A 288,358-nucleotide genomic window follows, 5' to 3' on the forward strand; every position below is an offset into this window, starting at 1 on the left:
GTTACATTCACGTGAAGAGGTACTGGTATGAATATGTGCCCATTTCAGTGCAGATTCTTCTTTCAAAGCTTGCTTATCTGTAACTTGTGAACTCACATGGCAATTGTCTATCGACACCGTTATGCAGTGTAGGTGTCTATGTATTAATTCAAATCTGAATGTGGAATATGCATACGTGTGCACTATGCTACATGGTATTCTGGTACACAAGCGTTACCATTTGCTCGGATATGTTGAGCTGCCCATGTAGCTCATAGCATGTTCGAGCGTAATGTGACAAGTTGTTTCATTCTGTTTTAAAAATGTAATGAAACGATATGTAAATGCTGATATGACATGACACTGACAACACCACGATACCACAGTCAATTATGGTATGTATGTAGTCACACATTGTGGAAATAAATATACCATTACATAACTTCTTTAGTTATATTAAGATATAACCAAGGGCAGCTGTGCTGAAGGTTGCAGAGACATTTTTGGTAATCAGTTCCTTGATGTAATGGCTCAACGACGAAGTACTTGTTTATTCACTACGCCTACAAAAGACTCCTGTGTACAGTAAAGTACTTATTAGTAATAAATTGTGAATGTTGCATGGCTCATTAGGACATGTTGTTCTCCAGGTAAGTTGCTGTCTAATTGAACATCCTTGTGCATGAACAGATATTTACATGTGCGCCACAAAAGCTAATTCCATATTGTTTTCCTTATAGATAATGCCCTAAATTGTTAGAGAATTCTCTATGGCTAAGCAGAACCAATATGTGGATGCCTTGTTTAGTTTGAGCTAAGCTACATGTGCGAGACGTTTAGAACGTAAGCGGTGTGAATGCACTCGTGAATGAACCTATGTATTTGTTTCGTTGGAATGATCCTTTTGTCTACGAGTGTGTGGAAGCAAAATGACATTACAAATTCTGTTCTACGTATACAAAATTTTTGTCACGTGCGAGCTATGTTCACAATAAGTGACATAGGTCACTACAGATTCTGCGCTAGCATATAGATCTTTCTTAGATAGAACAGTGCACAGTTACGCAAAGCAGGCGTTCTCAAAGTTTTTGGCTTTGGTGATACCCTGCCAGCTTTAGCATAGCGCTGCACAACCCTTCCCTTCCTTTTCCCAACGGTCTGCTTACACATAGACTCAACATAAGGGCTCAATAATGCTTATGGAGAATGTAATGGGGATAAAAGGGGATGCTGCTGCACACCCAATGTTGTGAGTGCAGAGAAGCTGGCATGTCTCAGGAGAAGCATTGGGATTGGGGGGGGGGGGGGGGCAAGCCTTTGTATATGCCTTAGCATTGCTGCTACGTCTGGGTTTGGCCTCCAATATCCAATTCCAATATCCGGACAGGCCGCCATTGGAATATGAACCTGGCAACGTTTAACGCTAGAATGTTATCTAGTGAGGCAAATCTAGCAGTGCTATTGGAGGAATTAGAGGGCAGTAAATGGGATATAATAGGGCTCAGTGAAGTTAGGAGGCCAAAAGAAGCATATACAGTGCTGAAAAGCGGGCACGTTCTGTGCTACCGGGGCATAGCGGAGAGACGAGAACTAGGAGTCGGCTTCCTGATTAATAAGAATATAGCTGGTAACATACAGGAATTTTATAGCATTAACGAGAGGGTGGCAGGTCTTGTTGCGAAACTTAATAAGCGGTACAAAATGAAGGGTGTACAGGCCTACGCCCCTACATCCAGTCATGATGACCAGGAAGTCGAAAGCTTCTATGAAGACGTTGAATCGGCGATGGGTAAAGTCAAAACAAAATACACTATACTGATGGGCCACTTAAATGCCGGGGTAGGCAAGAATCAGGCTGGAGACAAGTCACTGGGAGAATATGGCATATGTTCTAGGAATAGCAAGGGAGAGTTATTAGTAGAGTTTGCAGAACGTAATAATATGCAGATAATGAATACCTTCTTCCGCAAGCGGGTTAGTCGAAAGTGGACATAGAGGAGCCCGAATGCCGCGACTAGAAATGAAATAGACATACTATGCGCTAACCCTGGCATCATAAAAGATGTGGACGTGCTCGGCAAGGTGTGCTGCAGTGAGCATAGGATGGCAAGAACTCGAATTAGCCTATATTTGAGGAGGGAACGGAAGAAACTGGTATATAAGAAGCCGATCAATGAGTTACCGGTAAGAGGGAAAATAGAGGAATTCCAGATTAAGCTACAGAACAGGTATTCGGCTTTAACTCATGAAGCGGACCTTAATGTTGAAGCAGTGAACGACAATCTTGTGGGCATCATTAAGGAGTGTGCAACAGAAGTCGGTGTAACTCCGCTAGACAGGATACCAGTAAGCTATCGCAGGAAACGAAAGATCTGATCAAGAAACGCCAATGTATGAAAGCCTCTAACTCTACAGCTAGAATAGAACTGGCAGAACTTTCCAAGTTAATCAACAAGCGTAAGACAGCTGACATAAGGAAGTATAATATGGATAGAATTGAACATGCTCTCAGGAACGGAGGAAGCCTAAAAGCAGTCAAGAAGAAACTAGGAATTGGCAAGAATCAGATGTATGCGTTACGAGACAAAGCCGGCAATATCATTACTAATATGGATGAGATAGTTGGAAGTGGCTGCGGAGTTCTATAGAGATTTATCCAGTGCCAGTGGCACCCACGAGGATAATGGACGAGAGAATAGTCTAGAGGAATTCGAAATCCCACAGGTAACGCCGGAAGAAGTAAAGAAAGCCTTGGGAGCTATGCAAAGGGGGAAGGCAGCTGGGGAGGATCAGGTAACAGCAGATTTGTTGAAGGGTAGTGGGCAGATTGTTCTAGAGAAACTGGCCACCTTGTATACGCTATGCCTCATGACTTCGAGCGTACCGGAATCTTAGAAAAACGCTAACATAATCCTAATCCATAAGAAAGGGGACGCCAAAGACTTGAAAAATTATAGACCGATCAGCTTACTGTCCGTTGCCTACAATGTATTTACTAAGGTAATTGCAAATAGAAGCAAGAGCATCTTAGAGTACCGTCAACCAATGGACCAGGCAGGATTCCGTAAAGGCTACTGAACAATAGACCATATTCAGACTATCACTCAGGTGATAGAAAAATGTGCGGAATATAACCAACCTTTATATATAGCTTTCATTGATTACGAGAAAGCGTTTGATTCATTCGAAACCTCAGCAGTCATGGAGGCACTGCGGAATCAGGGTGTAGACGAGCCGTATGTAAAAATACTGGAAGATATCTATAGCGGCTCTACAGCCACCGTAGTCCTCCATAAAGAAAGCAACAAAATCCCAATAAAGAAAGGCGTCAGGCAGGGAGATACGACCTCCCCAATGCTATTCACAGCGTGTTTACAACAGGTATTCAGAGACCTGGATTGGGAAGAATTGGGGATAAGAGTTAATGGAGAATACCTTAGTAACTTGCGATTCGCTGATGATATTGCCTTGCTTAGTAACTCAGGGGACCAACTGCAATGCATGCTCACTAACCTGGAGAGGCAAAGCCGAAGTGTGGGTCTAAAAATTAATCTGCAGAAAACTAAAGTAATGTTTCACAGTCTCGGAAGAGAACAGCAGTTTACGATAGGTAGTGAGGCATTGGAAGTGGTAAGGGAATACATCTACTCAGGACAGGTAGTGACCGCGGATCCGGATCATGAGACTGAAATAATCAGAAGAATAAGAATGGGCTGGGGTGCGTTTGGCAGGCATTTTCAGATCATGAACAGCATGTTGCCGTTATCCCTCAAGAGAAAAGTTTACAACCAGCTGTGTCTTACCAGTACTCACCTACGGTGCAGAAAACTGGAGGCTTACGAAAAGGGTTCTACTCAGATTGACGACGCAACGAGCTATGGAAAGAAAAATGATGGGTGTAACGTTAAGGGATAAGAAAAGAGCAGATTGGGTGAGGGAACAAACGCGAGTTAATGACATCTTAGTTGAAATCAAGAAAAAGAAATGGGCATGGGCAGGACATGTAATGAGGAGGGAAGATAACGGATGGTCATTAAGAGTTACGGACTGGATTCCAAGGGAAGGGAAGCGTAGCAGGGGAAGGCAGATGAGATTAAGAAGTTTGCAGGGACGACATGGCCACAATTAGTATATGACCGGGGTTGTTGGAGAAGTATGGGAGAGGCCTTTGCCCTGCAGTGGGCGTAACCAGGCTGATGATGATGATGATGGTGATAGCCTATGTTGCATTGTTGTCTTCCCCACCAGTTCCTGATGGCGAGTACCTCGTCACTCCTCTGCCCGACTTTCCACTACAGCATGACGTTACCGTTCCTCATAGTTTACTTACTATTTCTGCAAACCACACTGGCATGCCTTTCTGTGGCATGCCAGTGTGGCACTTCTCTGTAGACTACCGTCATCTGAAGAACATTACTAAGAAGGACGTCTACCCGCTCCCACGTATAGACGGCGCCCTTGACTGCCTGCACGGTCCCAGCGATTCCTCTTCTGTTGATATTCGCTTGGGATACTGGCATATTGCTGTTGACGATGTGGATAGAAAAAACCGCGTTCATCACACCTGATGGCCTATACCAATTTAAAGTAATGCTATTTGGATTATGCAACGCCCCTGCCTTCTTTGAGCGTATGATGGACTCAAATGCAGATGACTGTGGTAAAGCAAACACACTGTTGGACGAAGATTTCAAGGTAGAAATCCAAGCTGCTCTGCACAACCGTAACGGACGCTCGTCACCTCGGCCGGATGGTGGTACAAAACGCTTAGGAACCTTGATGAGAACTTGCTCATTACACTCATGGATTATATTGGTACGGAAGGATAAAAGAAGTGAAAAAAAGAACAGCATCGCAAGACGGGCTGCTGCACGCTGTTGCTGGTCAGCCATCGTAACCACATAAATCTGCCTGTGTATATATTGTAAATACAGTCTGTCTATACTCCCAACATCCCCGTAACATATTGGTGGGAGGTGCTAAGTACCACAGCTGAGAACGGTGCCCCGCAGTGGACATCGTATCACTGTCCTCACCGTGAATGACGGTGAGCACGCGGGATCAACATCGTTGCCCCCTCCTTCACCATCGCCAGCTACGTCGCTTTACCCTATGGTTGTGGTTGTGCAACCCAAGGATCCCGGAACTTTCTGCGGGACCGAAGGAGCCGATGTTGAAGAGTGGCTGGCTATGTACGAACGCGTGAGTGGAATCAACAGATGGGAGCTTACGCTTGTGCCAGCTAATCTGCCAGCTAACCTTTGCCTACCTAAAAGGCACGGCAAAGGTGTGGTATGAAAAGCAAGAACAGCTAACCAGCTGGGACCAATGCATAGAGAAGTTAACAGAGTTGTTTGGCAAACCAGCCGGCCCATTAATTCCTGCAAAGCTGTAACTAGCCTCCCATGCCCAATCTTCCACAAAGTGCTATGTCTTGTACAACGAGGACGCGCTGGCATTTTGTCATAAAGCCGATCACGACATGACAGAAGCTGAGAAGGTCGGTCACGTGCTCAAAGGAATCGCTGAGGATGCCTTTAATCTGCTAATATGCAAAAGCTGCTATGCAGTCGATGCTATCATCAAAGAGTGCCGACAAATCGAGCAGGTCAGAGGGCATGGTGCCAATCGTTCGACATGAACTGGACTTGATGGCATCCGCAGCCTTCTGTTTGTGTAGCCCTAATTTTACCCCTTTTCCAGTTCCCCTCATACAAGCTATCGTTCACAAGGAACTTGAAAACATTACCCTACATTCTGTCGGTTCTTTCACCAACCCCAGAGCCAACGAACGCCCTTCTACTATTTTCGCTCCAGCCTGATGCTTCTCTCTGCATTATCACAACTCAGCTGAGTTGATAACAGCAGACGACCAGCTGATATGTTTCACCTGTCGCAGCATTTGTATGTCGCCCGATACTGTGGCAACTCGTGGCCCTCAACACCTTGCACGCCGACCAACCTAAGCCGTTTTGAGAGAATTACCCGCAATATTTCGCCCACCGCCGTGTCTAACAGCACTGATAACTCTGCTAGGAACCGTGGTAGTCGCTCACCATTGCCACAAGGACATCAGTCTCGTTCACCGCAAACACTTCGTCCATCTTCTTGTTCGCTGCAGCCATGTCGCCTTTCGTTCCATGTGGCTTTCAGCTGCACCCTTTCAGAAAACTAAGAAATGCAGCCCTCGGAAGTGGTGCAGCATTGCCTACTACTGCAGCAAATCCTCTGTCTGTGCCCATTAAGAGAAGTGTCATTGATGTTAAAATAGACAGCGTACCTGTCCAAGCACTCATCAACACTGGAGCCCATGTATCTGTGATGAGTGCTAGCCTACGTAGACGTTTAAAGGAGGTCGGCCGCACGAAGCACAAGTGCTTCGTGCGGCCGACGGCGGCGTGCTGGTTGTTCTTGGAATGTGTGCTGCACGTTTAAGGATAGCCGGCCGCCCTACTTCTGTTCTCTTTGCTGTGATCGACAACTGCCCTCACGACGTTATCCTTGAATTGCACTTTTTCTCTACTCATTCTGCTCTCATCAACTGCGCAACTGACGTTCTTCAGTTAGAACCGCCTCAACTCGCCGGTGCTCCGAGCACTGCCCCCAAACACTTGTGCTCTCTTCAAGATGTGCGTCTGTTGCCCGAGGCAGTCACTTACGTCACTTTTACCGCACAGCCACAGGTTCCTGACGGTGAATACCCTATTTACTCGATTGTAACGCTCCCTCGATTGTAACGCACACCCGTATTCCGTAAGCAAAAAATAAAAAAATTAAATCTCGATTGTAACATGCACCCGTTTTCCATGACCAAAAAAATTACGATACCGCGCACCTCGTGCTTTCATATAGAAATACTGTTTTCTCTCATTTGAAAAAAAAAACATTAATTCCCAATACACTAACTTTGCGATGAACAAAAACAAATTGAAGTGGCGTACCTTGCCGCCAAGATTTTCAATGTGCCGGTACGAGTCGCGTGACGCGATATCACTTGTCATCGCTATCAGCAGACCAAACATTTCATCCTCGGCGCCGTCCATGGCATTCGAAATCCCGCACTTTTCAAAGGCCTTGTTGACCATGGCAGACAGGATCGTGCACCATGCATGTTTCACCCATCCAGCAAAGTCTTGCAGCGAGGCATGCTTCACTTTATTGGTGGGCGTGAATTCGTGGCAACCACTGACAAGCCATTCGGTATAGAGCGCCCGAATTCTATCTTTCTCTGGCTTCTTCAAGCAAACATCGAGCAGCTGGAGCTGCGATGTCATGCCGCGAGGTATCACGACAAGCTCGATGTTGCATACAGCCAGCTTGTCCTTGATGCGCTGGTCAAGGTGGCACCTGAACGCATCGAGCACAAGCATCCCACGCAGACCCATACTGCCGCCGGGTCTCTTCTGCCAAACGTTACCAATCCAGTCAGTGACCAAGTACGTGGTCATCCAAAGTTTTTCACTTGTGCGCACAATCACGCCACTCGGAAACATGATTCCTTTCGGCAGCGTCTTCCGTCTGAAGCTAAGATACGGGGGCAGCTTGTGCCCATCCTACTGTGCAACAAAGCATCGCGGCGACTCTAGTTTTTTCGTGGCCGGAAGACAAGATGCGCACTTCCTTTGTCCCCTTATTTTAATGGTTCTGGTGGCAGGCATGTCAAAGTAGAGCGGCGTCTGATCGGCATTTCCAATATGTCCGAAGTGGTAGCCATTTATATGGCGCAACTTGAAAACGTACCGCTGAAAACTGTACAATTTCTCTTTACGTTCTTCGGGCAATTTATGGGATATCCGTGCCCCCTTCGAAAGAAGAAGCCTTCTCTTTTCATAAAATTTGATAGCCAGCACCTTCTCGCTTTGAAGTCACTCCGCATTAGCCATTTCCGTAGGGCTAACTGCATCACCCGTACTTTGAGCAGATGGGTTGTTAAAGGCTGCTGTGCCGCTCGCTGCACTTGCACGTATTCCGCGAGCAGCTCTTCTATTCCGGCGACGCGGCCATGCTTCGGTCCACTGAAACCCTTCCTTGTTGCTTTGCTGGCGAAAATATTCTCCTTCTGCGGCCCGCGACCCCTGCCGACCACTAAACCAAGAGTGGGTGGGAAGGGGTTCCTCAGGACCCAATAAAGTTCTTTCCTCCTCTGTTTGCGCCAGTCCCACACGCACGCAAGTTTCCAGAACTCCGAACGACCGTGATACGGCCAGATTTCTTTCTGTCTCTGCACACATGATAACTTTCATTTTGAATGCGGCGTTATGGTGGACTCGGAATGTCTTCGCAGTTGGCGCTTCCATGCTGATTGAATAAACACAGAAAATGGGAAAACAGTACAACATTGAGGCATGCACACGGAGGATGCTACGGCAGCTAGGTTAGAAGCGCGTACGACGAAGCCATTTTCCGAATGCCGATGGCGATATGGTAACGCGGATTTAAGGTCGTACTCAATTGTAACGCGCATACAATTTTTGGATCCGTTTCATAAAAAAAATGTGCGCGTTAGGTTCGAGTAAATGCGGTTTGATGTTAGCCCTATGTCGACGTGCTTTTGCACCCGCACTTCCGCATATCCTGGTCATGATCACTAATAACGGCGTCATGCTTCTGCTTCCGAATTTCAGCCTGTGCCCTCAAGTGCTTCCTGCCAGCTTGTTCTTGGCCAGGGTTTCTGGTACTTCCGAATTTGACATTGAGAGTCTGAATGCAGAGAGTGGTTCTTTTAGCGCCAATTGCAGCTCACAGCTCTGGTTCCTTAACGGATGACTTCGCGAAGATGATTGCACCTGACCTCACCTCTGCACAGGCGATGGACGTACGTCTCCTGCTCAAATCGTACAGTGGCAGCTTTGATTTTGACAACAGGCCTTTAGGCCAAACATCTGTTGTTCACCACCGTATAAACACTGGAGACACGAACCCCATTCGTCGGCGTCCCTATAGTGTATCACATGCTGAACGTACAGTCATTCAATCAGAAGTGGACAAAATGCTCCGCAAATGGGTCATCGAACCATCAGCCAGCCCTTGGGCTTCGCCTGTCGTCCTTGTGAAAAAAAATGGTACCTGGCGTTTTTGTGTCGATTATCGCCATCTAAACAAGATCACGCGAAAAGACGTCTACCCACTATCACGCATTGGTGATGCCTTGGACTGCATGCACGGGGCTAAATACTTCTCGTCTATTGATCGTCGATCCGGCTACTGGCAGATTTCATTAGATGAAATGGTGGATCGCTGTCGCTGCTGATTATACGACACGCTACATGATAAAAAAGACGTTGCCAACTAGTTGCGCAGCTGGCATTGCCAATTTTCTCCTCCACGACGTCATTCTCCACCACCGCGCACCTTGACAGTTACCAACCGCGGCCGCTCGTACTGGTCTTGAGTTGTCGACAACCTCTTCCGCTCTTGTGCCACTGAGCACAAGCTGTCCACCACCTACCGCTCACAAACGAACAGTCTTACAGAACGTCTCCACCAAACACTCACAGTGATGCTGTCAATGTATGTCTCCAACGATCACCACGACTGGGACGCCATGCTGGCATACGTGACATTCGCGTGTAACTCGTCACGACACCGCAGGATATTCACCTTTTATCTTTTATATGGTCGTCATCCCACATTGCCATTTCACACCATCCTACCTTCTGTGTCACGTGCTGCAACTGAGTACGCTCATGAAGTCATCTATGGCGCTCACATATGGCGCGTCAAGTCGCCTGATCTCGTTTATTAGCCTCGCAGCATATGCAAAAAGAGCCTTACGACCAGTGCCATCGCAATGTTAACTTCGCCCCAGGTGCTTGGGTGCTCCTTTAATCACCATGTCGTCGGGTCGGCCTCTCCTAGAAGCTTCTCTCTCGCTACACAGGCCCCGCAGGGGCGTCTGTGTCAGCAGGCGTTTGGTGTGTTGTGACACCACGTACCCGAGCACACGAGGGTTGGACCCTCCCGCGTGTTGCCGTGCGCGGCTTAGCCGTGTCTGGGGAAAGGGGGATCCTGGAGGTTGAGCCGATGCTGGGTGTTTGGACCTTTAGGGCCCCCCGCCGGAGGCAACACACCTCTTTGGTCTCTGCTTCACATAGACGGCACACCCGGAGTGACCGTACCGGGGGAAATCGGTAGTTGCCTTTTCCAGCCTCTCTCTCGCTCCAGCCTTCGTCTTTCTCTCACATTTCATCTTTCTTGCCTTCTCCTAGCTTCCGCTTACTTCCAATTTTTCCAGGCAGCAAGGGTTAACCTTGTGTAAATAGCCAACGTATAGGTTATCTCATATTTGGTTATAGTGATAATGTACAGCTAGCCTTTGCAGGACCTGTTTTTGTAGTTCCTGTAGCGTTTCCTTGTTGGGCTCCATGGTGGGTGGCTGGCGTTATTGCCGAAAACTACACATTCCTTTATAGATAGCTCCTTTCCTCCACTCCCTGATCGCCCTCAGAAAAGAGGGCGCACCAATGAAGTTTTCCAGTTTTTCGGACGCCAAGTCCACAACTTCCAACGTTTCCATGTAGTTCACTCGGAAAAACCCCGCAAACCAGTGCGCACCATTTCACCGTTCCTTGAATCAAAGACTTTGACTGATGTTTTTGGACCCGGTTATAAGGCGACCAGGATGACAAGCGGTGATCTCCTCCTGGAGCTCCGTGATAAGAAGCAATACGAGAAACTGCCGAAACTATAGTGTCATTTGGGGAGACCCAACTAACAGTAACCCCGCACTGTACTATGAACACCACCCGCGGCGTTGTGTCGGACGGTGACTTGCTGGAGCTCACTGAGGCTGAACTCTTGGAGGGCTTCAGTGAACAGAATGTAATCAATGTCAAAAGAATTAGGATGAGGCGAGATGGCAAAAAAAATCCAAACGAAGCACTCGATAATCACCTTCGGATCAAGTGTCCTGCCCGAGTCAATCGAGGCAGGGCACATCAAGCTCCGTGTTAGGCCATATGTGCCCAGTCCGCTCAGATGTTTCAAATGCCAACGTTTCGGCCACAGTTCGCAAAGCTGCCGAGGCCGTGAAACCTGTGCGAAGTGCAGTGCCCATGAACATACTTCTGAAGCTTGCGAGAACACTCTCCATTGTGTAAACTGTGAAGGGGAGCACGCCGCATACTTGCGGTCGTACCCATCTTGGAAGAAAGAAAAAGAAATTGTGACGATAAAAGTAAAGGAAAACATTACTTTCAAGGAGGCACGCAGGCGAGTATCCTACCTGCCCAAGAACACATTTGCCGATGTGGCGCGTCAGGGGGCAGCGCCACAACGGCCTCCGGCGACTATCCGGCCCACACACAGTAAGCCGGCAGTGACGTCAACTGCCCCCCCCCCCCGGCGCTTGCAGCTAGCGCTTCTCCGCTACCACGCAGCAGAAGGGGCCATCCACCTCCGGGCAGGTGGCCTCAAAGGCCTCGTCCAACGCGCCGAGGCATTCACGCCAAACAAAGCTCTCGGAAGAGCACCCGTCCAGCGCCTCGCAAGACGCGATGGAAACAACCAGCAGCAAGACGGCGCCACCAGCGCCTAAGGAGCGGCGAGGCTCTCTCGATCGCTCCAAAAAAAAAAAAAACTCCCGTCACGGCGACTGCAAAGGGCCCGTGAGCTAAGCCTCGTCTCTTAAACACACAGCACCCAACACATATAGCATAATGGATACACAAATACTACAGTGGAATGTTAGAGGACTTCTCCATAACCTCGACGATATTAGAGAACTCCTACACAAACACAATCCCAAGTTGTTGTGTGTTCAAGAGACGCATCTGAAACTTACGAACACATATTTTCTCCGTCACTAACAATCTGTCATAAAGACCGCAACGAGGCGAACGCCTCGGCTGGCGGTGTAGCAATAGTTGTTGACAAGTGAGTAGCTTGTCATGTAGCCCTTCAGACGCCCGTTGGGGCAGTGTCAGTTCGGGCAATTCTTTTTAATAAATTAATCACTGTATGTTGCATATACATACCCCCAAATTATGATCTCCGAAAAAGCGATTTTTATAACCTAATTGATCAGGTCTCGGACCCTTACCTAATCGTAGGCGATTTTAACGCCCACAACACCATTGGGGCAGACACGCGATGTGACGCGAGAGGGCGTTTTATTGAAAATTTTCTTTTCTGTTCAGGTATCTGTACAGGAAAAACATTGACTCACAGTGGAGGAAAAGAACTAGGAAGCTTACCAGCAAGTATACGGCCTGTATAGTGGGCAACACAGCAACAAAGAAGGTCAAGCGGAAAGTCAGAGAGGCTGAAATAATCTCATGGGTGGCGGCAATGAAAAAGAAGCCTGCCATGAGTAACTACTTAAGAGGAAAAAACGAAATCAGGAAAGAAACCATTTATGATAACTCAAAGGGAAGCTCATTACTTTTCGAAGCGAGGTCGGGATGCCTTAGAACACGCACCTATAAAGCGATATATAAGAAGGAAGAAGAAGCATGTGCTTGCTGCGGTAAAGCTAGGGAAACGACGGAGCATGTTTTATTAGAATGTGAAAACGTCTACCCAGCGGTTGATTTAGGCACCACTGGCTTCCTTGAAGCCCTTGGGTTCAGCGGGAGCAGTGGTAAACCAAACATGTCCATAATAGGCAGTAATAAAAGGCGATTGGAGGATTGATGGAAGAAAGGTAGGGGAAAGACAAAAGACGGAGACGTACAAAAGCAGAGATCCCAATAGGTGCGCTGTGATTCTATAGATTCTAGCCCTTGTGTTAATCCTGTGTGTAAGCAGATGACTAGGAAAAGGAAGGGAGGGGTTAAAAATTAAAAGTAAATTGTGGGGTTTTACGTGCCAAAACCACTTTCTGATCATGAGGCACGTCGTAGTGGACGATTCCGGAAATTTCGACCACCTGGGGTTCTTTAATGTGCACCTAAATCTAAGCACATGGGTGTTTTCGCATTTCGCCCCCATTGAAAAGCGGCCGCCATGGCAGGGATTCCGGCCGCCGTGGCTAGAAAGGAGGGGTTGTGCAGCACTGCGCAAAAGCTGGCGGGGTATCACCAAAGGCAAAAAGTTTGAGAACGCCTGCTTTGTGTATGTGCATTGTTTTACCTAAGAAAGGCCTGTATGCTGGCGCAATTTCCAACGGAATCTGAAGTGATCCATGTCACTTATAAGGAACGGAGCCTGCACATAGAACAGAATTGGTAATGTCATTTTGCTTCCACACACTTGTAGACAAAAGGACCACTCCAACAAAACAACTAAGTAGGTTCATTCACGATGCATTTACACTGCTTATGTTCTAAACGCCTCGGACATGTAGCTTGGCTCGAACTAAACAAGGCATACATATATTGGTTCTACTTAGCCAAACGGAATTTTCACACAATTTAGTGCATCTTCTAAGAAAGACAATATGCAATTAGCTTTTGTTGTGCACATGTAAACGTCTTTTCATGTACAAGGATGTTAAATTGGGCAGCAATTTACTTAGAGAACATGTCCTAGCTAGGCATGCAACATTCACAATTTAGCACTAAGTATTTCACTGTGCACAGAAATCTTTTGTAGGCATAGTGAATAAACAAGTACTTCGTTGTTGAGCCGTTACATAAAGGAACTGATTACCAAAAATATATCAGCAACCATTAGCACAGCTAGCCTCAGCTATATCTTAATATAACTAAACAATTTAAGCAATGTGTGCCTACATAAGTGATAACATACTTGACTGTGGTACTGTGATGTTGTGAGTGTCATGTGTCACGTCAGATCAGCATTCAGAAATTGTTTCATTATATTTTTAAAACAGGATGAAACGACTAGTCACATTATACTGGAACATGCTATGAATTACCTTGGCAGCTGAACATGTCCGAGGATATGGTAACGTTGTGTAACAGAATGCCATGTAGCATACTGCATGCACATGCGTATTCCCAATTCAGATTTGACTTAATACGCAGACACCTATATCACAGAATAGTGTTGATAGACAATTGCTATTTGAGTTCACAAGTTAAAAATAACCAAGCTTTGAAAGAAGAACCTGCACTGAAATGGGCACATGTTTATACAAGTGCCTCTTCACGTGGATGTAACGTGCTAAAGTCTGAAGGCGTATGTGTCACCAAATTCGCTGAGTGGATGTGGAGGTAATCCTTAAAAGTGAAACTAGCAAAAAAAGCCTTGCATGTTTATTTATTACATGTAGGTACTTGTTGCCAAATATAGAAGTAATATTTCGGATTAAAAGGAATATGAATCGAATACTGCCAAAAGTGAAACAAAGGTAGGATACGTTTCCAATAGTTTTTGAATAATGAACAGCTAGTATCATAATATGTGTAAAACAAAGGGCACATCCTGGTGTTCATAAGATTGGCAAGTTCCTGTAGTTCTACCGCACATTATGAAGCATTGTTTACTAGAAGCACAGATGGAGCACAAGGAACGAATGAGGAAATTGCTCGCATACAAACGGCTCTTCAGAGAGCGCAGTGATCCCTGTAGAGCCAGGAAAGCCTCACTCCCTTAGAAACGTATAGTCTCTACTACTCCCTTTCTGATATTTTATGCCTAGACTATGCCCATGGGGATGACATTTATCATGCTTTATTTTTCCATATGAGTTTTATTTGTGCACAGGTAAAGTTTTAAGTGTTCGAAGGCTATTGGAAAATATTTGTATTTACGAAGTACCTATTTTAAAGCATCAAATAGTATTCGCACACCCTTAAAACAGTGAATTCTTGGATTTATTATTTTAAGGACATGTTCTGTGCGCAATATTGTTTGTAAGGAAATTCCTTATGAGAGACTGCCACAACTGCAGTTCAGAAAGAATCTTTTCAAACTTCAAAAAACAGGATTAGCCCAATTACTTCCTTTCTGGGCACATATGTATTATACAGTGCAGATGTATCCTTGATTCAAAATGTAAATTTTATACAAATATTTCTACATATGTGTCACACCAGTGCTTATAGGAATGCAGATAGAATAGTTGAAATAAAATGTAGGAATGAATGAGGCATGGTAGACTTGACAATTGACTCAAGACTCAAATTACTCATGTGTGTTAGATATAACAAGTTCTTTCTGCATTAATAATGAACTTACAACTGTCATCACTTCTTTTATAATGCCAGATACTGTTCAATAAGATGCTAATATCTCTATATTGCATGCCGTCATTCAAGTATTAAAATACCAGGAACAGACAATGAATACTCATTAAACACAGGCCTTTATTTGGTGCTCTGATGAGACAGACAGTGGAATGCTTACTGAACAATCAATTGCTCTAAAAAAGTACCCATCTGTAAAAAAAGGTGCGAATAGAGTAACATCAAGCACTTCCAAGATGAACCATGTATACCAGAACCTAGTCAGCACTGTCTCTGTGTACCTGTTCCTTTCTATGCGCTTGTTCAGTCGCGCTTACACACTCTATCATGGATTCAAACCAAGTAGCCCGCCAACGTGTTTTAACCAAGAACCTAGAAGAAACAAATACATGAGTGGGTCTAACAGAACAAGTTCATATGTACCAAAAGACAATACCGAAAAAAAACAGTACTTATAGAACTCAGATCATTCAGACATCTGTAGTGTAATAATAACTATTACAATTAACATACATATTCTGTAGGGGCATGCAAATGGCAATTTCTGAGGTCATAACAAATGTTCAATACTTTTGGAAAAATAAAAAGCACAATATTTTTTTCAAATCTTTTAAATTCCTGTTATAACATGAAGGCCTTAAAACATCCTATTTTTAGCAGTCACTAGAATTTAACTTTTAGTTTCAAAAGCAACACGTTTCGTAATAATTGGCCCAGTGGTTATCTCAGAAAAGTGTTGCTGCATTTTACTATTTGAATAGGCAGCATCAGAGTTGGGCCTGAGCTAAACTTTCCTCTTATAAGCACATGGAGACACTTGTGCTACCTGATGCAGTAGAACACCATGCAACATGCTACACATTTGTAGATATATTGTGAGCATTATATTACCCCTTCATCTTCTTCAGCGCGCGAGCTGTGAAATAAACCGTTGAGGCTTAACAGCTGTCTCGCAAATGGTGGAGGCTGCTTTCGATCCCTTAGTCCTCTACGCCTTCGAGTTTCCCTGGAGCTTCGTTCAAGCCACCGCTTGCTCCACCTTTCCGCCAGCATGCCCCAAGAAGATCCTCCAGGAGCGTCTGGCGTCACCGTCTCTGCCCCACCGGCCGTTCCTTCATGGACCAATCAGCACGTGGCAGCGCGATCCCACCATGTTTGCTGGCCTTCGTAGTGACGACGTTGATGACTAGCTGGACAATTATGACCGCGTGAGTGAGTCTAACCGGTGTAATAACATGCACAAGCCTCGCAACATCGCATTCTATCTCACTGACATTACCAGGACTTGGGTTCTCAACCGCGAAAGCACCTTGCCTGACTGGGCGGCATTTAAACACCAGCTTCGGCAGATTTTTGGCGCTCCCAACGTTCGCTCTGAACGTTGCTCTGCGAGAGGTACGGGGATCAATACCCCGCACCTCCACCACTTGCGAAACAGCTGTTAAGCCTCAACGGTTTATTTCGCAGCTCACGTGCTGAAGAAGATGACGCTGGCCATGATGATGAATATATACAGATGAAGAAGACGAAGGGCTAATATAATGCTCACAATATATTTATTTACATTTCATTTTATATACATATATATCTCGGGCTACTGTTCAACATGGTTGTTGACCTACCCTACAGTATCATAGCACTGTGATCTCTTATGTCTGCTTAAGTGATGAGACAGCGTAAAGGACCAGGAGCAGACATAACTATGTGGCCAGTCACCTGCATGAATGCGCTAGTGTGTCTTCAGGGCGTTCTTCAACGAGAATCTCTGAAGGCATAATGGGCATTGAAATAGCTTCTCGCCTCATGTGTCTCTTAAGGTGCCCATTTTGTGAGAAGCTCTGAGAGCATGAAGAGCATTGATACGGCTTCGCGCCTGTATGGGTACGCAGGTGGGCTTTCAGGTGGGCCTGTTGTGAGAAACTCTGAGAGTATGAAGGGCACTGAAATGGCTTTTCACCCGTGTGGGTGCGCAAATGGACTTTCAGGTGGGCCTGTTGTGAGAAGCTCTGAGAGCATGAAGTGCACTCAAATGGCTTCTCACCTGTGTGGGTGCGCAGATGGCACTTTAAGTCATATCTGTTTTTGAAGCCCCGAGAGCATGAAGGGCACTGATATGGCCTCTCACCTGTGCGGGTGAGCAGGTGAACTTTCAGATTAGCCTTGTATGTGAAGCTCTGAGAGCATGAGGGGCACTGATATGGCTTCTCACCTGTGTGGGAGCACAGGCGGGCTTTTAGGTGGGCCTGTTGTGAGAAGCTCTGAGAGCATGAAGGGCACTCAAATGGCCTCTCGCCTGTGTGGGTGCGCAGGTGGTCTTTGAGGTGGCACTTTTGTGTGAAGCTCTGAGGGCATAAAAGGCACTCAAATGGCTTCTCGCCTGTGTGGATGCGCAGGTGAACGTTTAAGCTGTATCTGTTTGACAAGCTCCTATGGCATGAAGGGCACTGAAATGACTTCTCGCCACTACGGATGCTGGCATGTGCTTCCAGATGACACAGTTCATCAGCCTCATAGTCACCTAGGTGACATCGATGGAGGCATCCTTGCTTTGAGTTGTCACATTTGGCAGTTGACGAAATAGAAGGCCTTGATGCTGCACCAATAAAACAAAAGTAAGTAAGAGTTATTATGAAATGCCAAAAAAGAACACAGATGCTAAATTTGATGACAAGCTATCTTTTTTATTTACTATTTGAGAGATCTTCAGGGTGACTTTATCATCATCATCATCAGCCTGGTTACGCCCACTGCAGGGCAAAGGCCTCTCCCATACTTCTCCAACAACCCTGGTCATGTACTAATTGTTGCCATGTCGTCCCTGCAAACTTCTTATCTCATCCGCCCACCTAACTTTCTGCCGCTCCCTACTACGCTTTCCTTCCCTCGGAATCCAGTCCGTAACCCTTAATGACCATCGGTTATCTTCCCTCCTCATTACATGTCCTGCCTATGCCCATTTCTTTTTCTTGATTTCAACTAAGATGTCATTAACTCGCGTTTGTTCCCTCACCCAATCTGCTCTTTTCTTATCCCTTAACGTTACACCTATCATTCTTCTGTCCATAGCTTGTTGCGTCGTCCTCAATTTAAGTAGAACCCTTTTCGTAAGCCTCCAGGTTTCTGCCCCGTAGGTGATTACTGGTAAGACACAGCTATTATACACTTTTCTCTTGAGTGATAATGGCAACCTGCTGTTCATGATCTGAGAATGCCTGCCAAACGCACCCCAGCCTATTCTTATTCTTCTGATTATTTCCGTCTCATGATCCGGTACCGCCATCACTACCTGCCCTAAGTAGATGTATTCCTTTACCACTTCCAATGCCTCGCTACCTATTGAAGTATGAAGTATGATGAAACATAAGAATTTCTAATGGTCCTTTTTAATTTACTGGATATTTCTGCATTTGAATGCTTCATGAACCTGTTTGTGAAGTCACTTATAAAAAGTATATTAAACAAAAGTAAAAAATCATAAGTGACAGAATGTGGAGTGCTTGACAACTCTCTCAGATTCCTTGAGCCTCAAGAAACACTTTGAAAAATGCTTTCACCAAGCTTGCTCTCTTAACCTCAATGAGCACTTCATGCCCGGAGGCCTTATTTGGCAATTGCAAAATTTGTTATCATTCACTGGTACAACAAATTTATTTTACATGACACTTCTTTAGTGGATTTGTTCTTGATTAAACACTGAACTTTGGCAATGTTTTTGTAAGTTGAGATTGCAAGGAGCCAGCTAGGAAATACCATAGTTTTCCCCATATAACCCACCAACACATGCAACCCACATTCTCTTCCAAAATGCTCAGAAAGAAAAAAAATGCAGGCATATAACCCACAAAATAACTGCAAGCAACCCTCTGATGTCTACAAAAAAGTGACCATTTGGGATAAATGACTTGTTCATGTCGTATCTTCAGCCAGCTTTACTGTTTTCTGAGAAGGGAGCTAGGCCATTGAGCACGGCTTATCGTGATCCAAGTTCTACGTTGCCAATGCCATGTGCACTATTCGCAAACTGCTAAACGGAAAATGGTGACCCATGCAGAGGAGGAGAATGACCGTCAATACAGGAAGGAAGAACGGTGCTTCAACACACAGGGTTAGAAAAATGGTGGGGTGGCCCAGGACATAACGAAAGTGTAAGTAGATGAGAAGCTTGCCCTGAAGTGTGGCTTTGCAGCAGTGCACGCTGTGCTGCCACGGAGCTACACTGCAAGTCGAAATTTCGGTAATCCGCACCCCGATCCTAACCTTACTGTAAAATTTTTATGATGTCTGGTGCGAGTTATAGGTGAAAAAGTATGGCAATTTCTTTTGGAGTGCACTCTGCTCCTTGTGCTCTGCCATCATAATATAGTTGCAAATGATTGCTGGAACTGACATGGAATAGTATAAGCAAACCGCCTCTTTTGCAAACTGCAACGCATTTTAACAAATCAGCAGGTGAAGGTATTGTAGTGTTTGCGAAGGGAGGCACCGGGCATCGGCGGTGGCACCGAATAATCAACACACACACACCCACTATGTCCACACCGTGCCCAACTTACCCCTCGGTAGCAGTGAGGTTGCTTATATATATATATATATATATATATATATATATATATATATATAAGCAACCTCACTGCTACCGAGGGGTAAGTTGGGCACGGTGTGGAAATAGTGGGTGTGTGTGTGTTGATTATATATATATATATATATATATATATATATATATATATATATATATATATATATATATATATATATATATATATATATATATATATATATGTTGGGGCGCCTCCTTGGGCAGTCCAAGAGAACAAAGTACTATAATATACAACAGGTATAACAAAACGTAACCTAAACACAGCTGGATAAAAACAAGGGAGGCAAGCGTACATGGTGATGAAAGCGACACTTGGTCTTTTGGAGCAGCATTCGGAGCAGGAAAAATTCCTGTCTTGAGCAAGAAAAGAAGTGCTTTTGAGCCATAACTTACTGCTCCATTGCAAAGAGGAAACAGTATGTAAGCTAGTACTCTCTGGAGCAATACATTCAATATGTATTATGCTAAGATGCCAGTATTTTTTCTCCAAATTATTGTTCCATTTTTTTATTATACAAGATATTATAAACGCCAACTTAATAGTAATTCACTCTTTAAAAAATTGCCGACGATTACTTTACTTCCTAATGTGAAATTTGAGAGCAGCTGTTTAGCTGTTTTGGCTTTTCGATATATTGAGGCAAAGAATTCGAGCAAGACATGTCTGTACAGTTACAGACAACTTTTTATTCTTCACACCCCATATTCCTTCTTCAAGAAACACTCCACTCCAAGTTTTTGATTTTCATGAAGGAAGCTTTGTGGTTGGAGAAATAGATGGATATATGCTCGACTTGCTGCACCAACGCCTGGGCATAGCGCACCTCTGGATTCTGGCGCTGGGCCTCTGCTCAGGCAGTTCGTTTAGCAGCAGCAGCAGATGAAGGACTTCCAACGGTTGCCTCGCTCAAGGCTCAGAAAGAACTAGCTGAAAATAAACTATTTATAAAACCAGATGGATTATAATATAAACCGTCTGAGCCTCGGAGAATCCGTCTCGTGCGGAACATTTCGCACCAGCCGCTGCAAACGGAGCGTAGCTTGGCGCAACTGCCTCGCTTATTGGCAGGTCACGGAAGGCAGCGTGTAGGCGCATAGGAACGTTGCGCAGCGAAGAGATGGCAGCGACTGACTGATGTCGTTGACGCAGCTAGCGAGTCAACTGAAGGTGCCTCTGCGTTTCGGCTTGGGAAGCGTGCACTTTGATTCACTGATAGCAAGCCGGCGCTTTGGCAACCGAAGAACACTGCACGCTCTCATGCAGTCGCTGCCACAGGGGAAAGAGGGGGGGGGAGGGGTACATGCAGTGGCGGACGGCAGAAGCTATGCGTTTCGGCTTGGGAAATGTGAAAGATTGAGGTGCGCGGTACTGTAAAGAATTTCCTTTTTTTAGGTCATGGCAAACGGGTGCGCGTTACAATCAGAAGCGGTTATTCCCCCCTTTTTTTTGGTCACAGAAAACGGCATGTTATAATCGACGGCGCGATAGAATTGAGTAAATAATGTAAATGTGTCTTCTGACACTAACTGCTGGAGCAATGACTGTATCCTAGCACGATAACTTTCAACAGCCGACTCGGCCATGGTAGCACTTTCACCGTACATCTTCTTAAAGCCTAAGTTGCTACTCTTCTTGAAGGGCCCCCCACCAGGCCACATAGAAAATTTTGGTTATACGCTGGAAGTTGTTACATGCCCTCCAGGGAGCATTCTGCCGCAAGAATTTTTCAGATTGGTTCATTAATAGCCGAGATAGAAATATTTCAGTGCCGCGAACCTACAATTTCAGGAGGCAAGGGCCACTGCCAAGAGAGACACTCTCTCTACTTGCCCCTTCTAGCCTCCACAAGTGGAATTCCTTCCCTGCGTTCTCCCATGCTGGAGCTCAAGGATCGCGTAACGCAAACGTCACAGGCGCATTTTCCCCCTTTCTTTCTTGCTGCGCAGCGCACTTCCGCTGATGGCATCGTGCGCGAGCTGTTGAGTTTGTCTCATTTCATGCACCCCACAATTTTGTGTGCTATGCACAAGAACACCTGACCAGTGGTACAAGTCAGTGCTATGCGAATATTGAGGCAGACAGAAGCAGCTCACAGAACATGCTTGCATTCTGGAACACAGTAGATAATGACAAAATTTCGCTCTCTGCACGTGCGACAGCACGACGTGGGAACAAGCAGACAAAACGGAAGTACATTTCACTTGCTACATACAAAGTAAAAGAAGAACATGCAGACGTTCAGTATGACTATGTTATTATTTCTCTTAACTTTAATTCGTCTATTGAAGCAAGAGATTACACAAGTAACAAATGCTGCCTTGAATAATTCTGGAAGTCACGTGTCCTACGGGCAAAATCACAGCAGTGCGATGCACATAGACGCACTTTTGCGATATACGCACTTGGTGAGGGGCCACACTTGGTGAGGGGCCCTTTAAGATTTTGGACCCAGCCATCAGTAAGTTGAAAACCCTCAATGTTCACCTGAAGCACCACGGTTTCTGCCTTTTGATTTAAAGCATCACTGGACACCAGCACTTGCACGGCAATCATCGCTTTCAGCCACATCAGGATAGCTTCAAGTTTTGGGTGGGCACCTTGGCTGACATTCTTCTGTCGGGATCAAGATGATTTCTAGGCAGCTTCAAAATTCCTTCACCTGGTTGTTTATGTAGTCTGATATTGTCTGCTTCGAGATTTCTAATTATTTCGCAACGCCCGATTGCAACAGGTCACTTTGCACTTTCCTGATAATGGTGGCCTTCTTTTTCGTTGTGAATCTGCTACAATTTTCTCTCTTTGAAACCTTTGTCGACTTGGAAGCGGACGACAAAGGCGGTGTCAGTACCACTGGTAGCAGGTGGCAATGAAACGATAGAAGAAGATTGGTTGTTGAAGTGCTAAGCCTAGCATCATGGTATGCAGCTGAAGAAAACCACAATGCACACGAGAGGCGGTACATACATTATCCCTGACCATACGTGACTGACGTGTGCCGACCGCAATGAAAGCGCAAAGGCTCGCGGAAGAGTGCAGCAAGTGGGGCCTGCTATTAAGACTGTATTGGAAATGGAAGCTCTTAATTGGCAGGCGGGATGTGTACAACGCTGGTTCGAGGCTGCAGGAAAACAAAATGACGGCAATGTTATTTTTAACTTGCGATCGTGAAAAAAATTTAGAAAAATTAAACGAGAATTGTTTCAAACATGAAAAATTTCGTTCGTTGTTATACATAAGTATATGCAGCATAGTGACTGTACCATGGCAGAGTCCAAATATTTGGGCAGGCCCAGAAAATCGGGTGTCCAAAAAGAACTGTTCGGCGATTGTATCATTATTATGCTGTGAAAAGAACATATTCGAATTCCACTTTGTACCAGTAAACATTTTGTAAACCATTTTGCTAATCTTACGCTACAACTGCATGCGCCTACCCGCCGTGGTTGCTCAGTGGCTATGGTGTTGGGCTGCTGAGCACGAGGTCGCGGGATCGAATCCCGGCCACAGCGGCCGCATTTCGATGGGGGCGAAATGCGAAAACACCCGTGTGCTTAGATTTAGGTGCACGTTAAAGAACCCCAGGAGGTCAAAATTTCCGGAGTCCTCCACTACGGCGTGCCTCATAATCAGAAAGTGGTTTTGGCACGTAAAACCCCAAATATTATTATTAACTGCATGCGCCTGAATTACCAAGGGAAGGTTAGGCCTCGGCCAGATGTCACAAGATATCTTTAGCACAATCGTCCTGTGTTTGCCACATTGTATACTGTGAAACAAAATAAAATTTGCTTGTTTCAAGCTGATAAAATGGAGAAAGCGTCATCATTTTTGCCATTATTGTGGCAAACACATTAACTCTGCAAACTTTGTCTAAACACGTGTTAATACTGCTAGGTGTGCAAAAATAACATGTCAGGGGTTGAATATATAACTGCATTTGAAAACAATGTGGTAAGATGGGTGGAAGCACAAAGCAAGATTGTGGCAGTGCGCTGTATGGTTTCTATGAATAGAAAGTAAACCGAGCAACTGTCGATCTTCACTACGTATAAGCTTTGTTGTGCAATGGCTACACTGTTGGCAATGAACATGTAGAGATTCTGGCGGAATTCTTTTCTGAGCACCGTGCACAATATCTCCTGACGACAGCACAATCAATTCAATGCAAAAGCAATTGAATTGCTGACTAGTGTCTCATTTCTCAAAGGAAAACGACTTCACTTTTCGCACCAGCACAGGTAGATGAGCTTGTAGCACATTGTAACATGAGTGCTGAGGAAGAATACCTCTCCGCTGGGACAAACTGGTGGGACAGAAGAGGTCCCATCAACCACTGGAGCCTGCAGACACGGCACAAAAAACCTGAAGCTGCTCTCAATGGGAGAGGACCAAAACGAACATATCGCCGACAGTCACCTCAAGACGCCTACAGGTTGACTCTAGTGATTGCTGGCGTGCACCTCAGGTGCTCAGTGCATGTTGCTCATTGCCTAATGACAGCGCTGCGCATGCCTAGTCCTGCTTAGTCATCATCGATGATGTGCCCTGGGATGTCATGACTCAAAGCTGTCCCTGGAAAAGAATCCTGACAGTTCCCGTGTGGTTTCTGCCTCCCTCAATGAAAGAGCATATTAATAAACCGAAGCATGTTTTATAGTTGACTGCATTCAAGAATTTTGTGTCAATTTTATTCACCCTAAACACAGGGGTCAACAGCCATGTCACATTGATCTATGTTCACGTTCTTACACTAATACACCAATCTAGACATAAATAAAAGATTTAATGGGTGTAACGTTATTGTAGGGCAATGTAAGGGCTACAACAAAACCAGGACAAGAGAGCTCTGGATTAAGCTCTGCCATCTAAGGTGCTTCATGTGCTCAGTAGAGCATTATTTTTGCATTTTGCTCCAATCTGTATGCAGACAAGGATCACAAGCCTGATAATTTGTCGTCGGCAGCAATGTCATACACACTTGAACAAGTTGTACCAAGCTAGGCAGACTTAGCCATTTACAACACTCACACATGTAAGCAAATGTAAGAGAAGTGCAGGTCACCTGAGGTGGAGCTTAACTCATCCACAGTCTCCGTAGTCTGCACGCTCCTAGACTCGCTCCCTGCTTTGAACGAGCATCCGACAAACTTGTCAGCCAGAGGCAAGCTGCACTGCGTGCCAACCTCGACCTGACCGACGACCTTGGAAGGGCTGTGGCATGCCGTTTTGGTCGCGATGCTTTCAGCTAGGCTCATCACATTTGTGAGGCCTGCAAAAAATAATTGGGGTTATTGCAGTCCTGTTACAGCATCAAGAACACAAGGTAAATAAAGCAACAGAATAAATGAAGGGGCACTTTACTACACATAGCCAAGGAACACAAAACATCCCTTTTGGTTCAGTATTCCTAAAGGGCTACAAAAGGACAATCCACACTGAATATATGAAAGCAGGGCAACCTCTTTTTTGTGGAAGGCTTACGATAGCAAAGTGTATCTCAGACACTTTTTCAACTGATACATATTGTCACGAGAGGAAAAGCCAGCCAGTCAGTTCTAAGCGAACAGCCGTTTACAGTTCGTGTTTGCAGCAGCTACCACGCACACTTCTTCTTCCTCGACCTCTAGCGTAACTAGTGCGTGCCACTACCCCTCCCTCCAAAAAAAAGAAGAAATAAATAAATAAAGTTGGGGAGATGTTAAATGCCACAAGGAAAAATAAAAGAAATGAGAAAGACAACGGACGAGACGACAGGGGCCGCATCACAAAGTTTGTGGATGGGAGTCAGCGCGAAAGGTAAGGCTTCATCCTGGTAACATGAACAATGTCAGAGGAACGTGGTCTACGGGAGTGGTGCGAAGTGTCGGCTGGAATAACTTCGTAGTTGACAGGACTTAGACGACGCAAAACTAGGTAGGGTCCAAAGTATCGGCGCAATAATTTTTCTGACCGGCCTCGTTGACGTATAGGGGTCCAAACCCATACAAGATCTCCGGGGTTGTATGTGACGTCTCGATGGCACATGTTGTATCGACGAGCATCTTGACTTTGTCGGGATAGAATTCGTTGCCGCGCAAGGTGCCGCGCTGCTTCGGCACGCTGAACAAAGGCGTCTGTATCTGGTGCGGTAGGTTGAGACGAAGTTGGCAGGAGCATCACGTCGAGCATAGTGGTGACGTCGCGTCCGTAGACCAGACGAAAAGGAGGAAACCCCGTGGTTTCTTGTAAGGCAGTGTTGTACGCGAATGTCACATACGGGAGCAGTTCGTCCCAATTTTTATGATCCGTGGCAACATACATGGAAAGCATATCAGCAATCGTTTTGTTGAGACGCTCTGTTAAACCGTTAGTCTGCGGGTGATACGCAGTTGCCGTACGGTGCGTTGTTCCGCTCAGCTGCAGAATGTCTCGGACCAACTGGGCAGTGAAGGCCGTCCCACGGTCTGTGATGACGACAGCGGGAGCACCATGTCGAAGGACGATATTTTTGATAAAGAAGTTAGCAACATCTGAAGCAGTAGCTCGCTGAACGGCTTGTGTTTCGCAGTATCGAGTGAGGTAATCGGTGGCGACGACGATCCAGCGGTTATCAGCCGAAGACTTGGGAAATGGGCCAAGTAAATCCATCCCGACTTGTTCAAAAGGTGAGCAAGGAGGTCGGACAGGCTGAAGCAGACCGGCTGGTTTTAGTGGTGGAACTTTGCGGCGCTGGCAATCTCGACAACTTCTGACGTACTGCTTCACGGTTTTTGTGAGTTTTCGCCAATAGTACTTCTGCTTGATCCTCGCGAGAGTACGCGTGAAACCAAGATGCCCGGACGTTGGTTCGTCATGGCATGCACGTAGAACGTCGTCGCGGAGAGTAGCGGGAACAACGAGCAGGAAAACGGCTGCCGTAGGGTGAAAGTTCCGCTTGTATAGGATGTCGCCACGTAGGCAGAAAGAGGACAAGTGGCGCGCGAACAGCCGTGGGGGTTGTGGGCGGCGTCCTTCAAGGTATTCAATCAAGGGCTGGAGCTCGGAATCTTGGCGTTGCTGTTGAGCAAGGTTTAAAGACGGAAGAGTGCAAAGAAAACCAGAATCGTCGTCAGTATCTAGTGGTGCGGGTTCGACGGGGGCGCGGGAGAGACAGTCGGCGTCAGTGTGTTTCTGGCCAGACTTATAGACGATGGTCACATCAAATTCCTGTAACCGAAGGCTCCATCGTGCGAGACGGCCTGAAGGATCTTTGAGATTCGCCAGCCAGCAGAGAGAGTGGTGGTCGCTGACGACACGGAAGGGGCGTCCGTACAGGTATGGGCGGAACTTCTGGATAGCCCATATGACTGCCAGACATTCTTTTTCAGTTGCTGAGTAGTTTTTTTCAGCAGCGGACAAGGTTCGGCTGGCATACGCAATAACGCGCTCAACACCAGCTTGAAACTGAACGAGTGTCGCTCCGATACCAACGTTACTAGCATCAGTATGCACTTCTGTGTCAGCCTCGGTGTCAAAGTGACCAAGGATCGGTGGTGTCTGTAGACGTCGCTGAAGGTCGTGGAAGGCGTCGGATTGTGCTGGGCCCCAAACAAATGTGACGTCGTTCTTGATGAGTCGTTGCAAAGGTTCGGCAATTTCACAAAAATTGGGTACAAAACGGCGGTAATACGCGCAAAGCCCTAAAAATCGGCGGACATCGTGTTTTGTCTTCGGTATCGGGAACAGAGCAACTGCCAGGGCTTTGTCAGGGTCAGGGCGCACACCGGTGCTGCTGACAATATGACCTAGAAATTTGAGCTCCTCGTAGCCAAAGTGACATTTTTCGGGCTTCAGGGAGAGGCCGGCGGTGCGGATAGCTTGAAGAACCGCCTCAAGCCGCTGGATGTGTTGTTCAAACGTGGTGGAAAAAACAACTACATCGTCTAAGTAGACTAAACACGAGTTCCACTTGAGGTCAGATAAAACTGTGTCCATCATGCGTTGAAATGTGGCCGGAGCGGAACACAATCCAAAAGGGAGGACCTTAAATTGATAGAGACCGTCGGGTGTTATAAACGCCGTTTTTTCCTGGTCCCGTTCGTCAACTTCAATTTGCCAGTACCCACTACGTAGATCCATTGAAGAAAAGTAACGGGCATGTCGCAGGCGATCCAAGGAGTCGTCAATTCGAGGAAGTGGGTAAACGTCTTTTTTCGTGACCTTGTTCAGTTTGCGATAATCGACACAGAATCTTAGTGAACCGTCTTTCTTTTTAACTAATACAACAGGTGAAGCCCAAGGACTTGTCGATGGTTGAATGACATCTTCGTCGAGCATTTGTTTCACTTGATGACGAATAGCATCCTGTTCTCTTTGCGACACGCGATAAGCGTGTTGGCGAACAGGTTGGACGGTCGGTTCAGTGATTATTCTGTGTTTGATTAGAGAAGTCTGTTTGACCTTCGACGTGGTGGCGAAACAGTCGCTAAATGACGATAGCAGAGTAAGGAGCCTCTCCTTCTCGTCTTGGTCGAGCTGTGGGTTGACGTTGATGTGACTGGTCAAGTCCACATCGCTGGGTTCCGGAATCGAGATTGTCGTTACCGAAGCACAGGCGTTGGACTCGGCCACCGTTTCAAAGTAGGCCATGGTGGTATGCCTCGCAAAGTGTTTGTATTCGCCACTGAAGTTCGTAACTAGAATCGTGGTTTGCCTATGTTGGAGCTCTACGAGACCTCGTGCGACGCCGACTTCGCGATCCAGCAATATGGTGAGGTTACCTTCGGCGATGCCTATTCCTAGTTGTTCTTGAGAGCATTCAACGAGGACGAAGATGCTGCTTCGAGGCGGTAACGTCACGCAGTCATCGACCACGCGTAAAGCCGCGCGGTGATGTTCATCCGCCACATTCGAATCCGAAGAAACATAGTTAGAAAAAGTCACGAACAAGTCACGAAGGTTAATGATCGCCCCATATTCCTGGAGAAAATCCATGCCCAGTATAACTAGCCGAGAACACTTGGGCAGCACAAGGAAAGACGCTACGAAAGTCGAAGTAGAAATTGCAAGTCTGGCGGTGCATCGTCCAATGGGTGACACGAGGTGTCCTCCGGCCGTAATCAGATGTGGGCCGTCCCACGCTGTCAGCACCTTGCGTAGCCGAGTCGCCAGTGAGGCACTCATAACCGAGTAGTCAGCTCCCGTATCTACAAGTGCAGTTACTGGATAACCGTCGATTGAAGCAGTAACAGCAGCAGAAGTTTTTTTTGCAGTTGCGAATGAAGGCGTCAGTGGTACGTCGCGAGGGGATGGCGTCGGCGGAGGATATTTGACGGTTCGCATGACAGCGGCCTCACCCCCGGAGGTCGCCGTTTTCAGTTTCCCCGGCGCGGGCTTCCACCGTTGACTCCAGCGGAATCAAAAGCGGGTCGAGCACGGTTCGGTGACGCGTACCGACGAGGTGAAGGCGACCGTGACTGTCTTCGCTGTTGGGCAGGAGGAAGCCGGTTACTTTCTAAGTATTGCTCGATTTCGTGCGGGCGTTCGCCATAGCGCGGGCAACGGGCGTCCGGATGGTATCCCCGCAGACCAATCCGTCGGTACTGGCAATCGCGATACATGTGACCAGCCTCCCCGCAGTGATAGCACAACGGACTGTTGTCGGGGGCGCGCCATACTGTAGATTTGCGCGGACCAGGATGAAAGGGTGCTGGCGGATTCGTGCGGTGGATTGGACTTTGGGAGCGTCGAGAAATCCCAGCAGGCGGCTGCGAAAAACGGCCCGTCGACGGCGCGCAAGCCCGAAGAGCATCCGCGTACGAGAACGTGGGAGGTTCGGGTCGTGTTGGTGGCGAGGGATGAACCACTTTGCCGATTTCTTCTCGAATGACATCCGTAAGAACCGCGGCACTAGGAGGTGTCGAAGCCGATGCATAGGACTTTTGCAGTTCTTCTCGAACAATTTGTCGTATTAGCTCGGTAAGTGACTCCCTGTCATCATTTGCAGGTACGAGAGAGCATGCAGCAGTCATGGTGGTCTGGCGTTCATACTGCGAGAGCCGCTGCCGAAGCATACGTTCCATGACTGTGGCCTCACGAACGAACTGAGAGACTGTTGCAGGAGGATTACGCACGAGGCCCGCGAAAAGCTGTTCCTTTACGCCTCGCATTAACAGACGCACCTTCTTGTCTTCTGGCATTAGTGGGTCCGCCCGACGGAACAATCGCGTCATGTCTTCGACGAACATGGCGACGGTTTCGTTTGGCATTTGGAACCTCGAAGACAGTGCCTGTTCGGCTCTTTCTTTCCTTTCGGGAGTGCAGAAGGCTTCGCATAGCAGTCGGTAAAACTCCTGCCAGCTGGTAAATGAGGCTTCGTGGTTCTCGTACCATACTCTCGCCGCGTCTAAAAGGGAAAAGTAGACGTTCTTCAACTTACGGCGATCGTCCCAGTCGTTAAAGGCGGCGACCCGGTCGAAATGGTCCAACCAGTCTTCAACGTCCTCAAAGGCGTCGCCATGGAACGGGTTAGGCGTGCGAGGCGCGTTGAGAATGCATGGTACGGGAGCAGTTGGGATCACCTCGGTTTGGCTTGCGGTAGTTGTTGACATCTTCCTCACGGAGCTTGCCAGGGGACTGTATTGCGGTGGAAGACCTTGGAGGCGACGGCTGCTTCGATAGATTTCTGCCGTCCCCGAGGTAGTGGCGTCGGTAGCTTCTGGTTCAGGACGCGTAGGCATACGATGGATGCGTACCCAGCACCTCCACCAGTTTGTCACGAGAGGAAAAGCCAGCCAGTCAGTTCTAAGCGAACAGCCGTTTACAGTTCGTGTTTGCAGCAGCTACCACGCACACTTCTTCTTCCTCGACCTCTAGCGTAACTAGTGCGTGCCAATATTAAAGCTATTGGTGTAGTCCAACTAATGAAAAGTGATTGCAACATTCTGAGGTCATCGCCATCAGCCTATTTAGTGTAGACTGTAAGATCTCCAATCTCCCTATCTCTTGTGCCAGCCGATACCATCCTGTGCTTGCAAATTTTCGATTTTCTCACACTAGCTGTCTGCTGTCTACGATTGCACATCAGTTCCACTGGTACCAATTCAGTAACCCTGATAGGGCATTGGTTACCTGCCGTTCACATTAACAGCTCACTCAAACACGCTGCACTACGTGGACCACCTGGATGCCTTGGACAGCAAGCTTCATGTAAAGTCTGCAAGGCTGACAGACATCGGGTTTCCTCGTGCAAGCCAGTGAGAAGTATGTGGCGAGATGCTTGTGGGGATTTTGCCTCAGCATTTCTCCTGGATTTCTTAAGCCGACAGGCTGTCGCGGCAACCTTCTCACATTTCTTTAAAAGGCCCATTTTGAGGCCGCCGGAGCGATGCCTCGGCGGACCTCGCATATCGCTTGAAACCGTGACCCCTCTTTGCAGTTGCTATAGCAGTGCCATTCTTTAACGCCGACAGCCACGACTTGTTACATGTGATCTGAGCACCCAGGAAGCAACTAAATGAGGGAACACAATCAGCAGCTAGATGAAGGAAGGTGGTGGGGAGGGGCACTGGCCTACCCACCATTCCCGTTTTGATTTTTTCACGCAACCCGGTTATAACAATTATCGGTTATAACAATGGAATTTTTGTGGCACTTGAATATTGTTATAACTGGGTTCGACTCTATTCTAATGTGAATGAAACGACATGCTTACTTTCATTTTTGCGTGTTATTAGGACATGACAGCAGGTTTATGGTTTTCATTGATGTAATTTGTTCCTAGCCTTTTTTATAAGCATTCAGTTGTCTTTTGACAATGTCATGCAATGAGTTTTGAAGTTTTGAGCATTAAATTCCCTTGGCGGATTTTCAAGGAGTTAAAATTTTCTCAGGATTAGTAGGTGTTAAAAAATGCATGGTAAAGAGGGGTATGCTCCAAATTCCTGCTGGTAGTTTTTTTTTAATCAGCTTTAGCATTGCCGAGGTGGTCTGATGTTGTGGTTGCCACAACCACGGTGGCTGCAGCTCAGGGTGGGCAGGCTCCTAAGCTCACCGTTCCCAAGAAGAGTGTGAAAGCATGCCTCAGCAAGTACAGTGGACTCTCGTTAAGCGGAGCCTCAAGGGACCGGGAAAATATGTTCCGTTTATCAGGAGTTTCGTACAGAGAGAGAAGGTTCAGGATTTCGCAATCCGTTCCAGACTGCTTGGTCCCGACGAGGCAGGCGTGCGCGCAATTGGCAGTCTCCGCTGAAGCGGATATCAGATGCAAAATCTAGGTATTAAAGAGGACGGTACGCTATGGGCACAAACTTTATTGCACAAAAGCGGTAAGCAATGAACTTTTTTTTCAGAGCACTACTAAAATTTAAAAAGAAAAATCTCAATAGTCCACTTATTCCGCGGAAATCAGTGGGAACTGCGATTTATTGGCTTGTGAAAAAGGACTTTATGTTTGCTTGTTTGAGCTCTCGCAACCGTTTTCTTTGAATGGCACCACTCATACTAGACAGGCATACTAGAAGTAGTGGGAAGACAGTGATCCGTACCGCGATGGGGCTCTGCGTGAACGTCAAGTTGCGGTTTCGAGTCTATTTTCGGTTCCGTTTATACGGTGGTCTGAGAATTCAAGTTCCAATTAACGGGATTTTTTTTTACATTGCCTTAATACAAAACCAACCAACTGCGAGGCGTTTGTTCCGTTTAAGCGTTGATTCCGTTTAACCAATATCCGTTTGTCGAGATTCTACTGTATATATTTTTTAATGATATACACTAAAAACCTTTCTGTTTGAAGGAACATGAGTGGGACATGAAGACAGTAGGTAGCTTCGACGTGTCAAATACATTTTGGTACTGTGTTATTTTGCAACAAGGCGATGCTATGAATTAATGCGAAAAACGTGAAAAAGAACTAAACAAGGCATATTTGATTCAAGAACGAAGAAAGTTTATTATGTAAACAGAAAACACTCAAAGTATGTACTGGAAGGATACGTAGGGACAGAAAAGGGTGAGCTAACAGCTAGGTAAAGCAACAGTTGTTTTAAGACTAGATGTATATTCCGGCTTCCACTAAATCTCCCTCTCCCCGACATGCCAAGCGCTGATGACATTCATAGCACCAACTGGATGCTTGCGCTTTGCAAGACTCCCATTCGATCGGCATAATATCAGCACCGAAATACTTCGGGAAGCACACGTCCAAAATCCTGAGCGGACTAACAGGAGTCGTCAACCTCATGGACGACATTCTTGTCTTTAGCCAGAATGAAGGCCGCACAACAGAAATGTTGACACGATGCTCAAGCAACTGTCTCCTTAAAGAACAACGCCAAGGTACGAGTGCCACTAAGACATACCCAAGACAAAAATTAAGATTGCCTACCATTTTTATTAAGCACTTTGAAGCCTGTCACTGGCATCGCCTCGGTGGTGTGGCACGCTCAGCATGTACATGCAAACAATGATCACATCATGGCTGCTTGAAAACTCGAAAAAAAAAGGCCGAATGGTGATTGGAAGATGAAACTAGTGAGACTTGCTGAACTGCTAAGACTTCCCACCTGGGCAACTGATTATAATGACAATAGCCAAGTACTGCTTGCTTAGTTCGAACAAACGTGCTGACAAGAGTGTGACAATGTGACAAGAATGCACACACTCACGATTTAGGACACGTTTGTTGCTGGACCCAACCTTCCCAGCTCTTCAGTATGTGCTGTCTACCTGCAATATCGCTGGAGTAGTGCTGATTAACGATTCTATCCTATGCAGCAGCAGTTCTTAAATAGGGGTTCACAAAAGCATATTTAGGGTCCACAAAGCCCTTCCACGCAAGTCGAATCAAAGAGTACAGTGTGCGATGCATCACACCATTCGCAGGGCCATGCAAGGTGGTGCTTGCCACTATGCTAATAAATCAGAGGAAGGCATATCATCGCTTCTATTAAATATATTGTTACGTGTAGAAAGATACAGACGGAAGAGGCTATTTAAAAGCTATTTACACTGGACTGGAGCCAGAGCGCCAGGCCGACAAGGGCACAGCCCCACTTCGTCGTCGTTCTCGCGGCGGCTCGTCTCTCGGGTATCTACCGATAATATCGTAATACTACCCCCCGGCGGCAAAAGTGCCGTCACAGTGCTTCTAAATATCCAAGGCACGTGAAGAGTTGTAGGGCTTGAGTCGGGTGACGTGGACAATGTCACTGGTTGTCACACCGGAGGACTGGGCGTGGCTAGAACAATTTCATAGGTGGCATCGGTCACTTGGCGGAGCACGCGATATGGGCCGGTATAACAGGAAAGCAGTTTCTCACAAAGGCCAGCTTTACGCGATGGTGACCAAAGCAACACGAAGGTGCCGGGCGCAAAATGGAAATCACGGTGACGGAGGTCGTAGCGTCGCTTCTCTTTGTCTTGAGAGACTTGTAGACAAACGCGCGCAAGTTGACGAGCATCGTCAGCACGGGCGATTGCATCACGAGCATAAGCGCTAGTTGAAGCTGTGGTGGACGGAAGCACGGTGTATAGTAGTAGCGTCGGTTCGCGGCCATAAAACGGGGGAAAGCAGGCAGTTTCGAGACGGGAAGAGTTGTATGCAAAGGTAATGTAGGGTAGAGCCAGGTCGCAGTCATGGTGGTCGTCTGAAATGTATTTGGATAGCATGTCTGTAAGGGTGCGGTTCAAACGCTCAGTGAGGCCGTTCGTTTGCGGGTAGTAGGAGGTAGTAAATTTATGCTGAATAGAGCAGGCCCGCATGATGTCGTCAATGACTTTCGCCAAAAACGTACGGCCACGGTCTGGTAGCAATTGACGCGGAGCACCATGCATCAAAATGATATGTAGAAGGAAGTCCGCAACGTCAGTTGCGCAACTGGTTGGAAGAGCGCGAGTTACGGCATAGCGGGTCGCGTAGTCAGCCGCAACTGCAACCCACTTGTTTCCTGATGTAGATTCCGGAAATGGGCCGAGAAGGTCTAAGCCAACACGATGGAAGGGCTCGGCAGGGATGTCGAGCGGCTGCAGGTAACCAGCGGGGAGCTAGGAAGGCTTCTTGCGTCGTTGGCAAAGTTCACAAGCGGCGACGTAACGTCGTATGGAACGGGCAAGGCCCGGCCAGAAAAAACGGCGACGTACACGGTCATAGGTTCGAGATACGACGAGGTGTCCTGCCGTTGGTGCGTCATGGAGCTCTTCTAGAACGGTTGAGCGGAGGTGTTTAGGTACTACAAGTAGAACTCAGAGCCGTCCGGATGAAGGTTACGATGGTACAGAGTACCGTCGCGGAGGACGAAGAGGAGTAGAGTGGCATCGGCCGGAGAGTGTTCAAAACGGTCCATGAGTCCTCTGATGTTGGCGTCACGACGTTGCTCGTCGGCGAAATGAAGCAGCTGTGACGCAGAGAATACACAAGCAGCACTGGTAATATTGGAGGAGTCAAGGTCGTCAACAGGGTAACGCGACAGGCTGTCAGCGTCTTGGTGCAGGCGGCCAGACTTGTAGACCACAGAATACGAAAATTCTTGTAGTCTCAAAGCTCATCGACCAAGCTGGCCTGTAGGATCTTTTAGGGATGAGAGCCAGCAGAGAGCATGATGGTCAGTGACTACGGAAAAAGGGCGACCGTAGAGGTAAGGACGGAACTTCGCAACCGCCCAGACTACAGCAAGGCATTCTCGTTCCGTAATGGAATAGTTGCGCTCCGATGGTGTGAAGAGGCGGCTAGCATAAGCAATAACGCGATCCTGGCCACGCTGACGCTGGGCTAAGACGGCACATACGCCATGACCGCTGGCGTCTGTACGCAATTCTGTAGCGGCATCAGGGTCGAAGTGGGCGAGAATGGGTGGTGAGGAGAGAAGAGTGACGAGACGAGAGAAGGCGGTGGCTTCTGCAGTACCCCACGAGAATTATACGCCTTTCTTCAAAAGATTAGTGAGGGGTCTAGCAATTGCAGCAAAATCTTAAACAAAACGACGAAAGTACGAGCATAGCCCGACAAAACTTCGAACGTCTGCGGCTGTCTTCGGAACCGGAAAGTCTCGGACAGCGAGAGTTTTGTCGGGATCAGGCTGTACTCCGGAAGCATCAACGAGGTGGCCCAGAACAGTAATTTGGTGGTGGCCGAAACGACATTTCGACGAGTTAAGTTGCAGCTTCGCCTTTCGAAATACATCAAGTATAGCTGTTAGACGCTCAAGGTGAGTGTCGAACGTGGGCGAGAAGACGATGACGTCGTCGAGGTTACAGAGACATGTGGACCATTTGAAACCACGGAGCAGAGTCCATCATACGCTCAAAGGTGGCAAGGGCGTTGCATAATCCAAACGGCATTATTTTAAATTGGTATAGGTCATCAGGTGTGATGAACGCGGTTTTTTCTCTGTCCATATCGTCAACAGCAATCTGCCAGTATCCAGAACGAAGATCGATAGAAGAGAAATAGCTGGAACCGTGGAGGCAGTCAAGGGCATCGTCTATATGTGGGAGCGGGTAGACGTCTTTCTTAGTAATGTTCAGATGGCGGTAGTCTACACAGAAGTGCCACGTAGCATCCTTCTTCTTAACCAACATTACAGGTGACGCCCAGGGACTCGAAGAAGGCTCAATGATGTTTTTGTCTAGTATTTTGTTGACTTCACTTTGAATTACTCGGCGTTCCGACGCAGAAACTCGATACGGTCGTCGGTGAATAGGAGTAGCATCGCCAGTAAGAATCCGATGCTTGACCGCGAGCGTCTGGCCTAAAGGGCGATCGTCGAAGCCGAAAATATCTCTGTAGGACGATAATAGTTGGTAAAGGTCTTCAGCCTGCGCAGAAGACAGGTCCGTTGCAACCATTTTCTGCATCTTGGGATCGGCGGCCGAGGCTGGCACGATGGGCCTGCTAAGCTCGCAAGAAGCATCGGTCGATAAAGTTGCCACGTGATGGTCGCCGAGACAATCAACGTTGGCAAGGCAAATACCTTGCGGTAGAATTTGCTTTGCCAATCCGAAGTTAAAGATAGGCATGAAAGTGCGGTTCGCAGTAATAGTAAGTATACTGTGAGGCACGGTAACGTCATACTGTAGTGGAATGTCGGGCAGAGGAGTGACGAGGTACTCGCCATCAGGGACTGGTGGGGAAGGCAAGAGTTCAATATAGGCTATTGATTTTGGCGGCAGGCGAATAAAGCCGGTGGGGCGTAGGTGGCACTGGGATGCGTCAGGAGGTTCTGCGAGAATCGGCAACTCAAGGCGAAGGGTACTGGCAGAGCAGTCAATAAGGGCAAAATGTGCGGAGAGAAAGTCGAGGCCAAGAATTAGGTCGTGGGGGCAATGAGCAATCACGGTGAAGAGGACAGGGGTGTGGCGGCCGGCAATGCTGACTCGTGCCGTACACATGCCGATAATAGGCACAGTACGGCCATTCGCAACGCGGACGACGCGTGCCGACGCTGGGGTGAGACGCTTTTTGAGTCGTCGTCGGAAGGCAGCAATCATAATGGAAAGATGTGCGCCTGTATCGATGAGTGCAGTGACAGGATAGCAGTCAACGTCAAGAATGTTACGTGTAGAAAGATACAGACGGAAGAGGCTATTTACAAGCTATTTACACTGCACTGGAGCCAGAGCGCCAGGCCGACATTTTTTCTCGCGCCAAGGGCACAGCCCCACTTTGTCGTCGTTGTCGCGGCGGCTCGTCTCTCAGGTATCTACCGATAATATCTTAATAATATGGCACTTGGCACATACCAGTAAACCTTTCTCTCGGCAGAATTGACAAAGTCCACGTTGACAATCTTGTAAACACTAGCATCTAGTGTGACAGAGGCTAGTTACGAATGTACAAGAGTTCGAGGATATAAAGTTCGGATCCATGAAAATCAGTGGCAAGACAAGTGGCAATGCAATTCGTGCGACCAAATTCTTGCACAAAGCTTCCTTTGATTGGACCAAGCTAGCACGCCGCCAGACAGCACCCAGCCTATTAAGGCAAAGGACCTCGACTTCTTTAAGACTGCGGAAAAAAAAACATTTTGAATATGTGAAATTGTGAGATGTCGACCATTTCACTGAACATTGCTCTCATGATGATTTGCCCATTCTTTCTTGTTTTCGGGCGATATGTATTTTTCAGCCATCCCAAGAGATAAGTGTAAATATTCTACTGTAAATATTTGCACTGCTGAAATGTATTGCAGCTTTGTGAGATTTTATTTTTGTACTTCTTTACAGTCGCCAAGCAATTTGAGATTGCCTCCGAAAATTCGGACGTTAAAAAAAATGAATTCATACACACAAAAAAATGTCACTTTATTTACCAAGGGTTTTTTTCTACATTTTTCTGCGGGGTGCTATGTTGTAATACGAATAGATCAGCATACACTTCGAAAAAGGTGACATTATCACTGTAAACAGCTGAAAGCACCATGTGGACTCACATTAGATCAGAGTTAGTTGGCAGCACAGTCACTGGCTTCTCACTGCCAAAGCCCGATTTATCTTACAGCACCTGACGAACTATTTTGTCGCTGGCAAGTTCAGCAAAGAAATAGATTTTGTTGTCAGCGTTGGTGAACTGCTTCAGCATTATTTCCGTACGCAAGTGCTCAGTGAGGTCAGAAGATGAAGGGGACTGATGGGGCTCGCTAGAGTTGCAATCATTGCACGACGACGACATTTCATGTTGAACCGTAAAACCCACGTGGCTCTGGATTGCGTTCTCGGTCAAGGCCTCCATGCATCTGAAAGTATCCCGACTGCAGAGATCAAGTCAACGTTGTAGCTCTCGCCACTGTCCACGCATAGCACCACGTGACTAAGCACACGTGACCAATGGAGCTGCTTGAGTGTGTGGATAATCCCTTGGTCCATCTTCCTCAAGTTCTAGGTGGGCACCTTAGCTGACATTCTTCTGTTGGGATCCAGCAGATTTGCCTTATAATGACGGCTCTCTTCCATGGTCAGCCTGCTATAATTTCCTCGCTTCGAAGCCTTTGTTGAGTTGGAGGCAGAGAATAAAGACAGTGCCGGCACCACTGTTAGCAGTTGGTGATGAAACCACTGAACATGATCGGTTGTTGAAGCGGCTAAGCCTAGGATCGGGGTATGCAGCTGAAACAAACCCCAATGTCCACAAGAGGCGATGCAAACAGTATCACCAACCATATGCGGCTAACGAGTGCCAACAGCAATGACAGTGCAAGGGTTCCCAGGAAAGTGCAGAAAGTGGTGCCTGCTATCAAGGCTGTACCGGAAATGGGAGGTCTGAAGTGACACGTGAGATGTGTGCAACGCTGGTTTCAGCCTGCAGGAAAACAAAATCATGGCAATGTTGTTTGCATGAGAAAAAGTGTGAAAAATCAAACGAGAAGAGTTTGACACATGCAAAATTTTGGTTGTTGTTATACAATGCCTCTATGGAGTGGCGGTACCATATGAGAGTCCAAATATACGGGCAGGCCCAGAAAATCGGGTGTCCGAAAAAATCAATCGGCGATTGTGTCATTATTATGCTGTGAAAAATAACATATTCGAATTCCACTTTGTGCCAGTAACCATGTTGTACAGCATTTTCCAAATGTTATGCTGCAACCAAATATGCCTGAATTACCAATTAGATGTTGGGGCCTTGGCCACGTGTAGCAAGATACCTTTGGCAAAATCTTCCTGTCTTTGCCATGTGTACTGTGAAACAAAATAATGGTTTCTTTTTGTACTTGTCAAAAATGAAAACAGTCTCATCGTTTTTGTTGTTACTGTGGCAAACATGCCAACTCTAGAAACTTTGTGCAAACGCATGTTTCATACCGCTTGGTGTGGAACAATTGCATGTCAGGGCTCGACTTTATGAATGCACTTGAAAGCAATGTGATAAAATGGGTGGAATGATACAGCAGGATTTTGGCAGTGTATTCCGTGCATAGAAAGTTAAACCGAGCAACTGTCCATTTTCACTATAAGCTTTGTTGAGCAATGGCTCGACCCTGTTGACAGTGAACTTGAAGACATCAAGAGGAATTTTTTTGTAAGCGCCATGTACAAGTTTTCCTGACGACAGCAGATTCAATTAACTGCAAAGGCAATTGAATTGCTCGGTGCTGTCTCATTTCTCAAAGGGAAAAGGCTTCACTTTTCGCACCAGCAAAGGTAGATGAGCTTGTAGCACGTTGTAACAAGCGTGCTGCGGAAGAAAAGCTATCCACTGGGACAAACTGGTGGTACAGGAGGGGTACCATCAGCCACTCCAGTGTGCAAGCACTCTGCAAAAAACCTGACGCTGCTATCGACAGGAAAGGACCAAAACAAACATATGGCCAGCATTCACCTCGAGACGCCTCCAGGTCAACTGAAGTGATTGCCGCCATGCACCTCAGGTGCCCAGTGCATGTCGCTCATTGCCCGATGACAGCGCTGCGCATGTCTAGTCCTGCTTAGTCATCACTGATGATGTGCTGTGGGATGTCGCAACTCAAAGCTGTCCCAGGACCAGAATCCTGAGAGTTCCCGCGAGGTTTTCGCCTCCCTCAATGAATGAGCATATTGATAAAACGAAGTATGTTTTGTAGTTAACTGCATTGAGGAATTTCGTTTGAATATTATTCCCCTCAAACCTAGGGATCAACTGACATTCTGCATTGATCGATATTCACGTTCTTACACCACTACAACGATCTAGACATAACTAAGAGACTCACTGGGTGCAACATTATTATAGAGCAACATAAGGGCTACAACAACACTCAGACGAGAAGGCTCTGGATTGAGCTATACTTTCTAAGGTGCTTGAATGTGCTCAGTAGAGCAGTATTTTTGCATTTTTTCCCCAATCAGTAGAAGAAAGCATGCTTTCTCGTGCAACGATCTCGTGCTTAGCAGCCCAACACCTTAGCCACTAAGCAACCACGGCGGTCCCAAACCATTCCAGGGACCCTTCGAAGTACAACAGGGTGTAGAAATTAATCCATAGTGTGCCACTACGGCGTGCCGCAATATCTGATTGTAGTTTTGACACATACAACCCAAAAATTTAATTCATGTTTGATACATCTGCCACGATGTGATATGCCATGTGAGGCAATGACAATGCTTAACCTTCTTGCAGGTTATAAACAATGGTGTACACCTCGTCAAGAGAAGAATTGCTGTAATAACGGAGGTGAGGCAAAACTTTGTCAAAGATGCGCAATGTTAGCAAGCAAGAGTGCAGGCCCCAAGCTCTTGTTGGTAAGATTGGTGGCGCCTTTTTCAGCAAATAAGAGTGTGAACTTCAGCGAAGAAAAAATGTGCAGAGACCATACACAATGATGTCAATGTAAGCGAATAGGCCAAACAAATGAGAACGTGAAAGAACGAAAGAACAATCCCAGTGAACGAAAGTGTTGCTTGCCAAGTCTGACCCCCGACCATTACATACCTCTAACAAACAACGAAAATGGTCGAAAGGGCCAAAGAAATTCACTTCAAAATATTTCACAGCAGCCACATGTCCATGCCAGAATGAAATGCAGAGTACACCACACTGTTACACATAAAGCCCAGAGCAAGTAGCAAAGTTGCAATAATATATGACCATAAGAACAATACGGCAACAGTTTCCGATCACAACTCAGACAAACACCGAGACGTTTAGGCATACCTGCAGGCCTGCAGAAATATTTCTGATGTTGAACAAATTTATCCGATTGTTTCGGCCTACTGGCATTTCCTGCATTTGAGACCTAATATATACTAAGAGTTTTACAACCGTTCACAGGCATCGCTTGTGGCACAGCAAATGCATTTTAGACATCGACACAGTCTTATGAGTATGAGTCAGACATTGAGGATGCAACTGGCAAGTGATAGCGCACCTGACACAAGGTACGTTGGAAAGCAACAGTAGTCCCACAAGGACTCACAGCTGAGTCCTCAGCTGCTCACAGCTGAGGACGATCAGTCATAGTTTGCAACACGATTATTTCTCAAGATTTATTCTCTTGAGAAAGCTGGAAACAAATTTTCTGGATTCTTCTACTGTGTCTCTTGTGATGGCATCAGGCATCAAGTGCAGTACAATACTATAAGTGTTTTGGTGTAGGCAATTTGATATGCGCATTTAATGCATTGTGGGAACTTCTAACAGATAACTGGCCACCCTTACTGGCCTAAATCTGAATATGCTTTGCCACTGGTATAGCACAAGATGCAGTGATAGGGTGTCATGCATTACTCGATTTAATCTTCCTTTACTGGATCAGCTCAAACTTTAGAAGCAACAGCATGCCTTGGGCAAATGAATGTACATACCAGATCCTGGATTAAGCCAACCAGCAACAATCAGCACTTGCGGCTAAATGTTGTCAACGATGCAGAAGAAGGCTAGATCTTGATGGGCACAACTAAAATCAGCAAAAGCTGTAAAGACAGCAGTAGCACAGTAAAATAAATAAGACTGATGACGATACACACATCGAGGTATATGGGCCTAGAGCACTCCAGTATGTAATTTCCACAAAGTGAAACATATGTTCCTCGCTCAACCAAAAAAAAAAAAAAAAGAGAGAAACGTTCTTTTCGGTGTAAACATCACGAGTGTGTAGAGTTCGTCTGGGTAGTTCGTAACTGATACCTTAACCCTTTGAGGGTCGAATTATTTTGAAGAAAACCTTCCCAGGTGGTCAAATTACATTATTGCGGATTTTGAATGTACAAAATGTATAACGTCGGGAAAAAATACTAAAAAATAATTAGGAACAGTATTTTGGTGTCGGCATCACTCAGAACTGCAAAACGTTCAATAGTATTTCCGAGCGTAGTACTCCTTCAAACACGGGTCTACGCGCAGCGCCTTATCGCAGTCTGCACACCTAAAATGCGTGTCTGTTCTCTTGGAGCGAGGAGTTGTGTTGGCGCGCACATGACATCTCTGCGTGCGGCTGCCTTGGGCAGAGGTCTGATGCACCCTCTCGCGTAAGCGCGTTGCCGCAGAGAGCGAGAATACCTCGTGAGCGGTGGTGATAAACAAACTAAGACGTTGGTGATAAACAAGCTAAGAGCAGTGCCAATTAAGATAGAAATCAACTTCCGCCGCCCCTGCGAGAGCGTGCCGACAAAGAGAAAAACCACGTTTCGTGCGCCTCCGTTGCGATCACGCGGCGGAACCGAAACCGCGAAAGCGCGTCGCCACTGAGAGCGAGAATACCTCGCGAACGGCACTGATAAACAAGCTAAGAGCAGCGCCAATCAAGATAGAAATTAACTCACTTACCTGCAAGAGAGTGCCGACAAAGAAAATGACGTTTCGCGCGCCTCCGTTGCGATCACGCGCCGAAACCGAAACCGCCAAAGGGGCGTTGCCGCAGTCTGAGCGACGCGCTGAAGCTAGCCAGACCTGTTTATCTACCCAAGTAGGTAGCGCAAATTTCAAACGCTTCTTGTAAGTGCTAAAGGGGGGCAGCACCTCTTGGTGAGCACGCATCGTCATTATGGCGCGAAATTTCAAACGGAGGGTCGGAATCGTACCCGTACGGCGAAGACCTTGCGGGACAGAAAACCGCCGCCGTACATGTACGCATAAAACCTTCAAAGGGTTAAAAACAGCACAGACACACTATCCACCGTACTAGTGTTATTACAATGTCGATAACGGATGCTAAGTTACACACATGACACATTGTTACAAGGCGGGATACGAGAAAGCTTGGCACTAAAGCACTGGATGGGGAGAGGCCGCCAGACCAAAAGCAAAGTCCTCCTCTTCCACCGCTCATTTACTTTTCCATGTGTATAAACGTGCCGTTACAACATACACAAAGAAAGCAGCGGACGTAGGTATAATGAGCTGATTCGTACGCTCATCCATGTTTACCTTTGAAGGTGCTCCCAAGCGACAGCACTATTATAGGGACGTGCGTTTGTTTACGTGCTCGTTCACCATGCAAACATAGCACGACACAACTCAACAGCAGGGCTAGTTTCGGTATCGAATCAATCCAGAGAAAAAAAAAAGAAAGCAGCGACAAGGTGAGAAACTCTATGGCGACAAGCGATTGTTGGCAATTCTATAAGAGCCTAGTGCAGAAAACACGCGCACACCAATGTGCGCTCGAAAAAGCGCGCGCAAGCACGTAGCGAGCCGAACCAATTCAATCCAGAAGCCAGAGCATGGAGAGGGGGCTCTGATAAGTGACACCAATGGTGACACTACAAACACTACAGTCATGTTACACTGGCCATGCAGTGGCCCTAAGCTCAACATTACGTTACATGCACTTATGTAATTGTGCTGACCCCTCCAGCTGTAGCCTCAGCACTTTCCATTTGTTGCTCTCAGATACAGCACATTTCCTTGACTTGCAGCTTGTTAGCAGCTCTTATGTGTGAGCGGTGGAGTTGTGTCATGCTATGTGTGCATGGTGAGCGAGCAGGTAAACAAACGGGCGTCCCTGGTGCTGTCGCTTGGGGGCACCTTCAAAGGTAAACATGGATTCGCGCACGAATCGGCTCATTATACCTACGTCCGCTGCTTTCTTTGTTCATGTTGTAGCGGCACGTTTATACACACGAAGAAGAAAAGGAGCGGGGGAAGAGGCGGCCTCGCTTCATCCCGTGCTTTAGTGCTGAGCTTTCTAAATAGACTCCTCCCGCCTTGTAACAATACGTCATGTACGTAACTTTGCATCCGTGAGCTATATTGTAATAACACTAATACAGTAGATTACACATGTGGTGTGCCTGCCTTAATTTTTGTCTGTGCTGTCTTTAGGATATCATTTACGAACTACCTAGACGAACTGTACACACTCGTGATGTTTACACCTAAAAACTTTTTCCCGGTGGCATAAGGAGCATACTTTGTGGAAGTTACGTACTAAAGTGCTTTAGGCCCGTATACCAGGATGTGTGTACCGTCATTTGTCTAATTCGTTTTATTGTGCTGCTGTCTTTACAGCTTCTGCTAATGCTGATATTAGTTATGCCCATCAAGATCTAGCCTATCTCTGCATCGTTGACAACAATTCGCCGCAAGTGCTGATTCCTGCTGGTTGGCTTAGTCCAGGATCTGGTATGTCTATTCATTAGCCTAAGGCATATGCTGTTGCTTCTAATACTTGAGCGGCTCCAGTAAAGGAAGATTGAATTAAAGGTTGCTTGAGTGATGCATGACACCCTATCACTGTTGTGCTATGCAGGTCGCAAGGCATCTTCAGATTTAGACCAGTAAGGCTGGCCAGTTATCTGTAGGACGTTCCTACAACGCATTAAATGCACATATAACATTGTCTAGGCCAAAACACTTATAGTTTTGTATCGCACTTGATGCCTAATGCCATCACAAAAGACAAAGTGGAATAATCCAGAAAATTTGTTTCCAGCTTTCCCAAGAGAACAAATCTTGAGAAATAATCGTGTTGCGAACTGTGACTGATCGTCCTCAGCTGTGAGCAATTTCCCTGTGGGACTACTGTTGCTTTCCAACGTATCTTGTGTCAGATGCACAACCCCTCGCCAGTTGCATCTTCAATGTCTGGCTCATTGTCGTAAGACTGAGTCTATGTCTACAATGCATTTGCTGCGCCACGAGCGATGCCTGTGAACAGTGGCAAAACTCTTAAGTATAGATTAGGTCTCAAACACAGGAAATGCTAGTAGGCCGAAACAATCACATACATTTTTTTTCAGCGTCAGAAATATTTCTGCAGGCCTGCAGGTATGCCTGAATGTCTCGGTGTTTGTCTGAGTTGTGGTCGGAAACTGTTGCCGCATTGTTCTTATGGTCATATGTTATTGCAACTTTGCTACTTGCTCTGGGCTTTATGTGTAACAGTGTGGTGTACTCTGCATTTCATTCTGGCATGGACATGTGGCTGCTATGAAATATATTGAAGTGAATTTCTTTGGCCCTTTCGACCATTTTCGTTGTTAGTTGGAGGTATGTAATGGTCGGGGGTCGGACTTGGCAAGCAAAACATTTGTTCGCTCTTTTACGTTTTCATTCGATTGTTACTTTCTTCGTTCACCTGCTTGTTTATTAGGGCTATTCGCTTACATTGACAATCATCGTGTATGGTCTCTGCACATTTTTTCTTCACTCAGGCACCAGCAATCTTACCAACAAGAGCATAGGGCCTGCACTCTTGCTTGCTAATGTTGCGCATCTTTGATAAAGTTTTGTCTCACCTCCGTTATTACAGCAAGTCATTTCTTGAGGAGTTGTCTGCCATTGTTCATAACGTACAACAGGGTTGAGCATTGCCATTACCTCGCATGGCATATCACATCATGGCAGATGTGTCAAACATAAGTTAAGTTGTTGTGTTGTATGTGTTAAAACTACAATCAGATTATGAGGCACGCCTTAGTGAGCCTACCAGTGTTGAGCTATGGAAACACCGACGCCGACCACTGCAAAAAGCTGCTGCTGCTAATTGCCAGGAAGTTTATCAGGTGGCTTTTTAAAAATTTTGCTCAAGTAGTGACCGACAGAAATGCTGCCGCCAAGCTACTTATAAGGAAACCACTGTCTCGAAAAGTTCTTAAGTTATAGTCGAACTTTCTGCAAGCAAATCACTGTCGCAATCTTGCTGTGCATCCCTGAAGCACAATTTGTAAGTGACGGAAGCAAAGCCGGCTGACCGCTGAAATATTTCACTACCTTTGCCTCCTCCTTTCCCTGCATCCTCCATAGTTGTATCACTGTATCAAGCAAAGTCCCTTGACCATGTTCTGCAGCAAAGGTGACGTGGATGAGTTGATGAACACTGCCGAGCCGGATGTCTGTGAGATGCAGTCATCAGACAGTGGTGTGGAGACTTTTGACGAATCCTGTGGTCATCACTGTCGAAGAGTAATGAGCTGGGAGGATTGAGGAGATTGCTCCTTGAGCATCGTGTCATTGTTTCTGTTGTGCTCGGCTTCATTGTGGCTAAAGACGGGAATGTCGTCCGTGAGGTTGACGACTCCTGTTAGTCTGCTCAGGATTTCGGGCATTTGCTTTTTGAAGTATTTCGGTGCTGACATTATGCCGGTCGAATGGGAGTCTTGTGAAGTGCAAGCGCCCAGTTGGCATTATGAATGTCATCAGCTCTTGGCATGTCGGGAAGAGAGGGATTTGGTGGAAGCCGAAATATGCATCTACTCTTGAAACAACTTGCCTCACCTAGCTGCTAGCTCACCCTTTTCCGTCCCTACGCATCCACCCAGTGAAACTTTCAGTGTTTTCCGTTTAGATAATAAAGTTTCTTCATTCTTGAATCAAATATGCTTTGTTTACTTCTTTTTCGTCTTTTTCACATTAATTCATAGTGTCGCCTTGGTGCAAAATAACATTGTGCCGAAACGCATTCGACGCGTCGAAGCTGCCTGCTTTGTTCATGTCCCACTCATGTTCCTTCAAACAGAAAGGTTTTTAATGTATATGGTTAAAGAAATATACTCACTAAGGCATGCCTTCACACTCTTCTTGGGAACGGTGAACTGAGGAGCCTGCCCGCCCTGAGCTACGACCACTGTGGTTGTGGCAGCCATTACTTCATACCACCTCAGCAATGCTGAAGCTGATCAACAAAAAGGACAAGCAGGAATTTGGGGCATACCTCACTTCACTGTGCATGTTTTTTTAAACCAACTAATCCTAACAAAATTTTCACTCTTTGAAAATTCGCCAAGTGAATCTATTGCTAAAAACTTCAAAACTGACTACATGACGTTGTCAAAAGACAGCCAAATGCGTATAAAAAAGCTAGGAACAAATTACATCAATGGAAACCATAAACCTGCTGTCATGTCGTAATAACACACAAAAATGAAAGTAAGCATGGCGTTTCATTCACATTAGAATAAAGCCGAACCCAGTTATAACAATATTCAAGTGCCAGGAAAATTCTGTTGTTTACCCAATAGTTGTTATAGGGTTGAATGTAAAAATCAATATGGGGGGATATCAGAGCTGTTGTGAAAAAACTATAATGGGGAGTAGGCCGGCGCCCCTCCCCACCACGTTCCTCCATGTGACTGCTGAGTGTGTTCCCTCATTTAACTGTTTCCTTGGTGCTTAGATCGCGTGCAATAAGCCGTGGCTGTTGGTGGTAAAGAGTCCCTCACCAGACCCCATAGCAAATTTTGGTTATATGCTGAAAGTTGTTACATATCCTCTAGGGAGCGTTCTGCCGCAAAAATTTTTCGAATCGGCTCATTAATAGCTGAGAAAAAAAATATTTCAGTGCCGCGAACTCATTAATTCAGAAGGCGAGCTCCACTGCATAGCGAGGCACTCTTTCCACTCACTCCATTTAGCCTCTGCAAGCGAAATTTCTTCCCTGCATTCTCCCATACCGGACCTCAAGGATCATGTGACGCATACGTCACGGGCGCTGCCTTAATTTTTTTTTCTACCTTTATTTTTTTTCGCCGCTATGTATTTCCGCTGACAGTGTTGTGCGTGAGCTGTCGTGGTGTCTCATTTTGTGCAGCACACGATTTTGCATGCTGTGCACAAGGGCACATGACTTGCGGTATAATTCAGTGCTACACGAATACTGAGTCTGAACAAGCGGATCGCAGCGCGTCATCACGCACTGGAACATGGTAAAAAATGGCATAGTTTCAGTACCTGTGCACGTGACGGCATGACCGTAGGAACAAGCAGATGAAGTGGAAGTACATCTCTCTTGCTTCGGTGCGAAGTAAAACAAAAAAAAACATGCAGATATTCCATCTTTGTGTTCTATTATTTCTCTAAACTTCAGCTCGTCAATTCAAGCAACAGATCATACAATTAACAGATGTTGCCTTGAATAATTCTCGAAGTCAGGTGTCACCACGAGCGATGTCACCCTGCAGACATGACTACGTAGGTGCTGGGACACGACTCCGTCACTGTCCGGCGTGGAGCGTGGTCACCGCGAGAGAAAGGGAAAACAGCATTCGGATTGAAATTTCAGAACTTTCCACGGCGCATAGCGACGTTATTCTTTGCAAACCTGTTCGCTAGCGCGCATTATATGCCCTGCGCTTGTCAGCTCAAGATGACCAGACCTGGTGAGGGGCCCTTTAAAGAATGGCACTGCTATAACAATTGCAAAGATGGGTCATGGGTGGCAAGCGATACGCAAGCTCTGCCAAGGCATCGCTTTGGTAGCCCTAAAAAAGGCTTTTTAAATAATGCAAGAAGGTTCTCGCAACAGCCTATCAGCTTGAGAAATCCAGAAGAAATCCTGAGGCAAGATGGCCACAAACATCTCGCCACATACCGTATTTACACGATTGTAAGTCAATTCGAATGTAAGCCCCCCCCCCCCCCTCATATAGTGTGACAGGGGAAAAAAAAAGCATACCCGAGGGCGCATTCGATAACGCAAATTTATTAGTAGCTGACATGGTTACTGGACTACTCGTCTTAACTAGTGCTGCCATCATCAGCTCTGCTACGGTCCCGCAACGCTTTGTCGTCCAGCGAAATTCCACATTTGGCAAACGACCGCATCACGAAATCTTGTGGAACAGCAGCCCACGCCGAATGCACCCAACCACACGCAGCCGTCAGGAAAGCTCTTTTGACAGGTCCAGTTGGCGTAAGTTCGCGGTCTTCTGCCGCCAGCCACTCGTACTCACGGCGGAGCAGGTCATTAAAAGGCGACGATCCGAGCTTGTCTCATGACCATCTTGCACTTCACTGGCAGGGACCGATCTCGCACTTCAGCGACGTACGCCGCAAGCTTGGCCTACAGCTCCAGAAAGCATCCAGGCTTCGGCATGTGGGAAATTCCTCACTTGCCGTCACAAGTGAAAGTTTCATTTCGGTGCAGTCGTCACTCTCGCACCACCTGTTCAGAAACACCGAACTTGCAGCCCGCTGCGCAGTGATTTGTTTCTTCGGTGTAAAGGATGGCAGCCCTCTTGAACGCTGCTGTGAACGAGTGCCGAATGATTATTGGGCCTGGAGCACTCATGATGACCGAGGAAGCATGGAAGTAGCACCACAGGTTGCACATGAGCGGCGCTTCCATCAACTATCGACACCCCCCCCCCCCCCATGAGTGTTGTGTGCACTGTAAAACTCAAACATATTGAAAAACCTTTCCGAAAAGCGAACAAACACGCGGCATAGCGAAAAGCTACGGGTAGGGCCATAGAGCAAGCATAAAATTGTAACTACGTTGTAGCTCCCGTTGGTCTCGCTTTTTTTGGCGGTGCCATGTTGTGGTTTCGATTGTAAGTCGACCCCCCTTCTTCAGATTTTCAAATTTAGAAAAATGGGTCGACTTACAATTGTGCAAATACGGTACTTCTCACTGGCTTGCACAAAGAAACCCTATGTCAGTCAGCCTTGCAGGCTTTACATGACGCTTACTGAAATCCTTCTCCAGGCTTCCCCAGGTGCTCCACATAGTGCAGCGAAGGTTCCTCTCGAAAACGAAGCACCGGAGGGACTGAATCATCTGCCAGGTGTCCTGTGAGGACAACACTGAGGCAGCCTGCCCTACTGCGTCATTGCACCCGTCATTGCCGTTACTGTCTGATGTGAGCATGTTCGCGACAACTGCCTCATCGGTTAGAAGCACCCAGTTTCGAAATCTATAGATGTGCGTTTATTTTTCACCAGCAACGTCGTGCATTGCTGATGATCAGTGGGCGGATCAGCCATCTTCCGTTTTGGTGATGAGTCAAACGAGGCTGAGAAACCACGTGGCCAGGAACGATTTAGACAGAACCAAGAAAGACGAACGTGAAAAATTAAGCTGTTTACAGACACTGCGCTGACAGAGGAGCCAGTGAGCAATTCGGGAGTAGCGCAGTTGGTGCGGTCAATTCATGTTTGAGAGGTTGGCATGGCGTAGAGCTATGAGCGCAGCCCATTCGTGTTCGGAGGCGTGAAAGTGCGACGGGTTAGCGATGCTCAGAGAAGGCTGGAAAATGAGCGCGTGGTGGCTGTTGGGGTAGTGGGCCATTATTCAGCGGCTCAAATTTCTCACTTTCCTTCTTTCTTTTCAAGGATTTCACATTTCACTACCATTTCGCACAGACACCCAGCAGCCAGGCTTCATCATTATAGCCGATAATGGGGCATAGGGGCATTGTAGTAAGCAGGTTATTTCACCATGGAAAGCATATTAAAGTTGACGGTGCAGCAGCTTCTGATTGTTATAACCGATATATTGTTAAAACCGGTATCGTTATAAGTGGGTTTGACTGTACTACTGGTTGCTTCAAAGGAAAATTTTGGAATGAAGCAGGCGCCCACTTTACGTTGCGCCTTCAGTGCATGTCATGAGCATGTCATGAGCATGCAAGCAACTGCCTGTGCAATGTGTAGCCAGATGCACCGTTGTGCCGACACAACGTTGTCAACAGCATCACTCTGGCTCGAGCAGTACAGTCGCGAGCGCCACCACGCGGCACCCGGTCGCAATGCATGGCAGCGTATTCCTAATTGAAGCAAGCAATGTCCCAGGCAAAGTTTTTAGAGGAGGTATTGGTCAGTGCTATTGGACATGAACAGTGAGGCAGACCCAAGCCAATCGCACACTGGAACACGCTTGAAAATGACAGTTTCATTGTCTGTGTGTGTGACTGAACGATGCGGGAATAAGCCGACGAACCGGAAGTACACAAGATCACTGAGAGAGGCTAGTCAGGGTGATTGAACAGTGGCACGTACTGAGGGCCTCATACCCAGTGACCCAACTTGGCATCAAGGACGTTTGTTGAAGAGCAGCACATGCCCACTGTTACATGCACAGTGACCCAAGTTGGCATGAAAGAGAGTAGGTGCATACACATACAGACAGACTGAGACCTACCGCTATCTGGGTGAAGTTCTTGAATAATGCCATTGCATTAAAAATGAACTTTGGGCCAGCAATGTAATGTGTAGGGAACGTAAACAACAGCCTGTAAGGGTTACTGAATGTATGTACTAGTGGAACTGACATACAATCGTAGACACCAGACAGGTAATGTGAGGAAATAGAAAATTTGCAAGCACAGGATGGTATCAGCTGGCACAAGGGATGAGGTGATTGGAGATCCTACAGTAGACATTAAATAGGCTGATTGCAATAACCTTAGGATGTTGTAATCACTTTTCATTAGTTGTACTACACCAGTAGCTTTAAAATGTATGAGACGAAAAACTGTCTGAGATGCGTTCTGCTGTCATAAGCCTCCCACAAAAAAAAGGTTGCCCTGCTTTCGAGTATTCAATGTGGATTGTCCTTTGTAGCCGTCTAGGAATACTGAACCAAAAAAGTTGGCTATGAATTGTAAAGTGCCCCTGCATTTATTTTATTGTGTTATTTACTTCGTGTTCTTGATGCTGTAACAGGACTGCAATCATCCCAATTATTTTTTGCAGGCCTCACAAATGCGATGAGCCTAGTTGAAAGCATCACTGCCAAAACGGCGTGCCACGGCCCTTCCAAGGTTGCCGGTCAGGTCGAGGTTGGCATGCAGTGCAGCTTGCCTCTGGCTGACAAGTCTGTCGGGTGCTCGTTGAAAGCAGGGGGCGAGTCTAAGAGCGTGCAGACTGTGGATCGGTTATGCTCCACCTCAGGTGGGCAGTGACAAACATTTCTCTTACATTTGCTTACAGGTGTGAGTGTTGTAAATTTTGATGTCTGCCTAGCTTCGTATGGCTTGCTCAAATGTGTATGATGTTCTGCTGCTGAGGACAGATTAGCAGGTTTGTGATTTTTGTCGGCATACTGATTGGGGCAAAATGCTCTACTGAGCACATTGAAGCACCTTAGCTGGTATAGCATAATCCATAGCCTTCTTGTCCTGGTGTTGTTGTAGCTCTTACGTTGCTCTACGACAATTTTACACCCTTATGTGTATGTGTATGTATGTGTCTCTTACTTATGTGTATGCCGGTTTATTAGTGTAAGAATGTAACTATTGATCAATGCGGCACGTCAGTTGACCCCTGTGTTTAGGTTAATAAAGTTCAAACAAAATTTTTTAATGCAGTCAACTATAGAACATACCTTGTTTCATCGATATGCTCATTCATTGAGGGAGGCGAAAACTGCACGGGAACTGTCAGGATTCTTGTCCTGGGACACCTTTGAGTCACAACATCCCACTGCACGTCATCGGTGACAGGGTGTCTACCAACTTGGAAAACCCGGAATTCTCAGGGATTTTGCATAGTCTTGAAATACTTAGGGAAAACTCAGGAAATTTGTGCTTATATCTGGGAAAATTAGCTCTAATTTTATTGAAAGGGAACGAAAGTTGCATGAATGCTGGGTTGAGTAACAGGAATCTAACGAATCATCATTAGATTGCTCTGTTACTCTGTAACGAGTAACGAATTACTTTGTTCCTCTGTAATAACATGGCGTCATCAAACGACGACGCCATTTCGTCGGCTGGAGGAGTTGCCAGTGTATGGTATATGACCGATTTTCTGGACACCCTATTTTTGGGACATCACCGATAATTAGGACAGCTTCACAGCACCACCACATACTCTAGAGTCAATGCATAAGGACGTCTGAAATTTCGAATGAAAGAAGCCTTTGCCGTCCAATTTTCCAAACTTTTTGCTATGACTGCAGGTCCGAAACAGCAGTAATCAAAACCACCACCACTGCCATTTTGATTATCTCGCCGCTTGAAACCGGCGCTCTCGTACGCAGATCCGCTGGCAGCCGTAGCCACCACCGCAGCAACACTAGGCTGAGCTGCTTCGATGTTCGCTATAAATTTTTTTTTCCATTCTGTGCCATGTTTTTCACTGAAAGAATTCACCGCTGTCGGCAATAGCACCGACTCCGGCGCATTGCATAATGCCGGTTCCGGAAAGTCAGCTCCGCGTCTAAACAGCAGTTTTAAGCAGTGAAGCATATGCAAAGTATTGCTGTGAAGCGTAACAAGCGTGGGAAGGGCCAATTGTCATGGAACACAGTATGTATTCTTTAATTATACACGTGTACACCTGCCATCTACTGTCACCTTCAGAGCTTTTTTTGGACGTGCCTGTGGTAATTTGAGCCCTTAAGGACAGTGAAAGACATGCATTCCTTTTTTTCGGACCGCCTGATTTTTCTGACGTTGACTGCACAACTGACCAAAAGGATGCTTCCAATTTTCCTTGAGGCTATTGCGTGGCAGGAGGAGGACGAGAACAGAAAGGACCGATGCATTGAGGAATGAATAGGAAAGGAAGTGTGCCGCTGCTTCTTCGAAGGAGCTTGAGCTCAAAAAATAAAGTGTTGGCTGATGCCGAGATCCAGGTGTCCCTCATCCAAACCACTTAGACATTATGCATGGGCTGAGAGTAGGTTCGCACAGTTGAGGTTGACTTTCCAGCTGCAGAAAGAGAATCGCACTTGTAAGAAAGTTCAGTCCCCATACCGATGAGCTTGCTGTCAGTTGATAGAAATGGCTCATATTCGAAAATATTGGCTTCTGTATGCATCTATCTTTATTTGTATTTGAAAATGTCCGACTCGATTTGCAATGGGCTTTACCATCTTTTTCATATTTGCACTTTTTCAAAAATATTTTATTTGCTATGCATTTTACCAACGCCTTCCTTCCATTTTCTTTTTTAATGCAGTAAGCACTACTCTTCACTATTGAAACTAGATCAAGTCTTTCTTTTATTTTTTAACATGCTTACTAGAGAGTGACACGATCAGGCCACATGGTGTCAGCTCGTATTGACACAAAACAGAGTTCTTTGTCACTCAGCGAATTTTGCAAGTACATTCGGGGAAAACCTGGAATACTCGAGGAAATTTAGAAATGTCAGCTTAGTAAACACCCTGGGTGATGACTAAGCAGGACTAGGCATGCGCAACACTGTCATCAAGCAATGAGCAACATGCACTGGGCACCTGAGGTGCACGCCAGCAGTCACTTCAGTCGACTTGTAGTCATCTTGGGGTGAATGCTGGCCATACACTCGTTTTGATCCTCTCCCATGTATAGCAGCTGCAGGCTTTTTGCAGAGTGCGGTGGCCGATGGGATCCCTTCTGTGCCACCAGTTTGTTCCAGCGGATAGGTATTCTTCCGCACCACGCTTCTTACAATGTGCTACAAGCTATCGTATTTACATGATTGTAAGTCGAGCCCTCCATAGCTCGTATGACAGGGAAAAAAAAATATCTGAGGGCGCATTCGATAATGAAAATTTCCCCGCAGGGGTGTCTGCGCAAGCAGGCGTTTGGTGTGTTGATACACCACGTACCCGAGCACACAAGGGTTGGACCCTCCCGCGTGTAGCCGTGCGCGGGGGTTGAGCCGATGCTGGGTGTTTGGACCTTTAAGGCCCCCCGACGGAGGCAACACACCCCTTTGGCCCCTGCTTCACATAGACGGCACCCCCGGACTGACCCACCTGGGGGAAATCGGCAGTCGCCTTTTCCTGTCTCCCTCTCCTCAAACCTTCGTCTTTCCCTCCCACATTTAGTCTTTTCCTGTCTCCTTCTCTCTTCTATTTACTTCCTTTCTCCTTGGCGGCAAGGGTTAACCCTGTGTGGCTATCCAACCTTGGGTACACCATATTCGATTATAGTGATGGCGTACGACTGGTGTCGTGCAGACTTGTATGCAAGCTCTGCCGCGTCCCCTCGTTGGGCTCCGTGGTGGGCGGTCGGCGCTTTTGCCGAATGTATGCATATTTTCATGGAAACTTCTTTCCCCTCCCTTGTTGATCGCCCTCAGAAACAAGGGCGCACCGAAGATGTCTTCAAGTTTTTTGGACACCAAATCCAGGATTTTCCCCGCTTCCACGTTATTCACTCTGAAAAGCCAAACAAAGCAGTCCGAACCATTTCACCATTCCTTGTCTCAAAGTCCTTGACTGATGTTTTTGGTCCAGGTTACAAGGCGTCGAGGATGGCAAGCGGTGACCTCCTCTTGGAGCTCCGCGATCTGAAACAATATGAGAATCTACAGAAACTAGTGTCATTTGGGGAGACCCACATAACAGTAACGCCGCACCGTACAATGAACACCACCCGTGGTGTTGTGTCGGATGATGATTTGCTTGAGCTGACTGAAGCGGAACTCCTGGAGGGCTTCAGTGACCAAAATGTTATCAATATCAGAAGAATAAAGATAAGGCAAGATGGTAAAGAGATCCAAACCAAGCACCTAATAATCACCTTTGGTTCAAGTGTCCTGCCCGAGTCAATCGAGGCCGGGTACATCAAGCTCCGTGTCAGGCCGTACGTGCCCAATCCACTCCGATGTTTCAAATGCCAGCGCTTCGGCCACAGTTCACAGAGCTGCCGAGGCCGCCAAACATGTGCGAAATGCAGTGCCCACGAACACACATCTGAAGCTTGTGAGAATGCTCTCCACTGTGTAAACTGTGATGGGGAGCACGCCGCATACTCACGGTCGTGCCCATCCTGGAAAAAAGAAAAGGAAATTGTAACAGTTAAAGTAAAGGAAAATATAAGTTTCAAGGAGGCACGCAGGCGGGTATCGTACCTGCGCAAGATAACCTTTGCCTATGCGGCGCGTCAGGGGGCAGCGTCACAACGGCCTCCGGTGGCTGTCCGACCCACAAGCAGTGAGTCGGCAGCTACGCCATCTGCCCCCGCGGCGGTTGCAGCTAGCGCTGCTCCGCCAACCCAGCAGATGGGGCCATCGACCCCGAAGGTAAGTGCAGCCGAGGCTGCCCCAACCTCTGAGGCCCCTTCCAGCGCTTGCAACGGCCAGCGAAGCCAAATCCCTCAGGGAGCCCCATCGACCTCCGGGCTGGTGGGCGCAGGGGTCTTGCCTTCCGGGGCAGGACTCTCTCGGAAAACCTCTCGCTCACAAGAGCGCTTGTCCGGCGTCTCACAGGAAGCAATGGACACTACACCTGACCTCAAGGTGCACCAAACGCCTAAGAAGCGCCGGGACTCACTCGAATGCTTCAGAAAGGGCAAAACCCCTATTACAGGGCCCCGAAAGGGCTCTGTAATTTAAGGCATCACTTCCATTTCCATAAACACAGCACCAATTTACTTTAAATATGGATATACAAATCATTCAATGGAATATCAGAGGTCTTCTTAGGAATCTTGATGATGTGCAAGAACTCATCCATAAACACAATCCAAAAGTGCTGTGTTTAAAGCAAACACACTTAAAATCAAAATGCACAAACTTTCTTGACAGTATGTTACTTTTCGCAAAGATCGCGATGATGCTGTCGCATCATCGGGCGGTGTTGCAATTGTAATTCAAAAAAGCATAGCGTGTCAACGTTTACAGCTATGAACGGCCCTTAGGCAGTGGCGGTTTGAGTTGTTCTGCTAAACAGACTTATCACTATTTGCTCGCTTTATATACCCCCACATTACAAACTAAGCAAACATGAATTTCAGTCCTTTATAGATGAATTGCCAGAACCCTATGTGGTTCTTGGCGATTTCAATGCATAACTACCTGTGGGGCAACCCTCGTATAGATGCACGAGGACGTCTTGTTGAACAGTTTTTTTTTTCTTCTGGTGCGTGCCTGTTGAATAAGAAGGAACACATATATTACTCTCTTGCAAACAGAACCTATTCTTCAATAGATCTTAGCATAGTCTCCCCGTCTGTACTGCCTGAACTTGAATGGGAAGTTACCGACAACCCTTATGGCAGCGACCACTTCCCTATACTGCTAAGATCACCTAAAGAAAACGAATATCCACCACATGCTCCTAGGTGGAAGATTGAGACAGCTGATAGGGAGAAATTTCGATCTCTTACTAGTATCTCATCAACTGACATGTCTTCGTTAGGAATTGATGCTGCAGTGGAGTTTTTTACAGCCTTCATAATAGATGCCGCATATAAATGCATATCACAAGTAAATGGATTGGCATGTAAACGGCATGTCCCGTGGTGGAACGACGATTGTAGGATCGCGCGTAAGAAATAAAACAAAGCGTGGGGGTTGCTACGCGCCTCCCCCACTGCAGAGAATCTTATCAATTTAAAAAAAGTAAAATCCCAAGGCAGGCAAACCCGCCGACAGGCCAGAAGAGAGAGTTGGCAGAAGTATTTATCAGGTATCAACTTGTATACAGATGAGGCCAAAGTCTGAAACAGGGTTAATAGGATAAGAGGGCGACAAACATACTCCCTCCCTTTGGTAAACACACAAGGTGGTACCCTGCAAGACCAGGCAGATTCACTTGGGGAGCATTTTTAGAGCGTGTCAAGTTCAACGAATTATTCACAATCTTTTCTCAAATATAAGTGAATAGAACGTAAGCCATTCACAAGAAAAAGTCGAGAGAATGAGCCTTACAACCGTCCCTTTAGTATTGCCGAGCTGAGAGCTGCCTTGATCACATGCAAGAGCTCTGCACCAGGACCTGATAGAATTATGTACGACATAATTAAGAACGTACACACTGATACACAACTGAGTTTACTTGCACTTTTCAACACTATTTGGGCTGCTGGATATCTTCCACTTGCATGGAGAGAAGCGATTGTGATTCCCATTCTGAAGCAAGGTAAAGATCCTTCGTTGGCGTCAAGTTGCCTCCCGATAGCCCTCACAGGTTGCATTTGTAAGCTGTTTGAGAAAATGATTAATCGGCGACTCATACATTTCCTGGAATTAAACCAAATGCTTGATCCCTTTCGGTGTGGCTTCAGAGAAGGGCGGTCCATAATCGATCACCTTGTGCGCATTGAGGGAAACATTCGCGACGCCTTTCTACATAAACAATATTTCCTATCCGTATTCCTCGATATGGAGAAGGCGTACGACACAGCGTGGCGCTACGGAATCTTGAGAGACTTGTCGGGAATGGGTATCCATGGCAATATGCTCGCCCTAATAGAAAGCTATTTGTCCAGCCGTATATTCCGCGGGAAAGTCGGGAGTGTACTTTCACGTCTATTTATACATAAAACTGGTGGACCCCAAGGAGGTGTGCTCAGCTGCACCCTCTTTATAGTTAAGATGAACACACTCCGTGCTTCATTACCACCAGCTATTTTTTATTCCGTCTACGTAGATGACATACGAATAGGTTCTAAATCCTGTTACCTTGCAGTGTGCGAAAGACAAGTACAGCAGGGTTTGAACAAGATACCTAAGTGGGCAGACGAAAACGGGTTTAAAATTAACCCCCACAAAAGTTCTTGTGTTCTTTTTACTGGAAAGAGAGGCCTGGTTCCAGATCCTTGTGTTCAACTGTGTGGACATCAAGTGCCTATCAACAAAGAACACAAATTTTTAGGTATTATACTTGACTCCAAGCTTACTTTTATACAGCACATTAAATACCTTAAAGAAAAATATTTAAGGACAATGAACTTGCTTAAAATTCTATCCCACTCAACATGGGGTAGCGACAGGAAGTGTCTGATGAATGCTTATAAGAGCTTAATTCGATCACGATTGGACTATGGTGCCGTCGTATATAACTCTGCCGCTCCGAGCGTACTAAAGATCCTAGATCCTGTCCATCATCTAGGTATCCGCTTAGCCACTGCGCTTTCAGAACAAGCCCGATTGAAAGCTTATACGCGGAATCAAATGAATGGTCCCTCCATCTACAGAGAACTTACATCAGCCTTACATATTTCCTGAAAATACACTCGAATCATCAACATCCATGTTTTAACACTGTTAACGATATGACCTGTACTACACTTTTCCATAATCGTCCCTCTGTAAGAAAGCCTTTCTCGCTTCGTGTGAGGGAGCTTAGTGATGAAATAGATGTCCCTCCCACTCCTCGAGCTTCGCCTAATGCATCCAACAAAGTTGTTACCGCCTTGGGAGTGACAGGTCATAGAATGTGACATATCCTTTTTAGAAGTAACAAAACACGCACCAGAAATCGAAATATGAACTCATTTCCTAGAACTTCAGCACAAGCACTCCTGCGCAGAGTTCTACACAGACGCTTCGAAGTCTAATGCCGGGGTGTCCTATGCTGCCGTCGGCCCATCCTTCTCAGAATCTGATGTACTACATCCAGAAACAAGTATATTTACGGCCGAGGCCTGCACATTACTGTCTGCTGTTAAGCATAAAAGAAAATCAAAACTTCAAAAGTTAGCGATATATACCCTAAGTGTCGTGAAGGCCCTGATGTCACTCTATGCACAGAAAAATTCCATCTTGTGTAAAGCGTACATATCTAACCAGCATATCATTATATGCTGGGTGCCTGGCCGTAGGAGCATCGAGGGTAACGTTCTGGCAGACGAGATGGTCACGTCAATCGCATCGCAAGCTGTTAACCCTACCGCTCAGGTGCCTGTCGCAGATCTGAGGCCTTTCTTGCGAAGGAGGCTGTGAGACCACTGGCAACGCATGTGGGATGCGGAAACGGATAATAAGCTCCACCTGATAAAACCACAGTTAGGATTCTGGCCCTCTGTAACAAAATCACGCCGTACAGATGTCCTTTTCTGTCGTTTCAGAATAGGACACACATTTGGCACCCATAATTTTCTACTCACCGGAAGTGAGCCTCCAACCTGTGGTAGATGCGGGGAAAGGCTGACCGTACTCCACGTCCTCTTGGAGTGTCAGGAAGCCGAATCTGAAAGAAAGACACATTTTTCCTTAGCATACCGGCAGCACATTCCTCTTCATCCTGCAATGTTTCTCGGTCCAGAACCGCTTTTTAATACAGACACAATCCTAGGTTTCCTCAGAGATGTAGTCCTACACGTTAGTAGTCTCATACATTCATAGTGCTTCCTCTCTTTAGAGGATGCCGCTGGGATAGTTGTACTGTATAGCACGTGCCTCCGGGCCCTTGTGTTTCAAGGGCTCTGGTGAGGCAGTTGTGCTGTAGCTCCTTCTTACCTCTTACATGTTCCGCATACCATATCATTCTTCCGCAATCTAGTGTAAGGCTCATAGTACTCATCGTTAGTCATCGTCATAATCTTATCGCATGTCGATTTTACGCACTTTACAGCAACTAATTTTAGGCCCCTCTACAGCCACGTCATATCAATTTCACAGAACTCGTCATTCCACCGCGAAATCAATAACACTGTCTTGGCGCTCTTTGACCATACCTGGCCCTTGCGCCACTAAACAACACATTCATCATCATAATGAAAATTTATTGGTAGCTGGCATGGTCACTGGACTACTCGTCTTGACTTGTGCCATTGTCCTCACTAGTTCTGCCATCGTCATCTCTACTACGGTCCCACAGTGTGTCGTCGTCCAGCGAAATTCCACACTTGGCAAATGACCGCACCATGTCGTCTTGTGGGACAGCAGCCCACGCCGAATGCACTCATCTACACGCAGCCGTCAGGGAGGCTCTTTTGACAGGTCCGGCTGGCGTAAGTTCATGGTCTGCTAGTAGCCACTCGTACTCACGGCGGAGCAGGTCCTTAAAAGTCGAAGATCCGGGCTTGTCTCATGACCATGTCGCACTTCACTGGCAGGGAGTGATCACGCATTTCAGCGACGTATGCCGCAAGCTTGCAAGTGTTCTGATTTCGGCCCGTGGGAAATTCTTCACTTGCCCTTACAGGTGAAAATTTTGCTTCGCTGCAGTCGCCACTCTCGCACCACCTGTTCAGAAACATCGAACTTGTGGCCCGCTGTGCAGTGATTTGTTTCTTCGGCGTAAAGGACTGCAGCCCTCTTGAACGCTGCTGTGAATGAGCGCCATATGTTTAGTGGGCCAGGAGTACTCATGATGACCGTGGAAGCATGGAAGTAGCACCACAGGTTGCACGTGAGCGGTGTCTGCTCTTCCATGAACTATCGATACTCCCTGCAAGCGCCGCAGTTCTGGGAGTGCCGCCGCGAATAGAATAGCGGTACTTCCATCAATTACCGACACCCCCCATAAGCGTTGCGTGCGCTGTAAAACTGAGAAATTTTGAAAAGCCTTTCCAAAAAGCAAACAAACACGTGCGATAGCAAAAACTATGGGTAGGGCCATAGAGCAAATATAGAATTGTAACTATGTTGTAGCTTCCCTGATATCTCGTTGTTCTCGGTTTTTTTGGTGGTGCCATGTTTTGGTTTCGGTTGTAAGTCGACCGCCCGACTTCAGATTTTCAAATATTAAAAAATGGGTCGACTTACAATCGTGTAAATACGGTAATCCACCTTTGCTGGTACGAAAAGTGAAGCCTTTTCCCTTTCACAAATGAGACACTAGTGAGCAATTCAATTGCCTTTGGAATAACTTGAATCTGCTGTCATCAGGAGAGCTCATGCACGGTGCTCACAAAAGAATTCCACCAGAATGTCTTCAAGTTCACTGTGAACAGAGTAGCCATTGCACAACAAAGCTTATAGTGAAAATCGCCAGTGCAGCTTTCACTTGAAACAATTTATTTCCGCGAAGTGAGCTTAGTACTTTGAAAAATCGAGAATGGAGAATAGCTGTTTCTTTCACTTGCACCATGTGTTTGTCAATAGCCTGAAAGGCCGCATTGCTGTCAGCGTCGCTTTGAGGTGCAACATACCTGCAGAGGAGGTCCAGAGCCGCGACGGCTTCTCTAAGGCTTGGATTAGCCAACTCCCTAGAGTCTTGTAGCTCATGCTTGTCATCACCACCACATTTAGCAGCTTCAATCGCGACCGAATTCGCAATGATCTTGGCAATGCTTTGGCACTCTGACATCATGATGGCAACATCCATAGTGACGCATTCATTGTATGCGATAGTGTGGCCTTCCAATCATTGACGGTTTCCAAGTTCATACTTGCTGCTTCTCTGCTTACCCTCTTATATGCGATGCCATGCCCTTTCCAGCAACGGTCGATGCAACCATTTGGCATTGTAAAGTCAGTGATGCCCAGTCTTTCGGCTATCTCAATCGCCTTCTCACGTAAAATGCTGCCGCTGAAGTTAACACTGGCAGTGTGTGCTTGTTAAAACCAAGTAAGAAGAGCCTCATTGAGGTTCCCGTACTAGGCGCTACGAGCCTGCTTAGCTTTCGGGCCGAAGAGCGCGGCATTCTCTTCTATCTCGGCATGCTTCGCTATGATACTGCTAAGCGTTGAGGGTGGCAGTCCAGTGTCTTTGAGAGTGTCGACTCTTTTTCGCGCTGGCTGCTTGTCAACTGCGTTTAGTATGTCCAGCTTTCCCTCAAAGGAAAGTGCCTCCCGCTTGTGCGATGCCATCATGGCACGCGATTGGCGCACAATGCGGGCACTTCGAACAACTGCCACTGTAAGCCATTATTATGTGAAAAGTGCAAACAACTATGATCGTCTGCTGCCGCTACTTTGCGGCAAGGCCGTACCATGATTGCCTAGCGCCTGGGTAGGGTTGGCACTACCCTCAATATGCTGACTCTCACCCTTCGTAAGTGGCACCTCCAAAACTACGTCCGTTTTGCGGTCATCCGGCAACCCACCCAGTCAGCGCGTCCCAGTGGCCCAAATTGCCCGAGCGGGTTGAAACAGTGCGCATGTGGCTGGGGCGGGTTTGGGTACCAGGTTGCGGCATATCACACGGAACATTTTCGCAGCTACAACATAACAGCGGGCATTTTAATACATGGGATTCTATGCGAACTTCGCCAGGACTGGGCAAAAACGATATAGCAGCCGGGAAAAGGCAGGACAGAGGAACGTAAGAGCAGGGTTCTACTGTAGTTATGCATACCAACCAAAATTTTTCTTGTTTCACACTGTTCTCATTTGATTTTTCTGAATTTTTTTCACCTTCGGAAGTCAAAAGATGCTGAAAAGGAAAACATCGCCTTGATTTTGTTTTCCTGCAACCTCAAGCCAGCGTTGCACACATCTCACCTGCCAATTCAGAGCTTACATTTCCAGTACAGGGTCGATAGCAGGCACCGCTTGCTACACTTTCCCGCGAGCCTTTACACTGTCATTGCTGTCAGCTCACATCAGTCGCATATAGTCAGTGGTACTGTTTGTATCGCCTCTCGTTTGCATTGTGGTTTTCTTCATTTCATTTCATTTATTATCACCTTGAAGGCCTGAATGCATTACACAAGGGGGGGCAATACAAACACGTGTAAGAGTGGTTACGTGCAAAACAACGAAAAAACAGAAAAGAAACATTGCTGATTTTGTACGACTTTGAACAATGAAAGAAAAAATTCGAATTCAAAGAAGTAACACGGTAATACATTCGCAATAAAAAAAACAAAAGAAAAAGACTAGGTGGAACAATTAACAAGGGTAGACTATTCCGAGTGGTTTATGATGGGTTCATGAACAATGTACACTGGGAACAGAAAGTTATTCAAAGTGATTTGTTAGGTATTCACGAAATTTTTTGTGGTCAGTACAGGTAACGAAGTTGTCAGGGAGCGCATTCCAATAAACGATTGCATCAGGAAAAAAGGAAGTGGCCATGGCAGATGAGCGGCCGGGTGAACATGCTACGGCAGAGCTGTGACTTATGCGAGAGGAAGTTCGTAATGGCGTTTAAGAAGTTGGCGCCTTGAGCGTGGATTTTAAAAAAAAGAGTGCAGCAAGCAAAGACATGATATGATGCGGCGAGACTTCAGTGTTGGCAGACCTATTGTTTGCTTCAAAGAAGTGACACTAGTGTACCGTGAATAATGTGAAGTGATGAAGCGGACGGCTCGGTTTTGAACGAATTTCAATGATGCGGCTAGGTTATCTTGAGATGGATGCCAGACAGCAGAAGCAAATTCGAGTTGTGGACGGACAAATGTCACGTATGCCAACTTCTTTAGCTCTGGGGATGCCTTCTTTAGATTTATTTGTAGATACCCGAGTGAGCGCACGGCTTTGCGACGTATTGTTTCAATATGTGTTATCCAAGAGAGTGATGACGTCAACATAAGACCCACGTACTTACTTGTAAGATGAAGTGGCGCTAATGTTGACAGAGCCAATGCGATAATGTACTGAAAAGGACTGTGCTTTCTGGTAAAAGACATAGATTTGCATTTGTATTTGCAGCTGCATACTGCGACGCTAGGCTTAGCAGTTTCAACTACCAATCTTCTTCAGCAGTTTCATCGCCAGCTACTACCAATGGTACCGACTCTGCCTTCGTCATTTGCCTCCGAGTCAACAAAGGCTTCAAAGCGAGGAAATCGTAGCAGATTGACAATGGAAAAGAAGGCCACCATTATAAGAAAAGTGCCAAGTGACCTGTCACAATTGGACATCGCAAAAGAGTTAGAAATCTTGTAGCTGACAATATCGGACTACATAAACTACCAGGTGAACATGGCGTCACCGAGAAAGCTTCTGGATCCTGACAGAATGTTGGCCAAGGTGCCCACTCAGAACTTGAAGCTATGCTTATGTGGCTGAAAGCCATGATCGCCATACAAACTCGTGTGCGGTGATGTTTTAAATTAAAAGGCAGAAACAGCGGCGTTTCAGATGTACGTTGAGGGTTTTCAACTTTGTAATGGCGTGGTCCGAAATGTTAAAAGGCCCGTCACCAGGTGTGGCCATTTTGAGCTGACAAGTGCCGTGCATGCGATGCACTCTAACGATCGTGTCTGCTAAGTATTACATCGCTACATGCCACAGAAAGAGCTCAAATTTCACACCGAATGCCATTTGCCCTTCTCACGGGCACCACACTCCCAGCTGGAGAGTTGACGTAGTATATAGCAAAAGTGCACCTATGCGCATCACACTGCTGTTACATCGGTCATAGTGACGTTTGACATCAAGAATTGTTCAAGGCAACATCTGTTATTTGTGTAATCTGTTACTTCAGTGGACTAATGAAAGTTTAGAGAAATAATAATAAAACAGTCAAACCATATGTATTCTTATTTTACTTTGCACCGCAGCAAGAGAGATGTACTTTCGTTTTGCATGCTTGTTCCCACATCGTGCAGTTGCATGTGCAGACAACGAAAGTACATAATTTTCTACTGTGTTCCTGTATGCAAACATGCTTCATGAGCGAGCCACTTGTGTCTGCCTCAGTATTCGCATAGCACTGACTTATACTGCTGGTCAGATGTTCTCGTGCACAGCGCACAAAATTGTATGCTGTGTGTGTGAAACGACACAAGCGCAATAGCTTGCGCGCTACGCCATCAGTGGAAGTGCACCTTGTTGCAAAAAGACAGGAAAAAAAATTGAGGAGGGCCCGTGACGTATGCGTCACACGATCCTCGAGCTCCAGTATGGGAGAACGCTGGGAAGGAATCTCGCTCAGAGGCTAGATGAGCCAAGTGGAGAGAATGTCTCTTGACAGTGACCATCACCTCCTGAAATCGTGGGTTTGCAGCACTGAAATATTTCTATCTTGGCTATTAATGAACCAATTTGAAAAACTCTTGTGGCAGAACGCTTCCTAAAGAACACGTAAAAACTTCCAGCATATTGTCACGTGGTGGTGACGTTGAACACAACAGCAATACTTTGAAAGACAAAACTAACTTTTATTGGGCGAACCTGGGCCCACAATAACAGGCTACTACACTTATAGCACAACGATAGCGGCGAACACGGTCGGCGATCGTCAAAAATCTGATCAGCAAGTCAAGCGCGTCGGCTTTTATACATAAATCGTCGGATGTTCCAGAGTAATCGCTGAGACCTGCATGCATTCCACAAAGTTTTACATTATTCGCGTCGCACACACATGCAATCAGATTACACAAGGTTCGGTCACAGACAGCGGATGGAACCATCAATAACATTCCAGAAACTTCCTATACATGCAGGCGCGTTCTGCGCTGTGCGATAACATTTGCTAGGCACTGAAACGAGTCGCCCGATAAAGACAAGTACACGTGTCAATACCCCCTCTTAAAAAGCATAGACCCGATGCTGCAAACAAACGAAAATAATAAAGCAGCACTCGTAGTAAAAAAAAAAAAAAAAATAAGGAAAGTTCGTCAGCGTCCGTAAAAGGGTGAAGTGGTCCACTTCAGACCGTGCGCGGCGCCGCTGTGAATGCGAAATGCCGTTTGGCACGACCTTGTAGTCCAGTGCGCCAATACGTTGGATTTCCTTGTAGGATCTGAAATAGCGTCGCAATAGTTTCTCACTCAGTCCTCGTCGGCGTATCGGGGTCCATACCCAAACACGGTCGCCAGGCTGGTACTCAATGAAGCGTCGTCGGAGGTTGTAATGTCAGCTTTCGGTACGCTGCTGGTTCTTTATCTGTAGGCGGCCGAGCTGTCGGGCTTCTTCGGCCCGCTGGGAAAAGGTGGCGACGTCAAGGTTCTCCTCGTCAGTGACGTACGGAAGCATGGCGTCAAGCGTCATCATCGGGTTCCGGCCATCAACCAACTTGAACGGCATGATCTGTATTGTTTCTTTCACTGCCGTGTTGTAAGCAAAGGTTACATACGGCAGGACCGCATCCCACGTCTTGTGCTCGACGTTGACGTACATTGCTAGCATGTCGGCGAGGGTCTTGTTCAGGCGCTCCGTGAGACCATTCTTTTGCGGATGGTAGGCACTTGTCCTCCTGTGGCTTGTCTGGCTGTATTGCAGAATGGCTTGGGTGAGCTCTGCTGTAAAGGCCATTCCTCTGTCGGTGATGAGGACTTCTGGGGCACCATGTCACAGCAGGATGTTTTCGACAAAAAATTTCGCCACTTTGGCTATGCTGCCTTTTGGTAAAGCTTTAGTTTCAGCGAAGCGGGTGAGATAGTCCGTCGCCATGACGATCCACTTATTCCCGGATATTGACGTCGGAAACGGCCCCAACAAATCCATCCCAATCTGCTGGAATGGTTGGCGATGAGGTTCGATTGGCTGTAGTAATCCTGCGGGCCTTGTCGGTGGTGTCTTGCGTCGCTGACAGTCTCTGCATGTCTTGGCGTAACGGGCGACGTCGGCAGTCAGCTGCGGCCAGTAATACCTTTCCTGTATCCTCGACAGCGTCCAGGAAAATCCGAGGTGCCCAGCGGTTGGATCGTCGTGTAGGGCGTGCAGTACTTCTGGACGCAGTGCTGACGGTACAACAAGAAGCTAGCTGGCGCGGACTAGTGAGATGTTCTTCACGAGCACGTTGTTGTGTAGCGTGAACGAAGACAATCCTCGCTTAAATGCCCTAGGGACAACGTCGGTGTGCCCTTCCAAATACTCGACGAGTGCTTTTAGCTCCGGGTCTGCCCATTGCTGTTTAGTGAAATCTTCCGCGCTTATTATTCCAATAAAGGTGTCGTCGTCCTCTTCGTCTTGCGGCGGGGGATCGATGGGGGCGTGTGATAGGCAGTCGGCATCAGAGTGTTTTCTTCCAGACTTGTATATTACGGTGACGTCATATTCTTGCAGTCTGAGGCTCCATCACGCCAGCTGTCCTGAAGGGTCCTTTAAGTTAGCTAGCCAACACAACGCGTGATGGTCGCTGACGACTTTGAATGGCCTGCCATAGAGGTAAGGGTGGAATTTTGCTGTAGCCCAAATGATGGCGAGGCATTCCTTTTCAGTCGTAGAATAATTGCCCTCCGCTTTTGACAGCGACCGGCTAGCATAAGAGATCACCCGTTCAAGTCCGTCTTTCCTCTTTACTAGGACGGCATTTAGGCCTCGGCTACTTGCGTCAGTTTGGATTTCGGTATCAGCGTCCTTGTCGAAGTGTGCAAGTACCGGCAGCGACTGCATGCGTCGTTTGAGTTCTTGAAACGTGTCGGCCTGCAGTGTTTACCACTTGAACTCGACATCACATTTGGTTAGATGTGTTAGCGGCTCTGCGATGCGCGGGAAGTCCTTGACAAAGTGCATATAGTAGGCACACATGCCAAGGAATCTGCACACTGCCTTCTTGTTGATTGGCTTTGGGAACTTTGTGATGCCAGCTGTCTTTTGTGGGTCGGGGCGTATTCCAGATTTGCTGATGACGTGGCCTAGGAATAGAAGCTCATCGTAAGCGAAGCGGCACTTTTTTGACTTCAGAGTGAGCCCTGATGACTTGATGGCCTCTAATACTGTCGAAAGCTGCCAAAGGTGATCGTCGAAATTTACGGTGAAGACAACGACGTCTTCCAAATAAACAAGACACGTCTGCCACTTCAATCCTGCTAACACCGTGTCCATGACGCGTTGCAGGCGCTGTGCACAGTCCGAATGGCATGACCTTGAACTCGTAAAAGCTGTCTGGCATGATAAAGGCGGTCTTTTCGCGATCTCTCTCGTCGACTTCTATTTGCCAGTAGCCAGGCTTGAGGTCCATCAACAAGAAGTATTTCGCGTTGCAGAGCTGATCCAATGCATCGTCTATCTGTGGAAGGGGGTACACGTCCTTCTTCGTGATCTTGTTCAGTCGACGATAATCGACGCAGAAGTGTAGGGTTCCATCCTTTTTCTTCACCAGGACTACAGGAGATGCCCACGGGCTTTTCAACGGCTGGATGATGTCGTCGCGCAGCATTTCGTGGACTTGTTGTCTAATAGCTTCACGTTCTTGCGTCGAAACTCAGTAAGGGCTCTGGCGGAGTGGTCGAGCGCACTCTTGGGTTATTATGCGATGCTTTGCAATTGGTGTTTGTCGAATCATCGATAACGTCGAAAAGCAGTCTTTGTATCGTCGGAGAAGACTTCTGATCTGTTGCTGCTTACTCATAGGAAGACTTGGATTTACGTCCAAGTCTGGTTCGGGGACTATGCTTATCAGGGGAGACGCAGCAGAATCCAAGAGGACAAAGCATTGCTGGTTTCCACAATTTCCTCTATGTACGCGATTGTCGTGCCCTTGATGATGTGCTTGAACTCTTGGCTGAAGTTGGTTAGCATAACTTCCGCTTTCCCGCTGTGGAGTCGAGCGATCCCTCTTGCGACACAAATTTCACGGTCGAGCAGTAGTTGTAGATCGTAGAACAGTAGATTGCGTGGGGCCTGTTACCTGCTCACATGTGTGGATTGCTTAATCCGATGGCCAGGGGTTTTTCCCATTACAGACACTATGGCAGAGACAGTTGCTATGGCTTTTATGAGCAGCTGGGTGTCGTGTTTCAGGTGTCGTTCTCTTGACGCCACCGACTGAGGCCGCCAGTTTCAATTGGCCCTATTCTCCGCGCTTTCCAACATCCTGGGCGTTCGACACATCGATATGACCTCCAATCATGCTTCCGCGAATGGCATGATAGAATGACTTCATCAGTAACTGAAAGCTGTTTTCCCCACCTATCAGCCAAGGGAATGTTGGCTCGCCCATCTTCCCTTTGTACTTCTGGGCATCCGATCAGCACTAAAGACTGACCTAGGGATCTGCCTTGCATTAGCTCTGACGAACTCAAAAGTACCAGATACCTCCCATAGACAGTCTGTACTCCGAAGCATGAGCACCTGGCAGGAAATGTTGCAGTGCGTGAACATACTCTCCAGGCTAACCTGCTGGGAGTCAATGCCACGGAGAACCAAGACGAAGGCGTACCTAGATGATACATCGAAATCGTGGTGCATTACAAACTCGGCAGTAGAATGTATCTTCCACTGCAGTGCAAATTGATAAGCGACGTATCCATTGCATGGAGAAGGCTATAGACAAGCCTGTTTATACACAAGACACTGTTTCATGTGACATAGCTAACATGCTATCACTACGCATGCAAAAAATGCTCCGCACCGTGCTCGCTCTACTATATGGTATCGCAGTGCACCCACGTGACATTGCCTCCCCTCCCCTAACCCTCTGCCCCAGAGCAGTCGGAGGACCTGTTGACCAGCTTGTGCCCTGAAGGCCAGTTTCAACTGGTGCACAGAGTGCAACGGCAGCGGGAAACCACAGCATGCTGCACTGAGGGTGCCACCCACCTGGGGATGACTACTGTCGCCTGCTCTTTAAATAAAGTTTACTACACAACTTGATTCATGATAGAGAAATTGTAAAGCCTACAAACTAAATGTCTGCGAATCCTTGTTTTACTCTGTGCCATAACTAGAGGGACATACTTCTGTTTTGTCTGCTTGTTATCACATCGTGCAGTCATCTTGAAAAATATCTAGTAAACGAAACTATCTGCCATTTCTTTTGCCTGGTTCCAGTGCACGATTGTACTCATTCATTCGCTTGGTCTGCTTTATTACTCCTAACTGTGGCACTTATACCATTAATCAGGTGTTCTCGGTCATACCTTGCAAAAATCAGGTGGTGCACAAAACAAGACAAATGGCTTGCTCTCAGTTGAGCTGCCAAGCGGTCCTTGGAGTTATGAACTCCTCGCAGGCAGGCGAGCGCGTTGAGACGCTTTGCATGTTAGAACCCAGGCGAACGCTTGTGCATACAAGGAACATTTAGAAGAAAATATTTCACAAAAGGGGGCGTAATGCTTTCGCTTTCGCCCTTTTAAGTAGTCTTAAATTAAGTGCCCCTGAAACAGTTTGGACAAATTGTGTGGTTGTGTAGGGTACAGTTTAAATAGAACATTGGCACCACAATTTAAGTGAAGCGGTACGTATTAAGGGAGCTACAAGCAATTACAAGTTACCCTTCTCCCTAGCCATGCTATTTCTCCTCAACTCTTTTGCCGAGTGATCGGGGCTATGCTCCACCTTCACATGTTCTGCGTCATGGTGCGACGTCACATCGTCCACTTCCGGTTGTTTTGAAGCCTGCCTCCGCCTGCGCGAAACCTCTCTGTTAGCCACTTGGCCGTCGATCACCAGCCTGAGAGCTATCCAAGCGGCGTGCGTTGCAATCATTCTGTTGATGGTCATTCGCATCATGGACTCAGAGCTTGAGGAGCGGTTGCAGCGGATGAGCAAGGAGATGGTTTTTGTCCCATGTAACGACACACCTTTTCGCAATCCACTACACGCTGACGACAGTAGCAACGATTCGCCACCACCATATTCACTGAATTCCCCTGACGGCCCCGACGACGACGACGATCACCGGTAAGCATAAATACAGAAATTGACTTTCTCTATTCAATACGTGTCTATCTTCTCGGGGCTGTCTAGCTTGTAACAGGAAAAAAAAAACATTCAAGTTGTACGGTGTGCTCTTTTTACTATTCAAATCCTGACGCTGATCGGATACCGATAGTCCAATGTGCTGCAGGCACTCCGCTCGTCTGCTGCCTTGCAGAGGGACACGATGTCACAACTTGACATATTTCCAGTCACTATGTCTGCAGCCCACAATGCAACAATGGTGATTCATCATGCTCACGAAAAGGCAGACCGACACTGACAGCGGAGTTCTCGTCAAAGACGGAACACTTTGTAACACAAGCAAACGGCACTTGCTGTGTACCTGAAGTGCCTAAGTGTACTTAAAAATTGTTGTGCATTCTCTTTATGTTACTTTCTTTTTATAAAAACAAATGAACTAACATTGCAACTATTACGAACATAATTTGTTTACCATAAACTTGTAAAAATTATCTATCACGCGCCCTGGGCAGCCAATCGGATAGCTCGCCCCACTGACGTCAATTGGGTGTTTTACGTCATATGAGTAGGGGCAACTTAATATTCCGCCGAGCAGTGTGCTGCGATCGGCAGAGATGTGTATTTTTAAAACCTTGTATAGCATTCCAGTGAAGCATAATAAAGTTGAAAGTGGCCACGTATGTGTCCCTTAGTTATACAGACGTGCACACTCCATCCCCAGTCAAGGTACAAGCACCGAGATGTCTAATAACTGTACTGGCAGCAATTCAAAACTGTTTCTGACGTTGCTGTGGCAATTTGCAGCCTTCCTGACTGTTACATTTTCGCTGCTGTTGCTTTATTTATTTTTTTGTCTCAAGAAACGTATCACTGGGGTTCTACTGCATTAGAGCAAAGTTGGAAGAAATAGCCATTTTGTTATATCTGATATATATAACAGAACTGGAAGTAGAATTCTAAATGTGTTTGTGTCAACTTGTTGGGCATTCTGGTGTGTCAGGGAAATAACTGCCAACCTGTCAACATTGGAATGCATAAAAATTCTGCTGTTGTAACAATGGGAGCGAGGGGGTTAGCCAGGGACGAAAGCAAGCACCTTATTAAAGGGACCGGCAATGAATATTTATGGTACTGACTTTTTTCTTTGTCGCAACGAAAAGCTTGCTACTTAGTGTTGAATACTGTCATGGCGACACGGAAATTGTGGAGCATTTTTTATCAGTATTCTTCTATCTGAGTGAGAGATAAAAGGAAGGCAGGGATCTTAACCAGTCAAGAGTCCGGTTGGCTACCCTGCGCTGGGGGAAGGGAGAAGGGGAATATAAAGAAGGGTGAGAAAGAGAGAGAGGGTACAGAGGCATTGACAAGCAGCACTAGTCAATGTTGCTTGCTTCTACCTGAAGTTGTTTTTGTGTTTCTGAATTCCTTTGTTGGAAACAATAAGAGGTCAGTGTGATAGCAATCGAACGGGGGCTTTGGGGAGAAGTATATGACGAATGCGGCCCTAGCCATAGCAAATTAATCTTTTTTTTTTTTATTTAGGTGTTCATGTGGAGGATAATTTCTGAACTGCTGCATTATTTCCACAATAACGGCTACACCCTGTTGTCGTTTACTGTTCAACTGCTTTGGCCATTTACAAGTCAAGCCAAGGTTTTTTTCCAACCATTACGGCTGCCATGTTCATGTGGTGTTCCTTCATGTGAAGATGCAACAAAATTTCAAGCACTCATTGGTCAACTATGGCTTGCAAAAACCAAGCACAAAGACGGACCTGAATGTAATCAGAAACTAACATTATCAGTAATGGAAGTGCTGCATCAATTACGCTGTTAAAGAAATCCTGCTACTTGCTGTGCCAAATTGTCGTTTATCACAGCCATAGCTGCAGGCCTGAGCCAACACGCATCTGCTCCAAATTGCGAATATTTAGCTTGTGCGACAAGGCGCAGCGCATCAAGCAACCAACATTTGCCGCCGGAATCCAACATGATCCACAGAAAGTTCACGCCGTGCGAAATTTTCCTTTACCTTGTTCAACAAATGATGTCCGTAGTTTTCTGGGCTTATGCTCTTATTTCCGACGATTTGTGCAAAATTTTGCCGACATAGCTCACCCTCTCACTGACCTTCTTAAGAAAGATGTCTCTTTCTCTTGGGCACCACTGCAGGGGAAAGCGTTCTCTACCCTGATTGAGCGGCTTACAACTTCCCCTATTCTGTCACACTTTGACCCTTCTGCGCCCACTGAAGTACGAACTGACGCGAGTGGTCATGGCATCGGCGCTGTCCTCGCTCAGCATCAACAGGGCCAAGACCGTGTCATCGCTTGCGCTAGCCGCCTTCTTTCCACGGCCGAACGAAATTACTCCATTACTGAGAGAGAATGTCTTGCGCTCGTATGGGCAGTCGTGAAATTTCGGCCGTACCTTTTCGGCCAGAGCTTCTGCGTCATAACCGATCATCACGTCCTCTGCTGGCTCTCCTCTTTGAAGGACCCAACTGGACGACTTGCACGTTGGGCCTTGCATCTTCAAGAATATACATTTTCTATTATGTATAAGTCAGGGCGCTTGCGTAAAGACGCTGACTGCCTGTCCCGCAATCCTGTGGATGAACCGGACGATACCGATGCAGACTCGGACATCAGTGTTCTATCCCTCTCCGGCTTCCTCCACATTGGCGACGAGCAGCGCAAAGATCCTGTTCTTCGAACACTTATGGAACGCCTAAGCTCCTCGCCCAATGACCCATCCCTCCGGATGTTCACCTTGCGCGATGGAACTTTATACCGTCGTAGCGTTCGTCCTGATAGCCCGGAGCTCCTCCTAGTCGTTCCCAAGCACCTTCGACTAGCCGTGCTCCAGCAACTTCACGACGCTCCTACTGCTGGACATCTGGGCATCACTCGTACATACAACCGCCTGCGGCGACGCTTCTTCTGGCCCGGCATTTATCCCTCTGTGCGCCGTTATGTCGCTTCTTGCGACCTGTGTCAGCACCGGAAGACGCCTGCTATGCCTCCCGCTGGTTTGCTGCAACCAATTGATATCCCTACAGAGCCCTTCTTCCGTGTGGGCCTAGACCTCCTTGGCCCCTTTCCAATTTCCATCAAAGGAAACAAATGGATTGCTGTAGCAACCGATTATGCCACAAGATATGTCATCGTACGAGCGCTACCAACCAGCTGCACTACAGATGTTGCCGACTTCTTACTATACGACGTCATCCTGCACCACGGCGCCCCTCACCAGTTGCTGACGGATCGCGGCCGCTACTTTCTATCGAAGGTCGTCGACGATCTGCTCCACTCCTGTTCTACAGAACACCAGATTGCTACCACGTACCACCCTCAAACGAACGGCCTCACCAAGCGACTCAACCGCAAGCTAACTGAAATGATGGCCGTGTACGTTTCCGACGATCACCGCGGCTGGGATGTCGCTTTACCATACATCACTTTCGCATACAACTCGTCCCATCACGACACTGCCGGATTTTCACCATTTTACCTGTTGTATGGCTGCAACCCCACCTTGCCCTTTGACACGTTGCTACCTTCCGCAGTACAATCACCCAGCACTGGTTACGCTCGCGATGCTATTGACTTAGCCGCCCAGGCCCGAGAAGTCTTCCGTCATCGCCTCAGTCTCGCAAGCTTCTCAAAAGCGACGCTACGACCTTCAGCACTGAGACTCCCATTTTTCACCTGGTTCCCTTTTCCTTCTCTGGACGCCTTCACGTCATGTCGGCTTGTCGAAAAAACTACTTTCCCGTTAGTCTGGTTCGTACCAGATCTTACGCCAACTGTCCGACGTGACATACGAGATCGCCCCAGTTGGTCAGCCTTCAGTGCCTCCCAACGTCACCAGCAATGTTGTTCACATCGCCAGGCTGAAGCCCTATGTCCCCCCATTAAGTGAGGCTCTATAACTTGCACCGGGACGGAGCTACTCCGCCGGGAGGGTGATGTTACGGTGAAGGGAAGGAAGAAGTTGGATTGGACGAGAGGAAGATGGAAGTCTGGCAACTGCCTGAACGCCTTTAACCTCAGCTGTAAATACAGTAGAACCCCACTGTTACGTTCCTCACTGCTGCGTTTTCCCAGCTGCTACGTCGTTTTCATCCAGTCCTGGCATAGCTTCCATAGGATCCAATGTATAAGGAACCCCGCTGTTACGTGGTAGCTGTGAAAACGTTCCCACATGATGCGTCGCAACCCGAGCCGGCCTGGGCTAAAGTAGGCAACGCGCTTCAACTGCCATGTTGAATTTTGACGAGTTTTGACCGTGCTTGGCCGGGCTTGGTTATGGAACTGGCTGGAAGAAGCTGCACGCCAGTTCGAGAGGCCGTCACTAGGTGGCCATTCGTAAAAAATGCTCTCACTGTCATCACTGTAATTACGGTCCCCGCATGGTTTGTTGGACGGGTCGACTCACGGAGAAAGGAAACTCGGGAGAGGCCCTGACGTCACTCTTTGTGAAGCTATAGCTAAAGGGAAGCCGGAAGTTGGCGTTGCTCATGGCGTTGCTCCACCTATCAGGCCAGCTCTCCTCTCTTGTTTACATTTCTCGCGAAACCACGCCGTGCTGCGCGCAACCGGGCTGCTCGGACGCACGCGCTCCGCAGCAATACTAAACAATCGTTAGCATGTTAGCATGATTACGCCAAAGAGGGCAAAATTTCCCGCGGATATTCCTTCGTCCGTTGCCATTGCCGTGGCGCGCTGACAACGAGGAGCACGAGTCGCATGATGCCGGGGAGTTGCCTAATCCTAACTTTGGAGAAGCCGTCGCGTCTCTGGGCCTCCTCCGCAGGTACGTCGCACCTCACAGTGACGCTGACAGCAATGCGGCTTTCCAGGCTATTGAGAAACGTGTGGTGATTCCTAGCGAGTTAAAGAAACGGCAAGCCACCATTTTGGACTTTTTTAAGTTCTAAGGGCACTTTGTGGAAATAAATTGTCTATAGTTGAAGCGGCACTTTTTTCATTCACTTGTGGAGCTTTCCTCACTGTTGCGTTTTCCCGGCTGTTACGTTTTTTTTCCTCGGTCTGGTTAAAAACGTATGAACGGGGTTCCACTGTATGCATTATTTTACACTCGTGGGCCTACTTCCTTCCTGCAACAATATAACAACTTTCTAAATTTCAAACAAGCCAAAGCGAAAGCTCGATATATCTGGAGACAGGCGGAAAAATTTTCCTGGCAAAAATATGTCTCTACAATTAATAGCACTGTCACATCCAAAAGGATGTCAGAACAGGTCAGGAAGTTTAAGGGGGACTACTCATCATACATGATACCCTTACTTACACCTTAAGGCACTCAAACAACACTACAACAACAAGCGAATATACTTGGGGAGCATTTCTGCAATGTCTCCACCGTGGCTAACTATTCAAACACGTTCCTAAAATACAAACTGTCGGCAGAAAAGGAGAAACTACCAACTGCTAGCATGTTAACCGACGAATACAATGCTCCATTCACGGCACAAGAACGTAACAGGGTTCTCTGTGCTGGCAAAAAAACTGCAGTCGGTCCTGACCGGATTCATTATTCCATGCTTGCACACCTGTCCCAAGCATCCGTAGATGCCCTCCTTAAATTTTTTAACAAAGTATTTGAAGGTGGAAGCATGCCAGAAAGTTGGAGAAACGCAATAGTTGTGCCTTTTTTAAAAACAGATAAATCCCCCTCATCCCCAAGCAGCTTTCGACCCATTGCCCTGACAAGCTGTTTGGCGCAGTCATATGAAAGTGTCGTAAATGCGAGATTAACTTCCACACTTCATATACGGAACTCCTTTGATTTTCATCAGTGCAGCTATAAAAAGGGTGTTCAACGACAGACCACCTCGTCCGATTTGAACATGAAACATGTGAAGCATTCTTACACAAACAGCACTGCCTGGCAATGTTCTTCGATTTAGAGAAAGCGTATGATGCCACATGGAGATTTGGAATCTTACGTGACCTTGCCGAATTAGGAATCCGTGACAAAATGCCAAACTGTCTCGCTGATTTTTGTCCAACAAAACATTCCAAATCCATCTAGGCAGTGTGCTCTCGCGCACATTTATCCAGGAAAACGGCGTGCCTCTTTATAGTAACACACTTATAGTAAAAATGAACTCTATCAACAAAGTCATTCCTACCTCTTTTATGCACTCCATATACGTCGATGATCTGCAAATAGCATGCCACGCCTCAAACTTACCAACATGTGAACGGCAGCTCCAGATAACAATAAATAAACTAATGGAGTGGGCTGAGAAAAATGGCTTCCGCTTCTCTACTCAGAAAACTGTTACAGTGCTATTCTCGAAAAAACGAGGGTTGTACTTAGACCCGGATTTAAAATTGAGTGATGTCGCGCTGCCTGTAAAACAAGAATATAAATTCTTGGGAGTAATCTTTGACAAAAAACTAAACTTCCCTAGCCCACATTAAAACACTAAAGATTAAGGCAAATAAAGCATTGAATATCCTCAAAGTTTTATCTCATAAGCACTGAGCTTCCAACAGAACGTGTCTTTTACGTATTTACCGGTCTCTTGTTCGTAGCCTTTTAGACTACGGCTCCATTGTTTATGGCTCAGCCAGACAGTCCTACATCCAACGACTTGATCCAGTACATAACCTTGGACTACGACTGGCCAGTGGTGCCTTCAGAACGTCACCTATTCAAAGTTTATACGTTGAGTGTAATGAACCCTCATTACAGCAGTGCAGAGCATTACTCACTTTCTCTTACGTACTCAGAATTCAGTCATCACCGCAACACATTTGCTACAACATCCTCACACAATGCAACTCACGCCTACACTATACAAATAAACCGAACATGATTAAGCCGCATGTCCTGCGATACAAGGAATATGTTCAGGATTATGACATTCCTCGCGAAGTGCTCCAGGTTGCCAGAGCGTTTGCCGCCGTGGTATGATTTTGAACCGTTATGTGACTGGACATTGACGCATTTAAAGAAGAAAGACACCCCACACGAACACATTATACAAGAATTCCGTGCATTTCAGTACGAATATCAAAATAACATGCAATATTACACTGATTGCTCTAAAACAAAAGATCACGTGGGTATGGGGGCCGTAATGGAAAATTGGGAAACAAGTATTCGATTGCCACAACACACCTCTGTTTTCACGGCTGAAGTTTATGCTATATTGGTTGTTAAAAAGGTTGTCACTGATAAACGCAAAAATGCGCTCATATACACTGACTCTTGAAGCACAAGGACTGACTCTTGAAGGCTCTACAGCTGAAATCTGAGTGTGAACCCCTGATAGGAGACATGTTAAACATGGTGGCGCATAACAAATACGGGAGGTCAATTCGTTTCTGCTGGGTTCCAAGCCATGTTGGGATACCGGGTTACGAAGCAGCTGATAGATGTGCATCGATGTTAGCGTACAAAGATACAACAAACACAACACTTCCATACGAAAATAGCATCCATGCGATTAGAAAAGCGTAACAGCAAAATGGCAACGCGAATGGGATCATTGTGCCGACAACAAGCTACATCTCACTAAACCCGTAGTTGGCGAGTGGAAGTGATGTTATCATCAAGAACGGTTCATCGAAGTAGTTTTATGCCAACTACACATTGGACACACACACCTCACACACAATTATTTACTTACGAAAGAAAACACACCAACATGCGAGAAATGTCAAGAGCCACTAACAGTTATGCACATATTACTGACATGAACGCATATTGAAACATACAGACGAGCACTTTTGCACAAATTATATCAGCTACACATACCTTTACACCCTGCTCTAATTTTAGGTGATGATCCGCTAGTCCCATTTTCTGACGTCCGTAAATTTCTAGATGACACTGGCCTTTTACATAAAGTATAGATTATTAATGCAGCCTTTTCCTTCATAAACTGGACTACTCACACTTTCGTTATCTCCTGGGGAACCCCACTGTTTTTGCACCCCTCTGTGTTGAAGCTCCTTTCTCCCCTCCTGCATTATCCGTCATTCTCCTCCTCTTCAAGGGTCGCCATTTTGCATTTAGCAGTTTGCCAATATAGCACATGGCGCTTGCAAAGTAGAACTTGGATCACGATAAGCCGAACTCAAAGGTCCAGCTCCCATTTCTGAAAACAGTAAAACAGAGAGAGTCACTGGCTGAAGATACAACATAGAGAAGTCATTTATCCCCAAATGGATGCTGTTCTTGTAAACATCTGAAGGTTGTATGCAGTTACTTCCGTGGGTTATATGCACACATTATGATTTCTTTGTGGGGTGCTCTGAAACAGGATGCAGGTTGCACGTGTTGGCAGGTTAGATGGGGAAAACTACGGTATTTCCTGGTCAGCTCCTTGCAGTCTCAGGTTATGCAAACATTGTCAGATTTCAACATGTGATCAAGAAGAAACCCACTGATGAAGTCTCATGAGACAACTTTGTTGTGTCGGCGAATCTTAACACATTTTTCAAGTGCCAAATATGGCCTCTGAGCCTCAAGCGCTCATTGAAGATAAGAGAGCAAGCTTGGTCAAAGCATTTTTCTAAGTGTTCTCTGAAGCTTATATGAATTTAAGAGATTCGTCAAACACTCCACATTCTGCCACTTTATGATTTTTTACTTTTCTGTAAATACTTTTTATAAGTGGACTTCACAAACAGGGTCATAAACATTCAACGGCAGGAATATTGATTAAATTAAAAAGGACCATTAGGAGTTCTTTGTTTCATCATACTTGAAATCACTCTAAAAGTCCCCAAAAAAGAAAAAAAAAAGAAAGCTTGTCAGTAAATTTAGGATTTGTGTACTTTTTTGGCATTTCATAGTACCTCTTACTTTTGTTTTCTTTGTGCAGCATCGAGGCCTTCTATTTCTCCGTCAACTGCCAAATGTGACAACTCAAAGCAAGGGTGCCTCCACCGATGTCACCTATGCGACTATGAGGCTGAGGAACTGTTTCATCTGGAAGCACATGCCAGCGTCCATACTGGCGAGAAGCCATTTCAGTCCCCTTTATGCCATAGAAGCTTGTCAAACAGATACAACTTAAACGTTCACCTCCGCACCCACACAGGCGGGAGGCCATATCAGTGCCCTTCATGCTCTCGGGGCTTCAAAACGAGACATGACTTGAAAGTGCCACCTGCGCACCCACACAGGCGAGAAGCCATGTGAGTGCCGTTCATGCTCTCAGAGCTTCTCACAACTCGTCCACCTAAAAGTCCACCTGCGTACCCACACAGGCGAGAAGCCATTTCAGTGCCCTTCATGCTCTCGGAGCTTCTCACACAAGTCTACCCTGAAGCTCCACTTGCACACCCACACACGTGAGAAGCCATATCAGTGCTCTTCATGCCCTCAGAGCTTCTCATTCAAGGGTCACCTTAAATTTCACCTGCGTACCCACACAGGCGAGAAGCCATATCAGTGCCCTTCATGCTCTCAGAGCTTCTCACATCAGTGTAACCTAAAAGCCCACCTGTACACCCACACAGGTGAGAAGCCATATCAGTGCCCTTCATGCCCTCAGAGCTTCTCATTCAAGGGTCACCTTAAATTTCACCTGCGTACCCACACAGGCGAGAAGCCATATCAGTGCCCTTCATGCTCTCAGAGCTTCTCACATCAGTGTAACCTAAAAGCCCACCTGCACACCCACACACGTGAGAAGCCATATCAGTGCCCTTCATGCCCTCAGAGCTTCTCATTCAAGGGTCACCTTGAATTTCACCTGCGTACCCACACAGGCGAGAAGCCATATCAGTGCCCTTCATGCTCTCAGAGCTTCTCACATCAGTGTAACCTAAAAGCCCACCTGTACACCCACACAGGCGAGAAGCCATATCAGTGCCCTTCATGCTCTCAGAGCTTCTCACATCAGTGTAACCTAAAAGCCCACCTGCACACCCACACACGTGAGAAGCCATATCAGTGCCCTTCATGCCCTCAGAGCTTCTCATTCAAGGGTCACCTTAAATTTCACCTGCGTACCCACACAGGCGAGAAGCCATATCAGTGCCCTTCATGCTCTCAGAGCTTCTCACATCAGTGTAACCTAAAAGCCCACCTGCACACCCACACAGGCGAGAAGCCATATCAGTGCCCTTCATGCTCTCAGAGCTTCTCACATCAGTGTAACCTAAAAGCCCACCTGCACACCCAGCACACCCACACACGTGAGAAGCCATATCAGTGCCCTTCATGCCCTCAGAGCTTCTCATTCAAGGGTCACCTTAAATTTCACCTGCGTACCCACACAGGCGAGAAGCCATATCAGTGCCCTTCATGCTCTCAGAGCTTCTCACATCAGTGTAACCTAAAAGCCCACCTGCACACCCACACACGTGAGAAGCCATATCAGTGCCCTTCATGCCCTCAGAGCTTCTCATTCAAGGGTCACCTTAAATTTCACCTGCGTACCCACACAGGCGAGAAGCCATATCAGTGCCCTTCATGCTCTCAGAGCTTCTCACATCAGTGTAACCTAAAACCCCACCTGCGCACCCACACAGGTGAGAAGCCATATGAGTGCCCCTCATGCTCTCAGAGCTTCTCACAAAAGGGCAACCTTAGGAAACACATGAGGCGAGAAGCCATTTTAATGGCCTTTATGCCTTCAGATATTCTCGTTGAAGATTGCCCTGAAGAGACACCGGCTCTTTCATGCAGGTGACTGGCCATATAGCTGTAATGTCTGCTACATAACCTTTACTCAGTCTCATCACTTCAGCAGACATAGAGAATCACAGCACCATGATACTCTAGGGTAGGTCAACTACGATGTTGAATGGGAATCTGAATTATAGATCTACAAACGTGTAGCTTGTTGCATAGTGTTCTACTGCATCAGGTAGCACAAGTGTATCCATGTGCCCTTAAGAAGAAGTCTTTGCTCAGGCCCAACTCTGATGCTGCCTATTCAAATAATGTAAAATGCAGGAACGCCTTTCTGAGATAACCACTGGGCCAGTTATAGCGAAATTTTTTGCATTTGGGAGAAAAAGGGAAATTCTTGTGACTGCTGGAAGAAGAATATTGATTTAAGGCCTGTATGTTATAGCAGGAATTTATAAAGATCTGAAAAAAATTGAAGCAAGAAGTTTGTAAATTCATAGCTCGGCACCTACATAGATACCATAGTTCTGTAAACTGCATACGGTAGACCATAATAAGCGGAGAAATTTGATGCCGCGGTCTATTCTATGATATTCTACGACTCCTCTGTGGACTATTTAGACTGCGGACTATTCTATGATCAAATCCCAATAAATTCTGGTGCTGACTTTTAGTAAAGACACATTCTAGGCAGATTGAACAGATTCGGATGGCAATCTCATTAACTCTTAGAAATGCGCGTCGGCTCTTAACGACTACGTCACATCAGTTTTGTCCAACACTAATGACATTCCCATTGAATCAATACTACCACTTTAAGTAAAATTAATGTCAGACATCAAGATCAACCCTGATGGCATATGTAGCCTCATCAACTCTTTCGTTACCGCTAGAAAATGGTCATTTTTTATAGGTTTCGGAAAAAATTATTCTCCACTACAAATAAAAAATTAAATTATGGGGTTTTACGTGCCAAAACCACTTTCTGATTATGAGGCACGCCGTAGTGGAGGACTCCGGAAATTTCGACCACCTGGGGTTCTTTAATGTGCACCTAAATCTAAGTACACGGGTGTTTTCGCATCCACTACAAATAACATTGCAGCACACATTGCAGCATATCATATTGCACATAATGAAATGCTCTTTCCAAAAACATATGTTGCCAAAGAAATATTAGGTAAAACATAAAAATTCTAGAAAGTGCAATTTTTACTGTCAGTTCATAAAAGCAGCAATAAAAACATGATATTTACAAAAATATATAAAAGAAAGTTCAGAAGATGCATTTCAAAAATAAATAACCCAGGAATAGTGTCTGAAAAAATAAATGCTCAGTACACTGCCATTCTTTGCATGCAAAAAAAAGAAACTAAGACCAGTTCAATGCTCATGTCATGCGGTGAAGCAGTCCTTGGATTTTGTAAAGCATAGGTGCACTCTAGAATTTTCCCACAAAACATATATTTTTGTTCAACTTTGTGGTCCTCGTAACACATTTTGCAGTTCCATTTTTTCTGCATCTTCTGAGGATAGTTAGATGAGAAGTCCAAGGAACATACTTTACCAGTTTCTCTAGAGCCACATGGCTCTTCCAGGACCGATTGCTTTCAGTGTAGCTGGGCAAATACAAGAATATGCATCCAAGCATATCTGTTTACATATTGCAGATTGTCTTTATCACCTCAGCAGAGAGGAAGAGTAGAAAGAAATCCCACGCGGTTGTAAATTGTCTCGCGCTGATCCATATTGCTGGGCCGAGATGTGCTACAGGAAGCCTTCTTGGTGTGGATGGAGGTTTCTTTGCTGCCGATGGCAGCACATCACAACCAAGTGAAGTATGCGCCGTGAAGATAATCAGTAGAGCTCTGAGGTCGTATAAAAAGATAAGCAGATAAGCGCGCACAAGGAAGGAGACAGCTCAAGGTCGTAAAGGGAACTCGCCGGTGAACAGCTGCGGATGTGCCATGCTGACTGAAAGCATTGTCACCCTCAGAGCTTGAATCTGTTTTACAGTCATCTTCGCAATCATAACTCGAGACCTCATCAATAAATTCAAGTGCAGATGCAGCACAGTCTTGAGCGGGACGCTTTTCTCGCGGCGTAGTCACGCGGGACAACACAATCAGAGAGACTTTCGATAACTGCGCGAGACCGGCTGCGCCCCTTGCTGGAATTTTACGAGAGCAGCATTACTGAAACTCTTGGAAACTGGTTGCGAAAGCCGTGTGCACATGTTGCACAAGTGGTGGGCCTTCAGAAATACGTTTAGTGAAATAAAACGACTTGGACTCCAAACCAAAGCTCACTAGTGAACAGGTGGCTTCATTTTCGGTTAATTCATTGCCGCCTAAGCTTCTTTAGGCTTACCTGCGAGCCCGGTTGCAGTCGCATTGAGCTTGTATTTGCTCAGCTAAAGTTTACATGCTCCCATAGGTGCCGATTACGGGAGTGCTACAGGGCCTGAATCCTATCTAAACACTACAACCTAAACACTACGCTGTCGTGACAGCAACTGCCTAGCTCATTGCCACATTTTGCGACAAAAGCAGTGATCACTCAATGACAGTTGCCTGTCCGAATATTACTCCAAGAATTCTTTAAACAGTTCATTTTTTAAGCACGAAGCATGTCATGCACAACTAGAAAATGAACCAAGCAATAAGCTTCTAGAAGTGGGTAAAAAATCGGCATTCTTCTGAAGTCAGCTTAATTTGCAGCTGCTAACATTGGCTGTTATTGAATTAGGGCAAGGAAAGAACAGCTAGAATAAACATATGTCTCATCAGAAAGTTGTGGTGGTGTGCTGCAGGCTAAGGCAGTGAAAGGAAGCCGTTTTGGCATTGGTCTACCTCTGTCGCAAAACCAGGTGCCATAGCCGAGGCGACTTCACTTGGCTTTGACATATTCAAATTCGCTTTCCCGAGCACAGAATACTGAGTCGAGTTGAGCTCAATGCACATCACCCACAGTCCCAACTATCCCAACTGCCACACCGTCCACTAAAACCAGAAGGGCAGTACACTTACCTAGCATGGGCAACTGAGGCCTTCATCCAGAGTGTCAGTGTGATAACGGTTGCTGCCCAAGAGGCAGCATTCATTATCCGATATAACACTTGGTGTAGGGGTGAAAATGTGCCACATTCACAAAATCGGGGTTTCAGTCTGGGACCATTTCCGTTATGCACTTGAGTCTGCAGAATGTGAAGGTGTTCAAGTATCGCTAGCAACACTCTGCAAAAAGCGACATGTGAATTAGAGCTTACTGGGGCAACATCGAGCTCTGACTAGCACCTTCTGCAACTTCGGGATGCACAAGCCAAGCTGCATACTGCTTACTTAAATTGTGGCTGCATGCAACAAACCCTGATCAATGTTCTGTACAAGACTGAGCAGGCAAGATGTCATGCTAAGAAACTTGCCAGAGACTAGTGGATGGACCGCTGCGCGTCGTTTGAACGTATAGGTCTCAATAAGCTGTGACACATTCTCGGCTATAACAGGATGAATGAAGTACTGTAATACTATTGAAAACACGCTGCTCGATCTTCAGTGCGCATCTGAGAAAGTTGAGGAACAAGCTGCAGATGCTTTTCCCGACCACCTCAGAGTGACTAACCATCACCAAAGTTGTACACAGCTTAATGACCACTTGCCAAAGAAGGCATGGCAAGTCTCTTTATGGTGGCAGAACCTGTCGTTGCTCTCAAGCATGTCAACACTTAAAGCGCACGTGGCAAATATTGGAGTCATATTGCGGATGTTGAGGAAGCTTGCCGAAACGAGGAAGCAAGCCCCATTGCTTATAATCAATGAAATCTGCAATATTGTAATTCCCTACAGAGTGGAGACGCTCATGATGCTGCTACCGAAACCAGGCAAGAAACCTGACACCATAGCCAACCTTCGCTTAGTCTCAGTCACATTGACAGTGTGCAAATTGACTGAAGGAATGTGCCTTACGAGGCTGAGCCACCATCTGGGAAATCAAGACTATTTCCACCGGTGCCAGATTGGTTTCTGGCCTAAGGTTGACACGTGCCACAATAGCCTCTTTCGGCATCAAAGCATTGCCAATACCAGCCGCTTCGGAGAGATATATGGGTTCTTAGTTACAGTCGAACCAAGATACATGTTGAGCATAGTCTGCAATGAGGAGGTACTGGTGGCCTTTCGTGAAGCCTGCCCAGGCATTAGGGTTGCCAGTGTTGCCAAAGCCTCTTATGCAACCAAATGTATGAAATATGAAGTTCAGTAAACAGCCAAAGACTTTTACCAAGTGCACAGGTAGAAATGCAGGTAAAACCCAGACCAGCACGCATGGTAGCAGGAGTGATTCGCTGATGACGTAAGAAGGCGACCTAACAGTTGGTGATAAGGTATACCGAATGTAGGTATGTGCAGTATGTATATAGGTATACTGTTAAGCCGAAACAGATAAATTTTCTCCAAAGCAATATCAAAAGCCCTTTTTTTTTTCAGGATGCCACTCATGTGCTTTAAGCAAGTGTGGACAGGGTTATGTAAAGCTGCATAGGCAAAATGATACAACTAGATACAGCTGTTAAGCGTAATATTTTTTCTGTGCTAAATTCTTGCTCCTTGAACTCATTCGAGATCATTAACTGTAGCATCAAAGTAGTGGACCACTACCAGAACAAAGGCATGTAGTGTGCCCATCTCAATTCTTGTGCTTATGCCAGTCTTATTTTGTGCAGCAATAGCTGCTATGGGCTAACTCCCCTGGTTGTTCTAAAGTCTACTGGTGCTGTCACTGGAATTTCCAAATTGCTTGGTAGAATGTTGCAAATAAAGTTCTCATTGCGCTGTGAGGATTCAAACATATAATCAAAAGATTGGCCGTCCGCAATTCTACATTTCAGCCACTCTGCTGAACGTACAGTCATGGTTAATACTGATCCTGGAGAGCGCGATCTAGCCAACAGGTGCCATGATTGTCTGACATCTGCTCAATGTCTGCGTACAGTATTTAGAGCTGGCGTCCACGCCTTCGAGTTCTGACGCATCACCTTCCCACTTGTGAAGCCAGTCCTATGTTAAATTTTCTTCTTACATGTAATGACAGTGATTGGGTACGTCTGCTTCAGTAATCTTCTAGTGCTTGGCTTCTCAGATTTACTGGATGGGGCTGTTGGTGTCTTGTTTTCCTCAAGCACAGCGCGAGACCTTGCCATGGGTAGCCCAAATGTAGATTTGAGAAAACCAAAACGAATTCAGCAGTAAGAAGCTAAAGGGTTGTTTTGGTGGAGACCAGTGGCCAAGTCCAGATATGAGAGGAAGAAAAGTCGAGTCTTTCCACTTCAACACTGGGAGGCACAACTCCCACTATTAAATATGACTCGTACTTATTTTACTTCTTTAAAGGAGATTACTGACTTGCATTGGCAAGTGTTCGCTTCAACAAACATTGCATGAAGCAAGCTTCCTGCACATATTTCACCAGCTACTGTATCATTGTTTCACATATAGTGAAACTGCAATTATCTTTATGCCACAACTTGCCCAATTTTGTTTTGCAGTAGGATGTTAGCAGCGTTATTAAGGCACTTAACTACTCGTGAATAGTAGTAGAGAAAAAAAATTTAAGTAAGAAAGCAGTGGCTTTTTGTGCGTAGACTATGCATACACCTGGTGCTCTCATGGTTATTTTTCCCTATCTGCTAAACCATTCTAAACAAGAAAAAGCTTATGCACAATTATTGTGCAAAGTCAGACCACAACTGAACCAAAGGTATCCTTGGTAATTTGGTAATGTTTATTTGGTGACATTTTCTGCGGCCCTGCTATTGGGCTTTCTTTCCTTCCTTTTCAGCTGTGCAGGTTTATTAAGAAGCAATGAGGCAGTTTGACAATTTGAATCATTGAAATACTTAGCGACAACTTTTATGGGTTTTTTCTTCATTTCAGACTCTGCATATTGCATTTAAGGTGTGTTTTCCGTGTTTTTTTGCTTTTTTATGGGTAGGGCATGCTAATTTTCTATACCATGTCAACTATGTGGTGCCATAGTGTTCTTGGATGGAGTCTTGCCCTTTCAATCTGCACAATATGATGGCGGTTTCTTGTGTCCAAGGCCGTTTTACATTTGAGTGTGATTGTAGCATTTTCCTGTTTTCCCACTCCCCTCTGTAATGCCTTCGGGCCTTGAGGGTACCATAAATAAATAAATAAAAAATTTGCTTAGTTTTGCCTCTGTCACCCAAGCTTGAAAGATTGCTACCCACTGCTGGTGGCATGACAAATGTGACATTTTTTTTTTTTTCAATAAAAGGAAGTCTGTTACTTATCCTGTGTGGTTGTCTTTGTCTTTTTGAATTGCAATTTGTTGCCTATATTTGCTCTGTTGCATTTCAGATTAGGAATGGCTATCATAGTTGGCATCATTTAACCATATTCCACACAATGTGGATGATATCCACTTGCAATATATGGCCACCATAAATACAAGTTAATAATTCAAGAATAGTGCCTTTGTATGGTGGTGCAACCAAGCTTGTTGGATGTGAAGTTAACCACCTGTGCACTAGGTGGCCTTCTTCATTTTGTGTGGCATATGTGGTTATAGTGACCCTTGCTTTATGCACTTCTTGTCCAGCAGCAGTCTTGCTTTTGAAACACTCGGGATAGCTTTTAGCAACCTGGACAGGAATAACACTGAAAAACCAGTAGATGTTAATTGTCGCACTTATCATGTAAGGCTTCGTACAGTATGATGAGGGCGTAAATTAATGAGGGTGTTCCTCAAGGCCTTGTAGCACATGTCACAAGTATGGAGCAACGTGATGTATAGCACTTTATTGATCGCATGCTATAGGTTCAGCACGTGTGGCCGTGGTTGAAGTGCATCACAAGGTCAAGAAAACATATATCTCTGAGCAGCACCGTGGTAAAGGAGACGCTGGGAAAACTAGTGGGAAGCCTGTTGAACATCTGGTTGACCCAGTTACTGGCTTCATCAGGCAAAGTGTGTTAAAGAGAAGGAAGTCATCAACACAGAAGGTTTTTACTTATAGACACTGTGCTAAGGTTCTCGGGCAGGTTTCTGTCATAACATGCCAACAAGTCTTGGCCGCAGGCTATGCACAACCAGCTACATATGCCTTATGTTCAGAGAAAGAACTGCTCATTGTAACTAACGAGGATGGAGTAAAGAAAAAAAAAAACAGCTCCATTAATCTGGTTTCACTGGTATCAACATTGTTTTGCAAGTGTGCATCGCCATACTCCCCAATGCCTTCTTGGGTGACATCAGCAAGGACCAGCTTGAGGCAAGGGGTAATAGACGTCTTTACAAGCTAAAAATGCTTGCATACATGGAGAGCACATTGCATCCAATAAGTAGGCACTTCACAGGGGCACTGGAGAAGGAACAGATCATTGACAGGGGGCAAAGACAAGCTTCTCTGCTACTAAACAGCCAACAATGTAGCCATGTAATGACCTCTGAAACAATCCCTCTCAAGGAGGAAATCATCTTTGTGTATCCATAAAGAGAGCAGACAAGAAAAGCCCCTTTAGCAACGCTGCCAGCTTCAAAAGGCCTGCTTCGCACATCCTGAATGCTTCCTTCTTAGACTTAGCTGGGTGCAAGCATTGTACTGTCCAAAAGTTGTCATTGGGAGCACAGTTGGTTTGGTGGCAATACAGTTCAGAAGCGATTGCAGCAAACCTCCCTTCCTAGTTGGTCTGGAGGCTCACGGGGCTCATGAATCGATATCATGAGACAAGCAAGGTGACTGGATGCCTCCAAGCCCTTGTTTGTTTATCACACTGTTCTGTTAGTAACAACCATGACACCTGAAACCAACTAGCTCAAGTTCAGCACTCGCATGGTTACTGTGGAGGATCCATCGTAAAAAGTGCAAAAACAAGAAACTCAACGGAAAGGATAAAGCACCATTTAACACTTAGTATTGCTGCAGCCTACCCACTTTTTTGTATTGTATGGTGGTGCTACATTTTTTCACTAGAGATAGACATGAACTTCTCCCATGCACAGCTTACTGGAGAGAGCATAGGTGATGTTCCCAACAGTGTCAGATTTTTATATAGACTGTACTGGCTCAAAGAAGCTCGAAACACTGCAATGGAAGCTTCTAGTGGAAAAAGTGCCTGGAAGAAGAAAAAGGAAGAAGCTGTGCTGCAACCATCTTTGCAACATCTTGTCCCCTTAACAAAAATTGTGCTTCCATATCAACTTCAGCGCTCCAGTTTAGAGTAAAGTACCAGTGCACTTATGAACAACAAATCAATTCTCATAGAGTATGTGCAGTCCATCTAAAAGCATGGGCATGAATCCACATTGTGCTCCTGCATTGAAAGTGAATAATGCGTTCCATAATGGCGGATGTGCTTTAGTAAGCTTCCCTGCAATATGGATTCGTAGTGTACAAAGAATTGTCAATGAAGCTTACTACAAGCACAGATGCTCTTGCAAATTATATCACAATTGAAAATAATGAGCACAGTGTAAACCTATGTGCCCTTTCCACTCTTAGTATGCTTTAATACACTATGCTTATTTCCACCCCTGTATTGCAGTGTAGCAAGCTACAAAAGAAACATTACATAATTTGGCTCTTTAAGATTACCTTTCTCTCAATACAATGTTTCGCGGTGAAGCCTAAGCAATGTAGTGCTGTGAAGCATACTAAGAGTGGAAAGGAGCCACTGTCAGTGGACCTAATAAGAGTTCTTTAATTATACACTCGTGCACCCGCCGCCTCTTAGGTCGCCTAAGTGGGCATACTATGCTGGGTGAAAGCGGCCCCCCTCCCACTTTTAGTATGATTCACCGCGTAACTAAACGTACTGCAGCGAAGAAGCAGTACATTTGTATTGAGTGAATAAACAAATGGTTGTTACAACAGTACAGATATGAACGCGCATTATGCATCAGTCTACCACACGGAACAGCATCGCAACAAAAGGTAGCTGATTCACACAGGCCGTGTAGCCCACTTATCAGTCGTAAAGGGTATTATGTGTAATTCAAAATTTCAGACACACAGAATTATGTTTATATGTTTACGTTCGTACTCCTTGCGTAGTAAGACTGCCAGAACTACCACAATAGAAAGTAATTTACAACACACAAAGAACACAGAGATATGCGTCGTTTTCAACTCGGCCGTCATGGAAATGACATATAGCACATAAAAACGTGAACATGCTGTGTGTTAGCATCGTAAACTTCATACACGGAAGGAGCACACCACAATCCCGCGATAGCCGCTAATGAGACGAAAACGGGAGCGCATGTCTGTGAATACGCAAATGGAGCCCCTAAGCCACTCTGCTCCACCATCACCTTCACTGCACGGCTGCACCACTCGTTACAAGCACAGCACACCAACCACACATTCAACGCTGAACAGTGGGCAGTCGACGCAGTCGCATTTACATGACTTGTAGTGAGCAGCACATCCCTCGATGTCCGTTAAGCAAAGTCGGACACGGCGACGCCACATCGCAGTTTGCAAAACTTCGCTGCCGAGGCACTAGGCCACTTCGACATTTCAATTATCCACCGCCGAGTTCTCAAGGAAGTACGGGTCACACTACGCAGATTCTGTACTGCCAGAGATCACCGAGGCCAAAGCCGCACTGCCGCACCACCACTACTCACGGTTTTCTGCCAAGTAACACAGAACCTACAACCAAGCAAGCACAATTACATAAATAATGAGCGGTCCGCATAGGCCAGAGAATGATCACGCCGAGGACAACCATGCTACGGCGTCGCCGGGCGCCACCACCGCACCTTCTCAAAAATCCCTAAGCGATCCTGTCTCTAGGCACCTAGGATCAGGTCACGTGAGGGATTTTTGTAAGACATTTAGACGCACGCTGACACAACCACCACATTCAGAGAAAACGCGTGAGCTGAGCGTGTGAGAGCGCGGAGCGCACCAACCCAGCAACCTTCAGGCATTTCGAGCTTACAGAGAAGGGCGAAGAGATCCGATAAAACGACTGTGTAAAGTCATGTGACCGATTATGCGCAAATGAGCACAAAGCATGCATGCAACAGACAGTGGCGATTCGACTGGGTAAAGGCAGTCACTTCTCTATTCGACGGCAGGGGTTGAAGCCGTTGCAGAGGTCGCAGTACTCGGCTTTCTCGACATGTTCGAAGGGCGTAGGAGCGTAGAACACGATTGATATGGTTATACCTTGCGGTAGGTGGTAATGTGCGGTTGTTTAGGCACTCTGCCTTCCGCTTTGTGACGTTTCCTGCAGATATGCTTGTGCAGTTTCGGTCGTTCATTCCAACTTCTCCATTTATTGTCTGCATTGAAAGTTTGATCCTGAGGGCAGCAGCTTCACGTTGCTAGCTGACATGTCTTCTTGGAAGAGCATGCGCTGAAGGCAACCGTGGAAGAGACAACATTCCACGATATGATCACGCAGTACGTGTTGAATTGTGCGTATTGGTCCCATGCACATATATCCGGTATGGCACATCCCGTTGAAAACGTCCTTTGGAAATCTATAGGATTAAAGTTCTGGGATTTCTTTAGATCCCAGAAGTTCAGTCACGTGGATGTCTGAAGGATGTCTTAAATAGGACATCCAGAAGTTAATGTCCTCATGTTATCTACTACACGTCCTAACCGGGACTTCGGCTTTCGCATCTAGTTGGGATGTCAAGAGGATATTCGTTGTCCAATGGGTAACTGAGTGAAGTTCTTGAAGAATGCCATTGCCTTAAAAATGAACTTTGGGCAAGCAATGTAATGTGTAGGGCACGTAACCAACAGCCTATCAAGGTTACTGAATTGGTACCAATGGAACTGACATACAATCGTAGACAGCAGACAGGTAGTGTGAGGAAATAGAAAATTTGCAACCACAGGATGGCATCGCCTGGCACAAGACATGTGGTGATTGGAGATCCTACAGTCGACATTAAATAGTCTGATTGCGATGACCATAGGATGTTGCAATCACTTTTCATTAGTCAGACAACGCCAATAGCTTTAAAATGTATGAGATGAAAATGTGTGAGATGTATAAATGTGTATAATGGTGTTTAAATGAGTATAAAATGTATGAGATGGTATAACAAGCTGGTGATGGGCGGAAAAACATATTTTTGACGGCTCTACTGGTTCTGTTCGAGAATGTACGCAATAGGAAACACAGCCTTCTTCCCGATTTACTAGAAATAGACCTGAACAACTTTCTTTTATTGTCCTAAACTGCCGAAGCCTAAAAAGTAAAACTGATGATTTTGCAGCCCTTCTATCGATATCAGAGCCTGACATTGTTATTGCCACTGAATCCTGGTTAGACCCTGACTTTGCGGATTCAGAGGTTTTTCCATCAGACTATGTTGCATATAAAAAGGACCGAAATATGCGGGGAGGGGGGGTGTTTGTTCTGGTTCGGGACACAATTGAAAGTGCACCGTTACTTCTAACTGACGATATGTCAGAGTCTGTATGGTGAAGGCTATGCTTCTCAGATGGAAACACCTTTATTGTCGCTTCTTTCTACAGACCACCTAATTTGAACACTGTTGAACCATTTATCAGCCTTTCAAGGTCACTCTCAGCCCAGTCGTCTGAAACGATAGTTCTTAGTGGTGATTTTAACAGGCCGAATGTTGAATGGTGTGATCTATGTCCTGTGCAGAATAATGGTCATTGCTTGAGTCTGTATTTTGCGAGCTAATAATGACCTATGGGCTCTTCCAGTTCGTTGATTTTTCTACTCGTTTTGGATGTACAGATGGAAATGTGTTAGACTTGGTCTTTAGTAACCAGAAAGATATCGTAGACTTCATTGCACCAGTACCAGGGATTAGTGATCATGCACTATTCGTTGCAGAAAAATAGAATTTACCAAAATGCAGCCGAGAAAAGTATTTTTTTTTATTAAAAGGGTAATTATGAGGTTATCTCTAATGAGTTAAATGATTTCGTGCCTATATTTGCGCATTATAGTTCATTTAGCAGCGTCGACAGTCTGTGGGTCATGTTCAGGGATAAACTGCTTTCATTGACCTCAGATTTTGTTCTGTGTAATGTGGTTTCGGCTAAACACCGCAAAGATAAACCTTGGATTAATAAGGCTTTACGTTCATCAATTCAGAAAAAATCTCGAACTTACAAAATATATTGCAAAACAATAAACCCAAACTTGTACACAAAGCTAGGGGATATCAGCACAAAACTTAAAGGCAGTGACTACAGTGACGGGGCCCGGTACTTTAACATCTGCACTACAGTGACGGGGCCCGGTACTTTAACATCCGCACTACAGTGACGGGGCCCGGTACTTAATAGTGCGGATGTTAAAGTACCGGGCCCCGTCACTGTAGTGCAGATGTTAAAGTACCGGGCCCCGTCACTGTAGTGCAGATGTTAAAGTACCGGGCCCCGTCACTGTAGTACAGATGTTAAAGTACCGGGCCCCGTCACTGTAGTCACTGCCTTCCAGAATATGCATGTGTTACCTGGAATCCGTACACTAAAAACCTCACAGACAAAATAGAACGCGCCCAGAAGCAAGCAGCACGCTCTGTAAAAGGAACTTATAATTTTACTATGAGATGATCCGGAATACGGGAAGGGTTCGGTTGGAAAACTCTCTTCATGCAGGAAAATTCTAAGGTTGAAATTCCTTTACAATATATACAAAAGTAAAACTGGTATCGACAAAACAATGTTCATTACGGAGCCGCATTACGTTTCATCTAGGAGAGACCACGCTAACAAAATTAGAGCTTATCAGTGCCGTAACAATGTGTTTAAGTATTCATTTTTTCCTAAGATGATTAACGATTGGAATGAGCTCCCTAATGAAGTGATGACAGCGTCTAGTATTGAAAATGCTACAGAGAGCCATATCCTTTAAATGTTCTGCTATTCGTCTCTGTACATACCTACTGTTTTCTTTATTCTAGTTACTTTGTTACTTACTTTGTTTGGTAATTTGTTCGTTTGTCTTCGCTTTTGCAAATTTCAGGGCTTAAAAGAATATGTTGTACTTACTGATGTATTCTTTTGATGTTGCTGAATATTTTTCCATTGTGACCACCTGTATTTTAACCCTCCTACTATAATGCCGAGCAGGCGATGTAGGTGTATTGAATAAATAAATAAAGATAAAAAAGATGAATAAGTGTCTGAAATACGTTCTGCTGTCGTAAGCCTTCCACAAAAAAGTTTGCCTTGCTTTCGAGCATTCAATGTGGATGTCCTTTGTGGCCGTTTAGGAATACTGAACTGGAAGGGTTATTTTGTGTTCCTTGGCTATGCTTTGTGAGATGTCCCTTCATTTATTCTATTGTTTTATTTACCTCATGTTCTTTGATGCTGTAACAGGACTGCAATTGTCCCAATTATTTTTTGCAGGTCTCACAAATGCGATGAGCCTAGCTGAAAGCATCACTGCCAAAACGGCCTGCCACGGCCGTTCCAAGATTGTCGGTCAGGTTGAGGTTGGCATGCAGTGCAGCTTGCCCCTGGCTGACAAGTCTGTCGGGTGCTCGTTGAAAGCAGGGAGCGAGTCTAGGAGCGTGCAGACTGTGGATCGGTTATGCTCCACCTCAGGTGGGCAGTGACAAACATTTCTCTTACATTTGCTTACAGGTGTGAGTGTTGTAAATTCTGAAGTCTGCCTAGCTTCGTACGGCTTGCTCAAATGTGTATGACGTTCTGCTGCTGAGGACAGATTAGCAGGTTTGTGATTTTTGTCGGCATACTGATTGGGGCAAAATGCAAAAATACTCTACTGAGCACATTGAAGCACCTTAGCTGGTATAGCATAATCCATAGCCCTCTTGTCCTGGTGTTGTAGCTCTTGCTTTGCTCTACGACAACGTTACACCCAGTGAGTCTCTTATTTATGTGTATGTCGGTGTATTGGTGTAAGAATGTGAATATAGATCAATGCGGCACGTCAGTTGAGCGCTGTGTTTAGGTTGATAAAGTTCAAACAAAACTCTTTAATGCAGTCAACTATAAAACATACCTTGTTTTATTGATATGATCGTTCATTCAGGGAGGCGAAAACTGCACGGGAACTGTGAGAATTCTTGTCCTCGGACAGCATTGAGTCGCGACATCTCACAGCAGATCATCGGTGACAGGGTGTCTACCAACCAGGGAATTTGTCTACTAACTCAGGGAATTTGTGCTTATGTCTGGGGAAATTAGCTATAACTTTATTGAAATGGAATGAAAGTTCTGCAAATGCTGGCTCGAGTAACAGAGAAATCGTAACGAATCGTCTTTGACGCTGTGTCGTCGGCTGGAGGAGTCGCCAGTGTACAGTGAACGACCGATTTTCTGGACACCCGATTTTTTGGGACATGCATGAAAATTAGCACAGCTTCGCGGCACCACCATGTACTCAATAAAGCAAATGTATAAGAACGTCTGAAATTTCAGACACAAGAACTCTTCGCCGTCCAATTTTCTGGACTTTCTGGCGTGACTGCAGGTCCGAAGCGGCATTAATCAAAACCACCACCGCCGCCATTTTGATTATCTCGCCGCTTCAAACCGGCGCTCTCGCACGCAGAGCCGCTGGCAGCCATAGCCACCACCACGGCAACGCTATGCCGAGCTGCTTCGACATACGCTATTAAGCTCCTTGCCATTCGGTGCCGTGTTTTTCATTGAAATAATTCGCCACTGCCGGCAATGGCACTGACTCCGGCGCATTGCATTGAAGTGTTATCTCGGGGTATGGATAAACGAAGGGCAGATGTACATGGAAAAGCACGAACAGTCTCTCATAGCAAAAGGGCGAACAGATGCCGGGATAATGAAACATAGGGCATTGTGGGGGTACAACAGGTATTAGTTACTGAGAGGTATTTGGAAGGGAGTAATAGTGCCGGGGCTTACTTTCGGGAATGCGGTCCTTTGTTAAAGGGCAGAGGTTCAGTCGAGACTAGAAGTAAATCAGAGAGCTGTGGGAAGGTTAGCACTAGGTGCCCATGGGAAAACCACAAACCAAGCAGTACAGGGAAATATGGGCTGGGCATCGTTCGAAGCATGGGAAGCTCAGAGTAAGATCCTATACGAAAAACGTCTGAGGAAATTGGACGATGACAGGTGGACAGCTAAGGTACTCAAATACCTGTATAGAAAGAGCGTTGACTTACAATGGCGGAAAAGAACTAGGAAGCTAACCAGTAAGTATGCCAGACACGAGGACGAAGAAATACAGAGCATTAAACGACAGGTTAAAAACGCGGAAGGTAGAAACTGGATAAATTCAATGGAAAAGAAGCATAGTGTGGAACTATATCAATACTGGAAACAGCAGATCAGGAAGGAAGCGTTTTATGATAACTCAAGCGGCAGTGCCCTACTCTTTGAAGCTAGATCAGGATGTCTTAGAACACGGAGCTATAAAAAGAAATTTAACAAAGAAGAAGACACATGTACTGTTTGTGGTAAATATGTAGAAACAATAGAAAATTTCATACTAAATTGTGATGGTATCAAACCTAATGTCGATGCGGCCACAGTCACGCTTCCTGAAGCCCTAGGGTTGAGAGATAATAATAGTCATGTAAATACATATGCGGGGGAATTAGCAAAAGGCGATTGGAGGATTGGTGGCTAAAAACAGAGAGGTGACATAAGAGTAAGAGGGTAGGAAGACGTACTTAAAGAAAATCAAGAATTTCAATAGCACACAACACAGATAAAAATAAAAATAAAAGGCAAAATAAAAATCTGAGCATGGTGGCAACTGCCATCACCCCGTTTCAAAGGGGACGCACCTACTTTCCATCCATCCATCCATCCATCCATCCATCCATGCATAATGCCGGTTCCCAAAAGTCAGCTCCACCTCAACACAGCAATGTTAAGCGTTGAAACACACGCGAAGTATTGCTGTGAAGCTTAACAACTGTGGGAAGGACCACTTGTCACGGAACGCAGTATGTATTCCTTAATTGCACACGCGTGCACCTGCCGTCTCCTGTCACTTTCAGAGATTTTTTGGACGTGCCTGTGGCGCTTTGAGCCCTTAAGGGCAGTGAAAGACATGCATTCATTGTTTTCGGACGACCCAATTTTTCGGACATTGACTGTACAACTGACCCAGAGGATGCTTCAAGAGATCCATGGGGCCAACGCGCGATGGGAGGAGCACGAAAACAGAAACACGGACACTTAATGTCCATGAAGCTGTGATTTGCAAATAGTCTTGAAAGTCGAAGTGAACGTAATCACTACTGAGCACCACTGTTTTTGACCACATCTGCAATATGAAACACAAGAAGTTATTTAATGAAACACAGTCATACCTGTGGCAAAATATGTGAATAATGGCTACCACTGTCATACTAAAGTGATTCAGAATAACTAGTGACTAAGTCTTGAATCTTGAACTGCCGTTCAAATTATCATTTAAGATCCGTGACACTATGCTCTATAATAGTAAGAGAACACTAAACTAAGCTGATCGTGAGTGATCACTAATCAATGTTCATTATCTGGTAGCAATTGTAGCAGAAATAATGCTTATTCAATGACACTTCGATAGATATTGATGACAGTGTGTACGATTGATGGCTACCGCTGTCATACCTAACAAAATGGTTTGCGATCACTAGTGACAAATTCCTAGCATCTCCTAGTTATTAAGCCTGAATTGTCATTTGAATAATTGTTAATTTCATGCCCATAACTTTATGCTGTATGAAAGTATGAAAACACCAAACGAAATTTATCACTAGTGATGCCTGATCACTTTGCATTATCAGTTACCTAGTGGTAGCAGAAAAAAATGGTCATATTACAACATTTTGATTGATACCACTGATGACGTGCACGAGGTATCCCTGCCACTGTCGTAAAGAAGTACGTGATCTGTGATCACGAGTGACTACATTTTTGCATCTTCGAGTTATCGTAATTTGATCGTTGTTTAAAAGGGTTTTTTGTTTGGCATCCGTAATGCTATGATGCATACAAATGCAAGAATACCGAACTGAGCTTATCACTAGTGATCATTATTAAATCTCCCATAGTAATTAGGAATGTCGACTGATTAAAACTCGTTTATTGACACTTTCATTTATACCATTGAAGATGTGCACGAATGATGGCTGCAACTGTCACACTACACAAAGTGATTCATCATCACTAGCGACTCAATGTTAACATCTTCTAGTTATTGTGTTATGGTTTTTGAATCACCATCTCAGTGACGTTTCATTTTATATTCATAACGCTATTCTGCATGAAAGTAGGATGACATTGCAGTGTGTGCATAACTAGTGGTCACTAATGACTCGGTGTTATTAGCTAGCAGTGGTGACAAATATGTGTTCATTTTATCACAGCTGGATTTATACCAATGACAGCATTCACGAGTGAAAGCTTCCACTTTGACAATAACGTAGGTAAATAATATTCACTAGTGACTTAAGCATACAGCTTCATAGTAGGCGTAGTTGAGTCAGTTGTTTTGTCACATTTCGTTTGATATACATGATGTTATGACATGCAATATAGCGAGTACAATGAACTGCGCATTGTTATGATCGACATCACCAGTGTGGGAAAGATTCAAGCGAGCGTTTTCATGTCGAGATGATTTGCCTCGTCCAAGAAAAGGTTGTTGGGATCAGCCTGGACTTCGATCTCACCAGTGTAGGGAAGATTCAAGTAGGCGTTACCATGCCCGAAAAAGCGTCAAGCCTCTGCGCCTTGAACAGACAAAAGGGGAGAACCCAAAGGCGGAGACACAAAGGGGGAGAGCTCGTCGGCTTCACAACCTGACAAAGGCACTGACACTTCCACAAGTTCCCGAAATTTTCCAAGAAAACATCGAAGACCACAAAACTGCGAAGTGTTATTTAAGGGCGTCCTGGCCCATTCAAGTTGCACACTCTTCGTATTGGAAACTGTACCCGCCGTACCATGGTGTTGTTCAGTAACAACAAGCAGCGGTCTTTGTGGCAAGGGTAGCCAGCCGGTTGGACCCGGCTCGCATGCGTCATGCGCGCCAGGTATCACGCGGGAAGAAAGAAGACGGTTCGAGGCCAGTTTTAGAGCGCGACTGCTGGGGATTTCTTCATGACCACAGTGACCTTTAGTTGTGGGCACAGGTTCGCACTTAATAAATATTGTCGTTTTGTTCACCCGTGTTCGTCAACATCGTTCCAACATTGACCCCTAATATTTTCACAAAATTTTAGTTACCTGGAAATTCAAACATTCTGGAATAGCATTATGCTTGGGTTAAATTCACTGACATTTAGAATATTTTGCCTGGTGTTTAAATGCAGTAGTGCTTGGATTACATTGAGTGGCACTCAGATTAAAATGACCAGCCTCGGATTAAATTCACTGGTGCTTGGATTTAATTTAGGGGTAAAACCTGTAGTTCTGTAGTTTTGAGTGAACTAGGGTTTCGTAGAGTTTGTTTTTCCAGAAGATGAGAAAAAATTACGACCAAGATATTTTAGTGTGCAATTAGCATTCATAGTGAAATAATTAAAAAGCATATCACATGAAAGATCATTAGTTATGTGAAGGTCAAGATATTTCTGGGTGTTAATTGATGATGAAGTGTCATTCAGTATGCAGTTAAACCTCGATGTAACGAACTTCAATATAACGAAATTGTTGATATAACGAAGTATTTAACTTTTCATGACCACTTGTCCGTAGAACACCATGTATTTAGAACCTCAATATAACGAAGTTTGTTTGCGTGGCATTTCGATATAACGAAATTTTACCGCCTCCAAAAAGGGAATGCAGAGACAATAAATGGAAACTTTAGCCGACGCAGATGGTCAGATGATTGTATTACAAGCGGCCGCTTGCAAACGCACCTCTCAAATCGTGCGCCGTGTGACGGCCAAAGTGGAGCCGCATCGTGTACTGTATACAGTCCAAGTGCTCCGCGCAACGTGTGCTTTAGGTGCGAGTGAAAGTGTGCGAGGGTGAGACAATAAAGATGGTGGCTTCACGAGTGCCGCCTTCCCGCGCGATGCAAAGCCAAAGGGCTCACTCCACCATAGTCAGCCGCGCATGCCAGCCGCGCATACCTCCAATAGCCAGCCGTGCATGCTGCTTTAGAGGAAATCTGCCGCATGTGTTAAGAGTGGGCGTGCCAAGACAGCGTGGCACAATGTAAGCTGTCTTACCGCACGTTTTCTATCGGAGGTTGCGTAATCTCAAGTTTCAGTAACCCGTTGGAACGAGAAATAGATGAGCATTTGCTGCACACTGCCGACGCTTTTTCTCATAGCGCCGTCCCAGTGTGAGCAACGCTATCAGCTGGGGGGCAGAGTGCACGCGAAAATATGGCTGGCTTGGCTTGATTCGTGCCGCGGAGCAGATATCGTCGACTACTAATTTATCCGCATGAATTGTTTTCTCATTGTAATTTGCTTTTTTCGATTGCCGAATAATGCGGAAAATTTTGTGGCCCCTTTTCATGTAAGAAAAGCAGGTCAATGACTACTTATTTGAATAAAAGGTGGAATTGCATTAGAACGAAATTTCGCTATAATGAAGCAAATTGCCGATTTTATTGACTTCATTATATCAATGTTTAACTGCATATATAAGCTGATTGCCATTGTTTATAGTGCCTGATATGCACATAAATCTACATTTCTAATGGTTAAGTTTGATTTTCTGCTTGTAACTGCACCAGAGTGACACATTGTGGGAATCCCCTTGCCACTTATATGAATCACCGGGGTTAGTAACCATCTGGTATGTTACTAGCTCATCTAATCCTTGCAACAAAAGTTTCCTTTTTCTTGGCATATGATCAGATAACGGTTGCGCTTTGCTTTCCGTATGCAAGTTCAGTTTCAAAATTCCTAAAAGAAGCTTCGAACAACCGCTGCTTGTAATCATGGTCTGATCAATGAAAAAATGGCAGGTCAACTTCGAAGCAGGCCTAGCAGGTGATGGCCTTGCAATGCTACTCCCAGCATTGTTGTACTGTTGCCATAGCAACAGCCAATCATACGTCCTCTCAGCGTGCTGGTGTGATGAGCCAGTAGCAGGGCTGATTGCTGTGAAAACTTCGTCAGACTGGCCCCTGATGTTTTGTGTGTGGGTGCCTGTTTGTGCTTTTCCTATGTGGCCATTGTAAGCAAGACGTGCAGGAATGAATAGGTGGAACTTTGAGTTTTGAAACGGTACCAAGATGGTGGGCACTCAGCAGCAGGAACGACTAAATATGGCTCCGTGAGTTACTGTTTTCGTTGTCTGGACATCTTGGTCCTTCAATGCGGAAAAAAAAAAGATGCACTTCGCGAAGCGTGGTTTGCACGTGTGCGGCTCAACAATAAAGTAGCGATGCTGTAGTCACTCAGCAATAACGAAGTCAAGGGATAGCCACACGCCAATAACGAAACCAAAACTTCTACTCTAAATTTCTGACTAAAATTTTCATTCGGATCCCCATATAGTATGAGGCGAAAATTTGGGACGCTAATAATAGAAAAAAAACCTCGTATTATATGCGGGCTATTACGGTATGCACTTAACAGTGACTCACGATGCGGGATACTGACAAAAGTGTCATTGATTAAGCCAAAGTTTTAGCTGCTTGCATCGTATGGCCATAACAAAAATTCACTGCTAGCTGATGCGTTGGTGGCCGTGTAGCAGGTTGTTGCGGATAGGTGGCCTCAAGTTTGTTCAAACCAGATTCGATTGGTCTTGAGATCACGTACCAGTCTGTTGGCCGGAAGCCGAGATTTGGTCCGCAGATGATATGCTGGCAGCTATTATGAAGGCTTTCGCGAAACTACCTGTGCACCACAGCCTAACCGGACGGCATTGTAGAGTCAAAGTTCGTGCACATATATCTACATATTGCGATGGTGTGCGACATGCATCGAGGTGCGAGACAAGCGAAACCGAACTACCTCCTCGATGCCGTTATTGTGGTATTTCAAGCATGCACTATATCGGTCAAGTGCAGGACATGGCGGCATCGACCTGTAGACATGGAGGAGCTAGCAGCCGCCCAACGCAACGATCTGAGCTGCGTCGCCTTCGTTCCTCATCCATGTCTCTGTCCTTCATTGAGTGCCTGCTTCCATTTTCTTGCTCATTGATAATGTGCGAGACATCCACTGATGTTTCTCGACCCCTCGTGCCTCTGGCTCTTCATCGCGCAATTTTTGATCAACTGCACAACATGAGCCACCCCGGTATTCGTGTGATGCAGTAGCTAGTCACGACTCGCTTCCTTTGGCCTTGCATGAATGCAGATGTCCGTCATTGGTTGCAAACATCTCTTGAGTGCCAGCATGTCAAAGTTCATCGCCATACCACCATGTCTCATTCCCCATTTTGGCCTCCAGATGTGACGTTTTCCCATGTCCACTTCGACATTGTCGGCCCTCTCCCGTTATCGCGTGGAGCCTGTTACCTGCTCACATGTGTGCATCGCTTCACCCGATGGCCAGAGGTTTTTCCCATTACAGACACTATGGCAGAGGCAGTTGCTATGGCTTTCATGAGCGGCTGGGTGTCGTGTTTCAAATGTCCTGTCGACGCCACTGACTGAGGCCCCCAGTTTCAATTGGCCCTATTCGCCACGCTTTCCAGCATCCTGGGCGTTCGACACATCAATATGACCTCCAGTCATGCTTCCGCGAATGGCATGATAGAACGACTTCATCGATAACTGAAGGCTGTCCTCACCACCTATCAGCCAAGGCAACGTTGGCTCGTTCACCTTTCCTTTGTCCTTCTGGGCATCCGATCAGCACTAAAGGCTGACCTAGCGTGCTCTTTGGCTGAACTGGACTCCGGCGTTCCCCTACGCCTTCCTGGAGAATGCTTGATGCCGTCATCGCCACCTTGCGCCCATGGTGCTTCCACCTACATTCGGGAGCAGCGGACCACGTTTGGTGACCTTGCTCCTTTAATTCCTGCAGCCATGTCTTCGTTTGGCTTCACCATGCGCGTCCACCCCTCACTCCAGCCTACAATGGACCATTCTGTGTAGCCTGTACAGCTCGATATAAAACTAAATAAGACGTCAAAACCCAATGCTGCCGGAGGTGGATCTTCCTTGCATTAGCTCTGACATAATCAAAAGTACCAGATACCTCCCAGAGACATACACAGTCTGTACTCCGGAGCATGCGCACCTGTCAGGAAACGTTGCAGTGTGTGAACATACTCTCCAGGCTAGCCTGCTGAGGGTCAATACCACGGAGGAGCAAGACGAAGGCGTACCCAGATGATACAGCGAAATCGTGATGCATTACACACTCGGCAGACGAATGTATCTTCCACTGCAGTGGAAATTGATAAGCGAGGAGGCCATTCCATGGAGAAGGCTATGGACAAGCCTGTTTATACACAAGACACCATTTCATGCGACATAGCTGGCATGCTATGACTATGCCTGTAAAAAATGCTCAGCACCGTGCTCGCTCTACTATTTGGTATCGCAGTGCACCCACGTGACATTGCCTCCCCTCCCCTAACCCAATGCCCCAGAGCAGTGGGAGGACCTGTTGACCAGCTTATGCCCTGAAGACCAGTTTCAACTGGTGCACAGAGTGCAACGGCAGCGAGAAATCACGGCATGCTCCACTGCGGGTGCCACCCACCTGGGGATGACCACTGTCGCCTGCTCTTTAAATAAAGTTTATTTCACAGCTTGATTCATGATAGAGAAATTGTAAAACCTACAAACTAAACGTCTGCTAATCCTTGTTTTGCTCTTTGCCATAACTAGAGGAACATGCTTCTGTTTTGTCTGCTTGTTACCACATCGTGCAGTCATTTTGTGCAGTAAACGAAACTATCTGCCATTTCTTTGCCTGGTTCCAGTGCACGATAGTACACTTTGATTCACTTGTGTCTGCTTTATTACTCGTAACTGTGGCATTTATACCATTAATCAGGTGTTCTCGCATGTCCCTTGCAAAATCAGGTGGTGCACAAAACAAGACAAACGGCTTGCTCTCAGCTGAGGCGCTGAGTGGTTCTTCGAGTTATGAACTCCTCGCAGGCAGGCGAGCACATTGAGACGCTTTGCACGTTAGAACCCAGGCGAAAGCTTGTGCATGCAAGGAACGTGCGGATGAAAACATTTCACCAATGGGAGTGTAATGCTTTAGCTTTCACCCATTTAAGCAGTATTAAAGGGCATTTGAAACGGTTCAGACACATATTGTTGGTGCATAGGGTACAGCTTAAGTAGAACATGCGCATCACAATTTAACTTAAGCGTTACGTATTAAGAAAGCTACAAGCGATTACAAGTTACCCTTCTCCCTAGCCATGCTATTCCTCCTCAACTCGTTTGCCAAGTGATCGGGGCTAAGCTCCGCCTTCACTGGTTCTGCGTCACGGTGCGATGTCACATCATCCACTTCCACTTGTTTTGGAGCCTGCCTCCGCCCGCGCGAAACCTCTCTGTTAGCTGCTTGGCTGTCGATCACCAGCGAGAGCTATCCAAGCAGTGTGCGTTGCAATCATTCTGTTGATAGTCATTTGCATCATGTACTCAGAGCTTGAGGAGTGGTTGCGCAGGATGAGCGAGGAGATGGGTTTCGACCCATATAGCGACACACCTTTTCGCACTCCGCTCCACGCTGCCGAAGGTAGCAGCGATTCGCCACCACCAGACTTACCGAATTCCCCTGACGGCCCCGACGACAACGATCACCGGTAAGCTTAAATACGGAAATTTACTTTCTCTATTCGATACGAATATTCTCGGAGCTGTATAGCTTGTAACAGGAAAAAAAAATTCAAGTTGTATGGTGTGCTCTTTTTACTATTCAAACCGTGGCGCATATCGGATACCGATAGTCCCATGCGCTGCAGGCACTCCGCTCATCTGCCGCCTTGCAGAGGGACACGATGTCACAACTTGACATATTTCTAGTCACTACGTCTGCAGCTCACAACGCAACAATGGTGATTCATCGTGCTCACGAAAAGACATACGGACACTGACGGTGGAGCTCTCGTCAAAGATGGAGCACGTTGTAACACAAGCAGACGACACTTGCTGTGTGGCTGAAGTGCCTAAGTGTACTGAAAAATTGTTGTTGTGCATTTTCTTTATGTTACTTTCTTTTTACAAAAACAAATGTAACTAACTGCAACTTCTACGAACATCATTTGTTTACCAGAAAATTGAAAAAATTATCGATCACGCGCCCTGGGCAGCCAGTCGGATAGCTCGCTCCACTGACCTCAATTGGGTGATTTACGTCATGTGGGTAGGCGTGGCTTAATATTCCGCGGAGCAGTGTGCATTGTATAACATTGCAGTGAAGCATAATAAAGTTAAAAGTGGCCACTTTCATGGAACATTTTATGTGCCCCTTAGTTATACACACGTGCACACTCCATCCCCAGTCAAGGTACAAGCACCGAGATGTCTAATAACTGTACTGGCAGCAATTCAGAACTGTTTCTGATGTTGCTGTGGCAATTTGCAGCCTTCCTGACTGTTGCATTTTCCCTGCTGTTACATTATTTTATATTTTGTCTCTCAAGTAACATATCACTGAGGTTTTACTGTATTACAGCAAAGTTAAAGAACTAGCCATTTTGTTATATCTGATAGAGGTAACAGAACTGGAAGTAGAATTCTAAAACTTGTGTGGCATTCTGGTGTGTCAGGGAAATAACTGTCAACCTGTGAACATTGGAATGCATAAAAATTCTGCTGTTGTAACAAGGTTAGCAGGGAGGGGGGAGGTTATGCCAGAGGAGAAAGCAGGCATCTTATTAAAGGAACCGGCAGTGAACATTTATGGTGCTAACTTTTTTCTTTGTCGCCACGAAAAGCTTGCTACTCAGAGTGTTGAATACTGTCATGGCGACACGGAAATTATGGAGCATTTTTTATCAGAATTTTTTTATCTGAGAGAGAGATAAAAGGAAGGCAGGGATCTTAACCAGTCAAGAGTCCGGTTGGCTACCCTGCGCTGGGGGAAAGGAGAAGGGGAACATAAAGAAGGATGAGGAAGAGAGAGATGGGGGTAGAGAGACGTGGACAAGCAGCACTAAGTCAAAGTCGCTTGTTTGTACCTGAAGTTATTGTGTTTCTCAATTCCTTTGTTGGAAACAATAAGAGGTCAGTGTGATAGCAATCGAATGCGGGCTTTTAGGAGAAGTATATGATGAATGCGGCCCTAGCCATAGCAAATTCATCTTTTTTATTTAGGTGTTTATGCTGGGGGATAATTTCTGAACTGCTGCATTATTTCCACAATAACGGTTACACACTGTTGTCGTTTCCTGTTCAACTGCTTTGGCCATATACAAGGCAAGCCAAAGTTTTTTCTAACCATTACGGCTGCCATGTTCATGTGGTGTTCCTTCATGTGAAGATCCAACAAAATTTCAAGCACTCATTGGTCAACTATGGCTTGCAAAAACCAAGCACTAGGACAGACCTGAATGCAATCGGAAAGTAACATTGTCAGTAATGGAAGTGCTGCATCAATTACGCTGTTAAGGAAATCCTGCTACTTGCTGTGCCAAATTGTCGTTTATCACAGCCATAGCTCTAGGCCTGAGCCAACACGCACCAGCTCCAAATTTGGAATCTTTTGCTTGCGCGACAAGGCGCAGCGCATCAAGCAACCAACATTTGCTACTCACCCCTGCATGGTTTCCGTCAAATCTTCAGCACTAGGGGTGCGTGGCCGCTGTCTTATTGCAGTTGGACATTATGCACAAGATGACGGTGGCAACGACCATGGAATTTCTCCTCTAGTGACATATAATTGTTATAGCAATTGTAATTGTGTGATGTAATTATGGTGCGACATTATTCCAAGGGTACAGCTTCTCAGTGTACCTTTCTCGCGGTTACTTAGTGGTATATCGACAAGTGCATAAGGCGCATTATGTTACACCTCGGCAGCTCCGACATAGAAAAAAAAATTGAGATGGGACAAGGAAATATCCACAGGCGCACAAGTCACACAGCACAGATACTATTCAATCTATTCCAGTGAGGACACTTAAAATGATATCGTTGTTACTGTTCCATCTGTATTGGAACTGCTTAGTCATGCTTCTGATCGACTACCAACTTGCTCAGCAAGTAATTTCAATTGTAGAGATATGTAGTGTCAATATAGTACAGCCACCCAGCTGTTTATTAACATCGTGTCAGTGTCAAATAAGTAGTGTGCCAGTGCTTTGCTTGGAACATCCTGGAAGACCATACGCTTTGACTAGCATGAGCTTCAAGTGCATGAGGTTATCCTTACACAGTATTTTTAAACTGTGAGGACACAGTGCTCGCGCCATATTAGTAATGAATAGGGTGGCTATGCGCATTCAGCTTAATTGTTTAGCGGATCAAATGCTATAATGGATAGAACATTTAGCAGATGAAATGAATAACGAAGCGAAGGACGTGAGCGTAGAGGGATTAACTCTTCACTTAAATGCAGAATTAACTTTAAATTACTAATAAGTTGGTGGTTATCTTAATCCTCTTGTCTAGTAACATATAACTGGAGCAACAAGTTGGAGAAAATATACTGGCATCTTAGCATAATACATATTGAATGCATTGCTTCAGAAAGTACTAACTTACATAGTGCTTCCTCTTTACTCTGGATCAGTAATTTACGGCACAAAAGCATTTTTTTCTTATTCCAAACAGCAGATTTTTCTGCTCCTAAATCTGCTCCAAATGACAAGGTGCCACTTTCATCACTGTGTACACTTGCCTCCCTTGTTTTTATCCAGCTGTTGAGGTTATGTTTTGTTATACCTGTTGTATATTATAGTACTTTGTTCTGTTGGGTGGCCCCAGGGGATGCCCCACTATATATTGTCACAGTCGATAATGTGGGAAGGAGAGGACGATGATGGTGACCTTGGAGACGACGACGAAGAGTGTAGTATTATCGCTGCCCTATGCTTGTTGGCTCAGCCATTAAAAGCTATCTGTAAACAGGCGCACGCTTCTTCCTTCCCGTAACATCATTGGTGGACGTGCGGGCTGATCACTTGCGCAAGACGGACCTCCGCAGCGGACGTAATCTGGCCGCCATGTCGCCCGAAGGAGAGAGTTCAACCACGGCCCCGTCGTCACCACCGACGGTCATCCTGGCCCAACCTCGAGACCCTGGCATGTTTTCCGGTAGCGACAACGTTGACGTCGATGACTGGTTGTAGAATAACGAACGGGTCAGCGCACACAACAGGTGGGATAACACGCTTATGCTGGCCAATATAATATCCTATCTCAAGAAAACAGCACGGGTCTAGTTCGAAACACACGAAGAAGGGATTACGAGTTGGGACCAGTGCAAACAGAAGCTTAGAGATTTGTTCGGCAAGCCCGTCGGCCGCCAACGTGCTGCAAAGAAAGACCTCGAGACCCGTGTACAGACGTCCACTGAATCTTACGTTGCGTATCTCCAGGATGTCCTCGCCCTTTGCCGCAAAGTGGATAACAAATACGTGGATAACAGAAGCAGACAAGGTCAGCCACGTTTTTAAAGGCATCCCGGACGACGCGTTTAACCTGCTTGTATACAAGAACATAACAACGGTCAATGAGATCATTAACGTATGTCGCCGTTTTTGAAACGCAAAGAGTCTCCGCATAGTTCAACAGTTTAGGCGTCTACCTAATACCGCAGCTTCATCGACGTGCGAAGACATTTGTTCACCGTGTGAGCCCACCTCATGCGACAACGTCGTACGTATCGTTCGGCGAGAAATCAAAGCAGCGTCTCCTGCCATGCCAGTGACGCAGTGCTTTGACGATTCCCGGCCGTTTGTGTCTCTCATTCAGTCGGTAATTCGCAAAGGACTTGCCAATGTGGGTCTTCCGTCCATCTGCTCCGCCAGCCATCCTGACTTTGCTTCGTCTGCTGCCTCTGCCCCTGTTCACCGCAGTCAATACGGTCCATATCCAAGCTATCCCAACCCGGCCGAATGGCGCACACATGGCGATAGACCCATCTGCTTTTACTGTGGACGTGTGGGCCACATCTCTCGCCACTGTCGAAGTTCCTGGCCAGCCCACTCTTGACCAAGCTTTCCCGCCTACCGCCGCTCCCCACTGAATCCTCGCGCGCCATCACTCTCCACCGAGGTTGAAGACGCTCCTGACAACGCTCGGGCCACTGCGACCAGCCGCTCGCCACCACCACATAGTCGCCGCTCCCGTTCCCCCCAGTTGCGTCGCTCTCCATCCCCAGCTTACCATCACCGCTCTCCGATAGGAAACTAACTGGGGCAGCTCCTGGAGGTGACGCTGCTCTAGAACCCCGGCCTGAAATTCCTCTGCTGACCCTGCCTGCTGATCGGAACCTTCTGGACGTGGACGTGGATGGTTTGCCCGTTACAGCACTCATCGACACTCGAGCCCAAATTTCCATCATGAGTGCGGAGCTTCGAACGCGCTTGAAGAAAGTACTTACTCCTGCTCCGACTCAACTTCTCCAGGTCGCCGACTGTGGAACTCCGGCTTTGCTTGGAATGTGTACTGCTCGTGTCAGTGTCGCCGGTCGCCACACGTCCGTTTTGTTTAGTGTGCTCGAACGTTGCCCTCACAATGTGATCCTCGGACTCAACTTTTTGACCGCCCATTCTGCTCTGATTGACTGTTCCGCCGGTGTTGTACAACTTGACCTACCCCTACCTGTTCTCTTTGACCTTCCTGCTCAAGCTCCAACTCAGCTTTGTTCTGCGGATTTTATATGCCTGCCATCTCTTGCAGCAACCTGCATCCCTGTCTTAGCCTGCCCCCCTGTACCTGACGGAGACTATGTCCTTACTCCCACGACTTCAGTCCTGCTTTCTCACAATGTCTCCTTCCCGCGCACAATTGTTTCTGTTGCGGACAATCAGACATATCTTCCCATCCTATATTTCGGACAGTGCCCACAAGTACTTCCTCGAGGCATGTCTCTTGCCACATTGTCACCGACGCACGAGTGCCACATTTCCACTCTAACTGTGCGCCGTCATCGACCAATGCTCATTCTGCACCTTCTGCATCAGCCCCGACTGACGACTTTACAATGATGATTGCACCGGACCTCTCAATTCAACAAGCCGCAGAGCTCCGTGGCCTCCTCGAGTCCTACTCCAACATTTTCGACCTGAACGATCGCGCTTTGTGTCAAACTACGGTTGTGAAGTATCGTATAAATACCGGCGATGCAGCACCTGTTCGCCGACGCCCATACCAGGTGTCGCCTTCTGAGCGACAAGTTATCCAGAGCGAGGTTGACAAGATGCTTGCCAAAGGGATTATTGAACTCTTCCAGCCCGTGGGCGTCCCCTGTTGTTCTCGTCAAAAAGAAGGATAACAGCTGGCGATTCTGCATTGACTGTCGCCATCTAAGCACGATCACCAAGAAAGATGTATATCCACTTCCCCGCATTGACGATGCTCTGGATTGTCTCCACGGTGGCACTTATTTTTCATCTATAGACCTTCTCTCTGGATATTGGAAAATTGCCGTGGATGAAATGGACCGTGAAAAGACCGCATTCGTCACACCAGATGGCCTATATGAGTTTCGGGTAATGCCTTTTGGCTTTTGCAATGCCCCGGCAACCTTTGAACGGATGATGGACATGCTCTTTCGTGGTTTGAAATCGTCCATCTGTTTGTGCTACTTGGATGACGTCATCACATTCTCTTCAACTTTTGCGACTCATCTTGAAAGACTTTCATCTGTTCTTTCTGTTTTTCGCACCGCTGGCTTGCAGCTGAACTCATCCAAGTGCCACTTCGGTCACCGCCAAATAACCATGCTCGGACACCTCGTCTATTCGTCAGGCTTTCGCCCCGACCCCGCTAAAGTTCATGCTGTGCAGAATTTCCCCGTACCCACTTGTGCCAAAGATGTTCGCAGCTTTATTGGCCTTTGCTCGTACTTCCGCAGGTTTGTGGAAAATTTCGCCCATGTTTCCCGTCCTCTGACTGACCTCCTGAAGAAAGACGTTCCTTTCTGTTGGGGTTCTGAACAAGCGTCTGCTTTCTCGCAGCTCATCACGCTGCTCACCACACCTCCTGTTCTCGCCCATTTTGACGCCTCCGCTCCGACAGAAATCCGCACTGACGCCAGTGGCTACGGCATCGGCGCAGTTTTAGCTCAACGCCAATGTGGGCATGACCGCGTCATCGCCTACGCCAGCCGCCTCCTCTCTCCCAGAGTGCAATTACTCGATAACTGAGCGCGAGTGTCTGGCCCTCATTTGGGCAGTGGGCAAGTTCCGACCCTACATATATGGTCGACCATTGACAATCACAACCCACCACCACGCCCTTTGTTGGCTTTCCTCCCTCAAGGATTCCACCGGACGCCTCGGTCGCTGGGCCCTACGGCTGCAGGAATTCACATACAATGTAGTCTACAAGTCGGGTCGTCTGCATCAGGATGCCGAGTGCCTGTCTCGTCATCCCGTCGATGTACCGGACGGTTTAGTGGATGTCGCAGCGATCTGCGTTCTTTCGCTGTCGCCTTGCAAAACATTGGCGCTGAACAACGACGCGATGAGTCGTTACGCCCCATTATCGAACGCCTGTTCTCTGATCCGTCTTACCCATCCCTTCACATGTTCGTACTACAAAATGGCATCCTGTATCGCTGCAACATGCACCCCGACAGGCCCGAGCTTCTAACCGTCATTGCGTCTCATCTGCGACAGATTGTACTGCAGCAACTGCACGACGTTCCCACCTCTAGACACCTTAGTGTCACGCGGACCTGTGACCGAATTCGGCGACAGTTTTTCTGGCCCCGTCTCAACCGCTCCGTCCGGCGCTATGTTGCCGCGTGTGAGTCGTGTCAACGCCGGAAAAGACCAGCTGTGCCTCCTGCCGGACTGCTGCAGGCTTTGGATAAACCGGCCGACCATTTTTTTCGCGTTGGCGTTGGTCTTCTCGGACCATTCCCTATATCAAATGACGGAAATAGGTGGATTGCCGTCGCTACGGACTATACAACTCGCCATGTCAATACTAGAGCCCTACCGACCAGCTGCGCTACAGACGTCGCTGATTTCTTGCTTCACAACGTTATCTTGCACCACGGTGCACCTCATCAACTTCTCACCGATCGCAGCATATACTTTCTTTGCAAAGTCATAGACGACCTGCTTCGATCATGTGCTACTAAACACAACCTTTCTACCGCTTACCATCCTCAAACTAACGGTCTTACCGAATGCCTGAACCGCACACTAACTGACATGCTAGCAATGTATGTTTCCTCCGATCATCACGACTGGGACATTGCTCTACCATTCGTCACGTTCGCCTACAATTTCTTGCACCACAACACAGCTGGCTATTCACCCTTCTATCTCCTCTTCGGCCGTGAGCCGACTTTACCTTTCGAGACTCTCCTTTCAACCACCCTCGACTTGCCGACCGAGTACACTCGGGATGTCATAGCCACAGCGACCCAAGCACGCTAGATTGCCCGCATTCGTATTTCTTCTTCACAGACATGCCAGAAGTGCCGTTACGACCAGCGCCATCACGACGTGCATTACGAACCAGGTGCTCTTTGTGCTAGTTTGGTATCCAACTCGGTGTGTTGGTCTTTTGGAGTAATTCCTCTCACAATACTATGGTCCTTACCGCGTCCTTCGCCAGGTGACCCCAGTCACATATGAAGTGTCTCCGCTGGATGCCACGGTACCTTCATCTCTCTCTGACATCATCCACGTCAGCCGTCTCAAACTTTACCTTTCTCAGACCGGTGAGCCGCACCAATAAGGTGCTTTTTCCGATGGGGCTCATGTCAAAGTCGGTAATGTGGGAAGAAGAGGACGATGATGGTGACCTTGGAGATGAAGAAGAGTAGTATTATCGCTGCCCTGCGCTTGTTGGCTCAGCCATTAACAGCCATCTGTAAATAGACGCATGCTTCTTCCTTCCCGTAACAATATGTTTAAATGCCCTCGCTTCAACCGAGGAGTAGGTTGGGCGCGGTGTGGAACTAGTGTGTGTGTGTCAATCTTTTGGATCCACTGACTATGCTCGGTGCCTTTCTTCGCAGACACTACAACATCTTCACCCGCTGGTGTGTTAAAATGCATTGCGCTTTGCAAAGGGAGCTGTTTGCTTGTTCTATTCCTTGTCACTTCCAGAAATCATTTGCCACTATTTTGTGATGGCAGAGCTCAAGGAGCAAAGTGCACACAAAAAAATTTGTCGTATTTTTGCACCTATAACCCTCGCCAAACATAATAAAAATTTTACAGTAAGGTCAGGATTCGGGTGCGGATTACTGGAATTTAGATTTGAAGTGTGGCTCCATCGCAGTACAGCTTGTGCTGACAGAAAGCCACACGTCAAAGGTAGGTCCTCAACTATTCACACTTTCGTTATCACCTGGGGAACCCCACTGTTGTTGCACGCCTCTGTGTTGAAGCTCCTTTCTCCCCTCCTGCATTGTCGGTCATTCTCCTCCTCTTCAAGGGTCGCCATTTTGCGTTTAGCAGTTTGCGAATATAGCACAAGCCACTGGCAAAGTAGAACTTGTATCACGATAAGCCGAACTCAACGGTCCAGCTCCCATCTCTGAAAACAGTAAAGAAGACTCACTGGCTGAAGATACGACATAGAGAAGTCATTTATCCCCAAATGGATGCTGTTCCTGTAAACATCTGAGGGTTGTATGAAGTTATTTTCGTGGGTTATACGCGCACATTATTATTTCTTTCTGGGGTGTTCTGAAACAGGATACGGGTTGTACGTATTGGCGGGATGGGGAAAACTACGGTTTTTCCTGGTCGGCTCCTTACAATCTCAGGTTACGCAAACATTGTCAACGTTCAGCGTGTGATCAAGAAGAAACCCACTGATGAAGTATGATGATGTATGAGACAAATTTGTTGTGTCAGCGAATCTGAACACATTGTTCAAGTGCCAAATATGGCCTCTCAGCCTCAAGCGCTCATTGAAGATAAGAGAGCAAGCTTGGTCAAAGCATCTTTTAAAGTGTTCTCTGAGGCTCATATGAATTTAAGAGATTCGTCATACACTCCCCATTCTGCCACATTATGATCTTTCATTTTCTATAAAATACTTTTTATAAGTAGACTTCACAAACAGGGTAATAAACATTCAGAAGCAGGAATATTGTTTAAATAAGAAGGACTATTAGGAGTTCTTTGTTTCATTGTTTCATCATACTTGAAATCACCCTGAAGATCTCCCTAGTAATGAATAAAAGAAAGCTTGTCAGTAAATTTAGGATCTGTGTACTTTTTTGGCATTTCATAATAATAACTCTTATTTTTGTTTTATTTGTGCAGCATCGAGGCCTTCTATTTCTCCGTCAACTGCCAAGTGTGACAACTCAAAGCAAGGATCCCTCTACAGATGTCACCTATGTGACTATGAGGCTGATGAACTGTTTCATCTGGAAGCACATGCCAGTGTCCATACTGGCGAGAAGCCATTTCAGTGCCCTTCATGCCATAGGAGCTTGTCAAGCAGATACAACTTAAACGTTCACTTGCGCACCCACACAGGCGAGAAGCCATTTGAGTGCCCTTCATGCCCTCAGAGCTTCTCACGAAAGTGTCACCTCAAAGACCACCTTCGTACCCACACAGGCGAGAAGCCATTTGAGTGCCCTTCATGCTCTCAGAGCTTCTCACAACGGGCCCACTTGAAAGCCCACCTGCGCACCCACACAGGCGAGAAGCCATATCAATGCCCTTCATGCTCTCAGAGCTTCTCACACAAGTGTAGCCTGAATGTCCACCTGCACACCCATACTGGTGAGAAGCCATATGAGTGCCCTGCATGTTCTCAGAGCTTCTTATACAAGGGTCACCTGGAAGTCCACCTGCGTACACACACAGGTGAGAAGCCATATCAGTGCCCTTCATCCTCTCAGAGTTTCTCACAAAAGGGCAACCTTAGAAAACATGAGGAGAGAAGCCATTTGAATGCCCTTTATGCCTTCAGGGATTCCTGTTGAAGATTGCCCTGAAGACACACCAGCGCATTCATGTAGGTGACCGGCCATATAGTTGCACCTTCTGCTCCAAGTCCTTTACGCAGTCTCATCACTTGAGTGGACAGATCACAGTACCATGATACTATAGGGTAGCTCAACAACCATATTGAACGAGAGTCTGAAATATAAATCTTAAACGTGTAGCTTTTGTCATAGTGTTCTGCGGCATCAGGTAGGACAAGTGTGTTCGCACCTTTTGTTTTTTTTTTCAGATGGGTACATTTTCAGAGCAATTTATTGTTCAGTAAGTTAGCCTTCCACTGTCTGTTTCATCAGAGCAACAAATAAATGCCATTGTTTAGTGAGTATTCATTGTCTTTTGTTGGTATTTTAGTACTTGAATGGCAGCATGCAATACACGAATGTTAGCATTTTATTGTATCTGGGACTGCAGGAGAAGTTAAGTGATGGCAGTTGGAGGTTCATTATTAACACAGAAAGAACTTGCTATAGCTAACATACGGGAGTACTTTGAGTCTTGAGTCAAATGCCAAGTCCACAATGCCTAATTCATTCCTACATCTTATTTGAACTAATGTATCAGCATTTCTATAAGCACTAATGTGATACGTACCTGTAGAAATATTTTTATGAAATTTTCATTCTGAATCGAGCATACACGTTCACTGTATAACACATTTGGGTGCAAAGGGCAAAAAATTGGGCCAATTCCTGTTTTACAACATTTGAAAAGATTCTTTCTAAATTGCAGTTGTGCCAGTCTCTCATAAGGAATTTCCTCACCAACAAAATTATGCACACATTTTTTAAGATAATAAATCTAAGAATTCACTGTTTTGATTTAGGGTGTGTGAACGTTTGATGCTTTAAAATAGACTCTTCGTGTATAGAAATATTTTCTAATTGCCATCGAACACTTAAAACATTACCTGTGCACAAGTAAAGCTCAAATGGAAGCAAACATATGATAAATGTCACCCCCTTGGGCATAGCATATACAACAAATACGAGAAAGTGCGTAGTAGAGGCTGTATACGTTTCTCAGGGAGCTAACCTTTCCTGGCTATACATGAATCATTTGTGCTCTCTGAAGAGCCCTTTGTATGCGAACAATTTTCTCGTTCGTGCTTTGTGCTCCATTTGTGCTTTTAGTAAACAATGCTTCATAATGTGAGATGTAACTACAGAAATTTGCTAAAGTTACGAACATCTGGATGTGCACATTGTTTAACACATATTTCGATAAAAGCTGTTCATTTTCCGAAAACTGAAACATATTGTACATTTCTTTCACTTCAGGCGCTATTTGATTGGTATTCCATTCAAGCTGAAAAATTATTTCTGTATTGGGCAACAATGTGCCTACATGTAATAAATAAACATGAGCCTTTCTTTTTCTTCTTCTTTTGTTTCTGGAAGGTCCACTCCTAATTATTACCTCCGCATCCACTCAACCATTTTGGTGACACATACGCCTTGAGTCTTTGGCACGTTACATCAAGTGAAGAGGCACCTGCACCAACATGTAGCCATTTGAGTGCAGGTTCTTCTTTGAAAGCTTCTTTGTAACTTGTGAACTCAAATAGCAATTAGACCGTGTAGTTTTCTATGTATTAATGAAAGTAAAATTGAACTGAGAAAATGTATACGTGTGCAGTATGCTGCATGGCCTTCTGTTACACAAGTGTTACTGTATGCTTGGATATGTTGAGCTGCCAAAGTAATTCATAGCATGTTCCAGCATAATGTGACAAGCCATATCATTCTATTTTAAAAATGCAATGAAAAACTTGGTGAACACTGATACAACGTGACACATGACACTAACAACCACTATACCACAGTCAAGTTGGTTATCAGTGTTGTGGGCATACACTGTGAAAATAAATGTATAATTACTTAACAAGTTCTTTAGTTATACATATTAAGATATCTGAAGCCAGCTGTGCTGAAGGTTGCAGAGACATTTTTGGCAATCAGTTTAGAGCACCAATTTCAGTGGCCATGGCCATGCGATATTCCTTAATGTAACGGCTCAACAGCAAAGTACTTGTTCATTCACTATGCCTTCAAAAGGCTCCTGTATTCAGTAAAGTATTCATTAGCAATAAATTGTGAATGTTACACGGCTCACCAGGGCGTGTTGCTCTCCAAGTAAATCGCTGCCTAATTGAACATCCTTGTTCATGAAAAGAGGTTTACGTGTGCACAACAAAAGCTAATTGCATATTGTTTTTCTTAGTTAGTGCCCTGAATTGTTGGAAATTTCTGTTTAAGTAGAACCAATATGTGGATGCCTTCTTTAGTTCGAGCTAAGCTACACATCCGAGACGTTTAGAACATAAGCAGTATGAATGCACTCGTGAATAAGCTTACTTGTTTGTTCCGTCGGAACCTTCTCATTTTGCCATGAGTGATCCTTTTGTCTACAAGTGTGTGGAAGCAAAATGACGTTACAAATTTTTGTTTTGTCTATACATCATTTTTGTCATCTGCAGGGCCTGTTTACAATAAGTGACATAGATCACTTCAGATTCTCTTGGAATTTGCACTTGCATATAGGTTTTTCTTGCATAGAACAGTGCACAGCTATGCAAAGTAGGTGTTCTGAAACTTTTTGGCTTTGGTGATACCCCTCCCTTCATTTTCCCACTGATCTGCTTACACACAGACTCAATATAAGGGCATATTAATGCTTACAGAAAATGGAAAGGGGTTGTTGCTGCACAGTCAATTCTGAGACGTCAAAGAAGGGGCCATGTTTCGGGAGAAGTACTGGGGTGGGGGGAGCCTTTGGATCTGTCTTAGCATTGCTACCGCATCCTGTATTAGTCTCCAATATATGCAGTTTCATGTGTTATCTTTACTCTCGAGGGCCTTTTCTGTTGATGAGTTACGTGCGATGACATATGGACAATTATTTTCCCATTCTCTATAATGTGCTGGGCAGGCAAACCGTATGGCTGCCGCCCTAGGCACAGTGTGCCATTAGCGGCATGTTCACGCATATGGAAGTGTCAGATGCACGAAAGCCTATAGTAATTTTTTTGCAAAGGAATGTTACCTGGCACTCGCGTTCCAGAACGGTCTTCGGTGTACCACTCGAAGTGCTAAGTATAAATGCCCCCATCGCCTGGAATGTAACAGTGTGCCTTTGCTTTGCAATAAAACGCTTATTTTTTATTTTGTTTGTTTGCCAACTGGCGTAACATCATTATGAAACTATATATGCATGAGGGGTAGCTTCACTGAGATACAGCGACCGACTTGTGTTGCCCACAATCCATTGTTCGTAGCCTTCTGCTTAATTTCACACCTTTAAGTACACTTTTGTGAGTTGTCTTTGTCCCAGATGCCCAGGGCACGTCTCAAGTAGATGATGGGCATCAGCTGCAGATGCATGAGTGGAGCACTGCAGACACTGGACTGGACAATGTATACGTAGCATTGACCCCAGGTGGAAGTGATGACTGATTGGCTTAAAGTCGCCGGACAGAGACTTATTTCACCAGAGAAAGATTGTGGGCAATGGAGCAGACACGCAGGCGGTTAAGGGCACACGTGTCGCACTGGATGATGGATTTTCTGCCACTGAAAACAGCAGGGCCAGAGGAAAAGGAAAGAGGAGTTATGGATGTCAGGAAAGAGTGAACAGTGTGGTCTGCAATGTCATTAAACGTTACGGTAATGACCATATTTGCCTGCACCCAGTGGACAGTAATGTCCAGGAGTGTAGAATCGTGAATTTTCTGCATCTTCTTAGAAATATGCAATGTTTTTAGCTTAACTGTGCCGATCCTGCCAGTATAGACGTGGGTTATGTTGATGCTAGGCAGGTTGGCAAAGATTTCTGTCGCATCTTGTATAACCTACAGTCCAAATAATAAGGAAATAAGGGATACGAAAAGTCCATTGCATAGTTCCAAGTCGCTTGTAACTCGGGGTGTGTTTCGTTTGAGAAAGCTATTTTTCTTCCGCTTCAGTTAACCACCATGTCTGCATGTATCACAGAGCATCTTGTAGGTATAGAGTCGTTTCAATTGTTGCAATCTGTTGAATTCACCTATGGAGCTTTGTTGTCTCGTGAGTGGTTATAGTTGTATAACTCCAAGGTGAAAGATTGTCCAAGTTTGTATAGTCGTGGCACAATTTCCAACTTTTGAAGTTGTGTGCGACGTGTAGAGCTTGCAAGTGGAGTTCAAGGTCACCTTTCTCTCTTACTCTCACAATTTGACACAAGCCTGCTCCGAACACTTGTCTTGCTGCTTTATTTCGTAATATAGGTGATTGCAGCACGTCGTTACTGTTGCCAAATAGCTGGCATCAATCAAAAAGGATGTTTGGATGACTGTGCTACTTCCTACGTTTACTGTGTATATGTATTCATGGAGTTTAATAACCAGGTCGAAGTAAGCGAAAATTTGCTTCCAATTTTCGATAATGAACATGTACATTTGGAATCTCATCCTCGGCCGCAGCTGCCCACGTAGAAATCAAACTTTGGCCTCCTGCTTATTGGTGTCATAGTCGTCGGGTCTTGCTAGTTTTTTACACTCAACTAGCCTTGAACCATGCACAACTTAAGTCAGACCACCTACATGCTGGGACACTTGGATGCAACTCTGGAGTAGCTCATTTATTTATGCCTTGCAGCACGTTCATGGTTAGTAGATTAGTCTCGGGCAGCTTTTATTCCTTTTTTTGACTGCTGTTGCTCTTGTTTATTGGATTTGATTTTTTGAATAGGGCACTTGTGGGCTCTCAGCTGGGCCTCTCTCTTATGGTGCAAAGGTTTAAACTGGTTCTAACATTTGTTGCTGCTGTTGCCACTTATTTTTGTGCATTGATTGCGAAAAAAAATATTTTTCCTCCTTTGTGGGGCTTGCTGTGCTTTGTAATGCGAGACTAAGTGAGGTGTTGCAAATTTTAATGGCACTCTATGTAGTGTTTACATGTACTGTTTCTTGCCTTGCACGCTCATACGGTTACCCTGTTTATCTCAGATTTTTTTGGCTAGTGAATCAAACACTTCCTTCAGGACCTGCTCGCCAGAATGCAAAAGGAACATGTTTGGTAATCAAAATGTGAACAATGAAGACGAATATTGAGGAATATGGCTCAGCCACTGATAGTTCTACTCAGGCTCAATTTAGCTGTAACGTTTGCTCTCTCGAAGTCCAAGAAATTTTCTGAGATTATTCCAGCTAAATTGCCAAGCTGCGATGTAGTATAGCTTCTTTTGGTAGTGCTATGAGAGGTACCATATGCAGAATGTTCCTCACATCTTGCATACACACACAACATAGGTTCATTGCCAGAGCCCGCACTATGTTGTATATGTAAGATGTATGCAAATATGACCGATGTAGTGTAGTCTTGTAGGCCTACGCCGCTTGTTTCGACAGCATTGAAAGACATGCCCGACGCGTTCGATCATCATCATCATCATCAGCCTTGTTACGCCCACTGCAGGGCAAAGGCCTCTCCCATACTTCTCCAACAACCCCGGTCATGTACTAATTGTGGCCATGCTATCCCTGCAAACTTCTTAATCTCATCCGCCCACCTAACTTTCTGCCGCCCTCTGCTACGCTTCCCTTCCCTTGGGATCCAGTCCGTAACCTTTAATGACCATCGGTTATCTTCCCTCCTCATTACATGTCCTGCCCATGCCCATTTCTTTTTCTTGATTTCAACTAAGATGTCATTAACTCGCGTTTGTTCCCTCACCCAATCTGCTCTTTTCTTATCCCTTAATGTTACGCCTATCATTCTTCTTTCCATAGCTCGTTGTGTCGTCCTCAATTTGAGTAGAACCCTTTTCGTAAGTCTCCAAGTTTCTGCCCCGTAGGTGAGTACTGGTAAGACACAGCTATTATATAATTTTCTCTTGAGGGATAACGGCAACCTGCCATTCGATCCCAAGTGAACAACTGCCCATTTTATTCGAAGGCCAGCACATACATACAGTCAACCAACGTGCAGAGGGAGCCACGAACTTTTGGCATTCTAACAGAACAGTGCTGTCGTCTATATGTAAAAAAGATTAAATTATGGGGTTTTACACGCCAAACCACATTCTGATTATGAGGCATGCTGTAGTGGAGAACTCTGAAAATTTTGGCCACCTGGGGTTTTTTAATGTGCACCTAAATCGGGTGTTTAGACGGGTGTTTACACAGGTACACGGGTGTTTTTGCATTTTGCCTCCATCGAAATGCGGCCACCGTGGCCAAGATTTGATCCCGTGGCCTCATGCTCAGCGGCCCAACACCATAGCCACTGAGCAGCCATGGTGGGTTTGTCTACATCTCCCCCATTAAAGACCACAGAAAAGAGGTGAGGCCAGGAAACAAAAGTTTAGGCTATCTGGAAAAACAATGCGTTGGCCACTGCATGTCCACACTACTCGATCACCGTTCATAGAGAACTGTCCCTGGTATGTTCTTGACCCTGCTGTCCTGGAAGACGGTGGTTCCCGGACCACAACAGGACGCTGTGGTGGTGGCTCTTGTATACCTGGTGAAGTTGTCTGCTGTTCTCTTGCAGGAGCGAAAGGGATCAGGTGGCACCAGTTATGCTGTAGGGCACTGCCTTGCTGTGTTTCAACCATGTAGCATCGTGGCCGTTGGGCCAAGCTCAACACTGCAGCGTGTACTGTGTTGGGTCACACCCAAAATACCTGACTGGTTAGTTGTGGGGGCAGAGTTACGGCTTGGCGGCGCCTATTAAAGTTGCTAATCTGCTTCTGCTTTTACTTTACTTCTTTACGTTCCGCCTTCCTGTGGTCCGTGGTGCACACATAGGTGAACGCTGTGGCTGCTGAGAAATAAAGACGTTTTAAAGGTACGCTTTGATTGCAACTAATTAAGGAGGTAGGTGGTGCTGGAAATGGTGGTGATGCATATGACGATGCTGCTGGCCACATCACCCTTTCTTTAGTGAATTAAAATTACTCTTTTGGAACTAAGGCTTCGGTCACACTCCACGTAGCTTTCGGTGCTGTCTTAAGCTTCGCCTTAGTACCTGGAATCGGGTCCTGTAAGCTGTGGCATCGTCTCTGCTGTGGATGTGGGGCTGTGGGAGTGGCGATGCTATCTGTTGCGACGAAGCTCTTTACCATCTTCGTTTGCCAGAATATATGACCTGGGTGCAGGTTGTTCCGTGACAACAATCGTTGGGGACCACTTGGAAGTTCGGCTGTCAAACACTGCAACCACAGACCCAAGGTGCAGACGCTGCAGGTCCCTTGCACCTCTGTTCTATGTCTGTTGGCGCTGGCATAACTCCTTAAGTCTTTCAGTCACCTGCTGGAGTGACACTGTCTCAGGCTTTAGAAGCTTGGTGTGCATAGGCAGCTGCGTCCTCGTCCTTCTTCCCATCAGACGTTGGACTGGAGACTACAGAAGCTTGTCTCGTGGTGTGTTTCTCCACTCGGAAGCTTCTTCCCCTCATGGACGGCTCGCTCTACCATTCCGTTTAAACGGGGGTAGTGCTGGCTCAATGCAGCGTGGATGGCGTCGCATAGCGCCATGTATTTAGCAAATTTGTGGCTGTAAATGGTGGCCTGTTGTCACTGATAAATTTGTGGGGAATGCCATGTGTAGTGAAAACCTCCTGGAAGAACTGTATGACAGGTTCTGCCATGTTGCGCTTCAAACGCCGACGCTCAAAATATACCAAGTAAAAGTCAACGATGACTCCATACTCTTCCACTTGGTGGAAAAAGTCGATGCCAACTGTCTGCCAGGGTAGTTCTGGGACATCGTGGCTTATCATTGGCAGCCGTTGATTTCTGGGCTTGTGTTGTCTGCAGAGTGCGCACCTTTCCACTTTCTCTTGGAGATATACTGAAACACCCACCCAAAACATGGACGTCTCTCGCACGCTGCTTCATCTTTTCTGAGCCTCCATGTGTCGCGTGCAGGAGGTCTAGGACATGGTTCCTCATGCTGCAATGGATGGTAACTTGGTTGGATCTGAAGTGGACATCGTCTTCAACATGGATCTCGTCACAGTACAGCCAGTAGGCTCGGATTTGTTTATGGACAAACTTTTTTCTTCCGACAATTTGTACTTGCATATTGCTTCAGGCCACAGAGGTCTATCCTCATCACGGTTTGTTTCATGCTTGATCTGCTGAAGTCTTGCTGGGGAGACGTACTCTTGGATGATGTTTACTTGAAAGTGCTCTTCTTCCGGCACCTTTTCTTTCTAAGGAAACAGAGACAGGGCATCTGCTGTGAACAGCTTGTTTCCTGGTTTGTACGCTATCCAAAGTGAGTATTTCTGGAGTGTCGGGCACATTTTTTTCAGTCGTAGTGAACATTAGTGGAGCGGCTTCTTAGAGATCACCTCGAGTGGGTGGTGGTTACATTCCACCAGGATGCATATCTGTGCAAAGACATCATGAAAGCGGGTGCAGCCATGTATAATGGCTAACATCTCCTTTTCAATTTGTGCATACTTGCACGTCTATCAGTTAGCAAGAAGAGTAGGTCAGAGCGTGTATGTTCTGCAGGGTGAGAGGTCCCCAATCCATGCTGGCTAGCATCTACTTGCAGCACGAGGTGCTGCTTGTAGTATGCCAGGACCGGTGCTTGTGATAGGGCTATCTGGAGGCATTCAAAGCGTTGCTGCTGCGAGTCTCTCCAGACTCCTTCTTCTTCTTCCCTTCTTCTTACCCTTCTTCAGCAAGTTTCGCAACGGTGCACTCATTTCCGACAAGTTCTAAACAAATCTAGCAATGAAATTCACCATTCCCGCGAACGTGTTGAGTTCCTTAGCATTCTCTGGGGCTTAAACTGCGAGTATGACCTGCTCTTTTCGGGTCAATCGACATTCCTTTGTCAGCATGAACACAAGGTAGCGTACTTCAATTTTGCAGAAGTGGCACTTAGCCAGGTTCAGCTTGAGGTTTACTTTTTGGCACCATTGCAAAAAGTTTTGCAGACATCTGTCATGTTCTTCCTTTATTGAACCCCACACCTGTGTGTTGCCCGTAATTACCTCGATGTCATCAAGGCCTTGGAGTACTTGGTGCGTTGCACTCTGGAAAACCTCTAGGGCAATGGCAATATCAGACAGGATCCGAAGGAATCTATCTCCCATGTGGCATGCTCATAGTGCACAAGTATAAGCTGCGTTTTTCAAGTCAAATCTTAAAAAATCTAGTGGCAGCATCCACTGTAGAAAAGTACTTGGCAGAATCTATGTTTGTCACAGCATGCTTAAGCGTCGGCATGTGGTAGTGCTCACTTTTGAGTGCCTTGTTGAGGTCAACAGGATCCAAGCAGATCCTTATCTTTTCTTTCTTGAGCACCACAACCATCCGACTGGCCCATTCAGTTGGTATTGTGACAGACGTTGGCACTCCATTTGCTTCCATTCGGTCGAGTTGAGCCTTGACCATGTCACAGAGAGCCAGCACAATGCTGCGGATAGGCTTGAAACACCTTGAAATCTGTGGTGCAGGCTCATGTGGTACACTATCTCGCCTCAGCCTTTGAAAGTCTCTTCAAGCAGTTGTGCCGCTTCATAATGTTGGCCTCCTTCTGTAACTTTGGCCACAGTCAGATGAGGCCTAGTTCCTGAGGCAGTTCACAGTCGAGGGTTGCTTGCACTGGCTCTTCTACAATGAAAAACTGCCCGAGCAGCTCCATATTTGCTGGACACCTGTAAAGTCACTTTCCCGGCTCCGTTCTTTTTCCGCCCAAAGAATGTGTTCAGTAGTGTGTCGCTTGGTTTCAGTTCTTTGCGTGCTATCGCCTTCGGTTGCTTGAGTGAAATCACTGAACAGTTTGCTCCTGTATCCAAGTTGCGCTCTGTGGTGGGTGTTTCTCTTCTGTGTGTCTCGTCAAAATGTTGCGCATTCCAACCTCTAATATGCTATACCAACACGCCCAGTCGTCAACCTTGGTAAGTTCCAAGTTGCAGACCACTGGCTTGCCGTCAATCTCGATCTTGGCTTTCCAAACTCCATCCATTTAAGTGTGGCTCGGCGAGACGGCATACAGAAAGTAGCTGTTTTCGCATTTCAGGCTCTCAACTTTCCGGTTCTTCGTCTGTACTGCGCCTCTCTTGTTTGACTTCTTTGACCGGCAGACGCTCACAAGTGGTTGAATTTGCCGCACTGCTTGCATTTCCCAAGCAAAAAAATGAGCTCGGCAGAAGATCGGGCCAACGCCCATGGCCAAATAAAAAGTAGATGGCGCGATCTCGGCCATCTGGGTCGGGCCGAGCTTGGTTGTTGCACGTGGCCAGCCTGTTTGCCGACCGACGGCAGGGGTCAGCAGGCTACTCCGCGCCAGTGTCATGACTGCCGGTTAAAATCGTGACCGCAATCGGCTGATGCACGCGCCAGTGACTTCCCCACGATGGCAACAGCATGGCTCTTCCGTGGCACATGTTTTCTTGTCGGCATTCATTTTTAGTTTTTTCTTCTTTTTTAAGTCACGTATATGGAGTGCTCTTCTATATGTGGATTTTTAAGGCCTTTTCTCACAGATACCAGCGTGTTCAACTTCTTAAACAGGGTTACCTTAAGTGGTAGACATTAAATTCTGAATAAGTTGTAAGTGTAGAAATATCTTATTGGAAAAATCAAGCTAACTATATTGTTAATTAATTGCTTTAGGACACACGCTGTAATAGCGGAATTAGAGGCAGTGAACGTGCAGGACCTATTCAGTCAGAATCAATTTTGTAACTAGCACCAATTTCGAGATATAGGAAGTCAGAGTCAGCAATATGAGTTGGTGTCCTGATCACTTCCCACGAGCATTGCATACATTTGCAGTGCAACAAGAAAATAACTATGACACCAATACATTTTTTGCCAGATGCTTTGACGTATATCTTGAAACTGGTTGGTTCCACTGAATAGCCCCTACAAGCATGTTAACGGACTCATTTCCACCGTTGCAACAAGTGCGCTAAAGTTATTAATTAAAAAGATAGTTGCGCGATTTTGTCAATTAGCCGATTATGCACTACCCATTTCGAAAATCCACCCGTTAAATGTAACTCCGGCAAAGAAGCAGAATGCTTGTATCTGAACAGGAATTTGAAAAATTTACCTAAGAAAACACCTAATATAATTCGCTGTTTAATTCATGCGCACGTGTCTTAAAGTGCGCCATCGAAAGCTTTGTAGACAAATTATCACTACGGTTCAATGTTGTGTCAAATTTTATTTACTGCAAATTTATTTACTGCAAATTCACTGCAAACACAACAGAAATTGGAATACTTTGTTGTCAAATGCTGTAAAAGTAGAATAGTGGTTGTGCCATAAAATGGTAATTAATTAATGACAGTCTTGTATGGGTAGTTGAATATGTCTTTCCTTGAATTGCATAGGTCCATTCACCAGAGAACTGTGAAGCCAGGTCTCAGTTCACTGATTCTGCTATGGTCCCGCTCTGGTATCTGAAATAAAAACGAGTACTATGTAAGTTCCAGAAATTGGACATGCATAACAATTGTTTGGGTGCTGAATATTGGACCAGATGCTTTGTGGCCTCTCAATAACTCTTGCGCAATGTACTTATGAACAGGTTCTGACGACCCAATTTTTCATGACAAACACTAAATATGCAGGTCACATACAAACGCAGTCTCACGTTATTTAGCCTCAAAATACGCGTTGTAAAAATCTTTGCCAGTGGGGGAGGAACAGAAAGCTGTATCGTAAGTTTTTCATGTCGCTCTGCCATTTTCTCATTGACAGTTTTCACCTAAGTGTAACATTTGAGAAGTTGATTAATTGCGATTAATTATCCAATGCGGCAGAATGAAAAAAGAAAGTTTAAGTAACTCTAAGGGATGGCAAACAACCTTACCTTTGTTCTGAGCGGTTACGTGGCATTTGCATATTCTTTAACTGAGATTGGCTAGGACACCTCGTACAGTACGCTACGGACACTACATGCACACATCGGTGCTCCATGCATATCGCGGTGCGCCCACAGTCTCTTAATTAGCTTGCACAAGTTTTTGCATGCGAACTCTTGCACATTAAAAGCAGCCAAAAAGACTACAAGGCATGGAATTTAGGCTGTACTCTTAACATTAACATGTCGATTTCAACATATCGAAAAGCGTAGACGAGCGTTTGAAACAAAGCAACGCGGCCTTACGCGCTCTCCTTCCGCAGCGCTACAAAGGATAGGCTCTAATACCATAAATAATACATGCAACTTACGTGTAAATGTGGAGGTCCGTAGGAGATTAAAATAAGCAGGCTGGAAATATCTATTTCTCGCGAAGAAGCACAGCACCATAGAAACCCAGAGAAGCTGCGCCGATCAAGCAGCCACTGCAGACACTTCTTCCCGCAAAAAGCTTGCCGAAACAGCCACCATTTACGCGCCCGCCTCTTGCCGGTTCTTTACCAGTGAATGCTGCCTGATCCGAATGCTGCAAATGGTTGAGGCAACAGCCATTGCTCCCCAATTGCCCCCCCCCTCCGCCTGCACGCTCCAGGTGCACTAGAAGTCGGCTTCGGCAGGCGTAATCTTTTCAGGCGCCGACTAGGCAGCGGCGGCATCCTATATGATCGGTCAGCAGCATCCGTGGCCGAGCCAGCGCTGACGGGCTCGACAACATAGGTCGGCCTTTTTACAGTCCAAGCTCTTCATGCCGACATGATCGGCTGCCAGCGATCCGCCAAGCACCGCCTGATGGTCGGCCCTCGGCCAGTTTTCCTTGGGCTCTTGCCTTCTGTGGGGCAGGCTTGGTTCTTATGGTATGCACGTGTAACCACATTTTGTGCACGCTTTGTCCTTTTGACAGCGTTGACCTCTTCAGGGCTGCCCTGACATTTGTCAGCATTGCCACGGCCTCCTTTGGACGTTTTCTGTATCTCTTCTACCTGCTCCTTGCTTCTCTCTCTTGCGCAACAAATTTCCACGAGCTTGCGGAAATCCAGGTTTTCGTTGGTCATATGGCTTTGCAACCGCTTGTCCTTTGTCTGGGATGATGAGGCTTTTTAACAGTCTCTCTTCGAGTTGTCCGTACTCGCAGTTTCGAATCGGCGTACGAAGTTCTGTCAGCCATTTATCGACGCATTCTCCCGGCTTTCGGTCTCGTGCCGAAAACAAAGTCCAGGTACGCGGAGTTAATGACAGGCCTGCAGTGTTCTTCAAATTTCTTGAACAGCTTGTTTACGTCATTGCTATTTTCAAAGTTAAACGCGTAGTAGACCCTCCATCCCTTTTTGCCATTTATGACCAAAATATTACCACTTAAGCTTCTTTAGGCTTACCTGCGAGCTCGGTCGCAGTTGCGTTAAGCTTGTATTTGCTCAGCTAAAGTTTACATGTTCCCATAGGCACCGATTACGGGGATGCTCCGGGGCCTGAGCCCTCCTCCGGCGATGCCGAAGCACCCCCCCCCCACCTTACGTGTCATTGCCAGGGTTTCGTCACCCACATCATTTGAGGTTTCTTTTGACTTGTCTCGACCTTTTGACATCAAATTTTATTGTGGCTAATAGCTTACTGCATCATTGTTCGCGGACGTTCCCAGATTTCAATTCATACTTTGCTTTATTTCTGCAAATCCTGGGAATAGGAGAACAAGCGCATTAGAACTACCAGCGGCGGCTGCCTCATCCGTATTTTCTCACTTCAACATTGTTTTAAATTTCCACTGTAAACACCATTTACACACACAATATATTTAAATATATACACAGGAAAAAGTTCATATTTTTAAAGAGAAGGAGGTAGCCAGTTAACAAGTTATTTCTAGAGGTATGGATAGGTTATGCCTAAAGAATGAATATGTTGCTGTATGTTCACATGCCTTCAAAATGTTTTGCATGCTTTCTTGGCCCTGAAAAAAAGCTGTAGAATTTAGTGACCCCTTCTGTAGACTCTCTTATCAACGGTGTGTGAAATGCACGTGAATCATATGTGTCTTAGTCTCGCTTTTCTTTCCAGTAAACAAAGCTAACGACTCGGTAAAGAAAAAGAAACACTTCTTATAATTTACAACAGTTATTAGGGATGGAAACATCGTCGCTTGCATGCAGAGGTCATAAATATATACAGTGTGTTCCAATTAACTATCATGCACCAAGATTTAAAAAAACAAGTCATTCCTTGCTCGAAGAAAACCTAGTGCATATTGTTTCCAGTACAGTGGAGTAGCTTCCAGTAATTTTTTTTCATTCCTGAGACTTAATTCGGTAATCGTAATTAATTATGTAACTCGAGACATACTATCATAATTATCAAAGTATCAATGAGGCATTTGTAGGCACAGGCAAGGGACATCTAACTGCGGTATTTTCAGCGACGTACTGATTGCGTACTATTTTTTCCGACTTATAAATGAACCCTGCGTAATATGGCCAATAGCACATGACTGTGCTCCGACCCGCATCATAAAGCAGCAACCTTGAACAGGCTTCCTCTGATCCAGAATGAAATGAAGGAAATAAAGAAAAAAATCACTGTCCAAGCACTCTGTACAGATGGTTAACCAGCGAAACTGAAACGGTGTTTATCGCTGGATTAATTCCGATGGTTCATTAAACGAAAGCTTGGTAGGCGGCCAGATTCTCGGTACGCAGTTGCTGCTTGTGCTTGGCTGCACAAGACTGTTCTTGTGCCCGGGTTGCAGCACCGGGACGGCGTAGACGAGCTCGTTCCCAGATCTGCTCGCGGTGTTGCTGATCGAAAGCTGCCTGCTCCTCAGGAGTATGTATGACGCATGGCCTACCCATTTCGGAGCCGTAGACAAACTGCTGTGCGCCCGCTCGGCTGCAATGGAGAGCAACCACTTCACTACTGGCGCAGCCAATTGCGTGCCTCTTTTTTGCTTTTTTTTCGCATGGGGCTGCGCCGGAGGAGTTTTCGACGTACAGGCAACAGACGGACGGAAGAATTCGTTAGCCACATACAGCTTCGCTGGGGGATTATGCTACACGCGTTTGATATTTGATTGTTCGAACGAGGCACATGGGCCCCATCACTCGAGAAAAGAGGAGGAGGAACTAACTACGCTCGTGCTGTGAATCTAACCAGTCAGCGCTGCAACCGCTGTTGTAAATATAAGCTGTACATAGTTGCTCGTCTTACTGACTCGTCCTTCGCGTAAGAATATATTTACAAAATTTCAATTGCCTGGAAATTCAAACGTTATTGAATTGCATTATGCTTGGATTAAATTCACTGACATTTGGAACATTTTGCCTGGTGTTGAAATTCAGTGGTGCTTGGATTACATTGAGTGGCGCATAGATTAAGATGACCGGCCTTGGATTAAGTTCACTGGTGCTTGGATTTAATTGAGTGCGAAAACCTGTAGACTTTTAGCAGTGAGTGAACAAGGGTTTCGTAGAGTTTCAGTTTTTCCAGAAGAAAAGGAAAGCAATTACGACCAAGGTATTTTAGTGTGCAATTAGCATTCGTAGTGAAATAATTAAGAAGCATATTCCCTGACAGATCATTAGTTATGTTAAGGTCCAGATATTTCTGGGTGTTAACTGATGATAAAGTGTCATTCAGTATGCAGTTAAACCTTGATATAACGAACTTGAATATAACGAAATTGCCGGTATAACGAAGTATTTACCTGTTCATGACCTCTTGTCCCTAGAACACCATGCATTTAGAACCTCAATATAACGAAGTGTGTTTGCGTACGATTTCAATATAACGAAATTTACTGCCGCCGGAAAGGGAATGCAGACAATAAATGGAAACCTTAGTCGACGCAGATGGTCAGATGATTGTATTACAAGCGGCCGCTTGCAAACGCACCTCTCAAATCGTGCGCTGTGCGTCGAGTGACGGCCGAAGTGGAGCCGCATCGTGTACTGTATAGTCCAAGTTCTCCGCGCATTGTGTGCTTTAGGTGCGAGTGAATGTATGCCAGGGTGAGACAAGAAAGATGGTGGGTTCACGAGTGCTGGCTTCCCGCGCGATGCAAAGGGAAAGGGAGAATGGTGGAGTGAGCTCGTAGCAACACGATCAAGCAAACGCGAGGGGGTCTCGATTTCTGGTGTGCATCTGGGCCGTGGCTGCGCATGGCTGTAAGCACGGCTGAGCGAATAGCCAGCCGCACGTGCTGCATTAGAGGTGATCTGCCGCATGTGTTAAGAGTGGGCGTGCCTAGACAGCGTGGCACAATGTAAGCTGTCTACCGCACATTTAGTATTGGAGTTTGCGTAATCTCAATTTTAGGTAACCCGTTGGAGCGTGAAGCATATGTGCATTTGCTCCACACTGCTGGCACTTTTCCTGATAGCGTCGTCCCAGGGTGGGCAACGCTATCAGCCGAGGGGGGGGGGGGGGGGCAGAGTGCACGCGAAAATATGGCTCGCTTGGCTTAATTCGTGCCGCCGAGAAGATATTGTCGACTACGTGTCATGAAACCGTATCATTCGTTGCCGACTCCCAAGCTTATAAACATGAATTGTTTTCTCATTGTAATTTGCTTTTTTCGAGTGCCCAAAAATGGGAAAAATTTTGTGGACCTTTCTCATGTATGAAAAATAGATCAGTGACTGTACTTATATGAATAAAAGGTGGAATTGCAATAGAACAAATTTCGCTATAACGAAGCAAATTCTGTTTTTATCGACTTCATTATATCAATGTTTAATTGTATATATATACTGATTGCCATTGTTTACATTGCGTGTTATGCACATAAATCTACACTTCTAATCGTTAAGTTTAATTTTATGTTTGTTCCACCAGAGTGACACATTATCACCGGGGTTAGTAACCATGTTGTAGGTTACTAGCTCATCTAATTCTTGCAACGAAAGTTTCCTTTTTCTCGGCATATGATCGGATAACGGTTGCGCTTTCCTTTCCGTATGCGAGTCCAATGAAAAAATGGCAGGTCAGCTTCGAAGGAGGCCTAGCAGGTGATGGGCTAGCAATGCCGCTCCTAGCATTGTTGCACGGTTGCCATAGCAACAGCCAATCATAAGCCCTCTCTCAGCGTGCTGGTGTGATGAGCCATTAGCAGTGCTGATTGCTGTGAAAACTTCGTCAGACTGGCTCCTGTTGTTTTTTGTGTGGGTGCGTGTTTGTACTTTTCCTATGTGGCCATTGTAAGCAAAGAGCACGGGAATGAATGCGCGGAACTTTGAGTTTTCAAACGATACCAAGATGGTGGGCACTCAGCAGCAGGAACGACTAAAGATGGCTCCGTGGACTTTGGTGTTTCTTTACGATTGTGTACTCCTTTCTTGTCGTCCGTGCTGACATAGCAGTTTTAAATGCTTAGAGTGGGCTTTCAGCTAAATCTTTTTGGTACAGCATAAATTGAGCATTGCAGATGCCAAAATAAACGGTTTCCCCCCCAAAAATACACGGAAAACCTACTGATCTTGGGTATCGATACAGTGATGCTGCTGCTCCACCGATTGCACTGAACCCTCCTACATACTGACGCATTTCAGCAAAAGATGAGAAAGCTGAGTTCATCCTGCACTTAAAGTATTACTTCGGTTTTTGTATATGGAACTTGGTCCTCGAGCACAATCGAAAGCAGCATGGTGAACCAGCAGGTGCGATAACATTGCGGTGGCCTGAGTCAAGACCGAGGCAGTTGAGCCTCGATCGTACCAATGTTTCATCCTTGGACTCTTCTCTGTTTCGAACGCCTTCCACCCCAATGCGTGTGGGCTGCATAGGCAACGGGACAGCATCGTGCTTCAGGCAGCAGCAAGCGATCACGTTGGCGCCGAGCAAGACCCCGCGCTCTTCTCTGTATGACCGATGCAAAGTGTCAATTTTTTGGACACTGTATAGTGTCTTGTTCGATATTTCCGACATAATGCGCACAATGTTGCAGACATGGTGTCCATGAACAATTGTCGCACTAGTCAATTTGTCCCTTAATCCTCCTTTTTGTTGGCGAGGTGATTGCACGGCTTTAAAAATGACTTATGGCGGTTACTAAGATATTGGTCAGTTACCGTAGAAACCCGCATATAACACGAACCCGCATACAGTACGAGGTGAAATTTTTCGGACCCGAAATGAAAAAAAACTGTTTTATCCATGTATAATACGTGTTAGGAAAACCCGAGGAAAAAATTATTTCGAGGAAAAAAATATTTAAATTGCACTCCGCACTTCAATCACTGTCTTAGCTGCGCTCTCTTCGGATAGTTACTTGTCAGATATATCTTCTCAGAGGTACTCATCCTAGCGAGATGGAGATGTCGCACTTCTTGAATGCGCGTCGCACAAGGTCCTGTGGTATGTTGGCCCATGCCTCCAGAATCCACTTGCATAGTGCGGCTGGTGAAGCCCTTTTTCAGCCGCCCGGTCGGCGTCGCTGCAGGCTGACCTGAGCGCATCCAATCTGCGTAACACCGCCTGACCGCGTCCTTGAACGGCTTGTTCACGCAAACGCCTAAAGGCTGCAGCTGAGACGTCCCATCCGGGATAACGACGAATGCAGGGCCAGATTCGCGCAACAGCCTTTTCACTGAGTTGGCCAAAGGGCAACGAAATGCTTCCAGCACGAGGATGGACGGGAACGACAACAGTGCACCAGGCCGCCTACACCAGACGGACATTATCCACTCGAGCACAAGGTTCTCGCTCATCCAGCCTTTCTCATGGTATATCACAACCACATTTTTGGCAGCTCCTCACCTTTAGGCACTGTCTTGCGTTTGAAGACGACATAGGGCGGGAGCTTGCGTCCGTCTGCTGTGCCATCCGCGAATGCTTCCTTCGTTGACGCCAAACTATACCTCCCGGCCGCACTGTTGCCGTTGTACTGTGCGGCTAAAATAACCTTGCCCTTGAAAGCAGTCGAGAACTGTTTTCATAGTCTGGACGTCTTGGTCCCTCAATGCGGAATAAAAAGGATCTTTGTGGAGTCGTGGATCTTTGTGGGGACATGGACTCATCCAAAAAACAGCAGACGACCTCATGGCTGCCACCGTGAGGTCAAAGGAGCAACTAGTGGCGATAACGGACTTGTAAGCAGTGTGTAGGCTCTACCAACCTGAAGGGATAAGTGGCCCAGCTTTACATGTACTTGTAGCGCCTCTTGCCTTGGGCCGGAGCCGCAGGCCGCAACTCGTTTCCGCTTGCAGGGCCCGCCAAAGAGGAGGATGGTAGCGCAATATAAAAATAAAAAGAATTCAAAGCCTAACGCCGCCGGAGCTGGATCTTCCTCGCAAGACGTCCGACATACTTGGTTACGTGGTAAAGAACACGCAGCTCCAACCGTTCGGCATGGATTCCGCCAGCATAAGTCAGATGTCTAAATGACCTCGCGCCCTTCTCACGCCGATCTTCGTTGAGTTTCCGGTCGAGCAGTCGCTCCCTGGTGCCCCCGCGCTCTCCAGAGCTTCAACCATCCGACGTGCGAAGCGACATCTCGTCTTCGGCTGTGTGTTGGTTCCACCGCGTATTTGGCACCTCTGCTCTCAAGCGCACACTTCTGTGCTCCTGGTTGGAAAATGCTGCGACAGGCCACTGACGGCGGCAAGTGGTACTGGTCGCAGGACATGTCGCCTATTTTACGTTTCTGACAAGATTAGTGGCGCTTGCTTCCTTGTCGACACAGGAGCCAAGCTTAGCGTCAGGTTATCGCCTTTATGTTTGCGCCTTTGTGCAGATCGTCGTCACAACCAACAGACCTGCCTGCACCAAACATTAAACAACTCCGCCATCCTGACATACGGCCAACGCTTTCTTACACTTAAACTTAGATTGCGTTGTACGTTTCGCATTTTTTTTTCTTCCTCGCTGACTTCCTCAGTTTCTTCAACCTTGCGGTAGACGTGCATGCTCATTGCCTCATTAATCTCTTCACCCACCTCTCCATCAATGGCATACTCTGCACCGCCTCGCCGACGTGGCTTTGAGCTCTTGCACCCGCTTCTCTGTACGTAGAAAGCCTTGCTGATTTTCCCAATCTTACGAAGCTGCATACAAGAGAGTCACCGGTGAAGCGCTCAATCACTCACCACATTGTGACCACTGGACCTCTTGTCTTTACTCGGCCCCGCCGACTGTGTGGAGACCGCCTCACCATAGCTCGCTGGGAGTTTGAGCACACGCTTCAACTCGGCGTTGTACGACCTTCCTCAAGAAACTGGGCATCGGCACTCCACATGGTGGCAAATGAAGATTCTGGCGACTGGAAACCATGTGATGATTACCGTGCTCTGAATGCGCACACCTTACCAGACCACTATCCACTTCCTCATGTACTAGACTTCACCTTTAATTTGGCTGGGTGCACGATTTTTTCTAAAACTGGCTTACTGAAAGCTTATCATCAAATTCCTGTGGAACCCGCTGCCGTTCCGAAGACGGCCATTACCACCTCTTTCGGCCTCTTCGAGTGGGTGAGGATGCTTTTGTATTGCTCAAACCTGCACAGACTTTTCAGCCCAGTAACAATGAGGTCAGGCGAGGTCTCGACTTCGTGTTCGCCTATACCTTGATGATCTCGTCGCAAGCTCATCCAGCCCCAAGCATGAAGCTCACCTGCGCGACCTTTTCCCACCGACCTGATCATTACGGTCTGATCATTATTCCAAACAAGTGATGATTACGGTCTCGTCATTACTCCAAACAAGTGCCTCTTTGGTGTCGCTACGATCAAGTTCTTAGGCCACTTTGTCACCCCACAAGCTAGAGAATTCCTGGGCCTACTGAACCTTTATTTCCACTTTCTTCCGAAGTGTACCGATTTCCTGAAGCCTCTGACCGATCTACTGGCTATCAAAAAAGATCCGACTGTGCCACTTGAGTGGATTGAGGACGCTGCATATGCCTTCGCTACTGCCAAGAAAGCCCTGGCAGATGCCACCGTACTCTGATGATGCCCCAATACATCTCATCGCCAATGCACCGAGCATGGCAGTCGGTGAAGTTCTCGAGCAACACGTATCTGGTAGCAGCCTCTTAGTTTTTTCTCTAAAAACTGAAGCTGTCTGAAGCTAAATACAGCGTATTCAGTCGAGAACTCCTTGTGGTGTATCTTTTCATCAAGCATTCTCGCCACTTTCTTGAGGGCCGGGACTTTCTTGCCATCATAGGCCATAAGCCCCTGAGGTTCGCCTTCCATCAGAATCACAGCAACTATACTGCACGGGAGATCTGCCAACTGTGCTTTATCTCCAAGTTCACAGTGGATCTCCGTCATGTGCATGGGTCAGAAAATGCTGCCATTGATGCACTCGTCCGCATCGGTGCCTTGGCGGCCAACCACCTGTAGACATGTCGGAGCTAGCACCGCCCAGCGTAACGACCCTGAGCTGCGTCGCCTTCGCTCCTGATCCACGTCTCTGTCCTTCACTGAGTGCTCGCTTCCATTTTCTTGCTCGTTGATAATGTGCGATACATCCACTTGTGTTACTCAAGCCCTCGTGCCTTTGGCTTTTCATCGCGCAATTTTTAATCAACTGCACAACATGAGCCACCCCGGTATTCGTGCGACCCTGGAGCTAGTCACCACTCGCTTCCTTTGGCCTTGCATCAATGCAGACATCCGTCATTAAGTGCGAACATTCCGTCCGTGCCAGCATTTCAAAGTTCATCGCCGTACCACCGCGTCTAAATCCTCATTTCGGCCTCCAGACGCGAGGTTTTCCCATGTCCACATCAATATTGTGGGCCCTCTCCTGTAATCGTGGAGGGCCTGTTACCTACTCACAGGTGTGGATCACTTCACCTGATGGCTACAGACGTTTCCCATTATAGACACTATGGCAGAGACAGTTGCTATGGCTTTGATGAGCGGCTCGGTGTCGTGTTTCAGATGCCCTTCTGTCGTCGCCACCGACTGAGGCCGCCAGTTTCAATTGGCCCTATTCACCGCGCTTGCCAACATCCTGGGCGTTCTACACATCGATATGACCGCCAATCAATGCGAATGGCCTGGTAGGATGACTTCATCGACCACTGAAGGCTGTCGTCACCATCCTTCAGCCAAGGGAACGTTGGCTCGCCCACCTTTCCTTTGTCCTTCTGGGCATGCGATCAGCACTAAAGGCTGACCTAGGGTGCTCTTTGGCTGAACTCGTCTATGGCGTTGCGCTGCGCCTTCCTGGGTAATTCTTCATGCCGTCATCACCACCTTGCGCCCATGATGCTTCCACCTATGTCCAGGAGCTGCACACCATGTTTAGTGACATTGCTGCTCTAATTCCTGATGAATGACACTACTGGTCTGTATATTTGTCAGCCAGTATAGTGATTCCTGCGGCCATGTCTTCGTTCGGTTTCACCACATGCGTCCACTCCTCACCCCAGCCCTCACCATTCTGTACAGCCTGTACAGCGCGATATAAAATAAAAAGAACAGTGGAAAACCCAATGCTGCCTCAGCAATGCCTTCCTTGCATTAGCTCCGACATACTCAAAAGTACGAAATACCTCCCGGACACGTACACACTCTGTACTCCGGATAATGGGCGCCTGGCAGGAAATGTTGGTGTGTACGTGTGAACATACTCTCTAGGCTAATCTGCTGAGGGTCAATGCCACGGAGAACCAAGACGAAGGCGTACCCAGATGATACACCGAAATCGTGGTGCATTACAAACTCGGCAGAAGAATGTATCTTCCACTGTAGTGCAAATTGATGAGCGAGGAGGCCACTTCATGGAGAAGAATATGGACAAGCCTATTTATACACAAGACACTGTTTCATGCGACATAGCTGACTTGCTACGACTAGGCCTGTAAAAAATACTGAGCACCATGCTCGCTCTACTATATGGTATCGCAGTGCACCGATGTGACATTGCCTACCCTCCCCCAACCCTCTGCCCCAGGGCAGCGGGAGGACCTGCTGACCAGCTTGTGCCTTTTAAGACCAGCTTCTACTGGTGCAGAGTGCGACGGGCAGCAGGAAACCACGGAATCCTGGATTGCGGATGCCACCTGCATGGGGATGACCATTGTCGCTTGCTTTTTAAATATAGTTTATTGCATGTGACCATTCACGATTCGAGAAATTATAAAACCTACAAACTGAATGTCTGTTAATCTTTGTTTTATTTTCTCTGTGCCGCAGCAGGAGGTACGTACTACAGCAGCTAGGCGAAAGCTTGCCTTCACAACGAACGTGCAGAGGAAAACATTTCACCAAAGGGAGCGTAATTTTTCGCTTTCACCCATTTAAAGGGACAATACAGGTCTATATTAAGTCAACTTGGACTGTTGAAATACCATCCCTGAAACCTTGAAACGCTTGTTTCATGCGAAGAAGAGACTTATGTTAAGAAAAAATGCGTTCTGAAGCGTCGGCGTAGCGCCGTTCAAATCGCCCGCCCTCCGATCGAGGAGTGGTGACGTCATGGTCTCATAGTGACGTTGCGCCGTTGGTGAGTAAAACGGCACACGCAGACGGCGCTACGGCTATTCTGGGCGAAACTCAAACGCGCGGCCAGAAACAGAGCCAAGACAGAGCCGACATCAGCGCGAAAGCGGTACAATTGTGGCTATAGCTGAAGGGGAAGCGCGCGACGATAAGCTGGTTCTTTATTTTATTATGCCAACTTCGACGTTCGTTGCAATGGACGACACTAACAACCACACATTGGCTCACGATGTTGGGCTTGACTGCATCGACTTAAGCACTGATGAACGTGACTTGCTGCTGAGGGCTCGAGCTGCCGGCGTCGTTGCGTACTACTACGACGGCAACTGTATGTCATGGCTGTACATATTCGCACATTTGTAGCTTTTCCTTCGCGAAAACCAAATGCCGCACTCACAGCCCCGTTTTCGACCTGGAGTTCTTGAGCTTCGGAGTATGCAGGCAAGACCGACGGAACAGCGCTACGGGAAAGCATTGCTTTGAAAGGCACTCCGCAGGACTTCAGTAAGGCGGCGATGAACTCGTGATCCGCTGGACGAAAGTGTAGCGACCACACTATGCGATTTTTTGGCTCTGCCAACGCGCTGTGGCAGAGGTACGACACTTAACCACTTCGAACGGAGAGGATCACTCTTTGGCAGACAGTGATAAGTAATGTTGGGTTCGCCGCTGCAACTGCCCTTGGCCAAGTTCTGCGGACCGTTCGCGCATCCCACGACATCACACGGACGTGACATTCTAGCTGCTTGTTCCAAATGCAAGTTTTGCGAGCCAGCAGAACCAGCGCAGCACGACGCGATAACGAAACAAATGAAACTCCAAAGCGTGCGCGGCGCAGAGTGGAGCGCGTAGAACCGAGCGAAAACGAAACCTGCCGACCACCCATACTACTGAAGGGTAACGTCAAAATGTTATTTTTTTCTTAGAATCGAACAGAAGTAGACAAGTATCATTTTCTTCCGCCTTATAACCTAATGAAATGATCTTTCTCATTCGAGTAGTTGAGTACTAGTGATATAAAATATGATGAGGAGTGCCTTCATCATCGGGCTAGTACCGGAATGTCGCTGGGGGTCTCAAATCGTGTCATGCATTTACCTCAATTTCTCGGTTACTAAAGCTCTGTTGGCGATTATATTGACGCCTTAAACGTTCTAGAGCATTGCTTTATCACTTTAACTTGACTTCATAGTAACCTTTAGTGTCCCTTTAAGCAGTCTTAATTGCCGCTGCCGCATTGCTACTTCTATTTATTCAGCTTCAGCGTAATACAGCCGTGGTATACAGTAATGCTTATGCATAGTGTTGCAGTGAAGCACAATAAAGTTGAAAGTGGGCACTTTCATGGAACATGGTATGTGTTCCTTAGTTGTACACACGTGCACACTCCATCCCCAGTCAAGGTACAGGCACGGAGATGTCTAATAACTGTACTGGCAGCAATTCAGAACTGTTTCTGACGTTGCTGTGGCAATTTGCAGCCTTCCTGACTTACATCTTGCCGGCTCTTCCTTTTTATAGAAACGTATCACTGGGGTTCTACTCTATTACAAACAAAGTTAAAGAACTAGCCATTTCGTTATATATGATAGAGATAACAGAACTGAAACTAGGATCCTAAATCTGTGTGCAGTAACTTGTGTGGCATTCTGGTGCCTCAGGGATATAACTGCCAACCTTTGAACATTGAAATGCATAAAACTTTTGCTATTGTGACAAGGGGGGGTTGGCCAGAGGTGAAAGCAAACATCTTATCAAAGGGACCAACAATGAATATTCATGGCACCAAATGACGTGCGTGAGGGTCGGCCAGAGGTGAAAACAAGCATCTTATGAATATTTATGGTACCAACTTTTTTCTTTGTCGCAACGAAAAGCTTGGATCACGATAAATTAGATCACGATAAGCCGCACTAAACGGCCCAGCTTCAGTCTCCGAATGCAGTAAAGAAGATTCACTGCCTGAAGATACTGCATGGGCAAAACATTTATCCCAAATGGATACTGTTTTTGTAAACATCTGAGGGTTATATGCCTTTATTTGCGTGGGTTGTGCGCGCACATTTTTTTCTTCTTTTTGGGCTATTTGAGGATGCGTGTTGTATGTGTTGGCGGTTTACATGGGGAAAACTACGGTATTTTCTAGCCGGCTTCTTGTAATCTTAACTTATGAAAACGTTGCCAAAGTTCAGAGTGTGAACAAGAAGAAACCCACTGACGAAGTCTTGTATGAGACAAATTTGTGGTGTCAGCGAATCATAAGTTTTTCAAGTGCCATATATGGCCTCCGGGCCTCAAGTGCTGATTGAGGATAAGAGAACAAGCTTGGTCAAAGTATTTTTAAAGTGTTCTCTGAGGCTCATATGTACTTGAGAGATTCGTCTAACACTCCACATTCTGCCACTTTACGATTGTTGTACTTTTCTGTAAAATACTTTTATAAGTGGACTTCACAAACAGGGTCAGGAAGATTTAAAGGCAGAAATATTGATTAAATTAAAAGGACCATTAGGAGTATGTTGTTTCATCAGACTTGAAATCACCCTAAAGATCTCCCAAATAAAGAAAAGAAAGAAAGCTTGTCAGTAAATTTAGGATCTGTGTGCTTTTTTGGCATTTCATAATAACTCTTACTTAATGTTGTTTTATTTGTGCAGCATCGAGGCCTTCTATTTCTCCGTCAACTGCCAAATGTGACAACTCCAAGCATGGATGCCTCCACCGATGTCACCTATGTGACTATGGGGCTGACGAACTGTTTCATCTGGAAGCACATTACAGCGTCCATACTGGCGAGAAGATATTTCAGTGCCCTTCATGCCATAAGAACTTGTCAAACAGATACAACTTAAACGTTCACCTCCGCACCCACACAGGCGAGAAGCCATTTGAGTGCCCTTCATGCTTTCGGAGGTTTGCACAGCAGGCCTACCTGAAATCCCACCTGCGCATCCACACAGGCGAGAAGCCATATCAATGCCCTTCATGCTCTCGAAGCTTCTCACACAAGGGTCACCTGAAAGCCCACCTGCTCACCCACACAGGTGAGAAACCATATCAGTGCCCTTCATGCTCTCGGGGCTTTCCAAACAGATATGACTTAAACGTTCACCTGCGTACCCACACAGGCGAGAAGCCATTTGAGTGCCCTTCATGCCCTCAGAGCTTCTCACGAAAGTGTCACCTCAAAGACCACCTTCGTACCCACACAGGCGAGAAGCCATTTGAGTGCCCTTCATGCTCTCAGAGCTTCTCACAACGGGCCCACTTGAAAGCCCACCTGCGCACCCACACAGGCGAGAAGCCATATCAATGCCCTTCATGCTCTCAGAGTTTCTCACACAAGTGTCACCTGAAAGTCCACCTGCACACCCACACAGGTGAGAAGCCATATCAGTGTCCGTCATGCTCTCAGAGCTTCTTATACAAGGGTCACCTGAAAGTCCACCTGCGCACCCACACAGGTGAGAAGCCATATCAGTGCCCCTCATGCTCTCAGAACTTCTCACAAAAGGGCAACCTTAGGAAACACATGAGGCGAGAAACCATTTCAATGCCCTTTATGCCTTCAGAGATTCTCGTTTAAGATTTGCCTGAAGACACACCAGCGCATTCATATAGGTGACCAGCCATATAGTTGCACCTTCTGCTCGAAGTCCTTTACGCAGTCTCTTCACTTGAGCAGACAGATCACAGCACCATGATAATATAGTGTAGTTCAACAGCCATGTTTAACGAGAGGCTATTTTCGCTTGCTTGTCATTACTGTTTGTAGATTTCTTGCTACTCAACCTACCGAGCATGCGCGATGTCTTTCAGCATACCAGTATGAATGCGACTCTTTGTTATCAATGTCCCGTTGTTATCAATATGCTCTGTACAGCTTTTGCGGTTCAGCGAATATCCGTATTTTAAAATATATTGAAATTTTGTAATACTTTTTTTTTGTTGGAATGCTGTGTACGGCTTGTGCGGATCAGGGAATATGTCTATTGCAATGTATTGAATTCTTGTAATGATTTTTGCTGTTCTTGTTTTGTTCATCTGTATATCGCACTGTCCACTCCTGCCCAAGGCCTAAGACTAAGGCCGGCAGTATCCTGTAAATAAATAAATAGATCTACAAACGTGTAGCTTGTTGCATAGTGTTCTACTGCATCAGATAGCGCAAGTGTCTCCATGTGCTCCTAAGAAAAAGCTTTTGCTCAGGCCCAACTCCGATGCTGCCTATTAAAATTATGTAAAATGCAGGAACGCTTTTCTGAGGTTACCACTGGGCCAGTGATAACGAAATTTGTTGCATTTAGGAGAATAAGTGAAATTCTAGTGACTGCTGGAAGGAGAATTTTGATTTAAGGCCTGGATGTTATAGCAGGAATTTATAAATATGTGAAGGAAAATTGAAACAAGAAGTTTGTAAATTCGTAGCTCTGCACCTACAATAGATACCATAGTTCTGTAAACTGCATACGGTATAGACCATAAAAAGCGGAGAAATTTGATGTATCAACCCATACTGCGGACTATTCTATGATCAAATCCCAATAAATTCTGGCACTTACATTTAGCAACGACGCGTTCTAGACAGATTGAACAGATTCGGATGGCAATCTCATTAACTCTTAGAAATGCGCGTCGCCTCTTAACGACTACTTCACATCAGTTTTCTCCTACACTAATGACGTTCTTATTGAACCAATACTACCAATTTAACTAATATTAATGCCAGACGTCAAGATCAGCCCTGATGGCATATGTAGCCTCATCAACTTTTTTTTTACGGCCAGGAAATGGTCGTTTTTTATAGGTTTAAAAAAAATTATTCTCCACTTGAAATAACATTGCAGCACACATTGCAGCATATCATATTTTACATAATGAAATGATTTTACCAAAAACATATGTTGCCAAAAAAATGTTAGGTAAAACATAAAAATTCTAGAAAGTGCCATTTTTGCTGTCATTTCATAAAAGCAGCAATAAAAACATGATATTTACAAAAATATATAAAAGAAAATTCAGAAGGTGCATTTCAAAAATAAATAACCCAGGAATAGTGTCTGAAGAAATAAATGCTCAGTACACCGCAGTTCGTTGCATACGAAAAAGAAATTAAGACCACTTCAACGCTCATGCTATGCGGTGAAGCAGTTCCTGGATTTTGCGAAGCATAGGTGCACTCCACAATTTTCCAACAGATCGTATGCTTTTTGTACAACATTGTGGTAAGAAATTTTGCAGTTCCGTCTTTTCGGCATCTTCTGAGGATAGTCCGATGAAAAGTCCAAGGAACGTACCTCACCAGTTTGTTTAGAGCCATGCACCTCTTCCAGGACCGATCGCTTTTAATGCAGCTGGGCAACTACAAGATTATGCATCCAAGCATATCTGCATTTTTTCAGATTGTCTTTATCACCTCTGAAGAGAGGAAGAGTAGAAAGAAATCCCACGCGGTTGTAAATTGTCTTGCGCTGATCCATAGTGCTGGGCCGAGATGTGCTACGGGAAGCCTTTTTCGGGTGAACGGAAGTTTCTTTTGGCAGCACATTATAACGAAGCGAAGTATGCGCCCAGAAGATAATCAGTAGAGCTCTGAGGTCGTGAAAAAAGATCGGCAGATAAGAGCACACAGGGAAGGAGACGGCTCAAGGCCGTAAAGGAAACTCGCCGGGAAACAGCTGCGGATGCCCTGTGCTGACTGAAAACGTTGTCGCCCTCAGAGCTTGAATCTGCTTTACTGTCGTCTTCGCAATCATAACTTCTCGGGCGTTCTCTCCAGCTCCGACTCCGAATGCGGCGGCTGCGCACGTTCACGATGCTGTATCTTGAGAGTGATCTGCTTTGGGGGCAGAGCACGGGGGGGAGGGGGGGGGGCAGAATCTAGTTGAGTCGGTGGCTCGTAGATTTGTGCGTACTGTGTGTTCTCGGCGCTCAATTTGCGTTGAAGCGATAGACAGCATAAATGTCATTTCGCGCGCAGCTGTTGCCGCGTTTCCCCACGCTATCGTTTTGACAGCGAGTGCCCGTAGCTATGGGGTGTGATGTGTTCATGTTTTGTGTGCGCGCTGACACCATGTTTAGTATTTTAGTTAGCAAGCGAATGTTTACAAGTTGATACGGCCGATAAAAGTACTTTCCTTACTTCATACCGCTGTCTGCTAATTTCATATCGCAATCGATGCTTCGCCTTTCGGGCGAAACTGCGTCTTTTTTCTTTCTTTCTTTGTTTAATGTCACATCTTGGGAGGCTACGCTCTTTATCTACGAGGTGTACTGCCGAGAAGCGGCCCCCAAGTAATGCCTATAACATGGCGGCTGTGACGTTTATCGGCGCTCGCAGTGCCAAAAAGCATAGCCATTGAGATTCGCGGCTATTACTCAAAGGAAAGCGTTGCTGGGATATGAGTTTGGACGCCACGTATGCATATAGTGGAACTCAGCAGCATGCAGCCGGTGCATCTACGAAAGTGCAACGGAGGCTAACGTCGTACCAGGTTGTGATGCCTTTCGAGAGTGCATTTTAGAACGCAGCTCTTGTTCCTGCGGCGCGCGTCGCGTGTGGCCAATCACGCTACCCCGCTTGCGCTGCGCCAGCCAAAGTGCGATCCTCTGAAGACTTCGACGCACACGCCGTCGGCTGTTCTGTTCAGAACATGCGCAGAACTATCTCCAACCCACGCGCCGCCTCGATCCCCAACCGCTGCGATCCCCAACCCACCGTCGGTGAAGCGTCGTGGGCAGTGGCGTAGCAACAGGGGGGGCCGGGGGGCCGTGGGCCCCGGGTGCAAGGGGCCAGTGGGAGGGGGGGGGGGTGTCATATGCCTGAAGAGACCTCTTTTTCCGCCGACTTGACTGGGCGCAAATGGCAAAGAATGCTCCGGTATCCAGTAGCCCGAGCTCATGTACCCGATGCGTTGCGCCGCAGAATTGTCGGCTGCAGCTCTATCAACACCCCATGAAATAATTGCACGAATGTGCGGGCTAAGAAATTTAATTCCCAAAATGGTCGCGAAACTATTCGCCTTAGCGGAATGTTTCATGTGGGGTGTGCCGTGCGTTCATGCTGGGAGCAGGAGTCGCTAAACATACAGTAAGGCGTTGAGGCTCTTGGGTCCCTCTTCCGTCCACAACGCGCAGCGAAGACGGACAAAAACAGCAGCAAGAGGGCGTTCAACGAGCGCACCCGGCGCTCTCGTTTACGGCGAAGCGTTCGTTGAGAGCGACGTTGCATAAGTGCGGCAGTCAAAAGTCGCGAATGGGATTCTCTGAATCGTCTTCAGACTCGGTGCGGCCGAAGAGTTTGGCGGCGTATGACTCCACAGGCTGTATATAGTCGCGGGCGCCGCGACGTTCAGCTCGCTTTTACTTCCCCTTACCCGCTCGCTCCGAGATGCCGCTGCGAAACCTGCCGTTATGTTTCACGCTTTCCTTCTTACCCTCGAAAGTTTCAGAAAACTGTTGTTATTGTGTGACTTCATGTCAAGTACAGTGTCTGTGCCAGCTGCACAGAATTTAAAAGAAACGCGAATTTTGTAAGGATATTTCCTGATATTCCATGAAGTTATGTGTCTGTGATTACTAGGAACTCGGTAGCGTGAGAAATATGGCAGGTAAGTAATAACCATATCCTTAATATTCCCCTAATTAGTACTTATAGAGGAAGTACTTCAATTCCAGAATTGAGGATTCAAAGTCATATTATTAACTCAACAAAAATTTCTCAAACAAAATCGTTTTGGGTGCTACAACCTACAGTACTTTGGCACTGCGGGCGGCGCCTAGTATGGCAGTAGCGAAAGAAATATGAAATAGTAGACCAGTGAGGTTGAACCCTCAACCCTCTCCATCGCGAGTGCAGACCAACAGGTTTCGCAGGCACGGGCTTCATCGAGGTCCTTTTTTTTTTTATGGTGACGCCAAAAATCGACGCGAAGCGTGCTCTATTCTGTTCCCAAACTTTTGGAGGTACCGCAGCTAGGATAATCACGTTTGTCCGTATAGCAGTAAATAAAACAAGGCTTTATTGATCGCAATAAAGAGAAGTCGTAATTGTCATAACATTGGCGCCCGCGCAGCAAGGAGGCAGGTGGCGTTTTCCGTTTTTCTATTACGGTGGGGAGATCAGCGTCACTGAGACACAATTTAATTTTCCTTTTCGTTCAGGGCTGCCCACAGGCAAAATACTGCGGGCCATAGAACCTACGACGATTTTCGTGAAGTTGTTATTGGGCAAGATATGAATGTCGGCCTTCAATTTTGCAAATGCAATGTTGCGGCTAAAATTGGTAATTAAAACTTTATAAATTTTTGTTACTTGTGACGTGAGCCGTATTTGCCACGATGCCGCATTTGTATTGGTTGCCAAGCCTTACAGCCTGACAGAAGATGTGCACATGCGCTTATCACAAGTTATCAGTGCAGCAAACTGTGTTATTTGGCGTAGAAAAAAACAGCGTGTATTAGCCTCGAGCTCCGCTGTGGTATAGCTCCACCACTGGAAAAGCTGGCGCCACCATCGGCGTGACGTGCTATTAGGGATCACGTGGACATAGTGGGCGCGTCAGCAGCTTCGGGAGCGCCGAAGCGAGCTGAAAAGGAAAGTTTAAGTTCCCTCGTACGCTGCGGTCCTCATTTATTGGCGGGATTTTCCCGCTTCGAGTGTCTCCTTTACAACGATTGAAAGCACTACGATAGGTAGTGGCTGCGGTAGGTGGTGGTAGGTGCGCAACATGGTAGGCTACTGCTCGGTGCCGCAGTGCCGGACGTACGCAACGGAGCCCGGTGTCAGCCTTATTCATACGTAGCCGCAGGACAAGAAGCTGCGTGAAGCTTGGCTCGCGAAACAAAACCGGCAGTCATCGGCTACAACTCGGGTATGCAGCAAGCACAGACGCGAGGAAGATTTCTGCTTCGGCCCCCGGTCTGCAATGTTCGAAAAACGCGCACTGAGACGCTCGCCCGAGTCCGCTGCCCGACTAATGTCATGACGGTTTGGTCTATGAACTTGTCGATGCTATATATACTGGCAAGTTCACTGGAGTGGATAGGGAGCGGTAAGAAGCACAAAAAAAAAAGAACGCATGGCATATGGTCATGTTTGTGTTATGAATTAATGCACTGGATTACCAAAAAAGAAGCAACGGGAAATCGCACGCTGAGAACACGGATAAACATATAGTGCGACGCAACTCGAGAAATAATATTGAAACGTCGAAGAATTTAGAAAAAAAAAATATTGAATCGTCGCGACGTCCGGCACATCAGTCCCCGTAGGCGTCTAAGTCTCTACAATGAAATTATTTTTGAACAGCTCTGATAGCGCCCACGCAACATTGGCTGCTTGTGTACTGTCATATGCTCATATTCTACAGCCTAAAGCTCATGACACGGTGCGAAAACGCGCACGCGGCGAAAGCGAAGTGGTGCGCGGACAAGCATGCAGACACGCAGTCGGTCGCTGCATTGTGGCTTCATTCTATTACGCTCCATTTAGATATACGAACACTATAAGACCATATTTCACATAGTTTGGTCTCGGCGTTTGCCTACCTTTCACGGAAGAAGCCGGTTCGGGAGACTAAATCGCGGCGACCACGCACAGTGGCGTTTAATGTACGTATTCGGTAAAGAGATAGCGTCTGTAAACGATTCTGTGCTTTCAGTTTGCCCAAGATTATTATTTAGACAGTAAAAATCTTCTCTCGTTTCGAAGGTACTTACAGAAATTTCCGGGAGAGCTCCCGCGTGGTGTTTTCAGTGAGCGCTGACAGCAAAACCTATGAGGAGCGCGCCGCGTGATCCCTCATACTACGCCAGCGAGGCGCTTCCTATAGATGGCGACTCCGTAACTCCTCGCCGCCAATACCTGCTGCATTCGCGACCTCTGGGAAAGAAAGCGAAGGAGAGGGGGACCCGGGGGACGTGCGCGGTGTCCAAGGCGGCTGTACTGGTGCTGAAACCCGGAAATTGTCGATATCCTCGCCTTCCTCGACTACACCCGGGGAGGGGGGGGGTGACAGAAGACCTGTGGGCCCCGGGTGCCAGACGACCTAGCTACGCCACTGGTCGTGGGCACCTTTCTTTTATCGGCGCAGCCGGCGCGACGAATATGTGGATGGAGCAAGAGCCATCTCGACGTCGGGCAAGCCAGGTCGTGTTGGGCGCGTGCGGTTACGTTGGCTGCGCCAGTGCTTCAAACTATGACGTTCTTCTCTTCAACGTATTGTAGCGTGTGCACGTACTCACGCTACGTTGGACTAAAAATGCGCCTTAACTGAGCTATTCTTTTCTCTGACTTTCATTAGGTTGAATTTAGTATAATTCGAATTTTCTTAGCATCCCGGCGGAATTCAAATTAATGGGCTTTTACTCTATTCTCTATCAAAGGCTCGAACGACATCACCGCACTACTACAGGATATCGATTCCATCGCAGTATGGTGCGAGAAATGGTTCATGCTGCCTAACCTTAGTAAATACAAAGCTCTGTCATTGACCTGCAACCACAGCTTAACCAGCCAGACCTAGACAATACAGCTCCTATCAAGCATGCCCCGTTGGGGTCAATGGTGTGAATGAGTTGACCATGATTGACACTATCTGTTCTAATGATTCACGTACCCTTGGATGTTTAAAACGTAACCTGAAAACTGTATTACCAGAAATAAAAAAGTTAGCATATATAACACTCGTACGTCCGTAGTTACAATATGTCTCATCTATTCGGCACCCTTCCCAATCATGGCTTACCTATGGCATAGAAGCAAAACGAAATCGCGCTGCTTGGTTTGTGACTTCCTATTACTCCAGTGAAACCAGCATAACCGCACTAAAACGTACAATTGAACTACCATCACTTGCTTCCCGCCGGATCATCTCCCGTCTCTGCTCGCTTCACACCTTTTATTACCATCCACACTCCAGGCATTCCCTGTTAAATCCAACATTACGTATATCCTCTCGCTTAAGCCTCAGTCGCCCCATAGCACACATTATCACCTGACCATCTGCCATGAACATTTCATGCTTCGCTGACAAAATAACACTTTGGAACAGTCTCCCAGAAGATATCGCCGCATGCAGTGACCCTAAATCGTTCCGCGAAATGTTAACCCTTTCAGTGTCAATGACGTAAATATACGGCGCCGCGAACAAGTACAAAAATGGTCGATGCCGTATATTTACGGTGCCATCTGTACGTTTGAAAAGCGCGCCAATTTCCCAACCTTTTTTTCTTTCCTGGCATGGTGCTGCCATTATTTGGGAATACAGGGATCTTTTTTTTTTTTTTTTGCGCGCTTACCTCTTTCGGTTGTCTTGCGTGGTTTTAGCGCTAGTTTGCTCCTGCGCGTCTATATACTACCGCTCGCGCATTGGCGCGCGGGCGGGCGGCGGTTTGGGTTTTGTTCCGCGAGCGGTTTCGGCTTCTTGCGCTTGCAAAACTGATGGCTATCTCGTTACTACTCGCTCAAAGGGCGACCGCTTGTTTCTCACTCATTTAGTGCTCACAGGGGTGCGCATAGGAAGGATGTCGCCGTGCATGCATTCCGTTGTTTTTTTTTTCTTTTGGACACTCGTGAAAACTAATTGCCTCTGGTGTGCGATAAGATGAAGATTCGCGGAAGTTTGTCACACGTTTTGCTTTTTTGAAGGGCACACAACCACACAGTTTCCTTGAGTGCGCGCACCTACGCGGTTTGATTACGCTATGGATGTACATATTAGTGTAAGAGTAGGAATATTTGAGTCTTGCGAAATATTCTCGTATGCGCATTTTCAAAGCCTTAAAGTGTGTGTATAACAAGGCACGAAAATCACTACCAACAGTCACTAGATTCCAACTGTTTCTCTTAGATGCAACAGACCTCATCAAATTTGGGGCAGTAGTTGTTGAGAACGATTTCTCCTTTCTCATGTATTTAGCCCGCGTGCTAAAGCTTTCTCTTAAAGGGTCCCTGAAACATTTTTGGGGGGTCATCATTTTGCTCTAGATCTTTTCTCAACATGTTATAGAACACAGAGCAAAGTGAATTATGAGAACATGTGAACTGACCCACACAAAGCCATTATAGCTCTGAAAAAATTTCAAAATACAGTTAAACCTTGATATAATAAAGTCGGTAAAATCGGCGATTTGCTTTATGTGTGATTTTTATTATTCGAAAAGTGTTAAACATTTGTTTTGATCTCAAATATTACTGTTTGCATGACCCTACGGAATATATATGTTCACTGTAATACTTAGTAATACACTACAGATGTTTGGATGGTCTGATTTCTGTAAGTACTGTGTTGTTCTTTTTTTTTTCTTTTTTTTCAGTATTGCTCTTGCGACTACGAATTTGTTCTGTTAGACCTACTCATGTATTGTTGCTTCCAGGTTCTGACAGACATGGTTCATCCTGCAGCTCTTAGTCTATTCGCACCTTTTTTACAAATGGGTACATTTTCAGAACAATTTATTGTACAGTAAGTTAGCTTTCCACTGTCTGTTTCATCAGAGCATCAAATAAATGCCATTGTTTAGTGAGTATTCGTTGTCTGTTCTTGGTATTTTGTTACTTCAATGGCAGCATGCAGTACAGTGATGTGACCATTTTATTGTATCTGGGGCTACAAGAGAAGTGACGGCATTTGAAGTTCATTATTAACACAGAAAGAGCTTGTTTTAACTAACACACATCTTGAGTAATTTGAGTCTTGAGTCAAATGTCAAGTCCACTATGCCTAATTCATTCCTACATTTCATTTCAACTGTTCTATCGGCATTTCTATAAGCACTGGTGTGACACATATCTGTATAAATATTTGCATAAAATTTACATTTTGAATCGAGCATACATCTGCACTGTCTAATACATTTACGACCATAAAGGAACTAATTGGGCTAATCCTGCTTTTTGACATTTGAAAAGATTCTTTCTGAATTGCAGTTGTGCCAGTCTCTCATAATGAATTTCCTCACCAACAAAATTGTGCACACGACCATGCTTTTTAAGATAATAAATCCAAGAATTCACTGTTTGGATTAAGGGTGTGTGAATATTTGATGTTTTAAAGTAGGTACTTCGTAAATATAAATATTTTCTAATAGCCTTCGAACACCTAAAACATTACCTTTGGACAAGTAAAGCTCAAATGGAAGCAAAAGTATGATAAATGTCACCCCCATGGGCATAGTATAGGCATCAAATATGAGAAAGTGCGTAGTAGAGATGTCCGGTGTGCAAGAAGTTTTGGTAGAGCAAGACGAGTTGACCCAGCTATTCATCTTGCAACCATCAGGAAGGGCGCAAATATAAACGTTCTGGCTTGCCTGTCTGCAAATGGCCTTCTGCATTGAACTTTAGTGGAAGAGATCCACTGGGCTATACTCCACGATAAGTCCAAGAAGGTTCATCATCAGGAACCTGGCGTTGAGGCAGTGTTCTTGTTCTGCAACGCGCCAGCCCACTGCTGTGCTGAAGACCTTCGCCACCAATGAGCACTCAGTGAAGCGGCTGCTGCTGTACAGCTCATTCTTCAACCCAAACGAAGAAGCTTTTTCGAAGTTCAAGGCTGGTGTCGAGGCTTTTCTAGCCAAACGTTGAAATGATCTTTTCACGACACCACCGGGCATCTCCCAAGAAACAGCACCACCAGGCACTGTCGGTTGAGGCCGCGAAGAGTCAATGCAACACATCCTGTTAGGAATGGCCGTACGGGGTGGCAACGTGCCAGCTTTCAGCCCGCTGCACGTGTTCCAATCCCACCGCTGCCACCAGTTGTTGCATTTGGAGGCGATCCCACCGCTAGCAACCAGTTGTAGGAGTTGAGGAGGACGTCGGGATGAAACACTTGGGAGGTTTATTTACATTATTTACAGTGAGAGTCAGTGAACAGTCTTAAAAGTCATTACGGGCCGGCAGCAACTCGGACGCTGCGGCCCGTGGCAAGAAGTTCGAGAGAGATGAATCAAGGAATGCTCTAGGAATGCTCTTCTGCTGCTCCCGGTCTGCGTCTTCGAGACACCAAAAGGCTTAAAAGACGCAGACCGGGAGCAGCAGAAGAGCATTCCTAGAGCATTCCTTGATTCATCTCTCTCGAACTTCTTGCCACGGGCCGCAGCGTCCGAGTTGCTGCCGGCCGGTAATGACTTTTAAGACTGTTCACTGACTCTCACTGTAAATAATGTAAATAAACCTCCCAAGTGTTTCACCCCTACGTCCTCCTCAACTCCTACAACTGGTTGCTAGCGGTGGGATCGCCTCCAAATGCAACAATCCCCATAGAGTGCGCAGGATGTGTGTGGACGACAGGCTCAACTACACTTTTATGCTAGCTCCCCTACAGTGCCACAATACGTGAAAACTGCTCAGTGATGCAGGCAAAAGAAAGTGGATAGTCTTCTAACAAAGAGCTTTTGGTTGATATTATAAAGATTATGTTCTCGCAGATTTACTCATACCTTTTATGCTCAGCATTTGCATTCAAAGACGTAGCTGTTGTAGCGCGGATCGTCAATTGCTTCATAAAAGTCTGAAAGCACTTTTAACGTGATAACCTTTCCAGATGACTTGAGCTGCGATAAGCAAAAGGGGTGAGTACGATAGGAAGGCTGTAAGACAAAAAAGCCGAATTAGCTCTTTTCCGATCAGTCTGCTACAAGCATGAAGCGCTGCTTCTGCTACGTTAACATTTTTGTTTCGATTTATTTATGTTAGTCAGTTGAAGCCTCTTGTGTCATTCTAGTAAAAAAAGGACTTAAAATTAATAAAATTGGCTACTAAAACCCTTTCCTCAGCTTCATTGCAGAAATTTGATTGCGTTCAATTTCTATTGCTGTTGAAGTATATTGCGTTTGGACTACATTACTGGCACTTTAAACGAGTTGACTGGCTTTGGGAATTGACAGCCGATTTGGATAAATTGAACGGCACTTGGCATTGTTGGTTGCCGTAACAATTTGTATGGCACCTAGATTGACTGTCACACGCATCGAAAGAAACAGGCAAACCTTAGTTTGCACGACCACCACTTCTGCCGCCCATCAAGTGGCGCTGTAAAACTGAAGTATGCCTAGGAAGGCTCAGTCACACTGAGCGTGCTTGCTTAAGTGTCATCTGTACAATGAAAGCATGCTCAACTCCATTTGCTTTACCCTAAACATTGCGTTTGAACTACGTTATATATATAAAAAACTCGATACTTAGCACGTATTCAAATGTTAGTTGCCAAAATACTTCCTGTGCACAACAGCGATGCATATGTTCTATTGAATTGAATTGTATTCTGGGGTTTTACATGCCAGAACCACGATTTGATTATGGGACACGCCGTAGCGGTAGACTCCGGAATAATTCGTAACACCAGGGGACCTTTAACATGCCCCCAATGCACGAGACAGCATTTTTGCATTTCGCCCCTATCGAAATGCGGCCGCCGCGACCTATATGTTCTACTGAGAACTTAAATATGTGAGAAAGAAGCGGTAGAGAAAAATGTTCACTTTTCATATAGAGAAAGGGTTTAAGGAGAGTAACTACAGCGAACATCTGTTTAGCTTTACATTAGAAAAAATACCTCAGCAAAATGGAAGTTACTGCCATAGCAAATAGTATTTTAGTATGATAAGCACGTTACCAATCGTACCAAGTATTTCCAATTGCTGTAATGGCAGGAGAGGTCAACAAAACAGGCTGATATAATAGCATGGCCTAGGCAGACTGGACTTCAGACTTCCCACTGGAGAGTTTCCTGGAATACACCCATGAGGTGAATATGCGTGTCGCATGGTCGGTTGAAGACATTGTCCGGCTTCTGCAATAACCTTGGCATGCATGGAACCACTTTATAGACATCAATAATGGCTACTCCGATGTTGACTTCCTACGATTTACGAGAACGAGAACAAGCTTTGTGGTTGCTGCTTTGATGAATCAGAGTGCTGTTCTGCGGTGTTGAATTTCCATTTCTTTCGACACAGAATGTCGAAGCATCATTTCCATTCTAAATTATAGTCCCTCAGCGACGTCCCGGACAATCGTGTTGCTCATGTAGAGAACAACCACAGTATTGGCTATATATTCTTGCTGGAGGATACACGCCACACTTAATTGCTTCTCAGCTGCTTTGCTGTTGTGTGCGGGTGGGGATGCTGACGATTGCCAGATTTTGCTTCTGACAGTGAAGCACTTCCTTATTGGCTATGCGGGTCAATCTACGTAGGTTCCCTTGCTTTTCGGTTTTATGTATTTTATGTAGTGTAAATGTAAAGCGTTATGTTTGAAGAGGGAAGCAGCAGAATGCGGAGTCCTTGTTGTCAGGTAGCCCGAAGCCTTGAAATTTTCTGGTAACATTAACGAACGACTAACACAGTACTAACATGGATTAGCACAAGATTGACCTTTGGACCTAATTGTTTGTTTTATTTAATCTAGTAATATCACCAATGGGAACTTCTCGCGGAAAGCACTGCTCGCAAGGCATGCAACAAATGTTACTAAATCTATCAAGCTCTCCCTGAAAGTAATTTACACAAAAACTCATCAAAACAAAAGAAATACAAATGTTCTTGGGATTTATGATTTATTCTGTTCATAGTACGCCATGTTTAGCTGAAGAAAAACAAAACACAAGTAGTAGCGTACACGGCTACGCTTGTTTCTCAAGAGGGGTGATGTTTTTTCTTATTGTGTAGCCGCTCTTAGCAATCCTATCTTGAGCACTCGTGTCCATCCGAGACCTTGTTCTGAACAGAAGAAGTGCGACATAAGTACGCACAGGAGCCAAGGAAAACAGGGTTCAGTTAAAGCAGTCGCAGCGACAAATCATAACTGACGGACGTGCAGTCGCTTCGTTTTTTGATTATGGTGCCGTTAAACCCGGCAAGGGGACTGCTGTCTGCACAACTGACATGGACCGAGTACGCTGTCAGTATGGTATCATTCAAAGCGCCGCTACCCGTGTCATCGCTGCCGCTACCGAAGCCTATCGACTTCCAAGTGCTCCTAAATGAACTCGATGACAAGGACCGTTGCCTCGCTGAAATTTACCCGAAAATTGAAGAGCTCATTATCGACGATGACGAAAAGAAAGCCGAATTCAACAAGATGCCTGATTACCAAGAAAAAGATCCGTTCCGCTTTTAGACAGGTAATTAGTGGTCTTTATTACTGAGCCGGCACTGAATCACTACCTACTGCCGTCAGTCCTTTGCGAGCACGGTAGGCAGTACATCGAGTCTGTACACCCGGTAAGCAGCCGAATATCAGCACGAACGCCAGACCGCCGACACCGTGCGTACAACCGAAACTCAATACCGATGTGAGGGTACAGCGTCAGTTCATCCTGAACAAAGAGAAGGTGATCACCAACACATACCTCAAGAGAACAAGCATAAGGTGCCAGTTGCCCAACCGCCCACATTATTTCCCAGTTTGCGAATCCAAATCAGTCGCCATGCAACGTGCAGGGAACAGATGTCGGCGACTAGCTGAATGGTGCAACCCAGGTTGGTCGACGATTCGTATACACCTGCTCACTCGCGCTACATTCTGCACACAGTTCCGTTTCGAGCCTATCCCGTGACCATCGGAAATACAAATGACAAAATTGCTACCGCTCTTGCTCCTCCCACCATTGCCACTGCAGCGAGGAGAACGAACACCACCGGCGAAGCACTGTTCGTAACCACAAGCATGAGTACAACATATCGATGACAAGAGTCGAGGCTGCCTAAGACTTTGTACAACGACATATAAGACACAAGCGGCCACAACAGCAGTCACATGGACGTCTACGTTACCATTTAAAAAGACCGCCACAAGCACCCCCTCTAGTTAGCACAGACCCATGCGAGCAGTACTACTCCGTCGAGGACCTCACAACCCCGCCCCGGTCGTATGCGACTGTGCCGATTTCTGCGACCGAAAGGCTCACCTTCATCTACCGGTAGAGCTATTTCCCGCCAGCTACGCCACTGAGGCTGCTACTGCCACAGGTGTCCAACGACTCCACATTAGACGACTGAAGTCAAATTCGATTGAAAGTGCTGCACCACTGTCGTGATGTACAGCATATCGCTGCGCGTGTATGCCAACGTACGCCTTTCTGGTGCCTAGTTCGAGAACAAGAACAGCATGGATGACCTGCTGTTGATGAACTGGTCCAAAAAGGAAAGGCACAAACCCCTCTGACGACTGCTGCGGTTGCTCGCGCAACGTTGGGTGATTCCTGGATGGTGGGATGCATGTAGCAACTACAGTCGCCGCCGCAGCGAGCATGGCAGCCTGTTGCAGACTGGGAAAGTGACAAAAAGAGCAGGTATGACTTGCACCAATTTGACTGCCGCCAGCTGAAGAACTTTGTAAGGACGATGTACTTAAAGAAGCCACCAAAAAAATCTGGACAATGCCAATGACTTTCTTATCCACAGCTAGCTGAAGAATACCAAGTAATTGGAGCACTGTCATCATCGACCAAATTGTCCGTTTTCTCGGATGTGGCGTTTCCAGGACGTGGCTGAAGCCGTAAAAAATGGTCGCAGCCTGAAATCAGTGAGAAGGAAACTTGGCATAGGACAAACCAAGATGTATGCTCTGAAAGATAACCAGGGTAATATCAGCAGTCTCGAAAGTATAATAAAAGCTGCGGAAGAATTCTATACTGACCTGTACAGTACCCAGAGGACTCAGGAGTATTCTATTCGAAACAATAATGAACATTATACAGAAACTCCCCCTATAACTAGACATGAGGCCAGTAGAGCCTTGCAAGGCATAAAACGGGGAAAAGCGGCAGGAGAGGATGGAATAACAGTCGATTTAATCAAAGATGGAGGAGACAATGCTCGGAAAACTGGCGGCTCTGTATACGAAGTGTATATCGACTGCAAGGGTCCCATAAAACTGAAAGAATGCAAAAACTATACTAATCCACAAGAAGGGAGACGTTGAAGAACTTAAAAATTGCAGGCCTATTAGCTTACTCCCAGTATTATATAAAATATTTACCAAAATAATCTCCAATAGAATAAGGTCAATACTGGACTTTAAACAACCAAGGGAACAGACTGGCTTCAGGAAGAGATACTCTACGATGGATCACATGCATGTCATTAATTAGGTTATCGAGAAATCCGCAGAGTACAATAAGCCTCGCTATATGGCTTTCATAGATTACGAAAAACCATTTGATTAAGTAGAGATAAAACAGTCATAGAGGCACTGCACAAAGAGCGATGGAACGAAAAATGCTAGGTGTAGGTTTAAGAGACAGAAAGAGAGTGGTTTGGATCGGAGAACAAACGGGTATAGATGATATTCTAATAGACAATAAGAGAGAAATGGCGCTGGGCAGGTCATGTATTGCGCAGATTAGATAACCGCTGGACCATTAGGGTGACAATGGATACCAAGAGAAGGTAAGCGCAGTAGAGGGCGACAGAAGACTAGGCGGTGCGATGAAATTAGGAAATTTGTGGGTGCCAGTTGGAATCGGTTGGCGCAGGACAGGGGTAATTGGAGATCGCAGGGAGAGGCCTTCGTCTTGCAGTGGTCATAAAATAGACTGATGTTGATGGTGATGATGCGATTGAGGGTGTGGGTTGTGCTGAATGTTTGGATTGATTGTGTTTATGAATAAGTGACTACTTACTGCTTTTACATAGCTTGCCCCCTGTAAAAACTCCGCTTAATATAGTTTGCAATTGCGTTCACAACTTGCTCCAAAAGCTGATCCAGAATGGCTTGCGCCAGTAGCATTATTGTCCACAACACATGTGAAATGCTGGCAGAAGGTTATAGAAGAAACCAGCTCGAGAGCCTCAAGCGGACCAAAACAGGGAAAGACACCTTGAGAAGCCTGGGATACTGAGCAGAAGAACGCAACAGAGGCAAGAAAATAATATTGTACCACCTATGAAACTAATAAATGTTGCGGCGCTGCTTGCGGCATGGATCCTGAGTGTTACCAGGGAAGAACAACGGGAAAAATCAAGATGCTCCAGAAAGGCGAACGAAGACAACGAGGAGGTTGGCTACGCGGATGCCGCAGTGTGCAGAGGAATGGAGGCGCATGCGGTAGGGGTGATTAAGTAGAGGAGAGCAGCTTGTGACCATGTCGGTTGCCACCCGGGATGTGGACTCAGCCAAAACAACAGCAGTCACCCTCGTGGATACCACAGTGAGGGGAAAGGAGTAAGTGTTGGTGATAAGGGACTTGCAAGCAGTGTGTAGACACTACCAACCTGGATGGATAAGTGGTCCGGCTTTACATGTACTTGTAGCGCCCCTTGCCTCGGGCCCGATGTGCAGGCCACGACTCGCTCCCCGTGCAGATGCCGTCAAGGAGGAGGAAGTTAGCTCCCGGCCGCGTATTTACAATTGCTAGTGGGTACAGCTGGGCGTGACACTTGTGGAGACGCCGGACATTTGCGCGCTTGCGCGAGTAAGAGCGGGTGTGAGGGAGAAATGTGGAATATGACTCTGCCTAGCCACTACGGAGACGTTTTTAGCGCGAGTTGTATGCATTTGTCCCTAAACGTGCCGGCACCCGCGGCCCCAACCCATGGGCCGCCCTGCTTCCAGCTTTGATCCCCCTGCTTCCCCTTGGGTGCCCTGGAGATCCCGCGCCGCCTACTTTATTATAACCTCAGATGACATCCTGAGACCTCCGTTTACCGGCTACGTGTGTCCTCCTCAAGCAGTGCTTGTAAAAAGTGCAATCTATTGTCGCTACGAAAAAAGTGGCCCGCGACTTATAAAGCACCAGTCAGAACCTTGCCCCTTATGACACCGCGATCACTCAATGGGGTGCCCGTGCCCACTGCCTCACCGCCCGGGCAGCCAGTGGCGGAGCGCAAAAAAACTCAGCCGCACTCCGCAATGCCAGCATGTCGGAGGGACAAACCCATACAACACGCGCTAAGAAACCTCCTCGGTAGTGCCTAGACAGAGTCACATATTCAAGGAGCAAAGGCCCCCAGATTTTCTCTCTCGCACCCGCTCTTACTCGCGCCTATGCAGATACGCAGAGTGCCGCGAGAAACGCCGCGCCCCGCTGTACCTACTAGCAATTGTAAAAATGCCTCCCGGCCGCCCAGCGTGTAAAGCGCAATATAAAAATGAAGATAACAGTACAAACCCAACGCTGCCGGAGCTGGATCTTCCTCGCATTAGCTCCGACAGATGTCATTACCCAGTGAAGAACCCGCAGCTCCAACCCTTCGGCATGGATTCTGCCGGCTCTTCTGCTCTTCCTGCCGGTGACGACGCCCAGGATGTCGCCCAACCTGTGGTGCTGTGGTGGCCGTATTCCAACACATCAACCTTCCACCATTTTGGCCCAACAGCCCTAGCACCTGGTTCCTGCAGGTCGGGCGCACTTCCGTCTCCGGCATATCACCAGTCAACAGAGTAATTTCTTACATCCCGTGTCCTCCTTATGTCCAGACGTCGCCGAGGACTTAGAGGATGTTATCACCTTGCCGGACTTGACCCGACCCTTTGACACGTTGATGGCGGCTATCATTTTCCGCAAGTCAGATGTCTCAATGACCTCGCGCTCTTCTCAAGCCGATCTTCGTCGAAGTTCCGGTTCCGCGGTTGCTCCCCGGCACCCGCGCGCTCTCCGGAGTTTGAACCAACTGACGCACGACGCGACAGCTCGTCTTCTGCTGTGTGTTGGTACCACCGCGTAATCGTAACCTCTCCTCGCAAGTGCACCCGTCTGTGCTCCTGGTCCGGAAATGCTGCGACCGGCCACTGACGGCGGCAAGTGGTACTGGTCGAAGCACATATCGCCTATTCTACATTTCTGACAAGATCAGTGGCGCTCGCTTACTTGTCGACACAGTTACCCAGGTTAGCATCATACCGGCTTCTTAGGCAGATTTCCATGACAACGAAGATGCCTGCATGCCCGCTCCAAACACGAAACAACGCCATCAACACATACGGTCAACGGTCTCTTACACCTAACCTTGCATTGCAGCGTACGTTTGGCTCGATTTTCACTATCACTAATGTCCCGAAAGCTGTTCTCGGCACTGACTTCCTCAGTTTCTTAAACCTTCTGATAGACACACATGCTCATCACCTCATTTATCACAGCACCCGCCTCTCCATCAACGGCGTACTCTGCACCGCCTCGCCGACGTCGCTCGCTGTACGCAAAACCCACGTCGCAGTACGCAAAAATCCTTGCTGATTTTCCCAATCTTACAAAGCTGCATACCAGAGAGTCACCGGTGAAGGACTGGATCATTCACCTCATCGTGAACACTAGACCTCCCGACTTTACTCGGCCCCACCGACTGTCTGGAGACCGCCTCGACATCACTCGCTGCGAGTTTGAGCACACGCTTCAACTCGGCGTTGTACGACCTTCAAGCAACTGGACATCGCCACTCCACATGGTAGCAAAAGAAGATTCTGGCGACTAGAGACGATGTGGAGATTACCGCGCTCTGAACTCTCACACATTACCAGAGTGCTATCCACTTCCTCACATACAAGACTTCACGTGTATTCGGTTGGGTGCACGACCTTACCTTAAATTCGCTTAGTGAAAACTTATCAAATTCCTGTGGAACCCGCTGACGTTCCTAAGATGGCCATTGAACCCTTTTCGGGCTCTTCGAGTATTTGAGGATGCCTTCTGGATTGCGCAGCGCTGCACAAAGTTTTCAGCGCACTATCAATCAGGTCATGTGATTTCTCGACTTCGTGTTCGCCTACCTTGATCATCTCCTCGTCGCAAGCTCATCCAGCCCGGAGCATGAAGCTCACCTGCGCGCCCTTCTCCCACCGACTTTCCCACCGATGATTACGGTCTCGTCATTAATCTGAACAAGTGCGTCTTCGGCGTCCCTACCATAAAGTTTTTAGCCCACCTTGTCACCCACAAGATATCCAGCTTGTCGCCAGCAAAGTGAAGGCAATTCAAGACTTTCCACCCCCGACTTCACTAAAGAGAATTCCTGGGCCTACTGAACCTTCATCGCCGCGTTTTCTCGACGTGCGCCAATTTCCTGGATCCTTCTACCGACCTACTTGCTATCAAAATAGATCCGGCTGCACCACTTGAGTGGACTGAGGACTCTGCATCTGCATTCGCTACTGCAAGGAAAGCGCTGGCAGATGCCACCATGCTCATACATCCCGTTCATGATGCCCCAATTTATTTCATCGCCAATGCATCGAGCACGGCAGTCGGCGCAGTTCTCGAGCAAACATATCTAGTAGCAGCCTTTTAGTATTTTCTCTCAAAAACTGAAGCTGTTTGAAGCTAAATACAGCACATTCAGTCCAGAACACCTTGTGGTGTATCTCGCCATCAGGCATTTTCGTCACTTTATGGAGGACCGGGACTTTCGCGTCGGCGCAGACCATTAGCCCCTGACCTTTGCCTTCCATCGGAATCGCAGCAACTGCACTGCATGGGAGATCCGCCAAGTGTGCTTTATCTCCGAGTTCACAGTGGATCTCCGTCAGGTGCATGGGCCGGAAAATTCTCCCATTGATGCACTTTTCCGCGTCGATGCCCTGGTGCCCAACCACGAGTAGACATGAAGGAGCTAGCAGCCACCCAGCGCAGCGACCCTGAGCTGCATCGATTTCGTTCCTCATCTACGTCCCTGTCCTTTACTGAGCGCCCGCTTCCATTTTCTTGCTCGTTTATGACGTGCGAGACATCCACTGGTGTTACTCGACCCCTTGTGCCTTTGGCTCTTCATCACGCAATTTTTTATTAACTGCACAACATGAGCCACCCTGGTATTCGTGCGACTCAGAAGCTAGTCACCACTCGCATTTTTTGGCCTGACATCAATGCAGGCGTCCGTCATTGGGCGCGAACTTGCTTTCAATTCTAGCATGTCAAAGTTCATCACCATACCATCATGTCTAATTACCTATTTCGGCCTCCAGACGCGAGCTTTTGCCATGTCCACCTCGACATTGTCGCCATCTCCCGTCATCGCGTGGGGCCTGTTACTTGCTCACATGTGTGGATCGCTTCACCCGATGGCCAGAGGTGTTTCCCATTACAGACACTATGGCAGAGACAGTTGCTCTGGCTTTCATGAGCGGCTGCATGTCATGTTTAAGATGCCTTTCTCTCGTCGCCGCCGACCGAGGCCTCACAGTTTCAGTTGGCCCTATTCACCGCGCTTGCCAACATCCTGGGCATTCGACAAATTGATATAACCGCCAATCATCCTTCCGCGAATGGCATGGTAGAAAAATTAACCACTGAAGGCTGTCCTCACCACCTATCAGCCAAGGGAACATTGGCTCGTCCACCTTCCCTTTGTACTTCTGGGCATCCGATCAGCACTAAAGGCTCACCTAGGTTGGTCTTTGGCTTAACTCATGTGTGGCGTTCCCCTGCCTCTTCCTGGAGAATCGTTCGTGCCGTCGTCGCCACCTTGCACCCATGATGCTTTCACCTGCATCCGGTAGCTTCTCACCACGTTTCGTAACCTTGTTCTTGTAATTCGATCGTGCTAGCCGACACGAGTGGTCTATATTTGTCTGCCGGGATATGGATTCCTGCAGCCATGTCTTGGTTCGGTGTGACCATGTGCGTCCACCCCTCACCCCGGCGTACGATGGACAATTCCATGCAGCGTGTGCATTGCGATACAAACATGTAAAGAACAGTACAAAACCCCATGCTACTGGAGGTGGATCTTCCTTGCATTAGCTCCGACATACTCGAAATAACCAGACACATTCCGGACATACACACAGCCTGTACTCCGGGACACGAGCCCCTGGCGGGAAACATTGTAGCGTGTGAAACTCTCCAGGCTAACGTGCTGGAGGTCCATGCCACGGAGGATCAAGATGAAGCCGTATTCAGACGATACACCGAAATTATGGTTCATTACAAACTCGGAAGAGCGTATCTTCCACTGCACCACAAATTGATGAGAGAGGAGGCCATTGCATGCAGAAGGCTATGGACAAACCTGTTTGCACACAGGACACTGTTTCATGCGACATTGTCGACCATGCTACGACTACGCCTGCAAAAAATGCTCGGCGCCGCGCTCGCTTTACTATATGGTATCACAATGCACACACGTGACACTGCCTCCCCTCCCCCAACCCACTGCCCCAGAGTAGTGTGAGGGCCTGCTGGCCTGCTTGTGCGCTGAAGACTAGCTTCGACTGGTGCACAGAGTGCGATGTGCAGCGAGAAACCATGGCATCCTGGACTGAGGGCGCCACCTACCTGGGGATGACCGCTGTCACCTGCTCTTTGAATAAAGTTTATTACACGTGACGATTCACGATTAGAGGAATTATAAAACCTATAAACTGAATGTCTGCGAGTCCTTGTTTTACTCGGTGCCGTAGCTGGAGGGACATGCTTCTCTTTTGTCTCATTGTTACTATATCGTGCAGTCATCTTGTGCAGCAAACGAAACTGTCATTTTTTGTTCTGTTACCACATCATGCAGTAATTTCCTGCAGTAAGCGAAACTATCTGCCATTCTTTTGCCTGGTTCCAATGCGCGATTGTACTCTTTCATTCGGTTGTGTCTTCTTCACTGCTCGTGACTCAGGTGTTCTTGCACGCGCCTTCCAAAATTGTGTGCTCCTCAAAACAAGGCAAACAACTTGCTCTCAGCTGAGCCGCCGTGCGGTCCTTCGAGTTATGAACACCTCGCGGGCAAGTGAGCGCGTTGAGACTCTTGGCGCGTTGGAACCCAGGCGAAAGCTTGGGCAGACAAGGAAGGCGTGGAGAAAAGCATTTCACCAAAGGGAACGTAATGCTTTCGCATTCACCCATTTAAGCAGTCTGAAGTGCCACTGGCGCATTACCACTTCCATTTATTCAGCTTCACCGCAATAAAGCTGTGGTATGCAGTGAAGCATAATAAAGTTGAAACTGGAGACTGATGGAACATTGTATGTGTCCCTTAGTTATACGCATGTCCACACTCCGTCCCCAGTCATGGTGCAAGCACCGAGATGTATGATGACGGTACTGACAGCAATTCAGAACTGTTTATGACAGTGCTGTGGCAATTTGCGGCCTTTCTGACTGTTAAGTTTCCCGGCTGTTACTTTTTCTTTTGTCTCGAGAAACGTATCACTGAAGTTTTACTGTACTACAGCAAAGTAAAAAAAACAAGAAAACTAGCCATTTCTTTATATCTGATAGAGGTAACAGAACTGGAACTAGGATTCTAAATGTGTCTGCAGTAACTTTTGTGGCATTCTGGGGCATCAGGGAAATAACTGACAACCTGTGAACACTGAAATGCATAAAAATGATGCTGTTGTAACAAGGAGCCGTCGGCCACAGGTGAAAGCAAACATCTTATTAAAGAGACCGACAATGAATATTTATGGTACTAATATTTTTCTTTTTTGCAACGAAAAGCTTGCTACTCAGATTGTTTAATACTCTAATGGGGACACAGAAAAGGTCGTGGAACATTTTTTATCAGAATTCTTCTATCTGAGAGAGATAGAGAGATAAAAGGCAAGGCAAGGATGTTAACCAGTCAAAAAATCGGTAGGGTACTCTGCGCTGGGGGAAGCGAGAATGGGAATGGAAAGAAAGGCAAGAAGAAGCTCGGGGTAGAGAGTCGTTGACGAACAGCACTACAGAGTCAGAGGCGCTTGCTTCTATCTGAAGTTGTTATTGTGTTATTGAATTCATATGCTAGAAACAAGAAGAGTTTAGTGTGATAGCGATCGAACTGGGGCTTTAGGGTAAGTATATGATGAATGTGGCACTAGTCATACCAAATTCGTCTTTTTTATTGATTTCATGTTCACGTGGGGGATACTTTCTTCACTGCTGCATTATTTAAACAATAACAACTACACAGTTATTGTGAAAATGTCGTTTGCTCTTCACCTGCTTTGGTCATATACAAGTCAAGCGAAGTTTTTTTTCTTGCCGTTCCAGCTGCCATGTACGTGCGATGTTCCTTCATATGATGTTGCTTTATTTGAAGATGCAACAAAGTTTCACGCACTCATTGGTCATCTAAGCCTTGCAAAAACCAAGCACGAGGGCGGACCCATATGTAACCAGAAAAAAAGATTGTCTGTAATGGAATTTCTGCGCCAATTGCGCTGTTAAGCAAATCCTACTATATGCTGTGCCAAATTGTCTGTCGCAACCATAGCGCCAGACCTGACCCAACACGGACCTGCTCCAAATTGGAAATGTCTTGAGCGCGTGATAAGGCGCAGCACATCAAGCAACCAACCTTCACTACTCACACTCGCATTGTTTCCTTCACCGCTACAGCATTTAGGGTACCGGGGTGCCATCCTATTGCAGTTGAACATTATGCACAATTTCACGGCGACGCCGACAACCACCGTAGAATTTCTCCTCGACTGGCATATAATTGTTATAGCAATTATAGTTATGTGATGTAATTATGCTTACGTGCTATTGTAAGGGCACAGCTTCTCAATGCGCCTTTTTCGCGGTTGCTTAGTGGTATATTGACAAGTGCGTAAGGCGCATTATATCACGACTAGGTAGCCCCGACATGCAAAACAAAAATTGAAAACGGGACAAGCAAGTAGTCACGGGCGCACAGGTCACGCAACACAGACGCTATTCAATCTATTACTACGAGGACAAATAAAATATCATTGTTACTGTTACATCTGTATGTGCACTGCTAAGTCATGCGTCTGATCAACTACCAACTTGCTCAGATAGTAATTTCAATTGTAGGGATATATAGTGTCTTTAAAATACAGCCACCGTGTTATTTATTAACATCGCGTGAGTGCCAAACAGGGAGGGTGCCAGTGATTTGTTTGGAACACCCTAGAAGACCATACCCTTTGACTAGCATGAGCTTTAAGTGCATGAGCTTTTATCCTTACGCAGTATTTTTAATCTGTGAGGATACAGTACTCGCGCCATATTAGTAATGAATAGGGTGGCTACGTGCATTCACCTTAATTGTTTAGCGGATGAAATACTATATAGATAGAACATCTAGCAGATGCAATGAATAACAAGGATGAAGGACAACGTGAGTGCGGAGGGGTTACTCTTTATTTAAATGCGGAATTAACTGTGAATTACTATTAAGTTGGCGCTTATAATAATCCTCTTGTATAATAACAAAAACCCTGCAGAGCAAGTTGGAGAAAGAATACTGGCATCTTAGCATAATACATATTGAATGCAATGTAAGTTTCAGAAAGTACTAACTTATACAGTGCTACCGCTTTGCACCGGAGCGGCAGGTTACTGCTCAAAAGCCTTCTTTTCATGCTCCAAGCAGCATATTTTTCTGCTGCAGAAGCCTATATTTCGCCTAAAAACTTCAATTTTTCCTGCTCCAAAAGTCGCTCCAAAAGACCAAGTGCGGCTTCCGTCACCGTGTACACATGCTTCCCTTGTTTTTATCCAGCTGCCTAGATTCTGTTTTCTTATATCTGTTGTATTTGTAGTACGTGCTTTGTTCTGTTCTAGGGCCCCAGGGAGCGCCCCGATACACACACACACACACACACACACACACACACACACACACACACACACATATATATATATATATATATATATATATATATATATATATATATATATATATATATATATATATATATATATATATATATAAACATCCTTGCTGCAACCGAGAGGTGAATTGGCTGCGGTGTGGAACTAGAGTGTGTGTCGTTCCTTCAAAGCCACCGACGATTCTCAGTGCCTCCCTTCACAAACACTACAGTACATTCACCTGTTCGTGTGTTAAATGCATTACGCTTCGCCTAGGCGGCGGTTTGTTTGAGCTATTACTTGTCAGTTCCAGCAATCATTTGCCACTATTTTGTGATAGCAGGACACTAGGAGCAATGTGCACTCAAAAAGAAATTGCCGTATTTTAGTACCTATAAGCGGCACCAAACGTAGTAAAAATGTTACAGTAAAGTCACGATTGGGGTGCAGATTACTGGAATTTCTATTTGAAGTGTGGCTTCATGGTAGCACAGCATGCGCTGCCACAAAGCCACACTTCAAGGCAAGGTTCTCAGCTACTCACACTTTCGTTATCTCCTGGGGTAGTGCACTGTTTTCACACTCCCTTCTTCCCTGCTGCATGGTCAGTCACTCTCCTCCTCCGCACAGGTCGCCATTTTGCGTTCAGCAGTTTGCGAATAGTGCACATTACGCTGGCAAGATAGAACGTGGACCACGATAAGCCGTGCTCAAGGGCCCAGCTCCCATATCCGAAAACAGTAAAGCAGAATCACTGGCTGAAGACATGACATGAACAAACCAATTATCCCGAATGGTTACGGTTTTTGTAAACAACTGAGGGTTTTACGCAGTTATTTCCGTTGGTTACACGCGCAATTTGTTTTTATTTCCGAGTTGTTCTGGAAGAGGATGCGTGTTGTATGTGTTTGCGGGTTATAGGGGGAAACTACAGTATTTCCTAGCCGGCTCCTTGCAATCTCAACTTATGAAAACGTTGCCAAAGTTCAGCATGTGATCAAGAAGAAACCCGCTGATGAAGTCTCGTATGAGACAAGTTTGTTGTGTCAGCGAATCATAAGTTTTGCAAGTGGCCTGCGGGCCTCAAGGTCTGATTGAGGATGAGAGAGCAAGCTTGGTCAAAGCATTTTTTTAAGTGTTCTCTGAGACTCATATGAATGAGAGATTTGTCAGACACTCCACGTTCTGTCACATTGTGATTTTTTTTACTTTTCTGTAAAATACTTTTTATAAGTCTACTTCACAAACAGGGTCATGAAATATTGAAATGCCGTAATATTGAGTAAATTAAAAGGACCTTTAGGAGTTCTTTGTTTCATGATACTTAAAATCCAGCCTGATCTCCAAAATAAAGAATAAATTTAGCACCTGTGTTCTTTTTTGGCATTTCATAATAACTCTTATTTACTTTTGTTTTATTTGTGCAGCATCGAGGCCTTCTATTTCTCTGTCAACTGCCAAGTGTGACAACTCAAAGCAAGGATGCCTCTACAGATGTCACCTATGTGACTATGAGGCTGATGAACTGTTTCATCTGGAAGCACATGCCAGTGTCCATACTGGCGAGAAGCCATTTCAGTGCCCTTCATGCCATAGGAGCTTGTCAAACAGATACAACTTAAACGTTCACTTGCGCACCCACACAGGCGAAAAGCCATATCAGTGCCATTCATGCTCTCGGAGCTTCTCACAGAAGAGTCATCTGAAAGCCCACCTGCATACCCACACAGGTGAGAAGCCATTTGAGTGCCCGTCATGCTCTCAGAGCTTTTCACAACAGGCCTACCTAAAAGCCCACCTGCGCACACACACAGACAAGAAACCATATCAGTGCCCTTCATGCTCTCGGAGCTTCTCACACAAGGGTCACCTGAACGCCCACCTGCTCACTCACACAGCTGACAAACCATATCAGTGCCATTCATGCTCTCGGGGCTTTCCAAACAGATATGATTTAAACGTTCACCTGCGTACCCACACAGGAGAGAAGCCATTTAAGTGCCCTTCATGCCCCCAGACCTTCTCACGAAAGTGCCACCTCAAAGACCACCTGCGCACCCACACAGGCGAGAAGCCATTTGAGTGTCCTTCATGCTCTCAGAGCTTCTCACAACAGGCCTACCTAAAAGCCCACCTGCGCACCCACACAGGCGAGAAGCCATATCAGTGCCCCTCATGCGCTCAGAGCTTCTCACAAAAGAGCAGCCTCAGGAAACACATGAGGCGAGAAGCCATTTCAGCAAAGCTACACAGCTGAGCAACTCCCGCACAGGCCCGTCATTCCGTGGCTGCAAGGTGTTTTCGTGCCCACAATTTCACCGGTGTAAAGATTTCACGAAGATGACCTATGTCGCTTGGGCTTCCCTGTACGATAATAATGTCCTCGACACGCGCTGTCTTACGCTCGTGTCGAGCGCATTCACACACCAGCGCATTCATACAGGTGACCGGCCATACAGTTGTACCTTCTGCTCAAAGTCCCTTACACAGTCTCATCACTTGAGTAGACATAAGAGATCGCAGCAATATGATACTTTCGGGTAGGTCAACAACCATGTTGAAAAAGAGTCTGAAATATAAATCTACAAACGTTTAGCATGTTGCGCTGTCTCCTACTGCATCAGGTAGCACAAGTGTCTCCACGTGCTCCTAAGAGGAAGATTTAGCTCGGGCTCAACTCTGATGCTGCCTATTGAAATACATATTAAATACTGGAACACTTTTCTGAGATAACCACATACAACAAAATTTGTTTCATTTGAGGGAAGGAGTTAAATTCTATTGACTGCTAGAATCAGAATATTGATTTAAGGCTTGAGTGTTATAACAGGAATTTACAAAGATTTGAAAAAAAAGATTAAACAAGTTTATAAATGTGTAGCTCTGTACCTAGAATAGATATCTTAGTTCTGTAAACTGCATACAGTAGATCATCAAAGCGGATAAATTTGATGTATCAATTCATATATTTCGTGAACTTGTTACATTGTTTATGATGTTTCTGCAAAATCCCTACTCACATAATAAACGTATATTTGAAAGCCTAGTTGTCCGCTTCAGATGCCCTATTCGATGCATTTCGCAACATTGGGATATCGTTTCTTTATTGCTGAGTTACACACTTATAAACTTCGTAGTTACGTTTTCTGGACATTTGTGATTTTCACCAATTTTTATTAAAAGATTGACTGCCTAAATAAGGAATTCACTACCAACTGTCCCTACATTCTATTTCTATTAAATACAACAAACCTCATGAAATTTGGTTTAGTAGTCGAGAAAAACGATTTCTCCTTTCCCATGTATTTAGATAGGAGCCCCCGAGCTAAATCTTCCTCTTAAATGGTCCCTGAAACACTTTTTTGGGGTCATCATATTTGCTGTAGATCTTTTCTCAACATGTTATAGAACACAGAGCAAAAATAATTATGAGAACGTGAGAAATGACCCACAAAAAGTCATTATGGGCGCCTTACGCTGGAGTTTGAGGTATAGTAGTGGCGCCTGGTGGCGGCGCGCGAAACGTTATCTGGGTAGTACCAGCTTGGGTAGTATCGAGCCCTGGCTGTGGCGAAGCACGTTTCCAGCCTGAGTTTTGCGTCGATTCGCACGTTTTTCTGCCCTGTTGCTAGTGCGAAAAAGCTCGTCACTTCTCACAGACCACTCTGCGAGCTAGCCGCAGCCTATCGCTTAACGAAAACGGACTCTCCGTGGGACGTAATGCTGGAAGCAGAAGGAATCGGCGACGCCGATCCGGAGAGACCTAGCTCAGCCTCGAAAAAGCGTCACCGTCGTTACTTCAACGTCGTGGGCTACCATGAACAAGGAGGCCTGAATCCCAACGTCAGATTCTACCGTTTTCCGTCAAGGCCTCACGAAGCGGAGCGTCGGGCGCGCTAGGTAAGCGAAACTTCGCGCCATGCTGACTGCTTCGCCTGCCTTGAAGCTTGCTTGATTCTCTGCGTTCTAAAATTCGGTCTTTTGCACCTGAAGTCCCGACGACCGACTGAAATAGCAGCAGGCATGACTAGTGATTCACTATTCGAGACCCGGCCACAGCGACAATTAACAATTCGACCGGTGCGAAGTGGTGAACTGGCCAGGTGTGTGCAAATGAGCACAGATGGTCGGGTTGATTCGGTGACAATTCACGACCCCTCTACGAGCAACACAGGTCAGAGAGTTAAATGTGCTCATCCTTGCCCTCAAGTCAGCACGTTGGGGCAGCACAGCAAGGTAGTATTGATTGCAGCACATCTTTACAACGAAGGTGCCAAAAAAAATAACGGACGTTGGAAGGACACACGAGACAATCGTTCTAATCATGCATAACCAACTCGCCCACCAGCACGTGCTCAGTGCAGCACATCGATGTTCGAGCGCTGTCATTAAAAGCTACATCAAGCGAGCAGCGCGATTCGCACTTACGTTACTGCGAGCTCATATGCATTGCATCAGTCGTTTATCAGTTGCTAAAGGGACAGATGGCCGCTACTATAGTGCAGACATAACTACCTGTCTAGCGGCATGCAGTCAGCAAAGATTGCAGGAGGCCCGCCGTTTCGCGGCATGTCGAAAGACCGCTGCCGTCACGGCGCGTACCGTCCTGCGCTTGAGCAGTTCCGTACACATGATGCCGGCTTATCGCTGCTGTGAATTCATTTATAGCAAGCATTTCCTCGCGTTTGTGCGGCTGAATCTAGCATCGTGCGAACCTTACATGAAGTTCAACTTCGTACGCGACTCGCTTCACTTGCAATTGACACCGCGCTAAAACTTCACCACTTATTTCTTGAACGGCGTACACGTATTCGGCTTTGCATAATTTATTGCCTTTACGCAGCGTGCCACCCCTGAAAAAATATTCGGCGCCCGATATTCACTGCAAGCCGTGGTACAGCAAAACCGAAAGTGGCGAGTCCATATTGTAAACGTTCTTTCCGAAGCAGACGACCGAGCTTTGTACTACCCAGTTCAGGGCAGAGGGCGCTTTTTAGCGCCATTTTGGCAGCGCCCCCTGGGCAATGCAAGAGCCCTATATCTCAGAAAAAATCTAAATACAATTAAACATAGATTTACTGACGTCGGTAAAATCAGCGAGTTGCTTTATTATATGTGGCTTTCTGCTATTGGAAAAGTATTCAACATTTGTTTTGATATAAAAAAATTACTGTTTGCATGCCCCTACAGAATGAATAAAGGGAAAATCAGACATCCACCCGTTCGTAGCAATTGCTACAAAGGAAACCCATACGGGTTCCTCGAAAGGAAAGCCTCATAGTCTCCACCTTGCGGGTTTCCGCAGAACTACTACGTCAAACTCTTGCCTTTGCTTCGTGTTGTCGACAAATTCGACTTCGCTCTGCCATCTGCTAGCCGCCTGGTTAGCTCAGATGGTAGAGCGGCTGCCCCGGAAAGGCGGTGGTCCCGGGTTCGAGTCCCGGACCAGGACGAATTTTTCTTCAACTATGAGGCTTTCCTTTCGAGGAACCCGTATGGGTTTCCTTTGTAGCAATTGCTACGAACGGGTGGATGTCTGATTTTCCCTTTATTCATTACTTCTCTCCACCTTGCGGGTTTCCGCAGAACTACTACGTCAAACCCCTACAGAATATGTATGTTCATTGTAGTAATTCTTAACACACTACAGATCTTTGAATGATCTGATTTCTGTAAGTACTGTGTTGTTTATTTTTTGGTATGTCTTTTGGTGCTATGAACTTGTTCTGTTAGACCCACTCATGTATTGTTGCTTCTAGGTTGTGGTATACATGCTCCATCCTGGAGGCTCTTAATCTTGCTCGATTCACATTTTTTTTTTTTTTTTTACAGAGGGGTACTTTTTTAGAGCACTTTATTTTTCAGTAAGTTAGCTTTCCAATGTCTGTTTCATCAGAGCACCAAATAAATGCCAGTTTTTAGTGAATATTCGTTGTCTATTCTTGGTATTTTATTACTTGAATGACGGCATGCAATATAGGGATGTTAGCATTTTATTGTATTTAGGGCTACAAGAGAAGTCAAGTGATGGCAGTTGGAAGTTTAACATTAACACAAAAAGGACTTGCTATAACTAACATACAGGAGCAATTTGAGTCATGAGTCAAATGTAAAATCCACCATGCCTAATTCATTCCAACATTTTATTTCAACTAATATATCAGCATTTCTATAAGCAATAGTGTGGCATATATCTGTGGAAATATTTGTATAAAATTTACATGTTGAATCGAGCATACACCTTCGCTCTATGATACATTTGTGCGCAAAAGGCTATAAATTGGGACAATCCTGTTTTTCAACATTTGAAAAGATTCTTTCTGAATAGCAGTTGTGCCACTCTCTCATGAGGAATTTCCTCACCAACGAAATTGTGCACAGAACATATTTTTTAAGATAATAAATTCAAGAATTCACTGTTTTGATTAAGGGTGTGTGAATATTTGATGCTTTAAAATAGGCACTTCGTAAATACAGGTGTCTTGTAATAGCCTTCGAACACCTAAAACATTACCTGTGCAGAAATAAAGCTCAAATGGAAGCAAAAGTATGTGAAAGGTCACTCCCGTGGGCGTAGTATAGGCATAAAACACGAGAAAGTGTGTAGTAGAGGCTGTATACGTTTCTCAGGGAACCAGCCTTTCCTGACTTTTCTCTTTTTAGCGCACGAAAAGGGACGAGAGACAGAGGTACGACGCGGACATAGCGCTGACTTCAAACTATTGTTTTGTATTCTACGAAGCGATACACGTATATATAGGGAATAGACAGCAGCGCACGCATGCGCATATGTACTGGTTTTCAACAAAACGACAGCAACGAGACATGTGTAATGGCCAGTTAAGATGATATCGAAGATAAAAAATGCGACCGTGCAAGCGAAAATTCTTTTTAACTGCAAGATTAAAATGCTATCTCTATCAATCCACCCTCTGCGTCCACGTTTAAAAAATCACATTCTTTTTTGAAAGTTTGATTGAAGGCGCGCTAACACAAGCGTTCGCCGAACTAGCCATCTTTGCCACTTCAATAATCTCACATGGTGTTTGCGCATGCGATGCGCTGCTGTCCGTTCCCTATATATATATATATATATATATATATATATATATATATATATATATATATATATATATATATATGGCTGCCTGGCTCCAGTGTAAATAGCGTGTAAATAGCATCTTTTGTCTGTGTCTTTCCACACGTAACATTTCTGGTGGAGGTCAGCGATCCCCGTCCTAACCACAGAACTCCGAAGTGTTCGGCACACCGAACTTGTCACCATGCCTCCCGGTGACGAGCCCGCCTCTGCAACGGCTTCGGCTTATCCGACGGCTCCAATCGTCACGGTTGCCCCACACTGTGACCCAGGTGTGTTCTGTGGCCTGGAGAGACAGGATATCGACGACTGGATCAAGCTGTATGAACATGCCAGTGCTAATAACAGGTGGGACCCAACCATTATGCTCGCCAATGTCATCTTTTATCTCGGCGGCACCCCACGCGTGTGGCACCAACCGCATGATGACGCAATAACCAGTTGGGACAGTTTCAAAGAAAAGCTGCGGGAACTCTTCGGCGACCCCATTGGGCGCAAGGCTGCCGCGAGAAAGGCTCTTGCATCTCGTGTTCAGTCATCTACAGAGCCATACGTTTCCTACATCCTCGACGTCTTGGCTCTATGCCGTAAAGCTGACGATAATATGTCCGAAGCAGATAAAGTGGCACATGTGCTAAAAGGCATCGCCGACGACTCTTTCAATTTGCTTGTTTTCGGCAACGTCTCGACTATAGACGCCAATATAAAAGAATGCCGTTGCCTTGAACAGGCTAAGAGCCGCCGTATCTCACACCACATTGCGCGGCTACCCAACACTGCTGCTACGTCGACATGTGAGGGTCGACCGCGTCAGACCACCACCAGCGACGACGTCACCCGTATTGTTCGCCGCGAACTCGAGGCCGCCTGTTCGCCAGCCTTCTCCACGATGCCTCCCGATCCGCCAGCAACCACCATTGCGATGATTCAGGCTTTCGTCAGACAGGAATTTGAAAACATGGGTCTGGACACCGTGTGTTCCACGTCTCGACCCAGCGTTCCCCAGTTATCTAGCGGTCCCCCTCGTCCCCGGCAGTCCTTTTCTGCCACATCTCGCCGCAACCCGTCCGAGAAGCGTCCCTCTGATGACAGGCCGATCTGCTTCCACTGCTGTCGCATCGGCCACGTCGCCCGTCACTGCCGAAACCGATGGCCACCACTTCCTCGGACTTACGCCGCCACTTATTCCCGCAACTTTGGACCTCCTGTAATCTATGCCACCCGCCATGAACCCGCTACCGCTGATGCCCCTGCTCCGAACCTTCGCTACAGCCGCTCGCCCTCACCCCGACGCCACCAGTCTCGTTTGCCCCAACCCCGCCGCTTATCTTCACCGCCTATCGCCTCCCGGACCCAGCCGGAAAACTAGGCACTGCAGCTTCTGGAGGTGAAGCTGCGTTGTCGACCCTGCCCTCAAATCCTCTGCTCACGTTACCCACGAACCGAAACCTTCTTGACGTTGACGTTGACGGCTATCCTGTCACGGCACTCATCGATACAGGAGCACATCTTTCTATTATGAGTGCTGCCTTCCGACGACGACTGAACAAGCTCCTCACCCCAGTGTCGGCACGCGTCGTCCGCGTTGCGGATGGCTGTACTGTGCCTATCATCGGTATGTGTACGGCACGTGTCAGCATCGCCGGCCACCACACTCCTGTCCTCTTCACCGTAATTGCTCATTGCCCGCACGACCTCAGTCTCGGCCTCGATTTTCTCTCCGCCCATTCTACCCTTATTGACTGCTCTTCCAGTACCCTTCGCCTTGCGTTGCCAATGCTCGCAGAACCTTCTGACGCACCCCACTGCCGCTTACGCTCCACCGGCTTTCTTCGCCTGCCGCCAAAGTCCATAGCCTACATTGAACTGTTGTCTTTCCCACCAGTTCCTGATGGCGAGTACCTCGTCACTCCTCTGCCCGACATCTCAATAGAGTATGACGTCACCGTGCCTCACAGTATACTTACAATTACTCCGAACCACACTCGCATGCCTGTCTGTAACTTTGGATTGGCAAAGCAAATTCTACCGCAAGGTATTTGCCTTGCCACCATTGATTGTCTCAGCGACCAATACGTGGCAGCGTTATCGCCCGATGGTTCTCGCGAGCTTAGCATGCCCCTCGCGCCAGCCTCGGGCGTTGATCCCAACATAAAGAAAATGGTTGCGACGGACCTGTCCTCTATGCAGGCTGAAGACCTTTGCGAAGTATTATCGTCCTACTGCGATATTTTCGACTTCGACGATCGCCCTTTAGGCCAGACGCTCGCGGTGAAACATCGCATTCTTACTGGCGATGCTGCGCCTATTCACCGACGACCGTATCGAGTTTCTGCGTCAGAACGCCGAGTAATTCAAGATGAAGTGAACAAAATGCTCGATAAAAACATCATTGAGCCTTCATCGAGTCCCTGGACGTCACCTGTGGTATTGGTTAAGAAGAAGGACGGCACGTGGCGCTTCTGTGTAGACTACCGTCATCTGAACAGCATTACAAAGAAGGACGTCTACCCGCTCCCACGTATAGACGATGCCCTTGACTGCCTGCACGGTTCCAGCTATTGCTCGTCGATTGATCTTCGTTCGGGATATTGGCAGATTGCTGTTGACGATATGGACAGAGAAAAAACCGCGTTCATCACACCTGATGGCCTATACCAATTTAAAGTAATGCCGTTTGAATTATGCAACGCCCCTACCACCTTTGAGCGTATGATGGACTCCTTGCTCCAAGATTTCAAATGGTCCACATGCCCCTGCTACCTCGACGTCATCGTCTTCTCGCCAACGTTCGACACTCACCTTGAGCGTCTCACAACTATACTTGATGTATTTCGAAAGGCGAAGCTGCAACTTAACTCGTCCAAATGTCGTATTGGCCACCGACAAATTACTCTTCTGGGCCATCTCGTCGACGCTTCCGGAGTACAGCCTGATCCCGACAAAACTCGCGCTGTCCGAGAGTTTCCGGTTCCGAAGACAGCCGCAGACGTTCGAAGTTTTGTAGGGCTGTGCTCGTACTTTCGTCGTTTTGTTCGAGATTTTGCGACAATTGCTAGGCCCCTAACTAATCTTTTGAAGAAAGGCGTACAATTCTCGTGGGGTACTGCAGAAGCCGCCGCCTTCTCTCGTCTCGTCACTCTTCTAACCTCACCACCCCTTCTCGCCCACTTCGACCCTGTTGCCCCTACAGAATTACGTACAGGTGCCAGTGGTCATGGCGTAGGTGCCGTCTTAGCTCAGCGTCAGCGTGGCAAGGATCGCGTTATTGCTTATGCGAGCCGCCTCCTAGCACCACCGGAGCGCAACTATTCCATTACGGAACGCGAATGCCTTGCTGTTGTCTGGGCGGTTCCGCCCTTACCTTTACGGTAGCCCTTTTTCCGTAGTCACTGACCATCATGCTCTCTGCTGGCTCTCATCGCTAAAAGATCCTACAGGCCGGCTTGGTCGATGGCCTTTGAGGCTACAGGAATTTTTATATTCCGTGGTCTACAAGTCTGGCCGCCTGCACCAAGACGCTGACAGTTTGTCGCGTTACCCTGTTGACGACTCTGACTCCTCCAATATTGCCAGTGCTTCTTGCTTATTCTCTGTATCCCAGCTGCTTCATTTCGCCGACGAGCAACGCCTTGACGCCTACATCAGAGCACTCATCTACCGCTTTAACACTCTCCAGCCGATGCTGCTCTACGCCTCTTCGTCCTCCGCGACGGTTCTCTGTACCGTCGTAAACTTCATCCGGACGGCTCTCAGTTCCTGCTTGTAATATCTAAACACCTTCGCTCCACCGTTCTAGAAGAGCTTCACGACGCACCAACGGCAGGCCACCTCGGCGTATCTCGAACCTATGACCGTGTACGTCGCCGTTTTTTCTGGCCGGGCCTTGCCCGTTCCGTACGACGTTACGTCTCCGCTTGTGAACTTTGCCAAGGACCCAAGAAGCCTTCCCAGCTCCCCGCTGGTTACCTGCAGCCGCTCGACATTCCTGCCGAGCCCTTCCATCGTGTCGGCTTGGACCTTCTCGGCCCATTTCCGGAATCTACATCAGGAAACAAGTGGGTTGCAGTCACGGCGGACTACGCGACCCCCTACGCTGTAACCCGTGCTCTTCCGACCAGTTGCGCAACTGATGTTGCTGACTTCCTGCTACATGATATAATTTTGATGCATGGTGCTCCGCGTCAATTGCTTACAGACCGCGGCCGCACCTTTTTGGCCAAAGTCATTGACGACATCATGCATGCCTGCTCAATACAGCATAAATTTACTACCTCCTACCACCCTCAAACGAACGGCCTCACTGAGCGTTTGAACCGCACCCTTACAGACATGCTATCCAAATACGTTTCAGACGACCACCGTGACTGGTACCTGGCTCTACCTTACATTCCCTTTGCATACAACTCTTCCCGTCTCGAAACTGCTGGCTTTTCCCCGTTTTACCTATTGTATGGCCGCGAACCGACGCTACCACTGGACACTGTGCTTCCGTCCGCCACAGCTTCAACTAGCGATTATGCCCGTGATGCAATCGCCCATGCTGACCATGCTCGCCAATTTGCGCGTTCTCGTCTACAAGTGTCTCAAGACAAGCAGAAACAACGCTACGACCTCCGTCACCGTGATGTCCATTTTGTACCCGGCGCCCTCGTGTTGCTTTGGTCACCATCGCGTAAGGTCGGCCTTTGTGAAAAACTGCTTTCCTGTTACACAGGCTCATATCGCGTGATACGCAAAGTGACCGATGTCACCTATGAAATCGCTCTAGCCACGCCCACCACGTCCTCCGCTGTGACAACCAGTGACGTTATCCATGTTGCCCGACTCAAGCCCTACAACTCTCCATGCACCTTGGATATTTAACAGCACTGTGACGGTGCTTTTGCCGCCGGGGGGTAATATTACGATATCATGGAGCGATGCTCAAGAGACGAGCCGCCTCGAGAACGACGAAGAAGTTGGTCGGTGCCCTTGGCTCGAGCGAGTATCAGCCTGGCTGCCTGGCTCCAGTGTAAATAGCGTGTAAATAGCATCTTTCGTCTGTGTCTTTCCACACGTAACATTTCACATATATATATATGTGTGTGTGTGTGTGTGTGTGTGTGTGTGTGTGTGTGTGTGTGTGTGTGTGTGTGTGTGTGTGTGTGTGTGTGTGTGTGTGTGTGTGTGTGTGTGTGTGTCGCTTCGTACAATAAAAAATTGTTGGAAGTTAGCGCTGTATCGGCGTCGTACCTCTGTCTCTCGTCCCTTTTCGTGCGCTAAAAACTTAGTCATGGTCTACCAACATGCCCAAACTTATGCTCTTTGAAGCCTTGCCTGGCTATGCAAGGGTCATTTGCGCTCTCTGAAGAGTCCTTTGTATGCGAGCAATTTCCTCTTTCGTTCCTTGAGCTCCATTTGTGCTTTTAGTAAACAATGCCTTATGCTGTGAGATGGAAATACGTGAACTTGCCAATGTTATGAACACCAGGACTTGCGCATTGTTTTGCACATATGTTTATGATAGCTGTTCATTCTTCGAAAACTGTTTGAAACATATTGTACATTTTTTTTCACTTCTGGCACTCTTCGATTCGTATTCCGCTCAATCTGAAAAATTACTTCTATATTGGGCGAAAATGTACGCGCATGTAACTAATAAACATCAGTTTTCTGTTTCTTTTGTTTTTGAAAGTTCCACTATTAAGGATTACCTCCACATCCACTCAGCCATTTTGGTGAGACGTATCCCTTCAGACGGTGGCACGTAACGTCCACGTGAAGAATCACCTGCACCAACATGTGACTGTTTCAGTGTGGGTTCTTTCAAAGTTTCTTTGTAACTTGTGAACTCAAATATCAATTGTTTATTGACACCATTCTGCCATGTCGGTGTCGATGTACTAATAAATGTAAAATATGAACTGGAAAAAACGCATACGTCTGCAGTATGCTGCATGGCATCTTGTTACACAAGCCTTGCGTATGCTGGGATATGTTGATCTGCTAGGGTTATTCATACCTTGTTCCAGCATAATGTGACAAGCTGTATCATTCTGTTTTCAAAATGCAATGAAACAATTTTGTGAACGCTGATACGACGTGACACATGACACTGACAACACCACGATACCACAGTCAAATATCGTATCATTTATGTAGTCCCACACTGAGGAAATAAATGGTGGAGGTTTTCGTGCTGCCTGCTCCGTCTCCCGACCTGACGCCCGACCGGTGCCGAGTGGGTTTGTTGTCGTCCCATTTCGTTCGTTCCCCGAATAGTGCAAGTAATCATACCCCAATCCTTGACAACTGGCGTCCGCGACAGGACTTGCTGACTACGATCTTCCTTGACCACGGGGCATAACAGGCAGAACAGAAGCGTACCGCGGAAAGCGGGAGAAAGCTGAGATATGGCCGATGGAAGGCATCATGGACGTCGGGAGGCAGATGGGCCTTGAGGGACCAGCGCTCAGGGAGTTTTTGCGCCATATACGCTCCGAAGAAGAGGCAGATCATCGCGAGGGCAGGAAAGCGCGAGAGCTGCGACAGCGCGAAAAGGACGAGCGCCTCAAACAGGAAGAGCAGCGGAGGCGCGAAGAAGTTCGACAACGCGAGACTGGTGATGGCGATTGGGCACGGTCTTCCCGCCGCGTCCTCGAGTTGGAGAGGGAGATTGCGCGCGAAGGAAGAACGTGTCGAGAACGACTCAGAGTGCCATGTCGGGCTCGATCGCCGACGCTGTGGAAGCTCGTCTCTCTGGAGTGAGCCTTGCTCAGGCTCACGTCCAGCACCAATCCTTGCTCGCGCCTCAGCCATTGGGTGTCGGGGCACTCGAAGTGAAGGAGAGTCCGGAGCTACAGAAATCAGGCGGTGTCTTCGGTGACGATGGTGAGAGGCTGGCCACGAAAAACGTCAGCCGCCGCGCAGGCAAATTATGCCGACATCGCAAGCCGAGAGCCCGCGAAGCGTGTGGCGCTGCGGAGGCTGGCGAGTTACCGCACACCGGGGAGGGAACGAGGTACGGACGGCTGGCAGATTCCAGAGAGTGAGGAAGAGACCGTCAATCAAAACGACAATGAGGTCGCGACGGCTTAGGTGTCGACAGAGCTTGGCGGTCGCAGGGCATCGCTCGTGAAGTAGGGCGCGATCAGGTACTTAATGGGGTTGCCCATTTGGTATGCTGCGTTGGTTTTAGGATGCCTTGGCGCTGTAGACGATCAAGCTCATGTTCCATAAGCTCTTGCAGCACAACTGAAATCGGACGAGTCTTGCAAAACTTCGTCGTCGCACCGTCTTAGAGTTCCAGGTGAACTAAAGGACCTGTATATCTACCAATGTCTTCCTTAAAGACATCTGGGTGTCATCCCAGGACCTCTGTAATCTCTAGTGCTTGCTCTCCAACGTGGTTGATCCCCTTCACCTGAATTCTAAGTGCCCAAAACTAATCTCTTCCTAGGAGGTTGCACCCGGTGCCCTTCATAACCAACAACGGCAGCAGATATTCCTTTGATCTCAACCTCACCCGAACTTGTGCGGATCCCAGGACGCGTAATTCTTCACCTGACCATATGCGCAAATCGAGCGGCTCGCTTGCAAGCCACAAGTGTTTTCTTCCGCGTTCTGTAGTCCGTGTAGTCGCTTATCAGGGAGCATGCCGCACCTGTGTCCACCTCAAACTGGACTGGCTTTCCCTTCATTCTCAAGTCCACGAGGAACTTGGGGAAGTGTGTACGTACACTGACTGTGTGCAGCTTGCAGCAGGACTGACTGAGAGGTAGTGGGTTGACACTGTGTGCCCGTTGCTGCTGTTGTCGGAGCGTGGTTCTGTGTTTTTCCTTTTACCCGCCGTGGTTGCTCAGTGGCTATGGTGTTGGGCTGCTGAGCACGAGGTCGCGGGATCGAATCCCGGCCACGGCGGCCGCATTTCGATGGGGGCGAAATGCGAAATCACCCGTGTGTTTAGATTTATGTGCACGGTAAAGAACCCCAGGTGGTCAAAATTTCCGGAGTCCTCCACTACGGCGTGCTTCATAATCAGAAAGTGGTTTTGGCACGTAAAACACCAAATATTATATATTTTTCCTTTTCTTCGAGAAGCAGGCACGCTTTACGTAACCTTCCTTTGAGCAGAAATGGCACTCGGCTGTCTTGAATTTGCATGTTTCAGGGTCGTGCAAGCCGTCGCATCGATAGCAATGTCGTGCTGCCGTACGTTTGCTTCCTGGCTTGATTTGCAACGTCCTGTTAATTTCCCCTGAGTTTGCCACTCCCTTGATTTCTCGCTGATGCCTTGACGCACTTTCCGCTGACAGGGCTAAGTCCAGGGCGCGTTGAAATGTCAGGCCTTTTTCTGCGAACAGTCTCTGCGGAAGATGTTCGTCCCAGATGTCGCGGACGAACCTGTCCCGGAGCATCACATCTTGGGGCGGCATAGTTGGATTCGCTGCTGAAGCGGTCGTTTGGGTGTCAGGTGACGTCGTCTATAGTGTAGCTGAAGGCAGCGCTCCAAATTTGCAGTCACCTGTAAAGGTGCTGAAGGCCGCAGCGTAGCTGCTGATCGACTTGTCTGGCCGTTGGTGGCGTCTTTGAAACACGTACCGGCTGTAAAGCTTGGATGTCCTGGTGTCGAAGTGCCGCCTGAGAAGTGTCACTAAATCATTGAAGTTGACTTCTCCGAGGATCTTCGGCGCTATCAGCACGCACACAGTGTTCGAAATTGTCGGCTCCACAAAGCGTGTGGAGAAGTACCCGCTTCTTTGCTTCGTCGCTGACGTTCTTAGAAGAGCGATAGAAGAGCACCCTAGACGAGTGATAGCCACACTCCCTCCTGCTCTGAGGCCTCAGATTTTGGAAGCCTGGCGCCTTCCCAATGGTCCTCCCGAGAGCCAGCGCCTCATATTCCAGTCACTAATAGGATTTCTGAAAGACTCAAAAATGGTCGATAATATCTGAACTGACCTCTTAATTCGTCCCTCCCACCGCCCTGATGGATCCACTTCCTGGGGGCGGAAACTTTTTACGGTTATTTTAATAAACGTTTTAACAACAACAACAACAAATGACGCCAACTATCCTAACTGCCACGCCCTCCATTCAAATCAGAAGCAAAGTACACTTACCTAACATGGACAGCTGTGGCCTTCATCCAGTGTCAGTGCGACTCTGTCCCAAAAGGCAGCGACCTATATCCGATCTAGATAACACTTTTAGGGGTGAAATATGCCATATTAAAATAAATCAGGGTTTCCGGCTGGGCGCGTTTCCGTTACACACTTGAGTCTGCAGAATGTGAAGGTGTTGAAGAATCGCTAGCAACACGCACTCTTTACACAGTGCAAAGAGCGACATGCGAACTAGAGCTTACTGGGGGCAACATCCAGCCCTGACAAGCACCTCGTGAAACTTTGGGGTGAGCAAACCGAGCTGCATACGGCATACTTAAATTCTGGCCGCACGCAACAAATCCTGATCAATGTTCTGCACAAGACTGAGCAGGCAAGATGTCATACTAAGGAACTTACCAGATACTAGTGGATGGACCGCTGCGCGTCATTTGAACGCATAGGTCTCAGTAAGCTGCGACACGTTATAGATTATAATAGGAGAAACCTATACTGTAATACTATTGAACACGCTGCTCGATCTTCAGTGCACATCTGAGAAATTTGAGGAACAAGCTGCAGATGCTTCTCCCGACCACCTCACAGCGACTGACTGTCACAGGACTTGTACGCACTTTAATAACCACTTGCCGAGGAAAGAATCATCATCATCATAATAATAATCATCATCAGCCTGGTGACGCCCACTGCGGGGCAAAGGCCTATCCCATACTTCTCCAACAACCCCGGTCATGTACTAATTGTGGCCATGTCGTCCCTGCAAACTTCTTAATCTCATCCGCCCACCTAACTTTCTCCCGGCCCCTGCTACGCTTCCCTTCCCTTGGAATCCAGTCCGTAACCCTTAATGACCATCGGTTATCTTCTCTCCGCATTGCATGTCCTGCCCATGCCCCCCATTTCTTTTTCTTGATTTCAACTAAGATGTCATTAACTCGAGTTTGTTCCCTCACCCAATCTGCTCTTTTCTTATCCCTTAACGTTACACCCATCATTCTTTCCATAGCTCGTTGCGTCTTCCTCAATTTAAGTAGAACCCTTTTCGTAAGCCTCCAGGTTTCTGCTCCGTAGGTGAGTACTGGTAAGGCACAGCTATTATACACTTTTCTCCTGAGGAATAATGGCAACCTGGGGCGCGATCGGAGATATTTTGTTCGATACGCGTTCTGTTCAGTTGCTGCAACGTCACAAAGTTGCAGTATGCAAAATTTGTGACAGCGGTGCGGAGAGAGCAGCCAATCAGGAAGCGGTGACCTCCCCGGAAGTTTACTTCTGTCGTTTGTCGTCCGCTTGCAAACAGTATACTGCAAAACCAAATGTTTCTCGTCTTCCAAATGAATTAAATCTTTATCTAAAAAAATGCATTTTTTTCTTCTCAAGCCCAAACACGTTTTCAAATAGTAGTATGTGTGACTACTGCAATTTATAACTATTAGGTTCTTTGCGTCGTCCCTAGGTGGTGTCGCGCACAGCGAGAAGAAAAAAAAAACGACGGGAAGCGTGGCGCACTTTTCAAGAGGCAGCGACAGCATTCCAGTGGCTCGCTGGCACCGATAATGTTGTCGATTTTTCTGTACAACCAACGAATTATTTGTTTCGAGAAACAAAAACGACGCCGGAATTAACTTTCTGCCATTTCTTCAAACGCGTTTCGCACCGCCACCCGCTCTCCTCCTTCCTCTAGAAACGCCCGCGCAACAACCTAAGTTCCCAACGGAAGCGCCATTTTCTCGAATTAAACTATGGAGTGGATTCGAACGTGCCATTCCGCAGCCGAAAAGGCCGCCCGTTGGATCCAATACAATCCACCAGACGCGCCATGCGAAGCCGTATGATCGCTCTAAACTTCCCAGCTCCTGTCGGGTTCGGCGCCTAGCAGACGAAATGCTCGGTGGGAGGATGATTGACAGGAGCGTGTCGTCATTTTGACGTCACCAAAAACGTGGCCGCGCCCCGCGGCTGGCGACATCGGCGCGGAGTGGGCCAATCGCGCGCGCCGGTAACCGAACGAACGCGCCGAACCATCTCCGATCGCACCCCTGCGGTTCATGATCTGAGAATGCCTGCCAAACGCACCCCAGCCCATTCTTATTCTTCTGATTATTTCCGTCTCATGATTCGGATCCGCCGTCACTACCTGCCCTAAGTAGATGTATTCCCTTACCACTTCCAGTGCCTCGCTACCTATTGTATATTGCTGTTCTCTTCCGAGACTGTTAAACATTACTTTAGTTTTCTGCGGATTAATTTTTAGACCCACTCTTCTGCTTTGCCTCTCCATGTCAGTGAGCATGCATTGCAATGGGTCCCCTGAGTTACTAAGCAAGACAATATCATCAGCGAATCGCAAGTTACTAAGGTATTCTCCATTAACTTTTATCCCCAATTCTTCCCAATCCAGGTCTCTGAATACCTCCTGTAAACACGTTGTGAATAGCATTGGAGAGATCGTATCTCCCTGCCTGACGCCTTTCTTTATTGGGATTTTGTTGCTTTCTTTATGGAGGACTATGGTGGCTATGGAACCGCTATAGGAAAGAATGGAAAGCCTCTTTACAATGACGGAACCTGTCGTTGCTCTCGAGCATGTCAACACGCACGTGGCAAAGATGGAGTAATTTTGCAGATGTTGAGGAATCTTGCCGAAACGAGAAATCAAGCACTACTGCTTGTAATCAATGAAATCTGGAATATTGGAATTCCCCACAGAGCGCAAACACTTGGTCATAATGCCACTACAGAAACCAGGAAAGAAACGTGACACCATAGCCAGCCTTCGATCAATCTCACTCACATTGACAGCGTGCAAATTGACCGAGATGGTACTTCGCGAGGCTGAACTACCATCTGGAAAATATCTATTTCCACCTGTGCCAGATTGATTTCTGGCCTAAAGTTGAGATGTGCGACAATAGCCTCTTTCCGCATCAAAGCATCCCCAAAACCAGCCGCTTCGGAGGAAAGATAGATGGATTCTTAGTCACAGTCGAACCGAGAAGAATGTTCAGCACAATCTGCAACGAGTCGGTACTCGTGGCCTTTTGTGAAGCCTGCCCTGGCATTAGGGCTGCCAGTGTTGTCAAAGCCTCTTATGCAACCGAATATATGAAATACGAAGTGACAGTAAACAGGAAAAGACTTTACCAACTGCACAAGTTTAAATGCAGGTAAAACCCAGACCATCACGCTTGATTGCAGGAGTGGTTCGCTGATGAAGCAAAGTGACTGAACAGTTGGTGGTAAGCAATACCAAATGCCTAAACAAATTAATTTTTTTCAAAGCAATATAAGAAGCTCATTTTTTTCAGGATGCCAACGTGTGCATTAGGTAAGTGTGAACAGGGTTACCCACGAACCACGGAAGCAGCTATTTGATGTCTAAAGGAAGCCTGGAACGGCTAATTCAAAAGTCTAGTAGCTGTCTTGATCAAGAAATTTTGTAGCCATGGACGTCTAGAAGTACTTCAGTAAGCGCTGCTAACGTTACGCTAAATGTTGGCTAATGGACAGCTTGACAAGAACAACTGAAGACTTCTATTAGGCATTCCCATAAATTTTTGCAGCAGCTGTTACAGTAACACGAGGTTTGCCCACAGTCAAAATTTTAAACGAGGCACGGACATCAGAAAAAAAGTTTATATCGTCGAATAGAGTGATGCACAGATAGTTTTTCCAGATGGGAGTGAGCCATGGGGATAGTGTAGTACAGCCTCATTGGTCGATTAGTGCTTTTTACTTAGACCAATCAGTTGAATGCCGCCTGTCAGAATTATTTTGCAAATAAAACAAGATCTCTGTTGTAAGCTATGATGCCAATGTTCGCCCGTTGACCTAAACAAGAACACCTCTGCATGAAACACGTCATTATTGACAAAACTTCGCCCTGCTGAGTCTCCACCGAATTGAAATAGTTTCTAGCAGGGAAACATTTTGCGAGTTCAGGCAATAATTACACTCTGGTTTCGGCTACAGGGGGCAGGACAGCCTGAAACCAATATACGAAACAGAAAGCTGTGCTGCAACAAACTGTTAATAAATAAAGGCTAGTTCATGTCTGGAAAACCACTCTGCGGACCACTCTAATGGGCAATATCGATATATTTTTTTTCTGGTGTCCTGTCTATGCCCCATTTAAAAGTAAATTGTAACTTACTTTGTGGACGCCTTGTAAGGTAACGCCAATGCTTGCACAGCATGACACAGAAATAATGGCCAGTTCTTCGGCATACCACCAATAAGTGAATTCCTTGCACGTTGCATGTTACCGGAACTGAAAAATAAATCATAATATGCTGTTATTTTTATTGATACGTTGTACGATGACGCTTTCATGAATAAAACATGATTGCAAGCGAAAATGCAGCAAGACATCCACTTCACACCACGTCACATAGTCATACCTTATTACGTAATAAATTAGGAAAGATGCAGAAAGTGTGATTAACAAGAGTTACAAACAGCAGCAAAGGTGATCATACATGAATCTTGAAGATGATTGCCGCCGCTGCCAAAGCAGGCCAGCCTTCGTAGGAGTGCACAGGCTGCCCGCAAAAGCTTGCTGTCACAGGCCACGCGTGAGTGTTCTTATGTCTCGACACAACAGTTCTTGTAGACATGGGCAAGCAATACCTGCACAGAAGAGGGAAACAAGGCGAGGGAGGAAATGGGAACTTCAATTAGCAATATTTGCTAAGTAAGAAGTTTGGCTCACATAAAAATAAATTTAAGCAATCCTTTCTCTTAAATTACGGGTATCCTAAGGTAGGTATGTGATGATATTTGACATTTCTAGTATATTTCCTGGCATATGGTTATTAAATTGCAGAGCAGAGTGAGACAAAGTCAGCCTTCAAGTTAATATATTGTGTTTTGTGTCTAAAAAGGCACTTACAAACTTGTCAAACAAGTCTGAAAAGCTTCCTGCAAAATATAATCAGTCTAAAACAGTAATCCACTCTACAAGTAAATTATGTTCTAACTTAATTAAAACGTTAAACAGCGTTTCATATTGTCAAACCAAGAGCAGTTTTGGAATTTTGCACTGTCTAGCTATTGCTTTTTTTTTTCCAAACTTAAAGGGGCACTAAAGCGAAATAATAAACCAGTTTAGCCTAATGAAGCATTGTTTGAGAACCCTGCAGGCAGTCATTTCAAAATAATAGTTTGATTATTAAATGAGAAAATGAAGGTACAAGTATCAGTATTTGAATTTCGCGCCGAAACCCCAGCGCCGGTACGTCAGCGTGATGTCAGGGATTCCAAAGTATGTTTTCGCATTTGGGCTGTGTTGGCTGAATAAAGGTTCCCGAAACTTGCCATGTTTAATATTTGGTTCCTTTAGAACACAATGTAGTCAATCTGTACCGCTATATATAAATAGTAGGCCCTAGAAGATGGCATCAAAACTCAAGACGTCACAGCCCCCAGGTGCGGGAACTTAAGTAGGCGTCGCCACCTGTATTTCGTTCTTGCGCTTTTTCTGGCTTACCAAACGTCTTATCGTTGTAAGAGTGGTGTTTTTGGTGTTGTAGAACGGTAATTTACTGGTGCAGAAGAAATCATTTTTCACTTTAGTGTCCCTTTAAACATGACACAGTTCAGTGTAAGTAGGTAGCATGCAAAGGAGGACTGGTGATAAAGTAGTGTCCCAAAGCAACACTTCTAGCATGATCTCGGATTGTAGCGCGAAGTGACACGGACAGAGACTAAAAGCAGACAGGACGAGCGCTTCTTATCCGTAGCACTTCTCGCTACAATCCAAGATCATATTACCGTACCAATGCGCCCAACTTTCTATCCTTTTGCAACACTTCTAAGCTCGATCAATCACTAGAGAGTTTTAGAATAGGGCCCCCAAACGTTTTCGGGCCCCAAAGAAATAGCGTCGAAGCCAGTGCGCATGCGCGAAACGTTGACTCGCAATTGAGAAGCGACTGCTCAAAAAAATATGCATTCAAGTAGTGGTCCATATTGAATAATCCCACCTAGTGAGGTCAGATGGGGAAGCCTAATGGCCAGGACAAATAAATTACGAAATTCCGATAACACCTTCATTGATATTATTGAAATAGATGACAAAAAACAGCACAGGTAAAGTTATAGTAATGACAAAATTTTAAAAGCACCTCTGCAAAGTGGTGGAACCCTCAGCATCATGCCTGTTCTACATGCACATAGGTTGCAGCACAATCTCTATTTTGGATGCAGGCGCCTGCACACGCCATTGTGTCATCTCTTCACAATAACGTTAAAAAACAGTCTACACAAGCTACCTGATGTGATGTGATTCATTTGGCAAGCGCCAGCCAAGTGCTGATGGTGCTAGAACCAAATTGAAGTTTGTTCTTGTATGGAAGCCTCGGACCATATTTTATCAATTGTAGCGGCAAAGCATACCTTTTGGAGCACACACATAATCTTAAATTAGACTGCTTGCTGATGCTGTACACTAAATTCCTGTAAAGAAACTAAATCCCGCAGAAAACATTGAGAATACAGAACTAATCACATACTGGCTTGAATACATTTGTGCATTAGGGAAGCAAGGTGTAATGCACACTGCTTTAGCAAATTTTTACTCGTGTGTGGAAAACTGGTAAATGATGACACAACAGTTAATTTGTGAGTTCTTACATAGCACGGATTACCTACAGTTAAATTTGGTAAGGCTTACGGAAACAAATTAACAGAACTGTGTACAGTGAGTTTCCTCCCTATCGAGTGCGGTACGATAATCAATCGCTCTCAAGAGCTGAAACTGCTTGTACAACTTTATTCGCTAACGACCTTTAGGTTCTGTCCTGCGCTTTTAACTTTTCCGCGCGTCAACACGAACCGTGAGCTCAAATAAATGCGGATTCTTTCACGCGCGGTGAAATTATAAGCGCTGCCCGCGGCCAGCCCGACCCAGCGCGGTGGGCGCAGCTGCCGGAAGTCGGAAGGAGATCGATCTTCGGGACGCCTGGTGAGCGCGCGAGGCGCTCCCACCAATTCCGACGGCGATTTTCCTATCGGACCGGGCAGCCGGCGGGAGTAAAATTTTCGCACGCCGAGGGGCGAGCGTCCGCCGCCGGGCGTATTTCGTCGCCTGGACGCTGGTTTTCCGCTCCATGTATCCCGGGCACAACCTACAGACGTGATAGCATCGGATTGTAAGTTGAATAGATGAGGAAACATAATTTTGTTAAGGGGTAACTCGAACACAAACCCCTTTTCCATCGGCCGTATGAGGCATGTCTCAGTGTGAGCGGCGCGACCCGCTTGGTTCCTTGCAACGCTATCCAGTTGGGACTCGCATCCGCGGAAGCGGCGGCGCCCGCCGTGCGGGGGGAGTGAAAAAAAACAGAACCAGAAAGCTCACCCTGGTATAGCGTTCGCCGCCAGCGTTTGCAGGTAAATAGTATGGTTATGTAAGCTGCAGTTGCCGGGAAGCGTGAGAAGCAGTCATATATTTTTTAATGCTATCGCGTTCAACTCTTAAAGGTGAAGCTTAAAGGGACTGAGAATCAGTTCTGATGGCACCTATATTTTTTAATGCGATGGAAAGCTTAACGGTCAGATTGTGTAATCGTGAAGTGGTGACACGGAAAACGCCGTGAAACATTTTTTATCGGCACTTTTCGATCTGCAGTGAGGATGTAGTCGTCCACTGGAAGCATGCTGAAAACGGTGATAGGTGAGCGCGATAGCGGCGCCGGCATGAGAACTGTGAGAAAGTATTATTTTATCTATCAAGTCGACGTTCCTGCAATTCATGGTTTCCAAAGTTAAGATATTTCTGCGATAATAACTTTGTGTTTTCGTTGTTTCCTGTCCAACTGCTTTCATATTTAAATAGTCAAAACGAAACAAATCGGACCGAAATTGAAAACGACGATTTTACACGTGATACCTAGTTCAGTGTGTTGCCGTAGCGATGCGTGCGCTTTTGATTTACGAAGCATTGAATAAAGCGCAAGTATCTAATAATATAGCAGCTGCAATTTTAAGCAATACTTATGTTGTACTTAATAACAGCCGACTTACGTACAGCAATCTCATCGACTATATCCGAAGTACCAAGATTTGCCTGACAGGCCTCGCTACTTAATTACTGGCTTTTGATACTTTCTTTGCCAATTTAAAATTATAATCCAAACTTCAATCGCAAACAGCGTGCTGGTTTGTATCGCATAAATCGTGGTCATTTAATTTACATCAACGTCTCACAACACATTCTGGCCGGTTGTCAGTCCCTTTAGGCATCCTCCAAGTTTTTTTCGTTCATGCCTATACATTCGATATTCATTTCGATAGGTTCGCCGTCTGCGGCGATTCGCTGGAACTTGAGTTTCCGGGGCGAACCAAAAAGTGTTCTGTGTGCAAGCATGATGCCGCTGTTGGGGATGTCACGGGTCGACTATCACGGCGTCACGGACATGTTGTTATGAAGGGATCTACAAAAAGGGATTACCGTAGTCGAATGTCAAAATGCGTATACAAATAAAAAGGGCTATATTTGGCTACAAATTTGTTTTGCTCTTTTGTGTATGGCTGCATTTGCGCTACAATTTCTCTAGCTTTGGGCTGCGGCCTTGTCCGACCTGGCAACACTGCTCGAGGGTACGTTGGACAGTCTTTTAAGCGCCTGCCGTGCTGGTGCTGAGTCAGTCATGCTGGATTAAACATTTCTTGCTTCTTATGGCGCTCTTCTTCAAAAAAAAACATCACTGATTTTTCCGGGGGAGCAGTAGAGGCTCAGCGGTCGCCAAATCGGTCGTCAGTGTCCGCTGCTTCACCTATTTTACCGGGCCGGCAGCCAGCTTCCGAGCTTAAACAAACTGGACGCCACTCCGCAACGCTGGCAAGCCTAGGGACAAATGCCTACAAGATACCTCCTCCGTAGTGCCTAGGCAGAGTCATATATTCAAGGAGCAAGTGCGCCTTGATTTTCGAGCCGCTCGTTCCACTTGCCACTATTCTAGTACAATCTACCCTCACGGGAAGGTTGTGCGCTCTGCGGTCGGCCACTCACACGCATAGGTCGGCGCACTCACTCACACTCACTCGCACACATTTCAAAGGCGTGAGTGCTAGTGCGAGTGAGTGCCAGTGTGTGTGAGCGGAGGTGAGTGGAAGTGCGAGTGAGTTCCAGTGAGTGTGAGAGGAGGTGTGTGCGAGTGAGTGCCAGCGAGTGCCAGTGAGTCTGAGCGGAGGTGAGTGTGAACGTGACTGAATACTGTGAGCGTGAGTGGAGGTGAGTGTGAACGTGAGTGAGTGCCTGTGAGTGCGAGTGCAGGTGAGTGTGAACGTGAGTGAGTGCTTGTGAGTGTGAGTGGAAATGAGTGAACGTGGTGTTTGTGAGTGAGTGGAGTGAGTGTGAACGTGAGTGTCTGTGTAGGTGAGTGTGAACGTGAGTGTGTGTGTAGGTGAGTGTGAACGTGAGTGCGAGTGCAGGTGAGTGTGAACGTGAGTGAGTGCTTGTGAGTGTGAGTGGAAATGAGTGAACGTGGTTTTTGTGAGTGAGTGGAGTGAGTGTGAACGTGAGTGTCTGTGTAGGTGAGTGTGAACGTGAGTGTGTGTGTAGGTGAGTGTGAACGTGAGTGTGAGTGCAGGTGAGTGTGAACGTGAGTGTGAGTGCAGGTGAGTGTGAACGTGGGTGAGTGGAGGTGAGCGTGAATCTGAGTTATTGAGCGCGGGTGAGTGTAAATGTGAGTGAGTGCTTGTGAGTTGAGGTGACTCTGAATATGAGTGAAGACGGTATGAATGTGAGTAAGTGCACGTGAGTGTAGTAGACGTGAGTACGAAGGTGAGTGAGTGAGCGTGAGTAGACGGAAGTATTAACGTGGGTGAGCATATCACAGTTAACACAACAAATGAAGACGTTTAAGGTTCCCTTGAAGAGTGGAACGCGATAGCGTAAACGTGCTACGTTCGCATCGGAAATCATAGGAGGCTGTTTTTGGTGGGACGCTATCGAAGAGGAAATAAACGCAGCATCGAAGGCAAATGCATGTGCCGCGCCCGAACTTATTCATATAAAACCCCGTTTAAGAGCGTGCGCACCATCGACCGACAGTGGCTGAATTCGGCAATAAAGAAAAAGACTGTGGCTGAATGGGGTAACGTGCTGGTCTTGCAACCCATAGTTCCTGGGGTCGAATCCCCGTCTCGCAATTTTATTTTCAGGTTATCGCCTATTTATTTATTGCCTTTATCAGAAATTTTCGCTCACGGCCAACAGACGCCGACAACGCCGGCACCGGATTTTCTGTGGCCCCGATAGAAATAAAAACAAATAGCCATCTTCACGACTCAGGCTGACGAGCACGCCGCTGGAACTCGACCAAGTACTGTTCCTGTGATGGTAGGCGTAGCAAGAGAGGGGGCCAGGTGGGGGGGGTGCATTTTAATATTTTGCCTTTATGGTGTATGCATTATGCGTGATTCAGCGAATTTCTCAGATAATAATTTCCAGGGTTTTACTTTCCATACCTACGCGATATGATTAAGAGGCACGCCGCAGTGGCGGACTCCGGATTAACTTTGAACACCTGGGGTCCTGGGACTCCGTTCCCATCGAAATGTGGACGCCGCGGCCGGGGATCTAACCCATGTCCTCGAGCTTAGCAGTGCTACTTTTCAAATATAATGGCGCTTGGCAGAACCACAAGAATAGTCTCAAACGATAGCACAAACACAAAAGCCAACGGATTCCATTATGCTCAGTTCGACGTGCCTACTGGTGCAACTTCTAGGATTACAGGTATTCTGGGCTGTTCACTATGTTTGTGACATTTCCGCCCAAGACTGCTTTGGTAGCAAAGTGAAATAAAATCTGCAAAATGTTCCAATTAACCAGTTTCTTCAGGACTGAAAAAAACTAAGCGTAGAGACATATCTCCTCATCCCAAACGCCTTGCGGGCTTCCTCTCGTCACTTGACACTCGCCCTCCCAGTTTCGGCGCTTGCTCGGGAGGCATAGAGCAGCTTCCATAGAGTTACCCGTGTTGAGACATTAAATAATAAGTTCTGCTGCTTGCGCATGTATTTTTATCGTATCTTATATTGCGTAATACTTGAGAAACAATGAGAGAGGGCTGTTAACCTGCTCGAAGCAAGTAATTCTAGTGCATTTCGGCAGAATATCTGCGTTTCATTGTTCTTTCTTTTTTTCGTTTTTTTTTTTGCGCGTTGTGTTGACTGTCTGCTGCTAGTGGGAAGTGATTTGAAGCCAGGTCACTTTCTCCAGCCCTGCGAAACTTGCACGTACCACATTGCTGTAGTTTACACAGTTTTTTCCTGTTGTCGGCATTTATTGTGAAAATGGCTCTTCTGCTCAATCTTCGTTGTAAGGCGGGCCGAGGGTGCAAAATATTTCTTTTCCTGCAGCGTAAAGAGCGCGGATTAAATGCGCTCTAGCAGGCGAACGGAAGTCGCGTAGCGTTAATTTAAACGTTTAGGAATACTGCCGATCTCACAAGAGATCATTGCAAGGAGGACATACATATAAACACAAATAACCGCAATCAAGTAATTTATACAATGGAAAAGACTAAAACACTAGCAGAATTAGTACGCGGAATTAGTAGTAGCAGTACGCTTGGCATGAGTAAAAAATAGAAATCACGAAAAATATAATGACATGATGCGCGATGCGGCGATCAAATTATTCAACTGAAACCCCGATACAGGTTTTAAAGAAAATTGTTCACAGAAACTGTTCAGCATGTACGTTAATTTCCACCATAGCTAATGTTACGCTTCGCTTGTGTGGCAACTGTTAGCGCGAGCGCAAAGACATTCAAAATCAGGCATGGGAATACCTTTGCAGAAGACGCCAAAAGACCGGGAAGCGTAAGGCTCCTCGGCTTAAGGGAGGCACCGACGAGTCGCCGAGATACGACCGTTGGAAGTCATGCGAGCCGCGTTTGTGCGTGCGTGTGTGCACCAGCGGCGCCTACTCCTCTTTCGGATAAAGCCCCTCAATTTTTCAAAAGTAGCGCCATTCTTAGATCTTTCCGCCACCCCGCTCACCCTGGCGCGTCCTCCTCCCCGCCTCCTGTCGCCCCAGCCTCCTCCGTTCCCCCATTGGCCAATCTGTGTCACGTGGAAGCAGGCGTCGCGCTTTTTTATATTTTTTCTTTCCAGCGCGTAGCAGGCGCCGCCCTTTGTATATTTTTTTCTTTCCAGCGCGCGCCCACCTCCATTGTTGGGCCTGCGCGACGAAAGTACGGCAGGCGGACTGACGGAGTGCGTTAGCGTAATAGAATGTGTAGGGCCGAGAACTTAATTGCGGTGCCATGCTGCTGCGCCTGCGGTTGCCGCAACAGACAGCGAGGGCAAAAAGCTTTTTGCTTTGCCGTCCGGCGGGCGCAACGCAAAAAGAAGTGCGGATTCGCAGGATCGGGCGGGCTAACTTCGAGGAAGTGGCAAAGAACGCACGGCTTCTGTGAAGTAAGGGCCACGGCTACTCACAACCTCTTATTATGAGCCTAGTTCACGCCTTCCGCTTCCAAAAAGTGTGTGTTCATGCTCTGCGTGGTTTTTAGCGCTTTGCCTGACTTTTTTTTTCGAATGCTGTCTCTTTGATTCATGTAGTTTCGTCTTGCGGTGAAACGCACGCATCTGCAACTGGCCTGTGACATAAAAGCGACTTTATTCAGGGTGTGTTTTGAGCTCCACCAGAAGTTAGCACATTATCGACGCTTTTGCAAGGCTCAATATGACTTACGATGCACTCTTTTAGCTTCGATTGTACGCCCGCATGTATTGATTTGGTTTGTGGTGATTAACGTTTTTAACGTTCCGAAGCGACTAAAGCTAGGATGCAGGCAGTAGTGGATGGCTCCGGATAACCTTATCTAGCTCGTCTGGGGATGTTTAACGTGCACATTGATCGTAGAGTCGTACGTGGGCCGGTAAATTCCTCGTTGGCGTTTCATAATACTCGCGCGGGCGCGCTAGCGCTGCTTTAAACGTTGGCGCCTCGGCGCGATTGTATTTCTTGAATAAATTTTATTTACTAGTTGTAACACCTTGTCATTATTTCGTATTGTTGACGGCGCCTCCAGGGCAGCAAAGCGGCAACGGGAACACCAAAGCTAGAACCAGGGCTGGATGGGGCTCGCCGAAGCCTGTGCATGCCAAGGGGGTATAAGATCGCGGACAGCCAATTTTGTATGCGAACACTCCCTGCGACGCCTGCATTATTGTAATGCCACGTGCTCTTCAGAGGCCTCCGTTAGCCATTACATGTGCCCTCCTGGAGCAGTACTTGTAAAAAAAAAAACAATATATCGTCACGATTACCAAAGCACCCCGCAATGAAAAAAAACGGCCCTGTTGCGAGGCATTGCTGACCGCACACAGCCGGACTCTCTCACGCGCCGGCCGAACAAAAGTATCCTGCAGGTACGTAAATGAACCTACGAAACCACGTACACATACTTCGCGTTGTCAACACCTGAAACTTTGGTAATTACGCGCGTGTTTGAGTACACCGCGTGCTTGCGTCGTGTTTCAGCAACACGAACTCTCAACGTCGCGCCCTTTACGCCTTAAATATGCCGTGAATAATGGTCCTTTTCTTTATTTCTTCCGCAATTACAACACGAAATTCTAAAGGCCAGTTACCGACTGACGAAGAAAGATCTCGATTGAAAAAACTGCTCCGCAGGGCTCGAACGAACTTTTCTGCGGATTTCCTCCCGTAGCGTGTTAGCCGTCGTCTGCTACGGCAGGCCCACCACCGGCGGCGCCAGCGTCGAGGCCGCGCCAAGCGGAGGAGGAGGGAAGTGAATGGCGCTACTTTGGGAGATTGAGGGGTTTTACTTTCGGACGCTCACCCCTTCTCCTCGTCTGCCGACGCGACAAGCTGGCGCCGGGTGCTTGCAGGTGCGCGCATGAGACGGTTATGCGCATTTATGGTCCGATCTTGCGCCTGCGTTCCTGATTGGACAAAACCGTGCTAGGGTGACTTAGAATACTGGGAGGATGAAGCTTTTCCGTATAACTGCCACGCCGCCGCGCTGCTTTGCCGCACCCGCGGGCTTTCTCCGCTGTGGAAGCTGCGCCAAAGCGGCGGGCATCCGTTATGCGCTTGATATTTGGTCGCTATTAGCCAACATTGCGATAATTGAGCTCCTATAATAATGTGCTACGTAAATGTAAGATAATACTGCAGCGACTCACCACACAGAGAACGCGTTTGTGTGCTTTAATTACGGGAAGTTTGTACATTTTCTTCTATGCTTGCAGGGTTGTCACCGCAATGGTCCGCACTTACGGGTCTGTTTCTGGCCCACATTCAGCGCGCACTTCATTGTGAGCGGAGGTATTTAGTTAAGTGTGGCATGACGAACGTAAAGGTGCTGCAAAATAGGATAAGCACGAGATGACGCGCATAACCAGGAGAACGAAGCAGATATAAACAGCTTGCTCATGCTAACGCGTTGTGCCTATCATTTACTTCCTTTTATTTCATGGGTTCGATTAGCTCTACAAGACCGCTTCCCGCGCTCTGCTGTTTCCTTCTTAACATCAAAGTAAATTTAGAAATTTATTCTGCATGCTCGCCGGTTCGTACATAGCAACTATATTTGCTGATCAATTAATACGTAGTTGTAATTACATAATGAAAAGATACGACTTATAAGGACGTAAACTTTTCACGTTTTACTGCCATTGAAGGCAATAGCAGTACTGACATTGAAAGTTAATAGAAATATTTGAAGTGCATCAACGGTGGTAATTTAATGCAAACACACATAACATCGTCATGCACAATAAATGCTTGCTAGTTTACGTAACAATCCTACGTTAGGCAATAAATTACGCTTATCCCCCTAGCGGGCCATTTACATATGATAGGATCAGAAAACTTGCGTGTTGACTTATGAGAGGACTCACGAATTATATAACAATTAGGCTGTTGTAACAGTTCACTTTCACATAATAAATACGTAAACGGCTGGGCCCAGTAATAGTTATATATTCATTTCAATGCAGAAAAAAAATAATTTATGTATAAATGGAAAATTTCCTAAAAGGAGGAGGGGCCGAACGAATGCAGATGACCCAGACGTAAGGTTCAATGCTTCTGGCGGGTTCACCGGATGTCTCCGCGTCCTATCACCTCCGGACCTCGCTCCTTTCTATCTTCTCCTATCATACGTAAAGTAAAGGCCCTGCACCTTTTTAGTCATACGGCGTAATCTTAGTAATGTCGTCTCCGCATTACATCATCACTTCCAGTCTCCTACGCTTTCTCGCTTCTCATATTGAGCTATCATACGGCGTAATATGTCGTCCCCACATTGCATCACCGCTCCCGCCGTTTCTTCACTTTCTTCTCTTCGCTCATTCCGCAGTTACGCGCCTACGCCGCATTCCTAGGCATTGCATCATTGCATCGATTCAGAGCCAGTGATGATTTCAAGATGATGCAGGTGGTGCAAAGCCAGAAAATGTGGCTTGATCGAAACGCTGATAGAAGAAGGCAACCAGTCCGGTGCAGAACCGGATCAGGCGGAACGCGTGTCTCAAAAAAAGTGCTGAAAGGCTCATTTCTTTTACATTTGAGGCTATGTGACTAGGAAATTTGTTCTGAAAACAAAGTGTGAACACTGTCGCGATATTCCACTAACCAAGAAAGAACATGTCAGCCAGCTGAGCGCAGCTGATTACACACGTCTAGCTGCGGCACATGGGAAGCTAGCTGTACCCGCCTGGCCATCTCCTTAGATTTATCAGAGATTTTGAGAACCTTTTCGCAAGGTGTTTCAGTACGCGGGAGCTTCATCACGAAAGCGTGATGCATGGACGTTATTGAACTCATCAGGAAAAATCGGGAAGTTGCGGTAGGGTGCCCCATTCGCGTGCACTCACTTGCCGCTGAAATTACTGCTTTCTACGTAACTACTCGTCTCCATTTTCTTGCAAAGTCTTTGAAAGGCTAACCACCGTTATTTTTCAAAATATCTGAAGTTAAGCTGCTGTACGCGAGACTGGATTATTTGAATCTGTTTTAAACGTTCTCATCTATTGCACTTTTTATGGTGAAGCAATCCCAGCACTTCGGATGAATATTTTTTATTGATCTACAGTGATCCCTGTAGAAAGACACAAAGGCGATGCATGACTGGCCCCAGCATACTCCGAAACGTCCACTCTGTACCTGTTTATAATGAACATTTGTTGTCTCATGTTATATTTCTGTCAGGCACGGAACATAGGAGACCTCTATACTTGTTGATCATATTTATTATTTATATAGCGCAGGTTTGCATTCCAGAACAATTTTCTAAAGTATCTGAAATAACACTTTTACGTTTATGCATTGCTTGCCGTATTTTTGATTCGGCAGTTATGTAATTTATACAGCAAAAATGCTGGTATCTATGCCTTTAATTTGCTTTTATCTGGACATCTCTAAAGTCTCTTTCTGCGGGACACCTTTTGTGTAAAACCATTCGGAATAAAGTTTAACTGACATTGCTTTTATTTCTAATGTCTGCATTTAATACAAGCTCCATCTAAGCACAGCGAAGCTCGTGCTGCACGCTATCTCTGAAGCGAAATAAGCTAACATGATTACCGCGCTACGGCCGCCTTTACCCTTTATCTCGTTTCCCTTAAGCTCTCTTTCGGTGCTCTTTGGATAATGAAGTACTAGTCGAAGCTAACAAATTGTCGAATGAAGACATTTGGATATGGCTGTAAACCACTGGAAAGCTCGTAGTGGTGAGCCAAGCTGTAACTGCACCTAAGTACTGCAGTTGGCTGCGCGAGCAATTTAGTTGTTTTTTCTTGTTATTCTTAATTATTGCATGCATCACCCTTTTGCCCAATTACCCATGAGAATCACTTTGTTTTCGTTCCCCCCTTGTGCGTGCGCCTTCATTTTATGCATTTCTACGCACGCACAGCTCCCACATTAGTTTCCGAGCTCTAGCACCGGAACCAGGCCACGCTGATGCCGTTCGACACATGGTTTTTCCGTTATCTTGCTGCCCCAGCACGAAGACAACGCTTAAAGACGGCTAAGTTCCATGCCGTACCGCGCCATTGAAGTTAAATAGCCTCCAAGTGTCTTGCGTAGAAACTGAACGCAAGAAAACTGCAGCGAGTAGCAGACGCCTTTGGCTTTCCACTTACTTCCCGGGCGCAGAAAGCCCACGGGTCCGGCACAGCAGTGGCACGGCGCGGCAGTTCCCTGCAAATGCCTCAAGCGAGAGCCGGCGCTTTGGACACACTCTCGGTATTCTAGGCATGGGGGATTTTAGGTCACTCAAACCGTGCTCGTGTTCCAGACCGCCGTGTGAATCTCGGCATGGCTCCCATTGGTCGAGATACTGCAGCCGCTCTTTTCGACGCTAGCGCCAAGGCGCCCTTCAGTTACGGCCCTTTCGGGCGGGCGATACTTTAGGAAAGTGGCGGCGCACATGGTTGCCTACGTCGTCATGGCAACAGGAACAGCAGCCGCGCCGAACCTCCTCTCCAAAGGAGCTTTTTTTAAAATTATTATAGTGACTTGTCCGGCTCGCTACCCCCCCCCCCCATGTCGCATGCGCAGTTTTTTGTTTTGTTGCTTTTGCCTGTGCCCGCAGCGCGTTCTTTATGCACGCGCGCTACACCGCACCATAGTTTTATTTTTATTCAAACACACATAGAATGGAAGAGAAGAAGACGTCAACGGAAAGCGGATGCATTTCACGTCGGCTCCATAAACTTCGAATGATTGCCGGCGTTTTTTCGACTGGAACTATGAAATTCACATCTCAGAAGAAGCAGGAAGAACCAAGGATCACCTGGGCACCTAATCAACCAGGTGGGCCATTTCCAGAAATCATTTCAAAGAGCTTGCCACGCCGACCGGGAAGCCTAAGCCTAGCGAGAGCATACCCGTCGCCATGTATCACCAGCCGCGGCGACTGACGTGCTGAGCCTAACGCCGCGATCAGAGCCGGAGAAAACCCCTCTACCCGGCTCTCGCAGAGCATTAAGGTTAACATGGAGGTGGTAAGCGTAGACGGCGAAGATATTCAACCAGAAGAATTGGACCTAGGCAATTGGTACGAAATTAAAAGAAATCATCGAAGTGATAAAACACCACTTCAGCGAGCTCACGAAGCTACTTGGAACAAGAAAAAGGGCAGGCGGCAGATTCGATAGTTAATCGTCGCAAGCCGCTTGCCACACTTACCAGTGGACGACTACAGGATCATTATTAGACCAAGAGGTGGACTCAACGCGACCGAACATGGTGCAGACCGCATCTACCACAGCGTAAGACGTGCTGCAAATGTCAAACGCACAGCGGATGAAGAAGGTAATCTTTGCCTCAACCAGAAGCAGAACATTATAGTCCTCAGCACACCATCGAAAGAAAGAGCTCAAAAATACGTTGCAATAACCAGTCTGAGCATTGTCAGCAAGGAATATGAAGTCTGTGCCTATCGCGCAGCACCGGAGAACACCTCGAAAGGAGTCATCCGAGGTATCTCTGCCGATGAAAGCCCGGAAGACATCGTTAGGAAGCTGGTCACTCCACGCAACCCCAGCGTCCTCTACGCCAAGCGTATGGGCAATACAAACAACGTAATCGTTATTTTTGATGGCTATTACGTCCCTAGCTATGTGAACTATGGAGCTGCGCTCGTTCGATGCGCACTTTACAAGAAACAATTTGGCATCTGTTAGGAATGCGGAAGACTTGGTCACCGAGCGGACGTATGCCCCAATCCTACTGATAAAGTTTGCCGGAGTTGCGGCACCAAGAATCCAAAGCAAGACCACAAATGCAAAGCAGAATGCCAACTATGTGGAAAAGACCACCCGACCGGGGATAAACGATGCCAAGCAAGGTACCGCATCCCATAGACGAAGATGGGAACGTGCCCGGAGAGAGGAACAAGTGGAATACGAAAACTACGGCGATAAACAAAAGAGATCAAGTACAGCCAGCAGGAACAGAAACGCCAGAAGCAGATCACGCTCCGGCAACCGATCAAGGTCAAGGTCAAGGTCACGACCCCGCAATGGCAGCCCAATCAAGCCACCACAGACCATTGGCAACAGCAAGGGCACTACCGGCGACTACACCACCGGACCACCATCACAGGTGAGCTGGGCTGACGTAGCTTCCGGGGCGCGCGCGGAGGCAGAGGTTGTACCTAACGCTAGAAATAGAGAGTTAGAAAAAGAACTAGCAAAGATGAAACAAATGATGCTAGAACATCATCAGCGGATTGTTGCTCTAGAAGAAGAAAACAGTAGACTGCGAAAAGAAAACATTACCCTTAAAAACGGGCGGGGTATTACACTAGATAGTATTGAGGAAGAAGAGGCAGATATGGAAGAAGAGGCTAACACGCCAGCCAAGCGCAAAGCCACGGACGATAAGGAGACGATCACAGTTAAAAAGACCAAGTCCGTTAAACCTCTTGAGAAAAGACAGAATGAACTTGAAAGCAAAATTGACATTCTAGAAACCGAACTAGACATCATAGATACACGCTTTAATGACCTGGGTATGCAAATTACCCAGCAAGTTACACAGGCTATTATGACGCAAATACAACAACAATTTAACACGATCGCTACAAAATTTACCGACATTGAATCTCGCACGAAGTCATGGGGACCACAAACCAGTGGAGGCGGCCCCATCAAAACAACCAGTAAACCATATAATAAACCTTCGACACCTACGGTGGAGGGAACCGGAAAACTGTAACTGCCGCCATGGATCGACACGGCCATTATACTATCTGGCAATGGAATTGTCGCGGATACAGTAGAAAAAGATCCCACTTACATCAACAACTAATCAATAAGGAACATCCTGATTTCATAATGCTACAGGAGCCACACTGTAAGGCCAAATTATCTGGGTATAGATAATTCTGTAGTGCCTACGGGCAGACGAGAGCTGTCAGCACTCTAGTAAAACGTGCCTACACGGTCGTTCAGCATGATACAGGCACTGCGGATGTAGACAATTTATTAATCGAGTTAATACCTACCAGAAAAAACAATCAAAGTCTATTTCTCCTTAATGTTTATAGCAACCCAGGAAACAAACGTCCCAATTTCCTATTACTTCTCCGCAAGACTCTCACTATCACAGATGGCAGAGCCTTAGTGATTGGGGGGGATTTCAGTGCTCAACACGCGACTTGGGGATACAAATTTGAAAACCCCAAAGGTAGACACCTATGGCTAGACGCACAACAAGAGGGCCTTACCCTCATCACAGACCCGTCAACACCTACAAGGCGGGGCTCTAGTGTTAGTGTGGACACTACGCCAGATCTCACCTTTACAAAGAACATTAATGATGCGAAATGGATTAACACCCAACAGGATCTAGGCAGCGACCATAACGTCCTCGAAATCACTGTTAAAGCAGGGCCACGCAAATCTAAGGGCAAACAACTCAAAATTGTAGACTGGAACAAACTCAGACAAATTCGCAAGAAAAGTGATAATACTATCACAGACATCGTGGACTGGAGCACGCAGCTTAAGCAGGATGTTAACGCAGCCACACAAGTAATCCCCCAGGACGCGCAAATGGAACAGGTAGACAGTAAACTCCTACATATGTGGGAAGCTAACGAAGGTCTCTTGAGGAAATGGAAAACTCAGAGACACAACAGGATGCTCCGACGCAGGCTGGCCCGGCTTAACAGAGATATAGAAGCATACGCACAACAGCTCTGTAACCATCAATGGGAAGCAACGTGCAGCAATATGGATAATCAATTAGGATTGTCCAGAACGTGGAACTTCCTCAGGCATCTTTTGAATCCTGAGGAAAGTAAAGCCACGTACAGACAAAACATAAACAAAATCTTACATGCATATGACAAAACTGAAGCAGCTTTTATCGATGAGATAGCCGCAAGGTGTTTATCTCGGGCTAATTCACCCAGATTACACAGGCACCAAAAACAGACAATTAGACGAAGATATTAGCGAGACGGAATTGAGAGCAGCTCTACAAAAGCTTAACACTACATCCGCGCCGGGACTGAACCGAATAACAAACAAGACGATCCGAAATCTTGATGATGTCTCTCTAGAACAACTTACCAAATATATGAACGAATGCTGGAAATCCGGTACAATACCACAACAATGGAAAGCGGCCCAGATTATTCTTATACCTAAACCAGGCAAGCGGCTGCAGTTGGAGAACCTGAGACCCATTTCACTCACGTCCTGTGTGGGCAAGCTCATGGAGCACGTTGTCCTAACGAGACTGACCAGCTATCTCGAGGATAACGACGTTCTCCCCCCCTACAATGTTGGGCTTCCGGAGAAATTTGTCAACACAGGATGCAATGCTCCAACTTAAGCATCAAATTATAGATAACACAAGTCGGAACACCAAAGCTATCCTAGGATTGGACCTAAAGAAAGCTTTTGACAGTGTTACCCACGAAACAATACTAAACAGAATGAATGAGCTAGGCCTAGGCAAGCGAGTATACAGTTATATACGAGACTTCCTTACCAACAGAAAGGCACACATTAAGATAGGGGACCTTAACTCCGAAGAACTACGGATCGGAAGCGCAGGTACGCCCCAAGGTTCAGTAATATCCCCGATGCTGTTTAACCTGGCTTTTATTGGATTACCAGCAAAGCTACAGGAAATCGATGGCCTCAATCATACCATCTACGCTGGCGATATCACCCTCTGGGTGAGCGATGGCAATGATGGGCAGGTTGAAAACACATTACAACGTGCCATAGAAGCAGTTGAACAATACCTAGCAGGAACCGGACTGGCGTGTTCGGCAGAGAAATCTGAGCTCCTCATATATGTACCGTCGCGACGTGGCCGAAAACCACGCAACTACGAGGAACGAAACAATCCGAAAATTCACCTAACTACGGCAGGAGGTATGCCCATACCCAAGGTTGACAAGATCAGAGTATTGGGCCTCATCATTGAAAGTAACGGCTACAATGGAGAGACCGTACGCAAATTAGACACTATAACATCTCAAATCATGCGGCTACTTAAACGAATAGCCAACAAACATAGTGGAATGAAAGAAGGCAATCTGATTCAACTAGTCCAAGCGTTCGTAATAAGCAGAATAGGATACGTGGCACCGTACCTACTATGGTACTCGTCAGAAAAATACAAATTAGTCTGCTTAATCAGAAAAGTTTACAAGCAAGCAATCGGACTCTCCATCACGACCAGCAACGATAGACTACTGCAGCTAGGTCTCCACAATACACTGGATGAGCTAATCGAGGCACAACGAATAGCACCCCCAATACGAACGCCTTCCAAAACTAAAACAGGTAGGCAAATATTGGATCGCCTAGGTATAAGGTATCATAATCAACATGGCGTCAAAGTAGATATGCCCAGACATATCACAGACATGATAACCATCCCTCCAATACCCAAGAATACGCATCCTACCCACCATCAGGGTAGACGGGAAAGCAGAGCACGCAATATACAGAATAAATTCGGCAACAGTTAGGACACCACATTTGTAGACGCAGCTAGATACAGACACAAGCGCGCCTACACAGCAGTGGTCATAAATTACGAGGGAAAATGCACGGTGAGCGCTATAGTCAAAACGCCACATGCAGAAACCGCAGAGGAAATAGCTATTGCGCTAGCCATAGCACAAACACCAGCGGGCGTAGTCATCAGTGATTCCCTGACGGCCATACGAAAATTCGCCAATGGTCGAATCTCCCCAGAGGCACTGCGACTCCTAAAATTAGCTAATAACCGCGACAAAAGTGTTGATCTCATCTGGACACCCGCTCACACACTACCAGACGGTAGCAATGAGGTGGCGCACCGCATGGCTCGAGAGCTTACGGACCGAGCCTCGTTGGCCCCGCCTCACCGACTACCGATGAGTGGGAAGATCGAATGACCAGATTTCACGAAATTACACAACACCATAGATTGCAGAGGCGCACATTCCCGCCTCCGCACCCAAAATTAAGCAAAAACCAGTCTGTAGAATGGCGGCAGTTACAGAACAGATCCTATCCGAGTCCAGCTATTATGCACCTAATATACCCAGATTTATACCCAACGGACAAGTGCAGACAATGCAACTCTAGAGCCGCCCTGGAGCATATCCTATGGGAATGTACGGTTGTAATCCAGAGTATCGGTGATGCAGCCTCAAACAGCGACAGCCTCCGCGCGCGCTGGGAGTCTGCGTTGCTCAGCTCGGACCTACAGCACCAACTCTGGGCCGTCCAGCGAGCCGAGGAAGCTGCCAAGGGCCAACAACCTTTGGCTGAAACTTAGGCGGGGTCCAGGCCCACCCCACCAAATCGCAGGGCACTGAATAAAGTTATTTGAATGAATGAATGAATGGATGACACATAGAATGGACGGCACGCCACGTGCCAGTACACAAATAAAGCCAACGCGGCCTTCAAAGCATAAAGACGCATTGGAATTGTTTGTTCCAGACTCCAGACAGAACTCCGTAAGGGATATAAAGAAAGAGCGCGCTGCTCTGTAGATAAGAACTCTGCGTCTAACTTTTGTATTTGCTGGCATACACTACGGTGCTCTGTTGCTCGATGTTCTCTCGCCCGTAGCGATGTATTAAACAAGTTTGTTCTAAGTCGTGTCGTCTACGTGCCGTTCTCTCCTCGATGATCAACGAGGAGCAAGCTCCGAGCGAATGCTGTTGAAGTTGGCGGCTGCTCGAAGTCATGAAGTTATTTAAATATAAAGCGTTAGTAATGGAAGGACTAAGTTCATACCGTTTCCTAATTGTTTTAAGGAAGTATGAATATTTAAAGCAATGCGAGTTGAAGGTGTATTCATTAGATGTTCTAGAGTGCTTGTGGCGTGTTGAGCTAGAACGATTCAAAGAACTTCGTATGCATCGGCCAATGGTTTTGTCACCATGAATAAATTTAAACAAATACGTTAGTCGTGATAGTTTTGCCCTACTTTGCAGTGGTAATAAAATGGCTCTTTTTAATAACTCAGTTGATGAATCCGTTAACTTGTATTTATTATAAGTGAACATTATTGCTTTCATCTGCAACCCCTCTTATGAGTTTTTTTTGTGTACGTAAATCAAACGATACAGGCGTACTCCAGCACTGGTCGAACAAGCATTTCGTAGGCCAGCAGATTTGTATCTGCTAGCGCAAGACGAAGGCGTCTTCTAAGAAAGGTGAGTCGCTTTGGTGCTCAGCATGTACATTGATTTCCACTTGATGTTATGTGGTTAACATGGATTTCCCATTGGAGAGCGCGTGTTAAAGTGACACGAAAATATTTACCCTGAAATGCACAATTGAGTTGTACGCCTCATTTAACCTACAGTGGTGCAATTGAGAAGTGTGTCATTAATAATGTAAGTAAAATCAGATATCTATTTCTTTCTACTTACTGTTAGCATTACTTATCTTTGGGCAATTAGGGTCATTTGCCAATCCTGACACCATGAAAAGGTGGAATTTTGTATATGGTGATCATCATTTTTATGTTATTTGTTTAATTACAATACTGCCAGTCTATACTGAGACCATAGCAGGTGGGCACTATGTATATGTACATATACAAAGAACGCTCATCATGTTAAAAATCAAGGAATACATGTATAACATCAGCTTTGCACTTTACTACATAATGTATACACCAAATACAAGTACTATCAGCGTCAAATGAAAGTTGAACAGCGGAGCGCGTGGACCAAGCATAAGATATAGTGCGCGCCGTCCAGTCATCACCATTGACAGGCGCGCGCATCCGGTTTGGCCGCACTGCGCGATCCCCCTCTAGTGAGATAATTTCGCTTCTGTTCTGGTTCTTGCATTTGAAAGGTAGAAAATGAAAAAATAAAAAATAAAGCTAGAATATTGCAGTTTACGGCGAGTCTTATCGCACAGATCGCCGAAACAACAAGCGCTGTCAGCGCGAACAGCGGTGCGCGTTGTGCAGTTTGCACCGTCATCGCAAGGTAGATTCGCCCGCGCGGTTTGCAGTTTGCGCGCCACATTCGTTCTTTCGATCGGCAAACTTGCGCTGCGCGGTATCGCTGGCAGCCGCGACGGCGGCAGGCGTGCCGAGCGCGTTTGGCCGTTTGACATGGTCTCACTCCCAAACCTGCAGCGCTTCGCTTTTACCACAGCGTCGCTGCGTTATCGGCGTCTAGACGCTATCCAAATGTTGAATCTGACTGGCTATGATCACGAGCATTAAACTCGCGTGTAAGGTTGCCGAGACAGCGATGCCATGCGCATTATAACTGTGCATGGAAACAAAGGTGCGCCGATGTGAGTATGAGCCCAAATTATCATAATTAAAGAGTAAATGAAGAAATGACCAACGAGAAAAAAAATAGCTTTGTTGCAGGCGATTGCAGGAATCCGCAAAAGATAAGCATCGGGCTTCTTAAACTTCGACGAGACCTTGCCGAGGTGAAGGCACGATGGTTTCCGCGAGAAAATTTGAAGGCTATTTCATGTTTAGTACTTAGTAAAGTCACCTCCAGTGGCCACAACGGCTTCCATTCTTCGAGGAAGACTGTCGAAGAGATGGGTCGCAAAGTCCGTTACCCGTAGGCGCTCCCACTCCTCTTGTATGGCGACCCACATCGCGTCCTGCCAGCTGCGCTCAATTGGCCGCCGCGAGAGTGCCTGTTTCATTGAACCCCACACATTAATCTCGCATATGTTCATGTCGGCGCCTTGCGGAAGCCACTCCATCAGCATCACTCCCAGCTGTTCAAACAAGCATGCTATTGATTTGGCCATGTGGATGGGGCTGCGGTCCTGTTGGAAGAAGTAGATGCCGCAAGGGAACGGGCCGTCCGAAGCATAGGGCACAACGACGCTCTCGATTACATCGCAATATGCGGCAGCATTGAATTTGCCCCGTAGACGAACCAGTGGTGAAAGACCGTCCTTGGAGAGCGCACCCCACACGCTGACGGAGCAGCGGTCGCTGCTTGCCACACGCTGTAGGTTCCTGGGCTCATATCTGAAGGACTGTAAACCGAAATTGAATGAGTTGCGGTATCTTATGTCACCACCAGAAATGGCGAAAAATGGCAAGCTTAATAACAATTCCCTATAAAATATACCAAATCGTATTGAATATATCAAAATATGGGCTAGTTTTCGAATCGCAACAGCAATACGTAATGCGCAGAAATTATAGTAATCATGCAAAAAACGAGAATGCCGACATGATTACATGGGGTGAATGTCAATTAAACCTGGTGTTGTCAGTTCTCCAAATTCGTTGACGCTGGTCCCAGCGGGTGGCAAATGTCGATTCGTCGGAGAATATCACACAGCGCCAGTCTTCCGCAGTCCATGTTGCATGGTCTTCGGCAAACACAAGTCTTCCGTGCTTTTTGGCTTCTGAGAGCGCAGGCTTTCTCGACGGCACCTGGCTTCGCAAGCCAGGCTCGTGCAGTCGACGTCTGATTGTTGATGTGCTGGCGGAGAGGTTCAAGCTGTCTTTGATCTCTCGAGATGTAAGGAACGGGGTGTCTTCCGCAGCTTGTATGACAAGTAAGTCCTTATCGCTGTCGGTCACCCGCTGCCTGTGTCCATGATCACGGAATGCCTGGCAAATTCTGTTAACTGCAGGCAAACAGCAATTCGTAATCCTGGCAATCTCACGCTAATGCACTTGGTGCCGGTAAAGAGAAACAATTCGCGCTCTTTCTTCGGACGAAACACCCGGCGTATCCAGTTCACTTGACGCTAGTAGATCTCCGTATTGTCTTAAGGGTGGAGAAAAAGTAGTTCTGATCGCTACAGAAGGGCGAATCAGAAAGACCTATCGTTGGACATGAACTACAACCCGGTGATATTTACTCATTCTTTGTCTCATGCACACATGTCGATAACGCTGCGACGCTGTGGTAAAAGCGAAGGGCTGCAGGTTTGGGAGTGAAACCATGTCAAACGGCCAAACGCGCTTGGCATGCCGGCCACCGTCGCGGCTGCCAGCGATACCGCGCAGCGCAAGTTTGCCGATCGAAAGAACGAATGTGGCGCGCAAGCTGCAAACCGCGCGGGCGAATCTACCTTGCGATGACAGTGCCAACTGCACAACGCGCACCGCTGTTCGCGCCGACAGCGCTTGTGGTTTCGGCGATCTGTTCGACAAGACTCGCCCTGAACTGCAATATTTCAGCTTCATTTTTATTTGTTTTATTTTCTCCCTTTCAAATGTAAGAACCAGAACAGAAGCGACATTATCTCACTAGAGGAGGATCGCGCAGTGCGGCCAAACCGGATGTGCGCGCCTGTCAATGGTGATGACTGGACGGCGCGCACTATATCTTCACTTATGCTTGGGCCACACGCTCCGCTGTTCAACTTTCATTTGACGCCGATAGTACATGCTAATCTTCAAGAGAGAATAAATGGCAATTTAGGCATTATACGCTACATAAACCACTACATACAGAGGGTACAAGTACATGCTGGTTTGCATCATCTAATAATAGCACTAGCAATTGCAACATGTTAAAAAAAATTATTTTAATTCATACTAAGACAGTGACTGGGCTTTAGTGGTGAGAGGCGTTAACATATTCAATTCACGGATGGCAACCGAAAAAAAAGGAATATTTAAACACATCATTATTGAATTTATACTCTACTAAGGTACGTGTATGTTTGTGCCTGGTAGGTCGTGTTTGTGAATAAGAAATGTAATTTGAGGTGTCAATTTTGAAATAATTATGCAAGAGTTGATGAAGAAATTTTAAACGTGCCTGTTTCGCTCGTGCTTCGAGCGTAAGGAGCCCAGAAATAGCTAGAAGGTTAGAGGGAGAGTCTTCCCGTCTAAATTTGTGATGGATAAATTGAATGGCCTTCCTTTGTACTTTTTCTATTTTCTTTATGTTAGTCTGGATATGAGGGAACCATACAGTGTTTCCGTATTCGAGGATCGGCCTAACGAATGTTTTGTATACTAGGAGTTTTGTTGACAGGGGTGCCAGTTGGAGTGATCTGCGAAGAAAAAATAACTTTTGCATAGCAGATGAAGTAATGTGATGAATATGCTCGTCCCACCTTAGGTCTGACATTAGTGTTAAGCCTAGATATTTATATTTCTGTACTTTAGTCAAAGTTATGCCATTTATGGTCTAGCAAAAGTCTGAAGGTTCTTTTTTCCTCGTTATAGTCATACATGCTGTTTTTTTTTTACATTTATTATCATCTGCCACTTTCAGGACCATTCTGTAATAGTACTAAGTGATTTGTTAAGGGAGTATAGTGATTTTGATCATTTTTATCTTCTCTATAAACGATACAGTCATCCGCGAATAACTTTATTTTACAGTCTATGTTAGTAGTTATATCATTAATATACACGAGAAATAACAAGGACCCGAGCACGGAACCCTGGGGCACTCCTGACGTAACTGGTACTATATCTGATGTGATGTTCGAAAATAACAAACTGACACCTATTAAACAAAAACCCACGAACACAAGCAACAATTTCTCCGTCTACGATAATGTTCTTTTTTGGTTCAGTTATTAACTTAGTGTGACAAACACAGTCGAACGCTTTAGAAAAATCAAGTAGGATTATGTCCGTTTGGCTGTGATTGTCAATACCGAGCGCTAGATCGTGTATGACTTCGGTTAATTGAGTTATGGTCGATAAACCCCTGCGAAAACCATGCTAGTTTTGGGAAAGGATGCCTACATTAAAAAAAAGCTAAGTGTTTTAGAATTATATGTTCGAGTAGCTTGCATGCCGTGCTCGCTAACGATATTGTTCTGAAATTGGATTCAATGTATTTATCTCCCGATTTGTAGATTGGAATAATTTTAGCTATTTTCCAATCTTTGGGTAGCTTTGATGTTGAAAGGGATTTACGGAAAATAAGGCCGAGGTATCTGTTGCACCAGTGTGCGTGCCTTTTAAGAAATTGGTTGGGTATATTGTCCGGACCACACGCTTTCTTTAGTGTCTAGGGCAAGAAGAAGGTTAAGAACACCAGCGCCTGTGATAACGGGTGGGTCGATAGTGGAAACAGTCCGGCATGACGCCATTATCTTTTGTGAAGACCGAACGAAAGAATTGGTTATATCTATTGGCTTTATCGGCTTTTTCACTTGACGAGAGCTGGGTTATGAGTGTGTTTCTTCGGCGAAAGTGGTTCCAGAATCTATGTGGGTTGTTCTTTATAAAGCTGGGGAGTACAGTGTTGAAGTAGTGGTGTTTCGCTTCTTTGGATTTCAGTTTGAAACTTTTTGCTGCAAGCGTTAGCCTAGGGCTGTTAGATAGGTTATTGCCTGTTGCCTTGCTAACTTTGCGCAACCCTTTCAGTTGGCGTTTTGCATGTATTACTTACCGAGTAATCCACGGGTTTTTTTTTCGATTTAGCAGGAATAAAATTTATTACACAGTGTAACACCATGTCTTCAAAATGCATCCAGACAACATTTACATCAGTCAAAGGATCTGAGGCCAATGTCGAAAACTCTTGGAATTCGTGAGCTAATTGGCTTGTATGTGGGCGTCGTCTGCTTTGTCGAAATTGATTAGAGTTTGGGCTGCGGTTTGTACTGATATATTGTAATCTATAGCTAAAATGCACATCGGAATATTGTGATCGGCTATTCCTTCTATTACGTCTACTTTCACTTGTTCTAAGAGAAAGTTGCTTCTTAACAAGATCAGGTCAAGTATACTCCGAGACTCGTTTTGCACCCTTGCGGGGCATTCCACAATTTGGCGAAAGTTAAAATTTAACATCATATAGAGAAGGGCTTCTGAAGCCTTTGTTGTGTACTGCATGGTAGACTAGTTAAGGTCGGGAAGTTTAATATCACCCATAAGAATAACACGACAATTTCGAGCATGTTGCTGCAGATATTCTTGTATGGCAATTATGCATTCGTGTCCACATACGGGGCTTCGATATATGCAGCCAACAACTATACTTGTGCCTTTAGTGTTAATCTTACAAAAGATTGCCTCAGCGTCAGCTGCTTCTGGAAGAATGGCCAGTGGGATTGATTTCTTTATTGCTAACGCCACGCCTCCACCACGTGATTGCCTGTCTTTCCGAACCAGTACGTAGTCTGGGGGAGTAACTTCATGACTTGAGACAGACGATGACAACCATGTTTCGGTGACTGCCACTATATCTCGTTCACGATCGAGCAATAAGTTTTCAGATGGCTGTACGACACTTCGAGCGTTTACGTTTAACAACGTTATTTTTTCTTGCGCTGGTATTAGCGTTGTTGCCGGGCGGTTTACTTCGTTTTTTTCTTTTTTCCACGTTAGCGTTCTTTTTTTCGCTCCATTTTGTCCTGCTTCTGTATTTCTACCCTGTCATTCTTTTCGTCATCCCAGATGAAAACACGGTTGCTAATGAATAGTTTGTTGTATGCTAACGACACCTTGTTTTTATTTTCGCAGTTTTGCTTAGCACTGTACCAGAGCTTTTTCGGGCCTCTCTAAGTTTTCGCGAAAAATCTTCCCCTATCGAGAGGTCTGAGTTCTTTAGTTTAAAGCCGATTTTAGTATGGTACTTTTATCTCTTGCGTCTTGTAATTTAAATATGACTGGCCTCATCTTGTTTGGTCCTCGTCTTCCTAAGCGATGCATGCTTTCTATGGCCACAGGTTCGAGTTCATGGATTTTTGCGATTATTTCCCCTCTTCTAACCCTTCGCTTGTTTCTTCTTTCATTTCAGGTAGGCTATAAACAATTAAGTTTGACCTCCTGCTGCGGTTTTCTAGGTCGTCTATTCTTTCATCAAGACGCGTAATTACTTTATTCGTACAAGCCATTTCTGTATGGCATGCGGTGACTTCAACTTCAAGTTTCCTAATGACATCAAGCTTGCTATCTATATCCGCTAGTCGCTTTTCTTTGATATCTTTAATGTCGGAAGCAATTTCGGTAACTTGTTTGGCGATTTCCGCAAGGCCAGGGCCCGGGTTGCTTTCAATATCTCCGCCCATCAACAATAGCTTCTTAACATATGTCATGCACGATTCACACACAGCTCTATACTGTCAAGGGCACGGCAACACAAGCAAGAAACGGTCACTTGAGCGGATGCATTTTCCAAACCGCTTTCTCACCTGCAAAATATATAAGAACGGGAAATTTGTGAACGGCATGTCTACGGTGCCACCATGCCCAGTGACAGGGGCTGGGTCCCCTTGTGGAACGCATATATAGCCGCGGATTGTGCAGACTCTGGGTGGCGCTCTACAGCAGATGGGTAGGCGCATGTGCCGGTAAGGTGATGCAGCTGATAGTCGAAGATCCGTGTTGGCAGCGTCGGTGCGTAGTCATTCCTTGCATACCGGTCCATCGCAGTCACAGTCACAAGATTGCTGGTGATGTTTAGTCCAAGGTATTTGTACGATGAGACAACTGCGAGAGGGCTATTATTGAGGAAATATGTATGCAGATTAGTAGTATTGGTACGCTGTGATACGCGCATGCATTTACATTTGCTTAAGTTAAGCTTCATAGACCACTTGTTACACCATGACAGAACGTTATTAATGTCGCCTTGAAGTATACGAGAATCACTGAGGTCAGTAATTTTGTTATATATAACGCAGTCATCAGCAATGATGATATTACCCTGCTTATTTTTCAGTAGATACATCTTGGTTTGTCCTACGTCAAGTTTCTTTCTCGTTGATTTCAGGCCGCGGGAACGCCGGTTTATGAAAACCCAAAGTTCATTGCTGCTACGAAGGTATGTAGACTATATCGAAGGCTGTGTCTTTAAGCAATGTCGGCGCTGGGAGGATGGCGTTAAGCATGGAGGAATGGAGCTTCCTTCCTCCGTGGCGTTAAGTCACGGCTGTCATATTCATACGTCATTCCAGCGCTAAGCCCTCTTCGTCTCTCTAGAGTGTACTAGATTTAGTGGAACGAGCGACGGTTAGATAACCGTTGGACCATTAGGGTTGCAGAATGGGTATCAAGAGAAGGAAAACGCAATCGAGGACGACAAAATACTAGGTGGAGCGACGAAATTAAGAAATTCGCGGGCGCTAGTGGGAATCGGTTGGCGCAGGACAGGGGTAATTGGAGATCACATGGAGAGGCCTTCGTCCTGCAGTGGACATAAGACAGGATGATGATGATGATGATGATGATGATGATGATGATGATGATGATGATGATACGAGCGACTGGGGCAGCGCATGATTTGCAGTGAGGCGCGCGACGGCGAAATATACTGTTGCGGCGCTGCGATCGAAGTGGATTGGGCCGCATTAGTCGCGCCATTAGTCGCGCGTTTAGAATAGTCGCGCCATTGCAAACTGCTGGCAATTCTGCTCGGCAGGGTCATTCCTACTGCTTCGCGCGCTGCTGTTTACGATCAGACCGCTGAAATGGTGTTTATAATTCGATGTGACATGCATTTATGCCTTAGAAATAGATGCCTTTCTTTCTATTCCTTATTTCGTTTTAAAGGGAAGCTTTCTTTGCCTCTTCGACTTTCCCACTGCTGTTGTGGGCTGCTGCTGTCGCGCACACCGCGTCGGGGGGTGGTTCAGAGCGCCTATATGGCAGGCGACAGGAGAAACTCGTTTTCACCCCACCGCGTCGAATGTGCATAATGCCCTCTGGAACTCCTTGGCCGTCGCCACATTGGCCGCTTGACAGCTGTAATTATCTGTGACTACCTTCAGAAGCATTGCAGAAACTGCAGCGCTTCCCTTTCTACTAACGTGCGAGGCCAGAGGGCGCGCAGATAGAACTGTTAAGTGTCAGAAATACGTGAGAGAAAGAAGGCCGGGCCTAGAATACCTATTTTGGAACCACATAACATTGTTAGGCAGGAAGTCAACAACAATACAACAACATATCCTAGACGAAGATGAAGACAGACTGGAAGGAGAAGCGGCAATAAATTACATCCGAAAAATAACAGCCGAATCTTTACAAGGCAATGACGAGTTTGTATTTGAAGAAAAAAAGAGCATGAAAAGACCCGGGTGGAAAAAGAGCTGGTGCTGACAAATTTCAACTGGAAGAAAGCTGAAGAGAAAATTCCTAAGCGCACAGCCACAGGGCTAGGCGAGGTTCCCGTTAGGCTGATTAATGAACTAGGACCAAAAAGTAAGGAAGTTCTGGTAAAAGCAGCGAAAAAAACTTTAAAAGATAGACGAATACCAGACAGTTGGCGACAAAGTAGAATGAATTTAATTTATAAAGGTAAGGAGGCGAAAGATAGAATTCACTCGTATAGACCGTTGACCATTCATCATCATCAGCAGCAGCAGCATCAGGCTATGTTATGTCGACTGCGGGACGAGGGCCTCTCCCCGCGATCTCCAATTACCCCTGTCCTGCGCCAGCCGACTCCAACTAGCACCCGCAAATTTCCTGATTTCGTCGCACCACCTAGTAGTCTTCTGTCGTCAACCACTGCGCTTCCCTTCTCTTGGTACCCATTCTGTCACCCCAATGGTCCAGCGGCTATTTAATATGCGCATTACATGACCTGCCCAGCGCCATTTTTTTCTCTTAATGTCTATTAGAATATCGCCTATACCCCTTTGCTCTCTGATCCAAACCGCTCTCTTTCTGTCTCTTAAAGTTATGCCTAGCATTCTTTGTTCCATCGCTCTTTGCGCAGTCCTCAATTTGTTCTCAAGTTTCCGTGTCATTCTCCAAGTCTCCGCCCCATATGTCAGCACCGGTAAAATGCACTGGTTGTATACCTTCCTTTTCAGTGATAACGGTAAGGTTCCATTCAGGAGCTCACGATTTCTGCCGTATGCGATAGGCACGTTTTTATTCTTCTCTGAATTTCATTCTGGCCATTACATCGGTAATATACAAGCTAGCAATGCAGGCAATCAAATTAAAGCTTCAAGTATGGGCAGAGAATAATGACATTTTGGGAGAACTTCAGGATGGCTTCAGAATAGGTAATGAGCAAAACGAGATCAAGGTGAAAGCAGGAGCCAACGTTTCGACAAGTGGACTTGTCTTCTTCAAGGTGACGTGTGCTTTCCTCGCCACTGTATATATAGGTGAGGTTCTTCTAAAGGGTAGAGGGTATAAGGCGCGAGGGTACGGCAACGAGGGAAGGTGTCTTAGCGTGTCGAATTGAGAGTAAAGGAATGCTGTGCACAAGGCCAAGGCCAGGGCCACCCCCCCCCTCCCCCTCTGTCAACCACGTGTCAACGCACGCGTGTTAGCCGGCGTGTCAACGGCGTCTGACACGCCGGCTGAAAAGAAAAAGAGTGAAGAAAAGGGAAAAAAAGGGGGAGGGGAGTACGCCAAGAAACCAAACGAAGTGTTGTTGCCTATAGCTTGAAATTAAGCATAGCGAATAGATTCTAAAGCTCCCTTTGAAAAGTCTATGCCTATTGGTTGCAATGTCTTGAACTTATTCTCTGTATTTTCTCTCTCGTTCAGAACGGAAATTTTACTGTAAGATGTAGAGTTTAAGTTCATCAAAGTTATGACCTGGTTAGTTGAAATGCTCGGTGACGGCTTTGGGAAGCTTTTTAGCTGTATCCGCGCGATGTGTCTGAGCGATGTGTCCGACAGCAACAAAGAACGTGAAGCGGACAGTCAGAGAGGCTGAAATAATCTCATGGTTGGCGGCAATGGAAAATAAACCTGACATGAGTAACTACTTAAGAGGAAAAAACGAAATCAGGAAAGAAACAATTTATGATAACTCAAAGGGAAGCTCATTACTTTTCAAAGCGAGATCGGTATGTCTTAGAACACGCACCTATAAAGCGAGATTTTAGAAGGAAGAAGAAGCATGTGCTCGCTGCGGTAAAGCTAGGGAAACGATGGAGCATGTTTTATTAGAATGCGAAGACGTCTGCCCTGCGGTCGATTTAGGCACCACTGGCCTCCTTGAAGCCCTTGGGTTCAGCGAGAGCAGTGGAAAAGTAAACATGTCCGCAATAGAGATTAGTAACACGCGATTGGAAGATTGGTGGAAGAACAGTAGGGAAAAGGACAAAAAAAAAAACGGAGACGTACAAAAGCAAAGTTCGCAATAGGGGATCAGAAAATTTGGTTGTGGGAGTTCATGGGTTTTTTTTTTTAACCTAGGTAGTACATTAGGCAGTATAATAGCAAGAGATTGGTGGCGCAGCCCACCACCCCGTTCCAAAGGGGACGCTCATAACACCCATGCATCCATCCAACCATCCATCCTGAGAGAAGAAGAAGGAAAGGGAGGAGAAGAGGCAGTTCTCGTGCAAGAGAAGGGGGGGGGGGGGGAGAAGGCAAGGAAACCCCACACAGCGGTTGCGGGCAAAGAGCATTCGAGGTACAGCTACAGTACGTTGCTGCTATTTCTGAAAGATAAACGCCATGCAAATATGTAAAGCGGGAAACTTACGCAGGGCATGCAGAAGCAGAGCCGCATTAATTAAAGCGCACCGCAGGGTCCAGGAGACACTACAGAAGTGTCCGACCCTCAAATCAACACTTCTGTGCTCGCCGCCGCGTTAGCTTTGTACGTGGCTATGGGATTGCTAGAGGTCGTGGAGTTGATCACAATCGCGGCAGCTGCATTTCGACGGGGGCGAAATAGAAAACGCACTTGCACTTAAATTTTGGGACATGGTAAAGAACGACGCCAAGAAATGTGGTCGTATTAGATGGATAAATTATGTGGTTATTTAGATAACACTGGGAACTAAGGAGGTTTGCTTATCATGAGTATGAAAAATCATGAAGCATGTCTTTGTGGCGTTTACTTGCAGCGCGTTCTCAAGACACCAAGACGCGATTTTTCTAAGGTGTTTGGTTAGTCGTGTTGTTAAGTTATTAAGGTCTTTATCTCCAGGTAATAATACTCATAATCCTAGTGTTGTTTTGGCGCGTACAGTCCCATAATCCAATTCAAGTCTAATACTTCTGCCACAGTGCGATGTACCATTTGAGGTAATGACAACGCGCAATCCTCTCAGAGGTTATAAAATATGGCGTATAACAACGCCTCAAGCAAGCACCTCTCCCTGTGTGCTCTGCGTACTTCCAACGCCACCTAGACAGGAGAAGGCCTGAGCGCATCGGCGAGTGACGTCACGGAGAAGAGGACGGCGGCGCGCTCGGGGATACGGGTTGAATGAAGGGACCGCGCCCTTATGGGCAACGTTAGCCAGAGCGCAATTATTGTTTTTTTTTTTTCCTTTTGGCACAGTTGAACAGATGGCCCGCGGAGAACAGAGGGTGTTCCAAGATTATTTTATTTATGCGCAACTATTTACGCGCTGCATTATTAAAAAGACCGTTCATAAAAAATGAAATAGTTTTTCCTTCCCAGCTCATAACGCCGACATACATTATTGGCAGACAGGTGAAAGCTTGGACTTAAAGAACATGGTGGTGTCACTTCTAGGTGCTTGACACATTAAGAGATAGCATGACATACTTAACAGGTGGAACAGTAGCATGACATATTTTGAGCATGACATATTGAAAAGTCACAGCGCTGCCCTCTTTTTCAGGGTGGCCTCTTTGACTTGATTTATCGTCGGCGTCAAAGAGTTTGCCGTTCATGCGACCACAAAAGTTCTTCAACAAAATGTTAGCACTGCACCGTCACATATATCTCTTGACAACTTCGCTGGTGTGTCCTTCTTCATACTCGGGACACATGTATTTATTCCAGTCTAGATTAGGCTCTAAACAAATAATTTCGCTTTAGAGGCATTATTACGTACAGCACCGCAGTCCACGTATGTACAACACTTCAAATGAGTTTAGCAATGGAGATACAAACATTCGTGGAACTATTTACAAAGAAACAGCTGCCTTATTCCGCAGAAATCCAGCTTTTCTCTTCTTTGCCTTAGCATTGGCACCCAATATTCTGTCATTGATCTTGCGGAAACATGAACGCATGATTTTTCGGCCCCGATTTGCAATTGCTCCAGCAATTGGGCACGCAGCACTTATTATGCATATCCTGGCATGAACGTAATCCACATTCCGCGGCAATGAATGCTTGCCGGACATACAACCGCAATCGCAGCACAAGCGCAGAGATGCACGGTTCACGTCCAGAAAAGAAGTGCGCTCGGAAGCATTTATGCCATCATGCCAGGACTTTTCTAACCCCGAAGCTACCCAAGGAGCGGCAGGGTTCCCGGAACTAATCGAACTGTTATCGCCGTCGTCGCCCACTAGGTCTTCCGGGTCTCATTTTCAACACAGGCGCGCCGCTCGTAGCTTCGTAGCACGCTGCACGGAACTTCTGTGTGGGCCTCTTTTGCGTGACGTAGCTCAAGGGAAGAGGGTACAGCCAGAAGGCCTTAAGTTCTCTACAGGGTGTTGATACAACGCAGACAAACGGCAGTGGTGCACGCAAGGTAACGTTTAGCATCAACTCACCTTTCTCGTATTCAATTAGGCTTTAGCTAGCTGGCAATATCACCGCTGATTATCGTTAATCAAAGAATCGAGCATGGAAAGTTACCACAGTGCGTGGGATTTGCATAATTGTATTTATTTCTAATGCCGCTCTGTAATTGCTGCGCGGGCATTGCGGCCGCAGTGTCAGGTTTCATTTTACTATGTTATTATACAATAACATAGTAGAATAACAATTATCCCTTCGGAGAACAAATATTTTTCTTGTTCTTCAAGCAGTATGTATCCCTCGTGTGTATTTTCGCGCTTATAGTTTTTCATTAGTAGGTCTTGCGAATCGCAGCCGGACAAAACATAACGTCCTGCTTGCCGCTTCGAACAAATAAAACATATCGGCCCTATCCGGCGCCCTGTACTCAGATGTACGGGAAGTAGTCTTACAGAAAAAGAAAAAAGGAAACAGCAGTGCAACATTCAATTCACGTTTCCGTCTTCCTCGCGTAACAGAACGCGTAGCAATTGGCACGGGTTCTTTTATTTCGGTCAGCACTCGGGCGCCGAAAACAGTTTTAGATAGCTATTATACATGCTATGCTTTGACCCGCAAACCGCGTGAATTCTTTTGTCCAATCCATGCTTAACAACAACATCAAAACAAAACGAAGTGCCCTAGCCACACTGTGAAGAAGAATGACCAGCGAAGTTGTGTATGATGGCCTCTAAATGGCGAACTGCACCTCCACCGCGGGTCGGCCCGGCTTTGCACTATCTTCGGGATTTTTTTTTTTTCTACACGGGGACACGATAGCAGGGAAAGCAGCACTTGAAAGCTTCGCTGTAAAAAAAAAAAAAAAGAAGAGAAAAGAAAAGAAGCGGCGCGATAGCTTAATTAGTGGCCGCATACTTGATATATGACGTTGCGCCCACGGGTTCAAACCAGGTCGCGGAATTTCATGCGAACGAAATGGCGAAATACTCGTGTATTTCTGTTTGGATGCGCGGTAAAGAACCCGAAGTGGTGAGAACTGCCTCATAAGCATATCGCCAGACGTAAAAGGCTAGAATTTTGTTTAATTAAAAAAAGAACAAGAAATGAAGAAGGAATTTGCGCCCCTTGGCTTTTTTCTATAGGGGTGTTAGCGAAAGAAATTCTCGAGTCTGATTTCTGAAAAAAAAAAGAAAGAAAGAACATGTTGATGTGCCGTTCTCGATTGTGCGTCCGCTCAACTAAGCTTCTGTATTATAAACGGCTGCTTTCAGTTATCCGGTGCACTATCATAAAGACAATAACGAAGCATTTAAAGGAACGGCATGTCTCACATACGTACGCATAGAGATATTTGTAGATCTGCTGTGTTCGTTGAAGAAGATAAGTGTGGTACGTACCACATTGGGCACGCAGTGTTAATTTGTTGCAGTTTTGCAGACGTGGTGATACTGTCAAAAAAAAAAAAAATGTTTTCCTTGCCTGAATCAAGTTTGCAGGTTTACAATCTGTCCCAAAACGGGGCGTTTATATTGGATGACAGCTGGGAACTTGTTCTGCAGAACCGATTAGCACCCGTGCGCTAATTCTCTCAGGAACTGGTGCGCCTCTGCGCAACAGCCACGATTCTCCACCAGCACAATCATTCGGAATAAGAGCCCTAACTTGCATCGGCTCCTCACCTTCGAGACTTCAAAAGTGCTGTTATGCGTTACATTTGAACGGAAACAGCTATAGTAGATTATTTTTAATAGTGAATTCTGTAGTCGGATACGATCTGAATAGCAAATACCATTTGATAATACAATATGTTTCTACTTCATTTCACCTGCTGGCACGTTGAAGGAGATCGCCAGACAAGCCACGGAGATTACTTCAGTAAAGACTTCCCGGTACGTCTCCCCGATTCAGTCTGAGTACATCTTTTCCCTATAACACTGTCGTTCATATTAACGTCCAATAATTGCCTTGATGCCTTTACTCGGAAAGTGGATTGATTCACGTAGGGATATGGTGCAGCTCTTGAAAGAAACACGCTTATTCCGGTCAGGAGTTGTCACTTTTTCAATCAGTGTAGTTATAATATTTGATAATTGTTCACTTACATACATGTCATGGATATTTATGTCTATGTACCTTTACATTTACCTAGAATGCATTAGATGCGCGCATTGCTCATCTGCATCTTCGCGCCACGGAGTTAAAGCTGGCTTATTTCCCTATATATTGCTTTCCTTAATCAGTGTCCCTGATCAATATTCCACCAACAAGAAACGGGCGTAAAATGACATGATATCAATAAAATTTTCTTACGTAGCTTGTGTTGCAGATAGGCAGCTTCTGTGGCAAAAATAACCTGTTAGCTTTTAAAAAAACAATGTTAAAAATGGCAGTTTACCTGGCTAAGATTATTGGTACCGGCCGAACAGAGTCGCGGGCGCACGAAAGCAAGTAAAACGATAAAAAATTTTACTGCACAGGCTTTTTGCCAGAAAAACTGGGCGTCCGCCAGCGTTCGAACGCGCGCTCGCTAGCAGACGACGCACTTGACAACGACAGCAAAATTGAGGACGTCACGTTGCATAACCCATGCCTCAAATATTTATACGTAGCAAAAAGGTGTCAATATAAATTTGATGTGGAAATAAAGCACTTCTATAAGAGCGTACGCGCGCATTCGGTCTCAGGGCCCACAGTGAAATTACGTTGAATATGCCGCGAAGCGCGCCTCAGCCTCAATCCACTTCGCTCGTAGCGCCCTCGCAACATTTTTCCACATGCAGCGCCTCAGCGAAAGTACGCCGTTCGGTCCACTGAACCATAGTATAATTTCTCGTCTCTTCGTGTTTTGGAGTTTTGGGTTCGGCGCTTTCTGCTGCCAGTTCACGCCTAAATAGCTGGGCTGACAGCTGTCGAGTACGTGTTCCGTGCCGGCTGCTATACATCAAACTATTATGTGGGCTTGCACAACAGCTCAACTGTACGTACGCATGTGGTGGCGCGTCATTTCCACCCGTGGTCCTTCAATGTTTGTCGAGGGTTCTTCAAAGCCCATTGCTTGGTTTTCCCGCAAATCACCGCGTTATTCATTTACTTTACGAAGAAATCCGCAAGTCGCTTTAAACGAGAAACGCGACTGTCCGAGTATGCGTGTACAGTGCGCGTCACCCTTGCGTAGAGCACAGGTACGGCGGCCGCCGGGACGCTCCGGAGGCAGCCAGCGATGTCCACAGGTAGCTGCTGGGCTCGAAGTAGGTCTCCGGGCGCGCTGCGGCCGACGCATCAAATATCGGGCCCAGGCACTACCATTCGACGTTGCTGGATGACTGCAGAGCGCGCCGGCGGTTGCCATTCGCGCGCAACGAAATATTCTGCTCCGGTATCACCAAGCAACGCCAAGTTGTGGGCTAGCATCAGGAGCAATTAGGAGTGCATAAAGCAGTGCTGGAAATCCAATGTTCCCCATGCTCTCTGAGCGTGCTTTGTCCCTCATTGCGCTGCCTCTTTCGGACGCAACTGTCGAAAGCGTGTTGTTCATTAGAGAAGGACACGGGAGAGCGACACGTACTACACAGCGCTCTCTCGAATCCTTTTTTTCGCTGTGTCCTTTTGCAATGAATCGCCAACAAGGCCAAGCTTCCACGCGAAGTCGTGTTGTTCAGCCAGGTTTCGTTGGCAAAGAGTGATGTGAGAAACCGCATGTCGAATGAGACACCGCATTAAGTTTGGTCTGGCAGGCGGAGTAGGGGGCTGCTGCGAAGATTTTCAGCCAGATGAACAGTTTGTGTCGCGTTTCAACTCGGCAGTTCTATATGGTTCAAGCGGCAGCAGGAGCTAACTTAAGTGGGGATAGATTGTATATTTAATCCATTTGTGTAAATCCACACTGTAAGCACCAACTAGAATTCTATGCAATGTTTTCTGTTTGTTCTTCGTTTTAGTCAAGCAGCTTTGTATTACGTAAAAATTGTGATTGTTTCATGATTAATTTTTAATGTTGCATATTATTACAGTGATAAGCTCTGTAAATATATGAAAAGGATGTTTGTCCACAGTGAAGATGGCAAAGCAAACTCGCCAAAGGTCGGTGAATGACTGCCTTGCCAGCGTCAGGATGAGAACTCTTAGTTTTCCATACCATACTCCTGCGGCAATTTTTCCTTTTAAGCTATGTGTGTACAAGTTATTGCGATTATGGGTTACTTGTTATATGCACATTCTTATATGCACAATTACATGCTTTGTGACCATTGTAAATCCTCTTTGTTTGTCTTACTATTCATTACATTGTACGTTGCTCACGCATATTTTCGAGCTGTCATGTAAAGAAAGAACTGCATTTGATTAACATAATAGCTGTTTGTGGTACTGTTACGTCCATATTATTTTTGCCTGCATCGCTGTGTTGGTTGGGCAAAGAGTTCTTGCCAGTTTGCAAAGGTATTTATAGTGTTCTACTGACTTTCTATTCTGATGTATAGTGCTTGAATTTGTTCGATAAAGGGGTTCATGACATCCGTGCGAGACAAATAAAATAGATTTTGTGTGTTCCTTAGTGGAATTAACCTTTCTTTATTTTTTTTAAATCGCACTCAAAGTACGATACACAGCCCTCCTTGGAAATTTGGCAACATACGCATTCGTGCCTGCATTCACAGAAATTTATGTACATGTTTTTCACATTGCACGAATCTTACCAGAGAATCCCTGTTTAAATGTTGCGGTGTTCAACTCTTTCCGACACTAATACCACCTGGATTATTGCCAGTGCCATAATCGAGGTGGCAATTAAAACTGTAAACTTTAATTCACCTCTTCTGTTATGGGCCAGCAAGTCGTTCTGTTTGTTTCCATTCAAAGGTGAATTGCAGTCACAACTGCTGCCTCTTCACACAAGGAAAATGTGAGAAGGTTTCAAGTTTTTTCCCAAGTTCAGTGTGTCTCCAAGCAGCAGTGTCTGCTAACTCTGCATCGAGCTGCTTCTGAGTAAATTGAGAGAGAAGGTGAGAGAGTGAGAGTGGGAGGGAAATAAAATGTTTATTTTATAAGTCAAACCTATAAAAAAGGCATCCCTATTTTAATGCCTTGAGTTCGGGCTGCTTCTTGAGCACTCGATCGTGACTAGCCGAACCATGATCCTCGAGGTTGGAGCTGGCAATATTTCGCCCGACTCATACAGGAAAGTGTCTCAGGTAAAGCGAGGCTTGAACTAAAGACAGCTCAGAACACAGCTCAGTAAATAATGTCATGAGTAAATCGAAAAAGAAATTATTTGGTTCATTGTAACACTAAGTGGTGCCTAAACCCATGTCTGAGTGGCAGCTTTCACTAGAATTCTTTACGCGTATCTTGAGGCCAATGTTGCATTAGTTGCATGAGTCGGAAGTAATTTTAGAGCTTGAAAAATATGTGGAGAAGATTTGGACACCATCTAAAAGACACCTGCGGAGCATCATCAAATGCTTTGGCTATCTTTTGGGGTACTTTTTGCTCACGAAAAATTAGAGTTTGGCTATTTTTAGGCTGCATTTCGAGATAAATTTGGCCATTTCTTGTTGGGACCATTTGGTAACCCTGCTTTCAGATGTAACAATACATTTACTTGACTTAAAGCTTGTTAGCATCACATATGTGTGAGCTGTAGAGTTGTGTCATGCTTTGTGTAAGTGGTGAGTGAGCAAGTAAGCAAACTCACTTCCCTGCTGCTGTCGCTTGGGAGCACCTTCAAAGGTAAACATAGATGAGCGCACAAATCGGCTCATTATACCTATGTCCGCTGCTTTCTTTGTTCATGTTGGTAACAGCACTTTTGTACACAGAAGGAAAGGAGCGGGGGAAGAGGAGGACTTTGCTTTTGGTCTAGTGGCCTCACCCCATCCAGTGCTTTAATGCCAAGTTTTTTAAATAGACTCCTTGTAACAATATGTCATGTTCGTAACTTTGCATCCGTGATCACGATTGTAATAACACGGATATGGTAGATTACACAGGTAGTGTGTCTCCTTAGTTTTTGTCTGTGCTGTTTTTAGAATATTGGTTACGAACTACCCGGACAAACTCTACACACCTGACATTTGCAGCTAAAAGAACTTTTTTTCTGGTTGCGTGAGGAGCATATGTTTCACTGTGTGGCAATTTTGTAGTGAAGTGCTCTAGGCCCATATCCCTGGATTTGTGTATCGTCATTTGTCTAATTTGTTTTACTGTGCTACTGCTGTCTTTACAGTTTGTGCTGACGTTAGTTGTGCCCATCAAGATCTAGCCTATCTCTGCATTGTTGACAACAATTAGGTGGAAGTGCTGATTGCTGCTGGTTGCCTTAGTCCAGGATCTGGTATGTATATCCATTTGCTCGAGGCATGCAGTTGATTCTAAAGCTTGAGATATTCCAGTAAATGAAGATTGAATTAAAGGTCGTTTGAGTGATGCATGAGTCCATATCACTGTTGTGCTATAGGGGTGGCAAGGCACCTTCAGATTTAGGCGAGTAAGGCTGGCCAGTTATCTCTTGGAAGTTCCCACAATGCATTAAATGCCGATATAAAATTGTCTAGGCCAAAACACTTATAGTACTGTGTTGCACTTGATCCCTGATGCCATCACAGAAGACATAGTAGAAGAATCCAGGAAATTTGTTTCCAGGTGTCCCGAGAGAATAAATCATAAAAAATAATCATGTTGCGAGCTACGACTGATTGTGCTCAGCTGTGAGCAATTTCCCTGTGGGACTACTGTTGCTTTCCAACATCTTTTGTGTCAGGTTCACTATAAATCTGTGTCTATATGTACAATCGCGGTCAAAAATACCCGGCTGTGGGGCCACACCACGGCGCTGCTATCTCCATCAGGCACCTGGTTTGAGGGTGCACTGAGTGATGCCAATCTTCACCCTCACTCTCGTGTGGCCAAGTCACATACTTGATAAATTTCAAGTGCGGCGTTCGGCTGTTTCGCAGGTGACGGTCAGTTAGAGCATTCATCAGTGCATGCTTGCCTTGCTCCCCTCGCCAGCTCGCATCTTTTGCATACGCACACTGGCTCCGCCAAGCGCGAGTGCGGCCGTTCAGCTAAGCACACGGAACGTATGCCTGGTGGTGTCCAAATGATTTGGTTTTACGCTTCATGCTCATGGGTGCCTTGCGCCCGCGTGTGCCACGGCACACTTACATGCAGGTTCTCAACGCAAAATGCCATGGCAAGGCATTGGTGCATAGCAGTAGCAAGCAAAGAGCCGCCACTACATTAGTGTCAATGCCTATTCTGACTAATGTTCCATTCTCGTTTAAGGCAAAAGAGCTACTAGGCTCACATTGCAGAAACCATCCGAACCTGTCAGCTTTTCCCGGTAGCCATCTGCCACTGCTGTGCCAAAAACTACAGCAGCACGGCAAATGAAGCAAAATGGAAGTGCTTTCCTGTGCACTGACCATCAGCAGTGAAACAGCTCTGCTCCGCAGCTGCTCCTGCGCCTACGTATCTCCACGTACGCTCCACGTATCTTTGACCACGATTGTACAATGCATTTGCTGCACCATGAGCGATGCCTGTGAACGGTGGTGAAACTGTTAGTATAGATTAGGTCTCAAATGCAGGAAATGCCAGTAGGCCGAAACAATCACATACATTTTTTTCAACATCAGAAATAGCTCTGGAGGCCCGCAGGTATGCTTAAATGTCTCAGTGTTTGTCTGAGTGGTGATTGGAAACTGTTAGCCCTATTGTTCTTATGGTCATATATTATTGCAACTTTGACACTTGCTCTGGGCTTTATGTGTAACAGTGTGGTGTACGCTGCATTTCATTCTTGCATGGATGTGTGGCTGCGATGAAATCTTCTGAAGGGAATATCTTTCCTTGGCTCTTTTGACTGTTCTTGCTGTTAGTTGATGGTCTGTAATGGCTGGTGGTCAGACTTGGCAAACAAGACATTCGTTCACTCCTTTTCATTCTTTCATTCGATTGTTCTTTTGCTCATTCACCCGCTCGTTCGTTTGGGCTATTCGCTTACATTGACAATCATCGTGTATGGTCTCCGCACATTTTTTCTTCACTCAAGTTCACACTCTAATTGGCTGAACAAGGTGCCAGCAATCTTACCAACAAGAGCTTAGGGCCTGCACTCTTGCTAACGTTGCATATCTTTGATAAAGTTTTGTCTCACCTCCGTTATTACAGCAACTCATTTCTTGACGAGTTGTACACCATTTTTCATAACCTACAAGCAGGTTGAGCATTATCATTCCTTGCATCGCATATCACATTGTGGCAGATGTGTTGAACATAAATTATAGGGTTGTATGTGTAAAAAATACAAGCAGAGTATGAGGCACGCCGTAGTGGCAGACTATGGATTAGGTTTGACTCCCTGTTCTTTGAAGGGTCCCTGAAACAGTTTGGGACCCGCTGTGGTTGCTTACTGGCTATGGTGTTGAGCTGCTAAGCACGAGGTCGCTGGATTGACTCCCAGTGACAGCAGCCGCATTTCGATGGGTTCTTTAATGTGCACCTAAATCTAATAAGACCACGAGTGTTTTCACATTTCGATGGAATCGAAATGTGAAAAGCACCCATGTTCTTAGATTTAGGTGCACATTAAAGAACTGCAGGTGTTCCAAATTTCCGAAGTCCCCCACTACAGCGTGCCTCGCAATCATATTGTGGTTTTCGTACATAAAGACACGTAGTTAAATGTTCTTTTTTGAAATGGTTCGAACAAGTTTTGTAGATGCCTAGGGTACAGCTACAGTAAAACAGTCGCATCACAATATGTGTGAAGCGTCTCATATCAAGAGAGCTACAGAAAATTACAAGTTACCCTCCTTCATAGCCATACGTTTTCTCATGAACTCGCAGAGTAATTAGGGTTAAGCTCCACTTTCACTGGCTCTGTGTTATGATGGGATGTTATGTCGTCTACTTCTGGTTGTCTTGGAACCAGTGCATGAAGTTCCTGCAACTTCGCAGTCGATCCCAAGCGCGATCTATTGAAGCAGTGTGCGTTGTGAGCGTTGTGTAGCAGCACTGAGTGTGTCCGGCATTCTGGTAACCGCAGGCGAGCTGGGCACTTTGATGGATGGTTGTAGATGTAAAGCTCCTCCCCATATTTCTATTGCTGTGATGAAGGAGCTTCAGTGTAGACATTTGTGAGCGGCCTTGTCGGTCTGCATGGTCCAGCCACCTCTTGGCGCAGAGCTTAACCAGCCAAGAGCTAATATTGCTGCAACCAAGTGTAAAAAAATTTAAACATTTAGAAAAACATGTTCACGATTACGTTCCTACCAAAAATTTATGCCTGCAGCAAAATACAATGCACTTAGTTACTGCTATAGTAGTTCTGTGCTTGAGTGCTGTCCCACCAAGTGGCTGCATCGTGCAGGCTGTTCACATTGGCCCCTCCACTCATCCCGTAAGGTGTCCAAGCATAGTTCGCTTGCACTTGCGTTTAACCGAATACGTCACGTGAAACACTGTTGTGGTATATGGTAAACATTCAGCGTGAAGTGATGGCTGCAAACACGCAGGTGCTGGTGTCGATCGGATACTATCAACCAGCGTTGTAGCCGCTCTGCTCGCATGTTTGCTCCACAGAGGGACACAATGTCGCAGCTTGACATGTTGCCAATGGCTACATTTGTAGCCCACAACGCAAGGGCGAACCATATTGCTTGTGAAAAGGCAGATCGAGACCAGCGCCAACCGCGCAGCTCGCGTCATAACGGAGCATGTTCTAACATAAGCAGACATTTACTGTAGGCTGGCAGTGCTTGAGTGTGGTGATAAGTTGGTCCTTGTTTCAGCTGCTTGCTTTTTTTTATGGAAACAAATTAAAATTTCAACTATTACAAACAACATTTGTTCACCATAAAGTTGGAAAAATTATCAATGACGCACCCTGGGCAGCCAATCGGATAACTCGCCCTACTGGCGTCATATAGTCACCTCACATCATTTGGTCAGGGGTGGCTTAAATCTCAGGGCCTGACTGGTGTTCTGTGATCGGTAGCGATGTACATTTTTAAAACCTTATAATAAATTACATACTTTTTGTCACTTAATGATCAGAAGGGTCAACTCTTAACAACCTAGCACATTTCTAAAAAAGAATCAAAATCGTTTCAGTATCCCTTTAGAATGCAGTTATATCTAAATGCACAAGTGTTCTTGCATTTCACTCCCATTGAAATATGGCTGCTGCAGTCGGTATTGAACCTGCAACCTTGAGCGATACTATAGCCACAAAGCCACCACTGCGAGCACAGAAGGGTTGATTTCACATGCTTCTGCTTCTATTGTATTGCCTAGACCCTACCGTGATAACGCTTATAACGGTGATAACACCTATAAATAAAGCTAGGAAGAAATTACATCAATGGAAACCATAAACATACTGTCATGTCCTAATAAAATGCAAAAATGAAAGTGTGTCATTTCTTTCACATTAGAATACTTCTAATTGCTTCAAAGAAAAATTTTGGGATGAAGCAGGTGCCCACTTTACGTTGTGCCTCCAGTGCTTGTCATGAGCATGCAAACAACTGCCTGCTCAACGTGTAGCCAGATGCACCACTGCGGCGACACAATGTTGCCGACAGCGTCACTCCAGCTCCGGCGGTACAGTCGCGAGTGCCACCACGCGGTGCCCACTCGCAATGCATGGCGACATACCCACAATGGCAAAGCAAGCTACGTCCCAGTTTCTTTAGAAGAGGCATTGGTCAGTGCTATATGAACACTGAGGCAGACACAAGTGAATCGCATGCTGGAACACGCTAGAAAATAACTTTGGGCAAGCAATGTAATGTGTAGGGCAGGTAACTGACGGCCTATCTGGGTAACGGAATCGGTACCAGTCCAATTGACATGCAATTGTAGACAGCAGACATGTAGTGTGAGAAAATAGAAAACCTGCAAGCACAGGATTGTATCAGCTGGCATGAGACATGGGGTGACTGGAGATCCTATAGTCTACATTAAATAGGCTGATGGTGGTGACCTCAGGATTCTACAATCACTTTTCATTAGTTGTACTGCACCAATAGCTTTACAATATATCAGATGAAGTGTCTGAGATATGTTCTACTGTCGTAAGCCTTCCACGAAAAAGAGGTTTCCCTGCTTTTGAGTATTCAATGTGGATTGTCCTTTGTAGTCCTTTAGGAATACCGAACCGAAGGGGTTGTTTTGTGTTCCTTGGCTATGCGTTGTAAGGTGTCCCTTTATTTATTCTACTGCTGTATTTATGTTGTGTTTTTGATGCTGTAACAAGACTGCAATCACCCAAATGATTTTCTGCAGGCTTCACAAATGCGATGAGCCTAGCTGAAATCATCGCGGCCAAAACGGCATGCCACAGCACTTCCAATGTTGCCGGTCAGGTCGAGGTTGGCATGCAGTACAGCTTGCCTCTGGCTGACAAGTCTGTCGGGTGCTCGTTGAAAGTAGGGAGCGAGTCTAGGAGCGTGCAGACTACGGAGGCTGTGGATCAGCTAAGCTCCACCTCAGGTGGGCAGTGACCACCACTTCTCCTATATTCGCTTATGTGTGTGAGCATTGTAAATGGCTAAGTCGGCCTAGCTTGGTACGACTTGCTAAAGTGTGTACGACGTTGCTGCCGAGGACAAATGAGAAGGTTTATGATTCTTGTCTGCATACAGATTGGGGCAAAATGCAAAAATAATGCTCTACTGAGCACATGAAGCACCTTAGATGGCAGGGCTTTATCCAGAGATCTCTTGTCCTGGTTTTGTTGTAGCCCTTACATAACTATACGATAACGTTGCACCCAATTAGTCTCTTAGTTATGTCTAGATTGTTGTATTAGTGTAAGAACATTAATGTAGATCAATGCAGAATGTAAGTTGACCCTTGGGTTTGAGGTGAATAAAATTGAAACAAAATTCTGTAATGCAGTCAACTGTAGAACATATCTTGTTTTATCAATACGCTCATTCATTGAGGGAGGTGAAAACCATATGGGAACTGTCAGGCTTCTTCTTCTGGCACAACTTTGAGTCATGACATCCCATAGCACATCATCGGTGATGACTAAGCAGGACTAGGCATGTGCAGCGCTGTCATCAGGCAATGAGCAACATGCACTGGGCACTTGAGGTGCACACACTAGCAATCGCTAGAGTCCACCTGTAGGCGTCTCGAGGCGACCGTTGGCGATATGTTCGTTTTGGTCCTCTCCCATTGATAGCAGCTTCAGGTTTCTTGTGCCATGTCTGCAGGCTGCAGTGGCTGATGGGACCCCTTCTGTACCACCAGTTTGTCCCAGTGGAGAGGTATTCGTCCTCAGCACTCTTGTTACTATGTGCTACAAGCTCACCCACCTTTGCTGGTGCGAAAAGTGAAGCCTTTTCTCTTTAAGAATTGAGACACTAGTGAGCACTTCAATTGCTTTTGCATTAAATTGAATCTGCTGTCATCAGGAGAGATTGTGCACGGTGCTCACAAAAGAATTCCGCCAAAATGTCTTTAAGTTCACTGTCAACAGGGTAGCGATTACACAACAAAGCTTATTGTGAAAATCGAGAGTTGCTCTGTTTTGCTTTCTATTCATAGAAACCAAGCAACACACTGCCACAATCTTGCTTTGCGCTTCCACCCATCTTACCACATTGTTTTCAAGTGCAGTTACAAAGTGAAGCCCTGACATGTTATTTTGCACCCCTAGCAGTATTAAGACGTGTTTGGACAAAGCTTACAAAATTGGCGTGTTTGCCACAGTAATGAAAAGATGATGACGCTTTCTCCAATTTACCAACTTGAAAGAAGCAAACTTTATTTTGTTTCACAGTATACTACATGGCAAACACAGGAAAGTTGTGTAAGTTATATTGCGACACATCATCGAGGCTCAACTTCTCCTTGGTAATTCAGGTGCAAATGGTTGCAGCATAAAATTAGCAAAATGGTTTACAATATGTTTACTGGTACAAAGTAGAATATTTTTGGACACCCGATTTTAAGGGCCTGCCCGAATATTTCGGCCCTGCCATTGTACAGTCACATGCTCCATATATTTATGTATAACAATGACCAAAATTTTTCATGTTTCAAACAGTTCCCGTTCGATCTTTAAAAAAATTTTCTCACAGTCGCAAGTCAAAAGGTACCGCACAGGAAAATAACATCGCCGTCAGTTCGTTTTTCTGCAGTCTCACACCAGCGTTGCGTACATCTTGCCTGCCAATTCAGAGCTTCCATTTCCAGTACAGTCTCAATAGCAGGCACCGCTTGCTGCACTCTCCCACGAGCCTTTTTGCTGTCATTGTGGTCAGCACACGTCAGTTGCATATGGTCAGTGGTACTGTTTGGATCATCTCTCGTTTGCATTGTGGTTTTCTTCAGCTGCATACCGCAATGCTAGGCTTAGCAGTTTCAACAACCAATTTTCTTCAATGGTTTCATTGTCAGCTGCTACCAGTGGTACCAACACTGCCTTCATCGTCTGTCTCCAAGTCGACGAAAGCTTCAAAGCGAGGAAATTGTAGCAGATTGACAGTGCAAAAAGCAGGCCACCATTATCAGAAAAGTGTAAAGTGACCTGTCACAATTGGCCGTCGGAAAAGAATTAGCAATCTCAAAGCAGACAATATCAGACTACATAAACAACCACGTGAAGATTTTGGAAGCTGTCGAGAAATCTTCTGGATCCCGACAGAAGAATGTTAGCCAAGGTGCCCACGCAAAACATGAAGCTATTGTGATGTGGCTGAAAGCTATGATTGCTTTGCATGTGCCGGTGTCTGGCGATGCTTTAAATTAAAAGGCAGAAACTGCGGCGCTTCAGATGTACAGGCGCTGACAAAAGTGGTATACTCCATGCAGCGGGAGCCGGAGCAACAGCAAACTGCATCGCAACGCCATCTACAGGCAGAATCTGGGATCGAGACAGCCAATGGGTGCCCTTTATTATCTGCAGGCATTGACCATTGGCTGTCTCGATCCCAGATGCTGCCTGTAGATGGCGTTGCGATGCAGTTTGCCGTTGCTCCGGCTCCCGCTGCGTGGAGTTTACCACTTTTGTCGGCGCCTGTACATTAGGGGTTTTCAACTGAGTGATGGCTGGGTCCGAAATGTGAAAGGACCCCTCACCAGGTGTGGCTATTTTGACCTGACAAGCGCCGTGCATACACTGCACATTAATGATTGTGTCTGCTAGGTATTACAATTCTACGTACCACCGAAAGAACTGAAATTTCAAACCAAACGCTGTTTGCCCTTTTTCTTGTGGGTGCTGTGCTCCCAGCCAGAGAGTCGATATATATCGCACAAGTGCGCCCATGTACATCGCACTGCTGTGACATCGCTCGTAGTGACACGTGACTTCGAGAATTATTCAAGACAATATCTGTCATTTGTGTAATCTGTTGCCTCAGTAGACAAATGATAGTCTAGAGAAACAATAAAACGCACACACCGAATGCCTGCATTTTTGTTTTACTTCACACAGCAGCAAGAGAGATGTACTTCTGTTTCGTTTGCTTGTTCCCATGTCGTGCGGTTGCACACGCAGACAATGAAAGTAGGTAATTTTCTCTTGTGTTCCAGCATCCAAACTTCTGAGCCACTTGTGCCTGCCTTAGTGTTTGCTTAGCACTGACTTATACCGCTAGTCAGGTGTTCTCGTGCACAGCGAGCAAAATTATGTGCTGCATGAAACGAGACAAGCGCAACAGCTCGCACGATGCTGTCAGTGGAAGTGTGGTGCGCAGCAAAAAAGAGAGGGAAAAAACATGAAGGCGGGGCTTGTGATGTATGCGTCACGCGATGCTCGAGCTCCAGTATGGGAGAACACAGGGAAGGAATTTCGCTTGCGGAGGCTATAAGGGGCAAGCAGAGAGAGTGTCTCTTGGCAGTGGCCCTCGCCTCCTGAAATCATGGGTTTGCGGCACTGAAATGTTTCTGCCTCAGTTATTAATGGACCAATTTGAATAATTATTGTGCCAGAACACTCCCTAGGCGGCAAGTAACAACTTCCAGCCTATAACCGAAATTTGCTGTGTGGCCTGGTGAGGGGCCCTTTAAGATGAGAAAGAACTTCGGCTTTAAGAAGATGCGTGGTGAAAGTGCCGCTGGTGGACGAGTCTGCTGTTGAAAGTTATCGTTGTAGTAGGTTATAGTCATTGTTCCAGCAGTTGGTCTTAGAAGGCACATTTACTGTATTTACTCAATTCTAACATGCCCTCGAACATGGCACACAGCCATGTTTCGTGACCTAAAAAAAAGAAAGGGGGAAAGGAAATCGCCCTTGATTGTAATGTGCACCCATTTTCCATGACCTAAAAAGGGAAATTCTCGACAGTACCGCACACCTCATTGTTTCACGTAGAAATACAACTTTCTCTCATTTGGAAAAACAAAGGCTTACTCGCAATGCACTAAAGTTATGATAAATAAAAGAAAGTCACAGTTTTGCTCAAAAAGCGACACATAGATTGCGATAGCAAATTATTAGACAGCTATGCATAAAGTAAGGATAGTAGTTTTATCGGCCGTTTGAACTTTTTACCATTCGCTTACTAACTAAATTAACAAGCATGATGTCACGCACGCACAAGCAAATATGAACACGTCTCACACGATGACTGTGGGAACTGTTTATCAAAACGCTGGAGCGAGAAAGTGCAGTAGCAGGAGCAAGCGAATTGACCTTTGTGTGACCTCTCGCTTTAACACGAACTAAGCGGTGAGAACACAGCGCGGGGTGCCTAGATGCGTAGGACCTTCATCGCATATCACTTTCAAGATAGGGGCTGCGTGACCATGCCATATGCAGCCGCCAACGGAGTGGAACGCCTCTCCCGTTTGCGCCTGTCCTGCATGCAGGTTTTCGTAGCTCGAAGCGCCCTTGATGCGGCCCGATTTCCATTCGTCTTTGCACACGTGATCACTTTCCTTTTAATTGAGGCATCATGTTGAACTTGGCGTGTCTTCGTAGTCTGCACTTCCATGCTGATAAAGCAAACGCAAAAAACGGGAAGATAGATGGTGGTCTAACACAAGCACATGTACTACAGCACATGAAGGAAGGTACGGCAGCTAGGCTTGAAGGGCATACGAGGTGGCCACCTTGTAATGCCGACGGCAATATGGTAATGCAGGTTTAGGGTCTTACCCTATTCTAATGCGTACGCAATTTTCGGACCCGATTTATTGGAAAAAAGTGCGCGTTAGATTCAAGTAAATATGGTAACTGCGACAAAACCGGGCTATATTATAAGTTTACAAGCTGTTTTATAACAAACTCTTGCATTCACTGGGAACCCTTGCCATGGTGGCGAGCACTGCAAGGGACAGCTGACCGTCCTCGTCGGTTGCAACATCCTGGGAACTGAAAAGCTTCCAATGCTCATAAGTAAATAGAAAAATCGGAGATGCTTAAGGAGAGTGGATGTTCAAGTGCTGTACGAAGCCAACAAGAAGGTGTGGATAAACAACTTCCTTTCAGAGAATGCATTCGGAAGCAAGGAAGGATGTTGGAGTGGCAAGGACCCAAAGTTCTGATGATAACGGGCAACTGCATTGCTCATGGCCATGTTAAAGACGTCTGAAATATGCCGGTGGAATTCTAGCCGCCAAACACATCACTCCTACAGCCAATGGACCAAGGGATTGTCCGAACTTCAAGCAGCTCTATCGGCCACGCATGCCTAGTTGCACAGTGCTATGCGTGGACAGTGGCAAGAGCTACAATGTTGACTTGATCGCAGCAGTCAGTATGCTTTCAGATGCATGGAGACCGTGGCCGAGAACGCAATCCAGAGCCACATGGGTTTCACGATCCAACATGAAATGCTGTAATCATGCATTGATTGCAACTCTATAGAACCTGATTAGGCCCATTCATCTGCTGACCTCATCATTCATTTGCGTACAGAAATGATGCTGGAGCACTTCACCAACGTTGGTGAGGTCTAGTTCTGTGCTTAAATTATCCATGACAAAATAGTTGTCAGGTGCTCTAAGATGAATCGGGCTTTGGCAGTGAGAAGCCAGTGTCTGTGCTTCCAACTCTGAGCTAACGCAAACCTGCAAGGTGCTTTCAGCTGTTTACAGTGAGAATGTCAGCTTCGTTGATGTGCAAGCTGATCTATAGGTATGACAACGTAGCACCTCGCTGAAACATATTGACGAGTTTTTAAGCCACTCGGTAAATACAGTGAAATTTTTTGTGTGAATTCGTTTTTTCGGAATGCCTGACTTTTCGGAGGCAGTCTCAAATTAGTCAGCGATTGTAAACGAATACAAAAATAAAATGTAACAAAGCTGCAATACATTTCAGCAGTGAAAATATTTACAGTGGAATCTCTATATGAACCTCTCGGGATGGTGCAAAAATTCATATCGTCCGGAAAAAAAAAAATAATTGGGGAAATCATCATGAAGGGATGTACAACGAAGTGGTTGACTTCTCAAAATTTCGCATTTTCAAAATATTTTTTTTTCTACAGTAATAAAGAACTCCATGGTCCTCGTCTTGATAGGATGGGTGCTTTGTCTGTCGGTGGGCTGGCTTGATCCAATCAAAGGGAGCCTTGTGCCAGAATTTCGCCGCACAAATCGCATTGCAGCTTGCCTTGCCGCTGATTTTCATAGACCAGGACTTTGCACCCTCGAACTTTTGTACCCTTGTAACTAACTTACATTACGCCAGATGCTAGTGTTACAAGATAGTCAACATGGACTTTGTCAACTCTATCGAGAGAAAGGTTTCCTGGTATGTGTCAAGTGCCATATATGTAATAGCAGAGATGATATGGCTTCCTCTTTGATTAATTAGCATGGGGGAAAGTACCACTTTGCTTAGCCCTGCGAAAAGCGTGATGCACCGCACACTGTCCTCTTAAATTTGATTTGCGTGCAAGGACTTTTTGGGCCCTAAAGTGCTTTTGTTAACCCCTATTTAAAACTTTTCTGTCTTTTAACACGTATTGCCATTGGTTCAAACTTAAAATCCTGCCGTGCTCAGAGAACTTCTGGACAGCTAGTACCATTCAGTGCCCAAAAGAGGAACTATTTTTGTAGTTTCGCTCTTGTTTCTTTTTTTTTCACCGTGGCAAGAAAGGATCATGACACCTGATCATTTGGTGGCTAGCATGCCAATTTTAAATGCTAGTCAAATATCAATGAAACACAGAGAGATGGTATGATGTGTTGTTTCTTTATTACAAGGTTGGAGTGATAAACTTTGTGTAATAGGAAAAGGCAAGCACATTTGAGGCACTATGAAATCTGGAAGATTCAGTTTCTTTTCATGCATGTTACACTAGAATATCAGAAATAGTAAAATAAAATAAAGCCAAGTGCTCGATATTGAATCTCTTAAGTGCAAGGGTCTGTGATGTTCAATTCTTATCCCAAATGGCAAATACATATTCTACAGGCTTTCCCGCTCAATTTAATCCAAGCACCAGTCAATTTAATCCGAGTGCCAATTCAATACAAGCACCATTGCCAAACACTAGCCAAAATAATCCAATTGCAAGTGAATTTAATCCAAGCACAACGTAATACAAGAACCTTTAGATTTGAAGGGAACTAAAACGTTGTGAAAATATTTGGGGTTAATACCTTTAAAATAAAAGGGCCAGGTGAGAGACCAGTAGCTTTTCTTTCACGTGACTAATGACAGCTTTTGGAGTTTTTTTTTTCTCCTTTGTTGTGAGAGTGACATAGCAGTTGACAATTCTAGCAATCAATAGAGAGGAAAAGTCACTGGTGAACATTATTCACTTATTTTACTGTCACAGCGTCAGCTTTCGCTCGTGAATGCAGTCATTGGTATCAATCCAGTTGTAATAAAATAAGCGCATTTTTGTTACCACTGCCAGCTGATAATGGCAAGTCATCAGTGATCGCTAGTGATGCGCTCACTGTGATGTTTTACTTTCATGCAGAATAGCATCATAGATACCAAATGAAGCGTCATTCAGACGGCGATTCAATAACTATAATATAATAACTAGGAGATGCTAAGATTGAGTCACTAGTGATGACAGATCACTTTGTGTACTGTGGCAGTCGCAGCCATCATTCATGCACGTCGTCGATGGCTCAAATGAAAGTGGCAATTAATGATCTTGAATCAGTCAACATTCCTAATCTGTATTACAGAGTCATTAATGGTCACTACTGATAAGCTCCGTTCGGTGTTCTTGTACTTTATGCGTTATAGCTTCATGGATGTCAAATGAAAACTTTTTTAAACAATGATTCAATTATGATAACTAAGAGATGCTAGAACCCCTTCAAATAGGCACAATGAATTTTCCGTTTTATGTATTACAGCTCCGCTTCCATTCTTTACCATGCTGCTGACAATGTACTAGGTAAAAGTAGGAAATCCCTCTATACTTTGGGCTCACAAGAAGCCAGGCTGATCTATACGCTAGGCTTCCGACCGTCAGAGCGCTTTGGTGTCGCACAGCAAAAGTTCAAGGTTATTTTGATTCTTCAGCCTCATAATGTGTGTTAAAGCATTTCGCTGGATCACCGAACATAAGAAGGAGAAGCGAAGCATAGCTGATATTTGTTTGCACAAATTGTGCCAAAGGTGCAAGATAGCGCAAGCAATTCCTTGCAAGGTGCGAGCAGATGATCAAGGGAGTTGCACTCTTCTGTTGGCTGTTGTTGCAATCCTCTGGACATCGTAATTCAGACACTTCTGTATAAAAAAAACAGATGGCAAAAGCTTCCATCTTAAAAGTATCTCGGCGTTTTTGTACAAAAGATAAATTCTTGAACTGGCATTCAAGAGGACAGAATACCATTCCAACTAATACAGACTCTAATATGACTAATACTGCTGTTGCATGGGTCAGGGGCACTGTTGCATGACACTGTTGGGACACTGTTGCATGACAGGCAGATGACCAGCATTGGGCATTGTGTGATTGTTGTGAGTGGTGTACTGGAACTTTTATATAAAGTGAATATTTTGAAAATTGGTGCTATGGTGGAAGGCAACTTGTGAGCATCTGGGCGACTGAGAAAGATGCCTGATCAAGAGATGACCAAGTAAGCTCGCTTTTCTGTTGTGGATCATTTCTGCATCATTGATGCCTACCAACGTGGTGGTGGGTTGAAGCAGCTGGCCAAAACACTGGGAATATATATAGAGACGGTGCGCTCTATTGCTGTGACAGATTGAAAAACAGCCTAGAAACATGGTGGTTCATCAAAAAAGTTTGGCCGAGATGTGGTGGAGACGCTGCATGAAATTATGCAAAAGAATCCATCCATTAGGCTTATGCAAATTAGGATGTGCTTCACAGTGAAGTTTCCCGGTACCAAAATAAGCAAATTGGGGGCTATGGTTATACGGTTCAGTTAGTAACTCAGAGGCAGGTTCACCGTAACCCTCCTGATTTCAAGGAAAAGCGCCGCAAATTTGCTCAATGGCTTCAAAACAAGGGGACTACAGTCAAGCGACACTACATTGACTCAACGAGCTTCAATGTGTGGTGTGCAAGAAGTTTTGGCATAGCAAGACGAGCTGCCCCAGCTATTCATCTTGCAACCAGCACGAAGGGCACAAGTGTAAATGTTTTGGCTTGCCTGTCTGCAAATGGCCTTCTGCATTGGACTTTAGTGGAAAAGATCCACTGGACTGTATTCAGCGAATTTCTCGACAATGTGTCCAGGAAGGTTCGTCATCAAGAACCTGGCGCTGAGGCCCACTGCTGTGCTGAGGAAGGTGTCCTCGGCACTACTGAGCACTCAGTAAGGCGGCTGCTGCTGTACAGCCCATTCTTCAGTCCAATTGAAGAAGCTTTTTCGAAGTTCAAGGCTGGTGTTAAGGCTTTTCTAGTGAGATGTTGAAATGATCTTTTCACGACACCACCGGGCATCTCCCAAGAAACAGCATGACCGGGCACTGTTGGTAGAGGCCGCGGAAGAGTTAATGCTGCACATTTTGCGAGTAGAGTGCGCTGCCTGTGCCAGGCAGAATTACACTTTTATGCAAGCTGCCCTAAAGTGCCATGATACGTAAAAACTGCTCAGCGGTGCATGCAAAAGAAAGTGGATAGTCTTCTAAGAGCTAACAGAGAGTTGATATTATAAAGGTTGGTCTCTCACAGATCAACTGATAGCTTTTATGGTAAGCATTTGTGTTCTAAGGCGTAGCTGTTGCAGCGCGGATCGTCAATTGCTTCATAAGAATCTGAAAGCAGTTATAATGTACTAACCATGGTACTATATGAAGGCTGTAAGACAAAAAAGACGAATTAGCTCGTTTCCCATCGATCTGCTGCAAGCCGATTGATGAAACGCTGCTTCTGCTAGGTTAACATTTTTGTTTCAATTTATTTATTCCAGTCAATTAATGCCTCTTGTGCCACTCTGGCGAAAAAAGGCTTAAAAATTGATAAAGTTGCCTACTAAAACCCTCTCCTCGGCTTCTTTGCAGAAATTTGATTGCATTGAATTTCGATTGCTTTTGAAGTGTATCGTGTTTGGACTAAATTACTGGCACTTTACATAAATTGACTGGCTTTGAGAATTGACGGCTGATTCGGATAAATTCAACGGCACTCGGCATTCTTGTTTGCTGCAATAATTTGTATGGCACCTAAATTGACTGGCACAGGAATCAAAACAAAGGGGCTAACCTTAGTCTGCATGGCTACCACTTCTGCTGCCCATCAAGCGGCGTTATAAAACAGAAGTATGCCTAAGGAGGCCGAGTCACACTAAGTGTGCTTGCTGAAGTGTCGTCTGCTACAAAGAAGGAATGCTCAGGTCCGTGTGCTCTACCCTAAACGTTGTGTTTGAACTACGTTATAAAAAAAAAAGCTCTTTACTTACACATTCAAATGTTAGTTGCCAAAATACTTCCTGTGCAAAACAGCCAGGCGTCTTTTCTATTGAATTGAATTGTAGTATTCTGGCGTTTTACATGCCAGAACCACAATTTGTTTATGAGGCACGCTGTAGCGGTGCACTCCGGAATAATTCGTAACACCAGGGGATATTTAACATGGCCCCAATGCACGAGAGACAGTGGTTGTGCATTTTGCCCCCATCAAAATATCTATTGAAAACTTAACTATATGAGAAAGAAGCAGTAGAGAAAAATTTTTTGTTTTATATACAAAAGGGGTTTAAGGAGAGTAGCTACAGTGAACGCTTGTTTAGCTTTAAATTAGAAAAAATACCTTAGCAAAATGGAAGGTAGTGCTATAGCAAATAGTAGTTGAGTATGATAAGCATGTTACCAATCGTACCAAGTATTTCCAAGTGCTGTAATGTCAGCAGAGGTCAACAAAACAGGCTGATATAATGGCAGAGATTAGACAGACTGCTCTTCGCACTCGAGAGTTTCCTGGAATACACCCGTGACGTGAATATGCATGTTGCATGGTCGGCTGAAGATATTGTTTGGCTTCTGCAATAACCTCGGCATACATGGAACCACTTTATAGACATCAATGATGGCTTCTCTGATGTTGGCTTCCTGCGATTTACAAGAACTCGAACAAACTTTGTGGTTTCTGCATTGCGGTGTTGAATTTCCATTTCTTTTGACACAGAATGTCGAAGCATCATTTCCATTTGAAATTATGGTCCCTCACGTGACGTCCCGGACAATCGTGTTGCTCATGTAGAGAACAACCGCAGTATTGACCATATATTCTTTCTGGAGGATACACGCCATACTTAATTTAATTGCTTCTCAGCTGCTTTGCTGTTGTATGCGGGTGAGGATGCCGACGATTCCCAGATTTTGCTTCTGACAGTGAAGCACTTCCTTATTAGCTACACGGGTCAATCTACGTAGCTTCCCTTGCTTTTGGGTTTTACGTATTTTATGTAGTGTAAATGTGAAGCATCATGTTTGAAGAGGGAAACGGCAGTATGCGGAGTTCTTGCTGTCAGGTAGCCCGAAGCCTTGAAATTTCCTGGTAAGATTAAGGAACGATTAACACCGCACTTACATGGATTAACACAAGATTGACCTTTGGATCATGCAACGAATGTTAGTAAATGTATTAAGCTCTCCCTGAAAGGAATTTACACAAAAACACATCAAAACGAAAGAAATACAAATGTTCTTAGCCTTTATGGTTCATAGTACATTCATAGTGCACTATTCTTATGTGACGCAAAACAAAAGACAAATAGTAGCGCACACGGCTATGCATCGGACAGCATACACGGGACACGGCTATACACGGCTATACACGGGACAGCATCGTGTTTCAGGCTGTAGCAAGCGATCACGTTGGCGCCGAGCAAGACCCCGCGCTCCTCTCTTGTATGACCAATGAAGGGAATCACGGTCACTGACCAAGTCTGAGGAATAATCTGACGTTTCGGAACCGCGTACGGGTTCCTCGTTCACTGAGTTGGACAGGAAATCGTGGTCACTTATATAGCCAGCACGTGACGTAATGAACGTGCATAAACGGCAGGCTTAGTCCCTGGTGTCCGGTTCATAGTAGCTGGCGTCGATTGAATGATTAGAGATTCTAGCAGCCGTCGGGATGACAGGTTCTTTTCTTTGGCAACAACAGTGGCATTGTCCCAATCAATCTTGTGACTATGTTCCTGCGCATGCTCGGCAATGGTGTTCGTCGTGTGACTATTATTTCTTACGTCACGTTTATGTTCCTTGAGGCGTCTGGAGAACTTCGTCGAACCCTTGATTATGTATGACCAATGTAAAATGGCAGTTATTGTTTCGGACACTGTACGGTGTCTTGTTCGATATTTTCAACATAATGTGCACAAAGTCGCAGACATGGTGTCTGTGAACAATTTTTACACTATTCAGTCTGTCCTCTATCCCTCCTTTTTGTTGGCAAAGTGACTGCATGGCTTTATAAATGACGCATGGCAGCTATGAAGATACTGGTCAAGTCTGCACCAAACAGCAAGTCTCGACGTAGGATACTGACAAAAGTGTAGCTGATTAGGCCTATGTTTAAGCTGCTTGCATTGTATAGCCATAACAAAAATTCACTGTTAGCCGACGTGGTGGTGGCCATGCAGCCGGTTGTTGCAGCTAGGTGGCCTCAAGTTTGTTCAAACCAGTAAAGTGCCTCAGTGATTGGTTTTGATATCATGCACCAGTCTGTTTGCCGCAGGTCGAGATTGGGTCTGCGGATGACATGCTGGCAGCTACTATGAAGGCTTTCGCAAAACTGAGCTCGTGCACCAGAGCCTAATCGGACAGGGTTGCAGAGTCAAAGGTCGTGCACATATACCTACATCTTGTGATGGGGTGCGACATGCATCAAGCTGCAAGACAAGCAAAACCGAACTACCTCCTCGGTATCCATCATTGTGGCATTTCAAGCATGTAGTATATCAGTCAAGCGCAGGACAGGGCAAAATTGAGTAAATTTTTCATGCCACTCGTGCTATAAAAGCAGTTTTTTGTGCCCTGAAGACCAGCTCCGTCTCAGTGGTATCATTGTTGCTGTTCCATCTGTATTTTCACTGCTTAGTCGTGCTTCTGATCAACTACCAACTTGCTCAGCTAGTAATTTCAATTGGAGGAATATATATTGTCAATATAGTACAGCCACCCAGTTATTTATTAACATCGTGTCAGCGTCAAATAAGTGGTGTGCCAGTGCTTTGCTTGGAACATCCTGGAAGACCATACGCTTTGACTAGCATGAGCTTCAAGTGCATGGGGTTTTCCTTACGCAGTATGTTTAATCTGCGAGGATACAGTGCTTGCACCATATTAATAAAGAATTGGGTGGCTATGTGCATTCAGCTTAGTTGTTTAGCAGATGAAGTGCTATAATAGAACATTTAGCAGGTGAAATGAATAATGAAGCCAAGGACAGCGTGAGGGTGGCAGAGTTAACTTTTTGTTGAAATGCAGAGTTAACTGTGAATTACTATTGAGTTGGTGCTTATCTCAGTCCTCTTGTATAATAACACAAGATTGGAACAAGTTGGGGAAGAAATACTGGCAGAATTGCGTAATTCATATTTAAAGCATTAATTCAAAAAGTACTAACTTACACAGTGCTTCCTTTTTGCACCGGAGCAGTAAGTTACAGCTCAAAAGCATTCTTTTCTTGCTCCAAACAGCAGATTTTTCTGCTCCAGAAGCATATGTTTCTTCTCGAAATTGCAATTTTTGCTGCTCTGAAAGCTGCTCCAAAAGGCAAAATGCCGCTTCCATCACTGCATACACTTGCCTCCCTTGTTTTTATCCAGCTGTGTTTAGGTTATGTTTTGTTATACCTGTTGAATATTATAGTACTTTGTTCTGTTGGGCGTCCCCAGGGGACGCCCCACTATATATGTTTAAACACCCTTGCTGCAACCGAGGGGTAAATTGGGTGCGGCGTAAAACTAGTGTGTGTGTCGTTCCTTCAAAGCCACCGACGATGCTCAGTGCCTCCCTTCACAAACACTACAATACATTCACCTCTTCGTGTGTTAAATGCATCACGCTTCGTCAAGGGGGCGTTTTTTTTTTGTGCTATTCCTCGTCAGCTCCAGCAATCATTTGCCACTATTTTGGGATGGCAGGGCACTAGGAGCAGAGTGCACTCAAAAAGAAATTGTCGTATTTTAGCACCTATAAGCCGCATCAAACGTAGTAAAAATTTTACAGTAAAGTCAGGATTGGGGTGCAGATTACTGGAATTAATATTTGAAGTGTGGCTCCATGGCAGCACAGCTTGTGCTGCCACAAAGCCACACTTCAAGGCAAGGTTCTCAGCTACTCACACTTTCGGTATCTCCTGGGGTAGCGCACTGTTTTTGCACCCCTCTGTGTTGAAGCTCCTTTCTCCCCTCCTGCATTGTCAGTCATTCTCCTCTTCATGGGTCGCCATTTTGCATTTAGCAGTTTGCGAATATAGCACATGGCGCTGGCAAAGTATAACTTGGATCACGATAAGCTGCACTCAATGGCCCAGCTTCAGTCTCTCAAAACAGTAAAGCAGATTCACTGGTTGAAGATACAGCATGGACAAATCATTTATCCCCAATGGATACTGTTTTTGTAAACTTCTGAGGGTTGTATGCAGTTATTTCTGTGGGTTATACACGCACAATATTTTTTTTCTTTCTTGGCTGTTCTGAAAGAGGATGCGGGTTGTACTTGTTGGCGGGTTATATGGGCAAAATTACGGTATTTCCCGGCCAGCTCCTTGCAATCTCAACTTATGAAAACGTTGCCAAAGTTCAGCATCTGATCAAGAAAAAAGCCACTGATGGAGTCTCGTATGAGACAAATTTCTTGTGTCAGTGAATCATAATACATTTTGCAAGTGCCAAATATGGCCTCCGGACCTCAAGTGCTCATTGAGGATGAGAGAGCAAGCTTGGTCAAAGCATTTTTTAAAGTGTTCTCCGAGGTTCATGCGAATTTGAGATTCGTCATACACACCATATTCTGCCACTTTATGATTTTTTACTTTTCTGTAAAATACTTATATAAGTATTTTATAGGTGCACTTCACAAACACGGTCATGAAGCATTCAAATACAGAAATATTGATGAAATTAAAAATGGCTATCAGGAGTTCTTTGTTTCATCATGCTTGAAGTCACTGTGAAGATCTCCCAAATAATAAAAAAAAGAAAGCTTGTCGCTAAATTTAGCATGTGCATTCTTTTTTGGCATTTCATAATAACTCTTGCCTACTTTCGTTTTATTCTTGCAGCATCAAGACATTCTATTTCTCCGTCAACTGCCAAATGCGACACCTCAAAGCAAGGTTGCCTCCACCAATGTCACCTATGGGACTATGAGGCTGATGAACTGTTTCATCTGGAAGCACCTGCCAGCATCCATACTGGCGAGAGGCCATTTCAGTGTCCTTCATGCCATAGGAGCTTGCCAAACAGACACAAGTTAAGTGTTCACCTGCGCACCCACACAGGCGAGAAGCCATTTGAGTGCCCTTCATGTTCTCGGAGGTTTGCACGACAGGCCTACCTGAAATCCCACCTGCGCACCCACACAGGCGAGAAGCCATTTGAGTGCCCTTCATGCTCTCGGAGGTTCGCACAACAGGGCTACCTGAAATCCCACCTGCGCACCCACACAGGCGAGAAGCCATATCAATGCCCTTCATGCTCTCGGAGCTTCTCACACAAAGGTCACCTAAAAGCCCACCTGCTCATCCACACTGGTGAGAAACCATATGAGTGCCCTTCATGCTCTCGGGGCTTTTCAAACAGATACGACTTAAGCGTTCACCTGCGTGCCCACACAGGCGAGAGACCGTTTGAGTGCCCTTCGTGCCCTCAGAGCTTCTCGCGAAAGGGCCACCTCAAAGACCACCTGCAAACCCACACAGGCGAGAAGCCATTCGAGTGCCCTTCATGCTCTCAGAGCTTCTTACACAAGCGTAACCTGAAAGTCCACCTGCGCACCCACACAGGCGAGAAGCCGTATCAATGCCCTTCATGCCCTCAGGCCTTCTCACACAAGTCTCACCTGAAAGTCCACCTGCGCACCCACACAGGTGAGAAGCCATATCAGTGCCCTTCATGCTCTCAGAGCTTCTCATACAAGGGTCACCTGAAAGTCCACCTGCGCACCCACACAGGTGAGAAACCATATCAGTGCCCTTCATGCTCCCGGAGCTTTTCACAAAAGAGCCACCTTAGGCAACACATGAGGCGAGAAGCCATTTCAGTGCCCTTTATGCCTTCAGAGATTCTCGTTGAAGAATGCCCTGAAGATACACCAGCCCATTCATACAGGTGACCGGTCATATAGTTGCACCGTCTGCTCCAAGTCCTTTATGCAGTCTCATCACTATTGCAGACATAAGAGATCACAGCACCATGATACTGTAGGATAGGTCAACAACCATATTGAACGAGAGTCTGAAGTATAAATCTACAAATGTGTAGCATGTTGCAAACTGTTCTGCTGCATCAAGTAGCCCATGTGTATCCATGTGCTCCTAAGAGGAAGCTTTAGCTCGAGCCTAACTTTGATGCTGCCTATTCAAATACATGTAAAATGCAGTAACGCCTCTCTGAGATAACCACCGAGCCAATTATAATGAAATTTGTTGTACTTGAGAGAAGTTATATTCTAGTGGCTGCTGGAAGCAGAATTTTGATTTAAGTCCTGAATGTAATAACAGGAGTTTACAAAAATTTGAAAAGGTTGGAACGAGACGTTTATAAATTTGTAGCTCTGCACTTCGAATAAATATCATAGTTTTGTAAACTCCATACAGTAGATCATCCAAAGCCGAGAGATTTGATGTATCAGTTTACATTGCAGACTATTCTACAACTATTCTGCAGACTACTTAGACTGCAGACTATTCTACACTCAAATCCCAATAAATTCTGGCACTTTCAGCAAAGACACATTCTAGGCAGATTGAACTAATAGATTCAGTGGCAACCTCATTAACTCTGAGAAACGCGCGTCGACTCTTAACGACTACTTCACCTCAGTTTTCTCCAACACTAATGATGTTCCCGTTAAACTAATACCACCACTTTCAGTAAAATTAATGCTGGACGTCAAGATCAACGTTGATGGGATACATAGCCTCATTAATTCACTAAAACTAATCACCTTAACTTAATGTGTTAATATAAATGCCAAAATAGTTGTTAACACCAGTAACATTTCTAACCAGGTACTACACCTAATATTTACGCGATCCTTATGGACAGAAAACTTGCCCGACGACTGGAAAATGGCTCATGTCGTACCAATCTTTTAAGACTTGCGACCACTCCCGTGCTATAAGTTATCACCCAATTTCTCTGACCAGCATTCCTTTCAAACTACTAGAACATATAATCTCATCCAACCTAATGGTTCACCTGGAATCTATCAACTTCTTTTACCCTCACCAGCACGGCTTCAGAAAACTATTTTCATGCGAGACCCAACTCGCCGAGTTCACCCATGACATTCTGCAATTCATGGACCTTCTCTTGCAGATTGATGCAATTTTCTTGGATTACTCGAAAGCATTTGACCGCATTTCCCACAATCACCTACTTCAATAACTCACATCGGAGTCCCAGACAGCTTGCTTTACTGGCTTGAACACTTAAAACGGCGTGCACAGTTTACCGCTGCAAATAACCATAATTCGTCCCTTAGCAGCGTAACATCGGGTCTGCCACAAGGCGCTGGCTTATTGCCTCTACTTTTCCCCAGCTACATCAATGACTAACCTGCTAATGTTAAGAATAAGTTGCGTCTTTTCGCGGATGATTGTGTCATATATTCCCCTATGAAATGCTCAAATGAGATCACCACACTGCAACATGATCTCGATTTCATCGCAGTATGTTGTGAGAAATGGTTCATGCCGCTTAACCTTAATAAATGCAAAGCTTTGTCATTCACCCACAACCAGACTTAACCAGTCGCACCTACACAATAAATTCAGCTGCTGTCTCATGCCCCATCCTACAAATACCTCGGCCTTCCCATGACATCGACACTGTCATGGTCAACTCATATTGACACCATCTGTTCGAATGCTTCACGTACCCTTGGACATTTAAAATGTAACCTGGAAACCGCATCACCACAAATAAAAAAGCTAGCATATATAACTTTCATACGTCCGCAGTTAGAATATGCATCATCTAGCTGGCACCCTTCCCAATCATATCTTACCTATGGCATAGAAGCAATACAAGATCGCATCGCTCGGTTTGTAACTTCCAGTGACTAGTGAAACCAGCATAGCCGCACTAAAACATACACTTGAACTACCTTCTCTTGCTTCCCGCCGGATCACCTCTTGTCTGTGCTTGCTTCACAGCTTTTATTACCATCTGTACTCCAGGCATTCCCTGTTAAATCCACCATTACGTACATCCACTTGCTTAAGCCTCAATTGTCCCATAGCATACATTATCGCCTGATCATCTGCCATGAACACTTCATTCTTCGCTGACACAATAACCCATTGGAACAACCTCCCAGAAGATATTGCCTCATGCACTGACCAAAAACCATTCCACGAAATGTTAAAAACCACATTGGGGGCCTAATTACCGATCCTACCCACCCTTACTCCAACACAATGTACCTGTTTTTTCACAATTGTTCCTGCCTTGTTTTTTTTATTGTTGTTTCTTTATTGTTCTGTACATTTGTTCCGACATTGTCGCAAGGAAAAAGCCCTCTCTGATGTAATGCCTCTGGGCCTTTAAGGTGAAAATAAATGAAATAAATTAAATGAAATATCTTTCGTTAACCTGTTGCATTGTTTACGAGGGTTCTGCAAAAGTCCTACTCACATATTAGTGATATATTTGAAAGCCTTGTTAATACATCTATTTTGTCAGCTTTAGATGTCCTATTCGATGTATTTTGCAGATATGTGATTTTGTTTTTCATTGCTGTGTTAGGAGTTATAAACTTGCTAATTTTGTTTTCTGAAAAGTTGTAATTTTTAGCAATGTTTATGAAAAGGTCTATGGCCTAAATAAAAAATTCACTACCAACAGCCACTAGATTCCAACTGCTTCTTTTAAATGCAATAAACGTCATCAGATTTGGCGCAGTAGTTGTCCAGAAAAACAATTTCTCCTTTCCCATGTATTTAGATAGAAGCCCTTGAGTTAAGCTTCCGCTTAAAGTGTCCCTGGAACACTTTTTTTTGGGGTCATCATACTTGCTTTAGATCTTTTCTCAACATCTTATGTAACACAGAGCAAAAGGAATTACGAGAACTGACCCACACAAAGCCGTTATAGCTGAGAAAAAATTAAAAATGCAGTTAAACCTTGATATAATGATGTCAGTAAAATCAGCAATTTGCTTTGTTATATGTGACTTTTTATTATTAGAAAAGTATTCAACATTTCTTTCGATCTCAAAAATTCTGTTTGCATGCCTCTACAGAATATATATATTCACTCTAATACTTATTAATACACTACATAAGTGTGAATGATCTGATTTCTGTAACTACTGTGTTGTTGTTGTTTTTTTTCATTTTTTTTTTCGGTAGTGCTGTTGGGAGATATGAACTTGTTCTGTTAGACCTACTGATGTATTGTTGCTTCTAGGTTCTGGTATACATGGTTCGCCCTGCGGGCTCTTGATCTTAGTCTATTTGCACCTTTTGTTTTTTTACAGATAGGTTCTTTTTCAGAGCAATTTATTATTCAGTAAGTTAGCTTTCCACTGTCTGTTTCATCAGAGCACCAAATAAATGCCATTGTTTATTGAGTATTCCTTGTCTGTTCTTGGTATTTTAGTGCTTCAATGGCAGCATGCAATACAGGGATGTTAGAATTTTATTGTATCTGGGGCTGCAAGAGAAGTTAAGTGATGGCAGTTGGAAGTTCATTATTAACACAGAAAGAACTTGCTATAGCTAACATACAGGAGTAATTTGAGTCCTGAGTGAAATGTCAAGTCCACCATGCCTAATTCATTCCTACATTTTATTTCAACTAATTTCTATAAGCAGTAATGTGACATATACCTGTAGAAATATTTTTATAAAATTTACATTTTGAATCGTGCATACAGCTTTGCTGTATAATACATTTGTGTGCAAAAGGCAAGAAGTTGGGCCAATCCTGTTTTTCAACATTTGAAAAGATTCTTTCTGAATTGCAGTTGTGCCAGTCTCCCGTAAGGAATTTCCTCACCAACAAAATTATGTGCACAACATGTTTTTTAAAATAATAAATCCAAGAATTCACTGTTTTGATTAAGGGTGTTTGAATGTTTGATGCTTTAAAGTAGGCACTTTGTAAATAGAAATATTTTCTAATTGCCTTCGAACACTTAAAACATTACCTGTGCACAAGTAAAGCTCAAATGGAAACAAACATATTATAAATGTCACCCCCTTGGGCATAGTATAGACATCAAATATGAGAAAGTGCGTAGTAGAGGCTGTATATGTTTCTCAGGGAGCTAGCCTTTCCTGGCTATACAGGGATTATTTGCACTATCTGAAGAGTCCTTTGTATGCCAGCAATTTCATAATTCACTCCTTGTGCTCCATTTGTGCTTTTAGTAAACAATGCTGCATGCATAATGTGCAATGGAACTACGGGAACTTGCCAATGTTATGAATACCAGGATGTGGTTGTTGTTTTACACATATTTTGATAATAGCTGTTCATTTTTGATAACTGTTTTAAACATATTCCACGTTTGTTTCACTTCTGGCACTATTTGATTCGTATTCCATTCAGTCCGAAAAATTACTTCTATATTGGGCAACAATGTACCTACATCTAATAAATAAGTATGTGAGGCTTTTTTTTGCCAGTTCCTCTCCTAAGGATTACCTCCACATCCACTCAGCCATTTTGGTGACACATATACTTTCAGACTTTGGCATGTTACACCCACGTGAAGAGGCACCTGCACCAACATGTGGCCATTTCAGTGCAGGTTATTCTTTCAAAGCTTCTTTGTAACTTGTGAATTTGGATAGTAATTGTCTATCAACACAGTTAATAATAATAATATTTGGGGTTTTACGTGCCAAAACCACTTTCTGATTATGAGGCACGCTGTAGTGGAGGACTCCGGAAATTTTGACCACCTGGGGTTCTTTAACGTGCACCTAAATCTAAGCACACGGGTGTTACTGCATTTCGCCCCCATCGAAATGCTGCAGCCGTGGCCGGGATTCGATCCCTATCAACACAGTTATGTCATGTAGGTGTCTATGTATTAAAAGTAAAATATGAACTGGGAAAATGCATACGTGTGCAATATGCTGCATGACATTCTGTTATAGAAGCGTATGCTTGGATATGTGTAGCTGCTGAGGTAATTCATAGCATGTTCCAGCATAATGCGACAAGCCATTTCATTCTATTTTAAAAATGCAGTGAAACAATTGGTGAACACTGATACGACGTGACACATGACACTGACAACATCATGATACCAGTGTCAAGTATTGTATCAGTTATGTAGGCACGCGCTGTGAAAAATAAATGTATTATTACTTAACAAGTCCTTTAGTTATATTAAGATATCTGAGGCCAGCTCTGCTGAAGGTTGCAGAGACATTTTTGGTAATCAATTTAGAGCGCATATTTGAGTAGCCATGGCCATGTGAAATTCCTTAACGTAACGGCTCAACACCGAAGTACTTGTTTATTCACTATGCCTTCAAAACGCCCCTGTGTTCAGTAAAGTACTCATTAGCAATAAATTGTGAACGTTACATGGCTCACTAGGACATGTTCTACATATAGATCGCTGTCTAATTGAACATCCTTGTTCATGAAAAGGGGTTTACATGTGCACAATAAAAGCTAATTGCATATTGTTTTTCTTAATTAAGGCCCTGAATTGTTGGCAAATTCTGTTTCATTAGGTAGAACCAATATGTGGATGCCTTGTTTAGTTCGAGCTAAGCTACACATCCGATACGTTTAGAACATAAGCAATGTGAATGCACACACGAATGAACCTACTTATTTGTTGGAATCTTCTCATTCTGGGGCCCTGAGTGATCCTTTTGTCTACAAGTGTGTGGAAGCAAAATGACATTACGAATTGTGTTCTATGTATACATCTTTTTTGTCATGTACAGACTCTGCTCACAATAAGGGACATAGATCACTTCATATTCTGTTTGAATTTGCGCTAGCGTATATGCCTTTCTTAGAAAAGTGTACAGTTACTCAAAGCAGCTGCTCTCAAACTTTTTGCCCTTAGTGATACCCTGTCAGCTTTTGCATAGTGCTGCACAACCTCTCCCTTCGTTTTCGTACTGACCTGCTTACACACAGACTCAACATAGGGGCTAAATAATGCTTACGGAGAATGGAATGGTGATAAGAGGGGGTCTTGCTGCACACTCAATGCTGTGAGTGCAGGGAAGCGTGCATGTTTAGGGAGAAGTATCGGGGCTGGGGGCGTTGGGGGGGAGTCTTTGGATCTGCCTTAGCATTGTTGCTGCGTCTTTGTTCGGCCTCTAATATATCCATTTTGACGTGTTATCGTTACTCTTGTGGGGCCACTTCTGTTGATGAGTTACGTGCGATGACATATGGACAATTATTTTCCCATTCTCTATAATGTGCTGGGCAGGCAAACCGTATGGCTGCCACTCTAGGCATAGTGTGCCATTAACGGCATGTTCATGCAAATTGAAGTATCAGATGCACAAAAGCCTATAGTATATTCTTTTTACAAAGGAATGTTACCTGGCACTCGAATTCCAGAACGGTCTTCAGTGTATCAGTCGAAGTGCTAAGTATAAATGCCCCCGTTGCCTGGAATATAACGGTGTGCCTTACTTGCAATGAAACGCTTAATTTTTGTTGTTTGGTTGCCAACTGGCGTAACATCATTATGAAACTATATATGCATGCAGGGTCGTTTCACTGAGATACAGCGACAGACTTGTGTTGTCCATAATCCATTGTTCATAGTCTTCTTCTTAATTTCACACTTTTAAATACACTTTTGTGAGTTGTCTTTGTCCCAGATGCCCAGGGCACGTCTCAAGTAGATGACGGGCATCAGCTGCAGATGCATGAGCGGATCACTGCAGACAATGTGTACTGGACTGGACAATGTGTACGTAGCACTGACCCCAGGTAGAACTGATGGCTGGTTCGCTTAAAGTCTCTGGACAGAGGCTTCCTCCACCAGAGAAAGATTGTGGGCAATGGAGCAGACACGCAGGGGGTTAAGGGCACATGTTTCACACTGGATGATGGATTTTCTGCCACTGAAAAGAGAGCAGGGCCAGAGGGAAAGAAAAGAGGAGTTACAGATGTGAAGAAAGAGTGAACAGTGTGTTTCGCAAGGTCATTAAATGTTACGGTCATGGCCATATGTGCCTGCACCCAGTGGACAGTAATGTTCACGAGCATAGAATCGTGAATTTTGTGTATCTGCTTACAAATATGCATCATTTTATTTTGCTTAACTGTGGCGAGCTTGTCAGTGTAGACATGGGTTATGTTGATGCTAGGCATGTTGGCAAGGGTTTCTGTCGCATCATGTATAACCTGGAGCTCAAATAATAAGGTATCTGAAAACTTCATTGCATAGCTCCAAGTATCTTGTATCTCAGGGTGTGTTGGGCTTGAGAAAGCTATTTGTCTTCCTCTTCAGTTAACCCCCACATCTTCATGTATCGCAGAGCATCTTGTAGGTATATAGTTGTTCCAGTTGTTGCAATCTGTTGAATTCACCAACAGAGCCTTGTTGTCCTGTGAGTGGCTATAGATGTATAGTTCCAAAGTGAAAGATAGTGCAGGTTCATATAGTTGTTTCACAATTTCCAAATTTTGGCGTTCTGTGCAACGCATGGTGCTTGAAATTGGAGTGCAAGGTCACTTTTTTTCTCATGCTCTTTTAGACAGAAACATGCTCCTAACTCTTCTCGGGCTGCTTTATTTTGTAATGTAGGTGATTGCGGCACGTGGCTGTTGGTGAATAGCTGGCATCAGTCAAGAAGGGTGTTTGGATGAGTGTTCTTCCTATGTTTACTGTGTATATGTATCCATGCAGTTTAATAACCAGGTCGAAGTAAGCAAAAATTTGCTTCCAAATTTCGGTAATACATATACACCTCTGGAGCCTTACCCTTGGCCGCAGCCGCCCACATAGGAATCAAACTTTGGCCTCCTTATTGGTGTCATAGTCGTCGGGTCTTGCTAGTTTTGAACACTCAACTATTCTTGAACAATGCAAAACTTAAGGTCAGACCACACACACGCTGGCACACTTAGGTGGAACTCTGGAGTTGCTCATTTCCTTATTATGCCTTGCAGTGTGTTTATGGTTGGTACATTAGTCTTGGGCAGCTTTTATTCCTTTCTTCAAGTGCTGTTGCTCTTGTTTGTTGAATTTGCTGTTGTGAATAGGGCACATGTGGGCTCTCAGCTTGGCCTTTCTCTTATGGTACAAATGTTTAAATTGGTTCTTACACTTGTTGCTGCTGTTGCCACTTACTTTTGTGCATCGATCGAAAAAAAAAAATAAATTTCCCCCTTCATGGTGCTTGCTGTTCTAGATAATGCGCGAGTAGGTGAGCTGTTGCCAACTTTAATGGCACTCTACGTAGCATTTACGTGTATTGTTTTTTGCCTTGCATGTTCATACTGTTATCCTGTTTATCTCAGATTTTTGTGGCTAGTGAATTGAAGACTTGCTTGAGTACCTGTATTCCACAATGCAAAAGGTGCATGTTCAGTAACCCAGATGTAAACAATAAAGGCAAATATTGAGGAATGTGGCCCAGCCCCTCATAGTTCTACTCAGGCTCAAATTTTGCTCTAAAGATTGGCTGTCTTGAAGTGCAAGAAATTTTGTGAGATTTATTGCAGCTTGATTGCCGAGCTGCTATTTACAGGGAGTCTACCAACCGGGGAAACAGGGAATTCTCAGCGATTTTGAGTATGGAAAAACTCAGGGAAAATTCGGGGAATTTGTACCTTCATCAGGGAAAATTAGCGCCAATTTTGTTGAAAGGATCGAAAGTTGCGGTAATGCTGGCTCGAGTAACAGACAGGAATCGTAATGAATCGTCTTTTAGGCCCTGTCGAAGGCTGGAGGAGTTACCTGTGTACAGTCAACGACCCACTTTCCAAATTCCCGATAATTTGGACGGCTTCGCGACACCACCACGTACTCCATAACCATATAGTCAATGTATCAGAGCGTCTGAAATTTCAAACGTAAGAACTCTTGGTTGTCCGATTTTCAAGAGGTTTTGCCGTGACCGCAGGTCCGAAACGGCATTAATCAAAGCCACCACGGCTGCCATTTTGATTACCTTGCCGCCTCGAACCGGCGCTCTCGCACGCAGATGCTCTGGCAGCCGTAGCCACCACGGCGGCAACGCTAGGCCTAGCTGCTTCGACGTTCGCTATGAAGCTTCTTGCCGTTAGATGCCGTGTTTTTTTAAAGAATTCGCTGCTGTCAGCAATGGCACGGAATCCGCCTTTGTGGTCCTCGAGATTGGCTTAGAAGCTTGGAAAGCACGGTGCGTTGCATAATGCTGGTTTCCGAAAGTCAGCTGCGCCTCCGTACACAAGTTTTGCTTGGTGAAGTCAGGGTGTCTACCAACCGGGAAAAGCGGTAATTCTCAGGGATATTGAGTAGTCTGGAAAAACTCAGGGAAAATTCGGGGAATTTGTACCTTTATCAGGAAAAATAAGCGCTAATTTTGTTGAAAGGGTCGAAAGTCGCGGTAATGCTGGCTCGAGTAACAGACAGGAATCGTAATGAATCGTCTTTTAGGCCCTGTCGAAGGCTGGAGGAGTTACCTGTGTACAGTCAACGACCGGCTTTCCGGATGCCCGATAATTTGGACGGCTTCGCTGCACCACCCACTTATCCCATAGAGTCAAGTACGTATCAGAAAGTCTGAAATTTCGGACGCAAGAACCCTTCGCCATCCCATTTTCCGGACTTTCTGCCGTGACCGTAGGTCCGAAATGGCATTAATCAAAGCCACCACCGCTGCCGTTTTGATTACCTCGCCGCCTCGAACCGGCGCTCTTGCACGCAGATCCGCTGGCAGCCGTAGCCACCAGCTTCTTGCCGTTGGGTGCCGTGTTTTTCATTGAAAGAATTCGCCGCTACAGCAGTGGTACCGACTGCACCTCTGTGGTCCTCGCGATTGGCTTAGAAGTTTGGAAAGCACGGTGCGTTGCATAATGCCCGTTCCCGAAAGACTTTTCACAGAAATGTTACTTGGTGAAGCATACGAAAAAGTATTGCAGTGAAGCATAACATGAGTGGGAAGGGGCTATTGCCATGGGACAGTATGTATTCCTTAATTATACACGCGTGCACCCGGTATTTCCTGTCACAGTATGATCACCGATATGCCTAATACGTGTGCCGGCAGGCCTTCAGAGCGTTTTCGAATGTGCCTGTGGCGGTTTGAGCCCTTAAGGGCAGTAAAATGTCATGTATTTAGTTTTTCCAACTGGACGATTATTCTGACGTTTTCACGGCCTCTAAGGAGCTCGAAAAATTGGACGTGGACTTTGCAACTGACCAAGAAGATGCTTCAAGTTGTCTGTGGGGCGAACGAGTGGCGGAAGGAGAACAAGAACAGAAGGGACCTACGCATTGATGAATGATCAGGAAAGGAAGCGTGCTGCCGCCGTTTTGAAGGAGCTTGAGCTCAAAAAACAGTGCTGGCTGATGCCGAGATGCAGGGGTCCCTCATCAAAACCAAAATAAACTATTTAAAGCAGTGAAACACAACACTGAGGCGTCGTGCGCGGGCAGAGAGTATGTCAGGACAGTTGAGGTTGACTTAATTACGAGCTGTTGAGAGCGAATCTCAATAGTGATAACGTTCGGGCCTCATACCGCTGAGCTTGCTATCAGTAGAAATAGCTCATATTAGAAAATATTTGCTTCTGTATGCATCTCCTTTTTATTCGTATTTGAGAATGTCTGACTCGATTTCCAATTCGAAGACATCTTATTTGCTGTGCATTTTACTAACCCCCTCCCTTCTATTCTCTTTGAATAACAAAACGCTACTCCTTAGTATTCAAATTGGACTAAGTAGTTCGTTTTTAAATTTTTTTCGTATGCGTACTAGAGAGTGACAGCATCGGGCGATATGGTTTCTGCCCGTCTTGACATAAAGCATAGTTCTGCATCACTGAGGGAATTTTGCAGAGGCACTTAGGGAAAACATGGAAAACTTAGGGAACTTGGAAATGTCAACTTGGTAGACACCCTGTATTTAGTATTGCTTCTTTTGATGGTGCTATGCGAGGTACTGTGTTTGCACATTGTTCCCTACATCTTGCATGTAAACACGGCGTAGGTTTATTGTGGGAGCCCACACTATGGTGTAGATGTAAGATGTATGAAAATATGACCGATGTTGTCTTGTAGGCCCATGCCACTTGTTATCACAGCATTGAAAGACATGCCCGACACGTTCGTTCCCAAATAAACGAGTGCCCGCTTTATTCGGAGGCCAGTGCATATTAGTCAACGAACGTCCAGAGGGAGCCATGAACGTTTGGCATTCTAACAGTCGCATCCTCTACATCTCCCCCTTAAAGACTACAGAAGAGAGGTGAGGCCAGGAAACAAAAGTTCAGGCCATCTGCGGAAACAAGCATTGGCCACCACATGTCCACACTACTCGATCACCATCCATAGAGGACTGACTGTCTCTGGGTAATTCTTGAACCTGCTGTAATGGCTCTTGTGTACTTGGTGAAGTTGTCTGCTGTTCTCTTGCAGGAATGAAAGTTCTCAGGTGGCATCAATTAAGCTGCAGGACGATACCTTGCTGCATTTCAACCATGTAGCATCGCGGCCTTTGGGCCAAGCTCAACACTGTAGCGCGTACTTTGTCGGGTCGCACTCACACGCCCTGACCTGTTAATAGGGAGGCAGATTTACGGCTCGGTGGTGCCTATTTGCCTATTTGCGGTTGTGCGGTTTAACCGAGCTCAGATTGGTCCACCTTGACTGATCAAATAAGGCACCACTGTAGGTTAAATGAGGCGTACAACTCCTGCGGGGGCGGTAGAGTATCCGCCTCGCTTGCAAGAGGACCATGGTTCGAATCCCGGTGCCGCGCAATTCTCCACCGAAATAGAACCGTGTGTTGAGAAAATTGCACAAACAGGCCTGGAGTGCGGCCTGATCCCGGTGACCAGAACCGGTAACGCACTCTCTCACTAGAGCAGGATTGGCCACCCTGGTGCAGTACTTGGCCACAACTTCCTATATGAATAGAACAATCAAACCCCGGCCCTCAGTCCCCAGCAGCCGCGAAGCAACTGACCATGGCGGCGGTCAGATCTGTGACGCAGCAGAGGGTGCTAAGAATCCCTGGCTCCGGACAGGCCGCCATTGGAATCTGAACCTGGCAACGTTTAACGTTAGAACGTTATCTAGTGAGGCGAGCCTAGCAGTGGTATTGGAGGAATTAGAGGGTAGTAAATGGGATATAGTAGGGCTCGGCGAGGTTAGGAGGCCAAAAGAAGCATATACAGCGCTAAAAAGCGGGCACGTACTGTGCTACCGGGGCTTAGCGGAGAGACGAGAGCTAGGAGTCGGATTCCTGATTAATAAGGATATAGCTGGTAACATACAGGAATTCTATGCATTAACGAGAGGGTGACAGGTCTTGTGAAACATAATAAGAGGTACAAATTGAAGGTAGTACAGGTCTACGCCCCTACATCCAGTCATGATGACCAGGAAGTCGAAAGCTTTTATGAAGACGTGGAATCTGCGAAGCGTAAAGTCAAAACAAAATACACTATACTGATGGGCGCTCTAATGCCAGGGTAGGCAAGAAGGAGGCTGGAGACAAGTCAGTGGGGGAATATCGCATAGGTTCTAGGAATAGCAGGGGAGAGTTGTTAATAGAGTTTGCAGAACAGAATAATATGCGGATAATACCTTCTTCAGCAAGCGGGTTAGCCGAAAGTGGACGTGGAGGAGCCCGAATGGTGAGACTAGAAATGAAATCGACTTCATACTCTGCGCGAACCCTGGCATCATACAAGATGTAGACGTGCTCGGCAAGGTACGCTGCAGTGACCATAGGATGGTAAGAACTCGAATTAGCCGAAGCATGAGGAGGGAACGGAAGAAACTGCTACACAAGAAGCCAATCAATGAGTTAGCGGTAAGAGGGAAACTAGAGGAATTCCGGATCAAGCTACAGAACTGGTATTCGGCTTTAACTCAGGAAGAGGACCTTAGTGTAGAAGCAATGAACGACAATCTTATGGGCATCATGAAGGAGTGCGCAATAGAAGTCGGTGGTAACTCCGTTAGACAGGATACCAGTAAGCTACCGCAGGAGACGAAAGCTCTGATCAAGAAGCGCCAATGTATGAAAGCCTCTAACCCTGCAGCTAGAATAGAACTGGCAGAATTTCTAAGTTAATCACCAAGCGTAAGACAGCTGACATAAGGAACTATAATATGGATAGAATCGAACATGCTCTCAGGAACGGAGGAAGCCTAAAAGCAGTGAAGAAGAAACTAGGAATAGGCAAGAATCAGATGTATGCGTTAAGCGACAAAGCCGGCACTATCGTTACTAATATGGATGAGATAGTTCAAGTGGCTGAGGAGTTCTATAGAGATTTATACAGTACCAGTAGCACCCACGACGATTATGTGAGAGAGAATAGTCTAGAGCAACTTGCAATCCCGCAAGCAACGCCGGAAGAAGTAAAGAACGCCTTGGGAGCTATGCAAAGGGGGAAGCAGCTGGGGAGGATCAGGTAACAGCAGATTTGTTGAAGGGTGGTGGGAACATTGTCCTAGAAAGACTGGCCACCCTATATACGCAATGCCTCATGACCTCGAGCGTGCCGGAATCTTGGAAGAACGCTAACATAATCCTAATCCATAAGAAAGGGGACGCCAATGACTTGAAAAATTATAGACCGATCAGCTTGCTATCCGTTGCCTACAAATTATTTACTAAGGTAATCACAAATAGAATCAGGAACACCTTAGACTTCTGCCAACCAAAGGATCAGACAGGATTCCGTAAAGGCTACTCAACAATAGACCATATTCACACTATCAATCAGGTGATATAGAAATGTGCGGAATATAACCAACCGTTATATATAGCTTTCATAGATTACAAAAAAGCGTTTGATTCAGTCGAAACCTCGGCAGTCATGGAGGCATTACGGAATCGGGGTGTAGATGAGCCATATGTAAAAATACTGGAAGATATCTATAGCGGCTCCACAGCCACCGTAGTCCTCCACAAAGGAAGCAACAAAATCCCAATAAAGAAAGGCGTCAGACAGGGAGATACGATCTCTCCAATGCTATTCACAGCGTGTTTACAGGAGGTATTCAGAGACCTGGAGTGGGAAGAATTAGGGATAAAAGTTGATGGAGAATACCTTAGCAACTTGCGATTCGCTGATGATATTGCCTTGCTTAGTAATTCAGCGGACCAATTGCAATGCATGCTCACGGACCTGGAGAGGCAAAGCAGAAGGGTAGGTCTGAAAATTAATCTGCAGAAAACTAAAGTAATTTTTAACAGTCTGGGAAGAGAACAGCAGTTCACGATAGGTAGCGAGGCACTGGAAGTGGTAAGGAAATACATCTACCTAGGGCAGGTAGTAACCAGGGATCCGGATCATGAGACTCAAATAAACAGAAGAATAAGAATGGGCTGGGGTGCGTTTGGCAGGCATTCTCAAATCATGAACAGCACGTTGCCACTATCCCTCAAGAGAAAGGTGCGTAACAGCTGTGTCTTACCAGTACTCACGTATTGGGCAGAAACCTGGAGGCTTACGAAAAGGGTTCTGCTGAAATTGAGGACGACGCAACGAGCTATGGAAAGAAGAATGATGGGTGTAACGTTAAGGGATAAGAAAAGAGCAGATTGGGTGAGGGAAGAAACGCGGGTAAATGACTTCTTAGTTGAAATCAAGAAAAAGAAAAGGGCATGGGCCGGACATGTAATGAGGAGGGAAGATAACCGATGGTCATTAAGCGTTACGGACTGGATTCCAAGGGAAGGGAAGCGTAGCAGGGGGCGGGAGAAAGTTAGGTGGGCAGATGACATTAAGACGTTTGCAGGGACATGGCCACAATTAGTACATGACCGGGGTAGTTGGAGAAGTATGGGAGAGGCCTTTGCCCTGCAGTGGGCGTAACCATGTTGCTGCTGCTGATGATGATGGTGCCTATTAATGTCGCTTCTCTGCTTTTGCTTGTACTTATTCCACCTTCCTATAACCGTGGTGAACAAAGAGGTGCATGTTGTGGCCGCTGAGAAATAAATGTTTTATAGGTGTGCTTTGATTGAAATTGATTAAGGGCGTAGGTGGCGCTGGCAACGGTGGTGATGCATATGACGATGCTGCTGGCCGCTGTGGGGAGCACCCGCCTCCATTTCCTCCCGCGTACCCGCGTCGTCCCGTTCGCACGTGGCGGACGGGTCGGGCCGGCGTAGACAAGGGAGAGAGGCACTACGCGCCTAACCTTTCTCCGTCGCTCTTGTGACGCGCGTACCCCTCACCCCCTACGCGGCTCACGAGGAAGGGAAACGTATCCGGTGGGCGAGGAGGACTTCCCCTCGCAAAAAGGTAAAAAGGCATGGAAGCGTGCCACCGGGGGAGATGCTCTCTCTTGGGACGCCGACACCTGGACCGCCTGGACGAAAGCACCTGCCGCATCCAGTGAGTGACCTCGTTTGTCTGACCCACCCAGACAATGAGGCAAGGCTATTTACTACTATTACTGAGAGGACGTCCCTCTGCGAGTGTTCGCTATTGCTAATAGCAATAAACGTTATTACCGTTGACACCTCTGGTTGCCTTATTCGTTCGAACCAGACGTAGCCGCGATTCCCGCGCTACGGGTTGTGAGTACCACGAAGCGACTGCGTGGGGCTAGATCCGGAGCTCGCCTTCAGCACTAGCCGCACGCAGAGTGGAACCCCCACACCACATCACCCTTTCTTTAGTGAAAGAAAATGACTGTCTTGGAACTAAGGCTCAGTCACATTCCACGTAGCATTGTGGCTTTCGGCGCTGTCTCGAGCTTAGCCTAAGTGCCTGAGGTTGGGGTCCTGTAGGCTGTGGCATGGTCGCTGCTGTTGATGTGTGGCTGTGGGCGTGGAGATGCTATCTGTTGTGACGAAGCTCTTGACCATCTTTGCACAATGCAAGACCTGGGTGTAGGGTCTTCTGTGTCCACGTCCGCTGGGGACCACTCAGTTCGGCTGTAAAACACTGCAACCACTGACCCAGGGTACAGACGCTGCAGGTTTTTTGCACTTCGGTTGTAGTATGTCTGTTGGCGCTGGGGTATCTCCTTAAGTCTCTCAGTCACCTGCTGGCGTGGCACTGTCTCAGGCTCAAGAAGCTTGGTGTGCTAGGCAGCTACCTTTTCCTTCCCATCCGACGCTGGAGTGGAGACTGCAGGAGATTGTTATGTGGCATGTTTCTCCACTCCCGTAGTGTGCTGTAAAACTGTCTCTTGGTAGGGTGTCTTGCTCAAAAGCTTCGCCTCATGAACGGCTTGCTCTGCCATTCTGTTTAAACGGGGGTAGTGCTGGCTCAATGCAGTGTGGATGATGTCGCGTAGTTCCATGTATTCGGCAAACCTGTGACTGTATATGTTCGCCCATTGTCACTGATAAGTTTTCAGGCAATGCTGTGCGTAGCGCAGACCTCATGGTAGAACTTAATCACAGCTTCTACCGTTGTGTGCTTCAAGCACCGAACCTCAACATATAACAAGTAGAAGCCAATGATGATTCCATACTATCCCGCTTGGTGGAAAAAGTCGATGCCAACCGTCTGCCAGGGTAGTCGGGGACGTCGTGGCTCATTGCCAGCCGTTGGTTTCTGGGCTTGTGTTGTGTGCAGAGCGCACACCTTTCCACTTTCTCTTGGATATCTGCTGACACACCTAGCCAGAACTTGGACGTCTCTGGCACGTTGCTTCGTCTTTTCTGTGTCTCCATGTGCCGCGTGAAGGAGGTCTAGGACGTGGTTCCTCATGCTTCAGTGAATGGCAAGTTGGTTGGATCGGAAGTGGACATCTTCTTCAACATGAATCTCGTCACAGTACGGCCAGTAGGCTCGGATTTGTTGGGCCAGACTTTTTGTCTTGCAGCCATTTTGTACTTGCATATTGCTTCAGAGCACACAGATCCTCATCGTGGTTTGTTTCATGCTCTATCTGCTGAAGTCTTCCTGTGGAGATGTACTCTTGGACGATGTTCACTTGAAAGTGCTCTTCTTCCGGCACATTTTCTTTCTAAGGAAACAGAGACAAGGCATCTGCTGTGAACATCCTGTTTCCTGTTTAATACGTTATCCGAAGTGAGTATTTCTGGAGTGTCGGGCAAATTTTTTTCAGACGTAGTGGACATTAGTGGAGCGGCTTCTTAGAGATCGCCTCGAGTGGGCGGTGGTTACATTCCACCAGGATGCATGGCTGTGCAAAGACGTCATGGAAGCGGGTGCAGCCATGCACAATGGCTAACATCACGTTTTCAACTTGTGCATACTTCTCTTGCACTTCTATCAGCAAAAGAGTAGGTCAGAGCGTGTATGTTCTGCAGGGTGACAGGTCCCAATCCATGCTGGCTAGCATCTACTTGCAGCACGAGGCCCCGCGTCTTGTAGCATGCCAGGACCGGTGCCTGTGATAGGGCTGTCTGAAGGCATTCAAAGCTTTGTTGCTGGAAGTCTCTCCAGACTCATGTGTTACCTTTCCTCAGCAGGTTCCGCAACGGAGCACTCATTTACGACATCTTCGGGACAAATCTAGCAATGAAATTCACCATTCCCGCGAACGTGTTGAGTTCCTTAGTATTGTCTGGTGCTTGGACTGCGAGGATATCTTCTGCTCTTTTTGGGTCAATCGAGAGTCGTTTGTCAGCATGAACACAATGTCATCATTATCATGATCAGCCTCGTTAAGCCCACTGCAGGGCAAAGGCCTCTCCCATACTTCACCAACTACCCCGGTCATGTACAAATTGTGGCCATGTCGTCCCTGCAAACTTCTTAATCTCATCCGCGCACCTAACTTTCTGCCGCCCCCTGCTACGCTTCCCATCCCTTGGAATCCAGTCCGTAACCCTTAATGACCATCGGTTAACTTCCCTCTTCATTACACGTCCTGACAATGCCCCCCCCCCATTTCTTTTTGTTGATTTCAACTAAGATGTCATTTACTCGCGTTTCTTCCCTCACCCAATCTGCTCTTTTCTTATCCCTTAACGTTACACCCATCATTCTTCTTTCCATAGCTCGTTGCGTCGTCCTCAATTTCAGCAGAACCCTTTTCGTAAGCCTCCAGGTTTCTGCCCAATACGTGAGTACTGGTAAGACACAGCTGTTACGCACCTTTCTCTTGATGGATAATGGCAACCTGCTGTTCATGGTTTGATAATGCCTGCCAAACGCACCCCAGCCCATTCTTATTCTTCTCATTATTTCCGTCTCATGATCCGGATCCGCCGTCACTAGCTGCCATAAGTAGATGTATTCTCTTACTACTTCCAGTGCCTCGCTACCTATCATAGACTGCTGTTCTCTTCCGAGAATGTTAAACATTACTTTAGTTTTCTGCAGATTAATTTTGAGACCCACTCTTCTGCTTTGCCTCTCCATGTCAGTGAGCATGTCTTGCAATTGGTCCCCTGAGTTACTAAGCAAGGCAATATCATCAGCGAATCTCAAGTAACTGAGGTATTCTCCATAAACTGATCCCCAATTCTTCCCAATCCAGGTCTCTGAACACCTCCTGTAAACACGATGAGCAAAACGTGAACAAGGTGGAATGCAGGAGCCAACGTTTTGACAAGTGGACTTGTCTTCTTCAAGGCGACGTACGCTTTCCTCGCCACAGTATATATAGGTGGGGAGGTATAGGTGGTATAGGTATATAGGTATGTAGGTGGTGTAAACACGCTGTGAATAGCATTGGAGAGATCGTATCTCCCTGTCGGACACCTTTCTTTATTGGAACTTTGTTGCTTTCTTTATGGAGGACTAAGTTGGCTGTGGAGCGGCTATAGATATATTTCAGTATTTTTACATATGGCTCGTCTGCCCCCTGATTCCGTAATGCCTCCATGACTGCTGATGTTTCGACTGACTCGAACGCGAGTCCGTGATGTGGAAAACATGCAAAGGCGCTCTGGAGGCTCAGGTTTGAAGTGTAAATCCACTCTGCGGGTATATGGCGAACGCAAGCCAACGGCAGCCAAGGATAAAAAGTAGCAGCTTCGCCCGAGAGGCAAAGCATCGATTGCGACAGCAAATTAGTGGACAACTATACTAAGGATGGTAATTTTATCGTCCGTATAAAATTGTAAACATAGGCATGCTAGTTAAATTAACAAGCATGGTGTGAAGCGTGCACAAGCAAACATGAACACATCTGACTCGATGACCGCGGAAACTCGCTGTCAAAACGTTGGAGTGAGTAAGTGCGGCAGCAGCAGTAAGCGAATCGACCTTCGCACTGCCGCTCGCATCAGCGCGAAACACTGGCACGTGTCGGCAAGCTTCGGCACGCGCCAATTTGTCAACAGCGTCAAAAGCATTGGTCGGGAACAGAGTGACGCGTGGCGACGCGCAGAAATTGTGTCGACTACCAATGCTAGAAGTTCGGTGACGCTTCGCTGGCGTGCACCAATTAGAGGCTGCGATGCGTCACCGGCGTCAACCAATCGGAGGCTGTGAGGCCTCCGGCCGCTATGCCTATGATGACCGCCGGTGCGAAGACGCCGAGACCAATGATCGTCCGAGTTCTTTGGATGGACGACGCGCGCGATAGTGTTCTTGAAAGAGTGTTGTGATAGTAAGCCGACACGTCACAACCGATGTTCATGGTTGTGGCAGTGTGACGGGGAGCCGAACCGACTTCGAACGACACCGACAAATCCATCCTGCCCAATGGGTTCCGCCGGTCTCAGTGTGATTGTTTGCTAAAACATCCAACCTACTCACGATTGCGGCAATGCCTGTGCTTGGTGTATGCGTATTTTGTTGTTTTCGAAATGAATGGAAACATGCTTCCGAACTCCGAAGTCTGGCTGTATCAGCACTCGCCTAGGACCCATGTTGTTTACGTTACGCCTAGGCCTAGCGCGTCCATCAAGTTCGTAACTGGCGATGGAACGAGATCAGCTGAGAGACTCTGTCTAAGAACATGAAATTTCAATTCCGTTTGGCGATGCAGCGATTTAAAATATGGCACCCCTAACTTCACGTGGTGTCTGATGTGGTGAATGAACCGTGTGGAACTTCGGTTGGTGAACCGCGGTTTCTTTCGTGTGGTCTCAGGTGGCTCAAGCTTAACGGGAGAGCATTGCGTTGTTTCCAGTGGCAACGGTAACTTTAAAAAGCGAAATACATTGGTAGCCAAACAATGGGATATGCGTAGATCATCAGCCATGCCGTCCGTTACAGCTGACAGTGCGCTATTCTATTCGGCATGTGAATCCAGTTCAGTATGAGTTGACAGTACTCATTCATCACTTTCTTCAAGTGCATGCTTCTTGTGAGCTAGTTGGGGATAAATCGCTCGTGCAGCACTCAAGAACGCTGACGCACTGAAGGAAACATGACACAGCGCAGTCATGTTTGAGTCAGTGTGTCCTTATACTTGAGCACTGCAAAAAATATGCAGATCCCATACACTGTGGGAATCGATGTAAGCGAAGCTTTCCGTGCTGAATACTTTGACGATAATTGGCGGTGATGCCGACGGCTAAAGCTTAATTTCTTCAACGTTCACGCTAACACGAGAGCGGTGAGTTCATCATAAACGTTACCTTGCGTGCACCACTGCTGTTTGTCTGCGTAGTACACAGAACACAAATGGAGAAGGTTTTGCTTGAGGCGTTGTTGTGCGCCATATTTTAGAACCTCTGAGAGGGTTGAGCGTTATCATGCCTCACATGGCACATCGCATTGTGGCAGAAGTATTGAAGTTGAATTGGATTAGGGGGTTGTACGTGCCAAAACCACACTAAGATTATGAGGCACGCCGTACTCGCGGACCCTGGAATAATTTTGACACCGTGATGTTCTTTTGACCCAAAATCTAAGTGCACATGCGTTTTCTATTTCGCTTCCGTCGAAATGCGGCTGCCGCGATTGGGATCAAATCCACTTCTAGCAATGCCATAGCCGCACAGCTAACGCGGCGGGCACAGTAACCACGAAACACGGAACTTCTTTAAAACTTCTTCGAAGCCAAAGGGTTACAAACGGCTAAAGACGTCTTGGTTTATGATAAGACTGAAAATAGAATTTCTTCTAAACATAACCTGCAGCACCTGAAATAGGCTAGTACCTATTCTGTCTGCGGTAAAACCCACTACTGGTGTCACTAGAGTCTATTTTGCTAAACACATTCAGAACGTCTAACTCAAGAACTTTTTTAGATATTTTTGTTTAAAAGTGCATAAAATGCCAAACGACGTGTTAAAAGTGCGGTTACCGTCGGTCGTCGGCGTTAACTAATGAAAGACGCCGCAGACAAATCGAACTCGTTGGAAGAACATAAGTTGGCTTTAATGTTAAATAATTTCACATTAGAACTTCAACGATCAAGGGTGTGTTGTTTCCCATACGGGGCGCGCACACGACTCCTGGAAACTTTTCTTCAATGGTCGCGCAGCAGGTATTGACAGCAGCAGGAGCGAAACGCTGGTGTTGCAGTGACCACAGTGGTGTCACAGAGCTACCACGCTGCGACCACTTCGGTGGCAGTGAAGTAGACACCCTTCAAATTTGTTAGGCATCTCATTCCACGCTGGAAACACTGGTAGGCAGGAAGTTTGAAAGAACGGCCACTGCCGCCCGCAATTTCTCGGTCGTGGGTTCGTTATGCCAGTTGTGCGACATTATAAGCCGTTCTGTACATTTATACTGGACATGAACTGGAGTCATTTAGCTGTGCTGATACTGTTTGCCGTGTGTTTTGCATCAGTGCTTCGTGTCATCGGCTCTATTGCGTGTTTTCGCCGACGGCTTGCTATCAGAATGGCGGGATCTGCGTTCGCTGCCTTAATTGTTCTCGGTGCGTCTTTGTACGTCGTACGTTCGGATAACACTTTTTCCATTAAGTGAAATACTTTGCACTTCGTTTTTCGTCAACAATGTGAATATGTTTAGGTGTTACCTGTGACAATTCTTGGTGGGTGGGCTCTTCTGCCCTGTGGGTATTCGTCATCTTTACTTTTATACGAGGGTTCTGCTTGTTAGTCTTTGTGGTTAACGCAGTACGAATCAAAAATTAACCGAAGGGAGTGCATTCGAAGAGGACGCGCTGGCTGTAATCCTGAATGAGACTGAATTCGCCCTATTTTGTGTCATTTTGTTCTTGCAAGGGTTACAGCGTTGCGTGCGCGCGCGCGTGTCAGTGACTATGCAGCTTGTAGCGTTCCCAAGACAAAAATATATCCGCAATGTTTACTTCGTCTGTACAATTCCAACTGCAATCGGCTGCTGAGGTAAATATTTCACTGGTGTTTTGTTCTAAATAAACAGCAAAACGTTGAGCCTAGTGGGTGCTTCATCTGGGAGTGCAATCATGACTGCTTGGCATTAATTAATTAATTAATGACAGTGGGTCACCTCATTCACCTCATTTGTAAATGCAAATCTGTCTTTCAACTGACTTGGTACTCTTTTATTTTGTTCCTTTTCGCTCTATAGACGGCTGGGCATCCTACTTGTCCCTTGGCGCTAGCTGGATGACGGGACCTCATCATGATCAATGTAAGCCAATGTACTGTACCCCCTCTGGTCCCCCCACTGCTTTGGATATAGTTGGATATAGGTTAAGGCCAGGGAGCGCTTCGTGGTAATATAGCAAGTTGGTGTCTCACCAAAGGGCATTTTTTTGCACTGGTCTGTTATAAGCTGCCACTATTATAGCCAATTTCTCAGTGCCAGTGTACATACACAGTTCTACTATTAAATAGTTTCCCTAAGCCTTGCAATATTTAATTGTAGGTAGTCACTGCTATTCAAGAACTCACAAATTGACTCTGTTGTGTCATAACTTACCAGTATTCCATGCACGAGTAAAAATTTCCTACAGCAGTGTACATTACACCTTCCTTCTCTAATGCACAAATGTAACCAAGCCAGTATGTGATTAGTTCGGTGTTCTAAATGTTTTCGGATTGATTTAGTTTCTTTACAATAATTTACTGTACAGCATCAGCAAGCAGTCTAATTTAAAATTTATGTATGTGCTGCAAAAGGTATGCTTTGCCGCTACAATTGATAAAACATGGTCCAATGCTTCCGTACAAGAACAAACCTCAATTTGGCTCTACCACCATCAGCACTTGGCTGGCGCTTGCCAAATGAGCCACATGAGGTAGCTTGTGTAGACTGTTTTTTAACCTTACTGTGAGGAGCTCACACAATAGTGTGGAGGCGCCTGTGTCTGAGATAGAGATTGTGCTGCAATATATGTGCACTTAGAACAGGCATGATGCTGAGGGTTCTAGGTGTTTGCAGATGTGCTTTCAAAATTTTGTCATAACTATAACTTTACCAGTGCTGTTTCTTGTCATCTATTTCAATAATATTATTGGAGGTGCTATCAGAATTTAGCAATTTATTTGCCCTGGCTCATTAGGCTTCCACATTTGACCTTTCACTAGGTGGGCAAATATTCAACATGAACCATTACTTCAATACATCTTTTTGTGTGGAGTGGCTTCTCAACTGCGAGTCAATGTAAATGCTCAGAATCACTTGAGGCTATAGAGGCACTTATGAATTTGCTACCTATACAAATAACTTTGCACTTTCTCGCGCAACAAGCATGTTAACACTTCCAAGACAGTGGACAATGTTATCGTTTGATCACGTCATTAGATACTTTCAATTTTTATGACGTATCATCCAATGTGATGCGTCATTGGTGTGAGGTATTGCCCTAAGCCAATTAGGGTCACATGAAAATATATCAACAAAAGTGATTGATCCAGCTAGGAGTGTTGCTTTGGAACACTACTTTATAACCAGTCCTCCTTTGCATGCTACCTGCTTATTCTGTACTGTGTCTTGTTTAAGTTTAAGAGAAAGGCAACAGCTAGGCAGTGCAAAGTGCCAAACTTGCTTTTAATCTAACACTATAAAGCGCTATTTAACTTTTTAATTTAGTTAGTACATCATTTACCTGCAGAGTGGATTGCTGTTTTAATCTGATTATATTATACAGGAAGCTTCTCAGGCTTGTTTGGCAAGTTGATAAGTGGCTTTCTACCACAAAACACCATATATTAATTTCAAGGCTAACTTTGTCTAACTCTGCTCTGCAATTTAATAACTATGCCAGAAAATATACTAGTAATATTAAACATCATCGCATACATACCTTAAGATACCCGTAATATAAGAGAAAGGAGTGCTTAAATTTATTTTTAATGTGAGCCAAACTTCTTACTTAGCACATATTGCTAATTGAAGTTCCAATTTAAACATTCCCATTTGCTCCCTCACCTTGTTTCCCTCTTCTGTGCAGGTATTGCTTGCCTATGTCTACAAGAACTGTTGTGTCGAGACACAAGAACACTCACGCGTGACCTGTGACAGCAAGCTTTTGTGGGTAGCCTGTGCTCTCCTACGAAGGCTGGCCTGCTTTGGCAGCGGCGGCAATCATCTCCAAGATTCATGTATGATCACCTTTGCAGCTATTTGTCACTCTTGTTAATTACACTTCCTGCAGCTTTTCTAATTTATTAGGTAATAAAATATGACTATGTGACATGGTGTGAAGTAGATGTCTTGCTGCAATTTCGCTCGCAATCATGTTTAATGCATGAAAAACTCATCGTACAGTGTATGAATAAAAATAACAGCATATTATGATTTATTTTTCAGTTCCGGTAACATGCAACGTGCAAGGAATTCACTAATTGGTGGTATGCCGAAGAACTGGCCATTATTTCTGCGTCATGCTGTGCAAGCATGTGGCGTTACCGTACAAGGGGCATCAGCAAAGTTAGCTACAATTTACTTTTAAATGAGGCATGGACAGGACATCAGAAAAACATATGTTGATATTGCTAGTTAGAGTGGTGCGCAGAGTTGTTTTCCAGACGTGAATTGGGGGGGGGGGTCCTTTATTTATTAACAATTTATTGCAGCACAGCGTTCTGTTTCGTATACTTGTATCGGGCTTTCCTGCCTCCTGTAGCTGAAACGGGGATGCAATTTTTGCCTGAACTGCAGCATCACTGACAAAATGTTTCCCTGCTAGAAACTATTTCAATTCGGTGGAGACCTAGCAGGGTCTCCACCGAATAGACTTAGACCCGTCTTGTCAATAATGACGTGTGTCATGCAGAGGTGTTCTTGTTTAGATCAATGGGCGAACATTGGCATGATATCAGCATACAATACAGATCTTGTTTTATTTGCAAAATAATTCTGACAGGCGGCATTCAATTGATGGGTCTAAGTAGAAAGCACTAATCGACCAAAGAGGTTGTACTACACTATTCGCATTGTTCACATTAGGAAAAAACTACCTGTGCATGACTCTATTCGACAATATTATAAAGGAGGTTTATTGGGGTTCGTAGCGACCGCCGGTTCTACGATGCACCGAGCACAGTCCCCGAACTCGAGCCTCTGCTGCGCGCTTGATGATTCCGATGCTGCTGACTACGCGCACGTTCGTCATCTTCCTTACAATGGCCCCGCGGAAATAAATGAGCCATCCTGGCGACTTATGGCGTTTTTCACTGGTCGATCTGGAGTGGCCGCCGAAATCCTCGAGCGAGCGCTCGGGTTTCACAAATCCGAATCGGCCAGCGGAGCGCAAGAACGCTCCGCGGCGGATCACACAGGAAGTCTGCGTACACGTCGCACGAACCGGTTCCGAAAACCATGCCCGACTTCCGTTCTGTACGTTTTCACGGCAACCAAACTTGCCGTCCCCCGTGTGTAATTTGACCGTGGCAGCCGCGTAGTCCGTCATTTCCATGTCGCGCCCGCAAGGATTGTGCATGGACAACGTGCATAGAAGGCTTCGTACAGCACCTGCGTCACTTCGTAATCGCTGTCGTCCGAGCTCTCATCGCTAAACGCGAGCGCAGCAGCACCGAACGCAGCCATTTTGCGAAGCAACACAATGTTGTGCGAACCAACCAGGTACCGATTCCGCTTGAAAACGGAAGTGACGTGAGCTATTTCCGCCCGAATCCGCGCTTCGGCGGCGGAGCAAGTGAGAGCGATCCGGCGCGGAGCGAGTTGATCCGAAACGACCAGTGGAACGCGCGAACCCGCTCCAGATCGACCAGTGAAATTCGGATTCGTTGCCGCGGAGCAAGAAATCCTGCTCCGAATCGACCAGTGAAAAACGCCATTAGTTTTCTGGAAGGACGGTAGAATTGTGATACGGCTTGAGACGCTGAACGTGAACGACTTTGCGGTTACGACGTCGCATGTCGGACGGCGGCGTTAGCGGCTCAACCAGGTAATTAACGGGTGATGTTCTCTCGTGAACGCGGTATGGACCGTCGTACTTCGAAAGGAGTTTTGAAGCGAGCCCAGGCGTGCGGTGTGGCACTAACAACCAGACGAGAGCGCCCGGGAGAAAAGTGGGAGTCGAGTTCTGGGCATCGTGAACGGCTTTTTGGCGGTTCTGGTCGTCCGAGGTGAATCGGCGGGCAAGCTGGCGACATTCCTCTGCTTGTCTGGAGGCTTCCGAGATCGGCAGGCATTCGGATGGGTCCGGCCGGTAGGGCAGAATGGTGTCGATGGTGTGCGAAGGATGACGGCCGTAAAGAAGGTAAAAGGGTGAGAATCCGGTAGTGGCCTGAGTCGCGGTGTTGTAGGCGTAGGTGACAAACGGAAGAACTAGGTCCCAATTAGAGTGATCAGGTGAGGCATACATGGCGAGCATGTCACCAAGAGTTCGATTAAAGCGTTCCGTGGTACCGTTAGTCTGAGTGATAAGCAGTGCATTTACGATGAACAATAGCGCATTCAGCAAGCGGTTTTTCGATGACTTCAGATAAGAAGGCGCGGCCGCTCTCGCTTAAAAGTTCACGTGGACCTCCATGACGAAGGAGAAAACGGCGAAGTAGGAAATTGGCGACCTCCTGCGCTGTAGCATTTGGTAGAGCAGCAGTCTCCGAATAACGGGTTAAGTGGTCTACCGCAACGATTATCCACCTGTTGCCGGCAGGAGTCAATGGAATTGACCCGTAGAGATGCCCACGCGATCAAAGGGTCGGTATGGGCATTGTAAAGGCTGGAGTTCACCGGCGGAGTTGTGCGGTGGCGCTTTCCGGCGTTGGCACTCATGACAAGAGCGGACGAACTTTCGAACGAAATTATACATTCCCCGCCAGTAATAGCGGTGTCGAAGTCTTTCGTAGGTCTTGAAGACTCCCGCATGGCCACACTAAGGGTCGACGTGGAACGAGGAGCAGAGCTCTGATCGCAAGATTCTCGGAATGACGAGTAACCAGGTGCGTCCCTCTGGGGCATAGTTGCGTCGATATAGTAGCTGGTCGCGAATCGCAAAATGAGGCACTTGGCGCCGAAGCGTACGTGACGCTGGAACTTTCAACGTATCCGAGAGAAGGTCTAGCACAGAGGCAGTCCAGGGATCATTACACTGTGAAGAAGCGATAGTGTCAACGTCCAGAGAGGATAATGTGCACTTTCAGGGGGAGTCGTGACTGGCCTTCGGGGGAAGCGGTGATCGGGATAGCGCGTCAGCGTCGGAGTGCTTTCGCCCGGAACGGTACACCACGCGGATGTCGTATTCTTGGATTCGCAATGCCCAGCGGGCAAGGCGGCTCGATGGATCTTTGAGCGTCGACAGCCAACATAGTGCGTGGTGGTCGGTCACTACGTCAAAAGATCGGCCGTATAAATATGGGCGAAACTTGCCAAGCGCCCACACAATGGCCAAAAACTCCTTTTCTGTAACGCTGTAATTGGTCTCCGCCTTGGTTAACGTGCGACTCGCGTATGCGACTGCGTATTCTGTGTGACCAGCTTGACGCTGTGCCAACACAGCGCCAAGGCCTACACCGCTTGCATCGGTATGGATTTCGGTTGGCGCTTGTGGGTCAAAATGGCGAAGAATGGGTGGCGTCGTGAGAAGACGGCGCAAGGTTGTGAAGGCTTCGTCACACTCTGGAGACCATGATAAGAGATCTCTAGCGCCACCAAGGAGCTGCGTGAGACGCGATATAATTGATGCAAAGTTTCGAACGAATCGCCGGAAGTAAGAGCAGAGGCCGATAAAACTGCGTAGCTCTTTCATAGTAGTAGGTTTTTGGGAACGCAGTAACAGCACGTAGCTTCTCGGGATCCGGGCGAATGCCCTCCTTTGACACGACATGGCCTGAAATTGTTAGCTGATGAACAGCTAATCGACACTTCTTCAAGTTGAGTTGCAACCCGGCGTTGGTCAAACAAGTGAGTACGTGCTGGAGGCGGAGCAGGTGTGTTGGGAAATCAGGGGCGAACACCACAATGTCGTCAAGATAGCAAAGACATATTTTCCATTTGAGGCCACGCAGAACATTATCCATCATTCTTTCGAACGTAGCAGGTGCGTTGCAAAGTCCGAAAGGCATGACGGTGAATTCATACAAGCCGTCTGGTGTAACAAAGGCAGTTTTTGGGCGATCGGCATTTGCCATCGGAACCTGCCAGTAGCCTGACCGCAAATCCAGCGAAGAAAAGAACTCGGCTCCCTGCAAACAGTCCAGAGCATCATCGATGCGTGGTAATGGGTAGACGTCCTTCAGCGTGATCTTGTTCAACCGTCGAAAGTCAACACAGAAGCGGATGGAACCGTCTTTCTTTGTGACGAGGACCACGGGAGAGGCTCATGGGCTTTGGGAAGGTTGAATGACGCCTCGACGGAGCATGTCATCGACCTGGTCTGCAATGACGCGACGTTCCGTAGCGGACACGCGATATGGTCTTTGTCGCAGGGGTGAGTGAGTGCCAGTGTCGATGTAATGCTTGACTGTCGATGCACGGCCAAGAGAGGTTTAGGCGGAAGTGCTGAAGGATTGCGACAAGTTGAGATCGCTGCGAAGGCGTCAGATCTTCCTCGATGAATGGGCTGAACACACCAGTCGATGTTGAGTCTGGTACGGAGAGGGCACTCAGTTCATGGGCGGCAGTAGAAGACGCTTCGTCGAGGACAGAGACAATTCGTGTTGAATCGACCGACTCGACGTAACCAAGGCATTCCCGGCGGAGCAGTGATAGCGGCGATGAAAGATGATTGTAAATGGGCATCATGCTCACACCGGCGGCAAGGTCAAGAGCTGCAAAGGGCAAAGGAAGCGCTTTTCGGGTAACAAAGTGATGAGAGGGCATGAACAAGACCGTCCCATCGGATATGGTACTACAGAAGACTGGTACGAATGCTGAAGAGCACGGGGGGATACAGGTGTCTTCTTTCACGACAATTTTAGCGGCAGGATGAGCATCAACCGAGGCCAGGTCACCAAGGTGGAAAAGTTCAATCTCAGCCCGAGCACAATTGATGATGGCATTGTGGTGTGAGAGAAAATCCCATCCTAGAATCATGGCGTGGGAGCACGATGAAAGAACTATGAATTCAATCGTGTACAAAACGTCTTGTATGATCACACGGGCAGTACAAGCAGCGGCAGGGCGAATGGGTTGAGCACTCGCCGTTCGGAGTGACAATCCAGACAGGGACGTCGTCACCTTACGAAGCGAACGGCAAAACCTTGCAACCACAACTGAAATAGCGGCACCGGTATCGACTAAGGCAACTGTAGCGACATCTTCGATAAACACATCAATGACATTGGCAGGTAAAGGAGGAGGACTTCGGCATGTCGACACTTGCGCAGTTCTTGCCTCAGGATCTGCGTCGTCTAGTTTCCCTCTTCGTTAGAGACGGGTCGTCGACGCATAGGGGAAAGCGATCGACGACGTGGGGAGGGTGACCGGAGGCGTTCGAAGCGAGGACGGCGATCAGTGTGGGAGCGAGCTGGTGATGGGTCGAAGGGTCCGTAAGGCGCATTTGAATCAGGCGGCACATAGGACGCTCGGCGATCGTCATCGAACGCCTGCGATCGGCGGCAGCAGAACCTTGCGACATGACCAGGATACCTACATGCGAAGCATATAGGGCGATTGTCCGGCGTATACCACGGGTTAGCGACGGCAGGGGTGGTCCAGGGGACGGGAGGGGGAGGGGGTGCACAGGCTGCTGGAAGCGACGCAAGGGCACACTGCGAGGGGCCATTGCAGCAACCGTAGCATAAGTGACTGGTGTAGTCACGACATCCTGCTGGTGAACAGCCGGCAGCGCTTCCGCGACCTCTTCATGGACCACGTTAAGGATATGAGACGGCAAAGTGCTGGCAGACTCCTGAGTGACGGACACCAGAGATAGCTGTCGTGCGACTTCTTCGCGGACGAAATCCTTGATTTGCGTTATCAGGGAGGCTTGTTCTGGGGCCGTTGGTAAGGCTGCAGAGTGATGCCGCATTTCGTGTGGGATGTCGCCTTGTCAGAGCTCGCTGCTTACGCAATTCATCATAGCTCTGGCACAAGCTGATGACGTAGCCAACAGTGCGCGGGTCCTTGGCCAGAAGCATTTAGAACGCGTCATCGTCGATTCCCTTCATGACGTGCTTGATCTTTTCCGCTTCCGTCATGGCAGCGTTCACGCGCCTGCACAAATCGAGAACGTCTTCTATATAGCTGGTGAATGTCTCACCCGTGTCCTGTGCGCGTGTACGCAAACGCTGCTCGGCTCGGAGTTTCCTGACGGCGGGTCGGTCAAATACTTCTGTAATCGACATCTTGAGCGCCGACCACGTTCGATATCCCTTTCATGATTTCTGAACCAGAGACTGGCCACGCCCGCCAAGTTGAATGATACGTAAGCCAGCTTGTCCGAGTCATTCCATTGTTGTGAACGCTCACCCATTCGTAGTACGACAGCCACTCTTCAACGTCGTTGTCGTCGGTTCCGCTGAAGATGGGAGGCTCCCGCTGGTGAACGGTGCCAGCGCAAGGGACGTGTGGCGATGGAAGAGTTTGCTGGTCGGCGTCCGGCATGGCAGAGGGTAGCGTCCGAGAACGGAGTTCCAGGATTACCCTCCTGGAACTCCGTTCTCGGACGCTACGGAGGTTCTCGGACGTTCTCGGAGTGGAACGTTACCCCGCACGGCCCCACCACTTATAAAGGAGGGGGGGGGGCGGTTTATTGGGGTTCGTAGCCACCGCCGGTTCTACGTTGCACCGAGCACAGTCCCCGAGCTCGAGCCTCTGCTGCGCGCTTGATGCTGCCGATGCTCCTGACTGCGCGCACGTTCGTCATCTTCCTTACAATATAAACTTTATTTCTGATGACCGTGCCTCGTTTGAAATGAACTGTAACTATGGGCAAACCTCGTGTTACTAAATGGGCATAACCGCCTCATGCGCGCACCTGCAAGCACCTGGCGCCAGTTTGTCGCATCGGCAGACGAGGAGAAGGGGTGAGCGTCCGAAGGAAGAGTAGGCGCCGCTGGTGCACACACGCACGCACAAGCACGGCTCGCATGACTTCCAACAGTCGTATCTCGGCGACTCGTCGGCGCCTCCTTAAAGCCGAGGAGCCTTACTCTTCCGGGCCTTTTGGCGCCGTCTGCAAAGGTATTCCCATGCCTGATTTTGAATGTGTCTTCGATTTTTGGTGACGCTAAAACAGTTGCCACACATGCGAAGCGTAACATTATCTATAGTGGAAATTAATGTCCGTGCTGAGCAGTCTCTGCGAACAATTTTTTTTAGAAACTGTATCGGGATTTTCGTTGAATAATCTGATCGCATCATCGCGCATCCTGTCATTGTATTTTTCGTGATTTCTATTTGTTACTCATACCAATCATACTGGTACTAATAATTTCGTGTATTAATTCTGCTAGTATTTTTTAAAGTTCTCCATTGTATAAATTACTTAATTGTGCTTCTTTTGTATTTATATGTATGCCCTCTCTGCAACGATGTCTTGTCAGATCGGCCAGCATTCCTAAAAGAATAAATAAACACTACGCGACTTCCGTTCGCCTGCTTTAGCGCATTCAATCCGCGCTCTTTTCGCTGCAGGAAAGGAAATATTTTGCACCCTCGGCCGGCGTAACAACGAAGATTGAGCGGAAGAGCCATTTGCACAATAAATGCCGACAACACGAAAAAAACTGTATAAACTGCAGCAATGTGGTACGTGCAAGTTTCGCAGGGCTGGAGAAAGTGACCTGGCTTCAAATCACTTCCCACTAGCAGCAGACAGCCAACACATGCAACGCGACAAAAAAAAAAAAAAAAACGAAGAAACGCAGATATTCTGTGGAAATGCATTAAAATTACTTGCTTCGAGCAGGTTAACAGCGCTCTCTCATTGTTTCTCAAGTATTACATAATATAGATACGATAAAAACGCTTGCGCAAACAGCAGAACATTATTTATTGTCTCAACTCGCGGTAACTCTATGGAAGCTGCTCTATGCCTCCCGAGCAAGCGCCGAAACTGGGAGGGCGAGTGTCAAGTGACGAGAGGAAGCCCGCAAGGCGTTTGGGATGAGGAGATATGCCTCTACGCTTAGTTTTTTTCAGTCCTGAAAAAACTGGTTAATTGGAACATTTTGCAGATTTTATTTCACTTTGCTACCAAAGCAGTCTTGGGAGGAAATATCACAAACATAGTGAACAGCCTAGAATACCTGTAATCCTAGAATTTATACCAGTAGGCAGGTCGAACTGAGTATAATAGAATCCGTTGGCTTTTGTGTTTGTGCTATCGTTTGAGACTATTCTTGTGGTTCTGCCAAGCGCCATTATATTTGAAAAGTAGTACTGCTAAGCTCGAGGACATGGGTTGGATCCACGGCCGCGGCGTCCACATTTCGATGGGAGCGGAGTCCCAGAACCCCTACGACCACCAGAATAGTACTTGGTCGAGTTCCAGTGGCGTGCTCGTCAGCCTGAGTCGTGAAGATGGCTACTTGTTTTTGTTTCTAGCGGGGCACAGACCGGTTTCGGCGTTGTCGGCGTCTGTTGGCCGTGAGTGAAAATTTCTGATAAAAGCAATAAGTAAATAGACGATAACCTCAAAGTAAAACTGCGGGTCGGGGATTCGACCCAAGAAATTGTAGGTTGCAAGACCAGCACGTTAACCCATTCAGCCACTGTCTTTTTGTTTCGTTATTGCCGAATTCAGCCACTGTCGGTCGATGGCGCGCACTCTCTTAAACAGGGTTTTATATGAAGTAGTTCGGGGGCGCGGCACATGCACGTGCCTTCGATGCTGCGTCCATTTCCTCTTCGATAGGGTCCCGCCAAAAACAGCCTCCCATGATTTCCGATGCGAACGTAGCCCGTTTACGCTATCGCGTTCCACTCTTAAAGGGAACATCAAACGTCTTGAATTGTTGTGCTAGCTGTGATATACTCACCCACGTTAATACTCCCATCTACTCATGCTTGCTCACTCACCTTCGTACTCACGACCACTTACTCACATTCATACCGTCTTCACTCATATTCAGATTCACCTCAACTCACAAGCACTCACTCACATTCACACTCAACCGCGCTCAATAACTCAGGTTCACGCTCACCTCTACTCACCCACGTTCACACTCACCTCCACTCACTCGCGAACACCACGTTCACACTAAACTGCACTCGCACTCACTCACGTTCACACTCACCTCACTCGCACTCACAGGCACTCACTCACGTTCACACTCACCTCCACTCACATTCACAGTACTCAGTGACGTTCACTCACCTCCGTTCAGACCACTGTATACTTCTTACACCGTGGTTCAGACTCACTGGCACTCACTCGCACCCGTACTCACCTCCGCCCACACTCACTGGCACTCACTCACCTTCACCCACACTCGCACTTCCACTCACCTCCGCTCACACACACTGGCACTCACTCGCACTCGCACTCACGCCTTTGAAATGTGTGCGAGTGAGTGTGAGTGAGTACGCTCATGAGTGAGTGCGCCGACCTATGCGTGTGAGTGACCGCTGCTCATCACGATATCACCATCATATAGAGCGCACAACCATTACGTGAGGGCAGATTGTACTAGAATAGTGGCAAGTGGAACGAGCGGCTAGAAAATCTGGGGGCTTTTGCGCCTTGAATATATATGACTCTGCCTAGGCACTACGGAGGAGGTTTCTTGTAGGCGTTTGTCCCTAGGCGTGCCGGCATTGCGGAGTGGCGTCGAGTTTAAAGGGCCCCTGAAACGGTTCGGACAAATTTTGTAGACGCGTAGGGTACAGCTTAAGTAGAACATTCGCACCACAATTTTAGTGAAGCGTTACGTATTACTGGAGCTACAAGCGATTAGAAGTTACCCTCCTCCCTAGCCATGCTTTTCCTCCTCAACTCGTTCGCCGAGCGAGCGGGGCTAAGCTCCGCCTTCACTGGTTCCGCGTCACGATGCGACGTCACATCGTCCACTTCCGGTTGTTTTGGAGCCCGCCCCCGCCCGCGCGAGACCTCTCGGCTAGACGCTTGGCCGTCGACCCCAAGCGAGAGCTATTGAAGCAGCATGCGTTGCGAGCCTTCTGTCGTAGCTCCGAAAGTGTCTTGTATTCCGGCAACTACAGGCAAGCTGGTCACTTCGGCAAATGACCGGAGGCATAAACTCAAGCTGATGAAGGAACATTAGCGTAGACGTACGATAGCGGCCTGATCAGTCTGCACGCTCCATACACTTGTTGGCGCACCGCTTAACCAGCCAAACAAAGCGCTAATATTGCTCTAACCAAGTGTAAAGCATTTTAAACATTTATAAAAACAACGTGTTGATGATTACACTCATGCGAAAAATACACACCAGCAGCAAAGAATACACTTCGTTGCTGCTACTGTGTATGGTTGAGCTCTGTGCCACCAGGTGGCTGCACCGTGCAGACCATTCACATTTGCCCTTCTGCTCATCTCATGACTCATCCCGTTACGGCACAGTCAAGCGGCCAGACTCTGTCACCTTGCGCTTGCGTTGGCCCTAATACGGGACTCGCGAAACGCTATTGCGTTAGTAATCTTCCGGTGTAAAGTGACGGCCACAAACGCGCAAATCCTGGCGCCGATCGGATAGCGGCAGTCCGATGCGCAGCAGCCAGTTCGCTCGTACGCTGCCTTGCAGAGGGACACGATGTCGCAGCTTCACATATTGCCAGTCGCTACGTTTGCAGTCCACAAGGCAACAAAGTCGAATCATAGTGCTCGCGAAAAGACAGACCGACTCTGACCGCGGAGCTCTCGTCAAAATCGAGTACGTTGTACACAAGCAGACGACCATTGCTGTTTGCCGGATGTGCTTAAGTGTACTGAAAAATTGTTCTTGTGCATTCTCTTTATGTTACTTTCTTTTCATAAAAACAAATAAACTAACATTCCAACTATTACGAAGATCATCTGTTTACCATAAAGTTGGAAAAATTATCGATCACGCGCCCTGGTCAGCCAATCGGATAGCTCGCCCCACTGACGTCATATGGGTAGGGGCGGCTTAAAATTCCGCCGAGCAGTGTGCTGCGATCGGCAGCGATGTGCATTTTTAAAACCTTATAATAAATTACACACTTTACGCGGAGGACTTAGATGTGTCAATTAATGATCAGAAGGACCTACTCTAACGACTCAGTACGTTTGTAGAAAATCGTCAAAAGCGTTTCAGGGTCCCTTAACACTTTGGAAACCATGAATCGCAGGAACGTCGACTTCATCGATAAAATAATACTTTCTTATAGTTCTCATGCCAGCGTCGCTATCGCGCTCACCTATCACCTTTTTCAGCATGCTTCCAGTGGACGACTACATCCTCACTGCATTCGAAAAGTCCCGATAAAAAATGTTTCACGGCGTTTTCCGTGTCACCACTTCACGATTACACACTCTGACCGTTAAGCTTTCCATTGCATTAAAAAATATATGTGCCATCAGAATTGATTCTCAGCCCCTTTAAGCTTCGCCTTTAAGAGTTGAAGGCGATAGCATTCTAAAATATCTGACTGCTTCTCATGCTTCCCGGCAAGTGCAGCTTGCGTAACCATACTGTTTACCTGCAAAAGCTGGAGGCGAACGCTATGCATAAGGGCGAGCTTTCTGGTTCTTTTTTTTCACTCCCCCCGCACGGCGGGCGCCGCCGCTGCCGCGGATGCGAGTCCCAACTGGATAGCGTTGCAAGGAACCAAGCGGGGCGCGCCGCTCCCACTGAGAGAGGTCTCAAACGGCAGCTGGAAAAGGGGCTTGTGTTCGAGTTTCCACAAAAATACGTTTTCTCGTCTATTAAAATTACAAGCCGATGCTATCACGTTTGTTGGTTGTGCCCGGGATACATGGAGCGGAAAACCGGCGTCCGGGCGAGGAAATACGCCCGGCGGCGAACGCTCGCCCCTCGGCGTGCGAAAATTTGACTCCCCCCGGCTGCCCGGTCCGATCGGGAAAACGCCGCCCGGCGAAAATCGCCGTCGGATTTGGTGGGAGCGCCTCGCGCGCTCAGCAGGCGTCGCGACGATCGATCTCCCGACTTCCGGCAGCTGCGCCCACTCGGTCGGGCTGGCAGCGGGCAGCGCTTGTGGGTTCACCGCGCGTGAAAGAAGCCGCATTTATTTGAGCTCACGGCGCGTGTTTAGCGCCGATAAGTTAAAAGCGCAAGTCAGGACCTAAAGGTCTATAGCGAATAAAGTTGTACAAGCAGTTTCAGCTCTTGAGAGCGATTGATTATCGCGCCGCACTCGATCGGGAGGAAACTCGCGATACACAGTTCTACTATTAATTAGTTTCCCTAGGCCTTACAAAATTTAACTGTATATAGCCCGTGCTATGTAAGAACCCACAAGTTAACTCTGCTGCGTTATCATTAACCAGTTTTCCATACATGAGTAAAAATTTGCCAGAGCAGTGTACATTACACCTTGCTTCCCTAATGCACAGATATATTCAAGCCAGTATGTGATTAGTTCTGTATTCTCAATGTTTTCTGTGTGATATAGTTTCATTACAGGAATTTACTGTATCAGCAAGCATTCTAATTTAAGATTTATGTGTGTGCTGCAAAAGGTATGCTTTGCCGCTACAATTGATAAAATATGGTCCGAGGCTTCCATACAAGAACACACTTCAATTTGGTTCTACCACCATCAGCACTTGGCTGGCGCTTGCCAAATGAACCACATCACATCAGGTAGCTTGCGCAGACTGTTTTTCACGTTATTGTGAAGAGATCACACAATGACGTGTGGAGGCGCCTGCATCCGAGAGAGAGAGATTGTGCTGCAACCTATGTGCATGTAGAACCGGCATGATGCTGAGGGTTCCACCACTTTGCAGAGGTGCTTTTAAAATTTTGTCATAACTATAACTTTACCTGTGCTGTTTTTTATCATCTATTTCAATAATATCACTGAAGGTGTTATCAGAATTTAGCAATTTATTTGCCCTGGCCCATTAAGCTGCCCTATCTGACCTTTCACTAGGTGGGATTATTCAATATGGACCATTACTTGAATGCATATTTTTGTGTGCAGTAACTTCTCAATTGCGAGTCAACGTAGATGCTCAGAATTACCTGAAGCTATAGATGTACTTATGAATTTGCTACCTATAGAAATTATTTTGCCCTTTCTCGTCAACAAGCATGTTAACAATTCCAAGACAGTTGGCAATGTTATCGTTCGACTACATCATGAGATATTTCAATTTTTGACCTATCATCCAAGATGATGCTTCATTGGTGTGAGGTATTGCCCTAAGCCCAATTAGGGTCATATGACGATATATCAACAAAAGTAGAGAGTTTTAGAATAGGGGCCCCAATAGTTAGGGGCCCCAAAGAGCTTTGCGAGTGTTAGCGTTGGGGCACGCAGGAGTGAAGAGTTGTAGAATAGGGCTTTACGTTTGCGGATAGCATCTTGCGTTGACAGCGCCACTATGACGTCAAAGAAAAGCCGTTAGAAATAAATAAAATATAGAATTTTATGATAAGAATAGTAATTTTGACTTTCGTGTATTCGCGTTTAATTACAATTTATAGGTTATTTAGAGGTTATTCTGTAAGCAGCAAACAATTAGTTACCCTTAGTTTTGGTGGTGGTGGTGGTGGTGGTGGTGGTAAACATTAGTGAAAGGGGGAAGGGTAAAGGGGGACGTGGCTGAGGGATGGGGCTCAAGTAAGGCCCTGGGCTTGCTTTGCCTTCTCCGTCCAGTCCACCAGTTCAAGCTGTCGGTCGACGTCCCCGAACTGAGCCAAGCTATCTAGTCAGTCTCGCTGCTGACGAGGGGATGAGAAAACGGGAGCGAGGTGCGTTCCCACATTATGTGTGTGAGTGTTCCTGTTCGTGAACAGAGCCTACATTGGTCGCTTTCCTTGTCCCCTGTGATGTTGTTAATGTACTTTGGGTGTGGGTATATGTTTGTGTGGAGTCGCCTAAACGCGACCGCCTGCGTTTTATCGAGTTGCTTGGCCGGTGGTGGGAACGTGCGACGCCTCAATACATGGGCTCAACCTATGGGCTATTTCATGATAAGACTCGCGGGGTTCCTCGTGTCTCTCCTCCTCATTCACGCCGTCCGCATCCGCGGACGAGGCTCGGCGCGCGAGATCTCGAGCCAAACTGTGAGCCGACGCGTTACCAGGCACAGCCGCGTGAACGGGGCTCCAAACGAGGGTTTTGAAGCCGCTCAGGGGCGCCGCGTGAGGACATGGTACGCCTGTTTGGAAATTCTACCGCGGACGAAATTGCCGATGGCCTGCTTGCTATCGCTGATGACGGTATTCGCTTCCGCATGCATGGCCATGACAATCGCGCTTGCCTCCGCTTCCACCACTCGGCCAGCCGTGATTGTTGTGTGTTCTATCAATCCTCCGTTGTGATCCGCTGCCACCGCGGTCATGAGGTCGCCTCGAGGGTGTCTCGCTCTGTGTAGACCACTCCATCTTGCGAGCCGTAGCGTCGCCATGTGGCTTCACTACGGCCCTGCCGATGGCCCTGATGGAACTCGAGGTCCATGTTGCGGGGTAGAGGCGGGGCATAAATATGCCCCCTGACCTTTCGCGGAATCGTCATGTACTTTGTAACATCGGGGACGGCCTCGAGACTGGGCTTCCGGAGGACTGTGCGGCCAGCCGGGGTTAGCGAGAGACGACGGACTTGGGCTGTGTGGTGAGCGTCTAAGAGCTCCTCGATCCTGTTGTACATACCTAAGGCCTCTAGCCTTGCGGTGTCCGCGTGCTCCGGAAGGCCTAGGGCTGCCTTTGTGCTTCGTCTGATCATTGTGTTTGATTTGGCTAAGTCCGTGGCTGCGAGTTTGACATATGGTGTCGAGTACATGCTTCTGCTCGCCCATGCCGTGGTGCTGATTAGCCACCCGGCGAATGAGCTGTAGTGTGTAGTTGGTCGCCCTGTGGAGTTTCTTTAACATGAGCCCGCAGCGCAGCGTGTTCTGAAAGTCTAGCCCCAATATCTTTATACTGGGGAGCTCCGGGATGGTAAGTTCTCCGACCTTAAGTTCAAGGAAGCGCCGTTCCCGTGGTAATCCCTTGGGACAGCTACTTCTGCCGGGCTTGATCAGGAGGTATTCAGATTTTTCCGGTGAGCACGTCAGGCTCTTTGACTTCGCATAAGCTTGTACGACG

The 288,358-nt window shown here is 46.2% G+C and overlaps 4 protein-coding genes across 10 annotated transcripts; 3 read left to right on the forward strand and 1 right to left on the reverse strand.

Annotated features, from left to right (window-relative positions):
* Positions 1-15,177: 15,177 nt before the first annotated feature.
* Positions 15,178-43,590, reverse strand: LOC142590509 (uncharacterized). Its single transcript, XM_075702690.1, has 5 exons — positions 43,461-43,590; positions 41,900-42,007; positions 38,053-38,918; positions 24,732-24,938; positions 15,178-17,664 (listed from the first exon to the last, which is right to left on the reverse strand). The coding sequence occupies exons 4-5, from the start codon at positions 24,922-24,924 to the stop codon at positions 16,784-16,786; spliced, it is 1,074 nt and encodes a 357-aa protein (XP_075558805.1). The 5' UTR covers positions 24,925-24,938; positions 38,053-38,918; positions 41,900-42,007; positions 43,461-43,590; the 3' UTR covers positions 15,178-16,783.
* A 167-nt stretch (positions 43,591-43,757) lies between these two features.
* On the forward strand, positions 43,758-170,506 carry LOC142590506 (uncharacterized). Of its 5 annotated transcripts, none has more exons than XM_075702682.1 (5): positions 43,758-44,068; positions 44,544-44,657; positions 51,948-52,145; positions 95,337-95,534; positions 169,149-170,506. In XM_075702682.1, exons 1-5 carry the CDS (start codon positions 44,005-44,007, stop codon positions 169,976-169,978), a joined length of 1,404 nt encoding a protein of 467 aa, XP_075558797.1. In that variant the 5' UTR covers positions 43,758-44,004; the 3' UTR covers positions 169,979-170,506. The 5 variants fall into 5 exon arrangements, with proteins under 5 accessions (XP_075558797.1, XP_075558796.1, XP_075558800.1 ...); XM_075702681.1 differs by lacking the exon at positions 169,149-170,506 and adding an exon at positions 141,895-145,061; XM_075702685.1 differs by lacking the exon at positions 169,149-170,506 and adding an exon at positions 115,233-116,253.
* Positions 78,170-88,157, forward strand: LOC142590767 (uncharacterized). The gene is made up of 2 exons (XM_075703188.1): positions 78,170-78,265; positions 80,472-88,157. Exons 1-2 carry the CDS (start codon positions 78,170-78,172, stop codon positions 82,005-82,007), a joined length of 1,632 nt encoding a protein of 543 aa, XP_075559303.1. The 3' UTR covers positions 82,008-88,157.
* A 53,546-nt stretch (positions 170,507-224,052) lies between the features above and the next one.
* LOC142590507 (uncharacterized) lies at positions 224,053-252,423 on the forward strand. Of its 3 annotated transcripts, none has more exons than XM_075702686.1 (4): positions 224,053-224,229; positions 227,476-227,583; positions 232,545-232,751; positions 247,904-252,423. In XM_075702686.1, exons 3-4 carry the CDS (start codon positions 232,559-232,561, stop codon positions 248,953-248,955), a joined length of 1,245 nt encoding a protein of 414 aa, XP_075558801.1. In that variant the 5' UTR covers positions 224,053-224,229; positions 227,476-227,583; positions 232,545-232,558; the 3' UTR covers positions 248,956-252,423. The 3 variants fall into 3 exon arrangements, 2 of the variants coding, with proteins under 2 accessions (XP_075558801.1, XP_075558802.1); XM_075702687.1 differs by having other exon boundaries at positions 224,068-224,165; XR_012830170.1 differs by lacking the exon at positions 232,545-232,751 and having other exon boundaries at positions 247,904-248,043.
* The last annotated feature ends 35,935 nt before the right edge of the window (positions 252,424-288,358 follow it).

This window comes from Dermacentor variabilis, chromosome 8 (genome assembly GCF_050947875.1).
Source record: "Dermacentor variabilis isolate Ectoservices chromosome 8, ASM5094787v1, whole genome shotgun sequence".
Taxonomy (NCBI): Eukaryota; Metazoa; Arthropoda; class Arachnida; order Ixodida; family Ixodidae; genus Dermacentor; species Dermacentor variabilis.

Bases quoted from the DNA above. Each gene is read 5' to 3' on its own strand.
- LOC142590506 (XM_075702681.1), top strand. From the start codon at position 44,005: ATGGTGAGCGAGCAGGTAAACAAACGGGCGTCCCTGGTGCTGTCGCTT. The intron at 44,658-51,947 runs GTATGTCTATTC...TATTTTTTGCAG, and splicing joins TTGGCTTAGTCCAGGATCTG to GCCTCACAAATGCGATGAGC. The intron at 95,535-141,894 runs GTGGGCAGTGAC...TTATTTGTGCAG, and splicing joins TCGGTTATGCTCCACCTCAG to CATCGAGGCCTTCTATTTCT.
- LOC142590509 (XM_075702690.1), bottom strand. From the start codon at position 24,924: ATGAGCCTAGCTGAAAGCATCGCGACCAAAACGGCATGCCACAGCCCT. The intron at 17,665-24,731 runs GTGACCTGCACT...TTATTGGTGCAG, and splicing joins TGAGTTAAGCTCCACCTCAG to CATCAAGGCCTTCTATTTCG.
- LOC142590507 (XM_075702686.1), top strand. From the start codon at position 232,559: ATGAGCCTAGCTGAAATCATCGCGGCCAAAACGGCATGCCACAGCACT. The intron at 232,752-247,903 runs GTGGGCAGTGAC...TTATTCTTGCAG, and splicing joins TCAGCTAAGCTCCACCTCAG to CATCAAGACATTCTATTTCT.
- LOC142590767 (XM_075703188.1), top strand. From the start codon at position 78,170: ATGATTAAGCCGCATGTCCTGCGATACAAGGAATATGTTCAGGATTAT. The intron at 78,266-80,471 runs GTATGATTTTGA...ATGACTTGAAAG, and splicing joins CCAGAGCGTTTGCCGCCGTG to TGCCACCTGCGCACCCACAC.